At 41.1% G+C, this 266855-nt stretch overlaps 1 protein-coding gene and 2 pseudogenes across 15 annotated transcripts; 1 reads left to right on the forward strand and 2 right to left on the reverse strand.

Moving 5' to 3' along the window:
• Nucleotides 1-247: 247 nt before the first annotated feature.
• NCOA2 (nuclear receptor coactivator 2) lies at nt 248-211559 on the reverse strand. 15 transcript variants are annotated; one of them, XM_061601032.1, is made up of 24 exons: nt 211338-211557; nt 197019-197090; nt 165953-166027; nt 90356-90460; nt 87294-87466; nt 60040-60143; nt 57357-57534; nt 54287-54475; nt 52233-52334; nt 52004-52144; nt 42184-42331; nt 32150-33416; nt 27342-27552; nt 25336-25542; nt 23993-24208; nt 23479-23608; nt 19047-19212; nt 16476-16757; nt 15311-15400; nt 13511-13739; nt 12472-12649; nt 10311-10509; nt 7949-8038; nt 249-3908 (listed from the first exon to the last, which is right to left on the reverse strand). In XM_061601032.1, exons 4-24 carry the CDS (start codon nt 90439-90441, stop codon nt 3897-3899), a joined length of 4398 nt encoding a protein of 1465 aa, XP_061457016.1. In that variant the 5' UTR covers nt 90442-90460; nt 165953-166027; nt 197019-197090; nt 211338-211557; the 3' UTR covers nt 249-3896. The 15 variants fall into 15 exon arrangements, with proteins under 15 accessions (XP_061457081.1, XP_061457053.1, XP_061457034.1 ...); XM_061601041.1 differs by having other exon boundaries at nt 197019-197087; nt 211285-211557; XM_061601015.1 differs by having other exon boundaries at nt 211285-211557.
• LOC133377425 (coiled-coil domain-containing protein 85B-like) lies at nt 187487-187932 on the forward strand (annotated as a pseudogene).
• Nucleotides 203671-203789, reverse strand: LOC133375802 (5S ribosomal RNA; annotated as a pseudogene).
• Nucleotides 211560-266855: the final 55296 nt, after the last annotated feature.

Below are 266855 nucleotides of genomic sequence, written 5' to 3' on the forward strand. Positions count from 1 at the left end.
CCTCATCCTGCATGCGGCACAAGTGAGAGAGTATATAGAAACGGGGGGCAGGCAGGCAATACCAGTTGGCAGGATCAGTTGTCGATCACCCAAGGGCCAGATTTCCAAAGAATACACATTCAGTGCACAGAGCTGTGCTACTTGTACCTGAATTCAGGTCTAAGAGTCCGTTAGTGGAATAACTTGTGTTTGCCTGGTCTAGAGAAAGTAAAGTGAAACAGAAAGGACCAATACAGAAGACTGCTGTTTTAATTCAACTCAGCTCCATCCTAGCCATTACCAGGTAAGATGCTCTGATCCTTCTGGCATAGCTTTTTACATACAACAAATGGCACAACAGAAGAAATGTTGCTATGTCTAAAGCCATGTAAAACCCGAAGGCATTAAAATTTATTAAATGATGCAATAACAGAATTCTTTATTTACAATAGCATTATTTAACATCAAATAAGCAAATAGCATCAGCAAAGCAATATTAACTTGCATAAATGTATTTAAAATTTCTCTGAATATATCTACCTTTGCATAAACTGCTCACACTAGAAATACAAACATCAATGCGGGTGAACAAAGTGATGTTCAGAGTCAATTCAGTCTTGAAAATAAATCACAACCTGAAAACACTGTAAGCTTTCTCCTGAAGAACCATAGTTTATATATTGCTTAGTTTTACCCTTGTATAATCTTTTCATATACACACACTCATACACATCTCAGATGCAACTTCATGAGGAACTGTACAAATAAAACCCACAAATGACAAAAGGAAAAAAGTAAGTCAATGTTTGAAGAAATGTGTCCATCTCTATTCAATGACTGAAAGCTAAGTGATGATACGCTTATTTCAAAATTGTACACAATTCACTATACAAATATAATACATCAGACAGCTATGTAGGAATATACAAGACTTAAAAACAGATCTAAGGCATTATGCTAGATTTTAGCATTTTGAGGTTCTTGCACATAGCTTTACCTGTAGTAAGAAACTGAAAAGATTTTGTTTTAGTCTACAAAGAAACACCAGGGAGAAAATTCTAATTAAAAACCAAAGCCACTACAGTAATTTTCTTTTGTGCAGAGAATGCTTTTGCTCTTAGGCAGCAATACTACCATACAAATACTAGAAAACTTTAAAGTCACACCAACAATTAATGGCTTAAGTTGCATTTCAAAACTGATTGTGTATCTTTGGGTTTTGCAAGTAGAGCTGAACCACCTTTTTCATGTGTTAAGCCCATATGAACTCCATTTTTTAAAAATACAGATTAAAATGCATTGTATAAATGGCAAAAACACTGATTTCAGTTAATAAAGACCAACAGATGGGGGGCATTTTTAAAAAACTTATGACTAACTAGTTAGATGTTGAAAAAGATTCACTTTATTATTTAATGTTATAACGTTACCTAAATTAGTTGAATGGAGCTTTGCCATGTGTAGTTAATTTATATGTGCACTTTTTACTTAAGACATATGAAGTCCTTCATACTCGCTATGAGAGAACACTGATCATGTTCCAACATAAAACCCAGTTGCTATCTCCAGCAACTTTATTGTGTTCTGAATAAGAAATACTGATTATAAAAAAGAAATTTGGCATCTTTCCCTTTGTCTCTAGCAAGATTAATGTAACCAGAAAATGCCTAAACTCATTGTTTTTAATTCAATGAACCCAATATTTTTGTGATGAATTTAAGAAGGAATGGCTGTAATAAAAGTATGGGCAAAAGATTTAACCTTGAACTGGGTCCAATTTAAAGATGACTTATTTGACTACTTTTTCAATTGAAAAATGTTTGAGAAATAATAAAGTGTTTTAAAGGTAAACTAATTCATCTGAAGTAAAAAGTTTTAATTTCTCTAGCTTTAGATTAATTCATACATTTTCTTAACATTATGGAGTTCAGGGCTGAGATATATTATAGATTTCCACCAGATGGCTCAGTTGTCTGAATAGCTATTTTTTGAGTTCACCTGACAAAGTGGTGACTGCTCAGAAGTACGGTTTCTCCCTGTGTATTAGGAGAATTACTCAACAGGAAACAAATGGGTTGAAATGATTTCTATATATTCCTTAACATTTTTTCAGCACTCTATCAAAGTCAGATTCTTTGTATATTTTAATGCTCATCACAAGCAAACAAGATTTCAAGGTAACAAACCTTCTACTCCCAAAGACATGAATTATGATTAAGATAATATAAAATGCATTGCATTTTAAGTAACATCCAAAATTTGAGTTCAGTTATTAAAGTGTGTGGATTGTGGGGAACAGAGAAACAGGAGGTCAAAAAGAATCAGTTTCCTGATATTTTAAGTCCTCAGAAACTGATGCCAGCTTATAATAAAATATTATTCAAACCGCAGCAGGCAACAGTGGGCTGCCGAACAACAGTTTTCTAAGATTTATTAAGAAAGAATATAAACATACAAAAAAGTCAAGAATTGGCTCCTACAATGGCTGCATATAATATAAGGTTAGATAAATGACTTTATGAGCAGAATCGCAAGGTTTAAAAAATGAAGAGTTTCAAGCCTACAAATTAGGTCTAATCAAGGCATTGTGATCCTTTACAAAACACTTTTTCCCCCAGGAGACACACACAGCTATGAAGATATCTAATTTAATACTGAAGTACCTCATTTGGAAATCAACTCCACAACATGTATACCTCACAAAATTATACAATTAAAACACTAAAGTCTTCAACTTAAATTATTGCTTGTTTACATAGAAACTGGTTTAATGTACCTTACAAAATGTCCTCATAGTCCACGCTGCTTCAAAATAATTAGAACACATGATGGTTAACTCCGTAGTGATATCTGCCATAGCTTAAGTAATTATTTTTCCCAGTTGTGGAGATGGGAAAAATCAAAGTTTTATCATTTAAATCAGATGCCTTTAGCTCTAAGATTATGCCTCAATCCTGCCACTTCCATCACCAAAAGATGCACCCTTATTTAAAGGCATTATTCAGCAACTAGTTACCTGCAACCTAGAACTCAGGTAACAAGCCTAGGGATATGAGGAGGTTTAATCATTTCTCTATCTTATAAGAAAAGAAACAGAGAAAGGGCGAGTGAAGGCAGGGGAAAAGGGAAGCTAGCTTCAGTTGATTTTTAGAATGCTGAAATCAATTGAACGGGAACTTAAATTATGTGTTTGACTCATGATTTAATTCAAAGTAACCAAAAAACTTTATAAACAGCCCTCTTACAGGATATTTTAACCTGTTTACAAATGTAAACCTATTCAAAGCTGACTGGTTTTGTTTTCTAGCATGGGATGTTGAGTCACTAGATATCTTTTCCCCAAAACAATTAGATGTCTGTTGTCCACATTTTGTCATTTAGCGCTCTGGAAGTCATCATCCAGTTAACTCCCTACCTCCTGAAGTGGAGGTAATAATATTAAACCACTGATTTCCAGATGGAACTGAATCCTTTGCACTAGACTGTGTAGCTAAGGAAAACAAAGAAAGAGATCAAGATCTAAAACTAAAAACAGAACAGAATGAGAGCATGGTTGGTTTTCCTTAAATACATACATTTAAATACATTCAATCTGACACGGTTTATGAAAACTGGCTATCAACATTTACTTTGCAGGAGAGATCTAAGTTGCACTAAGGTGAATGCAGTGAACAGACTGAGCAACTGTCTGTACGCTAGCTTCAGACTGTCAAAGAAGAGACTGCTCTTCCACCAACAATGGTTTTGATTCAACTCAGAGTGGTGTTGTTCTGTTTGCAGCACTAAACTCTACTTTCTCCAGCAGAACTGACTGGCAGAACAGTTGGGGCAAAACCAAACGTATGCAGCTCTTCAAACTGGCAAGAGGTTTGGGCTGGGGAACCCAAGCCAGTTTAAGAAATGAGCAATCTTCAGGGTCAGCAATATTTCTAGAAGACCAAAAAGAAAGAGGCATTAATAGTAATACTTAACTGAACATCTTTTAAGACAATAGTGCTGGGGGATTTCAATATCTGTACTGATTCCACCTTGTCTGGGCCACCTCAGGATTTCATGGCTGCTGTAACAATCGTGGAATTGTTGTAGTACTTCATGCACCTTACACATCATACCTTAGATCTGGATTTTGTCATAGAGGGATTGGGAAGGATCCAGTGGTGGGGTAATTATCACCCTATTGTCATGGACAGATCACTTCTTGATGAAGTTTGGTTGGCTGTGACTAGCTCTCCTTGCAAGGTTAAAAATCAGTTAAGTTGGTCTACCCCAAGAGATGGATGGAACCTGAGGGATATCTGAATGCTCTGGGGAATTTTTCACGCAGCATGACTGGCACTCCTGCCAAGGCTCTAGTTTTACTGTGGAATGGTGAGATGGAGGCGGCAATCAACAGGATAGCTTCTAAGTGCCTTCTCTGGCCCCAGGGAGTCTGGGAAGCCCCTGGTTTTCAGAGGAGCTTTTGTGAAAGATTTTCAAAACACTTAGAGGGCAAAATCACTTGGATCCTTGATGACACAGTTAGTTCAGGTTCAGTGGATGTCCTGGAAGCACTGCCAATTTGTGAGAAGTTTGTTTTTGCAGCCTGAAGGGGACAGGACATTCATGGCAGCAGGCTGACTATGTGCCCTCTTGATCCCTCCCATCATGGCTGATAAAATCTAGTAGAAGGGGATTGACTTGATGGGTCCAGAGAGTGGTTAATGCCTCATTACGGGCGGGTGTTATAACCACTGCCTTGAAAGAGGTGGTGGTGAGAAGACCCCTCTTGAAAAGGCCTATCCTGGCTCCTGAGATTTTAAATAGCTACTGTTCAGTCTCTAATATTTCATTTTTGAGCAAGGTATTGAGAGGGGTGTGACCAGTCTGCTGCAGGTATACCTGGAAGAATCAGATTATCTAGACCCATTTCAATCTGGCTTCAGGCCTAGTTTTCGCAGTGAAACAGCCTTGATTTGCCCTGACTGATTACCTCTATCGGCATAGAGACAGGAGAAGTGTGACTCTGTTGATTTTTATTTATTATTTACTGAACAGAGCTCAGACAGCGTCCTGGTATACGCCACGGTTGCGGAGCCTGAGACAGGAGGTGAGACGACTAGAGCGCTGGTGGCGGAAATCCTGCTCTGAAGACGATCGGACACTGGTTAGAGCAGCAATAGCTGCCTACCAGGTGGCAACAAAGGCAACAAAGAAAGAATTCTTTGCTGCCTCTATTGCGTCTGCAGAGTGTTGTCCCAGGAGGCTGTTCCAAGTGGTCCGTAGCCTGGTCGGTCCAGTTGCTCAGGAACCCATGGAGCATTCAAAAGCCTCCTGTGACAGATTTGCTAAACACTTTGCCGATAAAATCGAACGACTGAAGAGCATGATTCCGTGCGCCGTGGACACAGGAAGTGAGCCAGAGGCGGTCAGTAGCATTCCGGTCTGATGGGATCGGTTTCAGCCTCTTCCTTCTGAGGAAGTGGACAAGGTGCTCTCTACTGTGAAGCCAACCACTTGTCTGCTAGACCCTTGCCCTTCATGGCTCATTATGAGCTGTAAAGAGAGGCTGAGCGAAGGGATCAGGGTGGTGGTAAATGCATCCTTGGAAGAGGGTGCAATGCCAACAGCCCTCAAGGAGGCAGTAATAAAACCCATTTTGAAAAAGTCCTCCTTGGATCCCCAAGAATTAAATAACTTTCGCCCAGTCTCTAATTTGCCATTCTTGGGCAAGGTGATTGAGTGCGTGGTGGCCAAACAGTTACAGACACACTTGGATGAAGCAGATTATCTTGACCCATTCCAATCGGGCTTCAGGACTGGACATGGAACTGAAACAGCCTTGGTCGCCCTGGTGGATGATATGAGGAGGGCGTTGGATAGAGGAGAATATACCTTCCTCGTCCTCCTCGATCTCTCAGCGGCCTTTGATACCGTTGACCACGGTATCCTTTTAGATTACCTGGGTGGACTGGAGATAGCAGGCACTGTTTTACTGTGGCTCCGTTCCTATCTCTCAGACAGACATCAACGGGTGGCATTGGGGGATGAGGTTTCAGACCCTTGGCCTCTCAATTGCGGAGTGCCACAGGGATCTATCCTCTCCCCCATGCTATTCAATATCTATGTAAAGCCGCTGGGAGCCATCATCAGGAGATTTGGGCTGCAGTGTCACCAATATGCAGATGACACTCAGCTCTATCTCTCGTTTAAGTCCTCACCAGAGTCGGCTGTGGATACCATGACCAAGTGCCTGGATTCCGTAAGTGAATGGATGGGAAGGAATAGGCTGAAACTGAACCCCGACAAGACTGAGGTGTTGCTCGTGGGGGACAAGAGAAGGTTGGGGAATACAGACCTGATGTTTAACGGGGTAAGATTACCCCTGAAAGACCAGGTCCGTAGCCTTGGGGTCATTCTTGACTCCCAGCTGTTTATGGAGGCTCAGGTTTCAGCAGTGAGCCGGGCGGCTTGGTATCAATTACATCTGATACGGAGGCTACAACCCTGCCTTCCTGTACATCTGCTCCCACGGGTGATACATGCCCTGGTCTCCTCTTGCTTAGACTACTGTAATGCGCTCTACGTGGCGTTACCCTTGAAAATGGTCCGGAAATTACAGCTGGTACAGAATGCGGCGGCGCGCTTGATTAAGAACAGCCGTCGCCGTGATCATATCACCCCGGTGTTAGTGGATCTACACTGGTTACCAGTTGTTTACCGGGCCCAATTCAAGGTGTTGGTATTGACCTTTAAAACCCTATACGGTTCTGGCCCAGTTTATGTGAAGGAGCGCCTCCAGCATCACCAATTATGCCGCATGACAAGATCTGCCACACAAGACCTTCTCTCGGTCCCATCAGTTAAAACAGCTAGGCTGGTGCGGACCAGAGGGAGGGCATTTTCAATTGTGGCCCCCACCCTCTGGAACTCCCTTCCTTTCGATCTTCGCCACACCCCCTCCCTGACAGGTTTTCGCCGGGCCTTAAAGACCTGGCTATTCAGGCAGGCCTATGGGGTCTCCGGGGATAGGTCAGTTTCTAATGTTGTTAATGCTGTTTAATTTTAATTATTATATTTCTGGTTATATTGTATTTTATCATGATATTGTATGTCGCCTAGAGTGGCCGTTGATTTGGCCAGATAGGCGACTCACAAATAAAATTTTATTATTATTATTATTACTTATTAAATTTGTATCCTACCCTTCTGCCCAGTAGGAGCCCAGGGTGGCAATTTTCTTCCATCTCTATGTGGCTTTTGACACCATTGACCATGGTGTCCTTCTGCAACAATTCCAAAGGTTGGGAGTTGGAGACACTGTATTACCATTGGAAGGGGATGCCCTATTGGCAGTGCTTCCCTGTTTGTGGAATGCCTGCCTGGGGAGGTGTGCTTGTTTCCCTCATTACTGAGTTTCAGGACACACATATAGACACTCCTGTTTACCCAGACATTTGTTGGCTGAGAGATACTGGTCATGGCAACCATGAAATTAAATATGCTTTTAAATTGCACTGTTTTAAATTGCTGCCCTGGGCTCCTTTGGGATCAAGGGCAGGATACAAATTTAATAAATAATAAATAAATATGATCCAAGGTACTGTGAAAAAATTATTAAGACAGTGATTTGGCTTTCTAAAAATGGCAATTTGCAGAGTTGATTTCACCTTCGTCTCTTCCTCCCTGCAGCCTCCCCATATACCCCCAAAATCTGATCTGAAGGGTCCAAACCCTCAGAGCAGATTTTGAGAATGCATGGGGTTCCAGGGGCAAGCAAGGAAGGAGAAGTCCTGTTATGCAAGTGAGAGTCCATTCTGTTTGCACACAGAAAGCTTTGGATATAACTCACTGAGCACATATGTGTGCCAAAGAAGCTTATTCAAGAATAAATTCACCAGGGAAGTCTTCTCCCATCTCTTGTGACCAGAGAAAATTGCATCTATTTGTATTCTTTAAAAGATTCAAGGTTGGAACATGAATGGTTTCTTACCCGTGATGCATCTCCCTCCTGCTTTATCATATCCATTCCAGGTAGCTGGTTTGGAAAAAGATTGCCTCCTCTCATAGCAGGATCATTAACCTACAGCACGGAGAAGAAGTCAGTCAGGGAAATTAAAGGTGTCTTTTAATGAACTACAATGCAGCCTGCATGCATATACATCTTTCTAGTGATAAAGAAAGCAGCAGAAATAAGACAGCAGTCTTAACATGCATGTGCTCAACCCCACACCCCTCCTTTCCTTACATTGTCATTCTTGTGGACATTTTGCTGACTTGCCCTATTTTGAGTTTGTCACTGTAAGGGGGGGGGGGTTTCTCCAGAGAAAATGTTACCTTGGTAATTCCTGTTGAAATTTTTTAAATTAAACTAAGTACTGGTTACAAGTACAAGGTGGCATTAAAAGCTGCACCATGTAGGTGGGCAATTAAAAAAAAATCTCCCTGAACCAGAAGTAGACGTGTGTGTGCACACGTGTGTGTCAATCAGTGTCCATCCAAGGTCTTGGAGAGGGAACACTTAAGTACAAACCGGTTAACTCAAATTTAAGTTTTCAAAAAGTCTACACACTACTGTAAGTTACAGATAAGCTACATAAACATTTCCTGTAAAAAACCCAGCTCCACATAATAGCTTTTTGTTGCTGTACCCTTCTAACATAGGAACATAAGAAGAGCCTGCTGGATCAGCCCAGTGGCCTGTCTAGTCCAGCATTTTGTTCTCACAGTGGCCAACCAGATGCCCATGGGAAGCCCACAAGCAGGACCTGAGCGCAACACACACACCCTTTTCCTGTGGCTACAGACAACTGGTTTTCAGAAGCATATTGCAGCTGACTATGGTGATAGAGACAGCTATCATGGCTAGCAGCCATTGATAGCCTTATTCTCCATGAATTCATTTAATCTTCTTTTAAAGCCATTCAAGTTGGTAGCCATCAATGCCTCTTGCGGGAGTGAATTCCATAGTTTCACTATGTGTCACATGAAGAAGTAATTTCTTTTGTCTGTCTTGAATCTTCCAACATTCAGCTTCATGAGTTCTAGAGTTATGAGGGAGAAAAACTTTTCTCTATCTATTTTTTCCATGGCATGCATAATTTTATAAGTTTCTGTCATGTCGCCTCTGACTCGCCTTTTCTCTAAACAAAAAAGCCCCAGATGCTGCAGCCTTTCCTCATAGGGGAGTTGCTCCATCCCCTTGATTATTCTGGTTGTCCTTTTCTGAACCTTTTCCAGCTCTACAGTATCCTTTCTGATCACCACTCCTCAAAAAGGAGGTGTCTGAACGTGCACAGTATTCCAAATGCTGCTGCACCATAGAGTTATGCAACGACATTATGATATCAGCAGTTTTATTTTCAATGCCATTCCTAATGATCCCTAGCATGGAATTTGCCTTTTTCACAGCTGCTGCACATTGGGTCAACGTCTTCATTGAGTTATCCACCACGAACCTACGGTCTTGTTCCTGGTCAGTCACAGCCAATTCAGACCCCATGAGTCTATATGTGAAATTAAGATTTTTTGCTCCAATATGCATAACTTTACCCTTGTTTACATTGAACTTCATTTGCCATTTTGCAGCCCATTCACTCAGTTTGGAGAGGTCCTTTGGAGCTCTTCGCAATCCATTTTTGTTTTAACAACCCTGAACAATTTAGTATCATCAGTAAGCTTGGTCACCTCACTGCTCACCTCTAACTCTAGATTATTTATGAACAAGTTAAAAGAACAGGTCCCTACGCCAATCCTTGGGGGACTCCACTTTCTGCAGCTGTCCATTCGGAGAACTGTAAATTTATTCCTACTCTCTGCTTCCTGCTACTTAGCCAATTCCTGATCCACAAGAGGACCTCTCCTCGTATTCCATGACTGCTAAGCTTACTCAGAAGTCTTTGGTGAGGTACCTTGTCAAAAGTCTTCTGAAAGTGTAAGTACACCACGTCCACTAGATCACCTCTATCTATATGCTTGTTGACAGTCTCAAAAAATTCTAATAGCTTAGTGAGACAGGACTTTCCCTTGCAGAAACCATGCTGCCTCTGCTTTAGCAGGACTTGTTCTACTATATGCTTGGTTAATTTGTCTTTGATAATACTTTCTACCAGTTTTCATGGGACAGACGTTAAGCCAACAGGCCTGTCCATCTATATTACTTGAGTTAACACAAGTACTTGAGGTCTCGATGTAAACAGTATATATATTGAAAGAAACAGGCTGAATTCTCCCTAACTGGGGCTCCTACTTGCCTTTTCAAAACAATCCAGTGAAATTACTACAGTATTAGCAATAAATTCTACTAAAAATGTTAAAAGCTTTTTTTTTAATTTCACCAGGGTGAGAGTTCTCACCTGCTCAGGACCCATGGAGGACAACCCTGATGTAGGCACAGAGGTTGCTGAGGTCATGCTGATCTGCCCTGTCATCTGGTTCATATTGTTCATACCGCTTGTGTTGGTCACCATGGATACATTGATGTTCATGTTGTTATTGTACATGCTGGTGTTTGCTTGCTGTCCGAAGTGTGGTGGAGATTGTTGTGAAAACATGCTACAAGATGAAGTACTCATCAGCAAGTAAGAATCAAAATGATCATGTTACAAGTCATTCAGGCCTCAAATATTCCTGAACAGTTCAACGGATTAAAGGATTACTGCATGCTGGGAACACTTTCCTTAAGGAGAGCCTGATATCAGTACACAAAGCACACACCTTTCTCAGCTTGTATAATTAATGGGATTAGGTCTGCAACCCCCCCCCCCCCAATTTGCCAGAATTGGGTTGTGCTACATATAGAGCGTTCTTTCCCAGCTTTTGGATCCCCAGATACTTTTGGACTACAACACCCATGAGTCTCAGCCAGCATGGCCAATGATCAGGAATGATGGGAACTGTAGTCTAGCAACACCAGGGGGCTCAAATGTTGGGAAAGGCTGATACAGCATCTGTAAAAGAGCAGTATCTTGGAGAAGAAACTTTTCCTGTTTATCTTTCACCACCAAGATAAAAAGACAATTAAAATATTCTGAACTGACCTTAGGGCATCTAAACATAGTTGTCATGCTCATTCAAGAGCAGGCAGTCCGCTTGCACAGGTCAAGACTCTCCTCTTCTCCCAGGTGTTTTTTAACAGCATTGAATAGCATGTTTTAAACTTGTGTATTGGTTTTTATGGGTTTTAATTTGGTATGATTTTAAATTTGTATACTTGTTTTTAATTGTTGTAAACCATCAGAGAGCTTCGGCTATGAGGTGGTATATAAAATAAATAAACAGAAACCAGTGCTGTGACATAGATGTGTGTGTATATATATAGACAGATAGATATATCTAAGCGTATATCTCTGTATTAGCTGTCTGTCAGTAGGCAGAAGTTTCAAGGCCCTGCAAAACTAAGTAGTTCAGTTTGTTGTTTTTGTAACAAACAAGATCCTAGAAAACTAAGGAAAACAGCAGTCTTACATGATCACAAGCCAGGATTTACAAATGAAAATTCTTTCAAAAATTTGGTTTCAGTTCTATACATGTTTACCTGGGAGTAAATTCCACAGGACTAACTTCTGTGTAGACAATGCAAAGGTTGGACTACGAGAGTTCACAAGCACGGTTTTTATTTTTAGCCCATGGGTCATAAATACACATTACATGTATTTTATTATTGATTGTCTTTACAAACATACAGTCCTTGGTGGTAATAAGGTGAGTATACAGGAAAAATCTCATCAGAAAGTTAGGAATTCCCATTATGTTTCTGTGGTTACTTGCTTTTTAAAAAATACTTCTATATGATTAAATATATAATCACAGGATTTCTACTAATGAAAAATTTTAGCTTCTTTTCTGTAGTTCTATCTGGCTCATCATGGAATTTCTTACTTGTTAAGGAGAAGTCCCCATAAAAACTTATGTGTAAACTCATCCTATCAAGATATAGCTGGTAAGGCATGGAAGAAAAATCTAAATTATGGGTTATATCCAAAGCTGCTGTTCCACTTGAGCAACAGACAATAGAACTTCCCCTTCCTCTCCCCATGCACTCTCAAAATCTGCTCTAAGGAGCAGATTTTGAGGGGATGTAGGGAGAGGAGATGAAGGGGAAGTTCCATTGTCTGTTGCTCAAGTGGAACAGCAGCTTGCACAAGTGGAGTTGTACAAGTGGAACTCTGCTTATGAAGCATTGGGTACACCCTTGTAGCTCCATGAGAGAATGTACAATTCCTATGACATGTCTCCTCATATAAAACGCATGTATTGTACATCTAGTTTGATTACATTCTTTCTTTCTTTCTTTCTTTCTTTCTTTCCCCATGGCCATTTCCAGTAATGATTCTGGTGTCAGGCAGCAGAGCTGCTGTGTTTTGTGAATGGCCAGGTTCAAAGACTGCACCTGTTTCTTAATGGTCATGGGGAGGCAATCCGTTGTAGAATGGTTGCTGAATAAGGCTATGAATAAGTTACATGACAACAGCCAAAACTGACCTGCTGTGAGTCACAACCAAGTTATAAACTTACCTGTTTCCACCTATATTCCCTTGTGCCCATCCATTCATCTCTGTAGAGGACTGGTAGGCAGGATTGGCCTGAGACTGCTGTATCAAGGGACTCTGGGTATGAGCCATTCTTGGGGACATCAGTGGGCTTTGGGGAGTGGTAGCTCCAGTGAAGCCTTGATCAGGCTGCTGATTTATTCCTGGAAAACAGTACAGGCATTTTAAACATGTTGCACATGGCAGTTTAGATGGCATCGAATGGAATAACCTTTACTATGCATACAGCAGCAGTGGAATCTATGTTAAAGGGACTTTTTTGGACAAGGACAAAACAAAGCCAACTTTTCATTTCTTCTTTTCTGCTGCTTCACCAAATGACATACTGCAGGGTAGTTCTTACCCAACCCCAACACCCTCATTGGCCTGACACCCACATCATGTATTATCACGTGTAGAACCCATTGGCTAAGAAATGTCTGAACAGGCCCATTGTTTCAAAATATTCGAATGATAGTATGATCAAAAAGAAAAATAAGGTTACATATTTTGGAATTGCCACTTAAAACACTTTAAAAAAGCAAAGAGATCTCTAGTTTTAAGCAGACTGGCTTTAAAAAACAGCTTACAAAAATTATCAAGTTTGAACATAACCAGAAGAAGCTAAACATTCACATTTAGTTGACTGAAATATGTTAAAGGACTGGGTAGTTAATAAGCAACACTGAAGAAAATGCATATTAAAGACTAATATAATGATCTTTCTTGAGATACTGAAAGGGAAAATGAGATAAAGTTTACAGTCTTACTTTGTTTTGATCCTGACGTATGACTTCTTAATAAAACTATATTTTTGTGACTTTGTAATAAATGAAACACACTGTCTCACATTTTGAGATTTGTGACAAGTTTAAATAGTACCACCCCCTTCAACATAATTTTCACCATTCCCAGATAATGAGACTCCTCTGGGACACATGCAAATCACTGTAAGAGAAGAACTGTGTTCCACAAGTGGAGAATTTTATGATGGTGAGATGGATGAAAGGTGCTGAAGCAAGTACCATAGTTTGGAGGAAATGGAAATTGCTGGGCATTAGCCTGGGGTATCCGTGGGTTGCTCATTGTTGCTGGTATGCCACCAGAGGCCACCATACTTGGTGTCATATTCATGTTCTGTCCTCGCATCATCAGTGTTCGCTGTTGCACTTGCTGTTGCATCTGTCTATGCCTCAGGTGCTGGCTCAGTATCTCCCTCTGCCTCTGAGCCAGCATCTGTGAATTGATGGGTCCCTTTAGGGAAAACAACAAAAATGTATCAACACATGTGATAAGTAAGTCATTTCCAGGAGCCTGAACAACTATGTTTCTGGCAGTGAACAAAGCTGTTTCATACCAGGTCAGACAGACGATCTGTCCATCTAGCCCTCTATTGCCTATTTGATTACTTCTCAAGCAGAGGTCTCTCTCATCACCAGGTATCAGATCCTTTGTAAAAATTATTTTTAACTTGTGATGCCATGCAAAACAAGTATATTCTCTACCACTGGAATAATAAGTGCTACAAAACACACAACTGTAATTGAAATATCAAAGTGTATATATAACACAAAATAGAGAAAAATACACAATTACAGTTGGCTAAATAAAGTGGTAATTATAGAAATAACCATAACATACATATATACATACTAGTGTGCTGACTGCAGGGATTATAATTTATAGTGTACTATATACAGAATATAGAATATTGACAGGTATCCAGTATATTCCTAAATCCTGTGTTGCTGACAGGGTAGAACTTTGGGCTGAAGACCATCTCCCCATTCAGCAGAATGAGCAGGAGGCCCCCCAAAAGCAGTAGGGCTTGGTTACCACATTTCAAAGTACGTGAAGTAAAACATATTGCCATCTCAAAACAGGGAGCTCTGTCACACAATTAAGTCCAGAGTGTAAAATTACCTAACCACACCACTGCCTAAATCCGATTCTGCACTTGTCACATCTGCAAATCGAACAAAATAAGCCACACTTATCTGAATAACACCCAAATTAAAAATAGCTCCCATGCTTTCTTTCTCAAGTCAAAAATATTCCCAAGTCACACTTTTCAGACAAAAAGTGCAAAACCTCCACAATATACTGAAACAATAAGCAAGTTCAAGTTGCATCTTGTATCTCACAGATTCAGAAGCCTATTGATTAAAAATTCACAGACATGCCCATTTGGGGGAGTGTCTACAGCTGATGTGCTTTCATCTGTTGACACAGCCTGCTGACCCTCTGAAATGTCAGTAAGATCCCCTGGAATGAAAATCTGGCTTTAAAGTTCTCTCAAGAAAAGTTTCTGACATTTCAAGCTCAGTTCAGACATCATGAAACACAGTTTTAAGACTAAGAGAAATCTATGCCATCCTGTTTAGAATATCTGGATTCATTTAAAGACATCTAGCACAAAGATACCTGGAAGGCACTATGTTACCTACCCCTTATTATTAAGGACAAATTAATATATAATAAGAATGGCAGCTTTCAGTTTTCATATGGCCTGCTTAGGGAACATGGGGAAAGAAATCCTCCTTCCCTCCGAAAGTTACACAGAAGCAGTCACAGCAACATACACCTTCTGGTATTGGATGAAGAAGCTTTACAATTTCCTGCTCCACAGATAATCCTGTGACTACAATATTTCTGAAGATGTCTATGGAGGACAGAGCGGAATTAGTCATTTCACCAAAAGCTAGAGCAGAGTTTCACAGTGGCAATGCGTACAATGGTAGAGATGATGGCTCCAATAGTGTCAGTATAATTGAAGAAAAATTATATACTACTAAGCTCACAAAATAGAAAAAAATGTTCTGTACCTGTTCCCTCACCTGTGTAGGTACTCCAGGTCTCAGAGACAGATTCATATTGGAAACATTGCTGATCTGACTTATCAGTGGCTGGCGATTCTAGGACAAAAGGGGGAAAATTAGGGAAAAGGAATCAAACATATAAAGGTGCTATAAGAAAGAATTCTAATTTGATTGCAAGCATTGGCTATACTATTCATTATTAAGGCAATTTGAGAAGATAATGGCTCAGTTCAGGTGTAAGGCCAAACCATTTTTTTTTGTAGTAGATGAATGTGCCTTAGGCTTGTGAGCTCCCTCCTCCCTTGCCTTCCTTCCTCTTTAACAGTGAACTTTAGCAGTGAATGACAGTTAAAATCCAAATTGAACAAACAATGGTTTGGTTGGTTTGGACATAATGGCAAACTATGATCAACACAGAGAGGAAATCTGAATGTGCGTGGGGAAGATGGAGCACGTAAGCCTGACATTATTTGAATCAAGCCAGTGTCTCCTACATGCCTGAATGCAAATCTTTATTGCGCTCCATGTCTTTTTACACATTTGTGATTTGAAGATTCTATTTGACCTTTTGATCATAATAAGCAAGAATGGTTTTGTCTTGCAGCAAAACATGTGGAAGATGATAATTCAGTGTGTCACTCTGCTTCTTTCATGAACTGTAAGTATTTTAATCAGTGGGAGATGTGTACAGCACTGAGTTTGAATAGCTATTAAAGGATAGCAAGCAGAAACATGTAGCATCCCTAGAAAATAACTGCTGAGAAAGATCAATTTGCCACCTTAAGGGTGGGAGTTTTTCTTATGTTTCTGCCATTGTTTTTAAACACACACGTTTGTTCCTGTTTGATACTCGGCCAGAACTCAGAGATGTAAGCATTGAAATACTGCTGGGTATCTGGAAAAAATAAAGAAATGTGTGACCTACACTGCAGCCTGTGTGACAAAAGTGGGTATTAGAAGAGATCTTTATTGTTTTGAACAAGGGTAACAAACCTCAATACTCTAATAAAGCTCAATATGTTGTATTAGGAAACAAAGTCAACGTGTACCATCACACTGGCATTTATTTCAAATGTGAAATCAAGTGTCTTGAGATCCACTGATCCAATGTGCTTCTTTATAACAAGATGCTGGTAAAAGCAACACCAGAGAGCATAAAAACATGAAATACCTGCTGTGCTTGAAGTCTATGCTGCAGTTGTAGCCTCAGCTGATTTGGCTGGTTTTGCACTATGCCAGCAGGACGCAGACCAGGCCTAGGCTGCATTCGCAGTGCTGCATAACCTGGTCGCTGTGCCATTGGGTGAAAGTTTGGGTCCTGCATTGGTGTGTAGTTGCCTTGGGCCATTTGAGCTTGAGATGGATACTGCTGTGTGAAAATGGGTGCCTTCTGTTCAAGGATGATGTTTGATTCCTGACTTGAGAATGGCTCTGGGTCTACAGCTTGGCTCTGCTTAAGAACACAAACATAAACATTTACACGAACATCAAATGTTTAAACATTTATTTAAAAATATGTTTTAAAAAAGCAAAATAGATAAAAAACTGAGTGGTGTGAAGGTATATTTATTTGCTTTAACTCATTCTGAATTTTTATTATTATTTATTAGTATTTGTGACCATTCAGCACTAATTGGGAAAAACTATTTAATGTACGCAGTCCTGATTTGGACACAACAGGAAACCATTGTGTGGACAGGCCATGATGAGTTTGGGACTTGCACACTCTTCTCCTCTTCTTTTCTACTCACAGAGATAAGAAGAAACCACAGTTTGATCCTGGCTTTTCTCACTAACCAAAGTTTAAACAGTTTTCAGAGTTCAGATAGTATAGCATACTGTAGTTTGTATAAAATCTGATACAAAATCTTCTGAAGCCCTCTTTGCAAGTGTGAAAGAGGAGGACAGAGGAGAGTGCATGAGACTGAGGCTCAATGCTGCTGATACATATAGTAGGAAACCATGGTTTCCTGTTACAGTTGTACTGGTAGAGTTTAAGAGCCTCTGCTCTAAAGCAGGGGTTCCCATACTATGGTCCGTGAATATTAGTCAGGTGGCCCATGGCATGTCTGCATTAAATATTCATATTGATTTTTAATTGTATTTTTATTGCCTCTTTAATTTTTTATATTTTATGTTATTGTATTATAATCCGATTTGTATGGAATGCACATTGCAATACAAGAAAATACAATATAAAAAAGGAATTAAAAATTATACAGCATCAAGCACAGCAAATTACGACTACAATAGGCAAAAAAATCATTAAGTGGTCTGCCAAGACCCTCAGCAATTTTCAAGTGGTCTGAGGGGAAAAAAGTTTCTGAACCACTGCTCTAAAGGATTCATACCTTTCTCTCTTTAAATTTTGTCATTTTTCCCCTTTTGGTTCAGTTTGCAGTGATGAATCAGGGACACATTACTACACAAAATACATGATCAGATGTCCAAATGTTCTGATTTTTAAAATTTATTTACAAGAAATTATAGAATGATCTAACACTTTGATCAGAGAAAGGGTGCTTAACTCATATCCCAGTGCCATTTTCTCAGTCAAAAAGAAGCAGCTATTTGCCTTGCTGGAGGAAAAAGAAGAAGAATGTTCTTTTCACTGATATATGTATTTTATGCACATTGTTCCATATTATATTGTGGTAGCCTATGGCTCTGAGCAATAAAGATTTGCTTCATTTCATTTCCCATAATATATGAGCATTTTTTAAAATTTGGAAAAATGTGAATTTTGAAGGGTAGTTGCATTTTAGTTTGTGTATTGTTTTGGGAAATGCAAGCTGTGTACTGCTTCAAGAAGTGTGAACTGAATCACTCCCTCATCCCTAGCCCTAACTTGTTTCCTAGAATAAAACAAAAGGAATTCTTATATGTTTTGCTCCCTCAGTTTCTAAGATCTCCTAAATTGTACTTTGTCCCTCATACATGCAGGGATTTAGGAATGCTTGGTCATATCGCTCCAGAACATCTTTGTTGATGAACTTGACAGGAGAACATGTAAAAGCTTAGTATACATTTTTAATCTGAACTGGGTCAGCAGTGGTACAGAGCATGCAGGGCAGTATTTCTCTCAGAAGCCTTTTGTAAAGCACTTTGTAAGTTGTTTGCCATGCTGAAGCCTTGTCCATCTACTCATGGGGGCAGCCCTGATCTACCACCCTCTGCAGTGACATTACAATAATAAAAACATTATATATTAGGGGTAGGGATGAGGTAAGAGCACTATGCATCACAGAATCATAGAATAGTAGAGCTGAAAGGGGCCCATAAGGCCATTGTTACTTGGGATCCTAGAAGCAATATTATACTGACCATACTTTCTGGTCTGTCAGGCTATAGATAAGTGAGGCAGACTGAGACTACACCACCATTTCAAGTGACATTTGTTTGGAAGCTCTTAAGTCCCCACTTCCTTCTACTCCATGTGTGTAGCAACGGATATGTTGTTCCCATACATGTCGGGTAGGGCCAGGTTATAATCAAAGACATATTTGTCTCTCTGTGACATGGCTTGCCTTGGGACTGGAAGTGAGAGAACATGCAGGACATTCTCAAATTAAATGAAAGGGGACATTATCAAATGTGTTATCACTTTTATAGTGTTAATACATGAAAAGTTATTTATACCTATAGTATCTGGTTAGCATTTAAAGTCCTTATGACGAAGACATCTTACTACTGAAATATCTTCAATAGATACATTTTCAGAAATATTTCATAGCAGCTATACCTGGCTGACTAGTTCTGGTATCCCAAGAGCTCTGTCAATTTCTTCTAGACCGTCAAAATTTCTTAGTGCCATATAAAGCTGGTCGAGGAGAGCCCCTTCATCACTTGGAGATTCTGATGCAGGATGCTGACACAGCAAGTCATCTGGAGAACTCCCAAATGGTTGCCTGAAAAGAAAAACAAGTGCCTTGGTAAGCAGCTATTGAGGAAAGAACTCTCACCATCCAGAAGTGCCGAATTTATTTTGGGAATTTATATATTTTAGGTATGTCAATTTTGTCAAGCAAGTAATTCTAACTGCACCCAACTTTTCTCATAGGTTTTTCTAAACTTTAGGCTCTAAAGCAGGTATGGGGAACCTGTGCCTTCTGTGATGTTGCTGGACTACGAGCCCCATAATCCCTGTTCATTGGCCATGCTGCCTGGGGCTAATGGGAGCTGGAGTCCACCACCATCTGCAAGGCCACAGGATCCCCATTCTTGCTCTAAAGCTTGCTTAGAAATGGGAACACACTTTCTGTAGTCATAATAATCCAAGAGCAACCTAGAGACACAAAACCAAACCATCTTTTCTTAAGTTTTCCACAGTCATAAACCTGAATACAGTTTTACATATTCATTCAGAAGATATGAAGGTGCCATTTTCCCTTTCCAGCCTTTGGCACATGATGACTCTACTTGCCAAACTCAATTGGCGGCCCCCACTCTCTGGAACTCCCTCCCATTCGATCTTTGCCATGCCCCTTCCCTGGATATATTTCGCCGGGCATTAAAAACTTGGCTTTTTGGACAGGCCTTCAGGAATTCTGGGGAGGGCTAACTTTTTTGGGATATTTTATTATCTATTGATCACCCTAACTGATTTCATGCTGCTGTGATTAATGATCGTTCTGATTTTATTGTATTTTATCTGTATTGTATTGTAATTTACTGAATTTTAGTTTGTACGTCGCCTAGAGTGGCTTCAGCCAGATAGGCGACACAAAAATTAAATTTATTATTATTATTAATTAATCTGGGAAATTACAGTACTAAGCCACTGTACTGATTTACACCAATACATTCTGTTCTTATTCATGATGATATATTCTGTTCTGACAGCTTAATTTTGTTACAAGTTATATGATTAATGATAACCCTAATCAGATTATTTGAATTCAGATAACACCAAAACTGACAGTTCCCTTCCTTTTTCTGTACCATATACAGATTACTGCCTGTTCCTGATAACATATAAACAAAAGATAGTGAAATAGAACAGGCTTTGTCATCAGGTGATGAAATCACCTCACGCCTGTGAGAAGAGAATGGTAAATAATAAAAGCCAATTCCTGTGGTAATCACATGCACAGAATAATTATTTAGCTTTTTGATTAATTAGAGCAATAGGAGTAATAAATGGATGGTAAGGGAAACACTCAGTATTAAATGCAAAATTCACAAAATAATGGAGTTTCTGAAATGAAGCAATAAAGCACACTGGTGTTATGCACCACTGGCCTTGTGAAATACCTAATTTTTCTTACTTGCTGGTTTTCTCTTGCAACCCTCTATAGTTGCCTTTCTTCTAATTGATGCAGCAAACATGTCTGGAGAAAAGGAGAATAGAAGTGGCAGGCAAAGGAAAAGTGAAGATCCTTACTTCTACCTGCCACTTTTCTATTGCAAATTGCACTCTCTCTCCTCAGTTACTCAGAAGGGACATTGGTTTTCAGAGTCTTCACTTTCACAAAGGCTTCCACTTAGTTTTCTTTGTTAGTCTGGTGTTATTTTTGTCTTGCTTATATAGTCTTTTTTATTATTATATTTAGATATTGTTTCAGTTCTAAAATTTGCAGCAGGCTTATATGTTGCCTTGGGCTTTTTTGGGGATGGCAGCATATAAACAATGTAAAGTAAATATATACAATGTGTTTTTAAAAGATTGTTTTTAAGGTTAATCTGCCAGATAATCTTGCCTTTTAAAGTAGGAACTAGGTGTGGCAGACAGTTTTCAATTGTCAATAAAAATTAATCTGATTCTGTTTAAATTTATTCCTCTCCCTCATATTCTCCTATGGCACAATACACGGAAAAGATTATTTTCCTCCTGCAGTCCAAATTGCAAAACAGGAGAAAGCAAGCCAAAGTTAAATATCCTATGATCAAAGTTAATGATCGTAGACAATCTGCAGTAGTTTCCTTTGCACAGTCATGCAAAACAAACCAAATTGAAAGATTGCTTGTATATGTCTTGCTATAAAGCCAAGTACCTGTCAGTACACAGAACTAGTTGATATGCCAGTATTACCCCCAAAGATTTTTAAGAGGAGTTCATGGCATAGATTCTAACATTACAAACTGAACATGGCTGAGAACTAGCTAGAGAGATTACTTCTCTCCTTGTGTCAGGATAGAAAATACTGAGATCAGCACAGGCATTAAATCTAAAGTTTTATTGATATAAATGAGCAAAGGCAGCTAGCTGTTCATTCTTCCTGTTTGGTTTGAAATAGGTCAAATAAGAGGGCCACTAGGCCACAATGGAACAGTCTTCATTCTACTTTGCTAGCAAGGAGTAGTAAGACTATTATTATTATTATTATTATTATTATTATTATTATTAATTACATTTGTATACTGCCCCATAGTTGAAGCTCTCTGGGTGGTTTACAACAATTAAAAACATTAAAAACAAATATACAAATTTAAAAACACTTAAAAAAAACCAATTTGGGGGAGATTCCTGCCTGGCCATCTCTGGACCTTGAACACAAGCCCATCTGTCCATTCAAGAACATGAAGGACAATCTAGCAGCAAAAGTGGGTAGCTCTCTTCCCTCCACCCTCAAAGGCAGCACTCTTCCTTGTCCATTTCAACCAGAGGCTGATGGTGAGGCTCCAGAGCCTTCCTCTGCAGCCACCTCCTGTGGGGTAGCTGCCTGAAGCACGGCCACTTTGTAGGAGGCTGAAGAGGGGCCAATTCCACAGAGAGAGAGAGGGAGGCTGTGCAACACCAGGCAGACAAACCAGCTTCCGCTGCTGCCATCAACAAGGAAGGAAGCCGGAGGACCAGTGCTGTGTCATAGATGCGGGTAGTGTCAAAAGGGCACTCGTTTGTTATCACAGTGCGGGCATCAGCTGGAAGGGCAGAACTGTTGCAACCGGTAAAGAGCTGATGGCCACCGTTGACAACAGTGAGGGAGATGGCAAGTGCCAGCCCCATGCAGCAGGCTCCTGAGATCAGGACATTTGCCAGGGTGATCACAACCAGGATCCAAGGCAGGCAATGGTGGGAGAAGCTCCGGGACACCAGGATCACCAGGACGCCGGCAGCAATGCTTGGACCCGCTGCTGTGCCCCATCCCGCTTCCTGATCCGGACATGCGGCCGCCCTGGGGCGGGACATCAGTCAGTAAAAGACTTGTAGCTCCTTTCCCCAGTTTGTTTATTTATAAAAGCATTTCTTCCTGCCTTTGGGCCCAACACAAGGTCCTAAAGGCAGCTCAAAATCACAAAATAAATACGAACATAACATAAGCAACAATAAGCTTTCAATTATTCAGCAGTGAATCTTAAGTTAGTTTGCAATGTTGCCACTGATTTAATCATGCCTAGTATTTTGAGCATATTATCACAACTACAGAAATACTGGAAAACATTGTAAGACAAATAAGCAAAAAAGACTAAAACATACTACAAACAAGCCTTAAACACTTATTTTTAAATAATTCCCATCAATTTATATTCCCAACAACAATTATGATTACAGATTATTTATATTATTTTCCTGTTTTTCATGAGCTATCTTAAGGTATATTTTAAGCTTTGCACTACTCTAATCGGACCTTTATTACTTATTCCTCCCTATTAAAATTAAACATTTAATAACAGATTGCATTTTCTGAGTTCCACTTTATATTGATTTGCTTTTAAACTGACAATGTGTAAGAATGTTTGAAGTGCTGTTCACCATTCACGGGCTCCTACTGTGAGAAAGGGTGGGATATAAATTTAATGAACAAATAATAAAATAATACAATTATTAATATGTATTAATCAACTTTATTATAAAGGTGCTATGGCTGAATACAATGCTACAGCTCCAGGTGAAATGTTAACACCATCTAGAATTGCTAGTGAAACTGAACTTATATTAAAAGCTCATATATAGCTAAATCCAACAAGAATAAAATCAGTAATCCAGATGACAGTAGTATACCACTTTTTCCTCTAAACGTGTCTACTTAATTGCTTGCACCTACCCACTTCCACTATCTTAGTTCTGTGCTGTAATGCTAGGTAAGAGCAGCCAAGACATAATAAGCAAGTGTATAATAGAGCTTACAGATGTGAAATAGCAGAATTCTACCTGGACATAGAGCTTAAATTGAAAAATCTTTCTTTTCTAAAGATATAATATACCAAAAATGGGCATTAAATAAAAGACTTACCGGTTCTGATTACCAAAAGATGTCTGATCTATGGGCAAGATACTGTCTGGCCATGGAGCTGTCTGATTTGGAGGAGCTTGCTGCTGAGTATACTGGGGACCTCCCATATTCATCTCCAGTTCAGAAGCCCCTGAAGGGGGAAAATCAATGATACATCACAGCTCAGTGGAATCGGTAACCACTCTTTTGCATGGTAAAACTTGCTACGAAGGACATTTTCCCCCTTAAAAATACCCTAAAGGGACATCTTTGTATATGAACACTATGCTCATGGTAGGACTAGACTGAGTCCAATTATGCAGTTCAGATAACATACAACTGGATAACTCCTAAAGCAAATATAGATCTGCTCCAGTGTTTACAAAACTATACAAAATTCCTTACAAAAAGTCTTGTCAAGATCTCATTTCCTGAACAGCTGTATTTGCGTCTAATTAAATCTAGTTATCATTGCTTTCTAGGAGTATCATGCAAAACTCATTAAAATCAGAACTATGTAGAAACTCCAGCTTACCCATATTCATGACTTGAGATTGAAGCATCTGCCTTGGACCAGGTTGACTATTAGGCCTCATAGGAAGGCTAGATGTTGGGTTACGGATCATGCCTCCTTGGATTGGCCTATTCATGGCACTTGTTGCAGCACATGTCACCCTCACGGCAGCACCTTGTGTTCCCCAATCTGCTGAGGGCATGGTAGGCCGAGGAGCATTACTACCAATAATTCCTACTAAAATGAACACAGAAGAGTTAACTTAAGTATCCAGAAAAGCACTAAACTGAGTCTGTACTTTAACCGATGTCATATGAACCAAGGATAATTTTTAAGCATGTTATTGGTGAAAAATTATTTTTAAAAGTAGTATACTAAATCAGATGATGTTTCAAATGCAACATCTTCCTCCACAGCTCCTCCACTCCAATATACTCTTTGGATTACAGCTTGATAATGTCAATTGTGTAGGGCAAATTTTTCATCTGAGCTAAGCCTGGTGAGAGTAGACAGGGACCATTATCTGATTTCATGTGAGAGGTTCTTGTATTGACACAAGTGTGATTTGGATGAAATGTTCATGCTGGGAAAAGAATATGCTTCTGAAAAATAATCCTGGGAATCTATGATCCATTAACCATAAATCTGACAATATGTTCTAGAAATCTCTGTACTCAAATTGAATCTAGGAAACCTCTAAAAAAATATCTTTTGGTAGGAAGTATCAGTCCAATCCCATGGACTATAATAGAACTTATTTCCAGGTAAATGCCCTTAGGATTGCATTTTACGATTGCAACCATATGCACAATTATATGGAAATAAGCTACTCTGAACTCAGTGGGACTTTCTTCCAAGTAAACATGCACAGGATTGGGTTTTTAATCTCCCAAATACCAGCTACTGTACTTGATGCCAGCTTGCATTTACTGCTGGGTGAATTATATCATAGCCAGATACAGCCACTCTTCCTACTCTTTCCTATGCCTTTGAAAGATCTTGCTTCCCACCATCAATAGAAAACTTCTGCTCTAATGAAGCCAAAAGTTTCCAGGAGCAATTGGTGAGGAAGGGTGCCAATGTGCACCTGACCTCGCAGTAGCAGCATCACTGCTTACTGGAAGGAAGAGGGGTGAGGTGGCAGGGAGGTTAGTGCTAAGCAGGCACAATGGTAGAACCAATCTTGTACTCCCACTGGTGTGGCTACACAACACTGACCATCCTCTCTTCCTGGTAAGTGATAATGACACCACTCCTCAGAGTCCAATAATGTCCCTCTCCACTGCCGTTCCTACAAATTCCAGTCCATGAAGCCATGTGAAAAATGAAAACAGAAAGGAAACAGAAATGCAAGTTATTTTTACCTGGGCTACTATTCCCTAGATTTCCTTGATTTCCCATCATTCCTTGACTGCCCATCATTCCGGGCTGAGGTATCACTGAATATGGACTGTTGTTTCTTATGGGTGGGAAACCTCCAGCACCTGGTGGGTTTTGCAATGTGATGTCAAGTTGTAAATTCTGGTTTGGTACCATCCTTCCCAACTGCGCTTGCCTTGCATTAGTAAAAGCTAAACAGATGAAAAATAGTTGACACTGGAAACTTATATTCTCTAAATAAAAGTATACTACGCTTTAAAAAAATGTTTAAAGATGTTTCAAAACAGTATATGCAATATCTTAAAAAGTGATTTGCAGAAACACACACCAATGCAGAACCGCAGCTAAGAGAATGAGCTATGAACCAAGAAGGAATTTCAAATTTTGCCACTGTCATGAATTTATTAGTGGCCTCAGACAAGCAACTATCTCAGCCTCCCAGCTGCAAGAGGGGGAAATAACACTGACCTACCTTGCAGGACTGAAGCGTAACAATGTATGTGAAATGCTCTGATCAATTAAAAGCTCCATATTAATCTTACTGTTATTGTAGCTTAAGTATAAAGACACCTTTGACATGTATTCCTTTGAATTCTCTACCTTTTCCCCAGAAACATCTTAGGCTATCATCATTAAGGAACTTGGATTTAGAGAAGTTCCCTATCTATTCTCCCCGAAGGTGGAGGTGTGGGAAACTAGATAACCAATCCAAGGCAGAGGACAGGGAAAAGGCCTCATCATTCCCTTCTCTGTGTAGCTCAGTTGTCACTGCAATAATACTCATAGCTGGTGAAGTTGATAATTTTTAGAGCAGCATTATCTAGGAATGATAATTTGTAATTGCCACAACTTGTATTTATGACAGCATCACCGTACTCCTATAAGGAATTTGCCACTTGGATGTTTTAGGAAGTTTGATGGGTAGATGTATGTTGCTGGTGAGCCTGACATGCCCCTAGTTGGTGTAACACGGGACCTTTGAGAGTTTCACAGGCAAAAATGGATATAGGCCTGTCCCTGAGGAGCTTATAATATGTTGCTAGTCTGGTGGGAAAATGCAGGGCATAAACAGGCAACATGAGATGGATTAAAAAGAAAGTCTCTATATGATATCTGAACGGCTGAATGATCCATAATTGCTTGGCTCATTTCTCAGAAACAAATACAAGAATGTCACGACTGGAAACAGATATTCCCTCTCACCCCGCAAAAAAGATATCCCACTCGTTTTGGATACACAGGGTAATATATATATATATATATATATTACCCTGTGTATCCAAATATATATATATATATATCTTACCCTGTGTATCCAAAATGAGTGGGATATATATATATATATTACCCTGTGTATCCAAAACGAGTGGGATATCTTTTATATATATATAAAGAATACTCCTGCTGAACACACTATATTACTGGAAAAAACCCAACACCTATATGTTGTAAGCGTCTGTGGTTAGTTGAAAGGTAAATATCATTTCAGGTCTGGGGTGGAAGTACTGTCTATACAGATCATACCTTACTGATAGGAAGGACTCTGAAAAGCTTCTACTCTCCAGTATCAAGTGAAAACTGGGATCAAAGGCACACTACTGACTTCATGGTTTTCTGGACTGAGGTCTCTTTATTTTAGTGTAAAATATATTATTCCTTTGGGACAACTTAGTTAATGTCTAATGTCAATAATGGGTGACAATCTTATGCATTAATGATAGAAACAAAGTAAAAATTTCTCAGCAAGAAGTACATATTTTAAATTGACAGTGACTCAGACTTCCTAAGTAGTACAATATTATTGTTTGAGGCGCCACATCTATTTCAAAATGCTACTCCTATGGATCAGAACAGCAGATGGTGCTGTTTGAATACCACACTTTTTAATGCATACAGTCTGAAAGACCCAGAGGGACTGTTGCAAAGCCTACATTTTTTAAATCACAATAATTTTGCATGCTTTCATGACCTGGTAATAGCTCAGACTCACTGCTTTGAGAGATCCTCATTTGGGGTTTCTGGGCTCCAACAGGTGTGCCAGGACTATTTTCGCCTGTGATCTGCATGAGGTCATTGATGATGGCTTGTTTGTCAACCGATCCTGCTGAAGCACCTGGTCGTGTATCTGGGAAAAGCTGCGACAACTGGCTATTCTGTAGATCATCTAGAATTTCTTCCAAATTATCTAGCTCGCTGCCAGGCTTTAATGAAAGGGAAATAAGAAAACATGAATTTTTCATACTGAGGACAAGCTCTCCACCTATGATAATCACAATACAAGGAAAAAGAATGAGCACCAGTAGCATTCAACATAGCTTTTATCACTGTGGTGTCTGGGATCTACTCCTATAAAGAAAAGTCTAGGGTGGTTTGATCTGGTATATAAGAAATGGTGGCTATGTGTGTGCACCCAAAGACCTCAAGCTTCCCTATCACTGTGCTTTCTGAAAGCACAAAGCATACCAATTAAAGTGCTCTGTTAAAAGTAAATTGGTAATATTTCTCTCCCTGCAACCCAGCCATGAATTGGCAGAGAGACGTCTCCAAGGGCTGCAGATTACCATGGAGGAAACAAAGAATCTCTGTTCAGTAGAAATCAGCACTCTGTCACTATTGCTGCTTGCTTTTGACAGGGCTAAAACATTCTATAGAATAGTTACTTCTACATGGCGAGGCAGAAAAGTACAGGCAGTTTAAAAACACACAGAAGTTTTTTCTATGTTGTGAGAAATCATCCTGCATAGCTGGAATCTTAATTTGAACAAATGTAAAATTTCCCAACTTGCATGACATTACTGGTTTGAGGATCAGAGAAATTTACCAATGTGTACGTCTCAGGAAGCAAAAAAGTCTTATGGAGTGAGAAAAGGTCTAGCCAACTCAAAAATTCTTCAGAAAATTAAAGGTGGCCAGGTGAAGGCAGAGCTAAAAAAAGCTTAATCATGAATGCAAAGGGTTGTATTCAACATAGTGCTAAGATAGTTACGTCAGCACAAGGGATGGATTTGGGAATGGTGTGGGACATGTGTGGGGGTAAGAGAGGGGTAAGAAATCCCCTTGCTGTGCAAAAGTGTTGTTGAATACCACCCAAGGAAAAGATTTTTGTACAATTCTCTGTACTGGTAAGGCAACAATGCAACAAACTGGCCACATGTAAACTACTCCAGATTATTCCATAACCTTCCATACTGCCTCTAGATAGTTGTAGGAACTTATTTTATGATGGTAGATGGAGCGCAGCCTTGCAAAATTATTTATAATGACCAGTGGTTTCCCCCAGCAAATACATTTTCAGTCTCTGTAGCATTGAAAAACCCTTCCCCATGATCCTTGCACATATGTTGTTAACAACCTTCACATGCTCAAGCTTTGAGGTCAACTAATAATTTGGGGGCGTTGTGTATTTTCAAACCAGAAGACTTCTAAAGCTCTTGTGTAGTTACAAAAATAAACTGCAATTAATTACTTCTAATTCCCTGAAATAGCATTACCTGCCCCAACTTATACAAAATAATCCTTTTGGGCCTCGCTGGCAGCAGAAATCAATACTCCAAAATAGAAGAGTAAATTTTAAGTGAATTATTATTTTACCTTCGAATCCAAAAACGGGGATAAGGAAAAATGTAAGTAGTATTAGAACTTTGTTAGAATTAAAATGTTGTATGGCCTTTGTATAATAAAATGTTGGAGGTGTCCTGTGCAAACAGGAAACTTTTTGTGTATTTGCTTAAACTGTCACAGATTTTTTCAAAAAACTGATAAGCAGCTGAGTAAGTAATTTGTGAGATTTGGCATCAGCAAAAACAAGGGAAATATAAATTCCTATATACGGTAGACACACACGTAGAAAAAACTTCTGGAACTGTCTGTCTGCATGTATGTAAAGCTACATGTATGTTTTATCCAACTAATGTGCATCACTTTGCACTTATGTACGTTGAATCGCATGTATCATTATTTGACCCAAGTACTGAGTATGGAACTTTTCACTGACTCCTAGGTATTTTACCATCCTGAATAATTTCTCACCCACATGTTTCTCCCCATCCTTCCCCCTGCCCGGCAGACAATAATGTTGAGTGGAGGCAATTAAACGTTTGACATGATGTTGCTGCATGAATCAGTCTGTTTAAATGTTATGTGAAGAATCAGACCCAGGGCAGCCATTTTCAATTTCACATTTAAAGAATCATCAGGTAACCTGGCTAATGAGGCAAGTTTTCCCTGCGTATCAATGACCATTTTTCCTTAGCAAGAATTGTTCTTGGACAGCTTTACTAATGTTTTCCATCAATTTACATCAGAGCACTGAAGGAATATGCAGTCACTCCCACTCTTTATTGTATCACACAATGCTCAAAGTACAGGAAGCCAGATGGGGCTAGGCCCCATGACTGTTGTGGTGCTAACCCCCACCCCCAAAATTACTTTTTTATAGAAGGCTGATGGAGGCATTGTTTGGCTAAAATTGGAGGACTTAAAAGCTTGGGCTGTTAAGAGTTCATTAATGCACTGAATCTTGGCCCTCACTGGGTTCCAGGCTGAATTATAGCATTCAAAGAAGGTTTCAGAGCTGACCCCTGACAAAAAAAAATGGTCCTGTATACATGTGAAGGTACTTGTTCTTTATGGTCTTTGAATGAATGTACACTGTAGACCATCTAGAACACTGCCTCTCATCTCATTTTCTAAATCATATTTAGCAGCATACCATGGACCAGAATCACCATCCTGGAGCTCTGAACCACTGACACACAATGTATCTTACCTTCAATCATCTGTTGGAGCATGACTTGTAGGTAGGGGGCAATATAGTAATAAAATAATTTTAAAAACACGAAAGCTATATGACATGCCAGAAACCATAGGGATACCTCCTGTGACACATTTGCCCCAGCACTCTTGAAGTGGAAGTAACGAGTGGGGTACCACAGGGCTCAGTCATGGGCCCAGTGCTCTTTAACATTTCTATTAACGACTTGGATGAGGAGGTACAGAGCATGCTTATCAAATTTGCAGATGATACAAAGTTGGGGGGCACAGCTAATACCGTGGAAGACAGAAACAAAATTCAAAGGGACCTTGATAGGCTGGAGCATTGGGCTGAAAACAACAGAATGAAATTCAACAAGGATAAATGCAAAGTTCTACACTTAGGAAAAAGAAACCAAATGCACAGTTATAAGATGGGGGATACTTGGCTCAGCCATACGACATGTGAGAAGGATCTTGGAATTGTTGTTGATCACAAGCTGAATATAAGTCAACAGTGTGATGTGGCTGCAAAAAAGGCAAATGCTATATTAGGCTGCATTAACAGAAGTATAGTTTCCAAATTGTGTGAAGTATTAGTTCCCCTCTATTCAGCACTGGTTAGTCCTCATCTTGAATACTGTGTCCAGTTCTGGTTTCCGCACTTTAAGAAGGATGCAGACAAACTGGAACAGGTTCAGAGGAGGGCAACAATTATGATCAGGGGACTAGAAACCAAGCCCTATGAGGAGAGACTGAAAGAACTGGGCATGTTTAGCCTGGAGAAGAGAAGACTGAGGGAAGATGTACTCTTCATGTACTCTTCAAGTACATGAAAGGTTGTCACAGAGAGGAGAGCCGGGATCTCTTCTCAATCATCCCAGAGTGCAGAACACGGAGTAATGGGCTCAAGTTGCAGGAAGCCAGATTTCGACTGGACATCAGGAAAAACGTCCTAACTGTTAGAGCCATACGACAATGGAATCAATTACCTAGAGAGGTAGTGGGCTCTCTGACACTGGAAGCATTCAAGAGGCAGCTGGATAGCTATCTGTCGGGAATGCTTTGATTTGGATTCCTGCATTGTGCAGGGGGTTGGACTTGATGGCCTTGTAGGCCCCTTCCAACTCTACTATTCTATGATTCCAGAAGGAAGAAGAGGATAAGGGAAAAATTCAGAAGATAGAAGAATAATTTAGAATATTCTCTGTTCTATCATTATATCAAATGGGTTAAACTTTGATCTATATTTAGTTACTTCCTGTAAGCTGAAATTATTCTTTCACGTTCTCATTCTAGAGCAAGTTTTTTTTTGTTTATTGCACAGAAGCATCCATATAATTTTAGGGCACTTCTATACAGTTGACACAATGAGCCACTTCACATTGCTCAGTGGGGTCTTCTTTCAAACAGAACACACACTTCACATCCCACCATTTCCAAAAGTTTCAAAGATGCCTTTCAGTACCCACCCCACAAATGTCAGGCACTGGATGTCACAAGCTATCTATATAAATGGTTGCTTCTTCACTCCCACATTCCTTTCCCACCTCCAATGCCCAGCTGACTTTCTACCAAAACCACACTGTAACCAAATGGCAAGAACTAGGACCACATTCCAGCTACAATTGCCAGAGTGGTTTAACAGTCAGTCCCTCTTCCCAGAAAACTCTGGGAATTGTAACTGTGGGGGGAAAAGGAGTCTCTTAACAACTCAGCACCCTTCACAGAATAACTTCCCAGGATTCTTTGGGGGAAACCATGACTGTTTAAGCAGAATAATAGTGGAATAAATGTATGTTGTGAATGTGGCCTAGATTGGATCTTTCAGCCAGTCAGGTCTTGGCAATGCAAGCATGGCACATAGCTCCAATCACAAACAAAATCAAATGTAACCTCCCTCTCAACCAAAAAAGCAAAAAAAAAAAAAAGACACCCTGTGTAAAGGGAAGAAGGATATCAAAGAAAATGACCAAAAAATTGCTTCCACACTCCTGCCTGACAATGAATTTCCTCAATGACCAACAAAAAAGAGATTTCTCTTACCTGTTCATTCGGCTCAAAGCGCATCTCTTCTTTTTCTGTCTTCATAGCTGCCGGCTTTGTGCTACCGGAAGGGTCTGCCTTATTGTCCGACCGCTCCAGTTTGGGGGTAATGTCTGGTAAACCAATATCTTTAGTATCATCTTTATCTAGCAAGTAGCGAAGTAGTGCATTTTCTTTCTTCTTGGGACTCACTGGTTCCTGTTTAACAGTCACCTCTGAACCAGGAGCTGTGCTACTGGTCTCCTGGCTCAGCTCCTTGCCTGTGGCCTCCGCTGTGAGCTTGGCCAAGTCTACAGGAGAACTACTGTCCTGCAAGAGCTTGTGCAAAATTTTATGCTTCTCCTTGAGCGAGGTTCCATGCGCTGAACCAGAACCAGATAAACCTCCCATGGAGTCCTTGTTAGCATCTCCCATAGCATTAGACAAAGGTGAAGGTTCCATCTGATCAGATTTGGTGGTCAGCAGCTGTAAGAGTTTTGTCTGGCTTTTGCCATCATGAAGTCTGCTCTGTCCATCAGGTCTCTCACTACCAACAACCTGGGGCATGCTATCATTGCTTTCTTTCTGTTCTCCTGAATGGCAGACATTCTCTGTTTGTCCAGTTGTACCTTCCGATTGCTCCCCATGAAGTCCAAAGCCATCTTTAGAGTCCAGGCTTCCCATTTTGCTTAGCTGGGGAGGATTCATACTTACAGGTGAATTTTGCAAATTACCCATTTTTACATCAGGTGAAGCCAGGGTTGACCCTAAAGAGACTCCATGCCCCTCGCTGAGAGCCTGAAGTGCATTGAGGGAACTGTTGGTATAACTATGGCTATTTCCTGTGCTGCTGCAAACTCCAACAGGTGAATGCAAGCTTCCTGCAGGGGAAAACTGACTGGGTGGTATCCGAGGACTGCCTGCCACTCCAGGACTCATACGATGTCTTGGGGATAGCATAGAGTTTGGCTGACCTGGTGTCATGACAGGGCTGTTTTGAGAGGGACTATTCATTTTTAGTGCATAGTTACTACCCTGAGGAGTGGATGCTTGTATACTTGACACATGGTTCATCCCGCCAGAACCACCAAACCTACTCGCTGGGATGCCCATTTGTTCCTTCGGGCCATTTATGGCAAAATTCATATTGCTACTGATAGTCATATCCTGACCTGGATTTCCGCTGCACATGGCCTGATGGGCAGGACTGCTAGAGCTAATTGGGTTCAATGGCTTTCCCATTGCTTGTCCAGTTAAATCCTGGTTCATTCCACAAACATTCTGTTCCCTGCAACATGAAAAAAATCCCACAAGGTATTAAGATAAAAATACATTATAATTTTATTTAAAATAATAAAATAATTTATATTTACACTAATAAAAGCTGCCCTGGGATCCTACTGGGAGAAAAGGTGGGATATAAATCAAATAAATAAATAATAAGACACAATTAATAAAATAAAATTTTAATAATCCCAAAGGTAATTTGGCATAGTATTTGTTTTATTTTGTTATATTCCTAAGATTTGGGTCTCTAATTACAATACTTTATCTTGTTCATAGTGAAAGAAAGAGGACAAACAGAAGCAATTACATTTTTGCTAAGCATCAATACTATTTTCATTTTACAGAGGAATGAAGACCATTTGCTGGAGGCTACCAGTATTCATTGCTGAGTTCCACTGCACAAGGGAGCCAGCACTTAAAGGCCCTATGTCATGCCTCCACCATGGTGGATGCAACTAGTGACTCAGTAGCCATGCACTTGCAGAGTGGTGTGTTACAAACCCCATGCCCCCTCTCAAGGTCCTCCAGTTAAGAATGCTGGTCCTCCCCTCTTACACAACAACACTGAGCAGTGGATAATGATAAGCTGTCATGACCCAAGACTCTGACTCCCATTCTGCGGAGGATGAGCATGGGATTCAGAGGACCAACTCCAGAAGCACCTAACCAACCGGAAGTGCTTCTGCAGGAAGTGTCTTTGGTGCCATTACTGCTCCAGGCTGGAGGATGCCCCAGCTGACGAAGCGTCAAGGCGAGTTAAGCAGCAGAGCGAAAAGAGGGTAAGTAGCTCCCATTTATTCCATTATTTAATTGAATTAAAACAGCTCAGAGCAATAAGTAATAAGGGCAGCCTAAGGTCACCCTGAGCTAGGAACGAAATCCTGAAAGAACCTATATCTTAGGAGACAGATCCTAGGAGAAGGAAGCCTATAGAAAGCTAGTGTTCAACACCACCCTAGCAGGAAAGCTTCAGGGGACACTGTAAACAAGGCTAAATTCCAGTCGGAGAGAAGGGGAAAAAGGAAAGTCCACCGATACATACAGGGAGAGAGTCAGCTCAGTCCTTGCTAAAAAGGGCAGCTTTAGCCTTCCTGAAACACAACCACAAGCTCTGTTTCTCTAGGTTAAAGAAAGGTCAGGCTGTTCTAGGTGGGAAAACAACAAACAAAAAAGACTTGCCTGGAAGTCGCAGCCCCTTGCTTAGATTAAAAGCAGCCAAAAGCTTAAACAGCCCCACCCCTCGCTCAGGAAGGAAGCCTGAGATAATCCTAAAGAATTAAGCCCCATCTGATAGTTGAGCCATCAGCCTCAAGTAACATATCATTGGCTGGCAGCAGTAGCTGGGAGGAACCAGCCACACATATAAAGTCAGAGCACCCTAGCGAGGGAGCCTGCTCCATGAGCTAGAGGGAGCCCCAGCTGATGAAGCGTCAAGGCGAGTTAAGCAGCAGAGCAAGTTCGGCAGCAGGGCGAGGAGGCCAGGGCCCCCCACTCTGCCCTTCTGTTCCCTGACCTCAACTAAACCGCAGTCTCCAACCCATTGATGTAATAAACCTTAAACAAAACTATGCAGGTAAGAAGCCAGCAGGGGTGTGAGGGCTTTCCAGTGTTTTGCACCGCCTGCAGCATGTACGACTATCTACCTGTTGGACAGAAGTCGTGGGTGTGCTCTCGGTGCAATGAGCACCTGGCTCTCTGGGAACGACTTCATTTCCTTGAGGCCAAGGTGGCGGACCTGGAAAAGCTGAGAGAGGCAGAGAGGGGTGTGGAGGGACGTTATAGCTGTGTCCCACTCCAACGATGATAGCTCTCCAGGTTAAGACATGGCTATACTCCCAGGCATTTTAATGTTTATGTTAATGTTTAATGCTTAATGTTCATGTGAATGTTTTAAATTCTCCTGTTATTTGAAATGGATTTTATTGTAACATTGTATTTTAACTCTGTTTTGTACACTGCCCAGAGAGCTGTTAGCTATGGGCGGTTTAAAAATGAAATAAAAATAAATAAATAAATAAATAAATCATGGAGAACGATGGTCTCAGGGAAGGAGAGCATCCAGCTGAGGAAGAGGGAAACGATCCCTTAGAAGGGACCCATTCCTTGGGGGATGAGCAGCTATCCTCTCGTGCCGAGGATATATCTCCAGAGGGTGGAGGGATCCTTGTAGTGGGTGATTCGATCATTAGGAACATAGACAGTGGGGTGTGTGATGGGCGTGTAGACTGCAAGGTGTTTTGCCTGCCTGGTGCGAAGGTTGCGGATATCGCCCGTCGTTTAGATAGTTTGGTAGACAGTGCTGAGGAGGAGTCAGTGGTCGTGGTGCACGTTGGCACCAACGACATGGGGAAATGCAGCCGTGAGGTCCTGGAAGCAAAATTTAGGTTGCTAGGTAGGATGCTGAAAGCCAGGACCTCCAAGGTGGCTTTCTCTGAAATGCTACCGGTTCCACGCACAGGACCAGCCAGACAGGACCAGCTTTGCAGTCTCAATGCGTGGATGAGACAATGGTGTCGGGTGGAAGGGTTTGGATTAGTTAGGCACCGGGGAACATTTTGGAACAAGCCGGGCCTGTACAAAAGGGACGGGCTCCACTTGAACCAGAATGGAACCAGACTGCTGGCACTTAAAATTAAAAAGGTAGCAGAGCAGCTTTTAAACTGACTGAGGGGGGAAACCCAACAGGAGCTGAGTAAATTTTAAAAGGGGTAGGCCTAGAAGTAGGCATTGTGAGAGCAGGGGCACAGGATATCAATTCAGAAGAGCAAAATTACCACAGGCCAAACCACAAGTGCCTGTACGCTAATGCTAGGAGCCTCCGAACCAAGATGGGAGAACTGGAGTGCTTGGTCTTAGAGGAGAGCATTGATATAGTGAGCATAACCGAGACCTGGTGGAATGGAGAAAACCAGTGGGATACAGTTATCCCTGGATATAAACTATATCGAAGGACAGGGAAGGACGTATTGGTGGCGGAGTCGCTCTATACGTGAAAGAAGGCATTGAATCCAGCAAGCTCAAAACCCCAAAAGAGGCAGACTCCTCCACAGAATCGTTGTGGGTGGTGATACCATGCCCCAGGAGGGACTTAATACTGGGAACGATCTATCATCCCCCTGATCAAAATGCTCAGGGAGACCTTGAGATGAGATATGAAATTGAGGAAGCATCCAAACTAGAAAATGTGGTAGTAATGGGTGACTTCAACTACCTGGACATAGACTGGCCGCATATGTGTTCCAGTCATGACAAAGAAGCAAAGTTTCTAGATATTCTAAATGACTATTCCCTAGACCAGTTGGTCATGGAACCGACCAGAGGGATGGCAACCCTGGACTTAATCCTCAGTGGGGACCGGGACCTGGTGCAAGATGTAAGTGTTGTTGAACCGATTGGGAGCAGTGACCACAGTGCTATTAAATTAAACATACATGTAACTGGCCAATTGCCAAGAAAATCCAACACGGTCACATTTGACTTCAAAAGAGGAAACTTCACAAAAATGAGGGGATTGGTAAAAAGAAAGCTGAAAAACAAAGTCCAGAGGGTCACATCACTCGAAAATGCTTGGAAGTTGTTTAAAAACACTATATTAGAAGCTCAACTGGAGTGCATACCGCAGATCAGAAAAGGTACCGCCAGGGCCAAGAAGATGCCAGCATGGTTAACGAGCAAAGTCAAGGAAGCTCTTAGAGGCAAAAAGTCTTCCTTCAGAAAATGGAAGTCTTGTCCGAATGAAGAAAATAAAAAAGAACACAAACTCTGGCAAAAGAAATGCAAGAAGACAATAAGGGATGCTAAAAAAGAATTTGAGGAGCACATTGCTAAGAACATAAAAACCAACAACAAAAAATTCTATAAATACATTCAAAGCAGGAGACCATCTAGGGAGGCAATTGGACCCTTGGATGATAAGGGAGTCAAAGGTGTACTAAAGAACGATAAGGAGATTGCAGAGAAGGTAAATGAATTCTTTGCATCTGTCTTCACAGTGGAAGATATAGGGCAGATCCCTGAACCTGAACTAACATTTGCAGGAAGGGATTCTGAGGAACTGAGACAAATAGTGGTAACGAGAGAGGAAGTTCTAGGCTTAATGGACAATATAAAAACTGACAAATCACCGGGCCCAGTGTGCGGCAGCTGTGAAAAAGGCAAATTCCATGCTAGCAATAATTAGGAAAGGTATTGAATATAGAACAGCCGATATCATAATGCTGTTGTATAAATCTATGGTGCGGCCGCATTTGGAATACTGTGTACGGTTCTGGTCGCCTCATCTCAAAAAGGATATTATAGAGTTGGAAAAGGTTCAGAAGAGAGCAACCAGAATGATCAAGGGGATGGAGCGACTCCCTTACGAGGAAAGGTTGCAGCATTTGGGGCTTTTTAGTTTAGAGAAAAGGTGGGTCAGAGGAGACATGATAGAAGTGTATAAAATTATGCATGGCATTGAGAAAGTGGATAGAGAAAAGTTCTTCTCCCTCTCTCATAATACTAGAACTCGTGGACATTCAAAGAAGCTGAATGTTGGAAGACTCAGGACAGACAAAAGGAAGTACTTCTTTACTCAGCGCATAGTTAAACTATGGAATTTGCTCCCACAAGATGCAGTAATGGCCACCAGCTTGGATGGCTTTAAAAGAAGATTAGACAAATTCATGGAGAACAGGGCTATCAATGGCTACTAGCCATGATGGCTGTGCTGTTCACCCTAGTCAGAGGCAGCATGCTTCTGAAAACCAGTTGCCGGAAGCCTCAGGAGGGGAGAGTGTTCTTGCACTCGGGTCCTGCTTGCGGGCTTCCCCCAGGCACCTGGTTGGCCACTGTGAGAACAGCATGCTGGACTAGATGGGCCACTGGCCTGATCTAGCAGGCTCTTCTTATGTTCTTATGTTCTTATGTCGTGTTGCTCTCCTCTGAGGACTCCAGCTCTGAAGTCCTAATGCAACCAGAAATTCCCCTGCTCCATCAGAGTAAATGACTGCTAAAGCAGGTTCAGCCCTTTAAATGAAGAGGCTCCTCTCAGCAAAGGTGGAGCTACCTACTGTGGTAGAACTGCAGCCCCAACTTTAAGGGTGAGCCTTAGAATGACTGCTGCTGAAGCAACATTTGAGCTCTGCTCTCATGGTATATTTAGCCTACATGTAGGTGCCCAGGTTACTCTTGCTTCACCTGACCTCTCCTGAGGTCAGCATTCACAACTGAACTGTAGTCTCAGCAAACTGTCTCAGTGAGCCACCACTGACGGTGACAAAGATACTGACTTTGGCAAGGACCCTAAATGAGTCCACAGCTGAAGATGGATCCTATGTTCCCTAGGTTCATTTCTGTCTTAACAGCTATCTTAATATTATATAAGACAGAAAGTTCTAATTAGTTATCTATGTTTATATTTTTCATATATAATCCTGTAATGCATTACAAGTTTCTTTCCACAGCAAAGGAAATGTTCACTATTTTACATCAAGTAAGAAAGACAATCAGACAAATACACTTAAGAAAGAAAGACAGAGGATAGGTATTGACATTTTGAAAGAACCTAAGGGCATGCCTTGTACAGCCCTAAAACCACTGTAGTATTAAGGCTTAAGCAAAAAAATTCACGGTTTTAACCTTCATGTAGACTTGTGGGGTACTTTTCTACTTCAGGTGCACTTTTCATTGTGTAATTTACACATAAGTAGACCTACACGGACGTCCTTCAAGGACACTATAATCAATTTTAATATGTACAATGTCCCCAAATTTCAGCCAGTTACCACTTACCATTTTCCTTCTGGCAATAAAAAAACCAATGGGGCCCAAAAATACCCCAGCAAAAGCCCCTGTACATCTACAGAGTTGTCCTTCTAGGACCTTGTAATAAACTGTCACCCATACAACGCCTCCAAATTTCAGCCAGTTGCCACTTACCCTTTTCCTTCTGGAAACAAAACCACTGGAGTCCAAAAATACCCCAGTTTAGTCAATATGCAGGGAGAAGGGGCCAACAAATACTGCTCAGAAAAATTCTACATCCTCTGAAAAAGTGTTTTTGTCTCAATGTGCTTTAGTAGTGTCAAGCACACCTGTGGTGGGAAAAAAAGGTCTCTGGGGTACAAAGTGACTCCATCCTTTCACTGGAAATCTCATTGGGGTCCAAATATACCCCAAAGTCAGCCAGTGTGATTTTTTGCTGGGTCTGCATGAGGGTTAAAGTCACCTCAAAGAACAGAAAAAAATTACAACAGTGCTTTATGAAATAAATAAACAAACCCTCTACTGCAAACAAGTTTAGAATGAGACAGCACAGTTAGATAGTTAGAGGATTGTGTGTACATGCAAGCTGATGCATGTATATTAGAGACAGGGGAGGGAGAAGAGAGTGGGAAGTTTTTCCTACACAGCTAACATACACTCCAACCAAATGTTGGTCCTTGTAGGATAATCACAGAAGTAACAGCATGATATTCCATATGTACACAACAGATGACCTGGGGTGGGAAGGGGAGGAGATAGATGTACTACTACCTTCCCTCCCTCTCTAAAACTTTGTTTTAAAACAAAAGCAGGTTAAATGTGTATTGCAGGAAGAACACAGGTAGCACAAAGCTTCCAATCCAATGATTCTGTGGAGTGGGGAACTCAGGCTATTCTAGCAGCTTCTGGCAATGGGAAAATAAATATACGACCTGTTTCCCACTCCCTACTGTAGGAACCATTTGACTAGCTTGAGGTTCTCACACTGTTCAGAGGTTCTGGAGGTTGTATGATTGAAGACGGTATATTCTCTCTCCTCTGTGTATATACCTAAGAAGTTTATAAAAAAGGGGGAGACATGCCCCCATATCTTCTATAACTTCAGCTTTTCAGTGGTTGCAGGTCTGACAGACTGAGTAGATGCTATTTGGCGATGCCTTAAATCTCATGCAGGAGAGCCTGTTATGGAAGCCGAGGGACACAAGCTTTGCTTTGTGCCTTTAGTTGGAGCCTCTGCTTAAAATCTCATAGTAAGTTTCCGCTTTCTTGGACTGAATTTCATGCATGAGCATCCAAGGGAGCAAAAGTACTTCCCTGCACTACCTCTCTCATCACCATTATGAGAGCAATAGCATATAGGTATATACATTATTTGGGGAATCACATTCTACACAGTAGCACTATCTAGAGAAGAATCACATTTCTCAGCTGTTGCTGTTTGGAAATACATTTCTTACGAGAAGATGTGTATAAGAAATCTCTTTGAAGACTATCCAAATTTAGTTCTCATTGCAGATTTTCTTTTGCACATAAGGTTTTTGTTCTGTTGTAAATTTACACTTACTAACATCTGTAGTCAGTTATTTTTTCTTTATTAAATTTGCTATTAAAATTTAATAAAAATGTGTAGTCAGTTCCTCTCTCAAGACTTAAAAAATGGGGGCTATCAATGATCCTCCCCCAGGTTTCTGAAAAATTAAAAGTTTGCTACATTACTGAAGGAATAGTGAAGAAAAAGTGCTTCATGAACTATATCTAATAGCATTCCTTTGCAGCGTTTGCACTGTTAGTTCTACAGCTGAAACATTTAAACTTTGCCCTGTTAGTGGCATGAGAACTAGAAAGAAAAGCTACGGAGAAAAACAAACTGTCCAGTCAATTCTTGCTACCAAGAGATGAAAAAAATGAAAGGTGAAATTATGTTACATACACACACAAATGCATGTGAATGTTTCTTGAATTGTGTTCTAATTGGAAAAACTTAACTTTCTTGTAAATATGTGACCTGTAGTCTGGCATTTCTTATTTAGCTTACTGCCTCATCAGCCACTCATGAAATATCAAGAGTCTCTCTAATTCCAACAAAAACAGTTCTGAATTGTCAAACACCAATGTTTTATAAGGTAGGTGTAGTCCAAGCCAGTAATTGCAGCACAACTGTTTAAGCCCTCTAACTCTTTTTTTGCAATACGCAGTAGCTAATGGATAAACAATGAAAGAGTACTCTTATTAAAAATTATGCATTATAATCCAAAATTAAGTCACACAAATATGCAATTGCTTCTAACGACCAAGCACAAAACTTTTTGTTTTAACTTAATGGGAACTGCAGATTCTGGGAGAAACTTTTCATTGCCATCTATCTACATTCCTTGTCTGTTTTTTTGCCCTATAATGATGTCTCTTGGAAGAGTGAAAGTATTTTAGCCATTTAGGAGGCAATGATCTGGAACTATGATGAATATTCACATATTTTGAAACAGAGCTGTATTGTCTAATCAATTCTCTTAAGTGCTTATAAAGTATCTAACAAAATGATATCATTAGTGGATCCAATAGATCTGTTCCAGATGTACAGAGCAACCTCCAACCTTAGTTATATGAGTGAGTTGAGTATGCAACTGTCACTGCAAGCCTGTACACAAAACGATGAGCTTAACATCCCAAATGTACTAGATGAAGTACTACTCTTTTTATGAGGAACATTAAAATTAAGTATGGCCAAAGTAGATAGAGATCTCAAAAGTGATAAAACAGCATTTAAACACTGATCTGTATCTTTGACTGCAGTCCCAAATTAATTTGGTTGGTTGAAAGGTCTCTTCAAATCATGGGGATTTACTTACAAGTAAGCATTCAGGATGAAGAGACGATTCTTTAGAAAACAGAAACAGTTAAAATCAACTTTATTTCATTGCCATGCTAGAGCCAACACAGCTAAAAGGGCTATCACAATAATGTATTCCGTACTCTTGCTGCGAAGTGGAGTTGAAGATGTTAAAGATAATAAAAATGGTACAAATTACCTGTGAAGCATATGCAAGGATATTACAAGCTGAGGTTCACTAGTAGTCTGAGAACGGATAAGCTTGCTCTTCGTTTGGGCAGCAACTATCGTGCCATCAGACAAGGAAAATCGATAGACAGGACTGAATGCTAGTCCCTGCCTCAGCACTGTAAACAAACAAAAACAAGAAAAAAGTAGCAAGAAACCCAGGGTGCTGCAGGATAATCCACATGAAAATGTGGACTCAACCCATTTTCAGTGCCTTCTTTAGAAAGCAAGAAGAATCTGCAGTTCCTTTTGCAAAATCAGCAAGGCTGTGTTAAAAGCTAATGTTTTGCAGATTAAGAGCAAAGTACAACTGCAGTAAAGTATTAACTGAAAGAGTTAGCATTGGTGCCAACATTGGAAAAACTGTGCACTTACCTGAGTTTTTTTTTAATTTTCTCTCTGGACAATAATCTAAAATAAGAATTATTTCCACCTGTCCCAACCAGAGCAGACAGGGACTCACAATTGAAACTAACTTGCCAGGGCCAAAGGTAGTTGCAGTTAGCATTCGCTTTCATGTGTTGTATTTTGTTTTGTCAAGCTGCTTTGAGACTTTTTCGGTATGAAGTAATTGATAAATGCAATAAATAATAAAATAATAAAAGTATTACAATAATTAATTAATACTTAAACAGGTAACCTACTTGAATGACTTCTTCCTTGCTTTCATTTTTCGTATCTTGACAAAAATAGTTAGCTATTGTTGTTTATGCTCTGGTAACCTCTAGATTAGATTAGATCAGTGCAATGTCTTTTAAGTGGGTTTGGAAACTGCAGCAGGTGCAGAATTCAGTGGCCAGGTTGCTGACCCAGGCAGGATGGTATGAGTATATAACACCAGTGCTGACACAAATGCACTGGCTACCAATTTGTTTCCGGGGCCCAATTCAAAGTGCTGGTTTTGATCTGTAAAGCCATATATGGTTCAGGACCCCAATACCTCAAGGACCACCTTTTGCCACATGAACTAACAGACACTGCATTCTTCATCTGAGGTCCTGAGGAAAGTGTTAAGTACAGTGACACAAGAGTGGGCCTTTTCAGTGGTGGCTCCCCACTTGTGGAACACTCTCCCCAGGGAAGGATGCCAGCTGCCTTCATTGTCTGTTTGTAGGCACCAAGCAAAAATATTTTTATTTACCCACGATTTTGGTTCTAATTGGGAGGGTAACTAATTACATCTGTGGTCTCTTATTGCTCATCCTTTTAATAGGATTGGGTAAGATTTGTTCCCTTTATGTATATTATTACATGAACACCTCTTTGTGCCATATGAATCAGGAAAGGCAGCTGAGGTGCCAGTCAGGTGTCTGGAGGCAGCAATGGGCTGGATGTGGGCCAACAAACTGAAACTGAATCCAGAAAGGACATATGTGTTTCAACTTCCTGAGTCCAAGAGATGGGAAAACAGCCAGTTCTGGATGGGGTTGCACTCCCCTGGAAGGAGCAGGTTCATAGCTTGGGGGTACTCCTCGATCCACCATTGCCACTGGAGGCTCAGGTGATGCTAGTGGCTAGGAGTGCCTATTTCCAGCTTCAGCTGCTTTGCCAGCTATGGCCCCTTTTGGGCAGAGATGATGTGGCAACAATACTCCATTCTCTGGTAACTTCCAGATTGGATTATTGCAATGCACTCTATGTGGGGCTGCCCTTGAAGATGACTCGCAAACTTCAACTGGTTGAAATGCAGCAGCCAGATTTCTGGCTGGGGTTCCTCTTAGAACTCATATAGCTCCTATTCTAAAACAGTTGCATTGGTTACAAGTTCATTTTTGGACCCAATTCAAGGTGCTTATATTAGTGTTTAAAGCCCTAAACGACTTAGGCCCCAAATATTTCAGGGACCATCTCCTTCCTTATGGACCCTCCAAGGTGTTAAGATCAGCAGAGGGGGCTTTTGGTAGTTCCACCACCCTCAGAAGTTTGGGGGATGGTGGCCTGGGAGAGAGCTTTCTCTGTGGCAGCCCTTAAGTTGTGGAATTCCCCTCCCTACAGAGGTGCACCTGTCATCTTCGCTATACAATTTTCAGCGAATGCTAAAGACACACCTCTTTACCCTGGCCTTCGGCTCCGGATATGTATGTTTTCAGAACCCACCCTATTCTTGTGATTGAAACGTGTTTTAATTCTTTTTAATATTGTATTTTAGATTTTGTAACCTGCTCTGGAACCTATTGGGAAAGGACAGACAATAAATAATGGTGATGATGGTGTAGACACAATACTGAACAATAGTTAAGGGCAGTGTGGGAAGGTAGGGGAGAATTTAGATGCAAGAGGATGCAAAATTCTATAGCCTTTTCCCAATCATGGGACAGACAGTGCTTCATGCACCAGACTTAAGAGGCAAATCAGATGAGTCAGTTCAGGCATAATATCAAGTCTGGGTTTGACACTGTTTTTATAAACAGGCTTAATCCTTGAGCTTGCATGCTCCCTCCCCCTCCCTTGCATCACAAATTCTTATCTTACTTTGAGATTCTCAGCAAAACATGGTATGTGGTTTCATCCAAATTATGGTGTGCTTAAACCATAGTTTGCCCACAAACCAGGATCAAAGCAGGAGAAGGAGGAGAGTGCAAGCATGAGTATCATTTTTGTAATGTGAAACCATTTGTGTTGTGTGAACCAGCACAATGTATAATTCTGAAATGAACCTATGAAGCCAAATACCTATAGCTGGCTAGAAATTATTTGGGAAAATAAATAGATTTGATCAGACGAACAGGAGGCAACATCCAGGATATATATATAAATAGATCATCGCAAGTTGTTTTTGCTACTCTTACCATTCAGTCTTTTCATGAAGATATACTGCTTAGTGCCCAACCCTTTTATTTTCACGAATCTACATATAATTTCAAAAAGCTCAACAAAAACTGCATTTTCCTTGCATATCTCTCCTGAATCTGTTTTTTCAGGATGTGAATATCAGGATAAGTGAAGACCCTTTCAAGCTCTGCTAAAACCCACATACTTTCCCAGATTAGAAGCTTCAGTTCTGTCCCATCTATTAAATAGAAATAATTATTTATTGCAACTGAATACTCTGAATAAATACAGTGCCAAACCCAGGCTCGGCTAACACTGATTATTTCTATCTTGTTTATTTTAATCCTTTTTTCACTGTGAAATTTCATAAGCTGGTTTCAATTCTTCATTTTTCTGAATGGACACCTTCATACTTGTGTTTATGGTTATCCTATGAAATTATCTTTAAGCTTCTCCCTTCCCTTCTCCATATATTGAAAACATACCAAATGTTTGTACTTTAAGTAATGCTAAAAAACAAGAGTTAATTTTTTAAAGGATTTATCTTTGACAACATCTTTGTTGTTTCCTTTGGTCCCCAATTTTTATTGCTCACCCATGAAGCGTTTTCCTGTGTCAGTCGTGTCGTATATCAAGAGACAGTCAGACTTTGACAATGCTAGACTAGTTTTTCCCCCTCCTCCAAACTTGCAACACTAGTATGATAGGATTTTTCCTCTGTTCCTGCCTTCAAGTTGTCTACCATGCTACTGCATTTTAAATTATTATTTTGGCAAAGGAAAACAGGAAACACAAGTTAAACAACCAGAAGAGTTTATGTAGAGCAAGAATGCAAAGAAAAACAAAGTCTGTTAACTGTGGAATAATGTAAAGTAAAATTTCACACTGAAGGTATGTCATTGTTTCAGTCTAACCTTTGGGCAGAACTCTCCGCAGCAATAGTGCTTTTAGTACAGAGCAGGAAATTCCAGCACTCCCTTGTCAACAGCTCTGATGTTATAATCGCTACAGTTAATCCATTTTCAAAACCAGTGGGGGGGTGGGGTGCCCACAGATTTTCTTTAGGATTTTTGTTTGAATTTTTAAAAAAGTCATGTGATAAAATATACAGCTTGCCTGGTTAAAAGAAGACATATGCTCAGGGCATCTTACACCTATGCACTATAATAAAATAAAGCATTTCGATTTAGTTTTGTGTAATATGGACTTAGCATAACATCTTGTGTGGAATTTATGATTATATGGAGAAGCATTACATGTCCTATTTATGACTGAGAACAGATTCTTGTTAAAACCACGGAAAAATATTTTATTCCCAAGACTGTGCTTGATAGACTTTTCACTTGGCACTGCAAGTTAAATGACAGAAAGCACTTCAAAGTGTTTTTTGGCACTGACCTGAGGTTTATTTCTTCCTACTTGCCATCTTCCCAATTCATCCTAGCATCCCAAGCTAGAGTCCTAATGACTGTCTGTGTATGCTTCAGCCCTAAGGTTAACAGAACATTGGTGTAAACTTGATGGGCTGACAGTTCACAGTGCTGGAGCTCGTGGCAATTTCATGTTCATACCACATGAAGTGGTAGAGAGATACATCCTTTTCATTTCATGACAAAAGCAGCAATGTCTATGCTAAATTAGCTTCTTAGAATACACAGGAGGGCCCCACTCGTACAGCAGGTTAGGTTCCAGACCCCCGCCGAAAAGCAGATCAGCTGTAGCACGGGGGTCTGGAACCTAACCTGCTGATCGCGCAAGGGGAGGAGAAGATCAGCTGTAGCGTGCTACAGCTGATCTTTCCCTCCTCTGGTGTGATCAGCTGGAGCGCGGGGGTCTGACAGCACCGGAAGAGAAGATCAGCTGTAGTGCTGGCGTCGTATTAGCGGAATGCCGAGAAGCAGGGCCCTACTGTATAGTCTACTGTAATAGAGAAGGTGCTAACAATATGGAAGGAAAGAATTCGTTTTCTCCAAAATTTAGGCTGCAGTCCAAACAACAGAGTATATATGCTTTCATCTTTTCTCCTCGCAGCAGCTTCTCATAGTGTGTCAAATGTAGCTTCTGAAAATTCCTTTAAATTTTTGGTGTTGCTTGGTGGCCAGCACAGGAAAGTGCAACTTCAGGAAAGAAGATGCTCAAGAACTCCACTGCACTGACAGAGTTCACCATGAGGCTTCATGCTATTTATTAATTAATCATCAATTACGTTCCTTGCAAAGCAACCCAGAGGGACTTACAACAAGATCACCAATATAGCAAACCCATTAAAACAACAAACAGAACACAACCTAAAAACATATCAGTACAAATAAAAGCAGATCTTGCAATACGTGCCACATGAAAAGAGGCCATTGATGCCAAAAGCCCGGATAAAACGAAAGGTTTTTGCCTGGCGCCTGAAAATAGATAATGATGGTACCAGACGTGCCTCCCTGGGGAAAGCACTCCACAAGTGGGGAGTCACTACTGAAAAGGCCTGTTCTTGTGTTGCCACCCTCCACACCTTCCTCAGAGGGGACACACAGGGAAGGGCCTCATATGAAGAATGCAAGTTGGTTCATGTGGGGAGAGGCAGTCCTTGAGGTATTGGGGTCCTGAGCAGCATAAGGCTTTATAGGTCAACAAAAGCAGCACTTTGAATTGATCTCAGAAACTAATTGGTAGCCAGTGCAGGCATGCCAGAATGGATATTATATGTTACAACCGTCCTAAGCCAATTAACGATTTGGCTGTCAAATTCTGCACCAGCTGCAGTTTCCAAACCATCTTCAAAGGCAGCCCCATTTTAAAGCATTACAGTAATTCAACCTACAGGTTACCAGAGAGTCAACAATTGAATTTAGGCTGACTCTGTCCAGGTAGGGGCACAGCTGGGCCACCAGTTGAAGCTGATAAAAGGTACTCCGTGCCACTGAGGCCACTTGAGCCTCAAGCAACGGGAATGGATCAAGAAGTACCCTCAAACTACGCAGCGGCTCCTTCAGAGGGAGTGTAGCCCCATCCAAAGTATGCCATGCCCCACCAATCCAGTCTGGGGAATCACTCACTAACAGTGCCTCAGTCTTGTCTGGATTAAGCTTCAGTTTATTTTTTTTTTTTTTCAATAATTTTTATTCAGATTTTCATAAAACATACAAGACAAAATCATAAAACATTCAAAGACAAAAAACAAAATCAAAAATAGTTAAACAAAAAGAAAAAAAGAAAAAAAAAACAAAAATAAAAAATAAAGAGTAAAATATTGACTTCCCATTTGTCAAAGATCAAATCAGTTATAAGTCTATAATATATAACAATCCTGTCTCTTAAGTCATATTATAAAATCACTTTCCTCCAGTAGTTATCTTACTTAATCATCAAATCTCATAAACATTACTTTATTCTTTCCACAAAAAGTCAAAGAGAGGTTTCAATTCTTTAAGAAATATATCTATCAATTTTTTTTTCCAGATAAGCATATCGATTAATCCATCTCATTACTAATTATGATAATCTTATTGTCATAACCATAGTCAAAATAAACATTTCAATTAATCCATCACATCAGAATCTGTTAGGTTCAATAATTTCAGTAGCCATTGTTCTATTATCTCTATTAGTTCCATTTTCCATCTTCCATCTTCAGTAGTCTTGTTAAGTCCAGTAATTTCAATATCCAATCTTCCATTATCAGTATTCCATAATAATCTTGCTGTCAAAGCCATAGTCATATAGTAAGAGTCTGATGGGGATTACCTCTATCCCAAATATTTTCTTGCCATCCATTCTGAATAGGTTGCTGAAATACTGCTGTAAAATCATATCTCTGTTCTTTTTTTCAAAATACACTGGGTCATCTCTTAAAAGTTTTTCCATTGTCACATGGCTGCAGTTAATTCCATAGATTTTCTCTATATTGGGCTCCATCACATCATTCCAGTCCAGAAGATTATCCATGCCATTGATAACTTTATCTCTAGAATCTTCATTCATTTCTTCAGAGATAACATTGAGTTCCAAACAATAGATTTTATTTCTAAAGTCCATAGACTCCAAATCTTGTTCCTGTTCCACGTTGGTTCCAATCTCCGGGATCTCCTCTCTCACAGGGACCCCTATTCCAGTCTCCAGGGTCACCTCTCTCACAGGGACCCCTGTTCCAATCTCCGGGGCCTCCTCTCTCACAGGGACCCCTTCCAGGGTCACCTCTCTCACAGGGACCCTTATATCTTTAATCTCCTGCTTCATTTTACTCAATTCAATTTTCATTATCTCAATCTCATCCATTATTTTCTGAAACATAGTTATTTCCAGATTTTCAGCCACTTTCTTAATTGCCATTTTAAAAGAAAAATATAGGAAAACCACTTCTTATTTCAGCAACAATTGGGTTAATACTCCAAACTTGGTGACATCACAGTATAAACAGAGCAGACAGCCTTATCTCTCCAATAGTTAAGTAAACAAAATGCAGTTCCCAGGATCGAAACAATTAATGGCAATCGTCAAGAAACAGATTCGTCAAAATAAAATAGACCAAAAAGAGAGTAGTCTCAAAACAGTATAATATTTTTCAAAATAAAAATCTGGAATAGAAATCCCTCTTCTGTGTATATCTTTAGAATGCAAATCCAGGACAGCTTTTTGCAACAAAAACAGAGATAAGCTATTAATTAGTGCGTAGCAGAGAGAAGTTATGGCTCCCCAGTGAGATGTCAAAAACTGATCAATCTGGCAAATCTCTTTTAAACAGCAACAATTTAAGTCAAGTAAAAGAAAAATATAGAAAGAAGGGTGCTTGCCTGTTAGTGCGTTCTCTCTTAGAAGATAAGGTGAACGTTCGCTTTATCAGATAGAGCTTGCTGTTAAAAATCCGTCCCACCTTCGTCGGCTGGACCTCGTCCCATAAATTAATGAGATCTGGTCGTCCCAACAAAAATAGGCTTTGAGGTTAATCTCTTCGTTTCTCCCTACCCGGGAGAAGTTTAATCAGTCAAAAAAAAAAGAAAAAACTGACTGATATATCTGAATAAGCTTCTTTTGAGGCAGGAGCCCGTCTCAAAAGCAGGCACAGGCTAAGTCACCCTTCCCGGAAGTCGATTAAGCTTCAGTTTATTGACTCTCATCCAGTCTATTACCGAGGAAAGGCTCAATCTAGCACATCCAGTGCTAGAGAAGAAGAAATAATAGAACTGTGTGTCACCAGCATATTGCTGACCATGAACTCCAAAACTCTGCATGATTCCTTTCAGCAGTTTCAGGTAGATGTTAAAAAGCTTGGGGGATAAAATTGAACCCTGTGGAACCCCACACTGAAGACTCCATGAGACTGAAGAACAGTTCCCAAATACCACCCTCTGAAAATGGCCATTCAAGTAGGACTGGAACCACCACAGAGTACTGCCACCCAGCCCCCACTTGGATAATTGTTCCAAAAGTATACCATGATAAATGGTACCGAAAGCCGTTGAGAGGTCAAGGAGGATTAATAGGGATACACTCCCCCATCTCTTTCCCAACAGAGATCATCATACAGGGTATCCAAGGCAGTTTTTGTGCCCAAACTGGGCCTAAACCCTGACTGAAATGGATCTAGAAAATCGGTTTAATCTAAGAGAGCCTGGATCAAGCCTTAATGTTCAGTTTAATCCTATTTTTCAAAAAAAGACAAATCTGAATTAACAAATGACTGAATACTTGAAGATTTCTTCCTGCACAGCCTTTCAAAAATGAGCTGGGCTTTCAAGATGGATTTCTTGAGGTTCAAAGATCTAGTTCTTATTATACTTTAAATCAGCATGGCACTGTTTCTTTTCTTTTTTCTTTTTTAACATTTGCATAATTTGTGCCTTGTTTAGCAATTTTCACATTTACCCCAGATTTTATATTATGTTAGTATAAGAGTATCACACCCAGTGACCCAACCAGTTTCAAATGATCACAACACACAACATTAAAATAACCCTTCAGAGAAGGGGAGAGATTTACAGCAGAGATGGGGTACCAGCAACCTGCGGGCAAACTTTTTGTGGACAGTGCAGCTGGGAAGAGAACAGATCAAATATAAAAAATGCTTTCCCCCCGCCTTTAATTGCTGGGGGAGGAGGAAGAAGAGAGTGGAAGTCTCTGTGTGTATGACACATGTATAGGTGGCATGTACACATGTAAGTGGAGATGGCCATGCTCAGTTTGAATACTTGTTTTGGCCCAGCCCATCACCGATAGGCAGTCCCTAGAGCGTTGGCCAAGAGGGAATGCGACCTTTGGCTAAAACAAAACAAAACAAAACCCTCACCCCTGCTTTACTAGGATGTTTAGTTAGGACAAAAACTTGCATTTTTCAGGCGAAAGTGTCATGTGCCATTTTGTTAGCTGCTGCATGGCACACAAAGCACTCTCTTGTTAAATATATTGTCCAGAACAGCTCTCTTGTTCAAATTGGATGTTTATCTAATCCAAATAATTCTTCAGAAGTATAGGACAGAAGTATAGGCGAGAAGCATAATTCAATGTTTCTGAATTCGCATAAACTCTCTAAATTTATATTTGGGTCAGTCAGCTTCCTTTTGATCACATTCCTTGCTTCCTCAGTTGAGTATTCTGTTTAAAGTATTCCAGTGTTTTCATCAACAACAGCGCATAGATCTATGTTGAAAAGAATTGTGCAGCCCAATCTACAATTCATGGGATATTCAACATGCCTGGGATGAACTTTTTCATTCACTGAAATGCTGATTTAATTGGTTTGCTGATTTATATTTTTATTTGTAACGCACACAGAGTATAATTTATTATGGACAAGAGAGATATAAACATCGCAATACATACATATATAAAATCTAGGGGATAGTTCCACCCATACATGGAGTGGTTTCCTGATATTGCAGTCAATGGGGAAGCCTTTACAAGAACTCCATGTTTGTATTGAAGCCCCTGTATGATTTGTGGGTTATGATTTGTCAAAAGAATGTGTTCTTTTCTTTCTACTATAAACAAAATGTTTGAACATTTCAATTAGAAGAAACATAGAGGATCCTTACCCTCCTGATGATGCCTCTTAGCAAAAGACATATCTCCCTCATGCTGTGCATAGAATCTCTGGATGCATCTTCTCACCACGTCTTCCCAGCCAGGTTTCATAGCTGCTCGCATGGTACTAGTGTCCAGTGAAGTTATCTTGCCTGATGGTACATAAAGCCATTGTTACAAGAGAAACAACACCTATTTTTGTTTTGTTTTTAAAAGATGTGACTTGCTCTTTCATGATACCTTGAAGATCTTGACGAGTGCTAAATGTCTCTGATGAGGGCAGAAGTGGCCTTTCCTTCATTGGAACTCTTCTTGCCACACAAATCAAACAAGACTGTAGATCTTAAATGTGACAAAAGTATTAATTGGAGGAAAAGGTTTGACAAAACAATGCTGAGTTATATTATTTTTTAAAAAAAAATTACAGTAAGGCATCAAAGATAAAAAATATGATCTTATTGTAGAGTGAACGTTTTACCTATCTCTGAGGGACCCCTTAAGAATAATTTATATGGAGCCCACTCCATTACATTCAAAACACACAATAAAAATCTAAACAAATGTTAGGGAGGGGAAACCTAAGTGTTAAAAGCCTTGTCTGCACCTATCTTATCCCATTCTACCTATTCCTTCTCTCCCACAAGTCACACATGAGAATCTCAATCCAAATCTCTTCTCAAGCTCACAAGGTGCAGCAATAAGCAATTCTCCTTAGTCCCCCAACATTCTATCACTTCAACGTAACAGTATCATGTGAGGATCCTAGCAATTCCTAAATCAAGCTTTCCTCTGACATCTCCAAAACAGTAAAACGCTTCCCAAAACTTTTCTTCTTCCTCTGATGTGTGTCTTATTCGTGCTTAACTTTACATAAAGAGCCTTACATCTAGATATCCCCAATTCAATCTCCAGCACTCCAATCCCAACCAAAAGATGAGCAATGATGTCCACCCTTTCATGGCTCCCTTGCATACCTCACCTTTTTTTTGGTGGGGGGGTGGACCATAGCAACACTTTGTCTTTCTTCTCCCTTCTATTATTTCCAAGAATTCCAGACAGGATTTGTTAAAATACTCTAACACCAAACTTAGAGACTTCTAACAAGCAGTACCTGAACAGCCCTAAGCCTAAGAGGTCTGTGTTTGGCAGCTGCCTTAAGCCAAAGAGATCTCTAAGTAGATCACAGGGAGATAGAAAATGGCCTACACACCAGGTAAACCCATTCCAGTCCTTGGCTCATAGTGAAAGTGTCCTGCATACCTCACTTACACTTCAACCACAATAGATTATATTTAAATATGCATCAGCTTCAGCATGTTAGAGAAAAAAGGCCATTATAAAAATAAGCAGCTGCATTTATTTTCTCTTTCACCTGTGCATAGCATACATCTGGAATGTTCCAGCTTAAATATTTCACTGAAAGTGCGTACCATGTGTGAACACACTTTTTGAATATTTATAAACTTGAAACATTTCAAAGCTGCAATACCTCAAAAATACACCTCATATTTCAAGATAAGCTCAAAGAAATCAAGCAATTTAGTCGACAGTAAAGCTATAATTTCAGGAAACCAACGGAAAAAAATGCAGTGGGCGGTATTCAACAAGAAGCTGCACTAGCACTAGCGCAACAAGAATTTCCCCCTCTCCTTCCCCTGCAAGCACCCTGCACAATCCCCAAATCTGCTCTGGAGGGTTGGGGGGAAACCCAGAACAGATTTAGGGGGTATTCAGTGAGAAGTCATTCTCTTGTGCAAGGAGAAATCCTTCCATTGATGGAACAATCTGCTTAGTACTATGTTGAATACAACCCAGTGTTGCCAGATAAAAGTCAGTGGGCAAATTCTACTTATGTTTTCACTGCAGCAAATCCCACCATAACTTGAACAATTTATACCCTAATTTGTATGCAACTTATTAAGGAGTAAGTCTCACTGACATATACAGGATTTAGATCAGGTCACACCAAAGTAGTTTAGATGCATTCACTTCCAATACATGCTTCTGATAAGCAAGAAGCAAACAGTATATATGTCAATCTGCACAAAATGATGCCAATGTTTATGTAGTTCAAAAAAAAGGAAGCTCAACTACTGTACTTGCTAATGAGATACTTTGCAGGGGGTCAGAAGTTACACATTTTTACATAAACAGTTAGCAATGGTCTAGAGACAAAGGCGAAGTACTATTAATTTAGACAGAGCAAGTTTGGTTAAAGTAGCCTTAATAAATTGTCTGGAGGGGTGTTGGAAAGAATGAACATAAAATAACCACATAAAATATTTTCTGATTACCGTCACCATCTTCTTTGATGGACTTTGGTTGAGAAACAGCAAAGCACTGCATAGTTTCATATTTCTGATGTGCTTCCTGGTTATCATGGCCTTCTTCTTCAGAATCAGTTAAAGGTTTTACCAACATCCGACAGTTAAAGGTATGGCTGTTGCGCCTAGGAGCTTCACCAGACCAAGGTCCCCCATTCACTAAGTAAAATAAAGATCATACAGAACGAATAGGTGTTAACCAAAATTTTCTACCTGGCCATATTTAAAATATTAAAGGTGATCTTGCTATTGAAGGGAGACTGCTGACTTAGAGCTGCTTCAAGCAATGTTTCTGTTGTGTAGCATATATTTCTTGACCTATGTACTTGCCACAAAATAAACAAACACTCACACCATATTTCAAAAGTGTCAGTGCACGCATTTTTCACATGTCAAGATTATCTCAGCATATGAAAAAAAATCATAATGTGAAACTCTTTAGGGTGATCAAAATTATTTCCAGCCATGATGTTTTTCAAATTAAGTTTATAAATATTGAGAAGAATAAGGCAACACAAAATACTAAATATCTGCAAACATGAAATGAAACACTATCTTTAGCCTAGGGCATATTTATAGGTATGTGAATAAATTATATAAACATTGTATACTAATGATCCTGAAGAGTCAGCAATACAAGAAAAAGCCAAAGTCACCCACTGTAGCTTTAAAACAATACTAGGCTCATAACCTGATAAGGAGGCAAGGGTTAAAAACATCCACTTATGAAGCAAAGAATAGCATATAACATGTAGCAGGCATAAGCATATGGCTATTTCTGATAAGTTCAAAATGCTATAGTTGTGTTTTGTGACCAACTTCACCATTGAAATTCCTGTTGCAAAACATTCCCTCTCTCCCCCCTCCCCGCAACTGCCCCCTTTTTTGCTATTGTCACAGTTATCGAGTAGAATGGGGGAAAGCCCTGCAAAAAGCAGTCTTGGCTGTCCTTTGCCCCAACTTTGAGTGAACCGAAAGTGAAAAATGGGAAGGTCTGTAGCTCAGCGGTAGGGCATCTGCCTTGCATGCAGAAGGTCCAAGGTTCAGTCCTGGCAAGTTTTTCTCTTACAGTTTGAACTCTGGCTCTCTCATGAACTTACTTTTATCTTTTAAACCTCCCTAGCTCAACGTCCCCCACCCCAGCAACAACCATTGGCTCAGCCATAAATGTGTGGAGATTTTTACAGTCACAGGGCCCCAACACTCAACTGAATTGTCCACAAGGAAGCAACATTAAGGACAAAACTGCAGCATTCTTGTTTCCCATTTAGACATCTGTTATCACGTGGGGTACAGTCACCCTAGAGACTGTCTTAATTAAAATACTCTTATTCCATACTTTTCATTCCAAATAATCTTAAAGGTCATTGGCAGCAATATCAATAAAAACAAATCTTAAGTTTTTGAATAGTAATTGAGCAGCACAACAAAACATAATGCTCATCTTATCAAGAAACAACAGTCTAATTATTCAAGCCAAAGGTTCAGTGAAACTGCATATTTAATGATGCTCCAAGAGAGGAACTATCTGGGCCTCTTAGGGCAAGGAACTCCAGAGCCTGCGCACCACAAGAGAGAAAGCTCTGACATAAGTACCCAGCCTTCTGCCAGTGGTGGAATGAGCAGCAGAATCTCTCCTGTAGATCTGACAGGACAGGCTGTCTCATGTGAGAGAAATCCTATGTAGATTAATGAAGGTCCTCTACTAGACATCCAAATGTCAGCTTGTAGAAGAAATGGAAATGGACTGAAGAAAGGCAGCTCTTAATTGTTTAAGGATTCCCTCGCCTACCTAGAACTTTGGACACACCCAGAAGTCCCCACAGCCCCAGGGGATACAGCCCACTCAGAATGAAGACACTGCATTGTAAAAGGACGTGAGACAAAGTGGAATACCAGGAGTTGTGGGTTGTTCTGTTAATAGCTGCAAAAATAAATAAATAAATAAAAATTTTGAGGTAGAAAAGCCCACAACTACTTTTTGGGAAAATATATATATATATATATATATATATATATATATATATATATATATATATATATATATAACACTAAAAGTTACGTTTCTAAAAGCCTCACAATCTTCTATCATGAAATAGCTTTTACTAGACATAATCCCCATCTACCTTCATTAAAATAGAGAAAATAGCACAGAAGTGATCCTCGTGAGGAATCTGACTAATGAGCTAATAGCAGGGACAGCTAAACCTTTTTTGGTCCAAAAGCTGCACTGCCCATGATCAACCCTCTCAGAGCTTGGAAAAGTTACTTTTTGGAACTACAACTCCCATCAGCCCAATTAAGTGGCCATGCTGGCTGGGGCTGATGGGAGTTGTAGTAAAAAAAAAAAGTAACTTTTCCAAGCTCTGAACCCTCTAGGGCAGCCTTTCCCAACCAGTGTGCCTCCAGATGTTGTTGGACCACAACTCCCATCAGCCTCAGCCAGCATTGCCAATGGTCAGGAAAGATGGGAATTGTGGTCCAACAACATCTGGAGGCACACTGGTTGGGAAAGGCTGCTCTAGAGGGTGCACGTCAAAGTGTATGTGACCCAAGTACAAAAATAGATATGGCAAAGGACACAGTTTGGAGGCCTGGGGGGTACATAGTGGGGTATGGGAGTAAAATAAATATTTTAATAGGAACAAATTGTGGGGGCACAAAACCCTTTTGACATCATGGAATCATAGCAGGGGACCCATAAGAACAGATTTTAAAAAATGGCAATGGGGGTGCTTAGGAACCACAATCTTGGGGGGCATTTGCAGCCCACAAGCTGTGGGTTAGCCAAACCTGGCTCATAGCGTTGTGTACAATACAGCTGTCAATTATTATATGAAGTTATGCATCAAGTCCAAGACAAAAGTAATAAATTAGAATGTTATTTGAGAAGATGATCTAGAGGCCAGAATAGAAGAGGGGGAATAGCTCAGAACAGAAGAGGGAAAATGACTATATTATGAGATTAAGTTACATCAAACTCAAAACCATCGTTTGGGGGGGCAGCCATTACAATGGATATGCTTTTGGAGTACTGTACCTAGAGATTTTGGCAGCAGATTTCTGACAAATTCATTGTGGTCCCCTACATGTAGGATGCTGTACACACTTGTGTTCATCAGCTCTTCTTGGTTGTACCTTAAGTACTGTGTCACATTCTCTGACACAAACACCACATTACCTTCCAGGTTCACAACGAAGAAGAACCCATCGAGGGCCTGAAAGGTTAGAAAATAACATATTGTAGTTCACTGTTGAGAATACGTATCAAGATAAAAGCAGCTATGCTATTATCATCTCCTTAACACTGAATCACTGCAGAGAGAAAAACAGACTTTATTTGTTAACTGTCCTGTTAAACCTTCAAGTAGCATACTATCTTTAGCTTTTCTCTTGACTGAGGGTGGGGATGTGAGAAAGTAGTTCAGTCTCATTAAAATATATTTTAAATTTGATATGAAGTTTTCATAGAAAAAAGCAGTTGTGTTGCTTAGCAACATCTGTTATACTGATGCAAGCATGACTGAGCATAAATGCCAAGGAATAAGTCGGAACTTTTGTGCATTTAATATTGTATCAACAAAAGAGAGCAAAACCATGGACTGAATTCAACATATATCCATTAGATACAAGAAAGTTCCAGCCAAACATCTCCCATGCAAGATGCCTCTCAGACTGCAGCAAAGGTAAGTCTACTTAAATTCCCTCCACAGGTCCCTCCCAGCCTAAATTAAATGTGCTCCATTGACTTGCATGGAAACAAGTTGTCCTCTGAATATTTTAAACCTTTTTAATAAAACACACACACACACAAAACACAGAGTCAAAAAGATAATAAACTCCTGTCTTTTGCAGCTACCTTTTGTTGTAAGGGGAGACCATGCTGCAGCACTGCCCATCATAGCCAATTTCTTCATTGCTTTTTATAGGTAGCTGCCATGGGAGACCCCAAAATGACTTCTGAAGTGAATACAGAAGCTGGGTAGTGTTTGTGAATCTAGACATTATACACCTATAGTGATATCCTGCATATAATAACCAGTAAGAAGAACAATCAGAGTTTCTGACTTCCCCTCCCTCATTAATCAGAGCTCTTGTTTTGCTCCGAGAAGGGAGTCAGCAATTCTGTGGATTGCTAATCTGAGTGATTTGGCTGCTTGGATTTTCTGCTATCTAGATTAAAATTAATCATTTTAAGGAAAAATACCTCATGCCTTCTTGTGAGTGTTGAAGTTAGTTCAGTCAAGGGTAGGGAACCTGTGCCTCTCCAGATGTTGCTAGACTACAATTCCCATCACAGGACATGTTTGCTGGGGCTGGTGGGAGTTGGAGTTAAACAATATCTGGAGGACCACAGATTCCCCGTCAATTGCTTAAACTAAGCCTTCAGATACCAATTCAAGATTGCCCCCTTCCTCCTAGCCAAGAACAAACCATGGCTACAGGTGAGGGAGAGATTAACCACAAGTCCAAGTTTAGATGATAGTGGCATGGGAATAAAAAAGACAAAGGACGAGCAAACTAGGTGTCAGAGTAGCGATATCAGTCACTACTCTGGAAGGTTTGACACAGTGGGTTGTATAGCACAGTGGGGAGGAGAGCCTGGCTGGGAGTCCAGAGTCTGTGAGTTCAAATCCCCACTTGTGTCTACCTGGTTGTAAAGGGCCAGCTAAAGATCACCCCCACAGTGAGTGGCTCAAGGGTTACGTGCCCTGTCACCTGTGCAGCCGTGGGCAAGCTGCATAGTCCCAAGGAGCCCAATTGCCCCCCAGCTGGCAGTTGAGGACAAGAAAGGGGCTGTCTTGTGCAGCTGTGGCAAGCTGAGCAGGCCCTAGTCAGCTGGCGAGGACTAGCCTCAGAGGGAGGCAATGATAAACCCCCTCTGAATACCACTTACCATGAAAACCCTAGCCATAAGTCGGGATCGACTTGAAGACAGTCCATTTTTTTCCATTATGTGTTACATGTTTTTACTGTTGTGCACAAAATTTTCAAATTTGTAAAAATATTAAAAAATGTTTATTTATATTTTAAAACAAAATAACACTGCAATCCTAACTAAAGGAAGTCCCCTTGAACTTAATGAGGTAAACTCCCAGATAAGTGGGGTTAGGATTGCAACCATAATAAAATAAATAAAAGCTTTGTTATTCCACTGTATATTAATGATTTCCTTACATGTTAATTGCACATTGACTTCCCTTACTGGCTACAATGAAGCAGGACCTAGCATTTCTCACGTAACAACTGGGAATATTGGCTGCACATTTTGCTTCTGAATTTTTTAAGAACTACAAACTTGCTTCTTTTAAAAATACAAGGCTGGAACAAAGGTTTGAGTGGGCCCTGGGCAGCTACATTTTTGCTCATGGATAAAATGGCCTGAACGAAACAAAGATTTAAGGATCTAAACTGGGTTATACAGCATTATGTTTGGACAATATTTTATTGTTTCTTCTTCTTGGTTATATGCAGCTGTTCTTTACTCAGCTTAAAATATTAAAACTTAAAACTAGCAAAACAGATGAACAAAATTTTAGTGTTTGTGCTTCAGACACACTGCACTATCAAAGAAACTTCTGAATTCAACAGGGAGCAAGCTCTATGCAGAAATCCCTGTTCGACAATCTTACGTAGAGGTTCAAATTTGTGTTGTTTTCATTTAGCTGAATCTTATCCGAATAGTTACTCATTCTAGAGACAGAAAACCTTATGCACTTCACCTCAAGCATCATTGGTCCAAGGGCATCCTTGTCAATGACACTCTGACCTGTAGATGATACATCAGCTTTCTGCACTTCATCTTCATTGGCTGCCGCTGCTTTTTCTGCACATAAAAAAGAGAAGCAAACACACACTCTGTGAGCTGAAGCAGAGCAATTTAAGAAGATTATACTTGCCACTAATTATAGCAAAGAGGCATGGCAAGCCAAGATGGAACTAGTCACCACTTCTAGACCTGATCTGATGCAACAGTCCCAATTCCTTAACCATGGAAAGGGATATCAGGAGCAAATTGCAGGATTGTGCTTTATCCCTACAGCCCCCCCGACCCCTTTTCAGGTGAAGCCTTCCCAGAAGACTTCATCATTGCTAAGGGTTGCTAAGAAACCAACTAGAAGCCAATTATGCTGTTCCACAATTGGTATAATGTTTTTCTTGGGGCCTACCCCAGTCAACATCCTGACAATCTGAATCACTTTTAGTATGAGAACTTTACAAAAGGCAGCCCACACAGAATGTGTTATAGTAATCTAATCCGAATGTCACTAAACACAAATTAACATGACCACATCATTCTCTCCAGGAAAGGGTGCAGCTAGTGTACTAGTCAAGTTGGTAGAAAGTACTCTTGGCTGCTGTTACCAAGGCAATCCAGAAGCACTTAGATCCAAGAGCACACCAAAACAGTGAATCCAAGACTTCAGGAGGAATAATATCACTATCCAAAACAGGGTATCTATTTCATGATCAGATAAAATCCCGAGAGCATAACTGGGTGCATGCCATGAGCACATATCAAAATGCAGAAGGTGAATTTTGAAGGACATCTTTATTGTTGACAAGTATGGTATGCTCAATAGTTTAGTACCAATAAAATACCTTGGATTATGCAGACAATGGAGTACATGTTTTGGTTTAACTCAGGTTTTACTAACCTGCTGCTCTCCAGAAGTTTTGGACTAAAACTCCCATCAGCCCTAGCCAGTATGGTGCTGGTTGGGGCTGATGGGAGTTGTATTCCAAACATCTGAAAGACACCAAATTGGCAAAGGGCGGTCTAATTAGCATTCCTTTCTATTATGCAGATGGACAGAGGCACAGGATGGGCTGAAAAATTAGATTTATTCAATGTATGAACTTGCTTCACATACAAAAAGCAATTTACAGGGATAACATATAACATACAGTAAAAATCCATTAAATGAAATAATATACTAAAAATGTGTTCATCCAACAGTATAAAATAACCATCCCATCCACATAAGGATGAACACACACACAAAAACAACAACCAAGAGCCAGACCATTAGCACTGTCCAAATGCACTAAAAATGTCTTTCCCTGGTGCCAGAAGGATGATGAAGTTGGCCCAGCTGAGCCTCCCAGGTGAGGCCATTTCACTTGTTGCCACCTTCCAAACATCTCTTGGAGGGGGCACCTAAAATGTTTAATCTTAGCATCTGGGTAGGTTTATATGTGGAAAGGCAGTCTTTAAAGAACTGGGGATGTGAGTTGTGCAAGGCTTTAATGGGTGAAAGCCAGAACACTGAATTAGGCTGGGAAACAAACTGGCAGGCGGGAAGGAGAGCCAGAACTGGAGGTTTTATGTTCAGAATGTCTAGTCTTGGTTAGTAGTCTGGCCACCACATTCTGCACTAGGTGCAGTTTCTGTACCATCTTCAAAGGCAGCCCAAAGTACAATGCATTGCAGTAATCTAATCTAGAAGTTACCAGAGCCAGAGACCACCAAAGCCAGGCGAGCTCTATCCAGACAGGGTCACAGCGAGGCCACCAACTGAAGCTGCTAATTGATTTAAGGATGTATTTTAAACTGTTTTTATATACTTGGGACCTCAGGTTGAAGGTTTTATTATTACTATTATTATTATTCCAGGAATACCCCCAAACTGAGCACCTTCTTCTTCAGGAGGAGTGTGAGCAGGTCTAGAACATATAGAACAGGTTGTATGTCACCTATCCAGTCAGGAAAACCACCTAGTAACAAGTGCAGCTGTCCTGTCTGGATTAAAGCTTAGTTTATTGACCTTCATCTAGTCCACTGCTGAGGTTAGGAAACAGTTCAGTACATCTACATGCCACCCCTGCTTGCAATGTATAAGGGAAAAGAGTTGTGTGTCATTAGCTTATTGAAAAGAGTTGTGTGTCATAAGCATAGTGAGGACAATGCACTCCTTGATAACTCCACATAGTGCTTTCATGTAGAAAAGATCAAATTCTGCTGAACCCCATGCTGGATGCTCTGTGGGACCAAATCAACCTTCCATGCACCACCTTCAGGAGCCAACCATTCCCAACTCATACAGCAGCTCTGAAAGGATACTATGATCAACATTACTTAAGCTGCTGAAAGGTTAAGGAGTATCAACCAGAGCTGTGGAGTCGGTACACCAAACCTTCAACTCCAACTCCTCTATTTTTCTACTGTCCGACTCCGACTCCACCCAAAATTGCTTCTGACTCCACAGCCCTAGAAAGCGCTGTAAATGTCTTTTTAAATTGGAAGCTCTTGTAGGAGCATTTTTATCGCTGCCTGAATATGCACTGATCTTGGCATCACAGCATTTGTCTTCATCTGGGTCCTGTGTCATACACTGACACACAAAATGTTTTCCGTCTTGAGTTATGGTGAAATGCTCAAATACAGCTGACTTCATGGGAAGCTTCTTTGACATTTTGAATTTATATTTTAAAAAATTTGTCAATCAAAATTTATTTTGAAGCCAGAGTCAGAGCCGGTACATTTCTACCGACTCCGACTCCACCCAGAACTGCTCTTGACTCCAATTCTGACTCCACGACTCCGACTCCACAGCCCTGGTATCAACAGGGACATATTTTCCCCTATCTCTCTCCCAACACAGATCATCATGCAGGCAATAAAGATGGTCTCACTGCCAAACCCTTGACTGAAATGGATCCAGAAAATCAATTTCATCCAAGAATTCCTGGAGCTGGTTGGTGACCACCCACATGAGAACTTTGCAGAGGGAAGAGACATTAGTAACTGCTTAGTAGTTGTTCAGATCTTCTGTGCCCACAGAAGATGTCTTAACGAGTGGTCTTTCTGACACCTCTTTCAGGTGGCTAGGGACCACCACTCTCTCTCATGATGAGGCATTAATCACCTCCTTGGTCCAAATGGCTATGTTCTCACTGCCCAATTTGGTCCAAATGGCTATGTCAATACCTGACTAGCCACAGGTATATGAACTTCAGAATAAAAAGGCCCATTCCTTGTTGAAATCCCATGGATCTTGCTTGGGGTGCACAAAATCTTATTTATTTATTTATTTGTTTGTTTGTTTATTTATTTATTTATATACCGCCCCATAGCCGAAGCTCTCTGGGCAGTTTACAGTAACTAAAAACATTAAAAACAAATATACAAATTTATATCCCGCCCTTCTTCCTAGAAGGAGCCCAGGGCAGCAAACAAAAATACTACAAGCACTCTAAAACATCTTAAAAACAAAAGACTTCAAAACATTAAAACAAAACTTTTTTTTAAAACATATTAAAACAAAACACCTTTAAAAACATTTTTTTAAAAAGCAGCTTTAAAAACATATTGAAAAGCAATTCCAACACAAATGCAGACTGGGATAAGGTCTCTACTTAAAAGCCTTGTTGAAAGAGGAACGTCTTGAACAGGTGCCCAAAATAAAACAGAGATGGCGCCTATATAATATTTAAGGGGAGGGAATTCCAATGGGTAGGTACTACAACACCAAAGGTCTGCTTCCTATGATGTGCAGAATGAACCTCATGGTAAGATGGTATCTGCAGAAGGCCCTCACCTTCAGAGTGCAATGATCACCTAGGTATATAGGGGGTGACATGATCTTTCCAGTATCTGGCCATAAGCTGTATAGGGCTTTGTAAACCAGAACCTTGAATTTGGCCTGGTAGCTAATGGGCAGCCAATGCAATTTTTTCAGCAGCAAGGTAACACAAGTTGGTGATATTCTGCCACAGTGAGCAGTCACGGTGCTGCATTTTGCACCAGCTCCCAGACCAATCTCAAGGGCACACAGAGCGCATTATACATGCCCCACAAAGAGCGCATTACAATAATCCACCCTGGAGGTTACTACTGCATGGAAAACAATGGCCAGGCTATTCTGGTCCAGAAACAGCTGCAGCTGCCTTACCAACTAACCAAACTCAAGGGCTGCCCTTTACTGGGCATCACAATAATCCAGCCTGGAGGTTACCAGTGAATGGACAACTGTGGTCAGGCTATCTTGGTCCAGAAACAGCCGCAGTTGTCTTACCAACTGAAGCTGGTAAAAGACACTTCTAGCCACTCAGGTCACCAGGGCCTCTAGCAACAAAGACTGATCCAGGAGCATAGGGCCGATGCCAGGCATGCCTGGGCTCTTGGGCACCAGCCTGCCCCAAGCCCGTGGCTCCATAGCACTCCCCATACAGGCAGCGTGGGGCTAATAAGCCTGCCCACGCACCCCACGTACCTCTTGTGTCATGTGAATGATGTGCGTACATAGTGTGCATGCCTGCTATCAACCAAGATGGCAGCAGGGGTGTCAGCACAGCACATATGGCATTCACACTGGCGTGAAAGGTAGGTGGGGCATGCGTGCAGGCTTACTGCATTCTGCAGTCTGCATTGGAGGGTGCCTGGGAGCTCCCTCTCCAAGGTAGGGTCGGTTTGCAGGACCTGATGTCGCTGCAGATCATAGAATGGATCATAGAATGGGAGTGCCGCCTTCCTACCCTAAAGAGGGGCCCAACCTGGGCGCCCTCTGGCCCCCCGTCTTGCAAAATACCCCCGGACTGCAAACCTGCTCTTTCAGAGGGAGTACGGTCCCATCCAAAGCACTCAGTCAACCAATTATCCAGACTCGGAACCACCAACGCACAGTTTGCTATTGTGGTTTATGAGAGCTGAACAAGATATAGTTGTAAATCCTAAAACTTCTTGTAATACTGAAATTCCAAATGCTGTCATTTATTGCTATTTTGATAAGACCTAAATAAAGGAGTTTAAAAACAAGTTATTTCTATGAAAAGCAAACTACGACTGCTTAAAATAAATGTGAGATCCCACACGCCATTTTAAGAATAACTGACAAATCAAAGCTTATTAAGACTGTTTTACTTAAATCAACAATTTACACTTCCTACATCTGTGGACAACCAGAAGCCCCACACTGATAATAATTAGTGAATCAAATATGTAGCTCAACTCACACTTGCATAACAGCTGCTACTTAGGAAATGTAAAGTGCTCATTATGCAACCGAGCTATACCACACATGAACTATGACCTTTAGTATAATTTATCAAGTAGGCTATGTTTGAATTATTAAAACCTACATCAAAGAGGGAAGAATGAATATACAAGGTAATCTTTTGTTACTGAGCTCTTTCCAAATGTTATAGAGTTTACAAAACAAAAATGTCAGATAGATGGAAGAGAACACTTTGGATTTTCCACATTTCTATGGCAGCTTGATGTAAAGGAAAGTGCTTGTGTGCACAGTGGCAGCACATTTCCAGAATCAACTGCAACAGATGCCATGGACTATCTGGATCCTATATAAGCCATTAACTATTATAACTATGCTGTCTCAAGCCCTACTTACTAGCCTTTGACATTTAAGCGAAAAGACTATTTTATGTTTCTTTTATTATCTTATTCAGTAAATTAATGTTGTTTTTAATTCAACCAAATGTATTGTTAAATTAACAATATCAACACAAGACTTTAAAGATGTGGGAACTGAATAAAATCTTGTTATTCAATTAAGAATTAAAGCTACTTGAAAGAAATTAAGTAAAATATTCAAACAGGAACATACATACAAATTTACATGTACTTTAACAAATTCCTTGCTAAATTTCATAACAGTCAAAGCAAATCTGGAAGCTCTGAGACATATTTCATCTGGCTAGACAGGAGATTCCATTCATGCCAGGACATGTCCATACACACCAACAAATCGTTCTGGATTATAGCATTACATTATAGTAGCATTACTCAAGAACTTGGGAAGGCATTTCTTGAAAGCATGAAGCTAATAAGATTTGTAGGGCAAGGTGATGCAAATTTTCACAAAGCCCAATCTGCTGGCATTGACCTGATGAAGTTGATCCTTGTCTACAAAATTGATGCCGTAACAAATTTCATAATTGGTAAGGTGCTATAAGTTTCTGTTTGAGTGCAAAAGGCTTACTCAGCTACTCTTCTGGAAATTGTGAGGACCTTGAAACCATTATTATTTTTGTCTAAATAAATGTTCATTGTTTCTCCAATTTGCCACTAATTGATTCAGAAGCTCTGACAACCACAAAAGTATCCTGCCAACAGGTTATTTTTTATGAATGAAAGACAAAACAGAGAAATAATATGGCTGAAAGGCATAAGATTTAAATAAAAAAGTAGGCACAAACCTATTTAGTTTTATTCCTGTTATGATATGTACCCTGTAACTACTTCCAGCCTCGGTGAAAGGAGAAATTGGTGGCAAATACAGTGACACATGGGAAATTAGTAACCTAAATGCAATTTCTGGAACTGTGACAATGAAGTAAACCAGGAAAAAATAAGAGGCACAGTTCATTATAAATACATAATGTTGGGAAACTACCAACAGTAGGTTCTGGGATTACTTGAAATTTACTGGGGAGAAACTTCAGTTTTGCAACATTCCATCATGTTAAGTATTCACAGTACTGGTAAAAAAAACCAAAATGCCAAGTCCCAAACAGCATAGTTTCAAATTTACAAGTATTTTAACAAACCAGTGTTTCAGCAATTAAACAAGAGTTTTACAAAGATAGCAATCTGTAAACATGCCATATTCTGGACCAGTGTAATGAAGCATTTAAAAGTTATTCATACTCTTTAACTATTGAGAAGATTCTTTTAGTTTTCTTTTTCACAACATTCAAACCTTGGACTCTGAAATCTGTGAAGCTCTGATGGCCTGTAATCATGTTTTAGTATTTCAGTCAGTAGGAAAAAAGTGTCCATCACTCTCATGTGATTTCATCAGTTTTTCAAAAGAGAATATAACATTAACTACCATTCCAATTTTAAAACTTGGCAGGAAGGCTATACCATCCCGAGCCATGCCTGCCTTTTATTTAGATAACGGAGAGAGAGAAAAGAATATTTCAGTTACATTTTACAACAGAGTAAAAAGGAGCCATTAGTGCAACAGGCACATTTACTGCTAAAAATGAAGATATTACAGGAAAACATTAATATCCCCACAGAAAGGTTTTAGGAGGTAAAACAAGGGAGAATTATGCATCTGTACTGAACTAAAATTAGAAAAGCTGCCATATGGCTTTGTGAAGCCAGCAGCACATTCTTATTCATTAGGAAGCATTCTGCCAACATAAAAACACAAGGCCCTTCCTGCACTCTCAAAATGTGTTTATCTTTTCAACATTAATGTGCAATATATCATCAGCTTGCTGAAATCTCCTGCAGTGCATATTTAAAGAGCACAGCTGCACTATTTCCCAGCTTGTTTACCCATTGAGATCAGCCTTAACAGTGAAAATTGCTTCATTCCCTTCCTAACACACACCCTCCTTGTCAGCAAGTGAGAGTTTCTCATAATCTGCAGAGAGTGACATCCATATCAGCCAATCCCATACTACCAATGATATCACATTTCTTTTCCACCTTCTTCCATTTGACGGCTGAGAACAGAAAGCAGACATACTTTCCCTTTAACATTACTAGTGATGCTCAGCTGTGTAAATTAGTTTACTTAACAGATTAATCTGAAATAATTCCATATCATAGTATGCTTTCATCTTCATACATGTTCCTCAATCATATCAGCCTATATAACGCCGAATACTGGAGATGACTGACTGTCCTGGAAATGGTTGAAAAGTAACTTGCTAAAATAATATCTGTATTAAATTTACTAGAGCAAATTGATGAAGTAAAATTTACTAGCTTCAGTCACCACTTGAATGGCAGAGTCTTTAAAGAACAAATAACCTGAACGGAAAAACTCATTTTAAATCCAGTTCCATAGGGTTTTTATCACTTTACCTTTGAGAAGAATGCTCGAGTTGTTTTGAAAGTGAACACTACACCATTAATTACACCGCCATGAAAATGCTGTTTGAATCACCAGTGACTAGTTCCTAGGTCTAGTGTAAAATGACTGCTAGAAGCTTTGGCTTCACAAGAAGAAAAGCAAAAAGCACAGAAACTAAGAACAAAAGGAAAACAACAATACAGGATGCAGCAGAGCCAACAGAAACAAACACAAGGGATTCGGACTGAACAGAGTACATGACATCTTTTGTCAGGCAGTAAAAAGGAAGGTCTTGCAGGTGCTGCCTTCAACTGTGGCACTGCCTGTACAACAGGGAAGCACTGTCAATCACACCTACTACGAACATTTTTATTGCTCAGCACTTACTACATGATGATCAAAGGCAACAAACCATAACATCTTTGCAAACAGAGATTAAGGAACATAGGTGCCCACCTTTGCCTGTGCCTGCTGCCCTTATCCCTGCTTCTCCTTATACATTCACTTTTCTCTGCTAACACCACTGCTCATGCAAAACCAAGAGATCTTCTGCATCTACAGCAAGCAATAGCAGCAAATGGTACTCTACGCACTTCTTCCCACATTCAGGGCCCTATGCAGGCTCTAACTACTGCTCGTCTTGGATCCTGCAAGCTCAGAGTCCAAGGAAAATAATAGCTAATGTACAAGTGCTCCTCCTGCTCCAGGGTAGTGTCAGCAAATGGACCTTCAAGGTACAAAGGAGATCCATACTTGTGTATACAGCCCATGTTGTTCTGGGTTGCATTTCTGAATCCAACAGTACTGGTCATCAGGATGCAATTGGTACATGCTAGTGGCAACCAACAAACTGTGAGACTCATCCAAACTGGATGACATTGAATACAAATATAAACGCAAGTTCCTTTTATGCATTTTAGGGGCCTAGGCATTGAAAGGCTGACCTCACTTGACATTTTGTTACTTCCCCGGCCCTGTCTATGTATCCACCATGGAAGTCTGAGCAGGGCGCAGGGTTAGCAGCATGGCCCTGCTGCCCTGTTGTTACCCAGATTCCCAGTCTGGCTACCACCCTCAGCGTGTCCCTAAACTGTAGGTTTTCTAGCTGTGCTCTACATCCAGTTGGCTGTGAAAAGCATAAGGCTTTAACATACACCAGCTGCCCTCAAAATAGGAGACAAACTTGACATCAGATGTTTGGAGGAAGTATGACCTCCAGATGTATGCTAATGCCTAACTCTACACCTGATCTATTTGCCAATTGCCAACACCAGCATATGCTTTCATTTAGCCATTAATTACCCTTAGCAAGAACAAAGTGTCTTCTTCAGTGAGCAGTGCTCCTACCAGTAAATTCATCAGTCATTTGCATCCTTTGAGAACAGGCCCTTTCACCTCGTTTTGAACATGGAACTGAACTGGCATCCTTTGGTTTTGTACTTAGGGTCTTAGGCCAAGTACAGTGTTGACTTATAACGCTTATACAGTTTGGCTCACAGCCCTCACCTTTGATAGGTACGATCACTTGTTTCGTACAAGTGGTAGGAAACTTTAGCCTCAGTCTCAGCCTTACTTCCCTTTTGTCTGGGTTGAACCCAATAGCAGGGAGCCTCTGGCCCATAATTAGGCCCTCAAGGCTTCCCCGTTTGGCCTATGAGGCCGTTTTGGCCAAGTCACACCCACCTGCACTATACCAGATGTGTGGGGCAGGTAAAGACACCACTGGGCCAAAAGGGAGTTTGCAGGCATCAACGTTCAGCTGATTATTGAAACTTGAAAAGCGCCAGGCACGGAGCTTTGCAAACACAGAAGATAAGTTGATCATCAGGGTTTGCAAAACACTGTATTTTGCTCACATGGCTATTTTCAAAGCATGTAGGCAAAAACAGGTCACCTGACATCACTGAGATACCAGGTACCTGACAGGTGGGTGGCCCCACTCACTGCCAAATTTGGCTCAATGGGGGTGTGGGAGATAAGGATCTGGTCTGCAGGCTGCATCCAGTTTTCTATTCTTCCTTTAAGGGGATACAAACATATGTTATTTCTTAAGACAATCTTTCTATTTTTTGAACAATATTGAAAGGGTTCTAAAGAACTCAGGATTTTTTTGGGGGTGCTACAAAGTGTAGGGCACCAAGGCGGCCTGCAAAGCCTTGCCCACCTTTAGTCGCCTTCCCTCACCCCATTGTCATTTTTCTGGATGATTCATAGTTTGTCATTTTTCTGGATGATTCATAGTTTGTCATTTTTCTGAATGATTCATAGTTTGTCTTTCAATATCTGCACAGTGTGACTTATATCTACAGACTCATGCCTAACTTGTAGTCTTGGCATCCCTTGTGTCACTGTAAACTCAGGAAACCTGATCCTTCTTTTTCTTATTTCCTTGGAACAGGTAATTATTAGCATTTTAAACTTTCTGTTCTTCTCTGTTTCCTCTACTTCCCATATCTCATTGTCCTTTCTACTCTTGTGTGGCTCAAACTGCTGCCATTTGCATTTGAATGTCCCCTGATGCACCTAAGGCCTCTGTTGCAGCCTGCTGGATCCCTAGTAGCACTCATTGCTCCTTATATGGCAACATCCCTACCCCTCTTTGTGTCTCTATCATACAAACAAGTAAAGTGTATACTGTTCATCTTGGCAGGGTAGTATTGAGGGAAAGTGTGCCTCCTTAGTGTCTGTAACTGCTGTTGTATTATGGTGATACAAGCTGCACAACTAGAGTAACTCTTCAATGCACTTGTAATAATAAACAAATGTCCTTTAAGCCCAAACTGGAACTCTGTGGTTCATACTAATCTCCCACAGTAATTGAGATACAGCTTCTCTGTGACATACCATGAATATGGGCCTCTGGTGTCTGTGGTGACACATGGTCATAATGTGTGATCAGGCACACAGCTTGTTAACATATTTTAATGCATGAAGGTGGCTATATGCTGCCCTGGGCTCCTGCTGGGAGGAAGGGCAGGATATAAATCAAATAATAAACAAATAAATAAATATATAGACAGAAAGATGGTACATTCAGTGAACAGAAATAGCTTATTACACATAATGCAACACTCCCCAATAAGAAGATGTGTTTACATTCTCTTAAATATGAGTTACAACTCTGGTGCAAGAACTCTCATAAGAAAGAAAACTCTAATATTCCTACATACAATCAATTGGTTGACAGTATGCTTCAAATACTTTTCTATAACTTTTCTATACGTTAAAGCAAGATTTAATATAGTTACTAATCCACATAATGCAAAAAAAACCCTGATGTCCACTGTGATCTGTAATGAAGACCATTTGTAAGTCTGTTTTGCCTGTGGAAGACCATATACTTTTATAGGTCAGGCTACATTATACACTGTGAAGCAGATATGTGAGGGTTCTGCCATGGGCTCAGATCACAGCCAGACATGGGAGGAACTCAAGATACTTTTTGAGGGTTAGCAAAAGTTCAACCAAGCCATAATCTGAACTTGTGATGGAAGCTCTACACAACCAGTTTACCTTAGATATAACGAGGGCTTAAAAATAAGAACAAAAAAGTGGTTGTGAAAGTCTGTCAGAAATCTAAGAAGGTTAACAAAGAAGAACGTGGCCATGACTTTTGAAGAGTGAGAAGCGAGAAGGATGGATTTCAAGCCACAATGCTTGTGTGACATCAGATAAAATAATCACAGTGTTTTCTAAAGCAGTGGTGGGATTTGAAACTGCTTAACCTTCTTAAACCAAACCTTTAAAAATGTACACAAATTTTTTTGGGGACATTCCCCAAACCATATTCTAATGTAGTAGTAAAATGTCCCTAACCAAATTCATCTGTATGGTGTCAGAAGACAGTCTGCTTCATTACAGCAGTTTTTATTTGAAAAACGGTTGTCTTTTTAAAATCCTAATACTTTCCACTGGCTGGGACAAAAAAGCATGCCAATGGGAAAATCAATAGGCTCCTACTGGGTGGAAGGGCGGGACATTAAATAAATAAATAAATTTCTTGGAGTTTTTGTTTTTGTCCCAGGCTCTTTAGTTTTCAGACAGAAAATTCTGTATGTGCATTAAAATATGCTTCCTTGGATCAGTTTTGCTGGAATTGTTTTACACCAACTCATTACATTGAATCTTCTTTCTTGAACAAAAGTATGTCAAGTGGAAGAATCAGTTTATTTCTTGGGATATTTTATTTCCCAGGAACTTTTTTATTTACAGATAATAATAGATGGCAGCTGGTTGACATTTGTTTACTACTATGACAATATCCTAGAAAGACTAGTCAACTGTTGGGTAAATTCTGCAATGAAAAGTGTACTTGGGATAGGATTTTGTTCCACATCTGTTGATGAAGGTAGTCCACAAATCTTCAGCAAAAATGTACCTCGCTGACACTGCCAAATTATAATGAACGTACACAGAAACATACAGCCTGAGATATGTAAAGAAAAAACTAAGGCACAAACAGATTTAGAACTGAACAGACACCACTAAAGAGCAAGTGACATTATCTGTTTGAAAAGAATAAAAATTGATCAATAAAACTAATTCAATAGAACTGAAATTGTATGTTTCCAAGCTCGATTCAAGGTGCTGGTTTTGACCTATAAAGCCTTACACAGCTTGGGACCACAAAACCTGTTGGAACGCCTCTCCCGATACGAACCCACCCGTATACTACGTTCAAGATCAAAGGCCCTCCTCCGGGTGCCTACTCCAAGGGAAGCTCGGAGGGTGGCAACAAGGGAGAGGGCCTTCTCAGTGGTGGCCCCCAAATTACGGAATGATCTCCTTGACGAGGTGCGCCTGGCGCCTACACTGTAATCTTTTTGGCACCAGGCCAAGACTTTCCTCTTCTCCCAGGCATTTTAGCATGTGTTTTTAAATTGTTTTTATATTGTTTTGAATTTTAAAATTGTGTTTTAAATTGTTTTTAAAATATGTGTTTTAAATTGTGTATTTGTTTTAATGTTTTTGACAGCTTGGAAAAGTTACTTTTTTGAACTACAACTCCCATCAGCCCCAGCCAGCATGACCACTGGATTGGGCTGATGGGAGTTGTAGTTCAAAAAAGTAACTTTTCCAAGCTCTGGTTTTTGATTGCTGTAAACCACCCAGAGAGCTTCGGCTATGGGGCGGTATACAAGTGCAAGTAATAAATAAATAAACAAACAAACAAAAGATGTAGGAGATAGGCTACTTGCACCTGTGGGCCCAACCTGGTTCATGGGCTTTCCACGCAACCCCCAGTATAGCTCCTGTTTCCAAACAACCACCCAAACTAGGCAAAACTATAATTTGTGCAACACACAGTTTGGCTGCAAACCAGAGTTATAAATGATCATTTTGAAAAAGAGCAAGAGAGGCTTCAGTGGAGCATTAATGTTCCTATGCCTAATCACTGTTAGGCTAATTTGGGGCATGGTTTCAGGCATTCTCCTCTTCCAGGGGTTTATTTAAAAACCATAGCACTGTGTTACACCTGCATTGGTGCCAGCTATGGTTAATCACATGAACCAGATTTCCCATCTCAACTTAAGCTTGAATCCAAAGTTTAATGAATTTTCATACCCTGGCTATGAGGAAATCTGGTTAATATTAATGCAGATGTAATGCTATACCATTGTTAAAGCAAGCCATAAAAAGGATGGGATTTGTCTGGGATACAAACGATGAGATAAGGGAGTAGATGGCATGGACATCAGGAAAATTACTTCTGCAGTGGGCCAGATCCTCTATCAAAGTGGCAGCTGAGGGCACGAAAGGACCTGGGGAACAATGCCAAGCCCTTTGTTGCCAGTCACATAAAGGAAAGAGCCCTTTCCTTATGTCTCAAGTTCACATGGCAAGTGAGCCAATAGGAAGAACCAATTTGATTGGTCTTTTCCCTCCACTGAGTGAAAATCTTGCCCCTATTATAGATGAGCCAATGATATAGACCGAAAGAATGCACAGAAACAGATGACTTGTTTGTCATCTAAGAAAAGGCCAAGAGAAACAACAGTCAACTCTATTAAGTCACAACTTTTAAATAATTTACACTATGGACTGTTTAGTGCCTTTGCTCCCAGACGTTGGATCAAATAAAATATTGCAACTTTGCACCATCGCAAAATGATATTTGACCAGTATGATTTTATTTAACAGAGTTGTTATCCATCTTTCAAAATGTAGTGTGTTCCCAAGGCAGCACACAGTATCTAATAAAAGCCATTTAAACACAGTAATTTTTAAAAATCAAACCATTTCAATTTCATTCTATTTTGTTCTAATTAATTCCATTTTGGCCAGCAATTTCAGCATAAGGACTAAAAACAGGGTCCATAAGGAACAACCTCATCTACTCCCCTCAGTTAAAAGCAATCTGAAATAAAAATGTTTTAGGGCCCAGCCCAAGGAGGAAGCAGATTGTATTTCCCAAGGGAGGGAGTTCCATAAATGTGAAGCCATCGCTGAAAAGGCCCTCTCTCTGATGTCCACCAGCCCAACTTCCCTTCATGGTGGGCATATGAGCAGGGTTGCTTCAGCTAATCTTAATTGGTTTGACAGGTTTATATGGGAGGAGGCAGTCCTTTAAATAACTTGGTCCCAAACTGTTAAGGTCTCTAAAGCACTTTACCAACACTTTGAATCTGGCCTAGAAACAAACAGGTAGCAGTGTAGCCAACACAGAATTGTTGTAATATGGTCTCAGAGTTTAACTCCGGTCAACACCAAGGCTGCTACACATAACCTTCTTTAAAACATTTTAAGTTAATGGTACCCAGAAGGGTAAGTGGAATTACAATATTCACAAAAATGTCATTCTTTTAAAAAATGGGATTTGTTGTTGTTGTTATGTGCCTTCCAGTTGATTACGACTTATGGTGACCCTATGAATCAGTGACCTCCAACAGCATCTGTCGTGAACCGCCCTGTTCAGAACTTGTAAGTTCAGGTCTGTAGCTTCCTTTATGGAATCGATCCATCTCTTGTTTGGCCTTCCTCTTTTTCTACTCCCTTCTGTTTTTCCCAGCATTATGGTATTTTCTAGTGAATCCTGTCTTCTCATTATGTGTCCAAAGTAGGATAACTTCAGTTTCATCATTTTAGCTTCTAGTGACAGTTCTGGTTTAATTTGTTCTAACACCCAATTATTCGTCTTTTTTGCAGTCCATGGTATCCGCAAAGCTCTCCTCCAGCACCACATTTCAAATGAGTTTATTTTTCTCTTACCCGCTTTTTCCACTGTCCAACTTTCACATCCATACATAGAGATCGGGAATACCATGGTCTGAATGATCCTGAGTTTGGTGTTGAGTGATACATCTTTGCATTTGAGGACCTTTTCTAGTTCTCTCATAACTGCCCTCCCCAGTCCTAGCCTTCTTCTGATTTCTTGACGATTGTCTCCATTTTGGTTAATGACTGTGCCAAAGTATTGATAATCCTTGACAAGTTCAATGTCCTCATTGTCAACTTTAAAGTTACATAAATCTTCTGTTGTCATTACTTTAGTCTTCTTGACGTTCAACTGTAGCCCTGCTTTTGTGTTTTCCTCTTTTTCATCAGCATTCATTTCAAATCATTACTGGTTTCTGTTAGGAGTATATACGTTTTAAAATATTGCTTCTAAAGTATTTATTTTTTTATTTTTACCAATGGCAATTACAATTATGAAAAGTTTGGTGATTACATGAAAAAAAATGGCCATAGTATATGGCATCCAGTTCTCCAGGTCCTTAATGGTTGTTGCTCTAGTCTACATGAAAAGAAAACTGAATCTTGTTTCCATTCTTGAGGGACCTGTTGAGCAACAAATCTACAGGCCCATCAAGAACAGAAACGAGGCTACATTTATCCTACTCTGTAAGATTGCTTCCAACGAAAGGAATCCAGGTACCCAACAAGTCAACCGATTTCCAGGTTATGCTATGCCACCAACAATTTTCTTGAAAACATAATTTTTAAAAAGCCACTGAGCCTGAAAGTAGAAAACAAAAATAAACCACATCCTTGTATTCAGTTTTTTTATTCATTATTTTTCCTCATCACTGAAACCCTGAAATAATTTGATTAAAGTAGTAATAATCCATTAAAGATATTTGCATCAAGTTTTCCATATGCACATTAAGCATCTATTCAACAGGCTATTATAAAAAGGACCTAAGTTCTATTCACACTAGCCCTTGCAACATGAGGGCAATTTATGCATTACATTTTTAACAATACAATCCTGAGCACAGGCGCTAGAATAAGTATCATGGAGCTCAATGGGACTTATTTCAGAGTAAATATCAAATGCTCCTGGATATCATTAAGGTTTCTTTAACGAGGAAAAATTTACCTGTCTACTTTCTTTTTTTTTTTTTTTCAATAATTTTTATTCAGATTTTCATAAAACATACAAGACAAAATCATAAAACATTCAAAGACAAAAAACAAAATCAAAAATAGTTAAACAAAAAGAAAAAAAGAAAAAAAAAACAAAAATAAAAAATAAAGAGTAAAATATTGACTTCCCATTTGTCAAAGATCAAATCAGTTATAAGTCTATAATATATAACAATCCTGTCTCTTAAGTCATATTATAAAATCACTTTCCTCCAGTAGTTATCTTACTTAATCATCAAATCTCATAAACATTACTTTATTCTTTCCACAAAAAGTCAAAGAGAGGTTTCAATTCTTTAAGAAATATATCTATCAATTTTTTTTTCCAGATAAGCATATCGATTAATCCATCTCATTACTAATTATGATAATCTTATTGTCATAACCATAGTCAAAATAAACATTTCAATTAATCCATCACATCAGAATCTGTTAGGTTCAATAATTTCAGTAGCCATTGTTCTATTATCTCTATTAGTTCCATTTTCCATCTTCCATCTTCAGTAGTCTTGTTAAGTCCAGTAATTTCAATATCCAATCTTCCATTATCAGTATTCCATAATAATCTTGCTGTCAAAGCCATAGTCATATAGTAAGAGTCTGATGGGGATTACCTCTATCCCAAATATTTTCTTGCCATCCATTCTGAATAGGTTGCTGAAATACTGCTGTAAAATCATATCTCTGTTCTTTTTTTCAAAATACACTGGGTCATCTCTTAAAAGTTTTTCCATTGTCACATGGCTGCAGTTAATTCCATAGATTTTCTCTATATTGGGCTCCATCACATCATTCCAGTCCAGAAGATTATCCATGCCATTGATAACTTTATCTCTAGAATCTTCATTCATTTCTTCAGAGATAACATTGAGTTCCAAACAATAGATTTTATTTCTAAAGTCCATAGACTCCAAATCTTGTTCCTGTTCCACGTTGGTTCCAATCTCCGGGATCTCCTCTCTCACAGGGACCCCTATTCCAGTCTCCAGGGTCACCTCTCTCACAGGGACCCCTGTTCCAATCTCCGGGGTCTCCTCTCTCACAGGGACCCCTTCCAGGGTCACCTCTCTCACAGGGACCCTTATATCTTTAATCTCCTGCTTCATTTTACTCAATTCAATTTTCATTATCTCAATCTCATCCATTATTTTCTGAAACATAGTTATTTCCAGATTTTCAGCCACTTTCTTAATTGCCATTTTAAAAGAAAAATATAGGAAAACCACTTCTTATTTCAGCAACAATTGGGTTAATACTCCAAACTTGGTGACATCACAGTATAAACAGAGCAGACAGCCTTATCTCTCCAATAGTTAAGTAAACAAAATGCAGTTCCCAGGATCGAAACAATTAATGGCAATCGTCAAGAAACAGATTCGTCAAAATAAAATAGACCAAAAAGAGAGTAGTCTCAAAACAGTATAATATTTTTCAAAATAAAAATCTGGAATAGAAATCCCTCTTCTGTGTATATCTTTAGAATGCAAATCCAGGACAGCTTTTTGCAACAAAAACAGAGATAAGCTATTAATTAGTGCGTAGCAGAGAGAAGTTATGGCTCCCCAGTGAGATGTCAAAAACTGATCAATCTGGCAAATCTCTTTTAAACAGCAACAATTTAAGTCAAGTAAAAGAAAAATATAGAAAGAAGGGTGCTTGCCTGTTAGTGCGTTCTCTCTTAGAAGATAAGGTGAACGTTCGCTTTATCAGATAGAGCTTGCTGTTAAAAATCCGTCCCACCTTCGTCGGCTGGACCTCGTCCCATAAATTAATGAGATCTGGTCGTCCCAACAAAAATAGGCTTTGAGGTTAATCTCTTCGTTTCTCCCTACCCGGGAGAAGTTTAATCAGTCAAAAAAAAAAGAAAAAACTGACTGATATATCTGAATAAGCTTCTTTTGAGGCAGGAGCCCGTCTCAAAAGCAGGCACAGGCTAAGTCACCCTTCCCGGAAGTCACCTGTCTACTTTCAAGAATGACTAGCACTGCTAGGCCATTTTAGGTTCTTTGCATTCCAGCCCCTTTCTTCGAAAGTAGCCACACAAATCTTTCCTATGTTACATAGGATACAGGAATACTCCACAATGTAGCATAAATGTGCTTCCAAGAGTAGGAGGTAAACAACTAATATAGTTCAGGATTGTAGGTGTGAAGCTCAAGGGTTGCTGACCACATAATTTGGTGACACAGATACTGCACAGGCCCAGAAAGGGGGCAGTGTTCTGAATGAGGGGAAATAAATGCATTAGTAATTTTTATAATAGTACCAAAGACATTACAGCATTATCCTTATCACCATATACAAGAATGAAGTCTGTTGCTGTTCCAAAGCCCTACCAGGTACATAGGCCTGCAGATGACATTGCACAAACAACATGTAGTATTCCAAAAAACATCACAGGTAACCCTTAGATAGTTTGCTCCTTATAGCTAACATAAGAAGAGCATGTAGGCCAATGGCCCATCTAGTCTGGCATCTTGTTCTCATAGTGGCCAACCAGTTGCCCATGGGAAGCCTGCAAACATGACTTGAGGACAAAGGGCACTGTCTCCTCCTGCAGTTTCCAGCAACTGGTATTTGGAAGCATAATGCCTCTGACTATGGAGGCAGAGCATAACCATCATGGCTAGTAGCCATTGATAGCCTAATCCTCCATTAGTTTGTCTAATCCTCTTTTAAAAGCACCCAAGTTGGTGGCCATAACTGCATCTTGCAGGAGCGTGTTCCAGCGTGTCCACGTGTTCCAGTGTTATAAGAGAGAGAAAAACTATTCTCTATCCACTTTCTCCATGCCATGCATAATTTTATACACTTCTTTCATATCACTTGTTTCTCACATTTTCTCAAAAGTTCTCAAAGCCTGCAACCTTTCCTTCTAGGAGAGTTGCTCCATCCTCTTGATAACTGTGGTTGCCCTTTTCTGAACAATATCCTATACAATATCCTTTTTGCTTTACACAGTATGCAGCTCCACCATAGACAGAATCCTGCTTTGAATGTATTTAAACAATTTTTTGTTGATGATGTTTATGTTTTTAGCAATGTGCTCCTCAAATTCTTTTTTAGCATCCCTTACTGTCTTCTTGCATTTCTTTTGCCAGAGTTTGTGTTCCTTTTTATTCTCCTAAGTTTGACAAGGCTTCCATTTTTTGAAGGAAGCCTTCTTGCCTCTAATAGCCTGGTTCTGTGGTATATACTCCAGTTGAGCTTTTAATATTGTGTTTAATATTAATATTTTAATATTAACAGCTCCCAAGCATTTGAGTGATTTGACCCTCTTGACACTGTCTTTCAGCTTTTTTTTTTATTTTACCAATTCCCTCACTTTTGGGAAGCTTCCTCTTTTGAAGTCAAATATGACCATGTTGGATTTTCTTGGCAATTGGCCATTCATATATATGTTTAATTTAATAGCACTATGATCACTGCTCCCAATCGGTTCGACAATACTTGCATCTTGCAGCTGGTCCTGGGCACCACTTAAGATTGCCACCCCTCTGATCAGTTCCATGACCAACTGTTCTAGGGCACAGTCATTTAAGGTATCTAGGAATTTTACTGCTTTGTCAACTGGAACGCACATGTAGTCAGTCTATGTCAGGGTAGCTGAAGTCACCTATTATTACCACATTTCCTAGCCTGGATGCTTCCTTGATTTCTCTCACATTCCCCCTGAAAAAGCTTTTCAACCCAATGTCAAAGTGCTGGTAATGAATGGACTGAGATGCTAATGGGGGTGAATGGGTTAATTTAATTTAAAAGGGCACCAGTCTCCTGTAAAGTAGTAACATTACACAACTCTGATTTCTGTATGGCTCCCTTAACATTTATTCCAGGCTTGAAGACAACATTCCCTTGAAGAGGCTCTGGTATCCAGGAATAGTTTGTGAAACCCTTAACACCACCAGCACAGGGAACAACAAGTGATTAAGCAACACCTCAAGGATACATAGGAGCATGCTTTGAGAACTAAGCATTTTTAGAACTGTGCAAACTAACCATTTCTTGGAATTACTGTTCATCTTCTTTTCTTTGTCAGGCTCATATATATCATTAGCACAGTGGTTAATACAATTCAGTGCTTGATGTATAAGCCTAATTTGAAAATGAAAGCTAACAGTTGTAATGTGAGCATTAACAGCTAAATTGTTTATCATCACCATCTTGATAACCAGGCAGTACACTGCTGCATGTTTAACATGCTGATAGTTGATCCTCATAAGCAGACTTTGAACTAGCAAAAAAGCAATGGAATCTGTGACATTTAAAAGTCAGAAAGGCCAAAGTGACAAGTAAAGTTGTGTTCACAGAGTACAGAACAGATGCTGTACATCTTTCACCAGAATCAAAACAATGCAAGTAAACACAGAAAACTTGATACTAATTTTCCAGGCAACAATTATATGCTATGATTATAGAGGCAAGATCAGAGGCCTTATTATGTTACACAGACATGTTTATTCATAAGACACTTCCTTCAATCTATGTCAAGTGGACAACACTGTAATGAAAAATAGGGAAACTATACTTCAGTGAAAAGCATCAGAAAACCTAAATCCAGCAAACGTTCCACTCCAGTGACTCTCATAGAAGCTTGCATTGCCGCAGCACTCTGTCTAAAAGAAAGTTTGTCATAGAATCATAGAGTTGGAAGGGGCCTTGTAGGCCATCGAGTCCAACCCCCTGCTCACAGCAGGAAATCCACAGCTAGAGCATCTCCCGCAGATAGCTGTCCAGCCTCTGCTTGAAGACAACCAGCGAAGGGGATCCCACCACCTCCCTAGGCAGTCGGTTCCATTGCCGAACTGCCCTTACTGTCAAGAAGTTCCTTCTAATATCCAATCTGAATCTACGCTCCTGCAACTTAAAACCATTAGACCTAGTCCTACCCTCTGGGGCAGCAGAGAACAAATCTGTACCCTCCTCTATGTGACAGCCCTTCAGGTACTTAAAGAGTGTAATCATGTCGCCCCTCAGCCTTCTCTTCACCAGACTGAACATGCCAAGTTCCTTCAACCTTTCCTCATAAGACTTGTTCTCCATACCGGCTATCATCCTTGTCGCCCTCTTCTGAACCCGCTCTAACTTGTCTATATCTTTCTTAAAATGAGGTGCCCAGAACTGAACGCAGTATTCCAGATGAGGCCTGACTAATGCAGAATATAGTGGGACTATTACTTCCTTCGACCTGGAAACTATAGCTCTGTTTATGCATCCCAAAACCGCATTTGCCTTTTTTGCCGCAGCATCACACTGCTGGGTCATGTTCAACTTGCGATCCACTACAATTCCAAGGTCCTTCTCACACGCACTACTGCTAAGCCGGGTATTTCCCATCCTGTACCCGTGCATTTTGTTTTTGTGGCCTAAATGTAGAATCCCGCATTTGTCTTTATTGAATGTCATTTTATTAATTTCAGCCCAATTTTCTAGTCTATCCAGGTCCCTTTGGATTTTATTCCTGTCTTCCATTGTGTTAGCTATCCCTCCCAGTTTCGTATCATCCGCAAACTTCATAAGGCTTCCCTTCACCCCTTCATCTAAGTCATTGATAAAAATGTTGAAGAGTATCGGCCCCAGGACAGAACCCTGTGGCACTCCACTCGAAACCTCCTTCCAGTCCGAAGCAGAGCCACCGACGACCACTCTTTGAGTATGGTTTTCCAACCAGTTGTGAATCCACCTGACAGTATTTCCATCTAGTCCGCATTTGACGAGTTTGCTAATCAAAAGGTCATGGGGGACTTTGTCAAACGCTTCGCTGAAATCTAGATAGATGACATCTACAGCATTTCCACCATCTACTAGGCTAGTGACCCGATCAAAAAAAGAGATGAGATTAGTTTGACAGGATTTTTTCTTGACAAACCCATGCTGGCTCCTACTAATCACAGCATTGTCATCTAGATAGTTGCCAATGGACTCTTTTATTATCCGTTCTAATATCTTTCCCGGTATTGAAGTCAGACTGACCGGCCTGTAATTCCCTGGATCTTCTTTTTTACCCTTTTTAAAGAGCGGGACAACGTTTGCCCGTCTCCGATCCTCCGGTACCTCTCCCGTTCTCCAGGATTTCTCAAAGATGATGGCAAGAGGTTCCGAGAGTACATCTGCAAGTTCCTTCAATACTCTGGGATGCAGTTCATCAGGCCCTGGAGATTTGAACTCATTTAGGTTAACTAGGTATTTCCTGACTATCTCCTTATCAATCTCGAACTGCAGTCCCGACCGCTTACTGAGATTGCTACCGATGCAAGGTTGCACACTGTTCCCTTTTTGGGAGAAAACGGAGGCAAAATAGGTGTTGAGCAGTTCTGCCTTTTCCTTGTTATCTGTCAACATTTTGCCATCCTCACTGAGCAGCAGTCCCACCGTTTCCTTGGTCTTTCTCTTGCTTCGAACATATCTGAAAAACTCCTTTTCGTTGTTCCTCACTTCCCGCACCAGCCTCAGCTCATTCTGGGTTTTAGCTTTCCTTATGCTATTCCTGCAAGCCCGAGCCGCTCAATCCTCTTGAGATTGCCACCCATTATTGGAATGGTGTGGACTCAATCAAAGTTCACACCATTGTCTGCCACCACCACTGGCACAAAATGCTGTCATTTATTTCCTGATAAGTTGGTTTATTTGCATACCATATACAAGCAAACATGAAAAAGCCTTGAGCTGTTAATTTCCAGGCAATATTTTAAACTTGTACGCACAACTATGAGCAGCTACAGAACTATGCATAGTTGCAGTAACAAACCATGATGTTGTAAGATGCTTTAAGCTCTATGTTAGCCAACTTCAAAGGTAGGATTCAGATCTAAGCTAGTATTGTTTCAAATCAGGTGACAGTTTTAATATTCTTGTGTATACAGATATCTATTGATAGGTGAGGACCCTTAAGAAATTACTGGTTGGACAGGGTGGTGGAGGAAAATGTATTCATTGCTCCTTTAAAAAATTTTTTTGGGGGGGCTTCCTCTGAGCCCAATCTTATTCCTTGCAATAAATTTTGCAGTGAACAAATGGTGGACTGTCTCCAAGCCCAATTCCTCCTCTCCCCTTCACTCCCAGGATGAAGAGTGTGCACTGTTAGAAGGAAAGAAGTCTTCAGGGAAACAACCAATAATAAGAATCTTGGAGGAAGAACTTTAATAATGTAGGAAGGGGGGCTTTCTAGAGTTGTCCTGGCTAGTGGTCCATAAAACAGTTGACTGGGAGGATCCAAAGTTGTTCTACCTAGTAGCTGCTTGCATCAGCGAAAGCAAAGAAAGTTGTACTCACTTTCCCTCAACCAACAATTGATTCCCTTTATTACCACAATTATACTTTGATAGGGAAAGCATTCATGAGCAACTTTTCCCATGTAGCTGCTTGTAGTGGTAACACCGAGTTTTCACTATATTTCTGTTATACTAGAAATTCTGTATCCAGTAAGGCAGTGGCAAATTCATAAGGGCAGTCTCTTACTTTGTTTGGAGTATTTCCCTTAATAATATATTGCAACCATCAGCACAGATCTACATGTGTTGCCTTTCAGCTAGATCTGCTATTTCTTGTGGACATACATAGGAAACTAAGATACTATAAGGTAAGGAGCTTTCTTTGCTGAATTTACCTTCTTGGTTGTCATACTAAGACTGAGAGTAACTGCATTTGGGCAGAGCTTATGCAGGAAACTTAAACATGGAAATTCCTGATCCAAATCTCTGGTGTTGGCTGCACCACACACACGCGAGGCATATTCATATGCATTTCACCTTACCATGCATGATATATACCTACAGGATATAATTAAAAGCTGACACACCATCTCTCTCTCACACATACACACACACTTTTCCACCTCTGCCCCTGAACATGCATTTTTTCTCTTTCCCTTCTCTTCCTTTTATACTCCTGGCTTTGGGCTGCAACAAAACTACAAATCTTCCTGCCACCCTCCTTGTTAAAAAACAAGATCCTTGTTAACAAACAAAAAAACAAGATCCTTGTTAATAAACAAGGAAACAGGTGGCTGTGCAGCAAAGAGAAAGAGAGACCCCTTCAGCCCAAGTACTTCTCTTCCCTGCCTCCTCTTCCACTTTCTCTTGCTTGCTCGTTCTCCATAGTCGACTCACACTCCTCAATCCTTTCTATACACGCCTTCTCCCACAACAATAGATGCCCCTGGGAGCCAGTCGGAATGAACGGGGAGTGTGTTAGCTACTGAGAAGAGTCTTCTCAGAGGCTGACTAACCTCCTTTCACTCTGATTGGCTCCAATCAGCAGGAAAAGATGCTGGAGACTTAGGAACCCTGCTCCCACCTAAAAAATAAGGTGTCTAAGACCTCCTGGGACCTTCCATGACTTCTCGAGTGGCTGTATACTAGAGCCAGCATGGATTTTTCACATTCTGCAATGTTACATTGAAAATACCACTCCATGCCATTCTGATGTTTCTCATAAGCTCATTTCAAAACAAAACCTTACAAAACTTACAGTCCTGAACTTAGACATGCTTAACAAACCTTTAAATTTTCATGGCAATACATAAAACAGAGAGAATTGAGAGTTCAAAGTGCAAAATGAGGGGGGGGAACCAGACCCCTGTTGGACTTTTTTCTGTCAGTATTCTCATAATTTGTTGAAATTAATTAAAAATCAGCCATGTTCACAGACTACCTGTAATCCTATTACTGGCCTTGCCCCATACTCTATCTTCTGCAGTTTAAAAATTAAAAAATGCCTGCCTGATTTTTAATTAATTAAAGAAATTTAGCATTGAACTCAATGATAAGCCCAGGAATGCTCAGTAAGAATCAACTGTCAGTGTTCTGAAAGCCAGGCTCCCAGCTGCTTGGCTTGGCTAAACGGGGCCACACCCACATCACACCTTTATTTCACCTTAGACAGTCATGGCTTCCCCCAAAGAATCCTGAGAAGTGTAGTTTGTGACAGGTGCTGGGAGGAGACCCCCTACTCTCCTGACAGAGCTCCAGTGGCCAGAGTGATTTAACAGTCAGCCACTCTGACTGAAGCTCTGAAAAGGGGACAGGGCATCTCCTAGCTACTCGCAGCACCCGTCACTAACGATACTTCCCAGGATTCTTTGGGAGAAGGCATGACTGTCTAAAGTGGAATAAAGGTCTGGTGTGGATGTGGCCAGTGACAGCTTTGGTTTAAATTTGGATGGGAGACTACATGTGCCTGCTGTAGAATAAAAAGGTGGGGAAAACCCTGAAAAAGAATGATACTGTTCACAATGTTTTCCTTTCGGAAAGGAAAGGGGCTTTCCCTCTGCCCAGTGCAAACCCACCCAATCTGCTCCCGTCCCCCTCCTCGCCCCTCCCTCAGGTCAGCTTCACCTATCCTAAGCACAATTGAACAGAAGTAAATCCCACTGAACTCAAAAAGCATGCAAATAATCAAACCTGCCCTCCCCTGCTCCTCCCTCCTATCCCCTCCCCCCTTCCAATCCCTCCTTCCCCCTCCCCCTTCCTCTCCCCTCCTCCTCCCCCATGTTCAGAGTTACCTATCCTAACCATAATTGCAGGGGAGTAAATCCCACTGAACTCAGTAAGCAAGCAAATAATCAGACCTGCCTTTCCCCTCTCCTCTCCCTTCCTCCTTCCTCCCCTCCCTTCTTCCTAAAACAGTGGGAGGTGAAATATATTCCAGCAACACTCTATGTGTGCTCTATGTTTTTAACTGACCATGCTCACCTTTCCTTAAGTGAAGTGGTTTAAGCATAGCAGGCTGAAAACATGTCTTGGGCAGGCCAAGTTTGTTTTTTCCAACAGTCACATTCATTGCTTAAGTAGCAACATACTGTAATCAATCTGATTTTACATCAAACTGCAGTTTCAGATTCAACTGTTAATGTGTGCAAAATAGAAATAGAGCATAACCTCTAGTTTGAAACACAAAAGGCTGTCTTCACCATCATATGACATTGACCAATAAAAAGGCTTTGAAATTAATAAAAATAAATTTGACACAGATTTCTAGGATGAATAATAAGAGAAATATAATTTTAAGGTTAGATTCTCTCTAGAAACAGTAACACAGGGAAGAAGCAAAGTAAGAACATCAACAAACATACAAAAATGTAATTCAGTCTTGGTTCAGATATTTGAAATAAATTGAAATAAAAAGCAAGAGTTCCAACAAATTCCACTGTTTACATCTTTGCAGTAGTTTCTATAGTCACCTCTTTGCAATACTCTTCATACCTATCCAGTCCAAGTTGTTAATTCCAACTTTTGCTGGTATCAAAGAAAAACCATTTTCACCCAAGCAACCCACATAAAACTGATTTCATAGCTGACTGCTTTATGTCTGTTATTGTATTACAGAGCACTGAATAATTCCAGAAAGTAGCTTTGTTAGTCTTGAAGATGTCACAAGACTCTTGTTTTTGCCAGAAAAGACTCAAAGGTTAATTGCTGCATTCATTTTTATAGATTAGAGCCTAGTTCTTTATTCTTAATTGGCACAAATATGACTTGGTTGGTATTTGTGTGATATATACATACATACATAAAGAAAGAGATCTACACACATATGTGCAAAAAAGTATTGGGGGGCAGAAAGTCTTGAAAGGCAAGGGCAGCAAGGTGGTGACACTTTCGTGCAGTGCAACATTATTTACAGCAATGAATCACTGTCACTGTGATAGTACTAGTTATCAATTAATACTAATTAGCACAGGACAGCTAGACAGAGTTATCACAGTGATTGTTTAATTTTTAAAGACATTTATATACTGCTTAATTATTTGCATTTCTAAGCAGCTTACATAAAATGCAACACCACAATAATGTGTTTAGTCCATAAAAGCAGAAATCTGAAAACACTGTCCTTACCTTGTTCTTTGATTTGACGAATCTGCTTCACAGTTTCTTTCAAGATTGCACATTTGTCAGGTTTGAAGTTAAAGTTGTCAATATCATTAAAATTAGCAAAGATCAGCTCTGCAAGCTCTTCTATGTATTTATTCTCTTGCTCACGATTACGTTTTTCAGTGCTTCTTTTAGGACTAAAAAGAATTTTTTAAAAAATGAAAACATTTGAAAACTGACAGCCCAAAGTGGAAAATACAACTATTTAAAAAGTGGCAAAAAGTAGAAAAAAATCAACTTTCATTTCTCAAACAGAAATATTTCATTCTAGAGCATATTTTAAATCTGCAAATAAAACATGCTACACATAGGTTTTACTTTTTAGTGCACAGGTGGCTTTTAAGGGTAAATGAATAATAGAATGTTTAACATCACTATAAACTTAACAAAGACACTTTACAAGCTGACAGGATCATGTTGATTCTGGAGTCCCCAAAGAAACCCCCTCTTCACCCATCAGCTGAATAATGCACAAAAGAAGTTTACCATCTCAGCTGAGAAACTGTTGATTCTTGCACATTCAAATCTATTTGTTCTAAGGATATGATGTTGTAAATTGGGACTGCAGATAATTTAAACTGTAATATCCAAGGCTATAACTTAACTGTAGATTGGGAATTTTAAACCATTGTATTTCATAGACTTCTAGGCAAGGCTACAGTTCCAGAACCACAGCATTCAAGTACATAATTAGGACTGGGTATAAAATTTAACATCCCAAGAAACAAGAGTTCTCATTTTTGACAAAATGGCTAGCCATCATGGCTGCAAACAGTTTAGATTCTGCAGGCAATGACAAGTAAAAAAACAGAAGTTTGATGAGGTAGTGAGGCTGGATCGAATTCCCAGTAACTGAGGGCTGAAGTGCTCAAAATGGCTTTTTATATTTCCTCAAGGCTTCACAGGTTATGTAAACAAAGGCATTGCTTGATTTGCATAACACACGCATCAGAGAATTTAGCTTTTCTTGTCATAGATTTTAACTTTAATTTTTGTGCAGCATACACACACCACTGCTTATAGGGAAATAAAGGTCTTAAGGACAAAAAGATCAAGAAACCTGTCCTGACAGATTCTTCTCCCTCAAATTTTACCACATAAATCAAAATATAGCAACTGTTTTAAGCAGATCACACTAGCAAGGTGCACAGTGCCAAAACTAACTACAGAACAGACCACTCATTTCCTTGAGTTACTGTGAGTTAATGAAACTGGTGAAAGCAAAGACCTCCAGGATCATTAATCAGGTCTTAACTCTTTATTTACAAGTGGAACTAGCAACAAAATGTTGCAGAGTGGACTGCGAGTGCTCTTGTTCAGTATTCCATCCATCCATACCTTAGTTTAGGATATTCCATTCCACACACAACCCAATGATTTTATGTTCCTCCCCACAACCGACACTCAGCATTCTGTGGCCAATGAGAATGCTCAGTTTCCACAGGCTGTTTGGGATTTATTATGTATGTATTTGCTCCTTTAGTTCCCCCCAACAAGCATGCCAAAACCTTCCTCCTGTTTTGCAGTAGCCCCATTTTGGCTACATAGCTATCACCAACTCAGTTCATTATTAGTATATAGCCTCGCAGCCTAACCTATCTGACAGGGTTGCTGTGAGGATAAAATGGAGAGGGGGAGATATATATATGCCTCCTTGAGCTCCTTGGAGGAAACATGGGATATAAAACCAATAATAAATAAATAAGTGAGCTCTATACAAATATGTTGCAGCACAGAATGTTCCTGCTCAGGTTTACAGCCAGCCATGCCCTTTTCCACTATGCTCCATTCCATTCCACTCCCTCCAGTTTTCCATTTTTTTCTAAACAGACACCCAGTGTTTTGTGGCCACTGAGCATACTCAGACCTCACAGGGCTGGTTTGGTGCTCCTTTTCTCTTTAGTCCTCCCCCTCAAAAAAAAGTTGTTTGTATTTATTTATTTATTTATTTTTATTTATTTATTACATTTATATACCGCCCCATAGCCGAAGCTCTCTGTGCATAGAGGCTGATACTTCTTCTCTGTATGTGGATGATGCCATTTTAGCTGCATAAGAATTGGCATTTGGATAATTAGTTTGTTATTAGTACAGAACTATGTACTGCCATCCACATACATGCTCTTTTACAGTGGTTCAACCTCGCTCAGTCATTGTTTCCTGAGCCTGGTACAAACCTGTGGCACAGTCCCATAATCCCATTTGGAAAAACTGGATGACTGATTAGTGTCCTTTAGCTCTATTTCTTTAAGCTTCATACTTTTCTGGCTGCCTGACCTGTATTTACATTCAGACAGGGTAGTATGCCATGAGATCTAGTACCAGTTCTTCTATTATTCATTATTGTATTTTATGTATTTATAACCTGCCTTTAAAAATATTTTTCCCCCAATGTGGCTATGACCTCTGGAGACCAGAAGCCTAAGCCATTCACTTGCATATGTTCTGAGGCCTGTAAATCCTATCAGCAGAAGTGCTTCAACTGACCCAGAGACCCGAACGTTCTTCCGTCTTGCTGCCAGTCCATTAATACACCCTGCTGTTGCCTCCTGCACCTGTTCACAGGAAATGCCAGCAAGAACTAAGTACTTCTGGGACTTTTGAGAGAGTGTGCTGCACATAGAAGCATGCTGTTTCCCTGTTTCTGAAGCTAGAGGTCCTAAATTTTCCTCATGACAGAATTTTGTTTTACTGAGAGCCAACTCCATTCTAACATCTTGTTATCCAGCTCAAGACAACAAGAATACAGACTGTAGGCAGCTTAATATCTTGCCAGGCAATTTAAGTACTTGCGTGTTAGGGCCACATGTAACATTGCTCTTTATATGCAAACATTGTGACACATATTACACTACAAAAGTGTGCCAATTTGTCTATATGGGTCTATAAACAACTGTATAGAAATTGTAATCTATAATAACGACTTAATAATGGTGAGGCAAAGTGAATATATATACTACACACATTTTGCTTTTTATTGAAAACCCTTTAGCTCATCAGGTTTTATAAAAAAAATGCTAACTAACCTGGGTCCAAGTTGATCAGGACATTCCTTACGTTTCCTTGACTCTGCCCGGGCTGGGTCAGAGGAATTTTCACCAATCCCACTCATCTTAAACACATATCAGCAACTGAAAGAGACAAAGCATAATAAAATGGCCTGAATGAGACAGCTTTTAGATTCTATAGTTCTCTAAGTACTTTATCTTTCATTAGTCATTTTACCCCACTCCTTTAATAATCCAGGTGCTTTAAAAGATATTTTTACTCACACTGCGAAAAAACTTCTAGAGGTGTTTTATCAGAAAACAATTGAGCTGTTTCTCTTTCTCTCTAATAAAAATTGAAATTTATAATCCCTTAAGTCCCTTAAGTGAATTGGTCATCAGAATCTCACCATGCATGATTTTTGAACCTTGCATTTTAAAAAAACCTACTTCTATTAGGATGCAACAGTCTACAGAGAAGTACAGAACAACTGTATATATATATTTACTGAATCTTTGGACCTATCTTAACTGAAATCAGCTGTTCTCTGGCTTTCTACGAGATCATATACACACATTTTTAAAATGTTTTTAAACCCTTTTTAAATATGTTTTTAACACTTTTTTAAAAAAATGTTTTTAACGTTTTGTTTTAATGTATTTTAAGGTCTGTTTTTATGATGTTTTAAAGTGTTTTTAGTGCTTCCGTTTGCCGCCCTGGGCTCCTGCTGGGAGGAAGGGCAGGATATAAATCAAATAATAAATAAATAAATGCTCTTATGCTAATGTAAATGTACTGCCTTCAAGTCGATGCCGTCTTATGGCGACCCTATGAATAGAGTTTTCACGAGGCTGAGTCAGTGACTGGCCCATGGTCACCCAGTGAGCTTCATGGCTATGTGGGGAGTCGAACCCTGGTCTTCCAGGTCGTAGTCCAGCACCTTAACCACTACACCACAGTGCTATATTCATCATATACCAAGGCTTCAAAAATTCTGGGAGGGGCACCTCCACTGCCTTAGTGCCAACTGCAAGTCAAGCCTTTTATTGCATCTTTTAAACTCTCTAATCATAAGGAAGCAATCTTTTAATCTGAGCCAACTAAGCCAGTAAAAAAATATACCCCAATCAGAAACAAACTGCAGTTAGTATACAACTGTATCAATTTTATACACTATAGAAATAATATAAATTACACTACAGAGATATACACACACTGCCATTTGAACAAGGGAGTGATTAAAATGGATACAAAATACTGACGATGACAAGTCTTAGAAAGATCTAAAGCACAATGGTTTATAGTAAATTTAAATTATTCTTAGTAATTTCTTCATAGGCCTCCAATGTGTTCTAAATCTTCAATAACCTCAATAACCCCTCCAAGATAATAAACTGTCTCAGTAGTCCTAAGCATCATTTAGCAACCTAAGTAGAAAGAGGTCCATCCAACTCCATAGCTGAGCTGAGCGAGCAGCCCAGTGTATCATATATAGCAAAGTGTACAATAAACTACACTCTAGTTTGCAGATTTATTTAATATTAAACCAACCCTTCTAAAGCAAGTCTGCTTAAGACCCACCATGAAATCTGTGCACAGTAGTAAATATGACTGCTTACAGTACAAGGGGAAACTTTCTCAAAAGTGCTCCTCCTTCCTAAAAGTTCCCAGAAGAGGCATTTTGTTTTTCCTTTAATTCTGTATAACAATTCTGTAGTCAAAAATTCACACTGCTAATAGAGTGCAACATTATCCTTCAAATGGGATTGTCCAAAGTCTGGATTTCCAATCTGTGTGGTACAGGTGAGCAGTTTCCTCCTTCACCTGTGCCTTACCTCTGAAGACTTTCAGGGTGGTCTCACTGTCTGATATAAAACACAGGCAGATTCCTTTTTTTGCAAATTCTCAAATACTGTCCTTGCTTCATTTCCCCTTCAGAATAAATCTGTACTTTTGAAAACACAACACAGCTCTTTCTCAAATCATATTTCCTTCTAGCAAGCATGTCATGAGGAAGACTTATCAGTCTGACATTTCTAATGAGTCAAATATTCTGTACCAAAAAGCCTGGCATTTAGTGACAAATTAAAAATGGGAAAACAAAAAAGGACAATCAACAAATCCAATTACAAAGAGCTAATGAAAGTTTGCAGCAATGTAAAGTGTGAAGTACAATCTATGATTTCACAAGGTTTAGTAGCTATCCACATTTTTTTGTCTAAAATAATATTTAAAGATGGGTTTTGCGATAACTGACCATTAAACAACTACTTTCAAGTCCATCACAATGCCCAAGTATGTTTTTCAAATACATGGGTACAGAATCACTGACCTGAGTGACACAGCAACTGTGCCATGATCAGAATTTTCCTCCTTTTGGTTTTTTAGTTAAAGAACATTCAAGCTGTGTCTGTGAAACATAATGGACTTTTGAAACACACATACACACTACAGCAGGGTATAGAAATAACTAGTCTGTTAAGACTGGTAGTTGAAAGAATAATGAAACTTAAGGTCATCCATGCTGTTGCAGTAATCATAGAGCCATGAGGTTTGCACTCACATGCACTATCTCTGACTAGACAGGAAGAGAGGGAGCAAGGGGAGGAGCAAAGTCTGCATAAATGAACAAGCAAGTATTCCCTTTAAAGGAGGAATCAGCAGAGTAAGAATAGATTGTATTTCAGTCTATAACCACCCACTGGTTACATGCTGTGCCGGCCACACCCAGCCACCCTGGATCCCAGGCCATCTGGGGAAGGGAGTTCTGGCCATAACACAGATGTACCCCTCTGGTATCTTCCCCCCTTTAAGACTATGCTGTCACCATATAAGGGTGTGTGTGTTCAATTTGATTATAGGCTGCTCCTTATTAACCAGCCTAATAATAACTATAATAAAACCTGGGTCTCCTCAAAACCTCTTGAGGTAGTCCAGTATAATGGGTTCAGGTGTGAGTGGTGAAAATAGGGAAAGACCACACCAATTAAAAGTTTATTAAAACAGAAAGAAAAAAATATGAGACTTGTGGAAAGATATGCAATACAGAAAAATGCCACCATGAATGTTGTAGAAAAAATACAGGAAACCCAGAATATCCTTTTGGACAAATTACAGAAAATCAGTATGTTCCCCTTTGGAGCAAAAACCAAAATAAAACTAGATAAATACAATCCCCTTGCCCTAGGCTTAAATCACTAGACTCACCAGGCTCTCAGAAGAATCTTACTCTCGAGTAGCACCCTTTGTTCCTTCTAGGCTCAGCAAACAACTGCCTCAGACAGATAGCCAGACATCACCATAAGACAAGCCTTGTTGTAAAGAACTCGATGATGACTACACCTTAATAAAAACTCTCCTTGTCAATCATATGCTCCACCCCAGTAGGTCACAGCAAGTCATGAATGGTCCAGACTGGGATGTGATTTTCTACATATCTGCATTGGTGGCTCCTCTGCCTTGATAGTTGTGACCCCAGGCCAGGTCATGTGATCAGCCAGACCAGGTCATTTGAGCTTGATAACCCAATAACTACCTAAACAAACAAACAAGTACAAACATGTATTCCCATATTATACACAAAATGGAAATGAACTGCCTTCAAGTCAATCCTGACTTATGGTGACCTTCTGAATAGGGTTTACATGGTAAGCGGTATTCAGAGGGGGCTTACCATTGCCTCCCTCTGAGGGTGAGAGGCAGTGACTGGCCTAAGGTCACCCAGTGAGCTTCATGACTGTGTGAGGATTCAAACGCTGGTCTCCCAGGTCATTGTCCAGCACCTTAACCACTCATTCATTGGTGATCACTTGAGGCCGAGTAAGATTGTCTTCCAGGGTAAGGTCTTTAACAGTGGGTCCGTAAGTGACTGTGGAGGCCAATTCTGGATCCACACAGCCTCCCACAGTGAGGACATAAGTTTCCAGATGGAAGATGGTCACGATGAGGATTTGCTTGACATGCCTTCTGCTTAGCTCATTTGTCCCTTTCGCCCTGTATTCGTGCTTCTTCAAAGTCCACAGCACCTTTGATAATGGCCGACCTCCAATTGGGACGCTCATGGGCCAAGGCGCCCCAGTTCTCGATGTTTATGTTACATTTTTTTAGATTAGCTTTGAGAACTATACCACACTGGCTCTCTATATTATACACAGCATTTCCTAAAAAGCAAAGTCCAGGAGAGCAAAAACCAATTCTTTTACACATGTATTGATGCTTTACTCCCAGCAAAACAGATGCGGGCAATAGTACTGGGGGAAGTTATTTAGCATCCCCCCAATGCCATTTTTCAGATCTAAATGCCCTCAGGGCTATATTTATCTTGAGGAGACGGGGGGGGGGAGATGTTTGCAAATAGCAGCCTGTGGGAAGATTTAGAAATGAGGCAAACCACGCACACAAAGAAAGGTTAACCCCTCAACTTGCTTCTTTTAAATTTAACAGATATGCAAAATCCTGTTCATGGATATCCTGCAACACATCTAGTTCCACCCAAAACACTTCATAGTTTTCACATTTCTCTTTTCCCAGCTCCTATCACAATCCTATTCTCCCCCCCCCCAGCCCTTTGGAAGATTTGTTTATTTATTTTATTTCTTTATTAGATTTATATCCCACCCTTTCTCCCAGTAGGAGCTCACACACATTTGCTATTCTCTTTTGCCAACTTTTCAGTAGGTAACCTTGGGAAAGTTGCTTTTCTTTAACCTAGCCAACCTCATACAGTTGTTGTGAGTCTGAAACATGAGAAAATAAGCCATATGTAGGTGAGGAAGATATAAAAATACATAGATCATTGTGTACCCAAACAAGCCTAAGTACGGCTCCTTATGAAGCTAATAAAAAGGTCACAAAATGGTTGCCCTGGGGCCATGGCATGAGACAAAATTAGAGAGTAATCATAGTGAAGCTTTTCCTATAATTATATTTCAATAAAAGAAAATGCTCAACCTATTGAATTTCTGCCTGCCATACAGCTGTTAGAGGCAGAAGAATCCTGTTTTCCCCCTAGTGCTAATTCTAAACCAAAGCCTAGGCTGCCATCCTGCACCTGCTTAATGAGTAAATTCTTAGTGAGTCCCTAGTCTTTAGCTCCTGCAAAGCAAAAAACATGCCTAAGCTTCTCTGCAAAGTTTTCACATTTGCGTTTTGGGGAGAAGATGCATTCTGGTTGCTAGGGGGGAAAAAAGGGCAAACTAGGGCGGAAGAACTAGAAAATAAAATATTTATTGAATTACCTAATTTCTGCTTACCCCTAGCTATGCGCATCAAAGCTAAATATGTAATGTTTTACAACCTCCAGGCATTATTAAAGCTCAAACTCTGGCATGGTTTCAATGGAAGCAAGTTCCAAACTTGTGGCTCTGCTACCAAGAATGCTCCTAAGCACCATCATGGTATAGACATGGAACACAGATGATACTTAGAGGCAGTGGTGTAGTCATTCAGCGTCTTGGGGGGGGGTCTTAGACCCCTTACATTTTTGGGAGCAGGGTTCCTATGTCTCCAGCATCCTACAAGCCAATCAGCTATGAAAGGAGAGCATGTTAGCTACTGAGAACAGTCCTCTAGCATGCTTCCCTGTCCCATCTTGCTGACTGGAGCCAATCAGAATGAGAGGAGGTGAATCAGCTACTAAGAAGACTCTTCACAGTAGATAACACTCTCCCTTTCATGCAGAGGGGCTCCTAGGGACATCTGTTGTTGTGGGAGTTGGCCCACTGGTTGGCCAGTGCGAGAACAGAATGCTGGACTAGATGGGTCTTTGGTTTGATCCAGGAGGCTCTTATGTGAAAGTCACAAATCCAACTGTAAAACCAGTTCAAAATAAACGTATGGTATATTTAATAATAATAATAACAACAACAACAACAACAACAACAACAATAATAATAATAATAATGGGCTAGGATAGAAGATTTACATATGGTATACAGTCTGCATCTGTATTCTAATTGTTTTAAGATGCTTTTACACACTTTTAGACATTTTGATTGTTTTATCGCTTGTGTTTGCCACCTTGGACTCCTTTGGGAGGAGAGGTGGGATATAAAATCAAATGAATCAATAAATAAGGAAGATAAATCCTACTGACAGCATCAACAACTTTCTCCCAATGTATTTGTAAGCTATCCTGTATTACATAAATAAATGTGTGTCATGTTTTTTGTGGTATATAAAGTTGTATATATTCTAAAATAAATATTGATATTCAACCATTGAAAACCAATTCATTACCAAATTTCATCAAAGTTTAGCTAATACAGTATTTAATCTATAGCCCTGTTATTCAAATTCATTGTGAGTCACTTACAGCTTCACTGCTGCTGGAAGTCATCTTGCTTTGCACTCCTCGCTGTTCTATGCTAAACAACCGTTCCAAAAGATTCTTAAGAGTATATTTGTATTTTAAAGTTTTCTTTAACATAGTAACTTCTTTTAGAAGCAGTGTATATCAGTATCTTCAATTTATATTTGATAATTTTAGTGTAAGGATCACTGTACAAGTTGACACAAACCTTGCTGTTGTTGTTAAATAATAATAAGGGATTTCTTAAATAGAAGAATTTGACATATTGTATTAATTGAAGAGATGAAAACGGCAGATATGAAAGTATAATTCCCATAATCCCTTTTTACATCAATCCATCTACTGCCTTCTTGACTTTATTTAAGCTGGTGTAGTATGGTGCCTATGGCTACAATCCTGTGTAAACTTGTTTAAAATAAATAGCCACTGCTATTTATTTCTAAGTAAACATGAGTAGGATAGGGCTATGTAAGCCAGGAAATCTTTAATTCAAATCATGCCTCAACCATGAACTCACCAAGTGGTTTAACCATGATACTCTCTCCCTCTCCTCTTAACAACCCAGTCTTCAATATGGGGATAATACTGACCAGAAAATGAAACAAGAGCTATAGAATCGCAACATTAGCTTTATTAATATTCACAAAGAGGCAAAAAACCTTGCGGTTTAAGAACATACCTATAGCCCACAGCTATTCTATCAAACTTTAAAAAGCAGGGAAATTGGGCACCTATAGTGAATGCACCAGGGGAGCAGGAGACCTGAACTCCTCTCTGAGATATTGTACTGCCCTACAAATTGGTCAAAATGCAAACACCAGAGGCACATGTTACCAAATTCTTCCAAGCTACACAGGAAGTGGATTGGACTGTGAAAGACCAACCAAAATAGTGTTTGCATTTTGACCAATTTGTAGGGCAGTACAATTATCTCAGAGAGGAGTTCAGGTCTCCTGCTCCCCTGGTGCATTCACTATAGCTGCCCAATTTCCCTGCTTCTTAAAGTTTGATAGAATAGCTGTGGGCTATAGGTATGTTCTTAAACCGCAAGGTTTTTTGCCTCTTAGTGAATTTCCCTGCTTTTTAATCCGGGAGGAAAGAAATGGGATCCTGTCCAAGTTTGCTGAGAATGGATGGATCATTTGCATGCTTATTGAGTTCAATGGGATTTACTCCCCTGCAATCATGCTTAGGATAGGTGAAACTGACCACAGAGGATGGGGAGGGGAGGAGGAGGAGGAGGGAGGGAAATGCAGAGGGGAGGACTGGGAGGGGAGCAGGCAGGATGGGGAGGGGAGGAGGACAGGTTTGATCATTTGCATGTTTATTAAATTGAGTGCGATTTACTCCCGTGCAATCATGCTTAGGATAGGGAAAACTGACTGGGGGGGGGAGAGGGAGGGAGGGCTGGAGTGGGCAGAGGAGGAGGAAGGGAGAGGAGAGGGGAAAAGCAGGTCTGATCATTTGCATGCTTATTTTCAATAGGATTTACTCCTAATGCAATCTTGGTTAGGATAGGAAACACTGACCATGGGGGAGGAGAAGGGGGAGTGGGAAGGAGTGTATTGGAGGGGGGCAAAGGAAGGTGGAGGGGAGGGCAGGTTTGATCATTTGCATGCTTATAGAGTTCAATGGTATTTACTTCCGTGCAATCATGTTTAAGATAGGTAAAACTGACCATGGGGAGGAGGAAGGGGAGGAGGGGGAAGGGGAGGAGGGGGAAGGGGAAGGAGAAACAGGGGATTGGAAGGGGATGGGGAGTGAGGGGCAAAGGAAGGGGGAGGGAAGGGGCAAGAGGAGGGGATAGGAGGAAGGAGAAGGGAGGGTGGGTTTGATCATTTGCATATTTTTTGAGTTCAGTGTGATTTATTTCTATGCAATCATGTTTGAAAATGAAAATGGACTGCCTTCAAGTCAATCCCCACCTATTGCGACCCTTTGAATAGGGTTTTCATGGTAAACGGTATTCAGAGGTGATTTCACCATTGCCTTCCTCTGAGGCTAAGAGGCAGTGACTGGCCCAAGGTCACCCAGTCAGCTTCATGGCTGTGTGAGGATTCGAACCCTGGTCTCCCAGGTCATAGTCCAACAGTGACCCAGGGAAGGGGCAGGGAGTGGGAGGGGAGGATATTGGGTGGGTGGGCACTGGGCAGAAGGGAAGCCCTTTTCCTTTCCAAAAGGAAAACATTGTAAACAGAATCATTCTTTTTCAGGCTTTCCCCCGCCTTTTTATTCTACAGCAGACACATGTAGCCTCCCACCCAAATTTAAACCAAAGCTTTCCCTGGCCACATCCACACCAGGCCTTTATTTCACTTTGGACAGTCATGGCTTCTCTCAAAGAATCCTGGGAAGTGTAGTTAGTGAAGGGTGCTGAGAGTTGCTAGGAGACGCCCTGTTCCCCTCACAGACCTTCAATCAGAGTGGCTGACTGTTAAACCATTCTCTCAGGGGAATAGGAGTCTCTTAGCACCCTTCACAAACTACACTTCCCAGGATTCTTTTAGGGAAGCCATGACTGTCTCACATGAAATCAAAGTCTGGTGTGAGTGTGGCCCCCGATTAGGCAAGACCAGCAGCTGTGAGGCTTTTAGAACTCTGAAAGTTGGTTCTTACTGAGCATGCTCCACGTTATCATTGGGTCCCAGCCAAAATTTATTAAATTAATTAAAAATCAGCCAGGCATTTTTTAAACTTTTAAACTGCAGAAGATGGTCAGAGTATGGGGCAACGTCAGTATTAGGATTACAGGTACTCTGTGAACATGACTGATTTTTAATTAATTTCAACAGATTATGAGAACTCTCAGAGAAAAAAGTCCAAAAGGGCTCTGAGATTTCTCTCTCTCTTTTTAGACTTTGAACTCTCGATTCTCTCTGACTGTTTTGTGTATCGCCATGAAAATTGACAGGGTTGTTAAGCAAGCGTTTCTGAGTTCAGGACTGTAAGTTTGGTAAGGTTTTATTTTGAAATGAGCTTATGGGAAGCATAAGAATGGCATGGGGGGTATTTTCAATTTAACATTGCGGAATGTGAAAACTCCACGCTGGCTATAGCATACAGCCACTCTCCTGGCTGTATAAGTAAGTTGTTCTTACTAATTCTGAAACATTTGGGGACAGTGGAACTATTTTTCATGAAAGAAGTATCATTTTTACTGAAATTAAGAAGATGCCCTGTCTCATAATGGAATGGTCTGGTAAAAAAACCAAAAACTACAGTAGCCTTTGTGCTTAAAGGATTTTAGTTTTTTGTTGATTTAGGGTTTAATTAATCAAGTAACAGACCCAGTTAAGTGCCTCTTCCAAACTTTATGTTTGTTGTTTACCCAATAAAAACAGTCAGGAGATTATTAGCTAAATAATGGTATGAAGATATGGTTTAATGATCTCTTGAATGGCAGTAAAGAAAATAACCCCAATAAATGTGTGTGACAATGTTAAAGATATATCTTAATAACCAAGGTGAGGAAAGTACTTCAGCAGAGCTTTTAATTTCGGGGTCCGTAACCATTTTGGACCAGAGGGCACATTTCAAAAGAGAGTTCTGGGGGCACCAGTCACAAAATGGCTGCCATGAAAGCATTGCATAACACAAAATGGCTGCCATGGGGATCATGGCATAATACAAAATTAGAGAGTAGTTGTGGTGAAGCATTTTCCATAATCATATTTCCATTCTAGAAAAGGCTCAACCTATTGAATTTCTGCCTGCTATACTGCTGTTAACAGCACAAGAACCCTGCTTTCCCCCCAATGTCAACCCTAAGCCAAAGCCTAGGCTGCCATCCTGTACCCACTTACCTGGAATGAAGGCCGATTGAACACAATGAGACTTACTTCTGAGTAGATATGTATCCCATTATACTGTAAGTTAACTATACAGTGAATTCATGAATCCCTGGTCTTTAGCTCCTGCAAAGCAGAAGACACGCCTAAGCCTCTTTGCAGAGTTTTCACATTTGAAAAAAGAAGGGCAAACTATGGACTAGGAAACCAAGGACTAGGAAACCGACAGAAGCAGGAAAAGTGCACTAGAAAGGAGGGCAAAACAACAAGTCTTTAGGACCCCAGCGGTTCCTAATGTCTCATGTCCAAACAACTCACTTCTCAATCACAGCTCTGACTGCACTCATTGGCTAATAATACTGACAGGCAGGAGCAGCCAAGCTGGCTCTTTTCACATAAATCACTTAGAAGGATGTACATTTTGCTCCAAAACATTCTTTCTAGGAGGGCTAGAGATTTATTTTTTAAAAAAATGTAATCTCAGATTTTGGGCCCCACTGAATGCCTTAGCAGTCACCATGGCACCTGCAGGCAACAGGCTGTAACCCCTGTTTTAACTGATTACTTAAATTTTCCTGCACCCCCATCCAACACACCAGTAAGTCTTACATTTTAAAAAAGTAATGTCTCTTTTTCTCTGAATGTTAAAATGGGAACTGTAACACAAAGGTTATCTGACTAAAGTCTCAAGATGCAATTACAGTTACTGAGAACAATCTGGTTTCCCCCAGATGTTAGGTAAAAGGACAGAGCTAGAAAACTGTTTCCATTCTCTCCTGTTATCAGTTACAAAACAATAGTTTCTGTTTTCATTCTGACAGCACATCCTAATTCATATCCTCTACAAGACAACACCATAGAATAGTATGAGAAGAGAGGCTTAACCCTCCCTAACAAGCAACTATAATCTTGTAGATAATCTTGGAGTTTTAAGTGCAAAAAATTCAAGGAAATAAATCTCAACATACGCACACAAGCAAAAGCAGAACAGATCGATGATACAAATGAAGCAGTCTACTGCTTCCTCATGTTTAGTCAGTCCATCCATCCCCTACCACGATGCTAGCAGTTTGTAGTTAAAAACAACTCTGCTTGCAATTTTCAAATTTCGGTCCCTGAATTTTTATTCAGTGTTTGTGTCATCAAAGCTGTGCCAATGCATTTTAGCTTTTGCTGGATGGTCCCACAAGTCCTGATTTAAATTTAATACCCCCATATTCAATTTACATGCAATGGACTGGGAGGCCATTGGGCTTGATGCAAGGCCTTGCTGTAGGAAGCTGCATTAAACTGATTAATCTAGAGCAGTGGTTCTTAACCTTTTCCACTGCCAGCACCCCTTGAGTTTCCAAAACATGCTCTTGCACCCCCTGAAAAAATACAGTTCATTTTTTATTTATAAATGACAGTTTTCCAAAATCTTTGGTTGTATAGTTAATTTTCTGCTTCTATTTAAATGAATTTTTAAAATCTCTTGAACAACACCTCGCACCTCTAGAAAAAGTGTCTCGCACCCAGCTGTCACACTTGGAGGTTATGCCAGGCTTCCCATAATGTATTTGTCAAAAGGAAGGAAGGAAATCCCAATTCCCAGTGGTTGAATTAAATTAGTTCCATCTTCATCCAAGTCCCTGCCTGATTGACCACACCAGCAAAGTCATGCATGCCCATAGCCAGGCAAATAATAATCAGGTTTCATTTTGTTGAAAGCTGCGATGCATACTGGAGCAAATGCTGGGAAGAGTGGATTATACCAGGCAACCAACCTAGAAGCAGAAAATGTATAAAGTAGGGTGAAGAAAGGAAACAAAAACAATGGTGTGGGAAATACGAGGCTTAAGATTAAGTAAAAATCAAAAAGTGCTATGACCAGGTCATATTTAGAGCAAACCTATTGAAACAAATGTACTTAAGTTAGTCATGACTGTTAGTCACTAAACCTTTACACAAAATAAGAGACTCAAATTTCCCAAGTGTTCCTCTGTATGCACAACAATATTGTACAAATCACACCATAACTAATTTCTTTGTACTATTTATTGCAACAGAAAATACATGCCAGTTAAGATGAATTCTCCAATTTGAGATGTAATCCTGCCAATGTAAACATTACATCCAATACCATTAATGTTTTATAAAGAACGGTCTATAAATTTCCTGAAAATCTCACTGGTTTTGCAACATCTGTAACTACTCAAAACCTCCACTCTACACAATCGTCACTATTCATTAAATGATATAAAGGTTCATTGCTAACAGCCTGTCTCTACAGATATAGAAGTACACAAAGCCTGCCATTCCCTACACTGAAGGTAAAAATGTTATAAACAAAAGTATGATGTTAGCAAAGGAGTAGGTACCTATGAGGAGAGACAGCTTCTCTCTCTTTCTCTCTGTCACACACACCAAATCAGCTAGCAAATGAAAGCTGTGCATTTACCAAAGACTGCTGAAATTTTTTTAAAAAATAATATAAGAGTTGGATTTAATAAATAATACATAATAATAGATGTATTTTGACAACTGCATCCAGGCCTAAGATGGCCAACTGGTGGTTCTGGATTGGATCCAAACCTGATCTACAATGAACTAGACACAATACTAGCCTAGTTTTAGTAATCTATCATACCTCAGTCATCTCCTATTTGGACAACTACAGCGTGTTGTGCAAGGAGCTGCCTTTGAATACAGTGAGGAACTTTCAGTTAATTCAGAATACAGCAGCAAGACTGCTAAATGGGACTGGCAGTAAAAACATATCTCACTGAAGCTTTACCAGCTTCACAGGCTTCTAGCTTTTCCCCCAGGCCCAATTCAAAATGCTGTGTTTTTTTTAACCTTTAAGGCCATTCAAAGCTTGGGGCCAGGCTACATGAAGGATAGTCTGTCTCCATTTGTTCCTATCTGGACCTCAGAAGATCTTATTCCTTTGGTCCTTTTTCCTGAGTGCTTCACCAGCTGATGCACAATAGGCATCTACAGAAGAAAAAGCCTTTACAGTGGTTGCACTTGTTACGAAATGCCCTTTCCCAAGAGAAGACTGCCTGGTGCCCACCTTGATTTTATTTCAATGACAAGTAAAGACCTCTTTATTTTCACAGGTCTTTTGACCTGTTCCTGTCCTAAATTCCTTTTATCTTTACATTCTTTTTACATTTTATGTTGTTTTATATGTTTTATTGATTTATGTATTTTTAAAAATGTATTTTACCTTTGTTGTTAAGTTGGTCTTACAATATAGTTTCTAGGATGGCATATCAATGTTTTACATAAGTAAACTGATATGTGGCTGGTGTCAAAATCCATAACCACATCTCTCCCATGTAGCATTTAGGCAAATTTACTTGTGTTGTTTCACTCTGCTGTATGTTTCCATGTAATCACTTCACATCATTGGCTACCAAATGTTTGGGGAAGGGAGAGAGAACTTGACACAGGATTGCTATATTAGTAGCCCTAAGCTGTGTATCAGATCCAGCTCTGCATTGTGAAAAAAACTGCTTTTAGTTTCAAGGAGATTCAAAATAAATCTTTTGAGACATAGAAGCTGCCTTTAACCCAAAAATACAACATGAGCCTAACAGTTATTAAATTGCAAATTATTTTTGTTATGTTTACCAAGTATCTAAGTTCTACATATCCTCATTTTCATTTCCCTTCTCTATGTTAGTCTCTCTCACCCTCTGACCAAAATATGATCATAACATGACCCTCCTCAGGAAAAGTTGTGACCCATCAGTTGTGTCTTACACAGCGTAAGACTTGAACAGCATAAGTGTGGAAGATTTGTTCCAATTTCCTATACTCTCATACTGATTTTTATATAAACAGCCTTAAAGCAATGTATTAGAAAAGGGAATGGGCCTTCCGCTGTCTGACTGAAAGCCAATAATGCTCATGAATTTTTTAGCTAACACACAGATGCCACTGGGAAGACAATGTAATAAACACATTAGGCTGTAAATGGGCAGCAGGAGCTCTTTACCATATATTGTAACCATCAGATACATGATTAAGATTCATGATCATGATTACTGGTACTTAAATTACATGCCTTAGCATCTCTGTCTTTAAAATAAAAGGCTTTCTTTCAAATTCTGAGAACTTCAGTCCTGACAAAGCTACTTATCATTTTGCTGCTATAAGCTATAACTACAACCAGGGAAAAATTAGCTAGTCTGACATCAACACAAAATGGCTTCTAGTTTCTGTATTCCCATACACTAAGGTTCTTAATATAGCTGTTCACTGAGCTGCTTACATATTAGACTACGTCAGCTACCTCTAAGAAGCCCCTCTAAGAAGCCCCAAAATAGCAAGAGAAAGGTTTTAACACCACAAACAATAGTTGCATTCTTTGAGTAATGTGCAGGAATTTTGATTCCGTCTTCATTCATTCTGTAACTGGCGCAAGACATTTCTTGGCCAATAAGTCACAATCACAGCAACAAGCTTGAACACTGTTACAAAGGTGACGTATGCAAGAGGGGCTGCCATAATCAATGGTTAGTGACACAACTTCTTTGAAACATTTCTACTGCTATTGCTGACAGCCATTTCAGATCTTTATTATTCAAAATGGCAATAAATTATAGCTGAATTATATAGTAAATCTTCTACTGTGAAGCAAGCAGCACTAGAGAGATTATTGTGAGCGCACAGTTTCCTAACTGTATTATAAACATATGCACTATATTCATACACTGAATGTCAAGACCAGTGAAAGAAAGAAAAAAATTCAACAGGACAGGAAGAAAAGAGAATTTTAGTGCTTTTAAGTGGTTGTGTTATAAGGTTATAGGTTTTACTGAACAGCAGAGCAAGAATTGAGACAAAAGGCAATATGCTACAAAATTATAACTACAATTAAGTGTTTTATGGCTATCAGCTTCAAACAGAACTCAAGAGAAGCAATACTGAAGTATTTTCAAGTCACTCGACCCTCCTTTCCTCCCCACCCCACCTCAACTATGAAAATATAGACTAGCCATAGGAGAGATTAATTATACAGAGGAAACTCTAATCCTGAATATATAAAAATGCTATATGCAAAAGCAGAATATCATCTGACTAAAAAAGTACTCTTTAGAAATTCAGTAAGAACTGTAAATTAAAATAGTAAATTAATGTCTTAATTTGTGAGCTATGACACTTTATTAAAAATCTTCTAAACAGCCTGCTAACTACCCTGGGTAAATTTGACAAAGCAAGTAAGTGATAATGCTACCATTTTTAACTAGTGTACAAATTACTTCTCAACTTGATTCAACAGCCACTGGAGCATGCTATTCTACCACATCCCAGCCTTCTGTAATTTGAAATGCATTAGAAACAAGAGAATGCCAGGATACAGAGAACAGCTTCCCCCTATGATTGTTGAGTCAAGTTAGGAAGCAATATGTACACATTAAAAATTGTAGCGTTATTACTTGTTTTGTCATATGTACCCAGTGTAGTATAGTAGCAAGCTAGAATGAATGTATTCTGGATGCTTGCATAATAAATCCAAAACATCACATTAAATGATTTTTAATTAAGCATGAGTTAAAACTGATTAATTTAGCATTTATATTGGATTTCTAAAGAGTACTTTTCAGCCAGCTGATGTCCTACTTCTTATATGTAGCATTCTTATGAACTCGGGTTTAGTGTTGTCTCTACATAACTAATCTGTTCTATATTTTCATGCATCAATTGGGGTGGAAGTAGGGAGGAAAGGAGAGAGTTGAGTTGTAAACTAAAAATAGAGGCAATAGGACTGGCCTGAAAATACGTCAATATTATTTTAAGTTGATGGTCGTTAAAAACTCAATTGTAATTATAATTTTGCAGCATGTTGCGGTTTCCAGGTCCAGAAGATTGGTCAATTAACTGTTCTGGGTGGTACTGCACTCTTAGATCTCTAAAACAGCAAGCTCATAGTCTGTAGGTGGTTCTAGATCCAGCATTGTCACTGGAGGGACAGGTGTCTTCAATAGCTAGGAATGCCTTTTATCACCTTGGGCTGGTTAGGGAGGTATGGACATAGACAGCTTACATATAGTAATCCATGCACTGGTAATCAAGATTTCATTATTGTGGTGTGATTTATTTGGGGCTACTCTTGGGTCTGGTCCATAAACTTCAGCTGGTAAATAATGTGGTAGTTTGACTGCTGATGGGAGTAACTTAACACCTGTGCTACAGGAAGTGTACTTGGCAGCCTGTATGCTATCAGGCCAGGTTCAGGGTTTTAATACTAATGTACAATGCCTTAAACAACTTAGGACCAAGGTACTTTAAAGAGCACTTCACTCCCTACAGCAGCCTTTCCCAACCAGTGTGCCTCCAGATGTTGTTGGACCACAACTCCCATCAGCCTCAGCCAGCATTGCCAATGGTCAGGAAAGATGGGAATTGTGGTCCAACAACATCTGGAGGCACACTGGTTGGGAAAGGCTGCCCTACAGGCTGGCTAGATAATTGAGAGAGTCAACAGCTAAGCTTTTGGAGATGCCTCATGCCCCTGAAATTAAATTTCTCTATACTCAAAAGATTCAGTGCAACAGCCCCAGCACTGTGGAACACCCTTCCAGTGGAGGCAAGGCAGATGCTGACATAGATTTTGGCATGCCATGAAAACATTTTTATTTCACCAAGCGTTTCCAGAACTTGAACTGGTCATTTTAAATACTCTTTTTAATACACTATTAATTTATGATAGCTATTATTCTGCGTTTTGTTGTAAGTAACATACAGATTTATTATTTTAGGTGATTCATGAATATTTTAAATAAAAATTGGGCAGAAGTATTATTTTCATCATCATCAGCCTATATTGTCAATTATACGAAAAAGGAATTTCTTCTTAAGTGAAACATTTATAGGCCAATGGTAACCTAGATCTTCCACACTTTGAGCCCCAGTGATGCGTAATATCCATGCTATAGGGTTCATTTGGCAACTTCCTATCAGCTACTAGGTTGGCATAGAATGGGACTGTGGAGCAAGATTTACAAAATGGAGCTTAAACTACAAATCTGTTAGAAAGAATGAAAATCTTTCTTGGTGCAGAGATACAGGTAAACAATCACATACTCTTTTTCAATAAAATCCATTTGTGACACAGCAACTCCAAATATTAACTATAAAGCGGGGGGGATTGAATAAGAGGTATCACCTTTCATAACAAAGGTCACAGCACAACCAATGGGTTTCAGTTAAGGCTGAGACTCTCTGTAACAAAATCTATGACTTTCATCTTATTTTATGTCCCTTCATGAACTGAACTAAAACTGAGCAGATTTTAAACCTAGCACAATGTACATTTTTATTCCTTTTATATAGTATGGATAAAAATTTCATGACTGTTTGTTGCATCACCATTTAATAGATGTTGGTAGAGCAACTAATGCCAGATTTTCAACTAAATTAGGAATACACATTATCACTTTAAATCTATGGAAGATAGCAGATAGCTCTACGAGCCACCAGAATGTTGTCAATAGCAAGATATAAGATGCAACCTATGAAAACATGACATTTTAAAAATAAGAGCAAAAGTAGATTTTCACTGCAAGCTTTGTTCAAATTTTACATGTAGACTAGCATGCTTTAGGAAACATTAAAAAAAATCACTGAGCTCTGTTATGCAGCCTTACATAGCAATATAACAAGACATCTCTAACTACTTAATGAGCCACATTTTGAGAGCCAAAAACAAAGAAAGCTTCACCAAACACAGGCTGCAGGGCCAGGAATAAAACTGCAGCCACATGTCATATGATATGAGGGAAAATGTAAATTAAGAAGTCCACAGCCCATCACTCCTGGAGAAATGTATTTCTTATCACTAATGGAAAATCAGCTGAACCCAAGTACACAAGTTGTTCAGTGCTGAACAGATAGGACTCTTCTCTCACATACAAACTACTTAGCAGTAACAAGTACCAAAAACTGTCCCTCCCCAACCCTCCGTGAAAATGCATCAGAGTCCTTAGGTTTGAAGTTGAAGATCATCATTTAGAATCAGGATATGATAAGCATTAAATCTGTCAAGCCTCTTGGGGGAGGGGGAAACAGCACTAGCTCCTTTTAATCCCTTAATAAAGGAGTTTGCAATAAGCTACACTGAGTCTTTTATAAAGGACGTAAGCCTGCCATCAAACTTTTTTTTAATAGGTATAGGACCTATATAATGTAGCTAAGTTTAGCTCTGTGCAATGAACTGTCTTTTCAAAATTACTATTTGCCATATTACATTTTAAGAATCTCTGAAAAATGTGAAATTGGAAATTAGGGCAATTCTATTATTGGTATGTAAGCAGAAATGAGGAGAGATTAGCCAATTAAGGTTTAGTTCTCAGTGAGGATGTCCACCTGAGTCTGGCCTGTACCACTTCAGATTGCAGGCTGGAGCTCCCATGTTGGAATGCTCTCCCTCAGGGCGTGCATGTGTGGAAGTAGATGGGAGATTTCAGTACGGGGGGGGGGAACAGTAGGACAAAGACTAGGCTAGAACTCTTCTCCATGACATCTAGTTTCCTATATGGAAATATTTTTGAAGCAGTCAAGTCATGTGAGCCACCATCTGTAATCTGAAATTGTACTGCCCAGACAGATTTACCAATTCAATCAGACTTACGTTTATTGAAATAAAAATATTTATATACTATTTTTCAGCTCTCATAAGTTCCACAACAGCAGTGCTGCCCTGTCTCATAGCATAACTGAGGGTGCCTCCCCTGGCAGAGGAACCAGGGCATCTGACAAAGATAGCAACTAATGGGCAGATTCATATAGGAGGAATCAATCCTAATCAACAGGCCAGTTCATATGTGAGGAGGCAGTCCTTCAGAAATCAAGGCTCCAAGCTATCTAGGGCTTTACAGTATAGGTAAAAACTGTGGTGGCGGTGGCTGCCCACTATAAAAGGCATGGCAGAGGGCAGAGTTGCTAACAGCAGGTAGAGGTAGGGATAGGCAGAGCCAGAGGTCACAACAGGCAGAACAAATGTGACACTGAGACAGATCCACACAGAGTTTCAGCAGTGTGATGATGCTAGTGGGAGAAAGAGCATTTAACAGATGGATGGGAAAGAGACAGTGAGATTAGGGGCTGGGTGAATGAAGTTAAGAGGTGGGGGCAAAGACCAAGGCTAGATGGTGATAATAATGAAGAAGGCAGGGGTAGGCACGTCTGGCTTCCAGGGTAATGATGGACCCCCAGGGGCTCCAATTTGGCCCAGGAGACCATTTTCCTCAAACCACACCCACCTGCCCATTGGCTGACATCACTAGTGTCCACTGACCACCAATAGTTCTATCCTGTCTGGATTAAGTCTAGCTGGTTAACCCACATCCAATCTATTACTGCACACAGACACTGGTTTAAGATTTTCAGCCTGCCTGAAAGTAGTTGAAAAAGACTGAGTTGGGTTTTATCAGCATATTACTAACACCCAACACTCAACCCTGGATCTCCCAACAGAGTCATGTAGATGTCCAATAGCATGGGCAAAAGAACAAAATCCTGTAGAACTCGTAAGCTAACTTTATTAGTAATAATGAATGGATGGCCACTGTTAACATTTAATATTTGTTAATATTTGTCAAAATTTTAACTTTTGTTTACCAAATATAAGTAAAATAAACATGATAAATTAAATCACTCTCTATTTTCCACTCTACTCTAAATCTATTCTCAAATTTTCTGATACAAACTGAATTTATTCCAATGCTAATTCCCTAATTAAACATTTCTGGAAAATTTCCATCACTGCCCATAGGCCAGTGGGCCAAGTCATAATCTCCTAGCACCACCTTCTAAAAATGCATAACCATATAGGACTGTATCTCCCCAAGGGCACTATTGGCTCTCATCCCAAAAACTATTGTGGAAGAATACTATTTTCTGTGTTTCAATCATAGCTGTTTTCCAGCTCTTAATGACATATCTTACCTCATATCCTTCAGATAAATGCCCAAGTGTTAACCAACACAGCAACAATATTGGCATATACACGATTTGGCTTTTTATATTTAGTCCATGGACCTGCATTTCTGGCAGTACCATTAGCCTGCTGCCTGATCATCGTTTCTCATACTAAGCTGCCTGAGCTCCAGTCTCAAAAGAATGTACAAGCTACAGTATTAAATACTCTCAGAAATACCAACACCATGTTTTTGTAAAACACAGCTGAAAACTTGGGACACAACAGTAATCTGTCTGATACAAGACAGAACTCATGATAATATACAGCCTGATCTCAAGCCTGTTTGACTCAGTGGGACTTCCAGAAAAGTGTGCTTAGAACCAGAGCTTTTGACTCATACACCATCTAAGGATTAACGCCAGGTCTCAAAATTCATATGCAAAGGAGCAAGGCAGTCACAGAATTTAGAATAAGGGTTGTATTCCAAAGGTCAGAGGTTTAGCTCATTCTTAGCCATAACTAATATATTCACAAAATAGGGCTGCAACTGAAGACATTACATGGACCCCTCTAACCTTATAGTTATCATAGGATATATGATAAGGCCTGTGAATAACTAAACTAGCATGCTAAGAATGTGTTAAATTTGACACTGCTTCACTACACCCCAAATCCACAACCCAGTCATATATATTACACAAAGTAAGTCCACAGTAGTTCTTAGCTCACAACATTTTTGGTAGCCTGCCTTTCAGTAGTTATTTATGTTGGTATTTGGAAGCTAATAAGATGGTGATGCTAGAGAGAACCATCTTTGAAAAAACTCTGCCTGATGACCTGTAAGCCACCCTGAACGGCCCTCAGTGCATGTCATAATCTTGGGGTCAGATTTTCTTTCTTCAGGAGATGAGGTCAGGGATTTGGAATATGAGAAGGAACTACTCTCAGTGAGAGCTCCAGATGTACATAACTAACCAGAAGCATATGCACAAGAGAAGCCCGTTGTAACAGTACCTCCCTGGATGGAGGACATCACGCTGCCCTCCTCTGAGTCAGTGGAGTCCATCTCAGAAGTGAAATAACATCTGAGCTCTGCTCTGATGGAGTCTCCAGCCCGAGACCTTCATGGAGCTGTCCAGGATATCACTGAAGCCTTGCCTTGCCTCTGAGCTGCTGAGGCGATTGTTCAAAACCTGCTATTACACATGACAGGACGCCCTTGCATAGTTCCCATATATTCATCCAGCTCTCTTCTGCCTTCTGAGAGTTCCAGCTCACAAATTACTCAAGCCAAATATAAAGTGTGGGAGGCATGCATGGGTCTTCCATTCTGTGTAATGACCACTATGTGCAGAGGTAAGGTGAGTGACAGCGGAAAGAGGGCAGACTCCTAGGTTTATCATCTACTGTAGACAGGGCTACACTTCCACACAGAAAGATCATGTGCTATAACAAAATATTTCTACCACTCTTTCATTTATTGTTCATTTCCAAATATATATTCTACAATATGAAATGAGAAATGCCATGATACAATATACCTTACGCTAATATAACTAGATTAACAGTAGAAGTTTTCAAGCAAGAAAATAACCAAGGAAACTCATCTGGCTAAAAGATGACATTTTAAGCAGGGGAAAGCACAGCTAACTCAAAGGTCTATCATGACTACAAACTCTTCCGAGATATGATCTTTCCAAATATGAAATAGTATATATTTCTATTGTGTCCCAAGCTCTAGTAATATGTAAAGCTAATAAAATATCCTTGCTTTTAGTCCCAAAAGGTAAACCAATAATATTAGATGAGTTAATTACCATGTAGAAACCAACATATTCTAAAAGTATTAACAAGGGATGCTGAATATATACTACATGTCCCATCATAAAAACAAAGCACACAGCCCACCCAAATAGCATGAAAGAATTTTCATTGTCTTGAAGCTTTGTATTTATGGTATTGCCCAGTTCTATTGTCCTATGGAAATAAAACATTCCGGTTCAAGTCAAACAAACCAGAATTCAATAATTATCTACTGTCAATTCAAAATATAAGATCTTCCAATGTGTACTATGTTAATGTTTAAATCATTATTTCTCTACTTTCTCAGATTTACAAGAGGACTTCCCCCCCACATAACCCAAAGTCTTAACATAATACAAGCATTTCCTGCCTCTAAGGATATTAATTATTAAAGAGATGATAAGCATTAGAGCTACCACCTTCATCTCAATCTATATTTGGGATAACCTACGAAGTGCCAATTTGCACTACAGTAACAGCTATGCCCATGCCCTTAACTTAAATGGAGAAAGAAAAACATAGATTGCATAGGTTTAGTTGCACCTGAAAATACTGACCACATTCATAAGTATAAAGGAATGATTGTTACTATGGGGAAAATGTATTCAACAATGTTCAGCTGAACAAGATGCTAACTTGACAACGCCCACCTTCAAACACTTGCAAGGAAGAAAATTGGCCAAGAATACTATTTTCACAGTTACAGATATACTGGATTAACTAACAGAGGAAGCCTATCATATATATCAAGATGGGATTTCTAGGTGTTTCTCCCTTCAAGGTTAAGAGAAAGGTAAGAATAGCCAACATGCATCAGACTAAATGTATCAGAATATGCAACATCAGACAAATACACAGGATGAAGTTTAACTGAATGTCCTTGCAGATATAGAACTATATAGACAGAAGCTCTGAGAATTAGAAAATTAAGTTATAGAATGTAATTGTCTTTACTGCTACCATATTTGACCTATTTTAAGCTATGGGCTAGCAAACACAAAAACAAAAAAGTGTGCACCTTCCTTTCCCTTTGATCTCTACATAGGAATTAGTAAAAAAAACCTATTAAGACACTGCACTGTAATTACAGTATTGAAAGAACAATGCACACATCTGAGCTTCCTCCTGGAAATAAGGCTTATTATATATATGAGGCTTAGATTATTTTGCTGGGTTTCATAAAATGCCTAGTGTTTCACATGTTCTACTACATACAATGTATGCATATATATACCTTTCAATACAGGTGTTACAAGGCAACTGCAAGGTTATCAGTAGTCACTTCAAAAACAGGGAAGGGGGAAATAACGGAAGAATATGCTTGAAATCCTCTATCTGCTAAGAAATGCTGTTGCTCAATTGTCATGCTCTGCATCTTCCACATTACACAGAAAACATGAACATACCAAATATGAAGTCACTGCACTTCTGAAACACACCTTGCAATCTTCCACAGACTCTGCAGTTCAATGTAAAATCTCATCATTTCTTTATCTTCAATCGGTAATATAAACAAAATCCACACCCTACATAGTAGCTGTTTTATTAAAGCAAGCAGCAATGAGCAGAAATAACATTAGAAAATCTGCTCTGTGATAACTTAAACCAACATTGCCTTGATGTAAACCAAAACACATGCTGAGTGAGGATGTGTGCACATAGCAGCTTATCTCCTCTCTCATCTGCTTCTAATGACAGCTGATAAACTAGCCACAACTAACCCTTTTCTAGCTGCTGATCAAATAGACAATCCAGTATGGTGGAGCACTCGAAAATTCCTTCGGCTTCTGTTCTATTGCTGCTCTAAAAAGCAGTTTCCTTTTCATTGAGATAATAGCCTTTTCTGCAGTCACATGACTCAGAACCTACATTAGCACAGCGTATGATAATAGACGTCCCTCCCCTCTTTCTACTGCTATTAAGGAGGGCATCTCTTCTAAAAACCCACTTAAACATTTTGCAGAGTAAAGTGCCAACATTGTACATCTCCTTGGGAAAAAAAAACAATGAAAGAATTCTGAAGCTATGCCTGTTCAATAATGCATACATCCAGCTACAAACAATTAATATAAACTGAAAACAAATATTATGTATGATATTTAGCAGTCATGAGTAATTATTTAGTTTATGTACTCTAGATTTTCAGCCTTAATGTAAGTTTTATATCCATTTTTCTCTGCAATGCTTTATAAATAGACCTTTGTAAATTTGCTCATTTCCATACAGTAAAACCAATAAGTATCTTTTAGTTTCTGCACCAACCCTGATATTTCTTTAGTTCCACCCCTCCACTGCAGTAAATTTTGCACACCTAGCTATGCAACTGAAATTCAGTTCACTGAGTTGGTTTGTTTAAAGTCAGGAGTATGCAAAAGGTGAGGTTTTAGGCTGTTCAACCACTCACTTTTTTTCTTTCAGTTATTAGGCTGAAACAAAAGTTGAAACCAACTCAAATACAACATTCTACTGATTCCTTCAAATACAACATTCTACTCATGTTAAGAATCTTGTAATGTCAGAAAATCATGTGCATGGAAAGTTTCAAGTAAATTTCATCTTTTGGATTTTTGTTGTCACACAGCTATAACGAAAAAGCTTCATGAAGGATGCTGGGTTTGAGATTGTTGGGCCAGATTACAGACTAATATAGCTGATATTTGAATGTAATATTTTTAAATACATTTTTAAGCATGAAATTTTATTAATGTGCACTGGGGAGAAGTATGAAAATGTAGCTGTAGAGCTACACCTCAACAAACCAGTATGTCAGCTCTAAAATATACTTGAGGGATAAAACAACAATTTGTATAATTTTGCTAAATAGAATTATACAGTGGTAGTAGTAATGGTATTACCATTAATATTCAGCCATTATATGGATTTGCAATACTTGTGTTGGCAGGCTGGCTGCGAGCCTATAAACCTGAGAGACACTCCACCCCAACATGGCCTATTTGATTTTTAAAGTAGCTTCAGTTTGGTTCATTTTACAAAGATGCTGTTTGAGACCTGATGGAAAAAGTAGCTGAAAGAGTTAAATCTATCATTTCAACCAAGAGGATGTTGCCAGTCATATGCAAGGACATGACCTTTGGCAATCCAATCAATGCAATCCCAAAAGTAATTGTAAAAGTTTGGCCTTCAAGAGAGCAGCCCATTGTTCAAATCTTATAAAGCTAGCTAAAAGGTGAATGCCACCACCTGTCTTCACAAAAGAAAAGCCCATTACCCTGACCATACAACTCATAATAGGTATGGAAATTAAGGAAGGATACCTGCCTGATCCAATCAATTCTGCATTCTCCTTTGAGGCTTTTGTCCAGAAAAGTATAAAAACTGGACTCCTAGAGCCATGTTCAGGCTGGTTGCTGGTTGCCCAGTTCCACTATGAAATCACCTGCTGAATCACTGTTCTGTCTCTGGGTCTTGGTTATTTAGTTAATTCCCTCACACATATTGTCACTGAGCTATCCCCACTTATACCAAAAGATATGTACTGCTACTGAGCTTATTCCCCATTGAAGTGTTGAATGTGTATATTTTGACTCTGTGTGTATATGCTCAATAAATATCCCCATGTATAAGACCTGTGTGAGTTTAAGTTACTGGGTAAATCTGCCAAGACGCACTACTGCCAATGTCTAAATATCCTAATTCACAAGACCCTTAGAATGTATGAATGTGAAATGTGTCTACAGAGGAGTCTTTGTAACCTAAGCGTTCAAATCACAGTCGGAGGAGGTATGCTTCTGAATATCAATTGCTGGAAACTGGAGGAGCAGAGTGCTCTTATGCTTAGGTCCTGCTTGCTGCATCTGGTTGTCCATTGTAAGAATAGGATTCTGGATCGTTCCAGCAGGCTCTTCTTATGTTCTCACCATATCAGGCTGATTACCTTATTGAATCCTCACAATAATTCTGTAAAGTAGTTTATATCTCTATGCAGATAGAAAGAAGACTACTGAGGCTGAAAGATTATGGCCTATGGACATCTGACAAGCTGATGGCATAGACAAGATTCAAAACAATGAACATTCTGATTTGTAGCTCGGACTCTTATCTACTGTACCTTACCAGTTCTAAGATAAAGTTTGAAAAATTGTTTTAATTCTCAGGTACCAATCTGGAAAATGTTTAAAATTGCTAGGTATTTAAGTATTTTGGCTTTTTGAAGCTCTGATTTGAGATGTTTTCTTGACAGTTTTAATGCAGGAATGCAGGGCAGAACATCGTCAAGACTTTGCTTAAATACCCATGCAGTCCAGAAGCATGAAAGGCCAATTGATGGGCTGCACAGCAATATTAGCTGTCACATCCCTTTTATTCATGCATATCACTTGCTTTACAGTCCCCCCACCCCCAATATTTATTTCTTTTACAGAGGAAAGGGTGGCAAGCACACCAATTAAATTTGCAGCTTATATGAACCTGGGAGGAATAGTCACTGCTGCTGAGGCAGATCTAATATTCAAAACTAAAAAGGCAGTCAGAAATAAAATTATCCTCCACAAGGAGAAATGCAAAGTAACCCACTTGGGAAGTAAAAATTAAGGGACATGTACAAAATGATAGCAGGTCAGCTAGACAGTGGTACTGTAGACAGATATCGAGCTAACAGTGAATGTAGGTCTAAGAAATCTACAGCAGTAAAAGCTAGGAGTACTGCAATGGAAAATAAAGGAAGCAGAAATAATGTAAATAATGAGAAAGGCCAGATAAGAGGTGGAATGACTAAATGCCAATGGAACATAAAAATCAAAAGCCTTTAACAATGCACAGCTGATAGAACAGCAGCAAATAGGACAAAGGGAATGTATGAGGAGATGCAGGAGAAATTACTACCCCATATCAACATTTAGTGAAGTAGCCACATGGCTATAACAGCCATTGGAACACTCAACATGGTTTTTATCATCTCAACAGCAAAGACTGTAGGATACTCATGATGGGTCCATTACTCTGTTTGATGTAGGCTAAAGCACTAAAACTGTTTCGCTCGGAAGCAAAAGCTGCAGTTAAGTAAAACAGTGAGCCCATTCGGCTGCAATGCCAAACCATGGCCTGGTGTTACATGAACTAGACACGTGACTGGGCCCGGGGGAGACTCAGGTTTGCCGTCAGATTCTTTTTCCTCCTGCTCAACTTCTGATTCTGATTTGCTGGTTTGTCTGAACAGGCAAACTATGGTTTGCTGCAAACAAAGATAAGAGGTTTGGAACTACGGTGTGTGGATTTAGGAGACGGGAGTGGAAATGGCACCATGTGAATCTGAGGCTCTTGCCACACTATGGTCTACCATTACATCTGAAAGAGTATGCTATTAGCAATAGAGGAAGACATTTATGAAAAACTAGTAGTTGAGAAACCATAATCTAGAAGCTCAAGATGATCAGAGTTCAGGCACAGTACTGAATACTCAAAAAAGTTTCTAATTTAAACTTAAAGTAGAAGACAAAGTAACACAACTAGCAAGGGAATCTAAAACAAACAATGATGCAGTGCAGATATAACAATCTCCACTCTTTGAAGATCAGGTAGTGTTACATCTATGGTGAGCATTCAGGCACAGCTCTCTTTCTGTGTGTAAAGAATAAAGGTGTCTGGAAATGCAATCACTGGTGATATAGGGGCTCGACTAGATATCTTTTCAGATCTTTTCCAAATCTACAATTCTGAGTATGGCTGGCACAGTCAGGTGAATACCATGGTCAAAACTGACCAAAAACTGTATTCAAGGCATTGTTCTATAGAGAATGCTTCCAAGGTAACAGCTGCAGCACTGGGGGACTGGAGAAGACCTGCCCTGGGAGTAAGTATCTGCGCATTTGTGTGCTTGCTTGCTCACTCCTCTGGGTTGCTGTCTCCTGAGATAGCTGAAGTCCCTGGTAAGTGCTGCAAGAATTGGGACCCCCTGCGTGATCCAGACTCCAGAGAGAGGCTGCAGTCAATCTTGCAGCCTCTTGCATCAGCTCCTGGCTGGATCAGGGGGTATTAAAGCCTGGCTGCCCTTGGGCAGCGGTTCTGCCACCACCAGGTTCGCCACTGAAGGGACAACACCAAAGGGAGTCGCCCCTTAGGGAGTTCTGAGGACACTGCCCCCTTCTATTTTTTTAAAACCAATCTAGAGGAGATTGGTAGTAGAGAGGGCGTATGGCGCACGTGTAATTTCTGCACAGGGTGAGAGCCTGTGCAATGAACTGAATGATAGGAGAAAGTTGCCAGATGCCTTCAGAGTGAGAGTCTGCAACTGGCAGAAGGCTGGCCCTCCCTGGGTGTGGGGGGGGGAGTAGATGTGCCCTGTGTGAAAGATATTGAATAGATCTGACCGTTCCCAATTCGCTCAGAGGCCTACTGGGATAATTGGCTCCAGTAGGTTTTGTTGGTGGGCTCTTGCTGGGTTCATATCAGGTGTTTAGGAGGAGTCTTAGTAAGCAGGCATATGGGTGATGTCACCCCAATTTCAGTGATCATGGGTAGAGGGGGTATAGGCACGGGGAGATGGTGAACCACCACAGAAGACGAGGGCAAGATTATATACGCCTTGTTCCTCGCTCCCACTCCTCTCATGGATGGGTTCCTCACTGCTCATCTGCTGTGCCCACCGGCCTGTGTGTGTTGCTGTTTAATGCCAGATCGGTACACAATTAAGACCACACTCATCCATGACTTGATTGTGGGTGAAGGTACCAATTTGGTGTGCGTTACCAAGATCTGGGTGGGTGAGCTGGAAGGAGTTGATCTGACCCAGCTTTGCCCACTTGGATGCTTGGTACAACACTAGGACAGGCTGCAGGGAGGGGGAGGAGGTGTTGCTGTGGTCTACAGAACTTCCATCTCTGTCACCAGGAAACCACTCTGTCTTGGAGCTGGCTGTGAGGGCCTGCATCTGGTGTTGGGCCACGGAGACAGAAAACGAGGATTGCTGCTAGTGTACCGTCCACCCCTACTGCCCGGCAGCTTCTCTGACTGAGCTGGCAGAGGCCCTCTTGGCTGTGGTACTGGAGGAGCCCAGAACGATAGTGCTGGGTGATTTCAATGTCTATGCTGAGGCTGGATGAGGGCCAATAAACTGAATCTGAATCCTAGCAAGACGGAGATACTGTGGGTTGGTGGTTCCCGAGTTAGGATAATTAGTCAGTTCCCTGCTTTGGATGGGCTCATACTCCCTCTGAAAGAGCAGGTCCATAGCCTGGGCGTGCTCCTGGATCCATCTTTGTCGCAAGAGGCCCAGGTGACCTCAGTGGCTAAGAGTGCCTTTTACCAGCTATGGCTGGTAAGACAGCTGCAGCCGTTTTTGGACTGGGATAGCCTGACCATTGTTGTCCATGCACTGGTAACCTCCAGGCTAGATTACTGTAATGTACTCTCTATGTGGGGTATGCTTGAGGTTGGTCCGGAAGCTGCAGCTCGTGCAAATGCGGCAGCGAGACTGCTCACTGGGGCAGGGTATTGCCAACATGTCACCACTCTGCTGCTGAAAGAATTGCACTGGCTGCCCATTTGCTACCGGGCCAAATTCAAGGTTCTAGTTGTGGTGTACAAAGCCCTATACAGCTTGGGACCAGGATACCTGAAAGACTGTCTTATCCCTTATATACCCAGTCATCACTGCGTTCTGCAGGTGAGGGCCTCCTGCATATACCATCTTATCAGGAGGTCTATTCTGCACAACATAGGAAGCGGACCTTTAGTGTGGCCTTTGGAATTCCCTCCCCTTAAATATTAGACAGGCACCATCTCTTACCTTTTTGGTACCTACTGAATAACTTCCTCTTTCGACAAGGCTTTTAAGTGGAGACCTTATCCCAGTCTGCATCTGTGTTGGAATTGCTTTTCAATATGTTTTTAAACCTTTACTTTTTTTAAAAAAAATGTTTTTAAAGCTTTTTAAAAAAATGTTTTAAAATATGTTTTGTTTAAATATATTTTAAAGTCTGTTTTTAGTGCTTTTGTTTGCCGCTCTGGGCTCCTACTGGGAGGAAGGGCAGGACATAAATCTAATAAATAAATAAATAAGGTACTCTGTAAGCCAAGAGACAAATCCTCTCCCCTTTCACATGTATACATCAATCCAATATGACAAAGCCTTGACTAACCATTTCTTCCTATAAGGTTCTAACTCACTGCATTACTGTAGTGTTAATGCTCAATAAAAAAAGCATTACTAAAGCCATATTGCAACTTCTGGTCTTATATATGTGTATATTTCTTCCATTATACGCATCTGTAAAGTGTATGTTTGAAGTACAAGGCCATATATCCCGCCATGCATAACACACTACTATATCTCTCTGTTTTGAAGAGATGCAATAGTTATAGTTTCATTTTAGCTCACTGTATAGGCCAACACTAAGTAAAAATATAATGCATATTTTAAAAAGTTATATGAAACAGAGTATTTCACATTGTATACACAGTTCCATTTGAAAATGGAATGTGTGCTTTATATTGACATTGAGTCTTGAAGAGAGCTTTAGAATAACCTTTAAGTTCCTCCTCTTTCCTCTGCCAATAGTTTTTAAATCAATATTCAGATACTGATCAACAGCTGCAACAAGAAGCTTCCAGGACATGTCAAGAAACAACTGAATTCAGTCCCCTGATATATCAAAACAAAAACTAGTTCCAAGCATTTGTTAGCATCAGACAATTCCTTCAATGTTACTCACTCTATATTTGAAAGCAACCGAGTAGTTAACAAAAATTTGCACAGACACGTTCATAGTGGACTTTGTTCTTTGTTTTCCGTAAGTTCAGAAGTTCTGTTTACTATGTTTTGAGTGGGTGGGGCTGTTTCTGGTGTTGCAACTCTCTCTAGTTATGACAAGACAACTTCTGCAAAAGGAACAATTAGATTCAAGCTAAGATCTGTCTTCAGTTTGAAATCTTTTGCAGGAATCCTTTTGTGCTATTAGAGCTTAGCTCAAGATACATGGGCAACTATCATTTGCAAATTACAACTACAGAAAGAGAAGGAACTGGTAGCTTGAAAGCTACATGGACTGTTCCTCTTGCTAGCAACATACACTAGTTTAGAAAGTTTTTAAGTTCTAAACCTAAGGATTTTTCACTAGGCAGAGGTATTTGGAGAAAAATCTAAGTAGGTTCACATTAGAGAGTCTATTATCACTACTAAGACCAGTACCTATTTGTGTTATTTTTCATTGCCCAGAATGATGTACAACAGGCTCACATGCTGCAGACAACCTAGCGCTTTGTGTTACTGTATTTGTCAGGAGCAGACAGCAAGGTATAGCAACACCCTCCTAACAGTACCGTCACTACCACTAACCAAGATGGTGCAGCACAGCAGGGTTGCAACTATGTGGGCGCACAGGCAGAACCAATGTGACACTTCTGTTGCTGCATCTTTACAGTCCCAACCTTGCCACTGCTCTGTTCCTGCACCATCCTGATAAGTGACAGCACCGTGCCAGACACTCTAATCACTTCTGGTGTTTCTGTAAAGAAGTTGTGGTTTATTTAATTGAAACCACATACATTTAAGGATTTGCCACCAAAAAAAAAAAAATCAAGGGCCAGTTTGTAAAGCTGATGCACAGCAGATTCATCTATTTTAAGAGGATGAAATTTTAGCACCATCAGACAGCTGGGGCAAGATAGGCTACAAGTTGGGGTTTACCTATTTGTCTGCACCTATCTCACCTTCTAATCCCAAAATCATAACTGGAGGCATGCATACATGATGACTAAATTGGATGCTAGCTGGAATATTCTCTTCCATAAGACACATTCAAAAAGACACGATCTACATGTTTCAGAAACTGAGGTAAAAAAAGCTTAAATCCTAGAAGAAATGGGTGGTAGTCAGTGCTAGTCCTAATTAGAGCAGACCCACTGAAGTTAATAGACATGACTAATTTATGTTCATTAATTTCAGTGGGTCTACTCTGAGTAGGACTTAGCTGAACACAACCCCATAGTAATATTTACAGCTGAAACAAGCTCCTACCAAACAATTTGGCCCATACGCATTGTTCTTCAGAGATCCCCAGTACCTTCAGGTATTTAAAAAGAGAATGAGTTCTGAAAAAACTAACTTATCGGCTCAAGGAGCTAAAAGGACTAGTGGACCCTATGGACTTCGCTGCCATATGGTGACCTTTTATGATTTATGTGGAAAGACAAACACATGGATGGACAGTTGCGACAAAATATGTCTTTGTTTGGTTCTCCTAAAGTCTGGTAATCAGTGCTCCTCTCTTCTTTTTAATATTAGATAATTTTCTTTCCGTTTCTATCCTCATAGATATACTCGGTGTTATATGTTTATAATCGGTATTTCCCTCTGTATTATTAAAAATATCAGTTCAATTTTGTTCCATCTCTTTAGATTAATGTTGTTTTATATTTGCTATGTTAAAAAAAATTCTTTTGTTTCTTACTTAATCTGTATTGTATGTGATTTTGAATAAAAGTTGTTAATAATAATAATAAAAAAGATAATGAGGATGGGAAAAGACCAACATTTCTAAACAAAGCACACATTAAATGTTGATAGAATTTCAACATAACAAGGAAACAGAGAAACAAATTATTTTCCTGAGAAGAAAAGTGGCTGTAGCAACTAATGCAGAATCTATGCAGCATATCAATCTCTGGAAGGATGGAGTAACAACAACAACAAGAACAACAAACATGGTATCTAAAAATCCATGCAAATATACTGCTCATCCAACAGATGTTAAGAACAGGGACTGGAACAAGAAGACACAATTGGATTAAAACAACCTTATACTGCATGATTTGGACCTACATCACAATGAGGCAATTCTACAACTAGAACCAAGACTGTCCTCCAGGCACATCTAAAATAATCATGTAAAGCTTTAGTACAGGGGCACATTCTGGTACTATGGCAACTGGGATCCTATATGGATCCATGGAGCAACCTTTGCAGCAACAAGAAATGCCCAAACAAATAAATTAACACAAGTCCAACTTGATTCTCCATTAAGTGGAAAACGGAAAGTTGGACTTACCATGAAGTGTCCTTCTGGTCAATGGAGAGTGGAGCAGACAGGAATGGGTTAACTCTCCTGGAGGCAGGGTCAGCACTATAACACAAAAGTTTAGCTGGTGGCCGGCCGGAAGGGGAGGAAACTTCTCCCGTTCTCCAGTTTGTGACACAGTTGTAAAAAACCGACTACTGAGCAGCCGGCCACTCCACCTACACGAACTCAAAACTTGAACAGAGGATAGAATAAGAACAAGCGTTAACAAATCAGCGCACAGTGCCAGGAAGGGATGAAGGGAGCCCTTACTACTCTATCCACAGGGTGAGCAACCAGCAGTCGCCAGAGGGTTTCCGGAAAGGTGCCCTCCCCACCCCACGGTCTATGTTTTGCTGCAGGGTGGGGCTGTCTGGTCCACTCTCCGCTGACCAGAAGTGCACTGCACAGTAAGTCCAACTTTCCATTCCCGGTCAGCGGAGGAATGGAGCAGGCAGGAATGGGATGTACCTCAGCAGTGACCCCCCCCTTACATCCTTGGGTGGGAGCAAACCTAGGCCACCACCCTCTGAAGAACCTTTCTGGCGAAGGCAGCTTTGGCAGAAGCAAATTTATCCACCTTGTAGTGTTTGATGAAGGTGGATGGGTGAGCCTAGGTGGCAGCTTTGCAGATTTCCTCCAGCGGGGCATCCTTGTGGAGCGCCACTGTGGTGGCAGCCCCTCTGAGTGTGCAATGACCCCTGGAGGAGTAGCTCTCCCTTTTGCCTGACAGGCCTTAACTGGGTAATCCCTCACCCAGCTGCTGGTGGTGGACCTGGACACCTTTAATCCCTGCACCCCTTGTTTAAAAGACACAAACAGGGCCTCAGACCTCCTGAATGGTTCTGTACGGCCCAGGTAGATCCAAAGTGCCTGCCTGACATCGAGTTTGTGCACTTCTTCTCCCTGCGATGAACTGGGTTGGGGCAGAAGTTGGGCAGAGAAATGTCCTGTCCCCTGTGGAACAAGGAATTGACCTTGGTTAGAAAACTGGGATCAGGGTGAAGAACCACCTTGTCTGGGTGAAAAATGCACAGCTCCTCCTGGATGGAGAGGGCCCCCAGTTTCCCCACCCTCCTGGCTGAGGTGATTGCCACCAGAAAAACTGTCTTGAGGGTGAGGTCCTTGATTAGTATTGAACGTGCTGGTTCAAATGTCTCTTAAGCATGTTGGGAGCTAGCACCTGGCCCAGACCGTCTTGCAGGAAGTCAAGAATGGTGTGAATGTGACATTCCGTGGCAGGTAACTGTTTGCGTCTACACTACCTGTTGAAAGCCTTCCATGTGAGGTCATAAATTCTCTAGGTGGATTGTCTGCGAGAAGCCAGCACGGTGGAAACAACCCTCTCAGACAGCCCCTCTTCACTTAGCCACTGCCGCTCATCCTCCAAGCATGAAGCTGGAGCCACTCTGGGTCCGGGTGAAGGATGGGTCCTTGTGAGAGGAGATCCAGTCTGGAGGGAAGATGCCACGGCAGACTGGAGCTGAGGTCCACTAGGTTGGAAAACCACAGTCTCTGTGGTAAGTGTGGAGCCACCACTATCACCTGGGCCTGGACAGAAGAGGTAGAGGCGGGAAGGCACAGAGGAGTCCCCGATGCCTGGGGGCTGACAGGACATCTATGTTCCAGCCTTGTGCCATGAACTGGTCCTGTTGGGCATTCACCAATGAGGCAAACAGGTCCATGCATGGGAGCCCCCACTTCCGAGTGATCTCTAGGAACACATCCTGGTGAAGGGCCCATTCTCCCTGGTGGACTTGTTCCCGGCTCAGCCAGTCGGCTTGTGTGTTCAGGATCCCCTGTACATGTATGGCCGAAATGGAAGCCAGGTGCCTTTCTGCCCACTAGAACAACAGGTTGGTCTCCCTCTGAAGAGGGCCTGATTTTGTGCCCCCTTGTTTGCAGACATGTGATTTGGCTGTGACGTTGTCGGTGCATACTGATAAATAAGAGGCAGGAACTCCTAGAGTGCTAGTCAGATTGCTCTGAGCTCCAACCACTTGATTGACTGGCACTGCTGCTGCACTGACCACTTCCCCTGTGCGATGTTGGAGCAACAGGTTGCCCCCCAGTCATATAGGCTCACGTCTGTGGTGACTGAGACTGCCTTGGATAGCAAAAGACCAATCTCTGCTCCTCCAAGGTCTTAAAACGCTCCTGAAAGCTTCCCTGTCTTTGGGACTGTGAAAGAGCATTTGATAAGGGACAGCAGGGGGAGGAGCGAGACAGATCCTGGCCTCTGCTGCTTCCAGGTGCTTCCAGCGCCTCTTCAGAATGAACAAATCCCTCTCTTCCCCCCTCTGGTTATTCAGTGAGGGCGAAGTGAAAGAAGAGAAGCAGAAGTCTGTGCGCTTCGACTGCAGTTGATGATAAACTCTCTGAGAAGAGCAGAGAAAATAGCTAAACTGTTCCTGAATCCCTTATGGGGCCCCAGAAGAATAGGCTGACTCTGTTGCTCGCTGAAGGCAGAGTCAAAAACTGGAGAACGGGAGAAGGTTCCTCCCCTTCCGGCCGGCCACCAGCTAAACTTTTGTGTTATAGTGCTGATCCTGCCTCCAGGAGAGTTAACCCATTCCTATCTGCTCCATTCCTCCACTGACTGAGAAGCAAAGTTCCTTCAAATACAGAAGCCTGGGCTTTGGAGCCAGCAGATCTGGCAAGAGATGAAAGAATAGTATTCAAGGGGCAGCAAACTGATGGAATTCCAACAAATCTCGTCATGCTTCTTACAGTGTTATGCAGAGTAATGATAGTTGAAAGAAAAAGAAAAAAAACATTTGGGGATCTTATGACTGAATGATTGGGTATAATGGGGAGCAGCTTATTTTACAGCAAGACTGTGCTCACCTGCTGATTAGACAGAAATTAAAATGAGATGTACGAATTACTATGAAAGAAAAAAAAACAGTGTATTTGAATGAAGTACTGACCACTATACTTTATTGCTTGTCATTTTATCATACATATTTTACTTTTTTCTCTATTACTGTATTTCTGTTCACATTATACCAAACTACTAAAATATTCAGTTGTAATGAACAGAGCAAGGAACACTTCTCAGAAGAGCTCAGTCTTTGGTAATCATATGGATGGAATATGTAAACATGCGATATCAGCATCAAGGGCAAGCAGGAACATGAACATCAAGAACTCCAGCATGTTTTTAAAGCCATGCTGTCACTAAACATGGGGAATATTTGGCCTACAATTTTAATGCAACACTGCTATAGCTAAAGTACCTCCACACAATTTCCCCATTACTTTGACCATATATGATTAAGGGAACACTGCTTTAGTCAATCACCTTTCACTAATCTGCACACTAATTCTTACTGTGCTTTTGGATTGGCTGACGTTGAGACTGAAACAGTGATCCAAGCAAAAAGAGATAAATATAGCTTTTGGTTGTTCCACCTACTTTTAATTCTCTGTTTACTAATATGTAAACTTTTCACCTTCTACTTTTTTATTGTAAAGCATTTTGCATATATCATATATTGAAAAATCCTAGAGCTCACTCACTGTTACCAAATTCATTAACATACCTTTAAGACTGATAAAAAGAAAAAGTCTGCAACACATGCAGTCTGATATACTCAGATTACTAGAAAAGCCTGAAAATTAGATGCTTTTTCTTCTCTGCCTCAAAACTCAAGAATATGGCATTTGCCTCCTCTTAGCAGCCAACACTAGTGTGTAACAGAGCAACTCAAAGATAGAATGCTAGATTATGGAAGTGCAATCCTACGCAAATTTATTCAGAAGTAAATCCCGCTGTGTCCATTTGGACTTACTCCCTACTAAGTGTGTTTAGGACAACAGCTTGAGGATGCAATCTTTTACACATTTACTAGGCAGTCAAACTCAATGGGGTTTACTTCTGAGTAACCATGCATAGGACTGCATATCTGTAACCTAGCATCATATGCCTTGGCTTGCTCTGAGATTGGGATAGGGCAGGAATTCATAGTAGCAGTCATTTATACTGCCTTGCAAAAGTAATCAGACCCCTGACCAATGCTCTCATATTACTGAATTGCAAATGGTACATTGTAATTTCATTCTGTATGATTTTTTATTTTGAAACAATGAAACTCAAAATCAATTACTGTAAGGTGATATTGGTTTTATGTTGGGAAATGTTCGTAAGAAACATAAAAAATTGAAACATGTTGCTTGCATAAGTATTCAATCCTCACACATTAATATTTGGTAGAGCCACCTTTCGCTGCAATAACAGCTTTAAGTCTTTTGGGATAGGTATGTACCAGCTTTGCACAGTGTCGGAGGGATTTTGGCCCATTCTTCTTGGCACATTCGCTCCAGGTCCTTCAGGTTGGTTGGACATTGCTTGTGGACCGCAATTTTTAAAGAGCACCACAGATTCTTAATGGGATTGACATCAGGACTTTGACTGGGCCACTGTAGGACATTCACCTTTTTGTTCTTGAGCCACTCCAATGTTGCTTTGGCCTTGTGCTTGGGGTCATTCTCTTGCTGAAAAGTGAATTTCCTCCCAAGCTTCAGTTTTTTAGTGGAATGAAGCAGGATCTCTTGCAGTATTTCCCTGTATTTTGCTCCATCCATTCTTCCTTCCATTTTAACAAGATGCCCTGTCCCTGCTGTCCCCACAGCATGATGCTGCTGCCACCATACTTCACTGGCCTAGTTTGTTTCTGCATCTGTGGAGTATTACGCAGGTTGTGAGGTTTGGCAACTATTTTTTTCCCCAAGCTGAGCCCCCTGTGTCTTTAGCGCTTGCAGATGATAATGATGGGGAACGACATCCAGGTCATGACCTACCCTGCTTCTGTGGGACTGGCTAGTGCTGGGGAAAGCTTGCTCTTATTTTGCCATCAGAGAAGCTGATCAGAAGTTCAACTGAAGGTGTCGGACTTGCAAGCATAGAAGGAAAGAGAGAGAACTAACTCTCAGCTTTGCTGGGGGCGACCTGAGATGTTTCTGCTGCTCCAGGTGCCTGCACCACCCTGTATTTTCACTGGAAGTTGTCATCGCTGTTTTTTAATAATGTTATTTGTTATTTAATTTTTGTAAATTGCATTGTTTTATTGATGTATTTCTATATTTGTGTTTTTCTTGTAAGCCGCCTTGAGGGCCTTTTGGCCATAAGGCGGGGTATAAATAAACAACAACAACTGTAGGGATGGTGTGTCTTGAGGCATGGGCAGTGTTAGGTTTGCACCACACACAACACTTTGCGTTTTGGCCAAAAAGCTCTCTCTTGGTCTCATCTGACCACGAAATGTTTTCCCACATCGCTTTCTGACAAACTCCAGATATGCTTTCAGATGCTAGTTTTTGAGTAACGGATTCTTTCTTGCCACCCTCCCATACAGGCCAGTGTTATGCAGAGCTCTTGATGTGGTTGACTGGTGCACCATTACTCCATTCCCAGCCACTGAACTCTGTAGCTCCTTCAAAGTGATGGTTGGCCTCTCTGTGGCTTCTCTCACAAGTCTCCTTGTTTGAGTGCTGAGTATTGAGGGACGGCCTTTTCTTGGTAGTGCCTGGGTGGTGCAGCTTCCACTTCCTGATTATTGATCCAACTGTGCTCACTGGGATATCCAAACACTTGGATATTATTTGGTATCCTTTTCCTAATCTATGCATTTGTATTACATTATCTCTCACTTCTGTAGAATGCTCTTTGGTCTTCATTTCCCTTCAGATTCACAGCCTGACCAATGAACCTTCAACAGTGGGGTTTTTATCCTGACAATGTGACAGCAATTTTAATGGTTCACAAGTGGAGGCCAGTGGTAAGGTAACTGTGTCCTTGATAGGGCAATTTCTTTCATCTTTGTAAACTGGGAGCTTCCACAGCACAGCTCAAAACCAGCACTTTGAATTGAGCCCAGAAGCTAATTGGTAGCCAGTGCAGTTGCACCAGAATTGGTGTTGTGTGCTCAAACCGTCTTCTCTCGGTGAGCAGTCTGACTGCTGAATTCTGCATCAGCTTCAGTTTCAAACAGTCTTCAAAGGCAGACCCAGGTATAATGTATTGCAGTAATCTAAAGTTACCAAAGCATAGAGAACACAGAAGTCAGGCTAGCCCTGTCCAGATAGGAGCATAGCTAGGTCACCAGCCGAAGCTGACAGAAGGCACCCCTCGCCACTGAGGCCACTTGCACTCAAGTGACAGCAGTGGATCCAGAAGTACTCCCAAGCTACATACCTGTATGATCACTCAGCCCCCAAGAATAGCTGCCAGGCGCTGGTTAAGAACCGAAGTAGCTGTTCCCATATATGATCTTCTCTGAAAACTAGAATTCTCACTCACATACCACATTTCAAAACTCCATTGAGTGTTTCTCAATGACTTCATATGGATGTTAAAAAGTAAAGACCAAAACTAAATGAGTACTGGAAATGGTATGCCTCTGAATACCAGTTACTGGGGAACTTGAGTGCAAGAGTGCTATTGCACTCATGTCCTACTTGTGGGATCTCATAGACATCTGCTTGGCTGCTATGAGAACAGGAAGCTGGACTAGATGGGCCTTTGGTCTGATCCAGCGGGGTTGTTCTTATGTTCTAAGAACCCTACATAATACAGGACAATCCCATGGTTTTAAGGAATAATCCTAGAATATTATAATTATCCAATTAGAAAGAGCTACATCATAATAGCCTGGCTTACCATCACTTTAAGCCATTGTTAAGTATAATGTTCAAACCCAGGCTTGTGGTTTACCTCTCACCAAACAAACCATGAGCTGTAAGCCAATGTTTGTACTCTATCAACAGCATAATCCTACAGACTACTCAGAAATAAGACCCACTGAGTCCAACAGAAGTTACTCCCAGGTACATGCATATAGGACTGCAGCCTTAAAGGTTGTTTAGAGTGAACCATATTGACTACAGAATCATAACAGCATCCTTTTAATTTTTCTTCTCCAAACATGATACCTAAAACATCCCATATCAAGATGCATAAGCCAGCCAAATGTACATATTCAGAGCAACTGTCGAGCAATTGACACACTAGGACCAGTCCCACAGTCCACAGACTATGTGTGCAAGGGAAATTATCACTCAGATACAGTAATTTCAAATTTTCTTCACCTTGAGGAAAGATTGGTTTTCTTCCCGATATAAAGTTTTCAGGAAATTCCTCAAAAATAATTCTGTAGAAGTTTGTGACCAAAAGCAATTTTGATTTTTTTTCAACTGATAATATCTGTTTAAGCCTTTCATAATGTCAGTTCATGTTTGTGTTTTAGTGGGCAGAAGGTTACAGAATATTTCAAGACTTGTATTCATGTTCTTATGATAGTCACTGAGGCAAGTGCCTGAAAGCTTTCAACAGCAACTTTCTGGGACAGGTATAAACATGGTTAAAATGCAGTCTCAGGATAAATGTTTATAGGAATTAAACTAATCTCAGCACAGGCTTCAGCATGAATAGCGTTTTAAAAAATTCCTTTGCTTTCTGAAAAGAGTCCCATTCTTCGGCTAAAATGGATCATTCAGTAGAAATTAAAAAGAAAAACTTTTACAACCACTGATTTAATTGGACGAAGTCAATACACTGCATTTTCCCCACTTCTAATTACAACACAATTGGGGGAGGGAAGGTGAAACTAAGTGAGCCATAAACAGAAGAGAACATGTAACCTGTTATGTCAAGGTAATTAAGAATGCGTGGGCTGTCAACTTGTTTAAGTTGCCGATTTAAAATGCATGGGAGATGGAAAACTGTTTCAATATTTTCCTTCCCATGCACAAATAGGCTTTTAAATACATGAAGACAAAATGCTGAACATGATGCCCCAACATCACACCAAGCAGTACCCACTTTATTGACACTCTGATGCCAAATGCATTTGCAACAAATAAAAGTCTCACTGATTTAAAGTGAATTTACTTCCAAAACAATGTGCTTAAAAATTTGATTGTACAATTGGTTGTGTTATTTTAGCACCTCTCTTGCACGTACATGTACTCCTACAATGATCAATTCATGTGAACAAGATTACAGAGAAGGGAATTCAAAGTTCAGCTTCCATGAGCGCCGATTTCTGGTTTTCGAACACCTAGTGGTCAAAGAAACCAGGATCTTTCACAAACGCTCTCCTCCCAGAGTTACGTCAACAGCAGAACAGGGAAAGGCAAGGTCATCAACCAGCTGTTAGTGAGACACAGTAATTTCTCTGATCTCTTGCTAAAAGAGGAACAGAACAACTCAGACTTGCAAATCATTTGGAGTAGAGAAGACATCTGAAATTTTCAAGTATACAGTAAATATCAGTTGTCCACTCTAGTCTAAAGTTTTGGCAGTTCAGAATGATCTTCTGTTGAAGTTAGCTTTGCAAACTACCCAAGAAATAATTTACTCTACAACAGGGTAGGATTGTTTGTTTTTTGCTAAGCCTCTTAATGGTCAGACAAAAATTAAAACAAACTACTTGAAGATTCAAAGCCTTCAAAGGCATGCTGTATTACTGATGTCTCCTGAGCACATGGTGTAACATAATCATAATAGCTCCGAAAGGGTGAGAGGCTGATGGAATTTTAAATCATGCCATCTGTAGGTGCTTTATATAGTTCCATTTGCTAATATCAGGCACAAATTTACAGTACTGCTCATATCATAACCAAGCAAGGGGAAAAAACTGTTACTATGTATAATCTTTCACCAACTCTTAAAATATTTTGGTTAAGAGTCATATAATTACACAGAAAAATCCTACACAATTTATTAAGAATAAATGTGTCAGCTAGTAGTTGTTAAAGTAGTAATTCCATGTCCAATCACTGGACTGAACTTACATTCCAAGAGAGTGAACTGGATGGAACAATACAGTAACTAAGTACTTGTCATTCCCTCCCCTTAACTTACTGTTTGTTTGTTTGTTTGTTTGTTTGTTTGTTTGTTTGTTTGTTTGTTTGTTTGTTTGTTTGTTTGTTTGTTTGTTTGTTTGTTTGTTTGTTTGTTTGTTTGTTTGTTTGTTTGTTTGTTTGTTTGTTTGTTTGTTTGTTTGTTTGTTTGTTTGTTTGTTTGTTTGTTTGTTTGTTTGTTTGTTTGTTTGTTTGTTTGTTTGTTTGTTTGTTTGTTTGTTTGTTTGTTTGTTTGTTTGTTTGTTTGTTTGTTTGTTTGTTTGTTTGTTTGTTTGTTTGTTTGTTTGTTTGTTTGTTTGTTTGTTTGTTTGTTTGTTTGTTTGTTTGTTTGTTTGTTTGTTTGTTTGTTTGTTTGTTTGTTTGTTTGTTTGTTTGTTTGTTTGTTTGTTTGTTTGTTTGTTTGTTTGTTTGTTTGTTTGTTTGTTTGTTTGTTTGTTTGTTTGTTTGTTTGTTATTTAATTGGTATCCCGCCCTTCCTCCCAGCAGGAGCCCAGGGAGGCAAACAAAGCGCTAAAAACACTTTAAAACATCATAAAAAAGATCTTAAAATACATTAAAACAAAACAGAGTTAAAAACAACAACTTTAAAAAGGGTTAAAAACAATATTAAAAAACATATTAAGCAATTCTAACACAGACGCAGACTGGGATAGGTCTCAACTTAAGAGGCTTGTTGAAAGAGGAAACTCTTCAAAAGGCACCGGAAAGATAGCGGAGATGGTGCCTGCCTAATATTCAAAGGGAGGGAATTCCACAGGGTAGGTGCTGCCACACTAAAGGTCCATTTCCTATATTGTGCAGAACGAACCTCCTGATAAGATGGTATCTGCAGCAGGCCCTCACCTGCAGAGCACAGTGATTGACTGGGTATATAAGGGGTAAGACGGTCTATCCTGGTCCCAAGCTGTATAGGGCTTTGTACACCAAAACTAGAACCTTGAACTTGGCCTGGTAGCAAAAGGGCAGCCAGTGCAGTTCTTTCAGCAGCGGGGTGACATGTTGGCGATACCCTGCCCCAGTGAGCAGTCTCGCTGCTGCATTTTGTACCAGCTGCAGCTTCCGCATCAACCTCAAGGGCAGCCCCACATAGAGCACATTACAGTAACCCAGCCTGGAGGTTACCAGTGCATGGACAACAGTGGTCAGGCTATCCCAGTCCAGAAATGGCCGCAGCTGTCTCACCAGCCAAACCTGGTAAAAGGCACTCCTAGACACTAAGGTCACCTGGGCCTCAAGCGACAAAGATGGATCCAGGAGCACTTCCAGGCTACGGACCTGCTCTTTCAGAAGAAGTACGACCCCATCCAAAGCAGGCAACTGACCAATTATCTGAACTCGGGAACCACCAACCCACAACTCAGTTTATTGGCCCTCATCCAGCCCACCACCGAGTCCAGGCAGCGGTCCAGGGCTTGCATGGCCTCTCCCAATTCAGATGTTATGGAGAAATAGAGCTGGGTATCATCAGCATACTGCTGACACCTTGCCCCAAAGCTCCTGTTGACTGCTCCCAAGGGCTTCATATAGATGTTAAATAGTATGGGGGACAAGATGGTACCCTGTGGTACCCCACAGCACAGCTGCCAGGGGGCCAAAAGACAGTCACCCAATGCTATTCTCTGAGAGCAACCCTGGAGATAGGATCGGAACTACTGTAAAACAGTGCCTCCAATACCCAGCTCACCAAGTCAGCCCAGAAGAATATCATGGTCAATGGTATCAAAAGCTGCTGAGAGATCAAGTAAGAATAACAAGGTCGCACTCCCCCTCTCCTTCTCCTGATAAAGGTAATCCATCAGGGCGACCAAAGCCGATTCAGTCCCATAACCAAGCCTGAACCCAGACTGGGATAGGTCAAGATAATCTGTTTCATCCAAGAGTACTTGCAGTTGCTGCACCACAACCCTCTCAATTACCTTCCCTAAGAAGGGCGTATTTGCAACCAGTCAGTAGTTGTCACAAACCAGTGGGTCCAGGGTGGGCTTTTTCAGGAGTGGTTGGATCACCACCTCTTTCAAGGCGGCTGGAACCACTCCCTCCCACAATGATGCATTGACCACACCCTGGATCCACTCAGCCAGACCCCCTCGGCAAGCTTTAATAAACCAAGAAGGGCAAGGGTCAAGAGGACACGTTACTGGCAGCAGCATCGCAATCACCTTGTCCACGTCATCAGGCCACATCAACTGAAACCGTTCCCAAGAAGTTGCAGCAGACATTGCACTGGACACCTCATTGGGGACTACAGTAGATGTGGATGGGGCATCAAGATTGCTACGGAGGCGAGCAACTTTACCCTCAAAGTGCCTTGCAAACAATTCACAGTGGGCCTCCGAAGGGATTAAGAGATTAAGCAGCTTCATATGTTTGCAGTTTAGTGATGTATATAGCTAAACAGAGAAATTCAAAGGGAATTGGGGAGGGTGAAGCCAAGCAGAGAAATGGCCAAATCCAAAGCCATCCCAGGCTGGGCAGGGGGCTGCATTTTCTACCATTCTTTTTAAGGGAAAAAAAGGAATGTCCTTCCCATTATCGCAATAGGAGGGGAAAACAGTGTGTCAGCTCCAGCACTGGCACTTTGACCCCTATTCCAGGGGAGGGGCTTGAAGCTAATGGACCAAAAGCAGAGATATTGATAGAAACTTGCCCTTCATCCTGATTTTGGGCTTAACTCTTCTCTCAAGTGCACTTTTCATTCTACAATTTATATATAAGCAGACCTACAGGGTAGTCCTTGTAGGCCTGTGTCTTCAATTTTGGGTCCCCAGATGTTGTTGGACTACAACTCCCATCATCCTGACCACTGGATAAGCTGGCTAGGGATTATGGAAATTGTAGTCCAACAACAACTGGGGACCCAAGGTTGAAGAACACTGTTCTAGGACACAAACTGTGCGCCTTACAACACCCCCAAATTTCAGCTAATTACCACCTTCTGTTTTCCTTCTGGAAACAAAAAAATCATCTGGGGTCAAAATATACCCCAGAAATTCATCTGCGTCTCTGTTGGAATTGCTTTTAAAGATGTTTTTAAAGCTTTTTTTTAAAGATGTTTTTAAAGATGATTTGTTTTAATATGTTTTTAAAGATGTTTTAATGTATTTTAAAGTCTGTTTTTATGTTGCTGCCTCCTTTTAAGAGGAAGGGCGGGATATAAATTTAATAAACAAACAAACAAACAAATGCATTGAATTTGGCCCTTGGAGTCCATTTTGACCCCAGCAAATGCTAACAGATTGTGGTCAAAAAAGGCCCCATTGCTTTTTCATCGAAAGAAAGGTCAGGGATAGGCTACCAAAGTGCACAGGAATCATATTACCCTTTTCACCTTTGCAAGGGCAAATAAGCTTACACTCATATTACAAAATCATATGACAAAACAGTAAAAAAGCTTGCAATCGCATTTCCAAGATCGCATTGTTGAACAAAGACACACCTTTCGCTCTTGGAAAAAGGAAACATGGCTTCTACAAGCAAGGAAAGTTTTATTTCATAATTGGTAGGAATTATAAACCTCTTGTTTTGCCCAAATTCTCCCGCCCCTGCCCAATGTTCCGGAAAAAGTCATCTAGGCTGCTTTCAGACATGGGACTTATTGCATGAGTTTAATGGGTTTAAATGATAGCGCTTCTGTCCCAATTTCTAAAATTCCTTTCACACTGTAGTACCTGTTGCGTTAAGGAACAATAGCTTTTTCAGCCAATATACTGGCATTTCGCACAACGGTCTTTCACAAGGTTTGACTGAGTATCTTGTTTTTGTCTGTTACCCATTACACACATGCACTGTTCCCCACTGTGTAGGAGGTCTACGATCTCGTCCCTTTGCCATGTAAGCCCTCTCCCTTTAGCATTTGACTTTTAAAATTATTTTAGTTGTATAGTCACAGGAGCGTGTGTGGGAAATGCTGCTATCTGCGCCTATGCCGGAATACCAGTACAATTTTCATCAGGCAAAACACCCCACCCCCTCATTCGCCTAAAGAGCAGGAATACATTGCATGCTGGGATGCTATCACTTGAGTAGCTGCAGCTAGTGAAAAACTCCTGCAATATTCCAGGTTCCCAGGCTTGCAAACAGATTATTTCTGATATTATTTATCATGGAAATTAGTGCTAAACATGCACTATATTCCACTAGAATTCCAGAACTAGCTTGTCATGGGAAAGCTCAAATATAATGTGCAAATTACCAGGAAAGAAACTGTCAGAATAATGGAGTAAAGTGCAGTGTGAAAGCAGCCCTAGTTGGACATACCAGGGAGATTTGCCAATCTAACTGGGCATACCAGAGGAAGAAATGGAAGGGCCTGGAGGACATCTCCAGGAACAGGTCATCATAGAACAACCAGGGATATAATCATAGAATTATATGACAAAATAGTTTTCTTGCAGGTTTATCAATGGGGTCAGAATAAACCCAGAAAACCATCAATGTTAGCTGTAATAAATTAAAGTTGTTTCTAAACAGTTTACAGTATTTTCATGACATTTTAACGTACTTCTACTTTAAAATAGTTTTTGTTGTTTGCTATTGAAAATAAAAATTGTAGCTGTTTAAAGGACCAGGATTTTTGTTCTTTACTCAATATGCATAGGGAAGGGGCAAACGTTTACTGCTCAAAAAAATTCTACCTCCTCTGAAAAAAGAGTTTTCTAGCTCTGTGTATTTGGATATTGTTCAGCATACTTGTTGCTGACATGCACACCCATAATGGTTTCTGAGAATAAAAAAACCCCACTTTACCATTGGAAATCTCATTGGAGTCAAACTATATCCCAATCTGTATAGTTAAAAAAGGTTCCCCCCATACTTCAGTTTCCTCCTTAGCCTCAGTTTTGTCCTTATAGGACTCAGTAAGGAAGAGGATGAGGACAAAACAAGAATTCGTTGGCTCCATCTGTATTGCCTCTGGTTCCACCTAATATTAGTCTCCCTGCCTTCTGCCCTACCAGTTCCAATGGGCACCAGCTGCCACTGGCAACTGGGCATACTGCAAAGCATAGTGCGAGTGAGACCCAGCTACCCACCACCTCAATTTGCCCAGAGGCACATGCAAAACTTGAAGGAGCTATGCATTAGTGAGAGGCAGGGGAGTAGGGCGGTAAGATATTGGACAGGACTTTTTTTAGTTCTATGTACATAAGCAGCAGTTCTTGCTGATAAGCTGCGGGTGGGATTGAGAGCCCAATCCACATACACTGTAATGGAACCGTTCCCAAACTTTGGGTCCCTAGATATTGTTGGACTACAAGTCCCATCAGCCCAGCCAGCATGGCCAATGGTCAGGAATGATGGGAATTGTAGTCCAGCAAGAAAGGATGCTGTAATAGATTTTTTTTAAAAAACCACCTGATTGGCACCCCATGGCTCAGAGTAAGCTCTGACAACAAGAGCTAGAGTTTATTTCTGATGTTCAGTTGTTTGACATTTTATGCAGTGTTCAAGTTCAAATACTCAGATGACAGTTAAGATAAACAAGTGTCAACGTTCTGCTGGGGTCTCAGATTAACAAATGCTGCACTATACATAAAAAGCCAGAATTTATTTTTCCCCTCTGAAAGTCAGTCTGAATTTAGATCTATACACATAGATTAGCATATGGAAATGTAATGTCATGCCTCTGTTCCCCAAATCATTTAGGGAAGAAGGTGGGCAGGTGGGGACTGGCTGAGGGCAAACTGAGGTTGGTGGGGCAGTGTTCCATCTGCCCTAATGGACCAGCCTCCACTGCCAGCTGCCCTGTAACCAATTTGGTTTTTTTTAAAGTTTTTAAAGTGGGGAGAGGCAAGAAATTCAAATCTGACACAAAAGACCTCAGGCTTGTGTGTCCCCCCCCCAAGGAATACCCCCTAACATTACTGATGCAAAGCATCCCTTGATATACTGCAAGGAAGGGCAGGTGGAGGGACAGGCACAGATTTGAGGTGCCAATGGCTACATCCAGCTATAGCTGGTTCACCAGCTATGGCCATCTCTGGACCAGGACTTCCTTGCTACAGCAGTCTATGCTCTAGTAACCTCATGCTCTATGTGGGGCTACCCTTGACACCTGTCTAGAAGAATGAAGCTGTCAGGCGTAACAAAGCAAGGCAGCAAGATGGGACCATCAACAGTCCTGAAAGCATTGCACCAGTTGCCTGTGAGCTACTGCGACTAATTTAAGGTTCTAGGACCCCTAAATGGCTCGGGCCCAAGAAATTAAAGTAGATGTACAATGCCCTCATGGTGTCACTGCTGCTGGATATGTCCCATGGGGTGGTGACTTGTGACAGGGACTTCTCTGTGGGGACACTATGTTTGTGAAACTGCCTCCATGTGGATGGCATTTGAAGACACATCTGTTTGCCTGAACGTCAACTGATATTGTTTTTGTATATGTTTTGATTTTAGATATGTCTCTTCAGATTTTTTATTTCACTGTATTAATTGTATTTTTATATTGTTTATCTCCCTTGGCACCAACAAAAACAAGGATTGCACAGAAATAAAATTAATAACACTAATTCCAATTTTTCAATCTAAATGGTAGATCATAGTATTTGACGCTGTTTATTTATTTTTACAATTTATAGGGTGCCTTATAGCCCAAGTCTGGGTGTGTTATAGGGATCAAAGAACAAACAAAATTACAATAAAAAACTAAAAAAAATAACTACTGCAACACTATTATAAAAATCACAAATCACAGAGAACAGAAGAACAAAGCAGTTTAAAATGGATGGCCGAGGGTAGGGGGAGGGGTGGGAACCCACAGAGCTAAAGCAGTAAAAAACATAACATAATTTTTAATGCCTACGTAAATAGTAAAATCTTTGCCTGCATAAGAAAGATTTTAAAGTGGGCACCAGGCAGGCCTCTCTGAGGATGGCATTCCACAGCTGAGGGGCCACAACCAAAAAGGCCCTTTTTGGCAACTTCACCTAGAACACAGACATAAGGCTACCTCAGTCTAACTTTATACACTAAGCAGGGAAAGGTCCAGATCCGAGAGGGCCCTAGGCAAAATGCCCTCTGACGTCCCCCTTTTGTATAAGTGGCCCCCAGCAGGCTGACCTGGTGACAGTAGACTAGTTTCAATCAGCAGTGGGCATTTGATCCACCATTGCTCCAGGGTGATACTACATTGGGGGTACTGCAGAAAATTTAAATGGTGGATCGGACCCTGCCATCCAGTACAGAGGACCCAGACATCACTCCACAATAGGCTTTCTGTTGGGATTCTGGGATCTCAGGAACTACTCAAAGGTATTGTGTGCTGATGCTGGGCCTGAAATGTAGTATCCACAGTGAAATATAGAATTCTTCCACAATTTGGATTTAGTACTTAAAGAATTGTCAATGCATGTATGTTACTTCATGAGGAAAAGTTATCTAATTAACAATACAAGACAAAATATAAAAAATCATTTTTAAATATTTAACATAAATGGGTTAAGAAACAATGTCTCCATGTGAGGTACAGTTTAGAACAGATTTTGAAAAAATTACTTCATATGTAAACATTACTTGATATGTAAACATACTTGATATCAAAAACATTGTTGTCAACAGGTTGTTGACGAGGACCCGTTGGTCCGCGCATATAACACCTGTCCTGGCCCATTTGCACTGGCTGGCTATCTGTTTCCGAGCCAGATTCAAGGTGCTGGTTTTGACCTATAAAGCCTTACATGGTGTGGGACCGCAATACCTTGTGGAACGCCTCTCCCACTATGAACCTACCCGTTCACTTCGTTCAGTATCCAAGGCCCTCCTCCGGGTACCAACTCACCAGGATGCCCGGAGGATTGTTATTAGATCTAGGGCCTTTTCTGTGGTAGCCCCCGAACTGTGGAACAGCCTACCTGAGGAGATACGCCTGGCGCCTACGGTACTTTCTTTTAGGCGCCAGGTTAAGACCTGGCTATACTCCCAGGCATTTTCATGTTCAATGTTTTATATTTAATGTTTTTCGTTTAATTTGCTGCTGTTTGTTATTGATTTTATTGTAATACTGTATTTTAATCTTGTTTTGTTCACCGCCCAGAGAGCTACTCGCTATGGGCGGTTTATAAATGAAATAAAATAAATGAAAATGAAAATAAATAAACATTAGCTGTCAACATAACTCAAAGTGGTTGCATTCCCAGAAACTGAAGGATCTTTGGAATGACAATTTGGTGTCTAGGGCAATTATCAGGGCCGGTTCTAAAGGGCGGCCAGGTGGGGACCTGCCCGCCATTCATTCCCTCGCCCCATCTACCTGTCTCCTGCCTTTTAGCACTGCCCTTAATGAAGATGGTGGTCGAGGTTTCCCTAAGGTGCTGAAGCCCCTGCCGTCATCTTGGTTGATGGCAGAGATGCTCACACATAGCACACATGCGTGCCATCAACCAAGATGGTGCCGCAGGCTTCATCCACTTAGAGAAACCATGGCCGCTATCTTGGTTAATGGTAATGCTAAAAGAGAAAGGTAGATTGGGTGTGTGTGCACCCACACACACATGACGGGGCCCAGGGCAGGCTGACGCCCAAGGGCCCCGGCATTTCTGGGGCTGGCCCTGGCCCTGAAGCTCCCACTCTGCAATCCCCAGCAGCAATCCTGCCACAAATCGTGTAAGGGAAGCGCTGGGGCCTGGGGCAGGGTGGTGCCCAAGGGCCCCGGCATTCCTGGGGCTGGCCCTGGCAATTATTCTATATTCTTACTGCACCCCACATTCAATACAGTCACCAAAAACCAACTTTCCTCATCATTTAGATATGGTGAATATTTTATTTACAAGATCGAAGATGACTCAGGAGCATACAATGTTTATGTACTTAAGAGTAATACTAAGTGTTATGTAAAACAGGGCTCTGCCAAAAACCAACACCATGATATCATTGTACTGTACATTTCTCCAGCCCTGCCAGCAACAGCCAATGACATTAAGCAGTGAAATCAGGGCATGGGGGCAAGTGTTGTTTTGGTGGTAGGCACTACTGGCCGACCGCTGTGGGAAACAGGATGCTGGACTAGGTTGACTTCTGGTTTGATCCAGCAAGACTCTTATCTATCTGGGTCCTTCCAGCAACAGGGAGCGGAATGAAACTATACAACCAGGTCGCATGCGAGAGGGTACAACATTCTGCATATCTTGCACATTCACAAGTGTCAATAGTGTTGCCCAATTAAAATTTAGTCATTTTATCATATAAATTAATTATAAATCTTCATACAAATAAAAATAATTCAGAGAAAGGCATAGTTTCTTTGCACTCAGCCCAAATAACAGAAACAAGACATGTGCTGTGCTGATCTTACTTTAACAGAGAGAAAGCAACAATATTAAGACGGTTGATATAGTTCAGATATTCACTTTAAATATGTTTGATTTACTTGGCAATTTTACTGAACTTTCCTATGGTAAATTATTTTCTTTTGCTTCTGTTACAGTGAAGTACAGAAACACTTTGCATAATTTACACTTAAAAACCTCCAAAAACAATTGTGGGATAATGGCACTGACTATTCTGCAGAATAGTCTCCAATGGACATAAGGAGTGCCTCAGTTTGCACAAGATAAAACAGTGGTACATTAAATGTATTCTAGCAAAGTTCTAGGTGTACTCTATGTTTTTAATTGACCCTGCCCACCTTCCTTAAGTGGGGTGGTTTAAATATAGTAGGCTCAAAACATGCATCTTGGAAACAAACTTGGCCTGTCCAAGGGCTAGATTCACTGCTTAAGTAGCAACATATTGTAATCAGTCTAATTTTACACCAAACCTTCAGTTTCAGATTCAACTGTTAATGCACATAAAATAGAAATAGAATATAACCTCCAGTCTGAAACACAAAAGGCTGTCTTCACCATCATATGACACTGACCAATGAAAAGGCTTTAAAACTAATAAAAATAAATTTGACACAGATTTCTCAGATGAATACTGACTGAAATATAATTTTCTAGGTTAGATTATCTGTAGAAACAGGAGTAACACAGGGAAAAGGTAAAGTAAGAAGAACACCATACATACATACCAAAAACGCCACATCTACACCAGACATTTATTCCATTTTAAACAGTCATAGCTTCCCCCAAAGAATCCTGGGAGGTGTAGTTTGTGAAGGGTGCTGACAGCTGTTAGGAATTCCCCTCACAGACCTACAATGGCCAGAATTCTCTGGGAAGAAGAGCTGAATGTTAAATCACTCTGGCCACTGGAGCTCTGCCAGGGGAACAGGAGTTTCGTAACAACTCTGGTATATCGTACCATATATGGAATGAGAAATGCCAGATGTCCAAGCTGGATTTAGAAAAGGAAGAGGCACCAGAGATCATATCACAAACATATGTTGGATAACAGAACGGACCAAGGAATTTCAGAAGAAAATCACCCTGTGCTGTATAGATTACAGCAAACCCTTTGCCTGATTTTTAAAGAAAATTTTCAAAATTGATTTTTAATCTAAATTGGATTTTTACTTTTTTTAAAAAATCATTGATAAAATAGTAAATTTCACTCTCATTCAATTCTATCTTATTATAAACATGCTAAACCTACGCTTACAGTCTCATTAAAATGAATTAATGGCTCTGTTACACTCACACACATCAAGTTACCTACCAATCAAACATGGGCATTTTAAAATGCTCTGCATGGCCTATATACAAACTATTGCTTTTGGAAGTTCTGGACTTTCAGTTTCTGTCTCTCTGACTAGAAGTTACACATGCAAAGACACAGACTGGATGGGAATGGGATTATTGTTATAAATCTATGTTATGGTGCAGCTGGGCCACACAAGGCAAAGGAATTAGGACAGAGACAATATAGAAATGGACAGTTGGAGGCAGAGTAGAAAGGAACACTGGAAAGAGGACTGGAAAGAAAAAAGGGAAAACATTACAGACTCAACTTCCTATATTCCTCCACACATTTGTCACAGAAGAACTGTCACGGCTTCTGGACATAAGAGAGACCCTATCTGGGAATATTTTGAAGAAATTCCTTCCCTCGGCAACAAAGGAAAATGAGCTAAGTGTAAGCAGCGCAAGAAGAAGATGCAAGGCCTAGCTGCAAGCATAATGAAACACCATAACAAAACCTGCTTATTGGGAGAAAATGATGTGGATGACGATGTGGATATGTCTGAAGAACAATGTGGATCAACTGGTTAGTAAACTGAATAATTCACTTTGTAATTATGGGACTGCATCATTCATCAACACTCTCTCTGTCGTTTATTAGTGTTACTCAACAAGCTATTTGCTGTGCTGGATGTTTATATATAAAAAACTTAGCTCCTTGTGGCTTGTTTAATCATTTAACTAGGTTTAGAATCTATAACCCAAGTTTACAGTACAGAAAGATGCAGTTAAGAGTTGCCATGGGGTGTCATTTTTAATTTTATACTACAGAGCATGCCCCCCCTTTTTTGGAACATCATGGCAGACCATAGTGAAGTCTATTTCCTGTTTTACATCAGCATAACTCAGCTTCCCTAAGGAACTCCATTCTATACTTGTTTTCTCAAAAAACAAGCATCTGCTGCATGACACAGGCAACATTATGTACTATTTTCTAAAGTAATAAAAATCAATTATCATTTTATTCTCCTCATAAAATGCTATATTGAGCTGTAAATTAACATGTTTTAGTAATCAGATCTGCACCATTGTTTTAAGGAGTATGTGAAGAACTATAGCTGACACACTTGATTTAAATCAAGAGTTTCTCTTGCTAATTTAAATAATGATTAAATCAAGGATTAAAATTGCCTTGCTTTAAGTCAATCCACCCTGCTGGTGTGGGTTTGTGTTTAGGGATGCCTGGTGTGGGTGTGTTTGGGGATGGAGGGTTGGTGAGCGAAGTGAGCAGGTGGGCAGAGCCCCCCCCCCCAGTTAGAGCAATGCCGTCAGGAGTCTAGACGAAGAGGCTAGACTCCTAGCAGGGGCACCCAAGGCGGAATGGTCAAAGCTGAGACACCAGACTAAGATGCATCCAAACTCAGAGGAAGGCAATGGTAAACCACCTCTGAATATTTCTTACCATGAAAACCCTATGAACAGAGTATCCAAAATGCAACACGAGATAGTGCTGGAAGATGAGACCCCCAGGTCAGAAGGCACTCACCAAACTACTGGGGAAGAACAAAGGACAAGTACGAGCAGCGCTGTGACTAATGACGCAGCTGGGTCAAAGCCGAAAGGAAGCCCAGAGGCTGACACGCACAGATGCGAAAGGAGAGTCCGGAGTTGTACAACGCACACAATAGGAACATGGAATGTGAGAACCATGAACCAGGGAAAGTTAGAAATTGTCAAGCAAGAAATGGAGCGCATCAACATTATAATACTTGGGGTGCTTTCACACTGCACTTTATTCCGTTATTCTATCCTCTCTCCCATGCTATTTAACATCTATATGAAGCCGCTGGGGGCAATCATCAGGAGATTTGGGCTGCAGTGTCACCAATATGCGGATGACACTCAGCTCTATCTCTCATTTAAATCTTCACCAGAGTTGGCTGTGGAGACCGTGTCCAAGTGCCTGGAGTCCGTGAGTGGATGGATGGGAAGGAATAGGCTGAAACTGAACCCCGACAAGACCGAGGTACTGCTCGTGGGGGACAAGACAAGGTTGGGAACCGTTGACCTGAAGTTCAATGGGGTGAGTTTACCCCTAAAGGACCAGGTCCGCAGCCTCGGGGTTGTCCTTGATTCCAAGCTGTCCATGGAGGCTCAGATTTCGGCTGTGAGCCGGGCAGCTTGGTACCAACTACACCTTATATGTAGGCTGCAACCCTACCTTCCTGTTCATCAGCTCCCTCTGGTAGTACATGCCCTGGTCACCTCTCGATTAGATTACTGTAATGTGCTCTACATGGGGTTACCCTTGAAAACGGTCCGGAAACTACAACTTATTCAAAATGCGGCGGCTCGATTACTCACAGTCGTCGCCGGGACCACATCACGCCAGTGTTGTTTGATCTACACTGGCTTCCAGTTGTTTTCCGGGCCCAATTCAAGGTGTTGGTTTTAACCTTTAAATCCCTACACGGTCTCGGCCCAGTTTATCTAAAGGAGCGCCTACAACGCCACCAATCATGCCGCCTGACAAGATCGGCCACACAAGGCCTTCTCTCAGTCCCGCCAACCAAAGCAGCTAGGTTGGCGGGCACTAGAGAGAAGGCCTTTTCAGTGGCGGCCCCCACCCTCTGGAACTCCCTCCCACAAGATCTTCGGCACATCTCTTCCCTGAATATGTTCCGCAAGGCCTTCAAGACCTGGCTTTTTCAGCAGGCTTTCGGGACTTCTGGGGAGGCTTAATATTCTTCTGTTTTAAATGCCTCCTATTATGTATTGTTTGCTCTTATAATTTATATATTTCACTGTATTTTTATATTGTATTCTGCCATATTTATTGTATGTACGTCGCCTAGAGTGGCCATTGGCCAGATAGGCGACACATAAATTAAATTTATTATTATTATTATTATTATTATTATTATTCTGACAATTTATTTCCTGTTAAATTGCGCATAAAATTTGAGCTTTCATATGACATAACGGGTAGCTCCAGAATCCTGGTGGAATGTAGTGGAAGTTTAACGCTAATTTCCGCAATAAATGATACCACAAAAATTCCGATGGCAGGCTGGGAACCCGGAAGATTGTGGGAGTTTTGCACTAGCTGCCGCTGCTCACGTGACAACCATCCCAGCATGCAGTGCGTTCCCGCCCTTACCAACAGCCGTCCCAGCATGCAGCCTTCGTGCGCTGCTGCGCTGCCACCGCAGCACCTTCCAGCCAATCCCAGCTGCTCCTGAGAGCAGCCTGTGCTGCTGCTGCTTGTGCTCAACCAGAACCTCTGCTGCTCCGCTACGGGAGCCTCTCAGCTGATCGCGATTGCGCCTCTTTCAAACCCCCCCCACGCAGAAGGAACAAGCAGAGCTTTTGAACAGAAAAGGCGGGAAAAGAAGCAGCCTTCTAATGGTCGCAGTAGGTGAGAGTGCTGTGTGAAAGACCACTGCACGAAATCCTGCTAAATTGGTACTGCAGTGTGAAAGGGATTTTTGAAATCTGGAACGAAGCGCTAGATTTTTAATCTGTTAAACTAGCACTATTAGCCCCATGTGTGAAAGCAGCCTTGGTGTGAGCAAACAAAAATGGACGGGAATGGGACATTTCCAATCAGGCAACTACAAAATATTTTATGCAGGAAATGAGAAATTAAGAAGAAATGGGGTAGCTTTAATAGTGAGAAGTGATGTAGCAAGAGCAATTAGGAGCTACAACACAAGGTCTGAATGAGTTATATCAATGAGATTAAACGGGAAACCTATCAACATAACTATCATCCAAGTCTATGCTCCGACAGCAAACACAGAATAGGGACTGGAGAGATTTTACACAGAAGTACAGGAAGAAATTGATCACACACCAAAACAAGATGTGCTGATAATCATGGGGGATTGGAATGCAAAAGTAGGGAACAGAGAAGAAATAGGAATTGTGGGGAAATGGGGCCTAGGAGACAGAAATGAAGCAGCAGAAAGACTAACCGAATTCTGTGACGCCAATAATTTGTTTCTTGCAAACACATTTTTTGAACAACTGAAAAGATGACTGTACATGTGGACATCACCAGATGGTCAATATAGGAATCAAATTGATTATATAATGGGTAGCAGAAGATGGAGAAGCTCCATACTTTCTGCGAAAACAAGACCAGGAGCAGACTGCGGTACAGATCATGAAACTGGTGGTATCGAAAATCAGAGTAAAGCTAAAGAAGACCAACAAAGCAATCATAATGCCAAAATACAATTTAAATAACATCCCAGAAGCATATAAAGATCAAATAAGGAACAGGTTTGAGGCTTTAAACTTAGTTGACAGAGAACCAGAAGAACTATGGAATGAAGTCAGAGATGCTATCAGGGAAGAATGCAAAAAGACAATACCGCTAGTTAAAAAGAGAGAAAGACCTCAATGGATGACTGAAGAAACTCTTCAAATGGTTAAAGAGAGAAGGAAAGCAAAAGGAGATAGAACACAGTCAGAACCCTAAATGCAACAATACAGCGACTAGTACACAGGGACAAAGAGAACTATTACAATAGTTACTGTATAGAAATAGAAGAGGACAACAGCAAGAGCCCTGTTCCAAGAAATCAAAGGCAAATTTAAACCACGAGTAGGGATGTTGAATAATCAACAGGGGGAACACGCTGACTGACCAAGATGAAATAAAAGGAAGATGGAAGCAATATACTGAAGAACTCTATAAAAGAGAGGCCAGGATGACAGATTCATTCACGGAGGAACCGTATGATGAAGAAGCAGAAATTTTAGAATGTGAGGTGAAAGCTGCTCTTAAAATACTTGGAAGAAACAAATCACAAGGAATAGATGGCATACCAATAGAGTTGCTACAAGCTACTGAGAGTGAAGCTGTCCAAATTTTGATAAAAATCTATCAAGAAATATGGAAAACTAAACATTGGCCCACAGACTGAAAGTGTTCCATATACATCCCAATTCCAAAGAAAGGGGATCCCAAGGAATGCAGTAATTATCAAACTATTGCCTTAATATCCCATGCAAGTAAAGTAATGCTCAAGATTCTACAACAAAGGCTGTTACCATATATGGAGCAAGAAATGCCAGACGTCCAAGCTGGATTTAGAAAGGGAAGAGGTACCAGAGATCATACCGCAAACATATGTTGGATAATGGAACGGACCAAGGAATTTCAGAAGGAAATCACCCTGTGCTGTATAGATTACAGCAAAGCCTTTGAGTGTGTAGAAATGAAAAACTATGGAATGCTTTAAAAGAAATGGGGGTGCCACAGCATCTGACTGTCCTGATGCACAACCTATACTCTGGACAAGAGGCTACTGTAAGGACAGAATATGAAGAAACTGATTGGTTCCCAATAGGAAAGGGTGTGAGACGGGGCGTATTTTATCACCCTATTTATTTAATCTATACGCAGAACATATCATACAGAAAGCAGGATTGGAGCAAGATGAAGGAGGTGTGAAAATTGGAGGGAGAAATATCAATAATTTAAGATATGCAGACAATACCATACTACTAGCAGAAGCCAGTAATGATTTGAAACGAATGGTGATGAAAGTTAAAGAGGAAAGCACAAAAGCAAGACTACAACTGAACGTCAAAAAGACTAAAGTAATGACAACAGAAGATTTATGCAACTTTACAGTTGACAATGAGGACATTGCACTTGTCAAGGATTATCAATACCTTGGCACAGTCATTAACCAAAATGGAGACATTAGGCAAGAAATCAGAAGAAGGATAGGACTGGGGAGGGCAGCTGTGAGAGAACTAGAAAAGGTCCTCTAATGTAAGGATGTATCACTCAACACCAAACTCAGGATCATTCAGACCATGGTATTTCCGATTTCTATGTATGGATGTGAAAGTTGGACAGTGAAAAAAGCAAATAAGAAAAAAATCAACTCATTTGAAATGTTGGAGAAGAGCTTTGCGGATACCACGGACTGCAAAAAAGACGAATAATTGGGTATTATAACAAATTAAACCATAACTATCACTAGAAGCTAAAATGATGAAACTGAGGTTATCATACTTTGGACACATCATGAGAAGACATGATTCATTAGAAAAGATAATAATGCTGGGAAAAACAGAAGGGAGTAGAAAAAAAGGAAGGCCAAACAAGCGATGGATTGATTCCATAAAGGAAGCCACAGACCTGAACTTACAAAATCTGAACAGGGTGGTTCATGACAGATGCTCTTGGAGGTCACTGATTCATAGGGTCGCCATAAGTTGTAGTCGACTTGGAGGCACATAACAACAACAATGTATACGGGCTTTCTCAGTGGTGGCCCCCGAATTATGGAATTCTCTCCCTGATGAGGTACGCCTGGCGCCAACATTGTTATCTTTTCGGCGCCAGGTAAAAAACCTTCCTCTTCTCTCAGGCATTTTAACATTTTAATATTTAATAATTTTAACATTTTGATATTGATATCTTAACTGTTAACATCTGAATATTTCAATCAATTTAATACTTTTTTAACATTTAACATTTAGTATTGAGTTTTATAGTTGTTTATGTGTTTGATTAGGTTTAGTTTTTAACTTGTTTATATATGTTTTTATTGGATGTTTATCTGTTGTGAACCGCCCAGAGAGCTTCGGCTATGGGGCAGGATATAAATTCAATAAATAAATAAATAATAAATATACTGAAGCACATAAGATCCATGCTGCAATAGGAGGCAAAAATGTCACCTTTTAAGATTTTCCTATTTTATATCTCATTGCTTTTGTAGGGTTCATGGTATCTACATTCATAACAACATTCCCCAAACCTAAGCCATGCAAACTCCACCAAGTAAAAATACTGTCAACTAGGGCTGGCTCCAGGCATGTCAGGGCCCTTGGGCATGAGCCTGCCCCGGGCCCCTCTGCTCCCCTTCCGTGCAGGACAGGAGCTTCCGAGCCACCCACCATCCCCCTGCTTCACCTACCTTTCTCTGTCGTTTTTTGCAGCTGCGTGCACTGCGCACAGAGGGTTGCCATCAATTAAGATGGCGGCCGAGGTTTCCATAAGGGGCTGAAGCCTCTGCCGCCATCTTGGTTGATGGCACACATACACACGCATTGCTGCCATCAACCAAGATGGCAGCAGAGGCTTCAGCCCCTTACGGAAACCTCAGCCACCATCTTCATTGATGGCAACCCTGCGTGCACTGCAAAAAAACAGCAGAGAGAAAGGTAGGTGAAGCAGGGGGCGGTGGCAGGCAGCTCGGAAGCTCCTCCTATCCTGCGATCCGTGGCTCCTGCCGCGGATCACAGAAGGAGAGTGGAGGGGCCCCTCAGGGGCCTCTGCAGCTCCAGGGGCCCTTAGGCCAGTGCCCCACCTGGCCGCCCTTTAGAACCAGCCCTGCTGTCAACACTTTCTAAGCATATGATGGATTTACTGCAATCTGTGTGTGCTAGAACAGTGCTAAAGAAACAGCTAGAGAGTTCATAATTCAGATCAAATAGTAATTAGCATGGTATGTTCAGATATTAATAATGTGATATGTAATAGCCCGTGGTTTTGAAGGCACATGGCATTGTACACTATCTTCTAAAGTAGGGCAAATACTCTGCACCAGTATGTGGGAGGAGGGAGAAAGCAATGGCAGCTGGCAACCTGAGAATTTTGCAGCATACTTTAGCCACCAACAATGACCAATGGCTCAACCAAATGAACACATATAGAATTAACTAGTATATGAATTAGTACTGCTTTTATTTTGTAAAAGACTGGAGGGGTGCACAGACACCCACCAGGGTTCTACAGTCATTTTAAAAGACTGCATTTTACTTCTGTTAAGGAAAGTAAAACCAGAATATTAATTACATTTGTTAGGTCTACTGGTGTCATGGCCCCGTCAGAGGACTCCTCAGATGAGGACGACTCGGGAGTAACAGCAGCAGACCCAGGAGCAGCAGACCCAGAAGGAGACATGGAGGAGACTCCTGAGAATCCAGCTCCTTCTGCCCCTCAGCTGCAGAGCACCCCAGGGACAACAGAGGCCCTGCAGCCAGACACAGACAGTGAACAGGATACTCCCCCCTCACCTGCAGAACGTAGACAGCAGAAGGTCAGGCAGAAGAGAGGCAGGCCTGTCTCCTTAAGGCCCAAACGCTGAGGGCTCACACCTGCTGTCCATCCTGCTCTTTATAAGGCACACCTTGGCTGCAGCTTGTTGCTGACTGCAACGTCAGGTGTGGCTTTGTGTAGACCTAGTTTCCCTGCAGCATCTCTTTGACTGACCTCCTTGGCAATTGATCCCGGACCTCCACTGACCTCGCTTCTGGACTTCTGACTCGGCAAGTACGCTTCGGATAGGCCTGGCAGATTTACCACCCGACTGCTGGCTAAGGACTTTCCTTCCCTGCCAAAGACCCAGGAATTTCCAGCCCCCCCTGACACTGCTGATGCAGTGTAGAGCTGACAACTGGAACTAGAGGCCGGTTGGGTGTCAAAACCTGTCCTGTAATAATTCCGATACCAACAGCCTTGCGCGGGCAGACTATGCAGCAACAGTTTGCAACCTGTTAGCTGCAGCACCTTATCAAGCCTATTTTTTCAACAAGTTACAAATGGCATTGTTCTAAAGTTTATTATCGAAACAATAAAAAACCCAAAGCCTACATCAATGCAAAGTTGAAGTTCAAGAAGCCATTGATTTATATGATCTTGGATTAAGTTTTGTATCTTCAGAGGTTAACCAGATTAACCAAAGTGTGGGTAATCATGCCAGAAGCGTTGGTTAACATTTACAGTCTTGTTACACACCACAAAGTATATTATTGAACAAGTGCAAATTTCATTGCCCCATTCAAGTTGTACAGCATATGGGACTTGCAACCAGCAACATCGCAAAGCACACATGGACTTTTTGTTGTTTTGCCACTAGGGAAGGGAAGACAAAACACTTTTTAAAGGACAAAACAGTGGGCAAGAAAGAAGGAAAACTGGCCATTCCTTATTTCCTTGTCAAGGTGAGCATGCGATCTGTATTATCTACATGGAGCATAACGCAACCATATTCACAAAACTGAAAAGCGAACATGATTACCTTGCAGCTTAATAGGAAAACCAGCTGCATTTCTGGTGGTGTAAGATTTCACATCAAAAAAGTTATGTTGAACCAGATAAACTTTTTTTATAAATACTACACTGAAAATGAAATCCAAAACGTTTAAGCAAATTTTGCTCGTTTAAAATGACCACTGTATCTAAAAACAACTTCACAACACTTACGACAATATATTCAGGATTCCATTGTATTTCTGAATCAAGGTGTGATTTAATTAGACCTAATACTTCTCCCCTTGCTTTCTCTATATTCATATAAATACTGATGGAACAGAAAGATTTGTGCATCAGTATTATTTGCATGAGTACAGAAACACACTTCAGGAGACCAGGCTTTGAAGAAATCACTGGCATCTTCCTAACCTAGTTCAAAATTAGATCCAATTGGAAGATATTAACTTTAGCATGTCAAGGTAACAGAATTAAATTCACCTTTGGGAATAAATTGTGTGCCGCTTGTTTCAGTTTTCCGAGGGAAAAGCATGAATGTTAAATTACTGAGAGAGAGAGAGAGAGAGAGAGAGAGAAAATATATACAAGTCTAAAGCAAACAGATTTGCATGACCTCTCACTCTCCAGAGGAAATGGGGAAAATGTGGTCCTGGAAAATTGCCCATCACTTTCAGTTTCAGTTGCACTGAATCAAAACTAGGCACAATCACAATCTTAAACCTTTTTACACAAGCAAAAGAAAGAACACAAATGATTTAAGAATTTTAAAAAAGTGGTAAACAGTGAATTGGGGGGGGGGATGCCACCATTCAAAATGATGATTCTCTCAAGCTAATGAATAACTCAAACAAGCAAAATGTGCTCAACTGATAAAGCCACACAGATATTTCTACAGCCAACCTTGCAGTCCAGGCTGTAACAGAATTCAGGCCAAATTATTAGTCAGAACAGGGGGGGGAGGGGAGACATGCTTGTAAAAATGCAACTCAGAGAAAAAGGCTGAGTGAATCCTTCTCTAAAACCAGAAAATGCTGTCCAGCAAGATTCACTATAACAACATTTCTCTCCCCACCCAAAGTAGTAAACAGTAACAATTACAGGCTAGAGCCACTACCCTGAAACTAGGATGCAAGGCCATTTTGCAACTAGAGAATGGGGATGCAACTTAAATAACTTATTGAGTAGTATAAATATAAACCATATTCACAATCCATATCACTTGAGCATGATTGTGAATGAAAATAAAATGGGAGGATCAAGGGACAGTGAATTCAATTTCCCTCTTGCTTGATTACAGCATTTTCTAGACAGATATAAAGAAAACACCCCATTCTTTTCTTACCTAGAGCAATGGGTAGGAATTAGCACAGAGATTCCTGTCAGAAACAATACAATGTAGCCTTACCCAACCTTTGGGTCCCCAGATGTCACTGAACTACAACTCTCATCACTCCAGCCAGCATGACCAATAATCAGGAATTATGGGAATTGTAGTCCAGCAACACCTGGGGACCCAAAGGTTGGGAAAGGCTGCAAATGGAGGCTGGACTAGCAACTATGGACTGATGTGTTATATCCAATGCTAGTCCTCCTAAAATTAATGAAAACAAATTCTTTAGGACAATTAATTTCAAGGGGCCTACTCTGAGTGAAAACTAGACACAACCCATTGTACTTTCAACTTAAGTAGAAATACACACAAAATCTTGAGAAGTTTATAATTTTAGACTACACATAGAATGTTCTCCCAGCATAATTTTTGGAACAAAATAGTTCAGAGCCTCTCTCTCTCTCTCTCTCTCTCTGTGTGTGTGTAATTTCCTGAAAGAGCTTAATTGTGAGAATATTCAGTTTTTTAAAACCTTGTTTACCTCCATTACTTCAATTTATCTAATGCTTCTCTGCCATTTGGGGATCCAATTACTTTCTCTTGAATTAGTCACATAAACACTTCCCACCAATCAAGTCACTACAAAGCCAATCAGATTTTCCTGCAACAGAAAGTCAATGATGGCAAACAAAGCTGATAAAAAATGAGGACAGTGCTTCTTGGATCATAAGGAGAGTCTGCTGGATCACACCAACGGCCCATCCAATCTAGCATCCTCCCACTGACCAATCAGATGCCTAGAGAATATCAGTATCAGTTATCAATCTCAACGGATCGGGTATCATGTAGCAAACAGAATCATGTCACCATATTCTGTAGCAATCAGACTTCGCTTCAACATCACTTAGAGCAAACAAATTCCATTCAGAGAGAGATTAATGGTTCCTGCACAAGTGAACACTTCTGAAGCAATCACCAAGAAAAACACTGAAAGAAAGTGGCACTTTTTGATACTGCCTAAAACATTCATGAAGAACAGGGAGTACTTCTGGTTCAGATCTACTTTTCCGATTCTCAATAGTAGAGAAGAAAAATGTAAGTAGGATGAATTCAAGAATATGCAGTTACACACTTTTCAGCTTTATTTCAGTTGAGGATAAGGACTAAGGACTTAATCATTAGCCAGTCAATTAATTCAACTGTATGGAACACCAGATATTTTTCTTTAAAACACAAGCTATAATTTAAAATGGAATTGTCCACTGCCCATCAAATTATAGCTAGACGTTGGAAACATTTAATAGGGGTGTCGACAGACAGATGGTATGGAAAAATATGGGAGATATCACTGCAAGGAAAGTTAATACAGAAATTGAAGATGGGCAAAGGATTAAAAAAAAGACACATGCATGAAGTGTTGGCAACCATTTATTTTGTTCACAACATGGGCTGACAGTCACAGAGTAGTATCTACCCCCTTTATAAGATTGTGGAGATTATGACTACTTTCTGCATGTATTATGAGATGAGTGAGAGCAGGAATGAACTATGGAGTGCAAAATACAAGGTTACGGACAAGCAGGTGTTTGGAGCAATGTATGGTGGATGAGGTGGAGAAAATATTATGTATAGGGTGTATAAAAAATCAATAAAAAATCTGTTTTAAAAATGGAATTGCCCATCCTTACTTTATTTTAAAAGGCCTTAAAATATGGGTGGTATCTAATTATGGCAGCCTGCTAGTGGAAACCCCATTCAACAGCTGAATCTACTGGACAGGTGGAGCCCATGTAACTGTTGTGCGGTATTAACCTATCATATACTGTTTTGCACTGTTATACTAATACCACTACCACTTGAGCACCAAAAATAACTGGTGGGAAACCTGGGGCCAGATGTTGTTGGATTCAATCTCCCATCAGGTCCAGCTAGCATGACCTATGGTCAGAGATTATTGTAGCAGGAGCTGAACAATATCTAGGGGGCCATAGGTTTTAATGTTTAGAGCAAAATGCTGCTGGCACTGGCGAGGCAGGAGGGTAACTCCATCAAACCACCTCATGTGATAATGCCAACTGCCATCAAGTCTGCTGTCTGAGGTATGGACTGTATGGCAGGAGTTGTCCTGTCCTTCTGGCCTACACACTGTCAACTGCTCTACTTCTGGATCTGATGGGGGGAGAGAGTGCTTCAGAGGAGTGACTACTTTTTTTCAAGGGCAAGACAGCCAGAGTCACCACTTCCTGCAATAACTCCCATTCCTTTTTCTTCATGTGTCATGTCTTTTTCAGATTGTGAGCATGAGGGTAGGGACCTTCTTAGGACTGATTTTCTGTAAGCTGCTCTCACAGCTTTTTTGGTAAAAGAAAATGGAAATGGACTGCCTTCAAGTCGATTCCGACTTATGGTGACCCTTTGAATAGGGTTTTCATGGTAAGCAGTATTCAAAGGTGGTTCTACCATTGCCTTCCTCTGAGGCTGAGAGGCAGTGACTGGCCCAAGGTCACCCAGTGAGCTTCATGGCTGTGTGGGGAATTGAACCCTGGTCTCCCAGGTCGTAGTCCAGCACCTTAACCACTACACCATGTGGCAATTAAATAAATGAAGTACATTAAACAGCTCTAAGTGCAAATATAAATTTAACCACTATGAACAAACTACCCCATGCCTTTTGACTCTGATAGGGACAATCAATGACTTTTTCAGTTACAAAGTATATGTAAATATATCTTAACCAATTTCAATAGCCACTGAGTCTTGCTTTGAGAGATGTCTATCCACACACACAGGCTAATTCTGACTATTAAATTCTTCCGAGGTACAAGAGGCAGCGCCAAAAAATTTTTTTTCTCAAGCAGTAACCATTTCTACTTAGAAAGAATTGTTTTAGCTCAGAGAAATTGAGCACACCTAAATGCAGAGGGACATCCCTCAGCTGATTAAAAAAATAATGTGCAGTTATTTGCCAAAGCAGCTTCACTAGTGAACAAAAGGCATTCTGCAGAGCATCATAACACTTTTAACATGATAATCCTGGATGACCTCATCCATATTTAGCAGTGAACCTCAGCCATATAGCCAGCACAACCATATCTCACCACACTATGGGCAGTACTTGCTGACAATACTGGGTATAAGGAGTTATTTTATGCTCAGTTTAAATACATAAATTCAGCCACAGAAAACACTGCTGATTGTTGCTACAACTGCTGAATGTCATTCCCAAAACACACCAAAAGTAATTGCTCATCCTAGAGAACCAGTTGTTGTTGTGTTTGGCCTTCCTCTTTTTCGACTCCCTTGTTTTTCCCACCATTATCATCTTTTCTAATGAATCATGTCTTCTCATGATGTGTCCAAAGTATGTTAACCTCAGTTTCATCATTTTAGCTTCTAGTGATAGTTCTGGTTTAATTTGTTCTAACACCCAATTATTCGTCTTTTCGCAGTCCATGGTATCCCCAAAGCTCTTCTCCAACACCACATTTCAAATGAGTTGATTTTTTTCTTATCCACTTTTTTTCACTGTCCAACTTTTACATCCATACATAGAAATGGACCACTGGTCTCACCTGAAGGGTGATTTTCCTATGAGGACGGACATCACAACGGGATTTAGCTCCACCTATCGTGCGAAGGCAAGAATGTCTTTGAAGTCAAGACTAGGGGCGTCAGGCCCCTCCCACTCTCCAGTTCATTCACAGCGAGTCTGAGGAGAGATATCTAAAAATACAAGAACAAGGCCAACAGGCCTGGCAGCAGGAAAATAACACAATAGTACCATGCATAGTAACATGACTCCAACATAGCGGTATAACAGAAGTAGAAGTCTTGACTTCACTTTTAAATGTAAACATAATAGCATAACAGTAATATATAACACATTAGAAACTATAGTCATCCTCCAACTGGGAGGGTCGTGATGTCCGTCCTCATAGGAAAATCACCCTTCAGGTGAGACCAATGGTCCATTTTCCCTATGAGTCCGGCCATCACAACGGGATGTACCACAGCAGCCCATACAGGGAGGGACCACCCACGTGTTAATCCTCATTAAGAACCTGTTGCAACACTCGTCTGCCAAAAGATGCGTCAGCAGAGGCATAGCGATCAATTTTATAATGCCTTATAAACGAGTGAGGGGTAGACCAGACTGCAGCCCTACAAATATCGGCAACAGGAGCATTAGTGGCAAAAGCAGCCGAAGTGGCCGCTGACCTGGTAGAATGAGCCGTTATACTAGCTGGAACTGACATGTTCAGAGACTCATATGCTAAAGTAATACATGCCCTTAACCAACGGGATAAAGTAGGATTGGAAACCTTGTGCCCCATAGACCTTGGATGAAAGGATACAAACAGAGACTCCGTTCGTCAAATCTCTTGGGCCCTGGACAAGTAGGTCTTGAGAGCCCTCCGGACATCTAACGAATGCCAAGCCTTTTCAAGAGGATGGGTAGGATTCGGGCAAAAGGAAGGCAACACAATGTCCTGGTTGCAATGAAAAACTGAATCAACCTTGGGACGAAAGGAAGGATCAGTCTTCAGCACAACAGAGTCCTTATGGAAGACGCAGAGGTGTCGAGCAGAAGACAATGCGCCCAACTCCGAAACACGCCTGGCAGATGTGATTGCGATCAGAAACAGGACCTTGAAGGACAGTATACGTAGGGGCACAGTCCTGATTGGTTCAAATGGAGGGCGTTGCAAAGCCTGCAGAACTTTAGGCAAACTCCATGAGGGGAACCGATGGACAACAGCCGGAGAGCGTAGGGAGACTCCCTTCAAAAAACGTTTGATGAACGGATGTGAGGAAATATGATCTCCAGGAGAGGACACTGAGAGAATGGATGACAGAGTAGACGCATGTCGACGTAGAGTGTTGGGTCGAAGTCCCATCATAAAGCCACTATGGAGAAATTGGAGCACCTGATGTACATTGGCCTGGGATGGATCGTGGTGGTGGGACTGACACCACTTGGAGAAAGCCGCCCAGGTATGTTGATAAATGCGAGTGGTAGATGGTCTTCTTGAGGCCAAAATAATATAAATCACAGCGTCAGACAGTCCAGCTGACCTCAAATGTCTCCATTCAAATGCCACGCTGTTAGATTGAGCCAAGTAGGGTCCTGGTGCAGTACTGGACCCTGGGATAGGAGGTCTGGCGTTACTGGAAGTGTCCAAGGATCCATCATTGACACTGCCAGAAGATCTGAGAACCACGGTCGGCGTGGCCAAAATGGTGCTATCAGAACCAGCTGTGCCCTTTCGGTTCGCGCCTTCCTCAAGGTCTTGGCTAACAATGGTATGGGGGGAAAGGCGTACAACAGACCGTCTGGCCACGGTGTTGTTAGAGCATCCACTGCTTCTGCTGTTGAGTCCAGGTATCGGGCAAAGTACCTGGGAAGCTGGCAATTGCGACTGGAAGCAAACAGGTCGACTGAGAGGACGCCGAACCGACACTGGAGACGATGGAAAATGGCTGGATGAAGTTTCCATTCTCCCGGAAAGACCTGTTGTCTGCTGAGCCAGTCTGCTGTCACATTCCAAATCCCTCTGAGGTGTTCTGCTTTCAGGGATTGTAGATGTTGTTCTGCCCAGACAAATATGAGGGAGGCTAAGTCCTGCAGAGGACGAGACCTGGTGCCCCCCTGTCTGTTCAAATGTGATTTTACACACGTGTTGTCTGTTCGAATGAGCACATGATGCAAAGGGGACAGAGACTGAAAATGACATAGAGCTAATTGGACAGCCTTTAGTTCCAGCCAGTTGATGCTTTGAGATTGCTCTGCGTTGGACCAAACCCCCTGAACGTACTGGGAGTTGCAGTGGGCTCCCCAACCTATGAGGCTGGCATCTGTGGTTACAACGGTTCGGTGGGGTTCTCTGAACGACGTGCCCTTGGAGAGGTGTTGCACCTTGGTCCACCAGCGGAAGGAGAGGCGCAGTGCGGGGCTCAAACGAACTTTGCGATGTTTGGAGCTGGCAATGTCTTTTTGAAAAGGCAACAGAGTCCACTGAAGGGGCCGAGTGTGGGCTCGAGCCCAGGGCACAATGTGGATTGTGGAGATAAACATCCCGAGCGCTCTGGCGAGAAGCATGACGTCTGCCGATGTTTGTTGCATCAGGGACCTTGCAATGCTTGTGATGGCAGTGATGCGATCTGGAGCCAGGAAGACCATTGCCTGCAGGGTGTCCAACATTGCCCCAAGATGTAGTAGGCGTTGGGTTGGTTGGAGCTGGCTCTTGTCGAAGTTGACAAGCCAGCCGTAGGTCTGCAAAACATTGAGGGTGATCATTAAATGATGCTGAGCCAGCTCTTCAGACTTGGACCGTATTAGCAGATCATCCAAATATGGGTAGATATGAACCCCTTGGGTCCGAAGGTAAGCCACTAGGATGAGTAGCACCTTGGTAAACACTCTTGGAGCAGAGGAGAGGCCAAATGGCATCGCTCTATATTGAAAGTGTTGGTGGCCAAAGGCAAACCGAAGAAACTTTCTGTGGGCTATGCGAATGGGCACATGGAGATATGCTTCCTTAAGGTCGATAGAAGCCAGGAAGTCTCCTTCATGCAGACTCTCGGTAATGGAATGGAGAGATTCCATTTTGAACCTGCGATATGTTACAAAACGGTTGACAAACTTGAGGTCCAATACCGCCCTCCAAGATAAATCTCGTTTTGGCACAGCAAATAGGAGGGAGTATACCCCTTCCGACCTCTCGGTTGTGGGAACTGGCTCTATCGCCGCTATGTCCAAGAGGTGATGTATAGCTGTCTGCATGATGTTGTGCCTGGCTGGTGTCCTTGGGCAAGGAGAAGGATGGAATCTGTCTGGTGGGGTTGCCCAGAACTCTATGTTATAGCCATGAGTGAAAAGGTCCCTGATCCAGGAGACCGTAGTAAGGCGCAGCCATCGATCTCCAAAATTAAGTAATCTGCCGCCTATGGGGAGGACGTTAATACTACTTGAGTAGGCGGGGGCCTCCCTTAAATGAGGACGATGAGTTGCCCCTGCGCCCTTGGTACTGACCTCTGCCTTGGGAGCGTCGGTTCCAGGAGCCCCTGAATACGTTGGGGTCATAGGGTCTGAAGTCGCGGCCTCGTCCTCCTGGCCGCGTTCCTCGAAAGGACTGGTTGGAACGAAAGGAGGAAAATCGCCTGAAGGGCCTGTGGTCGATGTTCTTGACTGTGGCCAGAACCGGTTTGTGGGCATCTTTTGGATCAACCAGAACTGCCTTTAGAGCTTCCTCGCCGAAGAGTAGAGATCCGGAGCAGGGAGCCTTGGACAGGTTCAGCCTGGCCGCCGAATCAGCTTGCCAGTGGCGAAGCCAGAGGGTGCGACGAGCGACTATTTGAGTCGTCATGGCTCGTGCCCCTAATTGGGTGGCATCCAAAGTGGCATCGGCCACAAAAGCTGCTGTCTTACGTAATTTCAATAGTGCTCTTTTGAAGGCGACAGGATCAGGGTTAGTATCCTCTAGAAGGTCATCCATCCACATCATAGATGCTCTGGAGAAGATGGAGGCTGAAGTGGAGGCACGCATGGCTAGGGCAGTGGCCTCGTGATTCTTGCGGAGGGCGAAGTCTATTCGACGCTCAGTAGTGTCTTTTAGGTGGGATTCCCCTTCCCTGGGCAAAAGAGATCGTGAAACGAGGCGAGCGATTGGTTCATCTATGCCAGGGACATCTAACTTGGTGGCAAAGTCTGGGGCTAGGGCGTAAAGTCTGTCAGCCAGGTTCTTGAAGCGTCGAGCTTTGAGTGGGTGGGCCCATTCTTCGGAGGCTAATTTGGCAATTGGGTCCGGCACCGGGATGTAGTGTTCAGTAGGTGCAGGGGATTTGAGGACCTTGGCCCCTTTGATAGCTGGGGCGGACGAAGTTGAAGGCGCAGTCTGGAGACCAAGGGTATGAAGTACCCTACGTGCTAGCGGTTGATAATCTGAGGTATTGAACAAGCGATACGATGTATCCTCCTCATGATCTGAATAGTTGCTCCAGTCGTCTCCTTCAACATGGTCAGTGAAAGTTGACTCCTCCGCATACGAGGCTTCGTCCGTACATCTGCCTCTGGCTACATCAAATGGATCTGGTGAGCAGGAAGGATGAGCATCATGGAACGCACGTTGGTCCATGTTGAGTGGGGGTATGGCAGGAACTTGTGGTAGTGACTGCATTCATGTGAAAAAAGCCAGCATGGCTTGGAGTTGGGAGAGGAAATCAGGAGACAGCTGCAGACCAGATGTGGGAGATGTATGTGCCTGGTGAACTATTGGAACAGATGTCTGAGGCAGTAAGCCAGAGGTAGGTTCGTTAGGCGAACAGTGAGCGGGAAAGCCAACAAACTCTTCCTCGTCAGAGGCAGTAGCAGGAGAATGGAAAATATCACTTATGTGTGTCTGTGCTGTGGTGGTGGTTGGCACAGAGACATAACGAGGGCGCTTTGGTTTACTATGGCTGGAAAGATGTTTTGTCTTAGCCAGTGCTTTGGCATGTCTGGTCTTAGACGTGTTAGGATGTTGTGGCTTGGCTGATTGTGGCATGTCTGGCTGATCTGCCATCTTATATAAACCTGGGTGCAGTACACTGCCACGGAGGGGGCAGGATGTAAAAACCCGAACTGGCACAGCGTACTACCACGGAGGGGGTAGGATACACTGGCAGATGGCGAAATGCACTGCCACAGGGGGCAGAATGCACTGAGGTATCAGCGTTAATATAATATAGGCTGTTTTAGAGTTGGCACACTCAGATTAGTGCTGTAGGCTGGGTTTTTGGCTTGTTCACGGCCCCAGAGGGGGCAGGATATACAATGTAAATCAGATTTAATACAAGTCAGCCACTGATATTAAAGCTCCAGCCTTGATAATGTAATCCAGCCACTAGGATTAAAGCTCCAGCCTTGATAATGTAATCCAGCCGCTAGGATTAAAGCTCCAGCCTTGATAATACAATCCAGCCCACTAGGATTGGAGCTCCAGCCTTGATAATATAATTCAGCCACTATGATTACAGCCACAGTAATGTGTGTAAATCAGCCGTGTGTAAATTTGTCAGCAGCACATATACACAAACGTACGGATAGATAGCCTGCAGGGGAGGTATCCGATAATGAGGGGAACAAAAAAGGCGGGAAATTCAAAATCAAAAAGAAAAAATGGCGCCCGGAAAAAAAGAGCGGGAAAAAATGGCGGAGAGAGAAGAAGCAATGGCGGCCGTCGGAGGCAAACTGGGGGAAGGGCTGCCCAGCACGATCTCACCGAAAACCGCAGTAGCGGCTCTAGAAAATCCCCGGAGAAAACAGGTAGGGGAAAAACGGCAGCCGCCGCAGAGAGAGCCGCCGTCGCGGTCTGTAAAGCCCTTCGCAGTGGGATTTAAGCCACGTAGCGAGGGCGATCTGAGGCAAAGGGTTAACGGCGGGAGCCGCAGCTGCAAGCTCCCGCTGAGATCGGATAAGCTGCAGCCGCGGCAACAGATCGGGGGGGGAGGGAGGGTCAAAAGTTATCAAAAGCGATCAAAAAAGGAGAACCGCAGCCGCGGTCACTGAGGGAGCCCCCAGGCTACGGATACAACAGAGCGGGGGGGGGCTAGAAACTGCCAAAACGAAGAGAGCCGCAGCCGCGGTCTCAGAGGGAGCCCCCAGTCAAGGAAATAAAATAAATTGAATAGCTCTGAGGGAAGGGTGAAGAAAGCCGCAGCCGCGGTCTCTGAGGGGACCCTCAGTAGGCTAAACACAAAACAGAAAAAAAAGGCTTTAAAGACAAATACCAGACTTAGCTAAATGCTATGTGAAATTCCAATCTTGTTCGTACGAAGGCAAGAATGAACTGGAGAGTGGGAGGGGCCTGACGCCCCTAGTCCTGACTTCAAAGACATTCTTGCCTTCGCACGATAGGTGGAGCTAAATCCCTTTGTGATGGCCGGACTCATAGGGAAAATCGGAAATACCATGGTCTGAATGATCCTGACTTTAGTGTTCAGCGATACATCTTTACATTTGAGGACCTTTTCTAGTTCTCTCACAGCTGCCCTCCGCAGTCCTAGCCCTCTTCTGATTTCTTGACTATTGTCTCCATTTTGATTAATGACTGTGCCAAGGTATAATCCTTGACAAGTGCAATGTCCTCATTGTCAACTGTAAAGTTACTCAGCTATGAAGCTAACATGAGGGCCTTAGATGTCTAACCTACCTCAGAGTGTTATGAAGATACAATGGAATAATACCCATATATGCTGCCTTAAACTTTACTAAAATAAAGCAAAACACAAAAATCATGAGATCAACTAAAGCTGCAGTCCTAATGCTATTTATCTGGGAGAAAGTCCCACTGATTACAATGGGCCTTACTTCTGAGTAGACATGGTTAGGATTGCAGCCTAAAGCAGCATCTACTTGACCAGTTCACATTACAGTAGGGCCCTGCTTTTCAGCAGCCTGCTTTTCGGTGTTCTGCTAATACGATGGAGTTCCGCTTTTTGGCGGGGGTCTGGAACATAACCCGCCATATTAGTGGGGCCCTACTGCACAGTTTTCACTCAGTTTCAGTTTTCTTTTCACTAAGGAAGTTTACAACAAAGACTCATGATTCAAATTTCAGTCAACCAAGTTCATCATGTGAAAACCTGATTATCATAGAAATCTACCCTAAGTTTGCACAACCAGAGATACCAATGCAATAGGTAAAGTAATTCACAACACAGTAAAGAATAACATGAATAAAAAGAATACAGAATAAAAATAGAACACTGGGTCTATGTAAGCAGATACTGTTTTCTAAAACGGAAGAACCTGCACAAAAGAATATTTAAAGGGATCATTCCCAGTAAGGTGTACAGGATTCCTCTAGTTTGGAAATAGGCCGTGAACTCCCTCACTAAGCTCCACTCTCCCTAATTCTTCCTAAGTCCCTGTTCTTCAAAATTAAGACTCACTGAACATAGCCACCCAACTTGCAGAGCAATTTATATTTTCACTTTTTTAAAAAAAAATAGTTCACTCAAAAGAAAGGAGTAGAGAACAAAAGGACTTCGTCAACTGCTTGCTTCTGTGTATTGTGAGAGTTTCTTCAAGAGACTGGGTCAGCTCAAGAGTGTTGTTACATATGTAACACTAGACAAGAAAGAGCATGGCCGATCTTAGATTTTTTTTATCCAAGGAATCATTCTTGCAAAAAAAAAAAAAAAAGAATTGGCAGAAATGTAAGAATCCCCATGTTCTCTTTCAAGTAATCCATCGTATTTATTTTAAAAGCCTGTTAAAAGATGTGTATTCTCTTCTTATGCTACTCAGTAAGTCCCCAACATCATAGAACCATAGAATCATTAAATACCTAGGAATGCAATCCATTTTACCATGATTTTTTTCACTGTCCTTGAATTATATTTCATGTAATTTACAAAAAGAAAACAATGAAAATGTAAACGCAAAAAATAGTTAAAGAGAAATTATGATGGCTAAATACTTGGAAACAAGGAGAATCTCATTTTCATGTTTTCCAACTCTCATGAAAGCCACCTCTGATCTAATTAAGACTGTTTAGAAGCCATACCTCAATTACGCCACAGCATAAAGTGCTCCTACTCAGCTGTGGCTGTGATCAGTCCCTCGGATGGGAGATCACTGGAGAGTTTCTATTAAAGAAAGACTAAATAAATTCAAAGACACGACCATGTGAGAAGCAAGACATGATCTACAAGTTTGTGTTCAAACTATGTGCACAGCATGCACAAAGCATATGTAGACCGTAGCTAAGGGTCAGTGATTACTGCGTCTTTACTTCCACATGTCATACAACTTACTCAGCCTCCCCGTCAGAAAAATAAAAGTATCCCACGGCCAGGAGATGAAGTGCAAGAGAAGATTATGAGCAAATATGGAAAAAGCCTGAAGAACATAGGAATATTAGAACAGGAGGCATAGACAGAGTATACATCCTGCTAGTGTTCTAACAGCACAATTATCTGTATGCTTACTCAGACATAAGACCAACTCCCGTTATCACTAAGATCTTCTGATGGGGCAGTTTTGGTGGTTTCCCCATGCCCCGAGGTTCAGTTGGCCTCCACCAGGGACTGAGCCTTTAGTGTAGCAGACCCTGCCTTTTGGAACTCCCTACAAATAGAGGTTCGATAGGAACCATCCCCTTTCTTTCGGAAGTCTCTTAATAACCAAACTTTTAGACTGGCCTTTTAACATGATTTTTTCCCCAAACCAATGCAGTATTTGTTGATGCTTTTATTATTGTTTTTAATGACGTTTTGATCGGTTTTTAATTTTATAATGTTTTTGTATGTTGTAAACCACCATGATGTACTTATACATACTTAAATAAAAAAGAAAGGGTTCAACCCTATACATACTTACCTGGGAATAATCACCACTGAACACAGTGGGGCTTACTTTTGAGTGTATATTATAGGACTGCTCTGTAAGTGACCCACAATGATGGACAAGGTTCTAAGTGAGCACAGTATGAGAGATTGTATAACATTAATGATTACACAGGACACAAGGTAGGTGTCCTAATTTACAGTCACTACAGCTCGAAAAAGCCTTAAACCAAGAGCTTCGGCTATGGGGCGGTATATATATAAATGTAATAGATAAATAATAAATAAAGCTTGTTTTAAATCAAGCTTTTTTGATCCTAGAATCTTCATTTAAAAGAAAGAAAAAAATACACTGAAAGTTCTCATGTACCTGTACCAAACATCACCCAAATGCTTCTCTCATACCACAATTTCTCATTTTCATATTTTATTTCCCTTTTTTACCCAAGAACAAACTTAAAAATAAGCTTAAGGGGGGAAAGAGCCTTCTAACACTCCTGCTCACTCATATAATTAAGCCATGCAAGTTTAACTGAGAATTTAAACAACAAAGAGTCTTGTGGAACTGTAAATATTAATAGACGCATTATGCATTATGGCTGTCCACATCACCAGATACAACTGTAGTACACAAAAGAAGACGCAGCAGTAAAGTTGTTCGTCTTTAAGGTGCTACAAAGCTGAAAGAGACTGCAGCACTTACCCCTTCGAGCTGTGGAGCGCAACACACATGGCAATGGAGCTGTGTGAGCACGATCACCCTTGCATGTCCCCCTACCTGCATATTGATTTAACAAACAAACAGCAGAAAGCCTAAATAGGGTGATAAAGGCAAAGCATACCATTTCCTTCACTTACCCCCTCAATAGCTCCTGCACAGTCTGGCTTCTGGTCACATCCCCCACTGCCAGTCAGACAGTGGTACAAGAACTGTGGAGATCCCTGGAGGGCCACCTGCATGCGGAACTCAACGGGGACTGTAACTGCTTATACATCTCAGTAATGGCTCCCGGCCTGTGGGATACTCTTCTCAGGGAGGCACACCTGGTGCCATCATATATTTTTAGGTACCAGGCAAAAGCCTTCCTTTTTACCAGGGTTTTTGGCTCTCACTTTGACGGGCTTCACATACTGGTGTCTCTTTTAGTGTGGTGGGTTTTATATGACCGATCTTTTATCTGTACTGATGTGTTTTTAGACAGTTTTTTACTACATTGCTATGATTGGTTTTAGCAGTATTATAAGTCACTCTGGGACACATTTGAAGGAAAGTGACTTAACAACAATACTACTTCTGGGCCTCTTGATGGCTTGAAATCCTGGACTGGCTGAACTGGATAATAATTGTGTATTGCCGTTCTAGCCCTATTTGACATATAGCAGAGGCTGCCTTAGGATGATGTCTGCTCTGCCCCTTGGGATTTATCCTGTGGCATATCATAATCTTGTCCCCAAGGTTTGTTGATCAGCAATAAGTTCTGAGCAGAGTGCTTGAGCTCTGCTATGGGCTGAGGGCTAATAAATTGTAACTGAAACCTGGTCAGTTAGCCGATTGGGAGATTTGGGGTTTTAGAGTGTTAAGTGTTCTTGATGGGCATACACTCCTGAGAGAGCAGCCTTGTGATGTTTCTTGGCTTTAGTTTCCTGCCTGATGTACAAAGAGTGGCAGTGGACCGTTATTCTTTCTACAGCTTTGGCTGGTGGGCTGGTTGTTGTCCTTCCTCGCTAACAGAGATTTTACTTCCATCATTCATGCAACAATACTAACTTAATTACAATAAGGCAGTCTAAGTGGGAAGGCCCCAAAAAACTCAAAAGCTAGAGTTCAGAAGCTCATCTGTAAACTAGACTATGAAGAAGACACCCTATTACTTCAGTTTAACAGCCTGCTGAATTTATTTTCAGTCTTACTTTGTTCTAATCTAATTCTTACTTTTAAATCCCTTAACAGCCTAGGTCCTTCATATTTAAGGGAGTGCCTTCTCCCACTCACTGTACCATGAGGGTGCAGAGTAGGTCCTTCTTAGAGGATGCCCACTTTATGGAATGCCCAAGTTCCTTAAGAGATTTGGCTGGGGCTCTTTGAAGTCTATGCTGTTAATTTAAAATATTGATCTTTTCCAAGATGTTTGCAGGTACCAGCTGACTAGGTCTGGTTTTAGGATTGCTTATTATTGCTGCTGAATTATGCGATCTGTTTTTTCCTTTTGTTTTGTTGTACACAGTTTGAATGGAAAAGCAATTCACAAATGCTTCTAATTAAAAATAAAATGAATAAATCAATCCAACCCAGTAAGGTCTACTTTTCCTGACAATGGCTCCCCAATGTCTCAAGTAGAAGTTATTCCCAGCATTATTATCCAAGCTCCTTTTGATTGGATACCTGGGCTATACCTGGAACTTCTGCATGTTGTTTCATCCAGCAGAGAGATTACAAATTAGAAGTATGTATTACTTGAGCATCCTTTTGTGCAAACACTCTGTCAAACAATCTTGTGACAGCTACTTCATACATACTGGCCACCAGCTGAACTGCCAACCAACTACAGATCTCCAAGAAACAAACCAGCTGCCTTCTGCCCTTTCTTGATATAAACTGGTTCACAAGCATTCCTACTTCCTGCCTCCTTTCTTATAAGTGCTCTTGACTTGTTCAACCTTCCCGTTAGCATTCTCACCTTGCAACTCCCTTCCACCACTGTTGTCCACACACTGGTACCCTCTAGGCTGGATTACTCTAATGCACTCTATGTGGGGCTGCCATTGAGGTTGGTCCAGAAGCTGCAGCTGGTGCAAAATGCAGCGGCGAGACTGCTCACTGGAGCAGGGTATCACCAACATGTCACCCTGCTGCTGAAAGAATTGCACTGGCTGCCCATTTGCTACCAGGCCAAGTTCAAGGTTCTACAGCTCAGGACCAGGATACTTGAAAGACCATCTCACCCCTTATATGCCCAGTCGATCACTGCACTCTGCTGGTGAGGGCCTCCTGCTGATACCATCTTATCAGAAGGTTCGTTCTGCACAATATACAAAACGGACCTTTAGTGTGGCAGCACCTACCCTGTGGAATTCCCTCCCTTTGAATATTAGGCAGGCACCATCTCTGCTATCTTTTCGGTGCCTTTTGAAGAGTTTCCTCTTTCAACAAGCCTTTTAAGTTGAGACCTATCCCAGTCTGCATCTGTGTCAGAATTGTTTAATATGTTTTTTAATAATGTTTTTAACCCTTTTTAAGGTTGTTTTTTTTAAAAAATTGTAATGCTGTTTTGTATTAATGTATTTTAAGATCTATTTTTATGATGTTTTAAAGTTTTTTTGTACTTTGTTTGCTGCCCTGGGCTCCTGCTGGGAGGAAGGGTGGGATACAAATTAAATTTTAAAATAGTAATAATAATAATATTATAAAGGGTTATTTGCTCTCCCTATGGATGTTCTGTGTCTGCATTACCCTTTTTACCCCTCCAGGAAGCCTGAACACATCTTGATTTGGGGGTTAGGAGGGGGAGAAACAGTCAAGGCTCCCTGCTGGTATACAATTAATGCAGTTTTATATAATTCCTCTATCTTACAGTTGATAAGGAGCTTCTTCTCACTGAGAAGTAAGAGGAATGTGTATGTGAAGAAACTGGAATTTATTTCTCTGCTACAATAACTTTTAAGCGTGGAAAGCAAGATCACAGTGGAAACAGAACTCTAAACTGATTTGGAAACAGATGCAGCTGGAGCTACAATGGTGCTTACAAAGTATTCTGACTTTGCTCTGTGAAAATATTTGTCAGCCTGTAGCAATTGCATTTTGCAAAACTGAGGAACTGGAAAAAGCAGAGACCACAAAGAAATAATAATTAATTGACTTGAAACAGAGTTCTTTGCTACAAGTTCATTGAACCAATTACATATGAAACATACATATAAAATTCATTTATAATCAGTTTTTAAAATGCCATACTAGACTACAGAGTCACCAGTATAGATTATAATTTTGTACAAGATTTTATGAAACCAGGATGGTCACTAAATAACACCATATTTGTTGCAGAATATTCAAGATCTTGTGTGGTTCCAGAGGTGAAGTCTGTAAAATGTTTACACATTGCTTCAAATACAGGGAAAATATTTTTTCCTGATTTTAATTTACCCAGTGGTACATGCCTTATGTTTTTCATATGCTTTTTTGTCAGACGGACTTATACCATCAAGATGATTTTTTTTTAATTCCCTGGAGTTGTCTGGTCAAATATTACACTTGCCCAAATGTCACAATATCCATTGTACATGCATTAGCTGACAAAGAAAAAATAATTCCAGATAGCCTAGCCACAGCCCAAACCTAACCATGCTGCTGTTAGTCCCTGAGAAGGAAAGGGAAGTGACAGGGTGGGGAATGGGAAAGAAAAATCAGTACGTTTTAATGCTGTGGAGTGTAAGTGCACACAATTTACTGATTTTAGTTTTATTTTTTCAAAAGCCAAAAACAATTAAACTTGCAAGAATTTGATTGGTGAAAGTATCACCTCATTTGTCTCTTTCTTTGTGGCAGAATAGTGGGAGTGTCCAATTTCTATGCTAGTAAAAAATAATAATAAAAACCACATCGTGTTGTGAGCAGTACCAAAGTGTAGCTGTAGAAGTTCCCATAGCCTTTATTCCTCCTTCCCTGGAACTATAGCTTTACCTTATTTTAGAGTTGAAAGGCAGAAATAATCTGTATATTCAAGTCCTGTATGGCAACCTCGTGCTTTCTTCTGTTCGAGATGTGTTATAGAGGAAAGCACAGAGGATTCCTTTCTGCTTGCCGAATATTGGCTTATAACTACTCGGTCATGCAGGAAAAAATCTAGATTCAACCCAATCCACTGCAGGAGTAGTGCTTCAATGTGAAGCAATTTCTGGCACATAATGAAGCCCTGTTTTCCCCATATTCCCCTGCAATGAGGTGCAAGCAGGTAATATGCAAACCATTATGGTACATGGGAGGACAGTGCAGGCCTCTAAGATCACCCTCTAGCTTGTCACTTCTGCTTCATCACAGGACACAACTGTGGATCCAGAGCACTGCACACATAGTCCCTGCATGCTGCCATATTTGCACAGAACATAATGAAACCCCATTTTCCTAATCTTTGCATTGCAGGCTGGATAGGGATATAGGAGACACAAACAGGCCTTCAATTTCCTGTAAAAGCCTGGTGTACTGCCTGCAGGCTAACTGATACAGGGGGAGAGGAGAAAAAGGGGACATTGTGCCCTAGAATGATTCCTCCACAAATATTGTTGTTACACTTATTGTAAACTGGAACAACCACCTCTTTTTTTGGAATATTGAAATCAATGCAATATGGGACTATATTGGGATGGTTGCAGGCCTTCCTTGAAAGGATTGTTTCAAAGGATGATGTTGGGACCTCGTGTTCCAACAACTTGGCCATTGGTGCTTGGTGTCCCTCAGGGATCAATTATGTCCTCCATGATGTTTGACCTCTACATGGAACTGCTGGGAAAGATCATCCAGGGACTTGGAGAATTTTAGAATCATAGAATAGAGTTGGAAGGGGCCTATAAGTCCATAGAGTCCAACCTCCTGCTCAGTGCAAGAATCCAACTTCCAGCATACCCAACAGGTGGTTGTTCAGCCGCCTCTTCAATGGTTCCAGTGCTGGAGAGCCTGCCACTTCCCTGGGTAATTGGTTCCATTGCCATACTGCTCTAATAATCAGGAAGTTTTTCCTGATGTTCAGCCAAAATCTGGCTTCCTGTAACTTGAGCCCATTATTCCATGGATGCATTCTGGGACAATAATTAAAATGCTGCTGAAATGCAGGTCATTCTAATACTAAAAAAGCTGCTGATGTTTTGAATCAGTGCCTGGAGGCTTTAAGGGCCTGAATGATCCTGGAGAGGATCCTGATCCTGTTTTGCAAAGAGCCTGCTCTCGTGTGAGGGGTAGGACTCAATGCCAAGTAGAACCAGCACCCGTTCAAGAGCCACTCACCCCCACCCACCCACACAGAACCACCCAGCTCTCTCATTCCGCAGTCTGGAGAATGCCAAGCGGTTCGCCATCAATATCAAGATTCTCAATGTTTGGAGGCAGTTTAATTCTCAGGTTTTCCGGGTGGCCCCTCCCTTCATCATAACCTATCTCATTTATTCCTGGGGGACTGAAGAATTTGAATATCTGAAAAGGAAGAACCCAGCTGACTGTGGAAATGACGAGTAATTTGACTGATAACGAAGAAAACAGTGGTCAGCATTATTCTTGTTCTTGGCTTGTGGACATGTATATACAAGTATTTAAAGTAACACTTACTCAATAATTTGCTTTAATAATGTTATTTGTTATCTAATTTTGAGAACTGTATTATTTTATTGATGTATTGTTATGTTCGTTTTCTTTTGTAAGCCACCTTGACGGCCTTTTGGCCATAAGGCAGGGTATAAATTTAATAAATAAATAAATGAGTGCTAATATACTGAAGCTTAATGCAAACAAGACAGAGGTGCTCCTGCTCAGGAAAGAGAAGAACTGTACAACAGGGATTCAACCTATTTTGGGGTAGTACTCCCCTTAAAGAATCAAGTTCACAGTTTGGATACTCAAATTGAATCCAGGAGTGTTTTTGCCCAACTATGCCCATTCCTGAGGAGTTCAGACCTTGTTAAGGAAGCACAAGCCGTAGTTACATCTAGATTGGATTAGTGTAACACTCTATGTGAGACTACCTTTGAAGTCTTCAGAAATATCAGTTGATCAATAATGCAGCAGCAATGACGTTAGTGGGTACTCACTCACAGGACAATATTACACCTATTGCACAATGTCTTGGCACTGGTTGCCAATCTGCTTCCAGGTACAATTCATAGTGTTAATGATTACCTTTAAAACACCAAATAGCTCAAGTCCAAGATACTTGAGGAATCACCTCCTCCTGTACCAGCCTATGGAGAGGCTTTTTCTGTGTCTTACCTATGGTGGAAGCACAGTTGTTTATAACAAGAGATAAGGCATTCCCTGTGGCTATACCAATATATTATGGAACACCTTGCCCCATAAAATTTGGGTGGACCCTCTCTGGATGGCTTCTGAGGAAACAAACCACAAGACTGGGTTCAGACAGCACAACAAGCCATACTCTGGTTTGTTTTGTGCACAGCACGGCAGCAGGAGGAGCATGGAAGGGATGCCGTAAAAACTTTTGAGCAGCATGCACTAGCATGCTGTTTGTTCACATTAAACCACTGTTTGTTTTAAACTAAAGTTTAATGTGACATACAGACTGGATTGCTGAGTACTTAGGTCCGACTGCTTCTGCTAAAGGTAAAGGTGTCCCCGCACTTATAGTGCGAGTCGTTTCCGACTCTTAGGGTGACGTCTTGCAACGTTTACTAGGCAGACCGTATATACGGGGTGGAACTGCCAGTTCCTTCCCCAGCCTTTCTCTACCCCCCACCATATGCCGGGTACTCATTTTACCGACCACGGATGGATGGAAGGCTGAGTGGACCTCGACCCCTTTTACCGGAGATTCAACTTCCTCCTTCCGTTGGAATCAAACTCTGGCCATGAGCAGAGCTTCGGCTGCGTTACTGCCGCTTACCACTCTGTGCCACGGAGGATTGGAAAAAAACTTCAAACAACCTGAAGGATGACAACTTATGGGCACTAAATACCATTTTTACAGGCATTTTGCTTTTGATGAGAGTGTATTTTTCAGTTTCATGCTAGCTGAATGAGGATTCCGTTGAGGAAGGAGAAACAAACTGACTTGCTTATAGACCATATAGGACCTTAGCACAGGGCTAAAATAATTACTTACAATGTAAACTGAAGCATTAGATGCTAAAACTAAACAAACTATGAAATTGCTTTGAATGGAGTACAAAATGAATCTTCTAATTGGCTTAGGAAGCTAATTAGTAAGAGAAGCTTTAGTTCTTAAAAACTAATGTAAACTCTTAGGGCTTTTCAAGAGCTGTAAGAGGTTCCATTAATGATTAATATGAGCAAACAAAATATTACCAGTTTTGAGAGCTACAAGCAATACAGTTCAAAGGTCTTTAATTGAACCTACACTGGAGGAGTCGGGAAGTTTATTAAACAATTATCATTGTACATTTAAACTAGTGCCACAACACCTCACAGGAATTACATGTACACATAGTTTAAAAAGAAAATGGGGTGAAATCCAATATTAGGTCATACTCAAAACGGATGAAATGAAAATCAATAGGCTTAAGTAATTTGTTCATTGATTTCAATGGATCTACTCTGAATATGACTAATGTTGAATTTTACTTACTACGTTTTTCTTACTTGGGGACAGAATTTGCTGTTTTAGAACTAAACAGACTGCATGCGTATTTAGAAAATTGTTTTGGAAATTACAGGTCAAAAATTTTGTTGCTGAATGCACACATTCTGAATCTAATTCTAAAAAGATTTAAAAATACCAACTCAACTTTTCTTGAACAGCTTAATACATGTTTTTGTGTAGACAGACTTCTCACATACACAGTGCTTGTATTGCTGTACAAAAACTATACACAGGGCAGTTGAGGTTTTAGGAATTGGTTGACATATTTCTAAGACAAAGACTCTGTTGTCTGTAGTGTATGACCCCGCCCAAAATGTTGTTTTAAAAAAGGCTCTCTCAATCCAAACCTAAATTTCAGTGGAACTTTTTATTGAGTATTCTGGGGTGGTGCCTTCCAATCCCAAGAGGAAATATAAAACACTGAAATACAAAGTGATCATGCTAATATTTAAAAGTGTAAATGTACTGCCTGCAAGTCGATTGCGACTTATGGCGACCCTATGAATAGGGTTTTCATGAGGCTGAGAGGCAGTGACTGGCCCAAGGTCACCCAGTGAGCTTCATGGCTATGTGGGTATTTGAACCCTGGTCTCCCAGGTCGTAGTCCAACACCTTAACCACTACACCACACTGGCTCTCTGCTAATACATTTACTTGTATCCTAAGTCCCTCTTACATGCTTATATAACATGCTTATATTAAATGCTTATATAAATGTTAAGTAATAGCACACTAGATTGTTCTTGTAGCACAAGGGTTGCAAACCTTTTTGGACAAGATAGCACATTTCAAGTTTTGAGATTGTCTTGGGGACACCAGTCTCAAAATGGCTGCCATGAGGGTGAGGCACAACACAAACTGGCTGCAATGGGGGTTGTGGCATAACACAAAATCAGAGAGTAATCATGGTGAAGTGTTTCCCCAAACTGTATTTTCATATTTAAAAAGGCTTGGCCTATTATTTCTGCCTGCCATACAGCTGTATGACATGCCTAAGCCTCTTTGAAAAGTTTTCACATTTGCGTTTTAGGGGGGAAGGGGAATTCCTTAACATTCACTCACACTTAATTGTGTAATAGTATTTGCAGAAAATAATTTCTAGGCACTACCTGTTGCTAGGCAAACACAGCACAGAAAGGTGCATCCTGGTTGTTAGGGAAAAAAGAAGGGCAAAGTATATAAAGACAGACAGAAATAGGAAAAGTGTACTAAAAGGGAGGAGGAAACAGCAGCTCTTTAGGATCCCAGGGAAACAACTGACTTATCACACCTCTGGCTTCACTCATTGGCCAATAACACTGATAGGCAGGAGCAGCCGGGCTAGCTTATTTCACATAAGTTGCTTAGAAGGATACCTGTCCATTTTGCTCCGTAACTTACTTTCTAGGTGGGCTAGAGAATTACTTTTAAAAAAAATTAAATAAATGAAAGCTCAGATCCTGTCCTACCTGCTGGGGGATGCCACTGAAGGCCCTTCACAGGTGAGTGATAGGTTGGTGACCCCTGCTGTAGCAGTTCTGACTTAAGGAACCAAACTGTTTCAAGCACTAAATATGATCCAAGACTGGGTTAGCAATGAACTGAAGCTCACTAGCATAGTGTATTCTGTCCTAAACACACTAGCTCAAGAATCTTCAGTGGTGTGGAAAGAAGTGTTGCTGCTTACCCTACACAGCATGAATAGTGTGCAATATAAACCAGGCAACACTCAGTTGAAATTCCCAATCATTCATGAAGCTAAATGAATGGCTTTGTACAAATCACTATCAGCCCACTGTAACATTACACATAAAGGTGTCCCATTTTATTATCATAACAACACAGGACTGTTTTAATAAAATGGGGCACCCTCATGTATAATTCCCTAAACCACTTGAAAGAAATGTGGGATCTAAGTGTGATATTTAAGGCTGTAATATATAAATCCAGAGGCGGCAGAAAAAATCCACAATTGGATATGGAGCACTATTCATACTTTCCCTAGCAGTGGACAGTGGAAGATGCACATGTACTGTACTAACTGAAACAAGTTTAAGTCTCTCCAATTTAAAGTACAATTATTTTCAAAAGCTGGCTAAGGCTGCCATAGACACAGAGCAATCACCACTTATCCGGGAGTAAGCCCCATTGAAATCCAGTAGGACTTACTTCTGAGAAGACAATTAGAACTGCACTTTAACTTGCTATGCTTGATCCTGCACTGCTTTTTGTTTTGCTCCAATTCAATGAAAGGTTCACTGAAGTATGGCTACAATACAGCAGCACTGCTTACAAGTCAATAAAGACTGTTGCAAAAATCACAAAATAGGGTTAACTATCTCTGTGACTAGCATGTGAACTACCTGACATACAATGTCTGCCTCTCCCATCCTTTTAAAACTAAATAAATTTTCAATTTTGCCATAAAGCTAAAGACGATTCCAAATGCTTGCAGACGATTGATATTCTCACTGGCAAAATATGCAATACATAGTTAAAAGATTAAGTGGACAGCAGCAAAGCAAGCTATTTGCAGAAGAACCTGCTAAATGTTGCTTGCATGAGAATCAAGATGAAAGTGTCTCCCCATTTTCAGGTTGATCTCCATGTGCAGTACAGCAACAGGCCGAAGCCTGCCCTAAGAAAGCTACAAAGCAGTCACAGGAGCAGCTCCTTCCACTATATACTGGATAACTTGTCTTTCAACTTCATACTGGAATAAACATCACAGGTACATCACAAACCCTACTGCTTCTACACTACTTCCACTCATTCCAGACATAACTAACATCAGAACACCCACACATGCCCCCCTGAAAATGAACATGTAGTAAATAACACATGGTGAGCCTGCATCAGCTGAGAGGATATGAAGTAGAGGGGGGAATATAATGTTTTAATGGAGTGAATCCAAATATACAATGAAGGAGGGCTTGGTTAACTAAGTGTCAGCTACAGTGTTACTTAGAGCCCAGCTTTTTGTGCAAGTGCTATAAGGATGCATACAAATTTAAAGGGCTATATCTAGAAACATCAGCAAATTTAACAAAAAATTCTACCTACATGAATATGCCCCCTTTACTTCAGAAATATTACTGGGGGGGGGAGTCGGAAAATGTTGAATTAGCATTTGAGATTTCCTTCCTTTTTATTATTTGATCAAGATCCTGCAAACATGGGCACAGTGACCATATACAAAAGGATTTCCATAGGTTTGAGGTAGCCAACATAATGCCATCCACATATTGATGGAGACCAACTCCCATCTGCCCCAGCCAACATGGCCGATGGTCAGGATTATGGAAGGTGGAGTCCAACGTGATATGAAGGACACCACATCAGCTACCCCTGCTACAGGGTTTAACAAACCCATTTTCCCCTTCTTCAATGTTTGCACATTCACAGGTAGCATAGCAGGGCAGTCCAGGGAATTAGAGGTCTGTGCACACTGCAGTTGGAGGACTAGATGGGGGACATGAAAGTAAAACACTAACCTTCCATTCCATATTAACTGCCCATTGCGCTACTACATGTATGGGGAAATCATGGCTCTGTTAAGCTTTATGGAGATTCTTTTATAAGATTGCACCTGCACAGGAAAGCACTGATAAAGACTTGAGATAAAATAAGAGAAGCTAAGTTCAACATGTTCATAGAACTCCACTGTTATGTATGTATTTATTTGTAACATTTGTTAGTTGCTTTTCTTCACAAAAGTGAACCCAAAACGATGTACAATTTTTATTTTATTTATTTATTAAATTTATATCCCACCCTTGCTCCCAGACTGAGCCCAGTGCTCCCAGTACTTCTTTAAATGCAATATCTGGAAATGGGGCAATTAAAAAATACTCACAAATGAGCAGCAAAAATGTTTTATTTTCTTATGGGGGGAAACGGATTTAGTTCAAACTCAATTTTCAATTTAACTTTTTACTGCTTAAGGAAACAGTGTTTTACACATAAAGTACTCATACATTTAAGCTAAACAGCAAGGCTATGCCAATTGCTTTAGAAAACAATGCAACATATTATGGAAGCTAGTTTCTTGAACAGTCAAACCCGCCACTGTTGTTGCAGCTGGTAATTAAATTACTACACCTGACAACATTGACGGGTCTACAGTCAAAGCCTGACACCTCTAATGCAATGTACAAGTCCAGAATAAGGGTTTCTAAAACCAGTTTTGTATCAGGGATTCAAGTCTGAGGCATGACTAGGAAGATTGATGATGTACAACTGGCTGTTAAACTGTAATGTCTTTAAAAAGCTGTTTTTAAAATCAAGTGTGAATATAAAATATTATACATCAGTGTAATATGATTGTACAACAAACCTGCATAATTATTCAAGTTTGAACTGAACATTTTACTGACTTCATTTAACACAAAAAAGTCCAAGCATTTCTCTGTAGAAGTATACCAAGATGTCACTCTTATTAAAAATTATTAGAAAATGTCTGGCACAGAATTCAGTTTTCACAACAGCAGTTAACTATCAAGCCATAGTAATATGCAATGGGAATCATCATGTCAACAGGGATTACGCTAAGGCTGTAAGTCCTGCCCTGCATTCAAATTCTGTGCTTTAAAAGTTGACAATTTAGAATAAAACAAAACGTTTTCTTGTTGGAGAGAACTGGACGTGTTAGACGTCCCTATTTGAAATGCAAACTACTGCCCCCAAAAGGCTGGTATAAATATGCCATAACGCCAAAAATTGCTTTTGGAAACCATTCAACTTATATTTGGATGAAAGCAAGCATAGTGAAAGGAGAAATAAGTTGTTTTGTGTTTAACTGTGAAACTTGAAATAGTTTAAAATATGGGTATTTTTAAAAGCCTTCAAAGCAGAGCAATTTTTCAGGGACACACAAAGTGTCCACACAGATATATTGTTGTAGTTCTGTGTATGGATACATAAATAGTATTAAGAATCAGTAGTATTAAAGATCATAGCCTTGTTTCCTATTAAATATGTAGTCATATCCTGACAGAAACTTGACTCTCAAAAATAGTAACTTTCCTTGATATAACCCTGGTCAATTTTATCCATAGTTTTACACAAAGCAAGCTAACGTTCTTGTTTTATTCACGAAAAGGAAGAGGTTGTTATGCTATTTCTGACCTTTTCATCATTTTTATAGCAGGCTTCTCAGATCTAGTAATTACAGTGCAACCTTATACATGTCTATGCAGAAGCAAGTCCAGCTGAGTTCAAAGGGCTTACTCCCAAGCAAATGGACACAGGAGTGCAACCCAAGTCTCATAAAATTAGGGAAATTTTTAAGAACTGTCGTACAAAGCAAGGGTACTTCCAACTACAGAAATTGGTTGGCTACTGATCCTAGCCATTTTGGTTAAGATGTATTTCAAGGGGTATTTTTTACACCCATCATTAAAAGTGTCTATTAAATCTGAATATAAAGACTGAACCTAAAACACTAATATCAATACAATAAAACAAAGAAACTAACTGTTTTAATTAGATCAGGTGTTCCCAGACTGTGGTCTGTGAGCTTCATTCTGGTGGCCCACAGTGTGTCTATAGATTTGTGGTTGAAAATAGCAGGTGGCACATCCATTGCATTCAATATTCATATTTATTTTTAATTGTATTTCTACTGCTTCTTTTATTTCTTATATTGTATTTTATTGTATTACAATCTGAATTCTATGGAAATAAAAGCAGTAATAAAAACACAATTAAAATCATACAGCATCTAGCCAAGGGCATTAGAATTACTGCAACAGCAAAAAGATCATGAAGTGGTCCACCAAGACCCTCTGCAACTTTCCAGTGGTCCATGGGGGGAAATGTTTGGGAACCACTAAATTAGATAACTCAGCATTATTTAAGGCTAAAAAGGAAAGTGATGTATGTTCTCATATTCCCATGGTTTTCAGTCTCCATTTACTTTAGAAGATGGACAGCAGGCACTGCAGCCCCATAGAGATGCATCCTTAGTGACTATCATTGATGAGGCGAGGAAGGAAGGAAGGAATGCCTCTGTACAGGTTCTCCATATAAGTACTCCATCAGAGAGAAAAATAGACAGAGGGCACAGATGTTTAAAATTACTTTCCCTCTAGTGGTTAAATGCCGGAAGGAGCCATTACTGGAGTGGACACATATGAATATGCCTGAGATTGCTGGTCCTCGACCATAATAAATTCTATTCATTCATTCAATATGCCTGAGACCTGTTGGCAGACTGGCTTCTAACTTATAAACCTGACTCCACCCCAATATTGCCTATACGGCTTCAGTTTGATTCACTTTGCAAAGAGGCTGCATGAAGAAGTGACGGGAAAAGCTGCTGAAATAGTTAAGTGTCATCTCTACAGAGATGATGTTGTTAGTCATATGAACAGGAAATGACCTTTGACAATCAAATCAATGCAATCAAAAGATAACTAATAGTTTGGCCCTCAGGAGAGGAGCCCATTGTTGAAATCTAGATATAATCAAGCTAGCTGAGGAGTGAAAACCACCACCTGTCTTCACAAAGAAAATCCCATCAACCCGACCTCAAAACTTATACAACGTATAGAAATTGAGGAATGATACCTCCCTGATGCAGTCAATGTTGGATTATCCTATGAGGCTTTTGTCCAGGAGGGCATAACACTTGAACTCCTAGAGCCATTTTCTAGGTTCTGGTTGCCCTGTTCCACTATTAAATCACTTGCTGAATCACTCTGCTCCCCAGAGCCACTCTGCTGAATATGAATATCACTTTACTGAATCACTTAGCCAGCCATGACCCAGCGACAGACTCCCCTGCTTTTCCTTCACTATTTCTGGACCCCTGCATGCTAACACAGAGGTTCCCGCTTCCTGCAGCTGTTTCAAAAGCTCTTTTCAGGGCTTCACTACTTTTCCTGCTTCCGCCCTGGAACTTTGCTAGCCAAAGCAGAGATCCAAGATGTCATTTGCAGGGCCTGCCTGCTGCTTTGTTGTTTTCTGCCTGACCCAGGAGTTTCAATGCGTTCTAGGTTCTATGTCTTCAGGATTGCCCACCAGTGCTGGGAAAGGTATATATTGCTCTCTATCCTGTCTTCTGGATGTCCTGTCCCCACAAATTGTAGCATCCACACCTGCCTCCTCTGCCTATCTTTGACTGTGTATGTGAGCCTGTGTTTCAGAGGCCACCCTCTGGTTCTCCCTGGCCAGCTGCGTATGCCTGAGGCCTAGGCTGTGAGCACACCAGTTGCCTACAGCAAAGTGTTTCCATTGGCCACACCTCGATGGGGGAAAGGGTTGATCTGCCAGTTGTGAAATCTCTTTGAAGTGGATTTTTTTTAAAAAAACACCCAAGCTGATTCCAGGTTTTACAGTAAAAAGGAGCAGGGTTTAACTTATGTTGTTTGCTTCAACTGGCAGCATAGTACGTGTCTCTACCCCTAGTCTCCAAAGTGGGTCCAGAGAGTGGAAGGGCAGGCTAGTGTGCCTTTTGTAATTGCGCTGAGTTACTGAGTAAATCTGCTAAAACCCACTATTGCCAATATCTAAAGATCCTAATTCACAAGACTCCTAGAGCATGTGTATATGAAACATGTGCCTTCAGACTAACGGATCTTGGAGAGCCACTGCTAATAATAAATTGACTACAAGTTTTGAGTGAACAAAAACAATAATTGACTGTACATGGACAGGACCTTTTTGCAAGTTACCTCCCTTTAATTACCAGCTGCAGTAGGCAGCACTGGGATACACAGGCCAATGGTCCAACACAGTATAAGATAGCTTCATACACTTATATTAGCATATTGCTACATAATTACATAATCCTTTCCATTTTGGATTCCACTGTCCATATCGGTTCTTGGGGACATAAAGGCTTTCTACTCTTATGCCCAATTTATATTTATCTCAATGAACATTAAATACATCATAATGCAATTACTCCAACAAAATGGTATATATTCGTGCTATTTTGCAGTGTCTATTAGTCAAATTATTTAGATGAAATTCTCTACAGAAGTAGCAGATTTCAGAGCATTGCCTTTCCAAAACGTTAAAAACATCATGTAACTTGTTTGGCCATAGCAATTATGCTGAAACAACTAGAGTGAAGGTTCGCAGGCCAGGTGCCCTGTACTAAATGAAATGTGGGAGAAGCACAAGCGAGGTTAAACTAAGTGTGTATTTTCCTACTGCCTTAAGACAGACATTTACATGAAATATCAGGAATGGAAATGTACATAGTTCTGCTTATTTATGTTCTTTACAATCTGAATGTTCAGGCATTTTGTTCCTACTAAATAGAAAAGTTAAATATACCTTAAAAGGACTATAGCCTACAAGTTACTCATAGTATATTGCCACATTAATACTTGTGTCCTCTTCACAAATCAGGATGACCTCTGGAAACACTGCATTAATACCTATTTGACATGATTATCTCCTTGGCATTTATCACATCTCTTTATTACCTTTGCTGCTTTTTAGCAAAAAAAGCTATAGAAAGCTCATGTGTTTCTATCATGCCTACGCTTTCGCAACTCATGTTACACCCACTTCTTTTGCTGCACTGCAAACCAGAGCATCTGCCATACTGAAATATGTTCCTGCCTAAGAGGGCCTCAGGAAGATTCAGGGCACACAAAAGTAAGTACTTCTTTGCACAGCACATATTTACTATGGAATTTGGTCCCACAAAAGGCAGTGATGGCCACTAACTTGGATGGTTTTGAAAGAATAGACAAATTCACAGAGGATAAGGCTATAAAGGACTACTAGCCATGCTGTGCTGTAGCTCCATAGTCAGAGCCAGTATGCTACCAAATACCAGTTGCTGGAAACCACAGGAGGGGAGAATGCTCTTGCATACACACCTTTTACCCTGCCCAACACAAACAGCATATCTTCAGATGTGGCAACAGATATGTTGCTCCCCAGGCAGGGTTTGGATTGCTTAGCTAGGTAGTTAGTTATAGGTAGCATCACAAATGTTAAGATGCTTTATATTCCTTTCTTAATGTTACATAACACAATACACATAAGAGAAGTATTTCTGGACCTAATGGAGACACAATATTCAACTATTTATTAATACTCTGCTTTTCGAGGCAAAGCACCTCCCCAAAGTGACTTACTCCATCCATGTTTTCAGGGTCAAGAACACATTTTGGCCTACAGTGGTCAATTAGATGCCTCTGAGAAACCTGCACACAGAATATGAGTGCAACAGCACACTCTCCACTCATGCTCCCAAGCAAATGGTATTCTGAGACATACCACCTTCAATACTGGCTAGTAGCCATTCACAGACTTATCTTCCATGAATTGTCTAAATCCCTTTTAAAGCCATCCAAATTGGTGACCATTACTACATCCTGGGGAAGCCATTTGATAGTTTAACTATATGCTATGTGAAGAAGCACTTTTTCCAACTCTACAATATCCTTTCCGAGGTGCAGAGACCAGAACTATACAAAGTATTCTAGTGGTTACTCCATAGATTTGTATAATGGCTTAATGAAATTGGCAGTTTTATTTTCAATCCCTTTCCTAGCAATCCATAACATGACATTTGCCTTTCTCACAGCTGGTGAATACTGGGTTGACATTTTCATCCAGCTATCTATCATGACTGCAAGATCTTTTTCCTGGTCAGTCATCCCCAGTGCAGATCCCATAAATGTGTATGTGATGTTAGGATTTTTTGTTCCAATGTGCATCATTTTACACTTGCTTATACTGAATCACATTTGCCATTTTAATGCCCATTCACTCAGTTTGGAGACATCTGGAAGTGTGATGCTCTCCCCAGTGACTGACTGTATTTAGTTTTTGTGAATCTGTAGAGCATCTGGGGAAGGAGGGATTCAAAAGACAGGATAAAAAAAATCTTAAATGAATGGTTACCTTGCATTGACCACAACCAGTCGCCAAATGGTCCAGATATAATTAAGGAACCTGAGGACACAAAATTTATGAAAGGCTGAACCCCAATTACCTATGACCAGAGACTCTCTGGGCTAGAGATCCAGGAAACCATCATCCTTCAGTCTTTCTGCCATCATCCTATAATACAGCCATAAATATCTGAGAGACTCCACAGTCATGTCACCATTTCCTCAAGATCCCTTGCTTGTTATCACTCTCCTCTGAAGCACCTTCCCTGTGCCAGCATGCAATCCGAAACTTATCCACTATTAACTTGCCCTTCTATATACACCCATGGTTCTCGAGGAAGAGAGTTTACTAAAACTCAACTCATGCCAAGTCTGAACAATTTTTGTCTCTCAAATAAGAGAAGTTTGACTGCACATAGAGCTTACATCTAAATTCAGACAGAGTCCGCCTGGACTTATCACCCTAAGTAACTGCACTTTATTTTCTAGTGCCATGCCATCCCTAAGCATTTTTTAAAAAAGATTCTGCAAAGACTGCCCTGAACATCATCCCAGCTCTTGAAAGGAGGAACACAGAACTATTCATCTGCATTACCACAAGAAGTGTCGCTCTTCCACTTTATTTTCTCTAAAATGCTAGTCATGTGGCAGTGTTTGCCCTTCTCCTCCCCCAAAATAAGAAAAAATTAATGAACTTTCTCTATTGCTCCTCTATAAATTCAGCACATGCAAAGTGAGCTATTCTGTTAGGAATGCTACAAACACTAAAAGGTTTCCTGACACTGTATTTTAGAAGTCCATCTGTTCTGTAGTGCAAACAGGAAGTTTAATACTATTTAAGGAAAAAGAAGAAAAAGAGGGGCCCAATAAAAGGTTTGAAGTATATGATCTATTTTCCCCCTTTTGTGGGGAAGGGACAGGAAATGTTTATCTTCAACATTTTCCTCACTATTACAGCTATATTGTTGCCCTGGAAATAACCCATACACAAATTTAACAGGAGTAGATAATCACAAAATCTACAACTACACAGACAGCAGGATGTACATAAAAACGAGCTATACATAAAACAAAACAACAAAATCATAAAACTAAACGTTACCTTAAAATGCCTGCTGGAACAAAAAAGTCTTAGTCATACACCTGAAGTTCAGCAAGGAGAGTGCCTGTCTAATGTCAGCTGAGAGGAAGTTCCACAGGCTTGGACCCACTACACTGAATACACAGCTTCTAGTTTATTTTATTTATCTATTATTTGATTTATATCCCGCCCTTCCTGTTACAAGCTGCGCATCTGAGCATTGTTACAAGCAGTACATCTGAGCCATGGGGGACTACCAACAGAGGCTCCTCCCCAAGATCACAGTGATTGGGCTAAGGTATTAGAGATCAGGAATTAGGTATTAATGGACACATGCTGTTAAGGGTCTTGCAAATTAATAAAAGAACCTTGAGCCTAGCCAGGTAACATATGGGCAGCCAGTGCAAGCTTTTAAATACCAGAGTTATGTGCTGGCAGTAGTCTGTCCCCATCAATAGTCAAGCCACAGTATTTTGCACCAGAGGAAGCTTCCGTACCAGGTACAGACTTTAATTATCTAAAACCTGCAGAATACACAGCGCTGATTTCCCCCTTCTTAAGTATACTACAATTGCTGATTATTTAACTCCTCTTTACATGAGGGTATTCACTGTGAAGTCTAATCTGAAAACGCAAGAGGTTGTTCATAAACCAAATCAATGCAGCTTACAAAAATAACACAACCTGGATGAACATGGATATTCTCTGCCTTCAGTTCTTCAGGTATTTGCCTACTTTAAAAAAAAAAAAATTCTCAACTCCCCTTCTGCCAATGAATTCCAGGTGGTGTACAACAGACATAAAATTACAAATTACAAAGTACAAATATAATACAATAACATCCTCCACAGTAATTTACAAACTGAAACGCACAGAAGTTAAAGGCAGACTGAGGCAACGTAACCCTTGAAAATGCATTAGCAAATTACAAAAAACGTAAATCTGGTTAGAGATGAAGGGCCAAGAAAAAAATGGGAAAACTGGGGGGGAAAGGTTTTTCTCATTATTCCCTCTTGTGATGTTTTTTCTTTAAAAAATGGGGAAAAGGGAAAAAAACAATTTCCCTAAGTTTTTCTGTATTTTTTGTCGAGGCTTCGCATCTCTAAACCTGGTGTCAAAGGTTATTGTATTGGTGCCAGTTATACCAGTTCCAGAGTGGGGGGGGGGTCACTGTAGAAAAAGGCATAAATCCCCTTTGGGCACACCTAACGCATCTCCACTGGAAAAGGCACTCATAATTTCTGCATCTATTTCAAAACTGAGATAACATTACGTAAATACTAGTCCCATACATTGACAACTATGGAAAAGGTTCTTAGGAAACTTCCAGTATTATAATTTGATTATTGCCTTTCTTCTAAGGCACTCATCATAGTGTACATGGTATATCCCTTCCTTTAAAAAAAATGCTCACAACACACTATACAAAGAGATAGCGATTGGTCTAAGATTTGCTTCATGACTGAGTAAACATTTGAACTTACAGTTCTGGCCTGACACTAACCGTGTTCAAAGGAGAGGAGAGAATCAATTGCATAAGAACTTATACCTGTATCTTCTCAGGAATCTGACACAGAAATGCAGTTAACCTTGGAATCAGTTTGGCATACCTGCGCCCCACTGATTCACAGACACAAAGTACAAAGTGCAGCTTTAATCACAGGACAGTGACTTGCTGGTACATTACTCTTCTGGAAGTCAAATTCGCAGAAGTTATTTGAATTCACTGGGGGATCTCAGTGAAACTACTCTCATTCCTTTGGTAAAAGCCTGCATTTGAATGCAACAAGCTAAATGCATGTACATGGATACATCTACATTATGTCTTTTGGAACAGGATCCACATATACCACTAAGCTTTAGCTAACCATTGAACAAGCCAATTTTAAACCATAGTTTATTAAGATGATTCATTTCAATAAACTGTAATAAAATAAACCAGTTTAGGTTTTGGACATGATGCAAAGTACACCAGAGGATGTTTGGAGGTGTGCAGAGACCACACAATTCCAAGACTTGCTCGTGTAAAGGGTGAATTGTAGTTTATTATGTTCAAATGCAGCCAATATTTTTTGTAGATGAATTTTAGAAGAGTTGTTGGCCCAAACATAATCTAAAAAGGCCAGGCTTCAGAGTTGCATAGCAAACTTGTGATCTGTCTTGGATTGGGTATAAAATATATTACTGTCTAGATTAAATCTGATGCTTTGAATGCACTGCAAGCTGGAAAACCTGGATAGTAGGTTTAATGTTTCATTGTCAAGATGCCTCTCAATGATATTCACGGAACTGTAGCCAGTAATGGTGCATGTTACTCCCATAGGGATGTACAAATACTGGAGAGGATCCTAACTGCATAAGCAGCTAGAGACAGGGAGAGATTAGGCATGATTTAACCTGTAGATTTCATAATGGAGGGCACAGCATCATTTTGTATACAAAGGTTTATGTAAGAGATTGCTCAAACTATGTAACAATGTGAATATTCCTCAAAATATAAGTCTGTTTCCTGCCCACTGCACAAAACTGTAATATAGAAGAAGAAAATATTTTTCTCTTAATGGACTTGGTCATGTTTATTCCATTGACTACATGTAGATTTTAACAAATTTGTGTCATTTCATAAAGATGACAACTTGACTTAAATACAGAAGCCATGTTCCTTCTGTAACCACGGCAAGTTTGAGATGTGGCATAAATTTCTGTTAGATATGTACACATCATATTCTCATATAATATACTGAAGCTAAAGAAAAAAACATACAAAAATATGGATAAAAATGTTGGAGAGCTAGCTGTGTTACTCATATTTTGTTTTAATATGTTTTAAAGTCTGTTTTTAAGATGTTTTAGAGTGTTATTAGTGTTTTATTTGCCACCCTGAGCTCCTTCTGGGAGGAAGGGCAGGTTATAAATTTAATAAATAAAGAATAAGTATTTTTATTACAGCAATGATAAACCACCTCTGAATACCCCTTACCATGAAAACCCTATGAATGTATCCAAAAAAGATTCATAGGGATACCATAAGTGACAGGCTGAAGGCGGTCAACAGACGGAGGCAGGCTGAGAACCGTGAGCTGCATGACCTGTGCTGCTTCCTCGCCGAGGACCAGCTCAAGGCCAAGCGCCTGGCGCACCACTGGCACCTCTTCAGGCACCAAGCAGCACAGGTGCTGCACAACGAGGTGGCTGCCTGCCTCCGCAAGCTGGCCAGCCTGGAGGACCTCCAGAAGCGCCTGGCCAAGGACAACCTGGAATTGAAGGAGCTCTGCCTGGTCCTTGAGGAGGAATGCGCCTCCACACGGCCCAACACCACCCCAGCCCTGGTGGTGGCTCTTCAGAGCTTAGCATGCCCTGCGGGCCCTGCAACCTGGGCAACGGCAGCTCCAGCGTCGGCAGCCCAGACCAGCTTCACCCTGCCTGTAACCCCAACAACTAAACCCGCAGGGAGGACGCCTCGCTTCCTTTGTGCCCCCCCCGCGTGGGAAGATGAGCGTGCCCTGCCCTAGCCCATGGACTCTCCGTCCTTTACTCCGTGCTCCTGGCATCAGAGAACCTGCACTGGGCACTATGTTTGCCTCTGTTCCTATTTCTCCTGCCCGGCAGAAGATGTCATGCCTGGGCTAACCCGTACCCATCTAAGTCCCAAAGAAGGGCAGCAGTGGATGTATGTAATTTATTCTGAGTTTCTTTCCTGGACATTTTTTTCCTTAATAATGTTATGTTATTCAGTTTAATTTTTGTAAATTGTATTGCTATATTGCTTTCATTGATGTATTTTTATATTTGTTTCTTCGTAAGCTGCCTCGAGGGACTTTGGCCAAAAGGCAGGATATAACTAAATTTATAATAATAATAAGTCGTAATTGACTTGAAGGCATATAGCAACAACTACTACAACAGATTCTCTTGCTGGGAGGAAGGTATGTGTGTTGAAGATTTGCAAATGAGAAGGTTATCACTGTCATTTGTGAAAAATCAATAAATATAATTTTTTGAAAGCTATTGTGCTATCTATGGTATAACCTAGGAGTTGTGCTGTAGTCACAAACAGGACAACTGAGATCTTACATATTCAGAGTTGACTTGATTACATTTCTAAAGCTAGATTCTCCTCCCTCCCCCCCCAAAAATAAATCTGCTGTAAGCCTTATTGAGGTTGGTAAAAGATCTACCCAAGTGAGTGCTTGACAGTAAATAGTACTAATTAAATACAGAGGCTGACAATGACACTGATTCTTGGATGAAGGCCAGTAGATTTGCCTCGGCTTTCAGAAAATTTAATTTTCTAGCTCTGTTTATCTACCAACTTGTTAAAAGATCTAAAGATACGACAGTTTGATGCTACTGCTGACTTTGCTGTTTTAAGCTTCTGCTGAAATACTCATTGTGGAAAGCTTTTGCATTATTATTCTCTCAATTTCTGATGTTCACACTGTGAGTGCCGCTGCTTATGTATCCAAAATGGCACTACCCACTCACCAAAAATAGATGTTTACAGGCTTGGGGGAGCCTCAAGGTTTATAGATGAATAATAAATAAAAAACCTCTAGGTGGGATAGCTGCGTAGTGCTGAATGTTTGGTGTGAGGCGAAGAAGGGGGAGGTGGAATGGGATCGAGTGCACTCCACACTCAATCCCGCTTGTCTTTAATTCTGGTAGTAAAAATACATATATGCTTATTCACTTGGTATTTTGTTAAGTAGATTGTTATAGTTTAGATTTCTAAGTAATGATGTACCAGAATGCTCCAGTTTGTGCCCAGTATTTCTCCCTAATAGCTGTCTAGACTAGAAATCACCAAAAAATGACAATATGTTCAAAAAAGATATTTTACAGATTCTTTGTATGGCTTAAAACATGCATTTGGACATGGTACTGGGACTTTGTATGTTCCTCTGCTATTCCTGCAAGACTCGAATTCAGGATTCAGTGGCAATATCCAGAACTGCAGTTTTGAGCTGGTGATATGGTTACTTCTGCACTAGCACTGCATGAAAATAGCAAATGCATATGAAGTAGTTATTGTTCAAGACTTCTCACATGTAATTGGATTAAGACTTGGCTGTTCATATTGAGCCCTGTATTAAACTGATAGTGGTATGAGCATCAGCTTCTTTAAATTCAGAAACTATCTTTTGGCACAGCTTTGCTAAAGTTAGGCCTATGCATAAATATTTGCGATAGGGAAATAGTAGGGGCTGTATCCAGTGTGTCCTACTTCAAAGTAGACCCATCAAGATCAATGAACAAGACTGCTTTAGGTTCATTAATTTCAATAGGTCTACTCTGAGTAAAACTTAGATACAACCCCAGATCTCTTCAAATAATTGATGAAAAAAATCACTTCCTGTGTCAGACCCATTAAAACATTATTAATGGGAATGCATGGAGATCAGCTCCATAGCAAAGCTGAAAAGGCATGTTGAAGCCCTTCCTGACCTTGTAGCAACTTGTTCCTTTGGTAGGAGAGTTCCAGTCTCCAGAGGTGTAATTTTTTTTACCCAGTCCACACTCTTCGCATGTGCGTGTGCGGAGGGTGGGAGGCTGTCATTGCTGCTGTAGTTCTGTAAACAGTAGTGCTGCCAACAGTAGGCTGTAACTACTCCTCTTGAGTACACTTACTCAAAGGAAAGGATTCACAAATGTCACCTTAATCCCAAAGAGCTTCACTTGCTATGCCCCCCCTCTGGTGGGATGAATGGATTGCTTTCAGATTCAGGCAATATGTTACTGGTTCTTTTCAAACAAATTTTGCTGCCGTATTGCACTGATTGAAGCAGTGGTTTGGCTTAGCGTGCCATCTGAACTTGAGCTCATGGTTTAGCTCTCCTCAAACTAACCATGATCTATAATCAAGGTTTGTCGTTTGTTTTGTCTGGGAGTGTTAAACCATGAGTCTGGGTTCAGATGGCACACTAAGCCAAACTGCAGCTTAGCTCAGCGCAGTGCAGCATCAAAACAGGAATAAAGTGGACACAATCTCTTCGCTAGGAGCCCGCACATTTCCTTGTTTGCACCAAGCCACATGCCATACAGTTTGTCTAGGTTTGGACATAATGTTAACTTCCAGTTAGTTAAAAATGAAGTCTCAGGTGCAGAAGGGAAGTGGGAGCTGTTCAGCCCTGTAAACCCAAGTCTGAAGCCACTAGGTGTATGTCACCATAAAAACCAACAACAACTCCTGACTGAATTTAAAGATTGCTATTCCGTCCTCATACTTCTTGACCTCTCTGCTGCCTTTGATATAGTGGATCACTTTCTCATACTTCCTTTATACTCTATCCAATTCTGTCCTCAGACGGTTCTCTTCCTACCCATCTCTTTCAGTGTCCCTATTGGGGCACATTCATACTCATGTTTTTCTTCTCTCTGCTGGGATCTCTTAAGCTTGGACTGCTTCAGAGTTGCCTGCTTTTACTCAGATGAGAATTAAAATCTCACTTCATGAAATACAAAGCTTCATATCTCTGCATTCACTGCTACGATGAACTCAACAAATGCAGACACAATAGCGCCTTCTAAATGGACAAAGCTAGCCAAATTTCAAACAAATACACATAGCATGTTTGGGGCAGGCTATCTTTCAGTTTGAATTTTTTAAAAAGACAACAGTCTATAAGCATTTTTTTCTGGCACAAAAATATGAAATGGGGGGACGAATACTGCCAAATTTTAGAAGCACCAGTGCAGGATTTTTCCTGCAAGAGCAGCTGGTACAGATTTATTAGGGGCAAGAGGGTTCGTTTATCCCCCTATTGTTTTGTTGTCAATTTGAATGAAGGTAGCATACATCATAGATGTGTTGCCAGGTATGAACCCTGTCCAGATTCACAAGGATAGTTACATGAATTTTTGTACGAGGCACCTTTAGAGTTGAGGACAGAGATCTGAACTAAAGAGGGATTTGCTTACCTCCCTTTGATTTGGGAGGGAATTTGTATATGAATACTACATACATTAGTCTCTCCCCCCTTCTCCCCTGTGCTCATAAATAAGAGCTCAGGAAAACGTAATGATTTTAAAGGGATAGCTAGATTTTATCTTCATTGTTTTTAGATTTTTAATGTCTAGGTATTGTATGCCTATTTTGTACGTCACCCAGAGTGGCTGGACAGCCAGCCAGATGGGTGACTACTAAATTCAATTCAATTCAATAGCCTGAGTTTATTTGAGCTCTCTTGGATCTCCAAATCTCTGATGTGGAAGCAGCCTGAGTCAGTTCGGAACACTCCAGAGACAGCCACTTTGCCTTGAAAGAGTCTCAGTCTTCCAAATCTGCTCAATCCAGCTCAGGGTTTGGGATTAGTCCAAACCAAATGCACACTCCCAGTTTTGATTGAAATCTGATTTCATTAAAAATTAAATTCTACAGAATCTCTTAAAACCCAGTTTATGATCTTGTATCAAAGCACACAAAAACTAAAAACTATTTTTCTATGTGTGACAGCACCCCAGCTTCCCTGGGAGTTCCAGCCAAACTGGAGCTTACACTTTGCTTGGACACCCTTCCTGTTAAAACTTTTGCTGCAGCCAGGAATTTATTTTTCTACAAGGCTGCCTTCCACTACATAGCCTAAAAAACCTTCTTGTGTCTCCTCAGAACACCTTAAGGTAGCACAGAACTTGGTTTGGGTGTGGGGTGATATTAGAATAATAGAGACTACAAGGGTTTAAATGAAAATCCAAGTTTACTAAGGAACAAGAAGTAATTCTTAGGAAAGAAGGCTAAACACAGGAACAGTTACAGAAAGCCAGCATATTCCACCATTGTAGCCAAAATGCAATAAAAGTAAAATAAAAGTAGTTGAGAAACACAAACCAACTTTCCCTCTTCTAGACAACCCCTAGGGTTAAAAACCTATAACCGCGCCTGGCATGCATTCCCAAATATCTTGTGATCCCAATTTGAATCTGCTCCCCAAAGCAAGACACTGGGGAATATCCCACCTCTCAATGTGAGCCCTACACCAGCTCAGATTACAACACCTTCTGATTTGAGCCTTAGACCAGGTCAAAGTTAGCAAGTTAACTCCATCATCCCCAAATTCACATACAAGATTTACAGTGCCTTGCAAAAGTATAATCAGACCCCTGACCAACGCTCTCATATTACTGAATTACAAATGATACATTGTAATTTCATTCTGTATGATATTTTATTTTGAAACACTGAACTCAAAATCAATTATTGTAAGGTGACATTGGTTTTGTTGGGAAATGTTTGTAAGGAACATAAAAAATACTTGCATAAGTATTCAACCCCCACACATTAATATTTGGTAGAGCCATCTTTCGCTGCAGTAACAGCTTTTTTGGGGGTAGGTACGTACCAGCTTTGCACACAGTGTCAAGAGGGATTTGGGCCCATGCGCCTTGGCAGATTCGCTCCAGTCGTTCAGGTTGGTTGCACGTCACTTGTGGGCCGCAATTTTCAAAGAGCGTCACAAATTCTTAATGGGATTGACATCAGGACTTTGACTGGGCCATTGTAGGACATTCACCTTTTTGTTCTTGAGCCACTCCAATGTTGCTTTGGCCTTGTGACTGGGATCATTGTCTTGCTGAAAAGTGAATTTCCTCTCAAGCTTCAGTTTTTTAATGGACTGAAGCAGGTTCTTTTGCAGCATTTCCCTCTATTTTGCTCCATCCATTGAGTTTTGAGGGACGGCCTTTTCTTGGCAGTGCCTGGGTGGTGTGATACAGCTTCCACTTCCTGATTATTGATCCAACTGTGCTCACTGAGATATCCAAACACTTGGATATTATTTTGTACCCTTTTCCTAATTTATGCATTTGTATTACGTTATCTCTCACTTCTATAGAATGCTCTTTGGTATTCATTTTCCTTCAGTTTCACAGCCTGACCAATGATCCTTCAACAGTGGGGGTTTTATCCTGACAATGTGACAGCAAACTTTATGGTTCACAGGTGGAGGAAAATGGTAAGGTAACTGTGTCCTTGATAGGGCAATTTCTTTCATCTGTGTCAACTGGGAGTTTCCACAGCACAGGGGTTGAATACTTATGCAAGCAACATGTCTCAGTTTTTTATATTTCTTACAAACATTTCGCAACATGAAAACATTGAAACCAGTGTTTCAAAATAAAATATCGTACAGAACGAAATTACAATGTACCATTTGTAATTCAGTAATTTGAGAGCATTGGTCAAGGGTCTGATAACTTTTGCAAGGCACTGTATATTATTGTACTATACAAAACATTTCATTTCGTCAATACTCTGCCAAAGAAAAAAACCATGGGAAAAAGCTGGTTTCTAACGGCAAACATTATACAATTGGTCATAAACTGTACTTACTATTACAGAAAAGTATAATCTGTATTACTCAAATAGCATGGATATTTACTGTACATCTCATGAAGAAACACTGCTTTTGTCTAGTAATAATCAGCCTTACTTCTGGAAACTTAGCCCACAACCAAGCACATTTTTCTGGATTGTAAGCCTTTTCTTCAAGTAAGTGATCTTGCTTAGTGTTCTTGCATAGTGTTCTTGCATAGTGTTCTTGCATACAGACAGAGAGCCAAACAGAAACCCATGAATTTCTAATTGCCATTCCCACCGCTTTGCCTTTAAGCAAATATAATTGTGTGGTGCAAAAGCTTCGCAGAATGTATTAATCAGAAGATTCATATTATCCTCCTAGCTAATATAGTAACATCATTTAGCTGCAAACCAACAGATTTTAATATGCAATCCTGTGCAGGAAATGCATATTACAAAATGGGAAATTTTAAATCAGATTTAAAATTAAGACTTGTTATTTAGATCACAGTTTTAAATCATCTTGATTTGAAAATCAATCCATCCTGTTTAAGAGTTTAGGCTCCCAAGATTCACATCAAAATCTGATTTGGAAGTAAGCTTCAGTGACCAATGTGACATACCTCTGAATAAATTTGCATAGGATTACACTGTCAGTAACAACTGTATTCATATAAGCTCATGAACAAGATTATTGGGCCACAAAAGAATGAAAATAAACAAGAAATCAGCAAATCCAATTACTTGAGTCTTAAGGAATTCACTATTATGGAGAACCTAATTGTTTTTGCTGTTCTATGACTCTTATGCCATAGGCAAAAGGGTCATCAACAGCCAAATAAAGAATTTCACGAAGTATATTTCTAAGTTTTCTGGTCTTTCTTCTGTTGTATTGCAAACCTGAATGAAAACAAAACACACACTGGAAAACAAAACTTTAGAAAGTTTTTTTCTTCAAAAAAAAAAAAGGTGTGTGGAGATTTTAAGTTATGTCCTCACAAGACCTTGAAGGTTGTTACCCTTCATAATGTCTGCCATGTATTGTACTATCTATACCAAACTTAGGAATAATTATTATATAGAACTTGCTGGTAGATTTAGTTAGTTCTCATGATTTCATTAAGATTGTCTTATCTTTTGTCAAGAAATTCATGACCTATAGAGTGGCAACATTTACAACAGCCAATGAGAAACCAAGAACAAACTTTCTTGAAATGGACACAAGATGTATACTTGCTTATCCCATTTATTTTCTGTCTTTCATATTGCAACAACCTCAAAGAAATTAACTTGTTCCCTGTGAGCCAGATGCTCATTACACCAAGCACACACATCTCCATGATTTCTATCCAGCAGGCAGATTGTTATACATGGGACATTCTGTACAATACACTGGACAGCCCCCACCCCACCCTGATGGCTTTCTGCATGAATGCCTCTTATTCTTGTTTTAGCTTCTTTACTTCGGAACTTGGGATTTGTTAGGGCAAAAAGGGGGGGGAAGTGTGGTCTGTCCAGGCTTCTTTACCCTGCTGGCTCACTTGCTTGTTATCTTCATGTTCTCTCACAACTGGGTCTCCCTGCTCGTTCATAAAGTAAGCTCCCTCACTAGGCTGCTCTAACAGTATAGTTCTGGCTAGCTTCTCCTAACTACTGCTGAAATCCATTAGATCAAGAGGTGAAAAACGCAAGGAGGTGTAGATCAGCTACTGGGCTGCTTGAAATTCCATTGAACAGAAATCTGAAAGGGTGATTTAGGTCAATTAATCCCCCCCCGGGAATGGGACATTTTGTTAGAGAAAAGGCCAAAGTGTGGTCATGTAAGGTTTAAACAGGTTTAAGAGGAAGATGTGGACAGTTGAAGCCCCTATGTGAATACAAGGGTCTGACTCAGACATATATAAGTAAAAAAAGATTGATAAAAATGAAAACCTGTTTTTTTATGTTTTGAGGTCACAAAAAGTGCAAGATAACTATTGAAAATTAAATGGACTGCCTTCAAGTCGATTCCGACTTATGGCAAGACTATGAGTAGGGTTTTCATGGTAAGTGGTATTCAGAGGGGGTTTACCAATGCTTTCCTCTGAGGCTGAGAGGCAATGACTGGCCCAAGGTCACCCAGTGAGCTTCATGGCTGTGTGGGAATTCAAATCCATGTCTCCCAGGTCGTAGTCCAACACTCTAACCACTACACTACACTGGCTTTCAAGGTAACTATTAGTAGCCTTCAAAAAAGTTACTTTAGGCTAGTACAAGGGCTTGAATCACAAGGGATATTTTACAGCCCCTTTGAACAGAAGAGTTCCTGCACCAGATCACAAACTGATTTTGATCATCCTCTCATTTTCAAAATCTGTTTGCTATTTAGAAAGGGAAGAGGGAGAAGCATACTGCTATTTGGAAAGTATCATCCTCAAACCTAGAACTATATCCTAATGTGACACCTATAGGCACACAGGCACCCAAAGAGGCCTTCCCTGGCACCTGCAGGGTCCCTTCCCCCCAGCTGAAATCTACTGTGTCCAATACGCTGTTTTGTGTATGATGCCATGACGGTTTCTCTGATTTGCAAATATGCCAATGCACAAAAAAAAATATGGGGGTGGCCCTGGCCCTAACAACTCAGACATTAAAAGGCATGGATAAGTGCCCGCTTTAAGGAGCCTGACTCTCTCGGCAGTTTAGATGTAATGTCAAACAATGGTTTGGCACTACATGAACAAGCCTTTTTGTTCATTTGCTCCTTCTTCCCCTTGCATGCTCAGATTTCTTCCCGCACTTCCCAATTTGGTAACAAATCCTACAAATGACAATTTCACATAATTGTTTAAACTAGGTTTACAATCCTGCTTTGCCCAGAGGATTAACAGTAATCCAAGGTTTGCAGCTAAATTGGAAGTAAGGGGGGAGGGAACATGTAAGCATAGAGCTCATTCGCACAGCATTAAATCATGGTTAGGCATTACATCTGAACTAACCAAGTAAGTGTGACCATACAAGACCTCCATGATACCAGACAGTTAATGGCTATGGTTAAAGCAATTTATGGTGTTCTAAACTGATTCAATTTTTAATATCTTTTAGCCAACAAATCTTTTTAATATGGTGCATGTATGAGGCCAAAATTTCAACAAAAAAAATTCAAGTTTTGCTCTACTGTCATAGAACAAAATGGATAGTTTCATACAATCATTTGTTACTATTATTTAAACATGAATTATTTAAAGACAACTTACCAATGAGGCAGTCAATCAATGCTACAGTTTGTGTATTTGAAAGTTTCAATATTCAGATACATCTCAAGCCTGCTATAAACAAAAAGACCAACAGTAAATATTCTCCAAAATACCACTTTGTCATTTATACTAGCACAAAATCGCTAAAGTATCTGCCACTCCCAGTTACAATGGGATTTTCTTCAATATTTCCCCCAAGTGTTTATAAATAACATTATTGCTACAATGCGGCCGTGTTTGGGCATTACACTAAATCATGTTTCAGCATGATGTGAACAAGCCTAGCCACTTCTTGGACTTGCACATTGCCCCTCTACTCTTTTCCTCCTGTGCAGCTGAGAGGAGGAGTTCAGAAGCTTTTGCTTGCAGTTAAACCACAGCTTCCAATGTCGTCCAAACTGCAAATTGTGGTTAATGTTAACTATTTTTGATTTTAACAAAGCAGCTTCTAAAAAATTACACTCTGAAGTTGGTTTGTTTAAAATGGACCACAGTTAGTTTTAACCAGTTTGTCACACCAATGACAAAAACTGCAGTGAAAAGAAAGTGGAAGCAAAGACTTCTAACTACTAGCTAGAAATGAGAGGGAGGTGTGTACAACATCTGAAATGATCTAAATATTTGTTTAATGCATTCTATTTACAGTTCACACTTCCTGATAACAGAATTTTTCCATTTAAAAATAAGACCACCACCACTACAGCACAGTGTTTAAGATACCTATTAATGTTTCTGTTTCTCCCCCGTTAAGCTGCATTGTTATTTTAGAGAAATGGTGTCCAACAGTTTTTCATACTTGCCAAAATTGTGGTTAATTTGTTCACATTTTTGCTACAGTATGAAAAAAAATAACCATGTTTTTGAGGGTAGAAAAATACACAATAATGTCTTCAATTATTTACTGAGAGAATGAGTGAGAAATCTGACATATCATTTCATTAAGTAGTGCAGGGAAATCAGAAATAAAATCAGTTAGATTATATCTCAACTCCACCTCCAAATTGTCATCCAGTATCTGTGACCTATATTTTTATTTCACCATTTTTACCACAGAAAAAGTTGATTCACAGAACCAAAAATTGAAATGTTTTGAGTTCTGAAAAGAATACCTATGAGTATGAAAACCAGTTACCTCAGTGAGTATAGGCAAAGTTATTGGCCTCAAACCAGGCTTATGGGCTTCCTGATGCATCTGGCTGGTTTCATCCAGTCTGGTTGCTCTTATGGTCATAGGAACTCTGCCCCCCCGTTGCCATTTTTTACAAAAATATTGTTTTTGGTTTGTTTAGCCTTTTTTTCCCGAACCTGTGAACAGACCTCATTGCTTCAACAACCCCAGTAAGCTCCACTGTTCTGGAGTAGCATTATTTTTACTTTGCACACTATAATACCTACAACCCCCCCCAAGCTTTTTTTAATCCCACTCTTCAGCCAAAAAAGGCCTTCCAGAGTGGCTTACAAAGATCAGTACATAAGACCAATCATTATCAATAATGAAACCTTAACAGTTTTAAAAATCAGTCATCTCTTTTCCACATGCTTCTCACCACTGTCACTTTGTGCAGAAGTCAAACACAAATCTCAACAAGCAAAGTCTAACCCTGTTCAGCTTAAACTTTGCCAAATGTTTAAACTTTATTCACACAGAACAGAACACTATAAATCACTTCCTATTCCCAAATTCCAAACTTTCTCATTTATTAGATTGCTTTTTTGTGGTGGTGGGGAGATAACAAAAACATTTAGGATAAATAAGGCTGTACTATATGAATTACCAATGTACATAGTGTCCTCTGGCCTGACTGACTGTTGCTGGGCTTGGGCCTGAGCAAGCTACAGAGATCAACTAGAAAACAGAAACTAAAGGGAAGGAGGAAACAAACCTGCTCTTCAGGACCCAGGGATGTCTATACCCTGTAGTTGAAACAACTGACCTGTCAATCACAGCAGCTCTGACTTCATTCATTGGCTAAAAACACTCAAAGGTGGGAAAAGCAAGGCTAGCTCATCTGTCCACATGTTTTGCTTCCTAACTTCCTTAACATAAAGGCTGATTTGCTTACTTTAAAATGAAAGTCAGAGTCTGGGCCCTCTTATAGGCAGGGCCCTGGTGCTGTTGCTCAACTTGCACCATGGATAATCCAGCCTTGCTTCATACACACACAGTAAGTAAAATGGTTGCTATCACAAAAAGGCTTGCTTGTTCTGAAACTGAGGGAATGATCTGTGCAGTCTTGGAAAGAGCTACACCCACAGAAGAATAGGTGGTAAAAGTAAATCATCAGTTTGTCACAGGTCAATAGCCATTTCACCATATCTGGTGAGTGGCGACTGGGTCAGACACCATGATTTTAGTGAAACATTGAGACCTTAAAAATAAAATTCATTCCTGAAACAGCTTTAAATTTTCAAGGAAACTTCATACAATATATGGAAATGTGTTCTTCTCAACATATGTACAAATATTACTAGCATCCAACTAGTTATGCTGTACAATTTCTTGTAGACAGACAAGGAATTGATAGTTTTTTTCAATCATGAGCTGAAAATCCAAATCTTAACACAGACACAAACTCAGAAAGCAGCCTTCACCAAGCTACTCTCTCAGCCTCAGCTTTTCCATGATAACACGGCAATAGTAATACCAGCCTATATTACAGGGTGGCCATAGGGGTTACTGAGATAATTGTGTATGAAGCCCTATGAGAACTTACAGAAAGTGACTCTTAATAAGTTAAAGATAATTCCTTACACAATTTCATCCAGAAACCATTTAGTATTCAGATATTTGTAACATTGAACACTGTCACAGCTTATTTCCATTTTATTTTTCAGACCAAAGACAAAGCACAATGGGATGAGTTCAAGCAACTAAGAAAGAAAGAAACTAGTCACTAGTGTAAGAGTTTGAGGAACAGCAAAAGAGCTTGTAGATTCTATAACAGTTTCATGTATCCACAGGACATGCACAAGGGAGAAGAAAATTTTGGATTTAGCTTCACTTTTGTTCACTTTTTGTTGTTCACTTTTGTTGGTTTAGAATAAGGTGAGGAGTAAACAGCCCTTCCGTGAGTAGAAAGTGTGTTCTGCACACAGAAGTGCACTTTTGGAACCATTCGAGCAAACCTCATGCAATATTGAACTATAAAAACAAAACAAAAACAGAACACCGGAATACAGTACATAAATGACTGAATAGGCAATCCAACCCCTATTCATGTTTACTTAGAAACAAGTCCTACTGAAGTGAGTAAGCGTACATAAGATTGCAGCCATGCCTCTGCTCAGAACATCTGAGTGACTCACCAAAACAAAATGTTATTTATTTTGAAAATGATTAAGACATCCTCCAGAATTCAAATACACAGAGTTCTCACACAAGCAGAGAGACAATAGGATACAAGTACTGTTGAGCTGTCTCCACCTCCATCAACTCACTGAAGCTTCTGGGCTGGGGCATCTGATGTCCACAGCTATAACAGTATAGATGAAACACAAATAAAGCAAGCTTTAGAGCAGAAGTGGGGATCCTATAGCAATCCAGGTGTTGCTGAACTGTGACTGCGGTCGTACCTGAGCATTTCACCATGCTGACTGAAGCCGACAGGAGTTGGAATCCAACATCTGGAGAGCCACAAGTTTCCCTGTCCCTGCTTTGAAGTACCTGAAAGATCATCTTTCCCCTTATACACCCCGTCAGTCACTGCGCTCTGCAGGTGAGAGCCTCCTGCAGATACCGTCTTGTCAGAAGGGAGTTTCAAAGGTAGGTGCCACCACAATAAAGGCTGAAGACCAACACTGTGCGGAATAGACATCCTAAAAGGGAGTGAGACCATCTTTTAGGTATTCTGATCCCAAAGGGTGGTATTCAATGTTATCCAACTCAGAGTAGACCCATTAAAATTAACAGACATGACTAACTTAGGTTCATTAATTTCAATGGATCTATTCTGAGTAGGACTTAGTTGAATACAACCCAAGCTGTATAGGGCTTTGTACGCTACTACCTTGAACATAGCCCAGCACCTAATTGGCAGCCAGTGCAATTCTTTCAGCAGCAGCACAATATGATGGTGATATTCCAATCCTCCAGTGAGCAGTGAAACTGGTGCAGCTTCTGGGCCAGCCTAAAGGGCAATCCACATGGAAATGTAATCCAATCTGTAGGTTACCTGCACATGGACAATAGTGGTGAGACCAACCCATTCCAGTAACAACTGGAGCTGTCTTACCACCTGAAGCTGGTAAAACGCACTCCTAGCTGAGGCCTGAGCAGTGTCTAGTGACAGAGATGGATCCAGAAGCACCCACAAATTATGAACCTACTCCTCCAGAGGGAGTAGGATCCCATCCAAAGCAGGCAATTGACCATTATCTGGACTTGGGAACCCAGCGACTCCACCTTGCCAGAATTCCCAGTCAGTTAACTGGCCTTCATTCAGCCCACCACTGAATTAAAGCACCAACTTGCAGTCTCTCCCAATTCAGTTGTTACAAAGAAATAGAGCTTGGTATCAGCGTACTGATGACACCTCATCCCAGTCTCCTTTTGACCACTCCAAACAGCTTCATGTAGATGTTAAACAGCATCAGGGACAGAATGGTACCCTGCAGCACCCCACAACATAATTGCCAGGGGACTGAGAGACAATCACCCATACTATTCTCTGAAACAGACCCTGGAGATAGCACCAGAACTACTGTAAAAGAGTGCCCCAGTGCCCACATCACATAGCCACTTTACGAGAATACCACAGTCATAGGTATCAAAAGCCACTGAGAGATCAAGCAAGTATAACAAGGTTGCATTCCCCCCTGTCCTCCTTTCAATAAAAGTCTTTCATCAGGGCAGCCAAGGCCAATCCAGACCCACAACCAGGCCTGAACCCCAACTGGAATGGGCCAAGATAATTGGTTTCATCCAAGAGAACTTGCAACTGTCACATCACCATCCTCTCAATCGCCTTCCCAAGAAAGAGGGCATTTATGACTTGGGTGGTAGTTGTCACAAACCAATGGGTCCAGGGTGGGCTTTTACAGGAGTGGCCAAATCTCCACTTGTTTAAAGTTGGCTGGGGCTACTCCTTTCTATGAGGACACCTTGGATGCACACTATCATACCCCATCAGCAAGCTTTAATCAGCCAAGAGGGACAAGAGTCAAAGGAACATATTGCTTGCTGCATTGTCACAAGCAAACTGAGCTGGAGGTTCTTCGCTGCTGAGCTAATACATCTATTGTTGAGCTAGGTTTGGCTATGTCCCACTGAAATATAGGTCATAAAGCACCATAAACCACACAAATGCTTAAAGTACCCCTGGTTTTGTCTATTTTTGTTTTTCATTTTCAACCCATCCATCAAACCAGTAATTCTAGGGTGGGGTACACCTAAATATAAATTCAAACAATACTGTCTCAATAAAAATAGTGAAACAATATAAAAATCAACATAACCTCTACTCTTTGCTACAAAAATCATTGGCCTAATGTGTCAAGAACTCACATTATTAAAAGAGTAGCTAAAGAGTTAAATTTTTAGCTGGTGCCAAAAATCAATCTATGTTGAGGAAGGGAATTCCATAGTCTGAAAGCTACCCTTTCACTGTAGAGGTACAAACCTCACTCACAGATGGACTAACAAGCAAGGCACTTCCAGTAGATCTCAACACCTGGGCAGGATGACACATGGAAAGGCACTCATTTAGGTTCCTAAATTATCTGCTTCATAAGACAGTGTCAGAACCTAAGCTGGTTCAAGTAGCAGGTAGGCAGCCAGTGTGGGCTTTTATAGGAAATGGTTTTGCATGAGCTCAGCTAGACAAGCCAGCATTCTGCACCAGCAGCAGCTTCTGAACAGTTTTTAAGGGCAGCTCCACATTGAGCAAAATACAATAATCTAATCTGGAAGTTGCCAAAACATGGATCACTGCAGCCACACTATCTCTGTCCAGGAACAGCCACAGCTGACTGAGCAGCTGAATCATGTAAGAGGCGCTCCAAGCCAATGACACCTCTTGGGCTTCCAGTGACAAAGATGAGCCTAACAGCACCCTCAAACTATGCAAACTATGAGGGTGCACCCTCAAACTATGCACTCGTTCCATCAGAGAAAGTGTAATACCCTCCCGAACAGAATGATCCAATTTTGGGATAATAGAACCACTTGTCCACAGGATCCATGTCATATCAGGATTCACCCAGTTTATTAACCTCATTCCTCCTATTAGTGCTTCCAAACAGGGATGGGATTTCAGTGTTACTTTTCTCTTGACTAGGGCTCTGTCCTAACAAGAATTCTCAACCTAGTGACCCTCTCATGATCTATGTGACCAATACAGCATCAGCTTCCCCTCAATAATCAGCAGTGGTTTTCAGTCACCACCACAGAGAAAGATATATTCAGTCCTCTACAGGAAACAGCTATTGCTATTGTACAGGTGCACATCCTCCTTCATGCAGCCTGGTACAAAACAGTTCTCTCTCCCCAGTAGCTTTAGACCGCAGCTCATTCTGTGCCTTCCTCTGAAAAATAAAATAACCTTCTCATGTACAAGCTCCGCTTAAGAGCCGAGAGAGCACGAATAGCATCCAACAGTGATCACAACTGAAGAAACCTATGAAAGAACATAGTCTTCCCCCCCCTTTTTTTTTTAGCCTACGGCATCAGCTATTTCCAGGCGGTCTCCCATCCAAGTACTAACCAGGCCTGACCCTGCTTAGCTTCCGAGATCAGACGAGATTGGGCATGTTCAGGGTAGTATGGCCGTATTTTACTGTAATATGATTTGTATTTTAACATGTTTTTTGTATTTTCCTTTTAATTGTATTTAATTGTGGCGGCCTATGGCTCTGAACAATAAAGATTCATTCATTCAAGAACATAGTCTTGACATTGAAATTAATTCGGAGTTTTTCCATTTTATTAACAGCATTTTTATATCATCCATTAACAGTACATTCTCTGGGCAGTGTACATTTTTTTAAAAAAACTCTTCAAGATGTAAAAATACTGTATGAACATAAAAGCAAAAGCTAGTTAAATCAAAACAGACTCAGAATAAAACCACCCAGAGAAAACTTGCTCAAGGTCTTATCACTCATTATTCTAAAACCGAAAATCCTGAAAAAATAAAAGGATATCCACATTATGCTGAAAATACCACAATGTAGGCATCAGGCCTCTTTGGGGAGCTCCTCTTGGGAGGGCATTCCACAATCAGGCACCACCACTGAAAAGGCCCTCAACTTAGTAGCCACCTGCCTCAACCTTATTTGGCAAGAGCACCTAGAGAAAGGAATCTGAAAGTGATCTAAGGGACTAGGAAAAATGCTGATTATGTTCACTGGATTCTAATAATATGCAACCATATTACATTATGAAAAGTCAAGTAACAGAGTCACAAGTAATAATTTTAACTCAGTTTAAAGAGCTTTGAACCAGGTATTTCAATTAAGTTATTGCTAAATGTGATCACTAGTTTTCCACCAAGCTTTCACCAAACCCCAATACCACCATGGTGAAATTGAAACAGTGACAAAAATAAAAGTAATGTAAGAAAGCTACTACTGCAGACAACTGCTATTATGCATTATGCCATTTTACAATGTAACATGTATTTATCCTCCTAGTACTGCAATCCTGAACCCATTAAGTGCAAAATATATATCACTGCAAACAATGAACTCAGCTCTCATTTAATAGCTGGGATCAAAACAGCTTCAGATATGCACAAGTGCCAATACTGTACACACATTGGGTCTTCCCTACTCTTTTCTACTTTTCATTGAGCTGCTTTGGAAGCTACTCCCAAATAATCCCCAAGTTTAAGGGGCAAACTAAACAATATGTTGAATGCATGCATGTTGTTTTTACTTTAAACATAACAGCTACATAGAGGCCCAATCCTCAACAGGACTGCAGCGCACAATGAAAGATGCTTTCATCCTTTCCTCCCACATGGTAGTTCTGGCGAAAATTGCCTAGCCCAAACTGCTATCCCCCCCCCTCCCCAGAAGGGAGCCTGCCATTGGTAGCAATGACAATAGCAGCCTTTGCTGGGCAATTTTCACCAAAACCACAGTGCAGGAGGTAAGAGTTAAAACTTCCCTCACTGCATGCTGCAGTTCTTATCTAAATCGGGCCCCTCTGTGACTGTTGTTTTTAAAGTTGCAACAAGAGAAGTTAATACATATATACATGTAGTATCATATAGTTTGGGCCTCAAAAGCAGTTTTCTTAGAAGTTTGTGATGCCAGAACAGAGTTAATCAGAAAAGGGCAGGCAGAAAGCCTGCAGTACATGTGGACATTTCTACATGGAACTTCAGATTAAGACTTATGTGTTATACACAGAGGACAACTTGGAGGATAACCCAAACTACACAGTAAAAATGCATTACAGTATTTTAACAGGCAATGCTTCTTCAGAAGGCTGCAGTGTTAAAACGATCCAGGTTACATTCACTGACTTTTTTGGACAGAAAAACTGCATTAGCCAATGTCTGCAGGTTTGTATTTGCAGTAAAGAAATACTAATCTTGGGTTTTGTTTTTGAAAATTCAAAATTGTTTTTAAAAACAAAGTATCAAACCTGTTTTTGTCCCCTAAACACATTTCCAGTTATATTTCAAAGTTCACCATATGATTTGAAACACAAAGCGATTGACCCTTTAAGCTCAGGGAGTGTTTGCATTATGTATGTACTACTAACAAACAATAACTACTGATAAAAAACAAAGTCAATATGAATTAGCTTATTTACTATGTAGTCAGTATATGTTAAATGTAACTGCTAAGAACATCACTTTCATTTATTCAGTGAAGTAGTAATGTTTTAGAAGAATTAATAGCACACCATTACTGGTTTGCTGCTTGAAGCTTCATGGCCTTTATATTTAAAAGTCAAAGAATTCCTCTGTAAGCTCAAAATCCCCAGGAGGAAAGAGTGCTCCATTCCTATCTGAAAGTAGACAATAGAATCACAGCTGACAATGCACATCTTTCTGGATATCTGCATATGTTAGAGAGGTTCTTTCCTACCCCCACTACATTCCCTCTCACATTATAGAACTTGCCACTTTGCAAAATGATCAGACAGCATTTTCAGAGTACCACTGAAGGGAAAAAAGCACAGTTGTGTGCTGTCTTTTTAAATACATTAAAACATGAGGGTACGTACAGTGATAATCTGTAATAAAATGTTATAGTATGGATCAGATCAGGGAAGTCTTTGATAACATATGACAAACATGCTTGCACACACATGGAACAAAGTTGTTATTTGGCTTTCCTCTGTTTAATATCAATGAAGTAGTAAATATGTCTTTGAAGATTAAAATCAAGATGTGTTACAAGTCACACACACCCTGAAGTCAGTTTATCTGGTATTACTGGTGTCTTCCTTTAACATAAGCAAACAAAAAAAGGAAACAAAGAACTTGCCACATACAGAGATTTTAGGGCTTTGTTATGCTAAGTTGTCTGGAAAACTATATGAAATAAAATTTGCAAGCACAATCTCAGACCAATTTATTCAGTACAGTCTATTGTTTAGGAATTCTTTCAGAAGTTCCCAATTTTCTTTGGGGACTCTTCACAACTCAGCTTCTTAAATCTCTATGTTATGTATCTTTCCTGCTTGAGTTTCATTTTAGCATAGAACATTAGCTTATGCCAACATGTCAGTGACATCATCAACAAAAGACGACAGCAAAAGACTTTGAGCAGAAGACTGTGAGCATTGTAGTAGCAGCTGTCTTTTTAAAGAACCTTGTTATTTCCACACAGCAACCTGTACTTTTTTGTTGTTAACAGATGGGTGGGTTTACTCTTACTTTGAAGTGAAATGCTGTGAAAGCCAACTCAGGCAGTTTAAATCTAATGCATCTAATAGAAAATTGCTACCCCTTAAACATGCCATTTTTAAAGCAGTGTTCAAGATAAACTTAGTTTAAAGGTATTGTATCGATTTAATTTATTGTGCTTGTCACATATATCTTCTTTAGCAAATTCTTTCCAGCCAAACATGTTGCACCTATCATTATCCCATCGCAAAAAACATGATTAGCTTAGCATATAATTGACTTTCAAGCATCATGTCTCTTACTATTCAAAATGTACAATGAATGAGCAGCAATTATAGTAAGTTATAAAATACATTAACTGGAGCATCACAGCAGAAAAAACTGATGACCCCTTGTATATCTAGTCACTTAAATACAGTACATAGAAGAGAATAGCATTTAATAGGGTTTAAAAATAATGCATTAAAATATATATTTATGGTTCTGAAATTCTGTGATTTAAAATCAAAATCTACCTGCAACATTCTGGCTTGTTATGCTGTTATAGAAACCAAAGACTACATAAAGATATAGTAACTTCCACAGATGTAGCTGTGTTAGTCTGTCTTGAAGCACACAACAAGGAATTTTGTGGCACCTTAAAAACTAACAAATTTATTATTATTATTAATTATTATAACAGAAGCTTTAATGGAATAGTCAATTTTGTCTAATGAATGCAGGATTAACTTCCTACATTCAGGTTATAGCCACGGGGTTTAGAGGAAGAAAAACGGTAGGCTTGTGGTAAATAAATACCAAAAATATAATCTGTGACAATTCACTTAATTGACAATTGCTAGGAAGATGAATGTATTGGCTTCTGGTGTGTGTTGTTTATGAAATGTTAAGTTTTCATTTCTTAAATTTTTGTAATTTGTATTTTTTCCCCTTACTTGTATTTTGTATTTATGCATATTTTGTGAGCCACCTTGGGGACCTTTTTGGCCAAAAGGAGACACAGCAATAAACTATAACATAAAATAACATAATTTAGGACGCAATCCAACTCACCTTTCTGCCAGGCTGAGCCATGACACTGCCAGGAGCACCATCAGGGTCCACCAGGGACAGCCAGCCCAGTGGACAGAGGGCTGGCAGAAGCCCTAAAAATGGGGCGTTCCGGGGCATGGTGGAGGAGCCGCAGGGGGGACTTACATGAGATCCCCAGGAGGCCTGTTTGTTGGAGCCAGCACTTCCTGGCAGGCTCATGTGCATGGCTCCTGACATAGCCCGTATTTAGCCGGGCAGGCGGCTCCCAAGTGGGAGGAGGATCCCGCTGAGTTTTACACCAGCTCCTCCTCTGCCCGTGCTTAAATGCATGCAAAACAAAAACAGTGACCCTTTACAAATGTAGCTATAAGTGATAACATAATCACCTTAGTATTGCTAAGTAAATTAACACCTTTAGATGGACAAAAATCCATTTTCTCTATTCAGGCCTAAGTGAAGAGAAGCAAATTTATTTATAAATTAGAATTCAGCTAATTCATACTGGGGTCTCCCTTGAAAATAAAGGAGTAGTGTATATAATACCACAAACATCATACCTACAATCATCCAACTAGATTAAGGATCTTTCATAGGGTCCTCTGCTAGGCACAGGGAAATCTATCCTTGCCTATGCGTGTTAATTCATAAGTCCCACTGATTTCAGTGGAATTAATTTCCTAAAAAGAGTACACAATATTGCAATTTAACAGTGTAATCCTAACCATAATTCAATGGGGTTTCCAGATAAGTGGGTGAGAATAATCTATAAAGACACCATTGGTAAGGGCTAAACATTGTATTCATTACAGTGACAGGCACTATAATCAATACAATCATTTTTTTAAAGTTAGGTGAACAATATTTTCTGTAACCCAATAAAGTTTCTCTTGTGTGGTATTTTGCAACTCTGTGAAGAAACATGATCAAAGTTGTACGAGATACAATTATTCTATCCTACCAATATATCAATAATCTCACATGCCACATGGAAATTTGCTATTGGACAAACTTGAGGTGCTGCCTCAGGTAGTCAACAGAAATATTCAGTAAAAGGACCATGAATAGCTTGAACTTCTTCAAAACAATATTTATTCAACTTCTGTATATCCTGCATTCAGTTTAAAAAGCTAAATGCAGATAAAAGTCTGTTAAAAACAAACAAAACAAAAATTACAAAAAGATCTACATACATACTATACTGGTTTTATAACAGTTTAATTGCCATGGTTCCTCCAAAGAAAATGCAATTTGAGAGTGCTAGGAGTTCCCAAAACCCTCTCAGAGAACTACAGTTCCCAGTTGGTCTGTCTGTGGTGTATATATACCTAAAGGGTATTTCAACCAACAATTCTACATGAAAAAACACCAACTGTGATATTCCAGTCCATGTCCAACATGGACATCCTCAAAGTTGGTTGCAGAGAAACTAGTGTGGTATAGGGCTGGCCATCAAAATATTTCTTACTGAAAGGACCTGTTATGTGATTAACAGGAAAAGAATCCAGGTAAGCTTCCTTTATTTTGCTTGTCACCTTGCACACATATTTCATGCATTTTTCATACATCAGTATTAGCTCAGAATCAGTATCAGACTGATTGGATATGGAGACATGGTGTAGCTGAAAACACGTATTACATGAACAAAGTCAAAGTTGCCAAGACAACCAATAACCCTGGATACCTTTGCAACAGTACTGTCAGCAGGAGCAATGAGCACAAGAGCCCCTGCCTATAAAAGAAAATAAAACACCATCACTGTGCAAGATGAAATCACTGGCTTTAGATACTGAGAACACCACCAGTTAAAGCTGGTGCAGGATTCTCTGGAAGGTGAAGAGACGGGGGGGGGGAGGCAGACATGCTGTTTGTGTCTGATACACACACTCGCACCCTCCCCTACCCAAGGATAGCTCAGGGAGCAGGTGGAGAGGGGATTAGACGCACACCCTCACTGCCACACGGGGGAAGGGGAGGAGTGTGTAATTCTCCATGTACAACGGGGCCAGGGAATAATAGGCTCTTCTTTCTCCCACCTCCACATTAAACAATAAAAAGTCCCATATTGAAATTAAGGTGGAGTGCTCCCCCTTCATATATCCCAACACACACAACCGATGCTCAGAACAGTTAAAAGGGGACTGAAAAACTGGTCCCCCAGAGACTGAGCAACCCTGCACCCCGCCACCCACAAGTCTGCTACCAAGCCGCCGCCCTAAAAGGACGGCATCGGCTAAGCCAGTCCCGCATGACGACCAAGTCGCCGCTGGGCCCGCCGCCGCCACAACGAGCATCCCCTCCCCCTCCCCCAGCCGGGAGCACGCAGCAGCAATGCGGCTCCCTAGGCTGCGCTCGCACCCAGCGGCAAGCAGGGAGGCAGGGCCTTCTCGGGTCCCCGGGAAGGGGGACTTCGAGGGCCGCGCGCGCACACAAAAGTTGGAGAAGTTAAAAACCCCGTCGGTAGCGGGCGAGAAGACTGCGCCGTCCCGTCACCCCACCCCCAAAATCTTAATTTCTTCTTAAGCGATTGTCATCAAGGAACACACACACCCGGCCCCCTCTGACTCTCGTACCTCGCCCCACACAACTCTCTTTCCTAGGGGTAATCATCCTCCCCCTCATGCTCGCTGGGGTGTCACTACACTGCCCCCAGAAGAAGCCACCGAGCATTTTCGCCGAGACAGAGAGAGAGAGAGACGGTGTCTCTCCAGTCTCCACCACCACCACCCGACCCCCATTGTCAGCCACGCAGCTGCCAGCCCTAAAGTCTTTTCTATCGAGAAAGAATTCTCCCCCCTACTGAGAAAAGACGAGAAGATGGGGGGGAGCAGCTAGCCTTCTAAAAACACCCCCTTCCACTTCTAGCTCATCCCCCTTCTGCTTTCCTCTTTTTCCTTTAGACAGTTATCCTCTTCTCCCACCCCTTTAATCAAAACGGGGAAGGCGCCACCTTTCCTTCAAAAAGAAAACTGGAGTGGGGGTATAAACCCTCAACTTCAAATGTGTTATTCCCCCCTTTCCGTTAATATCCATGAAAAGAGGGTTGAGAAAAGAGAGTAGCCACACACCCGCCACCACTCATAAAAGAACAGCAGACACCCAAGCTGACACCTCTCTCGGTTTCCTTACCGGGAGAAGGGGGAAAAACCCACAACTTGCTTTTTTAAAAAAAACAAGAAGGGAGATGATGGGGGAGCAGAAAAGGCCTCGCTGACACCCCCCTTTTTTCTCCCTCACCTCCGCAGCTCTCAAGGCACCGGCTCTAGACACCAACCAACCATCGCCAGCCGCACGGTGTACAACCATGGTTATTATACAACACACATACATACATACATACATACACACACAACTGGGGAGGAATCCCTCTCCCCCCACCCCAGAGCAATACAGAAAGGCCTAGTGGCAAGGGACGCGCGGGCGCCTTCATTTACCGAGGTCAGTAATGTCTCCTGCTCTTGTCGCCCAGGCTGCTGCCAACACTGACCTTCGCTTTGTAAGAGGAAGCTCGAAATGCTGAGTCCTCCGCGGCCGCCATGTTCCCGTTTTAATCACTGGCTGCTTGTTTATTTCAATGGGGACCCTCCCACAGCTCACCCTCCTCCTCCTCCTCCTCTCCGCAAAGCTACCCAGCGAGAGAGGAGGAACTGGGAGGGCCGCGACGCAGAGAGAGAAGGGCCGCCTCCGCCACTCCCTGCCTTCCCCAGGCGCAAAAGTGGCCGCGGAGGCGAGTCCTTTCGCTCCGGCAGGAGGATGGCCAGCCGCACGCAAATCCATACGCACATACACACACACACACACACACAACTGCTTACTGCTGGTGTGCATGAGTGAAGACGAAACTTCCTTCGCGACCTACCGGGCTTTCTTCTAGGGCTGGAGCAGAAGGCAAATGAGCTCGGCCGAGCGTCTGCTTAAAGCGGTGGAAAAAGCAGCCTTTCTAACCCGGTGTAGGATTTGGAAATGTTGCTATTGTATCACTAACAAAGAGAGAGGGAGAAGGAATCTAGCTCCTCTAATCTGATTCCTCTCCTTGGACAACAAAAGAAAACAAAAAGAAGAATGCGTCTTGTATCCCACCTATAGTAGTGCAACAATTAATTAATTACAACGAGGACGTAGGCGTCCGAGGTTGAAATGCGCTGCCAGCTATGGAGCACGGGGGGGGGGATTTATAAATCTGTTTAAACTCAGAATAAAATTTTCAGTCATGTAAAAATGAGATTGCACATATGAGAATAAATATCCTTGTGTTTTCAAGTACAGAAAACAGATTGCTTTGAACATCGACATTACTTTAGATTGGTTTTTTTTTACATACCTCTGGGGTACTTTAACGTTCTGGATGTTAATGTTTAGGAGACTTGGTAGTGACACTCTGCAGGACCTTGTTGTGCTTACATCCTCAGTTTGGTCTCTGGGATATTAGGTTCTTTTTGAGACCTTTGGCCAAGATTGTCTTTTCATCACCTTGATATGGTGATGTATTCTCAACCTTGATTGGAGGAAGGGAATTGGTAAACAATATGCTATTGAGAAAGTCAATATGAACAGTTGAAAACCTTACAACTATGGGGACATTGCAAGTACAAGCCATTCTTTATGCTGTGGGGTTTTTTTTAGTATCAATAAAAACAATTGAGACTATGGTGTTTACGTTTGAAAACTACCCTTTTCACAGCACTCTGCAGTCCACATAAACTAAATCTCATTTGAAATGGAAATGGACTCCCTTCAAGTTGATCCCGACTTATTGCAACCCTATGAATAGGGTTTTCATGGTAAACGGTATTCAGAGGTGGTTTACCATTGCCTTCCTCTGAGGCTGAGAGGCAGTGATTGGTCCAAGGTCACCCAGTGAGCTTCACCCAGTGAAGTCAAGGCAACATTGCATACCTGGCAAGCCAGTTGCTGGCTCTTAGCAGGGGGGAGGAGCAAGGCTTGGGATAGCACAGTGCAGGAACCGCTTGCTCTCATCACCAAATTGGGATCCATGCCAGGCCTAATTCGGCCCACAGGCTAGGCTCCTCATCCCTGGCTTAGCATTATGTGTGAACTCAGCTCAGCAACTTAACTGTGGTTTATTGTGGGTAAAGGTCACTCATTAACCAAGGTTTGTAGTTGATTTATAAACCTTAGTTAATATTAACCATAGGTTAGTGTTATATGCAAACCCAGACTTCATCCTCAGCTATGGTTAAGGAGCCATCACCACTTAAAAGCTACAGAGCCATGAGTGAAGAACTGCCAAAATTCAACTACTGTCAAGGCTCAGTTGCTTTTGCTGGTGCTTTTCACTATTCTGTGATGTAAAAATACCAAGATTTAAGTGATTGCCTGCAGATCCCTCAGCTTTAACACTTTTTTTAACTAGTTAACATCAACCATGGTTTATTTAGCATTATGTGAGAATCAGACCATTGTTAACAATGTAAAGTCATTTTATCCCATAAAGTATATATATGCATGGTGTCGAAGGAAAAACTTCCCAAGCAAATTGAGGTGCTCCAAGGAACAGATATCAGAAAACTCCTTCCTCAATGGGTTTATAGGATTCATATCCTGCCCCTCATCATAAGTGGTCACAGCAATTTAAATACAATGTGAACACTTTTAGACTTTCTGCCTGATCTCATGGAATTTGATGATGAAGCAGAAGCAGAAGCAGATAGAAGTAAGTCCCACTTAGTTCAATTGGACCTACTCCCAATAAAGTATTCATAGGATCTCAGTGAGCCAATATTGCTTTAAACTGGACAGTACATTTTTACAAACCTCACCTAAAACAAAATGTTGCAATGTATCTTCTCTTTTAAGAGGAATGCTTTGTTTCAGGGTTCCAGCTAGCCACTTCCTCCAAACGGGTATTCTACTCCTCCCTTCATTCTGTTTTTCTTTTCTGTAATTCTACATTATGTGGCTACTGAGCATGCTCAGTCTTCATTGGGCTGTTAAGGGCAGGTATGCTCCATTGGCATTTATTTAAAAAATACTACTGCAAACCCCAGGTTTTCCACCTAGCATACTTATACTTCCCTCTTGTTTATCAGTGGTTCCATTTAGGCTACAATCTTGGTGGCACTTTCCATCTGAGTTTACTATTAGAAGGAACAAGCAGGGTTATGCAACAAAATGTTGCAGTGTATTCCTAGCATACATGTGTTACCTTAGCTTGTAACTCAGGTAAGGGGGTTGAAAAACAAAGCATCCAAGACAGGAGTCCCTTTTATTATTTGGGTTTTACTTCATGTGTTATATGAAGCAGAGGCACCAGCTGGTACACATTGTGACCAGTCCAACTGGAAGTGTGCATGGTCAGACCAAAAGTGATGCATCATGGTGACTGGCTGTCTGACACATTCACACCTCTTATCCCTGCATCAAGAGTGGGAGGAACCAATGCAAGAAAGAGAAGCTAACAGCATAGTAGGTGCTTGGGAACCTCTTTCTCAATGGAAGAAAAGCCAGAAGCAAAGAAACCTTTACAGAGGAGAAGCAGCAGTAGGAGAAACCTGGGACTTCACTGCCAATGGCAAACCTGCTTGGGGGGAAGAAGCAGTGGTTATGCTTGTTGACAAACAGGAAATAGGGAAAGGATTTGTTGTGGCTCTGGTTATCTAGGAAGATCCTAGGATGAGCTGAGCACCTGAATTCCATTCACAGAGATAGCTCCTTCTCTGAAGTAAGAGACTGGAGGGGGGCTCTGAGGTAACAGAGCTACAATTGCCAGAGTGGTTTAACAATCAATCCCTCTTCTCCAGTGAACTCTAACAAACTACAATTCCCAGAATTCGTTGGGGGAAGTCATGACTGTTTAAAGTGGAATAATAGTGCTTTAAAATGTATGGTGCAGATGGGGCCATAGATGATGCTACTCTTTTCATAAAATGGTATTCACATAGCTACTCGGATACATTCAAAAGCCTGCTTAATCCAGTTATTGTTTTTTACTTCTTTTGAAAACCATACACAGACATACTCCTTTTGAAATTCCCCTCAATTTCAAAAGGAATTTGCCATCCAGAGCTGAGGGGATGACTGCACTGCTTTTCAATAAAAGTTTGAAGTCTTTTCGGGTACAAACTGGCTAGGTTTTTAGATCCCAGCCATAGTTTTCTTTTAAAAAATGTAAAATCTTTTTCTACATTATTACTTACTATAATGATCGCAGGTATTGCTTGTTCATTGTCTTCAGCATTTTGGAAAGGCAGCAAGCATTGCAATCCTACTGCGTACACTTTGGTGGGGAGAATCCATAGCAGAGCAATTACTACATCCAGCTAGCTTGTGGCCAGGGCAAGCAGTGGGAAGACATTAACTACCAAAGAGAGAGACAAATAGAGCAGTTCTCAAAGTGTCCAAAAAAGTTTATTGTGGTTGTAAATGCCCAATGCATTGCGAAAAACTTTTCCTTCTTTGTACACACTATGTTTACAACCAGAGCTTGGAAAAGTTACTTTTTTGAACTACAACTCCCTTCAGCCCAATCCAGTGGCCATGCTGTCTGGGGCTGATGGGAGTTGTAGTTCAAAAAAGTAACTTTTCCAAGCTCTGTCACATTTCCCCATCCAAAGAATTCTGGACATTGTAGTTTACCCCTCACAGAGCGACAATTCTCAGCACCCTTTACAAACTACAGTTTCCAAGAGTTTTGGGCAGGGGTGCTTTTAATGTATGTTATGTATGCAGACTCAGAAATACTATTGAGGATTCCTCCTGGCCAATGCATTGTGGCATTTACAACCAAATAATCTTTTGGGGAGAACCCCTTTTTCTCTTGAGAACCCCTTTTTCTCTTGAGAACCCCCTTTTCTCTTGTTTTCTTGCATCTAGTACTTCCCCCTCTCTGTTTTGTTTTGTTTTTAATTTAATACTCCAGCTCTGGGGCTTGTATAGTTTCAGGGACTGTTTGAGGGTGTGTCAGGAGAAAGAGGGGACTCCCATGACATGCCCTCAGAATGCAATGTTTCTGCCCCACTATTGGTGTACACTGCCAGTTGGACATCTATGCCTGCAGAGCTTTCCACAGGTGTACTGGGAGGGCCTCCAGCGGTTTTAGTACCATCCTGCTGGTGGTTTCCTCTCCACCAATGGGATGGCACTTGTACTGTTTCCAGCAGCCCTTCAACCAGCTGATTTTTTTATTTAAAAACTCTCTAGGCCTCCTTTCAGTCAAAGCTTTTGAGGTAAAAGTTTACAGTTTGGCATAATAGCAACTACAATTTTCCATAATGCTGGAAATCAAATAATTGCCTTGGGTTTTTCTGGTCCTAAGCCCAGTTTATACAGCTGGACTGCATCCCTGAGTGAAATGTTCAGGTTTTCTCTATACTAACCACAAAGCTTAGGATGGAGTACTCCAGTAGCCATATACACTGGCACCAACTTTTAGGATCAGGCTTCCAGTCCTGCATTTAAAACTAGTTAGTCTATTGAACTGATCCTCTCCAGATGTATTTTTTACTTGTTGACTATTAGGCATATTCTAATTTAGAAAGAATTGCATTCAGCAGAATGATTTCTTATTATTTTCAAATATCATCATGTTTTTTATGTCCATTTACTTTCCACAGTACTTCCCTAATACTTTATTTCAACTGATTCTAAGTTGAAAGTTAAGACTTAGCAGAGCTATTTAAAAGCCTACAAATTTGTTTTGGTCTTTCAGAAACAGGATGTTCTGCTGTTTCCTGTGTAGGATATCAGCTTAAATATGCACTGAATCAAGGTATTTAATATTTCAGATAATAGTCACTGCCAGTTTCATCCTTATATCCAAATCCTAAACACACTAGTGGGATTCAAAGACATTTTTTAAGAGCTTTGATTCCAGATTTCACTGCAGGAGGCTCTACTGCAAAGAGACAAACCACTTTGCATTTTAAAAGCACAAACTACAGCAGTAAAATCAGGTAGCAACGTTCTAGCTGCAAAGTCTCTACTACATATTCATATCCATAATTTAAACCCCATTCCTTATTTGGAAGTAAGAGTCAGGGGTCTAATGGACAGAGTATTGCGCCTTGGACCAGGAAGACCAGAATTCATATTTCTGCTCTGCAATGAAACTTATAATGTGGTCTTGGCCAAACTACACTTAAGTGAAACCTATCAAACAGTGTTATGAGCATAAAACAGGAAAACCATGTGCATTCCAACCTGAACTATGTGGAGGCATGCAATTAACTTCTCAATATTGAAATCAATAGGAGATAAAAGTGCTTAGCTTTGGCGGATTTGTACATTGAAGTTCAAATGAAATTAAGTAAATCTGTCTAGGATTAGAATTACATGTTGCTTAACACAGGATTTACCACTTTCCAAATAATTATTTTGGTCCCCTCGATATGCAGTCATCCCTCTGAAGTTACCACAGTACCACTTTTCCAGTGTTTTTGTTCTTTCTTTTTTATATTTGATAGCAAAGACTAAGGCTGCAATACTAACAATGTCTACTCAGAAGCAAGACCTCTTGAATTTAATGGGGTTTGCTCCCAGAGAAATGGGATTAGTGATACAAACTGTCATTTCAAGGAAAACACAATGATGTTCTTTAAACAGATCCCTTACAGCTGATGGCTGCATCTAAATGACTCAATCACAATGGCAAGAGAGTTTGATTGTCTCCACCCGTGTGATTGATTCAGATATTAGCCAGTGCCTCTAGCCATGTGAAATCTGCTCATGAATAAGTGGCTTCAATGCATCTGTGTATGTTTAAAGGACACTAATAGCATGGGTGATGCTGCTACATCAGCAACAGCCATTCTTGCCTCAGGTACAGACAATGCCCCCAGCCATGTGAAATCTGCTCATGAATAAGTGGCTTCAATGCACCTGCATATGTTAAAAGGACACCAAGAACATGAGTAATGCTGCTACATCAGCAATAGCCATTCCTGACAACTGTAGAGTAGTAGTTCCGACAAAATTATGGTTGCAAGATTTGACCTGGTTACTTACATAGCACCCTAAAGGCATTTTGCCCACCACAGAGTCAGCAAAATCAGTGTGCTGATAACATTTAGGCTGAAATCCTAAACCAGGATATGCCCATGCCAATGCCAGTACAAGCAATTCTGTGTGCCCACACAGCTATGCACATTGAGGGGATCAGGAGAATGCCAGTATATCTCTGTTTGTCTCCTTAGAAGTCTGTTCTTAAGTATCTTTATTGTCTTGAAATTTTGCTTTTGGTCTGCTTTGGTCTCATCCAGATTAGACTATTGCAAAGCACTGTATGTGGGGCTGCCTTGGAAGAGTGTATGGAAACTGCAAATGGTGTGAAATACTGCTTGCCAGAGTAGTGCCAGGAGCCAGTTATTTGGAGCATATTTTTCCAAAATATTATTTTAGCTACATTGGCTCCTCATTCATTTCCAAGCCCTTTAAAGTCCCGAACAGCTTGAGTGTTGGTAGATCCTTAAAAGACTTGGCATAATTTTGCATAAAAAATTCAATATTCTAATTTATATGTACAGATTAGAAATTCAGGCTAACTTTCTGAAGGAAAGTTGACCTGTAAGTCGCTTATACTTTTGTTTACAAAAATTTATAAGGAGGTCAGAGAGGTCTGGAGCCTACTGTAAAAAATCTAAGCCTCAGGCCCTCTGGGTCACCCCCTAGCAATACCTGTAAAGAATTGCCTGGTTCCATATGAATCTGCCCACCAATTCAGATCCTCAGAGGGGGCTCTGCACTGAATTCTACCTTTATTGGAGGCTATGTCAACATCTGCCTGAGAAAGATCCTTATCAATGCCCCTGTGGAACTCACTCCCTTACCAGATGCACTTGGATCCTTCCTTACACTCTTTTCGTTGTGCAGTAAAGGTCTTTATACTTTGCTCTCTTTTTCCTGCTACTTGAACTCATTTGCCTATTTCCTGATTTATTTTCATACCTATTTTATATGCTATACTCAACTGCTTTAATGTTGGTTGGTTCGACTGCGTTTCTGTTATATTTCAGTTGTATTTTATCTTCTAGGGTGCAATCCTATACTGAAGATTCACCAGCTGAGGGGCTATAGCGTTTGGAAGAAGCCCCACTATATAAAATAGAATCCCACTATGATTGATATACCAGGAAAAAAATCCCAGCTATGACGGTGGAACACTGCCAGTAAAGCCATTCCACCAGTGAAGATATGTTGTCAGAACCACTGGAATGGGATGGAGACATAGATGGCAAAAGAGATGCAGTTACACTGCCACACTTTCATTTTTATACCAGGCCTGAGACCTGGCACTGGAAATTTCTCTTGGGAAATTCAAAAATAGCCACCCGTGTATCAGCATCACCACGAGAGTGTGTATGATGTGGTATAGCTCCACACCCAGTCACAGCACATCACCACCAGTAGACAAATGTTGTGAGGCTAAAACTCATTATAGGGTGCATGGCAGGAGCTTGGTCTCTCTAGCCCTATGTAGTGCACACTCAGAGCTCCAGAGATACTGGACATGTCTGATGTTTTCCCACTGTTTTTTTTTTGTTTTTGTATGTTTTTGTATGTTCTAGTTTAGTTTTTCCCCCTCCCCTCCTTGGCTGAGCACATTGGATATAGCATAGAAGCAACATATCTTCCTGGCATAATGTGAGGACAGGATTGCTCTGTTGATGCTGTTCTCCCTAGTTGGGTTTGTTTTAGAAATGAAAAGTGGATTATAAATAATATTCAAATGTCGGAGGCTTGCTCATACTCTGCATGTTTGCTGGCTGAGTATGGTGAAAATCTGTTTTTTTCTGACCAATATTTTTCCCTATGAAATTCAAAAAAGGTTAATATTTCTGCTTCCTTTTTATTTATGGTTATACATGCAACTCTGGTTGTCAGAGATCTATTCTTAGATCAGAATGCAGAAGAATGAATAATGTATTTTTTAGGTTCTTGAGAGTAAAAGATTCCTCATCTGTATCTATCACATCCACACATACTCAGTGCACAATGTTTGAAATTACAGATATCCACTTGTGCGCTTGCTATCACACTCAGAAAACCAGGGGTAGCTAATCTTTTTTGGCCCAATGGCTAAATTCACCCTTGACTATCCATCTAGAGAACACATGCCAGTGATAGGTGTGGCCAAAAGTGGGTATAGCATCCCCTCTAATACAGACACACACAGCACCCCGCAACTGATCCATGCAGATTGTCTGAGCAAGGGAGTTATCACTTCTCCCAAGTCATAAAATGATAAATCCAATGACCAGAGAGGAGACGATTTGCATCCCTATCAGGCACTGCACTGGGCAAACAGGTTTAAATCTCTCTGCTCACCCTGGCAGCGTGTCGTCTTCTTTTTCTTCTTCTGAATTGCCATTGCTGCCCAAATTAGTGGATTCTTGGATAAAGTCACAAAAATTTGCTTGGGGAAGGGTAGGGGTTATCAACCCCTGAATGAAACATTTTCTTTTAATTTTTCATTATGATAAGTTAATACACATAAATACATCAACACATACACGTAATATTATCTCTCTCTCTCTATATATATATGTATGTATAATGTATGTGTGTGTGTTTGTTTACATCAAACAGAGCATCACCTGCAGGTCCTGCAATATAATGGGTTCAGTCTGGGTTCAGGCCTGGTTATGGGATTGAATCGGCCTTGGTTGCCCTGATGGATGACCTTTATCGGGAGAAGGACAGGGGAGTGCGACCCTGTTGTTCTTAACTGATCTCTCAGCAGCTTTTGATACCATTGACCATGGTATCCTTCTGGGCCGACTTGGTGAGATGGGTATTGGCGACACTGTTTTACAGTGGTTCCGATCCTATCTCCAGGGTCGTTCTCAGAGAATAGCATTGGATGACTGTCTTTCGGCCCCCTGGCAGCTGTGCTGTGGGGTGCCACAGGGTACCATATTGTCCCCCATGCTGCTTAACATCTATATGAAGCCCTTGGGAGCAGTCATCAGGAGCTTTGGGGCGAGGTGTCAGCAGTATGCTGATGATACCCAGCTCTATTTCTCTGTAACATCTGAATCGGGAGAGGCCGTGCAAGCCCTGGACCGCTGCCTGGACTCTGTGGTGGGCTGGATAATAATACTCATAATACTAGAACTCGTGGACATTCAAAGAAACTGAATGTTGGAAGATTCAGGACAGACAAAAGGAAGTACTTCTTTACTCAGCGCATAGTTAAACTATGGAATTTGCTCCCACAAGATGCAGTAATGGCCACCAGCTTGGATGGCTTTAAAAGATTAGACAAATTCATGGAGGACAGGGCTATCAATGGCTACTAGCCATGATGGCTGTGCTCTGCCACCCTAGTCAGAGGCAGTATGCGTCTGAAAACCAGTTGCCGGAAGCCTCAGGAGGGGAGAGTGTTCTTGCACTCGGGTCCTGCTTGCGGGCTTCCCCCAGGCACCTGGTAGGCCACTGTGAGAACAGGATGCTGGACTAGATGGGCCACTGGCCTGATCCAGCAGGCTCTTCTTATGTTCTTATGGATGAGGGCCAATAAACTGAGTCTGAATCCTAGCAAGACGGAGGCACTGTGGGTTGGTGGTTCCCGAGTTCGGATAATTGGTCAGTTGCCTGCTTTGGAAGGGGTCGTACTCCCTCTGAAAGAGCAGGTCCATAGCCTGGGGGTGCTCCTGGATCCATCTTTGTTGCTAGAGACCCAGGTGACCTCAGTGGCTAGGAGTGCCTTTTACCAGCTTCGGCTGGTGAGACAGCTGTGGCTGTTTCTGGACTGGGATAGCCTGACCACTGTTGTCCACGCACTGGTAACCTCTAGGCTGGATTACTGTAATACGCTCTATGTGGGGCTGCCCTTGAGGTTCATCCGGAAGCTGCAGCTGGTGCAAAATGCGGCAGCGAGACTGCTCACTGGAACAGGGTATCGCCAACATGTTGCCCTGCTGCTGAAAGAATTGGACTGGCTGCCCATTTGCTACTGGGCCAAGTTCAAGGTTCTAGTTTTGGTGTACAAAGCCCTATACAGCTCGGGACCAGGATACCTAAAAGACCGTCTTACCCCTTATATGCCCAGCCGATCACTGTGCTGTGCTGGTGAGGGCCTCCTGCAGATACCATCTTATCAGGAGGTTCGTTCTGCACAATATAGGAAATGGACCTTTTGTGTGGCAGCACCTACCCTGTGGAATTCCCGCCCCTTGAATATTAAGCAGGTGCCATCTCTGCTATCTTTCCGGTGCCTTTTGAAGAGTTTCCTCTTTCAACAAGCCTTTTAAGTTGAGACCTATCCCAGTCTGCATCTGTGTCAGAATTGTTTAATATGTTTTTAATAACGTTTCTAACCCTTTTTTAATGTTGTTTTTTAAATTGTTTTTAATGCTGTTTTTTATTAATGTATTTTAAGATCTGTTTTTATGAAGTTTTAAAGTTTTTTGGTGCTTTGTTTGCTGCCCTGGGCTCCTGCTGCGAGGAAGGGCGGGATACAAAATAAATAAATAAATAAATAATGTATGTCATTGAATGCCAAAAACCAGGATGTCACATCCAATATGCAGGAAAAACTACAACTGACCTATGCACATGAGCACATGCTTCAGAAACCATAAATCAGCAACCTTCACTAAAAAAGTGGAGCAATCAGTTGCAAAAAAAATTAATACTGAGGCCACAGCCTGTTGGACGTATCTATAACAGCTATAGAGATGTCAACAGATCCAACAGCACTGACTAAGAGGGAGAACTTCTGGATATACTCCCTGGACACATTGGCACCACATGGCCTTAACTTGGAGGACAGTGCAAACATTACTTAGCTTCTGCAAATGAAGCCCTTCTGAGCATCCTCAAAGCTCTATAACTGCCACCTTGGTAGCAGCATTTATACTGCATGGAAAAAATATTACTCATCAATGTTTATATTATATCTGATTTTCATAAATCCAGTTTAATGGAAGCTATTTACCTTCAAAATTTTCCCTTCTTTGTCTACCATTTCTTAACTGGATCAACCCTGTACGTTTATGCATCACTGCTACCTTCCAAATTTTAGCTAACCATTCTTGATTGTTGGTGACAACCTGTTCTACTTTTGTGCCACAAATGTGTGGGCAACAACTAATAATTTCCATACCAACTCTTTGTACTTGATTTGTTCACCCAAACATCCTAGCAAAACTGTCAAAGAATCTAAAGATATAATAGGTCATCAATTACATTATTTTATTCACTTTTGCCCGAAGATCTTTTAATTAATGAGCATGACCTCCAAAGATGTTTCATCTGCCCTTGGTGATCCACACATCCAACATTTATAATCACATCGGACACGTTTTACTTGATCTATGTGTTGTCATGTACCACTGATAAAACCATTCATGATTATTGTCTCATATTTACAGAAGAAGATATTGCTGGTCCCTGATTAAAGGTGTTTCCAAGTTGTTGCTCAGAAATTCCTCTGCCAACTACTTTCATCTACTTTCTCTGAAAACAGGCACCATGTTGTAGATTTAATGTGGACAATAAGGCATATATTTAGATAAAAGCTCTTTCAAAGTTTTTTTTTAATAAATGAGTTATTTGAAAAATCATTAACATATATGCCATTTTATGCCTTCCATGATTTCTTCTATGTAACTTCTAAACATTTCCAGTTAACTATGATTGGTTATATTTTATTGTAAGGTGTGCCACAGCCATAGCACAGAAATACTGAGAGTAAACACGCAAAAGATTTGCCTGTGCAATCACAAGGGATTTTCTTCTGAACTCTCCCTATGGAACTACCAGCAGCAAACTACTCTTAAGTTATAAAACAGATTTTCAGTTTACTGCTGGGAGCTGCTTTGGGGAAAGCTACGGAGAAATCTCCAAGTGTGTGTGTGAAGATCTTTTTATACCACACTCTCCTTCTGGACTGTGTTGCATATGCTTTTTCTGTCACTGACCATTAGCTTTAAATGAATAATTGTTCTTCCTGATTAATCCTGAGCTATATATCATATTGCTTTTTAAACTGAACTTATATTCTAATATAATCTTTTTGGGCATTGAATTAGTCTTTGATGCTCCGAATATTACTGTTAATAGTATTTACTATTTAGAGAGCCAAGCCTAACCAACCCTTGAGTTTACTCCCCAACAGGCAAGATAAAAGTACAATGGTGCCTTGGACCATGGCTGTAATCCTGTGCACAGTTATCTTACCTAAATCCCATTGACTTCAATGGGTATGAAACAGCCTGCCTATATATAGAATGGTTTACAATAGTCAAAAACAGAGGAGATGGGAATTTAGGATGCCCAGGTTTTAGGGATGGTAAGTTAATATAATTTATGTTGAAAGAGCAGCCAAACAATAATTGGTTTCCTGCTTGCAGACTATGTCTTTGACACAGTGGAGTAGTGTTTTATATTTAAATAGGCTACTCTCCACTTTGGGGCATACTCTAATTATCTCTGCTAGATGCTGTCTCCGAAGGCTCCCTAATTACCCGTAGTATATATGCTCAGCCTTGTACTCTATGTAGATAGAGGAGTTCTCCCTTATTGTTTCTGCTTGGTATAGATCCCAGCTTGAGACAAGTCAAAACACAGATGAGATAAAAGGACTAAAGATGAAAGGTGTATTGGTTAAATTGGCAGCTTATGGTAATATTGCTTCGCCTTGCCAGACATTATTACGCAGATTGTTTTTGAAGTGATAGCAAACTCTAAAACTTATCTGTTATGCTTACAAAGCCAAATGTCCGCTACAGATAGGTGTTTTACAAAAATAAAAGGACAACAAAGCTCTGCAGGTTCAGAAATGATGCAGGAAAATGTATTGGTTGTTGGGAGTAAAGCGCCAATGATTGTAACAAATAACCTGAACTAGTGGGAGACAATAGACAGAAAGGCAACCTATTCTTCCCTCACTGATTCCTCCTTTGTAAACCACTTGTTGAAAAGTAGCTTGCTTTTCTCCAGCTTTACTTCCTTCCTCCATCTTGTTAAAGTAATGTGTGTGAGTGTTAGGTTTGTGACTCTCTAGTGGCCACATGTATTGTATGCCTGTACTCAGAATGGCTTTATTTCCCAGTAATAATAAACCTTAATTTTCTTTGTTCTTTCTCCCACCAGTCTTATTAGGCTACTCATTTCTTCCCTCTGCTGCAATATTATATTATTCCAAACTCCAACACTGGATATATCAAAAACAAAGGCCAGGATCCATAAAACTGTTGTATAGTTCCACACAGGGCTGGTGCCAAAAGGCGGCCAGGTTGGGCATAGGCCAAGGGTCCCTGCAGCCCAGAGGGGCCCCTGAAGGGCCCCTACTTAGAGTATGGGTGTAGCACTCCCCTTCAGTGATCTTCAGCAGGGTTGACTCCTGACCCTGCCATAAATCACTGAGTTGGAGCTCCCAGGTCCCCCCCCACAGACTGTGTGGGCCCGCAGCACCCACCCGCTCCACCTACCTCTCCTCCCTTTCTGTGAATGCCCTGCATGCACAGCTGCCATCAACCAAGATGGCAGCAAAGGCTTCTCTAAGGGGCTCATGCCCCTACTGCCATCTTGATTGATGGCAGGCATGTGCACACAGGGTAGCACTCATACGTGCCGTCAACTAAGATGGTGGCAGGGCTATCAGGCCTTTAGAGAAGCCTCCACTGCCATCTTGATTGATGGCAGTGACCTGCACGCCCAGCGTGCAGGGCATTCACAGAAAGAGAGAAGAAGTAGGTAGAGTGGTCCCTCATGGTCTGTAGGGGGGGCTGGAAGCGGGGGTCCTGGGGCAGGCTGGCGCTGGCCCTGGTTCCACAGAGCCAAATGAACTTTGGATTTGTTTCTGGAAATGCAGTTCCTTTTGGCACATTGCTTTTGAAACTAAAGGAACTTTCAAATGCTGCATGTCACATGGTATGGTGATCTTTAGCTGAGTGATATGGTAAACGTTTTAGAAAATTAAATGGAAGAGCCGTGAACAGCTTTTTGTTTGTGCTGACTTTGTTGCTAATGTTAAGCCATCACAGCATTTATGTTTATGAGTGTGGGATTTTTTTATGTTGCTATCTTTTATTTTTTAGTGTTAAATATAGAATAGCTGCTGGATCTGAGCAAGGATTTAATTTAGCGCCTGTTTCCAAAAGTGGACAGCCAGAGATTGAAAGCAGTGACTTTTATCTGTTCTTTGTCCCCAACATCAACTCTTCAGAGAGATATTCTCTTTAAACAATTGGATTGCTCTATAAGCTACTGGTCTTCAACACATCTTGTAGCAGCAAAACCCTTTTGTTTGTCCTGAGTCAATTTAATTGGGTGATCTCTGAACTCGAGAGAAGAATCTCTTGCTGTCCACTCTCTTCATCTCTTTCATCATTTTTAATGGAATTTTTATATGCACCTCTGTCATCTCTCTTCTTAGACATCTTTTTTGTAGTCTGCTAAAGACCATTTAAGATACTTGAATCTGGATAACAGAAAAGTGGCATAAACTCATCTCTACGCAGATGACACTCTGTCTACTGTTCCTCTTAGAAGGGCATAACTTTCTTTTGCCTTGCACAAACACAGCCCTAATATTTTGTCATGTTATTCCGAATTAAAAATGGGTCAACCTAGATTAAAAAAACCACCAGTTTTCTTTTTTTAAAATCAAACTTTTACTTTGACACTATATTATCTTTTTTAGTCTGAGCACCACATTCCATTATGGGTCAACTTCCAGGGGCTGCATTCCAGTGTTGGGCAGCATCAGATGCAAAAGTGGGTGGAGCAATAGATGTGATTGGTGGGGTAGGCAGAGGCAGATGGTGTCCACTGGATCTAGCAGGGCTTCTAGGAGGTCACAGGGCTGCGGCCAAGTTCTGGTTTTCTCCCCACCCATCCCTCTCACAGCAAAGATACTGTGGACACTTAATTATTGCAGTTTTACAAACAGTTAACACCTAATACACTGAAAAGTGTCCTACTTTCTTTCAGAAGGGGTCCCTGCTGTCACAGTTGCTTTTCTGCTAGAAGAAAAGTTGTCTGCCCCACTCCTGTTCTGGTTCTCTCCCTATCTTCCTCTTTTACAAAGAAACAGTGGACACTTAGGTCTTACCTTGGTTCAACAAGGGTTCCTGCTGTCACAATTTTTATTGTGGGTTTATGCCATAATAACTGTACATTACTCAGAAGTAAGCCCCGTTGAATTCCATAGAGATTGCTTCCTGATAAGTATGTACAGGATTGAATCGGTTAGTCTCAAAGTTGACGCAGAGGTCTGTGGGAAAAGATTACCTCACGGGGTTTTTGTGAGGATAACATAGGTAAAAGCAGACCTATGAATGCCACCTTGAGCTCCTTGGAGGAAAGATGGAGCAGATATAAACATAATACAGATAAATAAGAAATAATCAAAGTAAAAAGTTTATTTCCAGCCTCTCTGCCTCCAATTTTGAATTGGGGGCGGGTCTGGAATAATCACAAAAGCCTAATCTAAAAATCAAGGAAACAGAATATGGGACACAACCAGGATATTCAGGCCAACCAACATTGGAGCTCAGCATATCCAATGTATGGCTATCTGCTGGAACAAGCTTGCCAGGGTGGGGTGTGCAATCCATGCTCCCATACTGCACATAGGGTCTGCACACTGAATTCTCATCTGAACCATCCTATTTTTTGTAAGCATTTTAAATTTGCCAGAGTGTTTTATAGTCTTTTTATCCCCACAACCACCCTATAAAGTAGATCATAGTGCAACTTTAGCAAAACAACAAAAAGAACAATACTAGCACCTTAAGACTAACAAATTTAGTCTTAGCCCTGGGCTCCTACTGGGCATAACCTTTGGGGGGGCTAAAGTCCTTCATTATGTTAAATGCATTCTTCATTGGTTGCTCTTTTTTTCTGTAATAAGACAAGTAACAAGTGTGAACAATAAAAGGTGGCAGGGGGAACAGAGCAGCAAAACATGCCAATTCATAATACCATTAAGAAAATCAGATGTAATCATTCTGGTCCAGCCAATCTCTTTGTTGAGTTAATGGGCCTGTTGAGTGCCCAATCTACATACCTAAAGACTTGGTCAAGAGAATATGTGTTGCCATAGGAATGAGGGTAGACTTCCCCCTTCACCTGGGGCAGGAGGTAGATTTTGGATTAGTCTTGTGTGAAGCTAGAATCTGGAAAGACACAGAGAAGCTTGACTGCTCTGTGTGCTGAAGCCATGACTCTGGGAAGTACCCTAGAACCTAATGGGGAAGCAAGATCTATTGGACTGTTAATGCTCTGAGCTCCTCCATCTTACACTCAGGTTGCATATATGTATAAACAAACCATATATCATAAAGACACCACAGTCCCCAGTCACCTTCATTCCAAGGAACCCAAAGCACTGGAACCCCTGGAGTCTCTCATTGCTCAGAGCCTGGGGTGCACACAACAATATTTATTATAGAAAGTGATTCATACTGTGTTTATCATTGCTCTCACTTAACAAATATTAAGCAAAACCAAGCTGCTCAAACTAGCAACCACATCCTTCTCTTACCAAAAGTATACTTTGAGCAGTTTGGAGATGTGGCCTTCAAGCAAACACCACTGACAGCTCTTCAAGTAGCTCCACGTCATTCTATACTGAGGCTGGAAATGTCATAACAACAGGAGGGAGGAGGAACCTTCACAAGTGGGGCCGAGAAGCTGGCAGTCCTAAGACTCAAGTTTCACATAGTTTTTCTGCTCAGAGACACATGGGAGGGACCACTTTGCCATACCTACATTCTTGGATTAGGATTCATTGGCTAGAGAACAGTAGACAGAGAAGCTCTACTAATATTTCTGTCATATTTCAAATAGCTTCAAATGTGTGTGAGAAAGGAAAGAGTGTGTGGCTTTGAGATGGGGGGTGGTGGGATTTTTAAAAATTGCTTGACATTCTCATTCTGAGAGCTATGTACCAGTAGTCCTACTAGACTAGCCTCCACTGATAGTAGGTTATATTTCAGCGATGCAAATGTCAGTGATTACTACACAGGCACACACACCTGTCCACCCTCCAGGGAAGCAAGAAGAATTATCACAGTTAAAGAATTAATTCTAGCCCGGTAAAAGCACTCAAGGAGAGCATGAAACAGGGCCAGTGTGGAGTGTGGACTGAAGGCATGGTATGGGGAGAGGTCTGAGAGCCACACAGAGAAGTCTGGAGGGTTACATTTGCTCTCCGGGCCTGAAAGTCCCTCCCAGTTTTAAAAGGATACATTTTATAGGTACACCTAGAAATGTGCATATCTAACAATTATCCATTTGCGTCATATAGATACATGCATGTAAACTGGCAGTAGGGTTGCCAGGTGTCCGGTTTTTACCCAGAAACTCCAGATTTTGGGGGTCCTCTCTTGGTCTTTGGGTAAGTCAACTTAATCTCTAGACTTTCAGCTTTCATTTAAAAAAATTAAGTTTCTAGGTGGTCTGGTTCTCGAAATATCCACCAAAACGTCAGCTGCCTCCCCACAACATCTGTTAAATGAGCTTGTAGCTGGCTGCTCTAACCCTGCCCTTTCAGATTTGTAGCCGATAAGCATTGATCTCCAGGCAGTACAAGACCACATAGCAAGGCCTGAAAACTGTTGTTTCGTAAACTAAGTACAGTAGGGCCCTGCTTTTCGGCGTTCCACTTCTCAGCATTCCGCTAATACGGCAGTTTTCTTGGGGAAGAGGGAAAGGGCGCTGCGGGCGCACATCCAGACGCACTTCCTGACAGATCTCCAATCACTTCTCTGCCCAGAGGCTGATCACCGAAGGCTCCTTCGCCTCCTTCATAGCTGTTGCTGCCGGAAACAGTGACACCCTCCCCACTCGGGGAGGTAAGCAATTTTAAGGTAAGCAATGCATGTGCATCAGCATGCCCTGGGTGCTGGCACCTGCATGCACGCCCCACCTACCTACCTACCTTCCAGGCAGGTGGGGGGCGGGAAGTCGGGCAGGAGAATGAGTGATCGAGCAGGGAGAGAGTGAGCAGGCGTGGGTGGGCAGCTCTCTCCCTGTGATCCGCAGCAGGGAGCCTGCCATGGAAGGGGAGCACTACTCCCCCACCATAATGAGGGCAAGTGAGTGAGCGAGCGGGGGGGTGGAGGGAGAGCAAGTGAGTGTGGGGAGAGGGCGAGCGAGTGAGCAGGCATGGGGGAGGGTGAGTTGGCGAGGGGAGGACAAGCAAGGGAGCTGGCAGAGGGTGAGCGAGCGGGCGCAGGTGGGCCAGCAAGCAGGTGGGCAGCTCCCACCCTGCAATCTGCAGCAGGAAGCCTGCTGCCGAGGGGAGCACTACTCCCCCACCATAACAAGGGCAAGTGAGTGAGCGAGCGGAGGGGGCGGGGGGAGAAGGCAAGTGAGCGAGGGGGAGGACGAGTGAGGGAGCCAGCAGAGGCTTTTATATGCATTCGCAAGTGAAAAAAAATGCTATGTTCCACTTTTTGGTGATTTTCATGGGGGTCTGGAACCTAACCAGCCGTATGAGTGGGGCCCTACTGTATATGGGGTGTATGTATTTGTTAGGGATAAATTGAAACCCCCAGTGCTTGTAAAACTATAGTTCACTTGTCCTACCTAAACCAGCTTGGGCTTCACGGGAAATAGAACCAAAGTGGCCTTTATTTGACTTTTGATATAAAATGTCGGTTTATTTCCTGGTGACCTGACGCTTACCTACATTCCAGTGGCTCGCATAATAAAAGCCGGTTTAAGCTGGAAACTCCCCTACTATGCATTTCTGTATCACATTTATGCTTATGGCCTTGCCTATTGTTACAAGTGTTCCTTGCATAGATATGTCAAACGCTGTTCCAATGTCCCACAAACCTTGACTGTAAAACTCCTTTTGATATGTAAGCAAAGTAATATCATGTCTGTCTCCAGTTTAGGGGGCGCCCGGTTGCAGCTGGGCCTCCCCTCAATAGTTGCCTTTGTCTGTTGTTGCATAGTGCTTATCTCAAGGACATGCGAAATATGCAGACATAGAGTCTGAGAGATAGTCTTGATGTTTCCTCTTTTGTCCTTCCCCCTGTACCCCCTTACCTCCTTACATATGCCCCAAAGCTATAACAGTTAGAAATTGCTTCTTTTGTATTTTATGACGTGAACCCGATATTGTAAACTTCGGGGTAAGCCTATATAAACCCTTGGACACCAATAAACGAGGTTCCCATGCTGGCCTGCTTCGGCTTGTAAGTATTGGGTCCCCTTTGCAAAGGTTTTTGTCTCGTGTTACTTGATCTCTGATAGTGGGTTCATTTGCACTCAACTCCGCACTCTTCCCGGGTGTAATAAGCGAGTTGGGGTTGACAGGGCGACTTGCGTGTTGGGTTTGGACCTAACAATTGGGGGCTCGTCCAGGATCCCTTGTGCGGACCCCCTTTTTGCCATTGCACCCCTTAATTTGATAGCAGGCGCCACGAGAGAATTTTCTCGGTTATCAATAAAAGCGGGCGGCTTTGACACTTTGGGGATAAAGCACAGTTGAGGAAAAACCCGTTATCAGACGTCATGGGAAATAAAGGGAGTGTGCCGGTAAAGGACAGCCCTTTGGGAATCATGTGTATGCTGTGGCAAGAGGAAGAATTGCCTGTGCGAAGAGAGGCCTGAAAAAGAAAAAGATGATAGAGCTCTGTGAGGAGGAGTGGCCGCGGATGACTGCAGTGTCGGTGCCGGGTGAACGGTGGCCGAGGGGTGGGTCCTTTGAAACCGCTCCGCTATTGGGAGTGCGGAGACGGATTGGGGATACCCACCCAGATCAATTGGAATTTTGGCTCCTATGGAAAATAGGGTCGCAAAAATGGGATAGTCTTACTTTGATGGCAGTGAGAACTCTGTCCATTGAGGAACCCCCTCCTCGTTATTTTAATGATGACACGTCAAGCAAAAGAACGGTCTTGAATCGCTCTATAATACCCTCTGCTCCGGATCCGCTCCCAGCTCCCGGGGGCGGAGATCCCAATCCGGAGGAAGGGGCCTTTTCATTTGTGTCAGACGATGAGACAGATGAAAAGGGGAAAGAGAAGGGGGCCTCAGGGGGCATGGACACGCGCAAGCGAAAAAAGGAAAAGAAAAGAGGCAGAAGCATTGGAGATGCCTTTGCTTGTACATGATCAGCCGTACGTGGATGGCCATGGGGGTATCCAGCGTACTGAGGTGGTTGAATTAAAGAGTTGGTTGGAATGGGACTTAAAAGAATGGAGTAGAATGGCTGGAACTTTCGGGGAACAGCCAAGGAGAATTAGAGAACTGTTAGGCACGTTGTTTGAAAGCCACAATCCGACGTACTCGGATGTGGAGCATTTGTTGAGAAGGGTACTGACAGGTGAAGAACGTAGCAGGTTGTGGACAATGGAGACTGCTTGGGCTGCGGAGGCGGCAACAAATAGAGCTTGGTCGGACCGAGCGCAAACGGCTGCAGCTTGGGCAGCGGGAGACTGGACGCAGCCTCGCCGCGCCCAGCTACAGACCGATAGGGATAGGATTTTGACACACTTGGAGCGAATGTCACAGAAACCCCCCAACCAAGCTAAATTCATGGCAATCAAACAAGAAGCCAGCGAACCTCCCAGAAAATTCTGGTCGCGCTTGTTGGAGGGAGCACGTAGTTATACCAATTTGAACCCAGAAAACGTGCTGGATCATCCGACCCTCATTGCCAATTTTGTTCATCAAGTGCACCCAGTGGTGAGGGATTATTTTCTGAATTTCAGACCCGGATGGGGGGGGGGAGGCTGTGACTGTGATTTTGGAAGTAGCGGATTTTGTGTGGGACAAAGATAAGGAGAAAAGTAGAAAGAAGGAGAAGAAGGAGGATTTTGAAATGCTGGCTCTTGCAATAAGAGGCCAGCCACCAAATAGAGGATTTCGAGGCAGGGGAAGAGGTTTTCCCAGGGGGGCGAGAGCCGGAGACCAGAGAGGAAGGGGACAGATGAGGCATTCATGGCAGGGAGATAGGGCTTGTTTCCAATGTGGAGAGTACACTCATTTCAAGAAAGACTGTCCGTGGAGGACAGGGAACGCGCAATACACTCCTAACAACCCTTCTTACCCAGATTTTACAGGCACGAACGCAGATTTTTCGCCCCCACCTCCACCTGCCGCCCAACAGACACTGGCTTCATGGGACCAGTACGGCGGACGCCCAGTGAACCAGCAATGACTAAATGTGGATAGGGAGGGGCTGGGAGCGGGGCTAATGAATCTTATGTCTCTGGCAGGTTTCTTTCTCTCTCTCTCTCTCCCAATCCAAGAACCCAGACTGTCCTTAAACGTGCAGGGGCAGATGGTGACCTTTCTGGTGGACACTGGAGCCACATACTCCCTAATAAATGTTGCATCTGGTAGTTGGTTAAGTAAAGAAGTGAAAATGACAATGGGGGTAGACGGAAACCCCACACCTATGTGCATAACGTTACCGTTGCAAGTAAAATACAATGACAAAATGTTTAACCATGTTTTTCTTTATTCTGCTTCATGCCCTATTTCTCTAATGGGCCGCGATATGTTATGTAAACTGGAGGCTACCTTAACCTGCACCCCTGACGGGGTGGGATTGTTGATGAGTGTATTGGGGGTGCCCGTGGGGACCACAGTTAAACACAAACATCTAGATTACAGCTTACCAGAAGATCTCGCCGACTTGCCACCTGACTTGTGGGGTACAGAGGACACGGATGTGGGACTACTGCGATCGGTAAGCCCCGTCAGAATACAGGTAAAGCCATTCCTTCCGCCACCCAATGTTGCCCAGTATCCTCTGTCATTAGAAGCAAGGGAAGGCATACGCCCCATAATCGAAGTTTTTATTGCAAAAGGAGTCATCCGGCCGCAACGAACCCCCTGCAACATGCCTATCTTACCTATAAAGAAACCCCCAAAGAAACCCGGAGATCCAGTCCGGTGGAGATTTTGCCAAGACTTGAGGGCGGTAAACAGGTATGTGATCCCTTTACACACTGTTGTTCCAGATCCGGTGACAATCATCAGTCAGATTCCATGGGACGCGAAGTGGTTTACCGTCATTGATCTAAAAAATGCCTTTTTCAGCATCCCACTCCACCCAGATTCGCAGCATTTGTTCGGGTTCGAATGGGACCAGCGCTCTTTCGTTTGGACCCGAATTCCTCAGGGATACTGCGATAGTCCCGGGGTGTTTAGCCAGTGTCTACGGGATGACCTCGAGGGGTTCACCCCAAAAGGGGGTTCAGTTCTTGTTTTGTACGTTGATGACATCCTGATTGCGAACGGACACCAGGGGGCGCTGCGAGAAGACGGTAAGGCTTTTCTGCTATACTTGCATTCAAGGGGCCATAAAATCGACCCAAAGAAAATTCAGTGGCTATCAGAGAAAGTTAAATACTTGGGGTTCATTCTAACGCCAGAGGGGCGACAAATGGATCCCGGGCGTGTTTCCACCATACAGAATTGTCCGCTCCCAAAAACAAAGAGACAGTTCAGAGGGTTTCTGGGACTGATTGGGTTTTGTAGACTGTGGCTGCCATCCTGTGGAGAATTGAGCAAACCGCTACACGCGCTTACTGCAAGTAAAGCTCCTGATTTGATACAATGGAGCCGGGACAATGAAAAGGCATTTGAATTACTAAAACAGAGTGTAGCCACGTCTATGTCTTTGAAACTGCCGAATTACGGTAAACCCTTTCATTTGTTTGTCCATGAAAGATCAGGGGTAGCTAGCGGAGTTCTGACACAACTGTATGGTCCCAGTCACTTCCCGGTGGCGTTTTATTCACAGCAAATTGACAATGTGGCTCGCGGGACTCCCACATGTACACGCACACTGACAGCGGCGGCTTTACTCTTGACCAAGGTAAAGGGATTGACCCTCGGTCATTCCACTACTGTCTGGACTTCGCATGCACTTTCAGCTTTATTGCGAAAAGGTACCACGCAAGTGTTTTCAGCGCAGAGACAGCAACAACTGGAAGCAGAGCTGTTAGAGGATCCTAATGTGCGGTTTGAACGTTGCGGGCCGTTAAACCCAGCCACCCTCCTGCCTCAGGTGCCTCCGCCTTTCCCGGACCATGACTGCGTACAAGTTTTGCACTCCACCTTGCAGATCAGACCGGACCTGTCTGATGAACCGCTACCGGATTTGGATGTCGTTCTCTTCACTGACAGCAGTTCTTACTACCAGGATGGGGTAAGATACACGGGGTTTGCAATCACAACACAATGGGAAGTGATAGAGGCAGCGGCGCTCCCAGGACGATGGGGGGCACAAGCGGCAGAGATCTACGCTTTAGCCAGAGCATGCCAGTTGTCGGCAGGTAAAAAGGTGACCATCTTCACAGATAGCAGGTATGCTTTTGGGGTCATACATTGCCATATCCATTTGTGGAAGTACAGGGGGTTTACTACTGCGGGGGGCAAACCAATCCAACATCTGGAACTTGTACAAAAGTTGTTACAAACTATTCTTAAACCTTTACAGCTAGCAGTGGTGCATTGCAAAACGCACACCAAGGAGCAGGATCCTATGACACTAGGAAATGCCCTGGCAGACCAAACCGCGCGCCAAGCGGCATTGCTTCCTATAAGTATGCCAACTTTGGCGCTGGCAACCACTGCTTTTGTCCCGCCTGTATCTGTTTCAATACTCCCGCAGGAATTGAAGCGATGGACCGAGCTAGGAGCGATCCTGAAGCAGCAGTTATGGACTATGCCTGATGGTCGAGCATGCCTTCCCAGAGCTTTGTACCACACGGCAGCAAAATGGTTCCACGACCATGGGGGTCACTATGGCAAACATCCGCTAGTGGATTTGATAACGCGCTTCTGGTATGCTCCCGGTATTCAACCAGTATGTGGTGCAATAGTGAAAGCATGTCACATTTGCTAAGCAAACGGCCCAGCTTTACCAAATAGGGCCCCGCAAGGGGGTAGACCCGTACCGGCTGCACCATTCTTACATATTCAAATAGACTTTGTTGATCTCCCTAAAGCAGAAGGAAAGAAACACCTTTTGGTCATGGTATGTCCTTTAACAGCATGGATAGAGGCATTCCCAACCACAAATGCCACCGCCACAACGGTGGCCAAATTACTACTGAAAGAGATAATACCACGGTTCGGGGTTCCAGAGGTAATAGATTCAGACCGAGGAACACATTTCACAGGACAGATTTTGACAAAAGTTGAAGAAGGTCTGGGAATCAAACATCTATTTCACACTGTTTACCATCCACAATCGTCCGGGGCGACGGAGAGACAGACCGGGAAATTAAGACTGCATTGGCTAAGTATACTCAGGAAACAGGTTTAAGGTGGCCTCAGGTACTCCCTCTCGTTCTTTTCCATTTGCGTACCCGCCCTACCCGAGCCTTAGGGCTCTCACCGTATGAATTAATGTATGGCAGGCTGCCGACAAAAGGGGGGAGCTTGCCAAATGTGGATGTTTCACTATTGGGGGGGGACCACATAACTGTATCCCAGTATCTTTCCCTGCAGAATAGACTCCATGAATTGTGGAAAGCCGCCGGATCCACCAAGACGGTGCCCCTTGAGGACCAGGTGCATCCATACTGTCCAGGGGACTTTGTGTGGGCAAAGAAATTCGTGAGGGGCAACTGTTTGCAGCCAAGATACACAGGACCACATCAAGTCCTTTTAACTACACAAGCAGCCATCTTCCTGGAAGGACGGAAGTCGTGGATACATCATTCCCACGTAAAGCCTGCTGTGGTAGCGGCACCTCCACCTCCCCAGGTCCCCAAAGTACGCTTGCAGAGGAACGAAGAAACAGGCCAGTGGCAAGCGGCCCAACTCCCTTTCCAGGACGCAGACATCAAATAAACATCAACGCAGAAATGCTCCAACAGAAATGGAGGGTGCCTGCCTATTTGTGGGTTGCGGGTGTTTTGATTCACCATGCCTGGCCCTTATGTTGCCCCCCAAATGTGAAAATATGCAGTGACAATGACTATTATTATCTGAAGGATTTTGGACGAACAATTCCGAAAACCCAGGACTGTCCAGATCGCTTCCTGTACGATGTGGACCAGATAAAGGAAGGGATGGTGAAGGCTGACATTGCGGGACGGTTATGTCATAAAGCAGCTGTTATATTGCAACACAATTATACAGGCAGCTGGGTAGTACATTGTATCCGTGTGGAAATTGAATGGCCCATCAGACTCGCACTTCGGTGCAGACAATATCGCCCTATGCCTAACTATGGTTGTCCCCCTAATGTGGATGTAAAGTCCATAAGAGCAGAGTATAATATGCTTACTTTTCAGACACAAGATAATAGAATTACTTTTCAGCTCAGGACAACAGAGAAACAGAAGTTTTGTGTGGGTATCGGTATACCATCTTGCTATGCGTGGCTGAATGATGAACTGAGCGCTCAGAAACCCGTACAGAAGCAGGTAACACAGGCTACACATAACATAAAGACATTAGGTGGGTTTAAACAAAGAAATACTAAAGTAGGCGATGGGTGGGATGGAAATACGTTTGTTGCCTTAATGGAAGAGACAGCTCCTAAGAAGGGCACTTGTTATGTCTGTGCACACACACCACCACATGGACAGGCTGGAGTCCCCTTGACTGGGGCCCCTTTGCCGTTAAAAGAATATCTTTCCTTTGCTTCACATTCCAGCTCACAGGAACTAGAAGGGGGGCTGGTTCTAAGCGGGCCCATCGCCAGATCAGTCTGTGTAGGCAGCGGAAGCCAGCCGACGGGAGGGATGATGTGTGATGGCTTGATTTACTCTACAAACCCGGGTAATTGGACATTTTTAAATGGGACGCACAGAGCAGAGGGCTTAACTTGGTTATCCATCTGGCAGCATTTGTTGCGGCTGACTTTTGCGGACCATCATCTGGTGCCCTTCCTCACGGACTTAGTGGACCACCAAACCCCAGCTGGACTCTGGTGGCTTTGTGGACACTCAGCGGTAAGGAAACTACCAGCATCAGGCTCTTGGACCTGTGCTTTAGGGAGGGTGGTGCCAGGGCTTCAGGTTTCCCCCACTCTGCCCACTCTGCGCCGCCGTAACAAGAGAGGCACAGGGGAGGCAGTGCTGAGAGGGTTTTTTCCGATGTATGGCGCAGCTAAAACATACCAGGAACTCATAGAACTTTCTCAAGCCTTTGAACGTTTTATGAATGATTCGGCCATTTCCTTTTCAGACCTTATAAATGAACAAGGACAAATTAGAACTGTAGTTTTGCAAAATCGGCTCGCCTTGGATTTTTTATTGAGCTCTCACGGGGGGGGGGTCTGTTCGTTAATAGGGAGCGAATCTTGTACCCATATTACGGACAGCAAAGCTGACGTCATTAAACACATTAATGATATCGGTAATATTTATCATGAGGTAGAGCGCATTGGGAATTTCTCTTTGCTCTCTGGGTTTTCTGACTGGTTTTCTGCATGGCCTGACTGGCACAAAATTTTATTTTACATTGTTATGGTACTTGCTTTGTTGATTTCTGTTTGCTGTTGTTTGCAATGTATTCCTAATTTGATTCAATTGGCCTCGGTCTGTTTGGGCAAGCTCACACTGTCCCTTTCCCGAAAACCGCAACTGACTTACATGGAAATGGCTTTGAGACCGATTTGGCAACCCAAGCAAGGAAATACAGCTACCTGAGAGACTAGTTAGTCTCTCAGGGCTGAAAGGGGGGACTGTTAGGGATAAATTGAAACCCCCAGTGCTTGTAAAACTATAGTTCACTTGTCCTACCTAAACCAGCTTGGGCTTCACGGGAAATAGAACCAAAGTGGCCTTTATTTGACTTTTGATATAAAATGTCGGTTTATTTCCTGGTGACCTGACGCTTACCTACATTCCAGTGGCTCGCATAATAAAAGCCGGTTTAAGCTGGAAACTCCCCTACTATGCATTTCTGTATCACATTTATGCTTATGGCCTTGCCTATTGTTACAAGTGTTCCTTGCATAGATATGTCAAACGCTGTTCCAATGTCCCACAAACCTTGACTGTAAAACTCCTTTTGATATGTAAGCAAAGTAATATCATGTCTGTCTCCAGTTTAGGGGGCGCCCGGTTGCAGCTGGGCCTCCCCTCAATAGTTGCCTTTGTCTGTTGTTGCATAGTGCTTATCTCAAGGACATGCAAAATATGCAGACATAGAGTCTGAGAGATAGTCTTGATGTTTCCTCTTTTGTCCTTCCCCCTGTACCCCCTTACCTCCTTACATATGCCCCAAAGCTATAACAGTTAGAAATTGCTTCTTTTGTATTTTATGACATGAACCCGATATTGTAAACTTCGGGGTAAGCCTATATAAACCCTTGGACACCAATAAACGAGGTTCCCATGCTGGCCTGCTTCGGCTTGTAAGTATTGGGTCCCCTTTGCAAAGGTTTTTGTCTCGTGTTACTTGATCTCTGATAGTGGGTTCATTTGCACTCAACTCCGCACTCTTCCCGGGTGTAATAAGCGAGTTGGGGTTGACAGGGCGACTTGGGTGTTGGGTTTGGACCTAACATATTTTTACACCTCCAGTGTGTATATGGAGTCTTCCCAAGAACCTTGTGAGGTAGGGTTGGTGATTGGAAACCAAGGCAAGCTCACAGCAAGAAAACCATAAAAACAAGTATAAACAGTTGCAAAACAGCTTAAAAGTGGCATGATTCTGAATTTTGGGGTGGGTGAGTGAAGTTTCTTATCACTTGAGATTGCAGTTCTGTGCACACTTCCCTGTTTGAGTAAGCCCCACTGAATAAATTGGGACTTGCTTTTGAGTAAACAAACATAGGATTGCACTACAAATATCTTTATAGGTTGTGTAAATAATAAATATCTGTCATGTGCTTATATAAATGTGCTTATATAAATATTTCTTCATTTATTTTTTTTTTTTTTACAATAATTTTTATTCAGATTTTCATAAAACATACAAAACAAAACCATAAAACATTCAAAGACAAAAAACAAAATCAAAAATAGTTAGACAAAAAAAAATAAAAAGTAAAATATTGACTTCCCATTTGTCACAGATCAAATCAGTTATAGGTCTACAATGTATAACAATCCTGTCTCTTAAATCATATTATAAAATCACTTTCCTCCAGTAGTTATCTTACTTAATCATCAAATCTCATAAACATTACTTTATTCTTTCCACAAAAAGTCAAAGAGAGGTTTCAATTCTTTAAGAAATATATCTATCAATTTTTCTCCAGAAAAGCATGTCGATTAATCCATCTCATTAATAATTATAATAATCTTATTGTCATAACCATAGTCAAAATAAACATTTCGATTAATCCATCTCATCAGAATCTGTTAGGTTCAATAATTTCAATAGCCATTATTCTATTATCCCTATTAGTTCCATCTTCCATCTTCCATCTTCAATAGTCTTGTTAAGTCCAATAATTTCAGTGTCCAATCTTCCATTATCAGTATTCCGTAATAATCTTGCTGTCATAACCATAGAAATATTAACTTCCCATTTGTCACAGATCAAATCAGTTATAGGTCTACAATGTATAACAATCCTGTCTCTTAAATCATATTATAAAATCACTTTCCTCCAGTAGTTATCTTACTTAATCATCAAATCTCATAAACATTACTTTATTCTTTCCACAAAAAGTCAAAGAGAGGTTTCAATTCTTTAAGAAATATATCTATCAATTTTTCTCCAGATAAGCATGTCGATTAATCCATCTCATTAATAATTATAATAATCTTATTGTCATAACCATAGTCAAAATAAACATTTCGATTAATCCATCTCATCAGAATCTGTTAGGTTCAATAATTTCAATAGCCATTTTCAATATAAATGTGCTTATATAAATATTTCTTCATTTAAAGCACATGACTTCCCCTAAAGAATCCTGGGAAGTGTAGTTTCCCCTCACAGTTATCGTTTCCACCACACTTAACAAACTACAGTTCCCATAATTCTGTGGCGTGATTCATGTGCTTCAAATGTGTGTTGAATGTGCTTTAAATGAATGGTGTGTATCTGCCCTAGGTATGATGTGCATTCATTAGTGAATTGAAAAGAACTATTTTAAAATATACTTTTTTAAACAGGAGAAGGGCTGTAGCTCATTGGTAGGGCATATGCTTTGCATGCAAAGGTCCAAAAGCCAATTTCTGGAAAAGACTATTGCCTGGAATCCTAAAGATCCAATGCTAGTCCATGTCATCAGTACTGAACTAGATGATACCAAATGGCCTGAGTTGGTATAGGGCAGATTCCTTTGTTCCTAAAAGTGGTAAGAGACTAGGGTTACAAGACCTCCAGCTTCCAGCTGTAGACTCTGGCTTTGGAGGGGCTGTCCGGATCTCCGGTCAAATCACCCCCTTATCCCTGGATCCCTGGTTTCCTAGACTCCTGCCCAGCCGCGCATGCTTGTTCTGACTTCCAGCCACGCATACGCAAAATCCCCTCTGGGTTTCACCACCTTCATGGCTGCTTTGACGCTTCCTTCACCCGAACTTTCTGCAGCCACGTCACCAAAGAGGTATGGCAACCATGAAAACGGCCCCAGCCTTTTCCCCCTTCTTTTTCTGTTTTTGGCACAGTGCTCATGCCTGCACACGACTGCATGAGAACTGGGAGTGCATGCTGCATGGTTTCCCCCTTCTCTGAGTCTCTATGGTCATTGTACAGTACTTCCCAATTCCACCCGTCTGAAAAAGGAGGGATCGGCGTGTTCAGTTTCCTCCAGGAAGGAGCTAAAAGGAGCCAAGAAGGAAAGGGGGGAAAGGGGGAGGGAATAAACCCCCAAACATCCCCTTCTGAAGAGCCTTGGGGCTTCTCTGCACAATCCAATCTCATGCAAAGCAGAGCCCAAACTCCATTGCCTCCATTGCGTGGTTTTTCTGCATCCTCTGGATTGCAGGGAGGGAGAGGGAGAGGGAGAGGAAGGGGGCGGTCCTGGTTCAGAGTAAGTAGCATGGCATGGGGAGCTGTGGCTGGGAACAGAGGCTGCATTTTTGGGTGCACGCCATCTTGGATGGCTTTCAAAGAGGATTAGACGCATTGCTGGTGGATCGGGCTCTCAATGGCTACTAGCCATGATGGTTCTGTTCCTTCCTAAACCATCAGAGTCAGTAACTGCCTCAGGCAGGGAGACGGTTGCTCTGGGCCTCAAGTCCTGCTTGCGGACTGGAGTGTCTGCTTGGCCTCAAAATGGACCATCTAGATCTCCTCGCTCCTCTGACTTTACGAGGGTGATTGGTCTACGGCTAGCACCAGATGGTGGAGGGCTGTGAGCCTGGTGCCAATAACATCCCTTTCCCCCAACTTCTGCCTCCAATGAAGCCAAAGCCCAACCTTTCTCTGCCACTTCTTTGACAGCGAGGCCATTCACAACCTTCCCCCACCCCCTACATACATTTCAGCAGTGGACATGGGGGGGACTCCTTTGAATGGGAGATCACCATTTGGGGAAGGGAAGAGAGCTCAGTGGAAGAGCACCTGCCTGGCATGCAGAAGGGCCCAGAGTCGATCCCCAGCATGTCCAGGTCAGGCTAAGAAAGTCTGAAACCTTGGAGAGCCGCTGCCAGTCAGTGTAGACACTACTGAACTAGATGGACCGACAATCTGACTTGGCATAAGGCAGCTTCCTGTGATTCAATGTAGGGAAGAGCTAAGCTGGGGTTATCGATCCTCTCCTCCTCCTCCCCCCTCCACCCAACATGAAATCCTGGGCACGTTTACTCAGAAATAAATCCCACCATGTCAAATGGTCACCTCTCCACACCTCCCATCACATTGACGGTTCCCAAAATTTCCCCCATGGACCACATGAAAATTGCCAATGCTCTTGGTGGACCACTTAAAGATTTTTCTGCCTGTTGCAGCTGTTGTAATGCACTGTGTTAGATGATGTATGGTTTTTAATTGTATTTTTATTGCTTCTTTTGTATCTTGTATATTGCATTTTTGTGTATTAAAATCTGAATTCCATAGAATTCCTATGGAATGGCTTCTTATGTTCCTAAGCTCAGCAAACATCCGTGGTGGCTGCTTCTTTCCTAACTTGCCCAAAATGCAATGTCCCTACTCTATGAAATCAATAAATGCTATAGTTTTGTGGGTAACTTATAATGGCGAGGGGGGGGACTGTTTTCTCTTTGACTGCTCATGAGACTGATGAATGATTAGGGCCCCATATGCACTATAAATGTGAAGCACTATCATACCCCTATAAACGATAATGGTTTTCCCCAAAGAATCCTGGGAACTGTAGTTTGTTAAGGGTCATAAATGAATGATGTGGATCTGCCCTAGGTATGCTATGCATTAATTAATGAATAGAAAAGAACAATTTTAAAAGATACTTTTTTAAACAGGGGAAGGGTTGTAGTTCTGTGGCAGAGCATATGCTTTGCATGCAAAGGTCCAAAAGTCAATTTCTGGAAAAGACTGTTGCCTGGAATCCTGGAGAGCCAATGCTAGTTCATGTCATCAGTGCTGAACTAGATGATATCAAATGGCCTGAGTTGGTATAACATAATTTGTTCCTAACAGTGGAAAGAGACCCAATGGCCACAGTGACTCCAACATTTATTTATGTATTTTATTTACAACATTTATATACCGCTTTATTGTAAAAAATCTCAAAGCAGTTACAGAAAGAATTAAAACAGTAAAATTATTGGCAAAACAGTTAAAAACAGGTATTTTAAAACATTCAAAATAATAAAACCAACAATGAGTTAAAAACCAGATACTAACCACAATCACTTGTACCTGCCTGGGTAGGGTTGGCTAAACAAAAATGTTTTTAGCAGGTGCTGAAAAGAATACAATGAAGATGTCTGCCTAATGTCAATAGGCAGGGAGTTCCAAAGTTCCAAAGTTCAAAGTCCAAAGTTCTAAAGGACTGATTTCTTACAAGAGCAGAACAAGCACTACGTGGCACTCATAACATGGAAAGCACACCTTGAACTTGGCCTTGTAGCAATTTGGCAACCAGGGCAGATTTTGGAGCAGAGGTATTATGTGCTGATAGGATCTCACTCATGTCGGCAATCATGCCCCAGCATTCTGCACTAACTGCAGCCCCCAGGTCAGGTTGTGCTGCATGGGGATTTCTGTAACCTTGGCTGACTGGCTGCCAGGATTTTTTTAATTTTGGTTTTTGGTTAGGAATCCTGATTGGTGTGGGATGCTGAGTTTTCTGCCTTACTCATAGGAATTTTGTTGTGGTTGATATGTTATTGCATTTAGGAAATCATCATTGTCTTTTGTTTTTCTATTTGTATTTCATATACCGCTAACCTCACTCCCTTTCATCCACAGAAGCAACAGCAGTGGTTCCATGTGCTCTGCTCAACCCCCTTAAACCCACTGACGATGCACCTTGTTGTTTGTATGACGGTTTGTTTCTTGCCCAATAGTGGTAAAAGATAATTCACATATTGGGAAGTGTGGCTGCAATTGCTGTTGTTCCCAAGCTGCTGTCTGTGAGGCTAGACCAAACCATGTGTGTTTTCTCTGTGTCAATTATTACTCACTGGAATTTGGTTGGCTGCCAAAGTGAGTTTATAGCAGTCCACAGGGTAGACAGTAAAGGGTAGAGAATCTTCTTACTCTTACTCATTTCTCAAACCTCTTTCTGAAGGGTCAAATCTGTAAACAAGTTTGGAGCAGCCATGTTCAAAGGTACAGGTAGGGCATTCCAGGCAGGGTGTTGCCAACCCTGCTTGGATATGGATATTATACAGCCACAAGACTGGCTGTATACTATAGCCAGCATGGATTTTTCACATTCTGCAATGTTAAATTGAAAATACCTCCATGCCATTCTGATGCTTCCCAAAAGCTCATTTCAAAACAAAACCGTACAAAACTTATAGTCCTGAATTCAGAAATGCTTGCTTAACAACCCTCTCAATTTTCATGGTCATACACAAAACAGTCAGAGAGAATCGAGAGTTCAAAGTCTAAACAGAGGGGAAAAAACCCAAGAGCCCTTTTGGACTTTTTTCTGTCAGAATTCTCATAATCTGTTGAAATTCATTAAAAATCAGCCATGTTCACAGAGTACCTGAAATCCTATTACTGACCTTGCCCCATACTCTGACCTTCATCTTCTGCTGTTTAAAAGTTAAAAAAATGTCTGGCTGATTTTTAATTAATTTAAGAAAATATGGCTGGAACTCAATGATAATGTCGGGCATGTTCAAATGTTTTCTTTTGAAAATGAAAGGGGCTTCCCCTCTGCCCACTGCCAACCCACCCAATCTCCTAGCCTCCCCCTTCTCCTACCTTCCCCCAGGTCACCACTCCCCATATGCTCAGAGGCACATGTTACAAATTCTTCCAAGCTACACAGGAAGTGGATTGGACTATGAAAGACCAACCCAAATTGTGTTTTCCTTTTGACAAATTTGTAGGGCAGTACAGTATTTCAGAGAGGAGTTCAGGTCTCCTGCTCCCCTGGTGCATTCACTATAGCTGCCCAATTTCCCTGCTTTTTAAAGTTTGATAGAAATATCTGTTGGCTATAGGTAAGTTCTTAAACCGCAAGTTTTTTTGCCTATTAGTGAATCTTTGCAGAGGATCCCTGGTCAAGCTTTACCAACAGCACAAACCAAACCATATCTACTCAGAAATAAGCCCTATTGAGTTCTATGGGGCTTAGTAAGCATCCATGTTTACTCCCGAGTGCTCTAATCTAACATCCCCATAACAGTAGGCTCCTTTCTTCCTACAATGGCCTTCTGGAGACTGGCCTGGCCTGAGAGCACTTAAACCCTTCTTGCCAGAAGCAAGTAGGTTAGATTAAATCTTCCCTACCCCAGGTCCATCTTTTAGCTAAGATTTCGTAATCAGAGAAATGTTATTATTTGAATTGTATGCTCCCAGCAACTGTGGTTGATGCTTAATGTATTAATGACATCACTCGAGCCCACCCCTGTGATATCACTCAGACCCACCCCTGAAATCTCAGGGTTTGGGATGCTTCTGGCCTGGCAACCCTAACTGGCAGTGAATCCCTGCCACATGTACATAAACACATGCTTCTGATGCTCAGTCTCTACTTTTTACCTCCTCTTCTGTAACAGCAAAGGAGAAAAACTGGATATTGCTAATTTTCCTCTCAGTAAAAAGTAGAGCAGATTATTTATTTTTATTTTATTTATTTATTTATTAGATTGATATCCCACTCTTTCTCCCAGTAGGAGCCCAGGGTGGCATTTAAAAAAAAATTATTTCAGAGTATTAATATAAAAAATGTAAATGTACTGCCCTCAAGTCGATTCTGACTTATGGCAACCCTATGAATAGTGACTGGCCCAAGGTCACCCAGTGAGCTTCATAGCTATGTGGGGATTCAAACCCTGGTCTCCCAGGTCATAGTCTAACTTGCATAGTTAACAAAGCCAGCAGTCCCCCTGCTCCCAAAGTCATTTGCTATGTACCTTTTTACATTTGTTACAGAGAAATACCAGGATGACACTATTCTGCTTCCTAGGGAACACAGCAAGCTGGCTTATACCTAGTTAGACCGATTAGACCTGTAGCTCAGTACTGTCTATACCAGGGATGGTGAACCTTCAGCCCTGCAGATGGTGCTGAACTACAACTCCATCATCCCTGACCATTGGCCATGCTGGCTGGGACTGATGGGAGTTAGAGTCCAGCATTATAGCATAATCTGTTCATGAAAAGGACTTGAAAATGTCGATTAGTTCAGAATTTGTGTGAAAGACTTCTGCCTGATAATAGATCAATAGTAATGTCTGCAGGAGGCAACAGGGCCAACTCAGTTACCAGCACAGCTGGAAAAGAACTTTTCAGATTACTATATCTGGTGTAGAAATTTGTAAAACATTTTGCTTGTGCAGTTTACTGGTTTTATGTAAATCTGATGGAGCAAAAGGCTTCAGGGATCAAAAGAAATCTGAAGGATCAAAAGAAAAATATATATAAGACTCCACCAGAAATAGTTAGGAGCATGGCCAGAAAAGAAATAAAAGCAATTCTCAGCACACAGATTGCTGCACAATATATCTGGTGAAGAAATGTTTACTGTGGTTTGCTTCTGCAGTTTTCTGATGTGCAAATCTGAGAGCTCAAAAGAAATACACACACACACATATGGCTAAGCTGGCACTGGAAATAGTTACGTGGAAAGGGGAGTAGCAGAAAGTGACAAATGATCCACCCATCAATATCCCTCAAATTATCCCCTTTTGGGCTATTCCCAAATTTACAAGGGAAAAGCATTGAGATTGGTGTTGTTTGAGCATAACATCATGTGGACTATGCAAATTAAATGGGAGTGCCAACAGCTGTAAACACACAGTAACTCCAGTGTGGACAAGCCCGATATATCAAAGCCAGTGTTATCCCACGCTTTCCAGTCACTTTTCTTATCACAGAAAGTCCAAATTTTAGGGGAAGTGAGTTTCTTTCTTTCTTTCATATTTATAGATTACACTTTAATAAAAATACAGAAAGGAGATATACAACATGACAATACAAACATCAATAAATTCAGGTTAGGAAAAAAATACACATTTCAAAGGCCTGTGTGAATAACACAGTTTTCAGGAGACATCTAAAAGAAGGCAGGAATGATTCTTGCTGAGTTTCTACTGGCAAGGAGTTTCATAGGGCAGGGCCTGCCATGCTAAAGGTCGACTGAATCTCAGAGGCACAGGGAGCCACCAAAAGTGCCCCTTTGGAAGATTTCAGTAATTGAGATGGAGCATCAGAAATTGTCCCTGACTTCTTTTAGCTAACTCCTGAAAAATGTTTTATTGAGTCCAGTGGGACTTATTCCCGTAAGTGAGTATAGGATTTCAGTGTAAGGCTGAGATACTAATATGACTGTAATCTTACACACAGTTACCTGGGAGCAAGTTCCACTAAACTCACTTCTAAATAGACATGCTTAGAAATTTGCTGTAAGATAATGAATATGCCCCTTGAACTTGCTTAGGTCTTAAATACTCAGGTCACACAAGTAGTAAATTCACAAGCAAACTAAGCATAGAATTAAAGTGTCTTTTTTTAAAGGCTTCTAAAATATTATTTAAATATCAATTTTATTTATGGAAGAGATTTTTCAGGATATATTTACTGTATTTCTTCTGGATCTTAATTATATTGGCAATGTGGACTAAATTCCAGGATTTTATCTCAGTACTACCTTTGCTCCAAGCCTTTCTTCTATTTTTATGTGAGGCAAGTCGAGCTTGAGTTTAAATTCCACTGCTCAGGAACTTAACAGTTATGTATAAAAATAACTAGGAAAACTGTTATATTCGGTGTAACAACAGAAAATAGCACAGAAAAGCTTAGGCATAGATTCTATTTCAGCAAACTCAGGGCATTATTTTTAAATGCTAACCTGCAATCTGCAGTGTATTCAATCCTACTTTCATTTCCTCTCTAGGACAATCTGGAAATTGAGTTTATAGTTTATTTTAATATTTCCTGCCATCAAATTACATGGATAAGAAATACTTTATATTCAAGCCATAATCCCATTTCAAGCAAAAAATTATATATGGGCTAGCAGCATAATATTGTCACACCAACTGATCTGTGTCTTTGTATTGCAGACTGCCTAGACTCAGAAATCTATTAACGTAAACAGGATTCCTTTCCCCACCACCACCATCATAAAATTGTTGGTAGAGGAACACAGGAACTTCTACATGGAAAAAATGAGATACTATCTTTAAAAGATGACCAAACTAATTGATTGTGAAATTGCCATATGGCATGAGATCTCTTAAAACTCCATTAAGAAATGAAGAACAGCACTATAACCACTGCAGCAAAGCAACATCACTCAAATTAGATTTTTTAAAAGAACAACAACATTGAGTCTGGATATTGGTAGCACATATATTTTGCTATGGAACAAATAAAACTCCATGTGTCAGAAAACAAAACCCAATAAACAAGTACCTTTCCTTCTATTTTTATATATACGCTTAGAATGTTGGGCTTTTTCTTTCTCTGAGAGCATACTAGCATACAAAAATAATAATAATAATAATAAATAAATTTTGTTTCTTAGAGAAAGCATTTTGAACATGTACTTCCCAAGCATGAACTAACATGCTATGAGTGAATTCAGTAGCAGTGGTGGCCGGTGCCCATTCAGACTGATAGGGCAGAAGGCAGGAAGACCAACAGTAGGTGGCACCAGAGCCAATGCCAAGCAGATTCAACTCATTCTAATTTTGCCTTCATCCTCTTCTCCCTGCTGAGTTTTACAAGGACACCCCAACTAAAGAAGAGCAAGCTTCCATAGGCAGTACCATCTCCTGGATTGGTTGTGAGTACAAAGGGAGGCAGATGAAGGCTGGCTGAGGGCAGAATGTTGATGGAGCAATGTCCACACACCCTAATGGACCAGATGCCACAGTTCAGTAGAAAAGCTGTATGACTGCCATGTGTTAGTTTAGGAAGCAGAAAAAAAGAAACAGGCAGAGAGGACGAGTTGCTTCACATGGCCATTTTCCATTGCAAAAAAAGAAAGAAAAGGCAACATGAAAATTAATCTATAACAAATGGATTAAATCTGTTTAATTCAGGTGAGAGTTTAAAGCATTTGTCTTGGAAAAGCAAATACACAAATTATGCATAACTCCAAACTTTCTATACAGATTATCTCACAGAAGTCTGAAAAGAAAGCAACAAATGATAAACCTATTTTAATTACCATTCTGGACAATTTTGCTCTGTGCTATCTGCACACAGGTAGACTCAACCTCCTGGGCATGCACATCTATGAAGCAGGCATACATGGCAATCCACCGCTGTCAGCAATTTCCACAGTTCTCCATACAGTTAAAAATTTAATTGGCTCATTTCTACAGATCACGCTGCTACTGCTAAAGGCACAAAAGCAGGCTAGGCCAGGTTGCCCACCCCCAGCCTCTGGCCTTTCTACCATAAATTCTACTCCAAAGCACAGCACTATGGGCAGAGTAGGCTAACACTGCTGTGGGGAGGGGCTGCAAAGACAACCAGCAGGGGCATTGTTGGGGGAGGGCTTGAGCCACATGTCTTTTGCACCAGGCCTTGAATCACCTGCCCATTTCTCTTCCTTTAATTTTTTTCCAATCTTTGCTTACAGGGCAGCTACACACACTACAATGGTGTGTACATTGGCGAGTTCCCAGCCATCCACCATCTTAATTTGGCTAGAGGCAGCTCATCTACTTATACATTAGCATATGCAAGCTTTATGCAAATTTGTGTCATGGGCCTGTGCCCTGAGTCCTTTAAGTACCTAACAAAGCCCCCTGATAACCAGCCAATAATATGAGGTTTATTCACCACTGTTCTGCCCCTGACTTTCTGTCTTCATCAATTTCTTGTCTTGTTTGTCAACACTGAGCCTTAGTCAGCCAATGCAGAGGCGAGCTTGAGTACTGCAGAAAGGTTCAGGACTCTGCATTCATTAGAAAGGGGTTGTTCAAAGAAAGTCAGTCACAGCCAGCCAGGCTCGAAGTCAATGCAGACATCCAAAGAAAACAGGAATCCAGTGGTGGCAGAGCACAAAGCAGGCTGAATGCAGAGGGCAAGAAGGTAATGAGCTAGATATGCAAGGCCTAAACTAAACTTTTGCTGTCCTGATCTGGCAAAATATATAGCTAGGGCACATCAGAAAAAGCCAATGGGTTCTATGGATAGTGGAGTTATGCTGAAACCTGACGGTTCAGCAAAGGGAATACTAAAATAAGGGGTCAACAGAAAGAAGGAGGCTAACAGAATCCAGGCTGAAGATGCAGGCTCTTCGGTTATACAGTACAGCCATTTGGTATAGTGAAAAGTCTTGCCAGCCTGGCTACAGAGACTTTAAAGCAGAGGTGAGGAACCTTTTTCAGCCTGAGAGTCACATTGCCTCATGGGCAATCTTAAGTTTCACCTTAAAGCAAAGGCACAAGCAAGAAAGTTTATCCATAGCAAAGCAAAGAGGGGGCTAGTCAGTTTCACCTTACAGCAAAGGCATAGGCTTATCAATTTATTGATAGCAAAGACATATTCTGATCAGTTTCACCTTAAAACAAAGGCAAAGGCATGACAGTTTATCTATAGCAAAGCAAAGCTAGTCAGTTTCACCTTAAAAAAAGTCTTCATTAAAAGAAGCTTCATTCCTGGAGGATTGGTCAACTAAGAGCACTACTGTACATTGGCCTTCTGATTCCTACCTATATCCTTAAAATGAAGGGTGGGGTTTTCTTTACAATTATTTCTAATAACCCAGTTTTGCATCCTGCAGAAGTTGCACTAATAATTCTACAATCCTATATCTTCTTTCCTGGGAATAAGTCCCATTCGACTCAGTTTTGAGTAGACATGTATAGGTGTGTGCTGTGTATGTCTATTATTTAATATGGTTTATTTATCAATCACAGAGAGCCTTTATTCACCTCTTTCCCAGTGTTTGATATTGGACGTTTTAGCCTTTTGTGTGACAAAAGAAAGGCAGCTCAATTTATGCAACTGAAATAGTAGGAATCAAATGAAACTGGGTTTCCCGTCCCCCAGGAAAGTTTAATACAATAATTTAAGAGACATTTTTAATTCATTAGAACAGTGTTTCTTAACCAGTGGGACATATAAAGATCTCAGGGTGGGTGTGAGTGTTTTTTTAGAAGTAGAATATAAGTAAACAATTAATAAAATTAAAATATAAAAGTAGGAGATGTTCTGTTCTGAAGGTGAGAAGATTGTATGCAGCATATTACGTGATCTGCACTTCTGATCATCATAGGTACTCATAATCTTAAAGCTTGTGACAAGCATGCAGCATCAATGATCACAGTAATAACTGAAGCTGACTCTTTGAAATTTTAATGTGGATTTAAAAAAATATTTTTAATTAGAAGTACTTTGATTTGTTTTTATTGTTAAACTCAAAGTTTTACTTATAATGAAAAGTGAGGATATTTCAATCCTTTGATTTTATAAAATTATGTTTATAAACATTTTAATTTTCACAAGAAAAAGACAATTGCAACAAGCATTAGTGTTAACATTCAACTAATACAATCACAACAGTAATACCAGAAAAAAGATAGGGAAGGGGGTGGGGATTCCATCATGGGGAAGCAAAAAATAGTTGCTATTTCAATCCTTTTGAAAAATCAAATAAAATAATCATGGGAACCAGATTTGAAGGGGGTCATGGTATTTTTATGTTAGCTAAAAGGGGCATGGGTTACAAAAGGCTGACAAACATTGCATTAGAACGATGCAATTAATTTTTCTGAATACTATGCATTGTATCTACCTATGTATAATTAATTTGCACAGAGATGAGAATGTAATGTATATAATACCCATCACATTAGTTGTTGTTTATTACATTATATTTGAGGTATGTTGCTCCTCTGCCAAAATCCTTTGCCTGTTATACAAAACATTGCCTGATCAATGTCCACAATTCTGGGTAATAGAAAATGACACAGAAAATTTAAAATCTGAAGTTTAACCTTGTTTGTCCCTTCCTTTCTGCTTTTTTAAGCCAGGAAAAACATATAGAATAGCAGACTGCAAAAACAGATTGCTTCCCCACTCAGTTCTGAAATCAAACACAGCACACAGCAAACAAGTGTATGGTATATTTAATTTTACACCAACAAAAATCCCATCTATTTTTATATACAGTTCTACCAGGCATATTGTATGTTTCTAAAAATGTAAGATTTGAAGAGAAGCAGAAATAGAAATGGAGGGGTGGGGACAGCTTCCTAAGAAGACATTTTTGTCTAGCAACACTGTGGGTAAAGATAATCTTTGTTTATCTTGTATGTGTAACTAGTATCTAGTATATCCAAGGTGTTGGGGAAAATGTGGAATTAGTACTGAGTGAACGAACACACCCATAATAGAAGGTATAATTTCTAGTCATGCTGAAGGCAAGGAAAAACAAACTCAGCAGTTATTATGGCATATTATTTTCTCTGTAATCTCTCCAAGACTTCTAGTAGGATAATTTAACAACTAAAATATACTCTGGCTAGCAATTTTACATCATGAAAGAAAATTATGCTACATTACTCGTACAAGCTTCCATACTTGAAATGCATCTTCACTACAGTTTGATTGCGAAACAATTTAACGATAACTGTTCAAAGCGTGAGAGAGAACCTGGTGGGCTTATAGCTGCAGAAAACGCAGAAGGATTTAAGTATTTAGATGAAGCTAATCACTGCAATATGATTAATAAAGCTTGAAGAAAGTTTTTTCTTCTATTAATAAGTAGACTGGGAGTTGGGAAGACATACTGAACTTTTAAATGAAAAAAGGCAGCAAAATTCTACAAAGCTAAAGCACAAGGTATAACACAATTGCTTATTTTCCTCAGTGTGATTATAGCCTCCCATTTCCCTCATTACAGGCTAGATATTATTGAAGTAAAGCCAATAGCAAGTTAGCAAGCCAGCAGGAGAGCAAATTGATTATACAGTTAGTGGTGGAAAAAATTGAGATTTTTTTATTAAATGAAAAGGAAAAATGAAAAACAGTCAATTTATGCTTCTCTTCAGCCCTTTCCACACTGCACTTACTTTGTTGGTTCTTTAAAGGCTTTTCCAGAAGGTAAGTTCCCCCATATAGTTTTATGATGTAGTATTAAACCAGAAAGGGAGTGGGGAGGTGAATATACCATAAAAACAGGTACCATGTAGCAGTAGAGTTTTGGACTATGATGCTGCTCACATGAATCCTACCCCCAGAGTAGCAGGAATTGGGACTGCCTCACATGGCGTAAATTGGGACCGCCTCACATGTACTCAAAGTGCCTGCCGCTCTGTGAATCTTAATTCTGGAGATATCTACTTTAATCTGAAGATATCTACTTTAATCTACTTTTAACAAAATAGCTAATATTTAAACATTGGGCCAATATCCCTGAATCCCTGGTCAGCAACTAGTTTTCCTGGAGGGACACTCTGGAAATGGAGTGAAGGTAGGTGAACCAATATTGCAATGGGATTCCTGGAAGCAATCAGCAAAATAAAAACAAAATAACCCGAAGCAAAACACAGCAGAATGAACAAAACCATCAGCCTCTCCCAAATGCTGCCTGAATAACTGTGTTTTAATCAAGCATCAAAAATGAAACAAAGTCAGTGGCCATCTTCCCTAAGGGCATTCCATAGTGTTGGTGTCACTGAAAAGGCATTGCTGATTGTCCTCACTTGTCAAAATTCAGATAGTGGGGAAACCCACAGCAGGACCTCAAATGCTGACCAAAGAGCATGCATTTGTGGGGATAGTCCTTTCATTACTGAGGTTTGAAGCCTTTCAGGACTTAAAAGGTGAGAACCAGCACCTTGAATTAAGCCCAGAAATGCATACGAAACCAATGAAAGTAATAAAGGGCTGAAATAATATGCTGTAGCCAGACAACCCCAAACAAAAAATTGGCAGCAGCTTTTTGGACCAACTAAAGTTCCTGGATGCTATTCAAGAGCAGCCTCATGTAGACCATGTATCAGAACAGAAGTACTAAAACATGAATAACTGTAACCAGGTTAGTCTTTTCCAAGAAACAGTGCAGCTGGTCTACCAGTTGAAGCTGATGGAAAGTGCTCATGGTTACTACCACCTTCTAACCAAATACTTTCAATATTTTCCATAGTGCCTTTGGCAGGTCATCTGTAGAAATACGAGGCTCTCGCAAAGTTGCAAGTCCTGATTTTATACATCTCATTCACGAATCGCAATATCAAGGCATCCTAAATAACTAGGTAACTTGGTAAAATTATTATTCAGGATCTACAATTATTATTTATACATTACTTTTACATACAAAAGTGCTTACAGATTGCACAATAGTCTCTCCTTCTAAAGCAGGCAAATTATCTTACAACCCAAGCCAAAGACCCAATGTGTCAGCAAATAAGTGTTCATAATTAGGTGTAATCACTACTTTGGCATCATAACATCACACAATCTGTTGTGTTGTGCCAGTACTTTGATTCAGTAGTGGTACAAATATGTATTTGACACACAGCATGTCAGTGTCAATGGTACCCTCTGTCTTATTCAAGCACTAGTTCAACCTGAGCTGCTTTGGTTCAAAGCCATATTATTCAGGAAAAAATGCCTTATTCCTGTATTGCTTACATACAGTAGTACCTTCCCACTGAATGCATTCTCCTCATGGGGAGCACATTCCTGGGTTCTCTTCTGCTCTGCTCTCTAAAAAAATATTGACCTCAGCTTTTTTTCTAGTAAGAGGCATCCTGTGGAGTGGATCGTACTCCAATAACATTTATGTGAACAAACAGTTCAGTAGCAGACAAACTTACTGGTCTTTTAACAGAAGCCAATAACTTGATTTGTTCTCACTTTAAATTTTTCCCTCTGGGGCAATTTCTGTGCGGAAAGTACCATCTCAGGCTACGTTCACACTAGTTCCTTAAAAAGCAGTGAGACTGTTTTGTCTGGATGCAGTTTGAAATGAATTTGCACTCAGCTGTACACATCTTTATTGTTTGATTGGAATACACCCAGCCCCACTGCTGATGTCAGACCTTTTAGGACCACCCACAGCAAAGCGTTTCCATTGGACACACCTTAGAGTTGCAATAGGTTGATTGACCAAACGGTTTTGAATTTGGTGTGAAGCTGGCTTGAAAGGAAAATGTATTGGATCTCAAAAATCCCAGATTTTGAGTAAAAAGGGTGGTGTTTGACTGACATCATATGTCCCTGGATTCACAACACGGAGGTGGAGACACGATGAAACCAGTATAACTGCAAGTTTGAGGCTGAAAGAATTTGGCTAAATACTCAGGGCTTAGCTATACCTTTTTAACTTCATTAACACTGCCCCCTGCCCCCAGTCACTGTGCTGGAGGACCAAAAGAGCCTCACGAGAACCCTGCTGGGTTACAGACAGGGAATATTCAGTCCAACATCCTGTTTCTCACAGGATCAAGTCAGATGCTTCCAGGAAACTCACAAACAGGACAAGAAGTGTAGTGGTGTAGTCAGAGTGCTGGACTAGGACCTGAGAGACCAGGGTTCAAATCCCCACTCTGCTGTGAAGCTTGCTGGGTGACCTTGGGCCAGTCACAGCCTCTCAGCCTAACCTACCTCACAGGGTTGTTGTGAGGATAAAATGGAGAGGGAGGGGAATCATATGTGTCTCCTTGAGGAACTTGGAGGAAAGGTGGGATATAAATGTAATAAACAAACAAACTGCCTTCCTCCAGCTACAGTAATAATAATAATAAAAATAGTATTTAGAGGAGGGATGGGGAACCTTTGTAATCCTATTGTTGGATTACAGTTCCCACCATCCCTGACAATTGGCTATGCTGGCTGGGGCTGATGGGAGTTGGATATATTTATTCCCAGGGTATGTAGCAACAATGTTAAAACAACCAACAATAAAACAGCATAAACAAAATACATATCTAATAACACCAATAAAACAGCCTATAAGAATTCCATAATTTATATTTATTATTTATTTATTATCTTTATTTTTACCCCGCCCTTTTTCCAAAATTGGAACTCTAGGCGGCTTACAGATAAAAATGGATACATATAATAAAAAGATACAAGAATCTGCATTAAGCTAAAATCAAACTGTTTGCAACATTAAAACATTAACATACATTAACATACACTCAAGATACTTAAAAACAATTTAAAAATAGTGCAATTAAAACTGTGAGCAATACAGCATACCTCTTAAGGCCCTGTCCTAGCTCGGGGGTCGCATAACCCACCAACTCCTCTCCTCGCCAGAGTCCTCAACAAGATCAGGAGGGAAGAGGCGCAGATGGTCCTAATAGCCCCATACTGGCCGAGAAGACCGTGGTTTGCAGACCTAGTCCAGCCGTCTGTCTGAACCCCCCTTCCACTTCCAAATCGACACGACCTGTTACATCAGGGACCGGTCCTCCACCCAGACCCAGCCTGGCTTCAGCTAGTCGCCTGGAGGTTGAACGGAGCAGGCTGTTAGCATTAAATATTTCACCTGATGCGACAGCAACTATCCTGGCGTCACGTAGGCCATCTACGCTCAGGATATACCAATCCACTTGGGCAGCTTTCCTGCGTTGGTGTACAGCGCATGACACCAATCCTATGACGGCATCCGCACCACATATCCTGCAGTTCCTCCAGGACGGCCTCCACCAGGGTCTACGTCCTAACACCCTCAAACGTCAGCTATCGGCGCTTGCATCCGTTCTATCTTTAGACGAAGGGGTCTCTCCAGCGTCACATTCGCTGCTCAAGAGAGTCAGTTATGTGTTGTTCTTTGTTGTGTGAAGAAACACTTTCTAATAGTCTGCCCTGGATCTACTGCCAATCAGTTTCATCCCAATCAATTGTGTGTTCCCAGGTTCTATGAGACAGGGATTCTATAAAGGAAGCCATAGACCTGAACTTACAAGATCTGAACAGGGTGGTTCATGACAGATGCTCTTGGAGGTTGCTGATTCATAGGGTCGCCATAAGTCGTAGTCGACTTGGAGGCACATAACAACAACAACAATCCACTGTCTCCAAACCATTGGCTCACTATGCCAGAATTTCTTTGCTCCCCTCAATGCTGTCAAAATCCTGTGCCTGAGGTGGTCATGTTTAGTAAGACTACTTCTGGGGATTGCTCCTGTTTACAAATGTCGTAGCTATGCCAGAGAGAAAACTAGCCCTCGGTAACAGTAGAACAGAAATTAAAATATAAGGATTTGTTAAATAGAAGTACTCTTCATTCCTGTAAATGTGGCCCAAACGCAAAATCCTTGCTTTTTTTCTGCAATAAAATGATTATGAAAGTCCCCGTGTAACAAGCTTGTCAAAACAAGACTTGCTTATCTTTCTTGTTAGTAAGCAATAACTTGCACGCTGGGTAAATTTAAATCTAGAAAATAACATAATTAAGTTTAAATGATAGGTATGACAAGCTGAAAAGTAAGTAAATACTCTGCACACAAGTAAAGCTTTTGTCTGCTGCCCAGCTGAGCATTGAATAGAGGTTTATCAGTGCAACTCCGAGAGCAGCAGCCAAGGTGAGGCTGGGGGTGCATGGATATGTCATTTACAGGAGCACAAAGCCTCACTGAAACTGTTGTATAATGCAAGACCTGGGTGCCTGCTTCCTGACACATGGGGAGTTGTCTACACAAGGCCTCATTACTAGTACACAAAGATGAGTAATAAGGAAGGGCCTCAGATGTGAAGCTGACCAGGTTTTCTTAAAGGGAATACCGGAAATTCTACAAAGACAGGTATGCGTTAGTAGTAATATATCTGAAGTAGCATGACTTCATACCCTGTGGTTTTAGTGCTGGGATGCAAACAAGACAACTCTCCTTTCTCCTCCCCCCTCCCATTGGTTTTATTTAAGCGGGGTATAAATTTAATAAATAATAAATATTTATTTATTTAAACTGTTCACTGCTTGCTCGATAGTGATTCTCTCTTCTGCACCTGTCTCTGTTCATAAGGCATTACTCCAGATGCAGAATGTGGTTCATATGAAGAGGTGTCATGAATCCCTGGGCTAGAGAAACTTGACATTTTGCATCTTCCATATAGGGGTCTGGAATAGAGCCATGGTGTCCTGCCAGTCACATGTCAAACCAGCCCCTTTTTACTCCACCTTGTCTGGCATTCTGCTTTAGTGTTTCATTTTCCCAGGAGGTTGTTCCAGGTGGCCCGAAGCCTGGTCGGTCCAGTTGCTCAGGAACCCTTGGAGCAGTCCAAGACCTTCTGTGACAAGTTAGCAAAGCACTTTGCTGACAAAATCAAACATTTACGGAGCTCGATCCTGTACGCCATGGATGCAGTGAGTGAATCAGAGTTGGCCAGTTGCAAGCCAGTCAAGTGGGATCGGTTTCGGCCTCTCCCTTCTGAGGATGTGGACAAGGTGCTCTCGACTGTGAAGCCTACCACCTGTCTAAATGATCCTTGTTCATCGTGGCTCCTGGTGAGCTGCAAAGAGAAACTGGGCGAGGGGATCAAGGCGGTGGTCAATGCATCCTTGAAGGAGGGTGTAATGCCATTAGCCCTCAAGGAGGCAATTGTAAAGCCCATCTTAAAGAAGCCCTCCTTGGATCCCCAGGTTTTGAATAACTTTCGCCCAATTTCGAATTTACCATTCTTGGGCAAGGTCATTGAGCGAGTGGTGGCTAATCAGTTGTCGACACACTTGGATGAAACGGATTATTTGGATCCATACCAATCGGGTTTCAGGACTGGACATGGAACTGAAACAGCCTTGGTCGCTCTGGTTGATGATATGAGGAGGGCATTAGATAGGGGAGAATTCACCTTTCTTGTCCTCCTCGATCTTTCAGCGGCTTTTGATACTGTTGACCACAGTATCCTTTTACATCGCCTGGAGGGATTGGGAATAGGAGGCACTGTATTATGGTGGTTCCATTCCTTTCTCTCCGATAGGCATCAACAGGTAGCATTGGGGGATGAGGTTTCAGACCCTTGGCCTCTCAATTGTGGTGTGCCACAGGGCTCTATCCTCTCTCCCATGCTATTTAATATCTATATGAAGCCGCTGGGGACAATCATTATGAGATTTGGGCTGCAGTGTCACCAATATGCGGATGACACTCAGCTCTATCTCTCGTTTAAATCTTCGCCAGAGTTGGCTGTGGAGACCATGTCCAAGTGCCTGGAATCCGTGAGTGGATGGATGGGAAGGAACAGGTTGAAGTTGAATCCCGATAAGACTGAGGTGCTGCTTGTGGGAGACAAGGGAAGGTTGGGAGATGTTGACCTGATGTTCAATGGGGTAAAATTGCCCCTAAAGGACCAGGTCCGCAGCCTTGGGGTTGTTCTTGATTCCAGGCTGTCCATGGAGGCTCAGATTTCGGCAGTGAGCCAGGCAGCCTGGTATCAATTACACCTCATTTGTAGGCTGCAACCCTACCTCCCTGTTCATCAGCTCCCACTGGTAGTACATGCCCTGGTCACCTCTCGTTTAGACTACTGCAATGCGCTCTACGTGGGGTTACCCTTGAAAACGGTCCGGAAATTACAACTTATACAAAATGCTGCGGCTCAACTACTTACAAATTGTCGCCGTCGGGAACACATCACTCCAGTGTTATTCGATCTACACTGGCTTCCAGTTATTTTCCGGGTTCAATTCAAGGTGTTGGTACTAACCTTTAAATCCCTACACGGTTTCGGACCAGTTTACCTGATGGAGCGCCTCCAGCGTCACCAATTATGCCGCCCGACAAGATCAGCCACTCAGGGCCTTCTCTCAGTCCCACCAACTAAAACAGCTAGGTTGGTGGGGACTAGAGAGAGGGCATTTTCAGTGGTGGCCCCCACTCTCTGGAACTCCCTCCCGTACGATCTTCGGCATGCCCCTTCCCTGAATGTATTCCGCAAAGCCTTGAAGACCTGGCTTTTCAGACAGGCCTTTGGGACTTCCGGGGAGGGTTAATTTTCAGGACTAACTGCCTATTACTCTGAACTGTTACCATTCCTATTTATAGTTTCCTTGTTATATTGTATTTTATGTGTATTTTATTGTGCTGCATTTACTGCAACTGATTTGTACGTCGCCTAGAGTGGCCATTGGCCAGATAGGCGACACATAAATTAAATTATTATTATTATTATTATTTTCCTTTTGATTCCACATGCCCACTGTTTCTCCTACTTTTCCTTCTTTGTTATATTTCTCTTAAATAAACTTCTGCATTATCTCCAAGCTGTATTGGTTTGAAGTGGCATTCAAGGGCTGTTGATCCCTCCATGTTGCTTAGACCATTTGGACTTAGTTCCAGGGTTAAAGTGCGTGGGAGATCAGGAGAGGTGATGGGCTGAAGCTGCCAAGCTGGAGGCTTGGAATTTAGCTAGCAGTTCCCCTGCTCCCAAGTAGAAAACAGTTAAGTTGGTGTTTGTCCTGCAAACCCTGACTTACATGCCAACTCAGTGGGTGGTGACAAGGACAAAGCAACACATCTGTGTACCCTTTACAGTGGGCTACCTTACTGGGCTGGTGCTGGAATGGGGTGCTGCCAGTCATGACAACAGGACATCTTATTTGGGAGATGCTGTTTCTCTGCTTTTCTTTGCCATCTGAAATTATAATTTACAAGTGAGACCCACACAAAAAATGTGGCAGTGTAAAGTGATTCTGTTCAGGAATCCAGACAATCCTTTCTATTTCCCCCCATATCAGTCAGTTAGCATTCCATGACTACTGAAAGTGTTCAGCCTTCCTTGGGCTGTTTGGAGGTTCCTCCCCTTAGGGTTTTTGCCTAGTTATTTTGCAGATCTTCAGAATCCCCAGGCCCAAGCCTGTTGATATCTCCCTCTTGTGCAAGTAGATGGTGCTACATAAGCCCCCTTTTGGGAGGCTACATAAGCAAGGGCACTCACAGCCTGACTATCAAAAATAGAAAGAATAAGTAGGACTCTGTAGCAAAATGTTACAGTTTATCCCTGGTTTATGTGTGTTACCTAAGCTGGTGGCTGAGGGGGGATGAACACAACAAAAGTTAGCATCAAAGACAGGTATTTCTGCTCTAACTAGGGTCTTACTTCATGTGTTTGTTTTAGGTTTTGAACATCTAAAAGTGCTGAGTGCTTGATTTGGCCAGGGAGGAAGCCTGAGGAAGCAATTGCCTTTGTTGCAATCTGAGTATGGGGGATTTTTTACTGAATCCAAAAAAAGCATTAGTCTGACTTTTAACTGCAGTATTACCAGTGGACTATATTGCAAGGCTACTGAAAATTATTTATTACTTGAATTTATGTCCCACTTTTCCATATAAATATGCTCAAAGTGGCTTACAATAGCACAAAAATGCAAATCACTACATCAATCATTTCAAAAACATAACAGGTTTCAAATCATTTCAAGACATAACAATCCAACAATAACTCCAACTGATTACCTAAACATTATCACATTTAAAGTCATTATAAAACAAGCTATCAATCAATTAAAACATTTAGAAACTTGATTTATCTTAATATTTGGCAACTGAAAGTATTGTTTGACTGCATCTGAAATTGTTTTTCCATACAAAAGTATTTTTAATTGTTATAATTGTTTTTATATACGAAATTGTGTTATTGCTTTTATTGCTGATGTTTTATTGTGGAATTGATATTTTGTGATTCATAAATGGAATTAAATAAATAAATATTTATTACTATTTATTTATTGTAAAAATTACTGTCTCCCAACACAATAGATCCTATATCCAGGGTCATTTTCAGAGATTAGCATTGGGTGATTGCTTTTTGTCCTCCTTGCAGTTGTGCTGTGGGGTGCTGTAGGGTACCATCTTGTCCCCAATGCTGTTTAGCATCTATAACATCTGTATAACACCCTTGGGAGCAGTCATCAGAAGATTTGATGTGAGTGTCAGCAGTATGCTGATGATACCCAGCTCTATTTCTCTGTAATATCTGGATCAGGAGAGGCCATACAAGCCCTGAACCAGTGCCAGGACTCAGAGGTGGGCTAGATCATAGAATCATAGAATAGTAGAGTTGGAAGGGGCCTACAAGGCCATCGAGTCCAACCCCCTGCGCAATGCAGGAATCCAAATCAAAGCATTCCCGACAGATAGCTGTCCAGCTGCCTCTTGAATGCCCCCAGTGTTGGAGAGCCCACTACCTCTCTAGGTAATTGGTTCCATTATCGTATGGCTCTAACAGTTAGGAAGGTTTTCCTGATGTCCAGTCGAAATCTGGCTTCCTGCAACTTGAGCCCATTATTCCTTGTCCTGCACTCTGGGACGATCGAGAAGAGATCCCGGCACTCCTCTCTGTGACAACCTTTCATGTACTTGAAGACTGCTATCATATCTCCCCTCAGTCTTCTTTTCTCCAGGCTAAACATGCCCAGTTCTTTCAGTCTCTCCTCATAGGGCTTTGTTTCCAGTCCCACGATCATCTTTGTTGCCCTCCTCTGAACCTGTTCCAGTTTGTCTGCATCCTTCTTGAAGTGTGGAGACCAGAACTGGATGCAGTATTCAAGATGAGGCCTAACCAGTGCTGAACAGAGGGGAACTAGTACTTCACGTGATTTGGAAACTATACTTCTGTTAATGCAGGCTAATATAGCATTTGTCTTTTCTGAAGCCATCACACTGTTGGCTCATATTCAGCTTGTGACCAACGACAATTCCAAGATCCTTCTCACATGTCGTATGGCTGAGCCAAGTATCCCCCATTTTATAACTGTGCATTTGGTTTCTTTTCCCTAAGTGTAGAACTTTGCATTTATCCCTGTTGAATTTCATTCGGTTGTTTTCAGCCCAATGCTCCAGCCTATCAAGGTCCCTTTGAATTTTGTTTCTGTCTTCCACGGTATTAGCTATGCCCCCCAATTTTATATCATTTGCAAATTTGATAAGCATGCTTTGTACCTCCTCATCCAAGTCATTAATAAAAATGTTAAAGAGCACTGGGCCCACAACCGAGCCCTGTGGTACCCCACTCATTACTTCCACCCAGTTTGAGAAGGAACCATTGATAAGCACTCTTTGAGTACGATTCTGCAGCCAACTGTGGATCCATCTAATAGTTGTTCCATCCAGCCCACATTTAGCTAGCTTGCTAATCAGAATATCATGGGGCACTTTGTCAAAAGCTTTGCTGAAGTCAAGATATATTATGTCCACAGCATTCTCACAGTCTACAAGGGAGGTTACCCAATAAAAAAATGAGATGAGATTAGTTTGGGAGGATTTGTTCTTCATCCATGTTGGCTCCTAGTAATCACTGCATTGCTTTCAAGGTTCTTACAGGTTGACTGCTTTATAATCTGCTCCAAAAATTTTCCAGGGATTGATGTTAGGCTGACTGGTCTGTAGTTCCCCGGTTCCTCCTTCTTGCCCTTTTTTGAACATAGGGACAACATTAGCTCTCCTCCAGTCATCTGGCACTTCACCGGTCCTCCATGATTTCGCAAAGATAATAGAGAGCAGTTCTGAGAGTTCTTCAGCCAGTTCCTTCAATACTCTAGGACAGCCTTTCCCAACCTTTGCGTCCCCAGATGTTGTTGGACTGCAAGTCCCATCAGCCCCAGTCAGCATGGCCAATGGCTAGGAATTATGGGAACTGTAGTCCAGCAACATCTGGGGACCCAAAGGTTGGGAAAGGCTGCTCTAGGATGTAGTTTATTGGGCCCTGCCAATTTGAACTCATTCAAAGTGATTAGGTATTCCTCGACCATTTGTCTATCAATCTCAAGGTCCAATCCTGACCCTTCTACTTCATGTTTCCCGGGAGGGTCATAGGCCGTTTTTTTGGGAGAAGACTGAACCAAAGTAGGAATTGAGCACTTCTGCCTTTTGTCATCTGTTATCATTTTGCCATCCTCATTGAGTAGCTGTGCCACCATTTCTTTTCTCTGTCTTTTACTATGGACATACCTGAAGAAAGCTTTTTTGTTGCTTTTAGCATCCCTCGCTAGCCTCAGCTCATTCTCAGCTTTAGCCTTCCTGACACCATCCCGGCAATTCCATGATACCTGCCTGCACTCTTCCTTTGTGGCCTGGCCTTCTTTCCACTTCCTGTATGTGTCCTTTTTTGTTTTCAGGTCATCTCTAAGCTTTTTGTGAAGCCACATTGGCTTCTTCTGCTGTTTCCCCTCTTTTTTCCTTGTTGGAATTGCTTGCCATTGCGCTTTTAGAATTTCCTTTTTTAGAAACTCCCACCCATCTTCGACTCCTTTTCTCATTAGGGTGGGAGCCAATAAACTGAGTCTGAATCCTAGCAAAATGAAGACACTGTGGGTTGGTGGTTCCTGATATTGGTCACTTGCCTGCTTTGGATGGGGTCATTCTCCCTCTGAAAGAGCAGGTTTGTAGTCTGGGGTTGTTCCTGGATCCATCTTTGTTGCTAGAGGCCCAGGTGGCCTCAGTGGCTAGGAGTGCCTTTTACCAGAGTTGGCTGGTAAAACAACTGCAGGCATTTCTGGACCAGGATAGCCTGACTACTATTGTCCACGCACTGGTAACCTCCAGACTGGATTACTATAATGCGCTCAATGTGGGTGTGCCCTTGAGGTTGGTCCAGAAGCTGCAGCTGGTGAAAAACACATGACTACTCACTGGGGCAGGGTATTGCCAACATGTTAACCCTACTGCTAAAAGAATTGCACTGGCTGCCCATTAGCTACTGGGCCAATTTCAAGAATCTGGTTTTGGTATACAATGCCCTATGCAGCTTGGGACCAGGATACCTGAAAGATCGTCTTTACTCTTTACATACCCAGTCAATCACTACACTTTGCAGGCAAGGGCCTCCTGCAGATACCATCTTATCAGGAGGTCTGTTCTTCACAACATAGGAAGCAGACCTTTAGTGTTGTGGCACTGACACTTTATTTATTTATTTATTTAATATGTATCCTGCCCTTCCTCCCAGCAGGAGCCCAGGGCGGCAAACCAAGCACTAAAACACTTTAAAACATCATAAAAACAGATCTTAAAATAGATTAAAACAAAACAGCATTAAAAACATTTAAAAAACCAACTTTAAAAAAGGGTTAAAACATAATTAAAAAACATTATTAAAAAACACAGTGGCTAGCCAGATGGCTATGGAAAGTCCTCAAGCAGAACTTGAATACAACAGCACTCTTCCCACTTGCGATTCCCACTGAGGCACGCTGCCTCTGGCAGTAGAGGTAGAACAAAGCCATCATAGCTAGAAGACATTGATAGCTCTGTCTTCTTGGTGACTGGAAAACAGCGATCCACGTGGACAGATGCTCATTAATGGCCAAGTAGGCTGCACAATCTAAGATAGTTTGGGGCAACTGTAGAAAAGTAAATGAACAAAATGGAAATGGACTACCTTCAAGGTGATCCCGACTTATTAAGTGGTATTCAGAGGGGACTTACCATTGTCTCCCTCTGAGGCTGAGAGGCAGTGACTGGCCCAAGTGAGCTTCGTGGCTGTGTGGGGATTTGAACTCTGGTCTCCCAGGTCACAGTCCAGCACCTTAACCACTACACCACATAAGACAAAAATAAAATGGGACTTTTGTCAGCAAGGGGCACCATTAAATATCTTGTAGAAGTCTTACCCAGGAGCAAGGTTGTGCTCCTTCAGATGGGAGATGGATTCTTTAGCAAAAGTGTGTACCTTGTAAGGAGGTCCCTAGAACAATGTGCCTTGCTATGCAGGCGGGAACCTATACAAAAATATTTTGAAGGGCCAGTTCATAGTACCATTTCTTTTATACGGTGTAGTAATAGATCAGTCCAGGCCGTGGATTTGCTTTGCATATCATACAGACTGCTGGCACAGTGTTATCTCATTTTCATATGCATGGGGTTGGATGATGACCTGAAAAATCATATAACAAGATGGTGAGATATCAAGACAGTGTTTGTTTGGAATTGTTATGTATCTGGTTGTTAAATGCAAGTGATATGTTAGTTTTAAGCAGGACTATCAGGTACAAATATGGATAGGATTGCTCTGGATTTACAGTGCAGCCCTATATGTGTCTACTCAAAGGTAAGTCCCATTTAATTCAGTGGGGCTTACTATCAGCAAACTAGGTATAGGACTGAAGACTTAGGAAATAATTTTAACTTCTTCCAAGGGATGGCAGGGACAGGAACAGGCACCATTCATTTGAATATATCATTGTATATAGGCTCATTACCTAACACTGATTGGACAAAAACTAAAAACTAAAACATGGTTGGGTCAGTTTAAGAAGAACTGAACAAGTGACCATGCTAGTTTACAATGATTCACCTGCTAGAATAAAAAACATTTCCTGCATGTCACCAAAGAAATGAATGCCATGTTGCAAAACTAGTTAGATGTTATGCTACCATACCTCTATGGGGAAAAAAGCTAATGAAAACAATCTACAATTAACACTTTGTTCATCCATAAAGTTTGCTTTTACACTGTTTTGTTCACTGGTTCCCAACCACTGTTTAGAGCTATTATAAGAAGTTTTTATATCCTAATAACTGCAGGATTTTATTTTGAGAACAAACCTATATCCTCACTATGGGAGGCTGTGTGGAACTAGGACTGGCCTCCACAGTCACTTGCAGACCCACTACTTGGTCACGAGTGATCACCAATGAAAGTGAATGAACATTTCCTGGAAGAAAAAGAATTAAGGAAGAAA

This window comes from Rhineura floridana, chromosome 1 (assembly GCF_030035675.1).
Source record: "Rhineura floridana isolate rRhiFlo1 chromosome 1, rRhiFlo1.hap2, whole genome shotgun sequence".
Lineage (NCBI taxonomy): Eukaryota > Metazoa > Chordata > Lepidosauria > Squamata > Rhineuridae > Rhineura > Rhineura floridana.

What these genes read in the sequence shown, in the direction of transcription:
- NCOA2 (XM_061601025.1), bottom strand. Translation starts at nt 90,441, where the DNA reads ATGAGTGGGATTGGTGAAAATTCCTCTGACCCAGCCCGGGCAGAGTCA. An exon ending in CATCAAAGAAGATGGTGACG is followed by an intron (nt 52,335 to 54,286) that starts GTAATCAGAAAA and finishes GTCACATTTAAG; the next exon opens with ATCTACAGTCTTGTTTGATT. An exon ending in CCTCCATGGGTCCTGAGCAG is followed by an intron (nt 8,039 to 10,310) that starts GTGAGAACTCTC and finishes TCCGTGCTGTAG; the next exon opens with GTTAATGATCCTGCTATGAG.